We start from the raw sequence: 288,358 nt of genomic DNA, 5'->3' as shown, positions 1-288,358 counted from the left end.
TTGCCAGTCCCAAGGAGAAGTATGTACTAACATGCTAATGTAACTTTGCCCAGGAAAGAGGCTGCATCCTGGGGGATGTAGAGTAAAAGGAAGGGTATTTTGATTGGATTTCTTCATTCCTTGGCAGGATAAAGCCAACTTCTTTTCCATGGGCTGGGCAGGCTGAGTCCTGGACTGGGCAAGAGTTGAGGACACTTCCCGAGGGCCATGCTTGTAGTTCTTCTGTAAATTCGTCTCCACAGACTTAGTAAATTCCGTCACGTGCCAAGCCTGGAAAAGGGTGGTCCGAGGGTACCAAGATGTTGATGGCATCACCTTTGCCTCCTGAGAGGAGCCTCTGCTGGTGAGAAGAAACTCAGGTAAGGCCAGCCATGCTAAGAGGCCAAGACAATGTAGATAGGACATTTATGGAAAATCTTCCACTGCAGCTTTTTCCCCACTCCCCAAACACAAAATTATTTATATTTTCTAAATGTGGAGATGTACATTCATTCACTCATTCAGCAAATATTTTTTGAGTATTCCCCCAAACAAAACTATGTGCTGCCTGTCATAAGCATGGGATCCCGGACTTCACCTAATCTCTTATGTTCCACTGGGCTTTCGCATGGTAGCCTCAGCCTCTGCATTTCCCTTTACATCCAGGTCTCTGAATTCCCAAATATTTTCTCTTTAGCGCCTGCTTTTTTGATTTGAATCCCACTCTCCAGTGATTGGTAAGGAGTGAGTTCACTGACTAGGAAATCAAGTCTCTCCACTTACTCAATTAGCAGAAGCCAATCTGTCTGTTCTGGTAGGTTCCACCCCACCCCCACCCCCGCTCCCCCCTGCGCCACACATGCGCGCATGCACACACACACACACACACACACACACACACACACACACACACACCCCTCTGCAACTCAGAAGAGAGGGTCTATTCCTTTACAGACAGATGGAATGATGCACAGAGAGATAAATTCACTCTGTTAGAGTAAGTCCAGCAAGGGAGGACACCAAGCCTTCCAGGTTCCTGGCCTTTCTTACACACATGATCCCTCCCAGAGGGAGTTAAGAGGCAAGAGGGTCGAGCACTCTGGGTTCCTCCACCAAGACGCCCACCTTACCCATAAATCAGTTTCCAATCTAACCCCTCCCTTGGGGTTGAGTTACAAACCTCAGTAACCCCAGGGCGGCCTGCCTGGTAATTCCTATTATTCAGCTGTCAGCTGTTTTTTTAAAAACCTCCCTTCCCAGTGATCCCGTTACCAGAGTTTTAGAGCCCATTCCTTGTCTCAGAGAGAAACCCTATATCCAGGTGAAACAATGGAGGGGGCTCCTGCCTGCTTTCTACAGGGAGCTGGGTTTTCTCTTCTGCTGAAAGCAGCCTCCCCTTAACTCTTTGCATTCCCTCCCCGATTGTCGGGAGTGGTGTGCCTCCCTCTCAGGCCTCCAGCTGATGCCTTTCGGAGTAACTTTGCTTTTCTCTGGGCAAAGTTTTGCCTCCTAGAGCCAGCATCAGTTAGCAGAGAAGAAAAACAAGCTGGGGCAAGGAGTGGGTAGAGAGAGAGAGAGAGAGAGAGAGAAGATTCTTCAAAACAACTGCTGCTGTGGCTGCAAGGTACATTTGCTCTGAGCCCAGTCACAAGTCCAGGGTTCTTCTGTTCCTAGGGTGCTGCTCTTGGTAGGGGGCTCCGAGCCCAGATCTCCAGCCCAGCAGGTCCTGACATTGCGGAGTCTGCCCTGTGCTGGAAGGGGAGAAAGGGCACAGAGGGAGGGGTCTGCTTTGACAGTGATGAGAAGTGGGGAGTGAGGCTTCTGACCTCCCTGACCCCTTTATCCCTGACAGTGTTTTCTGGTCCCTCCGGCTCAGAAGGCTGGGCCCCTGCTGCTTGACATTAGAGGCTGAGAGCCCAGGAGGCCGAGCCACGGGGTGTCCTTCAGAAGGAACCCGAGGGAGCAGGCTGGGAAGGCCTGGGAGAGAGGACGGAGAAGAAATGTCACTAGAGGGTGTGACCCTTCTATCTTGCAACCTGCCCAGACCCACTAAGATGATCCGCTCTGCTCCCCAGCCTCATTCCCCTACAGTGGTGTATTTAAACCTTTTATAGAGTCACAGACCCCTTTGGGAAACTTTTGTAAGCCACAGAGCCACCCACACACACAAAAATATCTGTGTGAACCCACAAACACCATTTAGCCTGTTTCAGGGGTTCACAGACCCTAAAGCTGAGGAGACCCTGGTGAGTCCGGCAAATACATGGATCCCGGGTTAAAACGTTTCTCTATCAGCTTCCTTGCCTCGTGAACCCAATTCCACCTTGCAGGGCTATGGTGAAGCAGACAGAGCTTTTGCAGTGCAGGTGGGTCGGGAGAATCAAGATGACCCGTGCCCCCTGGGGCCTGTGCTGCCCCAGAGGACAGACTCAGAGCTGGTTTGTCCTTCAGTTCTATTCCTGACCCTAAGTAATGCCCAGAGGCCCAACTGGCCTGCCTGAGATACTGGCCCAGGAGGAGAGCCACTAAGAAGAGTAGGATGCACGGAAGGAGGTGTGTGTGTGGCAAACATGGTGAGGGCTCCCCAGTGCCCTGCATGGAGGCTGGGCTTGGTCTTCTCATCTGCCCACATATGGCATGAGCGCTAGGTCACCCTGACCAGCTCTGACACTCCTTCTTGGCCAAGCCTCCTGGTAAAATAACATACCTCCTTTTGGCTCCGGCACCTTTTTTTTTTTTTTTTTGCGGTACTCGGGCCTCTCACTGCTGCGGCCCCTCCCGCTGCGGAGCACAGGCTCTGGACGCACAGGCCCAGCGGCCACAGCCCACTGGCCCAGCCGCTCCGTGGCACGTGGAATCCTTCCGGACCGGGGCATGAACCTGTGTCCCCTGCATTGGCAGGCAGACTCCCAACCACTGCGCCACCAGGGAAGCTGCTCCGGCACCTCTTTCTGGACATCTGTCAACTTCTGTGGGGACTGGGCTGATGGCCAAGCTTGACTTTCCCCCTTTTCCCTTTTCCCTCTTCTCCATCCTTTTGGGGACAGTTTTTCCTATTCTAGCAACCACAGCCCTCATGCCTTGTCCACTCTCTTTCAGGTACCCTTCGAGGGAGCTAGGGAAAGAATTGGTAGGAAAAAGGTACAAGGAGACTTCAGACTCCACTGAGCTAAGAGTTCCAGCTCCACTTAGCTTAAATCTGTCTGAGTTTACAACCCAGAAAGAGCATCTTGGTGGTCAGAGCACTGCCAGTCCCCACTGTCCCCTGGGTCAGGTCCCATCATTGATCACCTAATCTGTTGCAGGGACTGCTCCCTCTCACTGATTTCTGGTCTCTTCGTTTATCTTTCCTCAAGTCCAGGCTTGGTCAACTGAGTCATCTTCTATAAAATCTTTGCTGTCTCCCCTTTGCCTCCGGAATAAAACGCAGACTCCCCAGCCTGCCATTCCAGGGACACTTCTGTAATCTGATCTGAACCTCCCTGCCCATGCCCACCCTTCCTCAATCCGGGTGTGTACCCAATGATCCTGTCCTCCAGCCTGCCCTTGCTCCCTGGACAAGTTTTCCAGTTCAGCTCTTTATCCTGCTCAAGCTAGGTCTTGGCTATTTTATCTGGCTTTCCTGATTGAAAATTTGCCCCATCCTTCAAGGTCCAAGTCAAAAGCCACCTCCCTGAAACCTTCCCCAGTCTGCATTCTGAATTTTTCTGCACTCCCAGCAGCCGTTATCCCTGGCATTAACACATTTCATGTTGCTTTCCATTATTTTCCGGTCTACTTCTCTAGGTAGGTTATACGCTCCCTGAGGGCAGGCACCAGGGCAGGCACCAGTAGCTGGCACAATGTAGGTGCTCAATAAATGTTTATGAAATAGCCCAGAGACTCCCTTGCTGATAGTTTGCGGTCTGCAGGACACGTTGCTTTCCTTGCAGCCCCAGAACCATCTCTGGGTGCTGCCATGAACAGGACGCGTGTCAACTGCCCAAGCAGCCCCTGCATTCTTGATCTCTCCTCTCCTCGGCCAGATGTTAATGTTGACTATCCACACCCAGTCAAGAAGAGGACATGAGGGTCCCTTTGTATGTGTTTGATCTGAATGTTACTCGGTAACAATGTCAGACACACGTGTTCTCAACCTTCCTACAGCTTTGGGGCTGGAGCTTTCTCCTGACCTGCCCAGCAGCCAGGAGGATGCTTTGCCACTCCCCGCTTCCTCCTCTTCCACTCCCTTTCTGGACGCGCCAAAATTATTCGGCCCCTTGAAAGAGAAGACAAAAGTCACTTTGGCGCCCCCTGTCTCCCTCCTAATAGGGAGGACTCAAGGGCTCTCGAGTGCTTTCCGAGCCGGCTTTAGGAACCGAACCTGCGTGGGCGACGGCGCTCCAATTGCGTTTCTGCAGGAGGTCGGAATTTGGCTCGGCCCCTTGCAGTGTTTCCAAGGGAAGGTTCGTACATTCGTGACCGTCCCTGGCAGCCGCCCAGCCCGGGACTTGGGGTTCCACTCGCCATTGGCCAGCCGTCGGTGTGACGCGCCAGAGGCGGGGCCTCATCAGCTGTTTGCGGGATGCCCCGAGCGGGCGTATTTTGGAAACAATACCGCGCGGTGCAGAGTGGCCTCCACCCGCGCTAGCCCGCCTGCCGCCGCCGCCGCCGCCCCTGCCTGCGCCTCCCGCCTCCCGCCTTCCGCCGCAGCCCGGTGAGCGCCCGGGCGGCAGGGGGCCGGGCGGTGTTGGATCGCACCTCCTTGGGGAAGTGGGGAGAGGATCGCGCTGCGCGTGGGGGCCCGGGAAGGGTTGGGCTGCGGGCGTCTAGAGTGACCATGGACTGGGGCGCTGGGGTATGGGAACGGGGTACAAAACCCACATCTAAGTGCGCTGCTCCACGAAGGAACGTGGGGGTAGTAGCATTTGAGACTCCAAGGAGTTGGGTCCAGGTGGGCAGGGGAACCTGCGGTGCACTGCTGAGCAGACCTGGGCGCTCGAGAATGGCCCGGCCTCTGGATCTGACTTTGGGGTAGGGCAGGGAGTTGTGGGACGTCCTGCATCCCTGCGGAGTCTGAAGGCTCCTCTCCTTAACAGCCGGGCTTTTTCCCTCCTTCCCAACTGAGTTTGGGCGCCAAGCCCCCGAGTGCTCATCACGCTGGACCCTGGCGCGGAGCCCTGGCATCACGACTCGGAGGCCGAGATTCTCTCCTGGAGTCACCCAGGTCTGCTGTGTGTTGTGTGAGTGCGTGAGTGTGTGTGTGTGTGTGTGTGTGTGTGTGTATGTATGTGTGCGTTCTCAGATTTTAGCCCTCGTCGAGGTTCAGAATGTCTAGCTACTGCTTCTCCTAGGAGAAGGAGCCTGAGTTCAGCATCCCTGTTAGAGTCCTTAAGGGCTGGGACGGCTCCAGCAGGCTTTAGATCCCCTTGCTAGGAATAAAGACTTCCCTGGTAGTGCACTTAGGAAGTGCCCTTCTCCTGCCCGTTTGCACACCACCTCTTCAGCTCAGGGGAAGGGGAGAAGAAGGTCTCTTTACTGTATCTCAGTTTACACTTGACCTTGTCCAGCACCTGTCCAGAGGCTCCCACCTGCAGAAGAGCCACCTGCAGTTCCTGTGGATAGTGGGAAGGGTCCCCCTCAGGCTTGCAGAGCCACACCCTCTGGCTGCACCTCCCCCACTGTCCAGTCCAGGCAAGGGTGGAATTTGGGGCTTTGCTGGGAGCGGGTGGGGGAGGTGATAGGCTTCAAAGGAAAACCCAAGACAATGACTCCTGACTGTGATTGGCTTTGGAGGGCCCCATCTTAGGTTGGGATTGCCAACTTGCAGAGAGGAGGTGGAAGGGCAGGAGGGGAGCCCCTGCCAGGTGACTGGCAGGACAGCACTTGGCCCTTTCAGCGGGAAACCTTGTTTCCTGGTACTGATAAAGTGTAGTTCTCTCACTCCCCTTTGGGAAACACTGTCCAAAGAATACCATGTGCCTGTTTTGCCATCCAAGCGGGCATCTCCTCGCTGTCCAGGGAAGAGGGCAGGATAGGGACCATAGATAGCTCAAGGACAGGATGGGATGGAGGGACGGTTGAAGCAAGCACTTCAGAGAGAGCTCGCATTTGAGAAAGCCAAGATTTCTGAATTTAACTGAGCTTCCTTAAATACTTTACCAACCCACAGACCATTTGGCTTGTTCTTCAAAGGCGAGAGACTGGGAGACAGAATTCCCAGGGGACCTCTAATTGACTCTGGCAATGACAAACACTGTCTCTCTGTATCCTTAACCATTCAGGTGGTTGCTTTTCTGGCTGCCTCAGGGACCCTAAGGGGTTCCTGGTGTGTGTATAAGGGGTTGGCTTGGGAGCTCAAGATGCTGCGTGGCTCCACGCTCAGACTTCCAAGAGCCATCGGGTGGAGCAAGTGGAACTTCTTTATCAGCAAGAAACTCATGTCAACAACCTGAGGAGTTTAGGCGGCGAGTGAGGTCACAGACAGAGGGCTAAATTTCACTTCCTTCTGTGAGGCAGGTTGTACGAATCTCAGGTTCAGCGCTGGCTGGAGTGGTAGGCTGTGGGGGAAGATTTGAAGTTGTGGAGACTAGTGAGTAGACTGAGCTGGGGTAGGCTGGCCGCTTTGCTGGATGCTGGACCTCCCCTCTAGGCTAAGCTGTGGTGGGCAGACAGCTGTACTCTGCTGAGAGGGCAGCTGCAATGACTAACCTGGGTTTTTCTCCGCTCTCTCTCCCAGGACACGCTCTTACCACATCGTTCAGCCTGTTTGTTGTGTTGAGCAAGCAGGGGGTGGAGACTAGGGTCTTGGGTAGGGCTTAGCAGGTTTGGAGGGAACCTGGCCACCCTAGGACTGCTGGCTTTTGTTTTTTGCTGCTGAGCCCGGAGCTCAGCTCAGAGTGAGATGAGAGTTTGGTGGTTACTCCTCAGGCCGGTGAGTGAGTGTGCGTGTGTGTGTTGTGAGCACTGTGTGTACAGCCAGTCACAGCGCCCTCTGCCCTCCCACAGCGACTCATAGAGGCTTGTCTTGTTGACATTTCTCCAGGTACCCTGCATGCTTGTAGCAGCTGATCATACCCCTCTATGGCTCAGAGTCGATAGCAGTCAAACTGCATGACCGTGACCAGCCTGGGTTAGAAGAAGAGGCCGAGGGGAGGGAAGGTGGTTCTGAGTGGGCCCAGGGAAGAAGCGTGGAGAGTCTCAGAACTGCGAGGCAGCCCACATGAGGGGGCAGTGTCACCCTTGGCAGTGCTTTAGCTCTAGGGTTGTCTGGCGTCAGTACCTGACCCCACTTCTCCACGTAAGAAGGGGGAGCAGGAGAGAAGGAAGGGGAGGGCAGTCCTTCCAGGTATAGCCTGGGTGGGGGCAGCCTCCCGGATGCCTGCATTGCACCCTAACAGGGGAGATGGAGCCACCCCAGTGTGTGGAGGAGCTGGAGGATGATGTGTTCCAGCCAGAGGATGGGGAGCCGGGGACCCAGCCCGGGAGCTTGCTCTCTGCTGACCTGTTTGCCCAGAGCCAGCTGGACTGCCCCCTCAGCCGTCTGCAGCTCTTCCCTCTCACGCACTGCTGTGGCCCTGGGCTTCGACCCACCAGCCAGGAAGACAAGGCTACCCAGACTCTCAGTCCAGCCTCCCCAAGCCAGGGTGTCATGCTGCCTTGTGGGGTGACTGAGGAACCCCAGCGACTCTTTTATGGTGAGTGCTCTTAGCCTCAGGACTCCTCCCTTAGAGACTGGGGGAAAAGAGGGGACTTTCCCTCCCCAAACCTGTGCTTTGCTATTTCCTTCCCCAAATTGAGCAGCAAGGGCTATCGATTCTTCAGCTCTCACCTGCTGCTTCTCTGCTTGTTACTGCTCCTCACCTGTGCTCCGCAGGCCCCAAGCAGGGCAGATTGCCTTGCCATTCTTTCTGCTCTTTTGTCCCTTTCTGGAAGGATCTTTGGGTCCATGGTGTCTCCTTGGGTTGGAAGAAGGGTACCTGGGTCTCGGCCTTTACATCCTGTGGCCTGTTGTGTGGCCCAGCCCTTTGTGTAGTGATAGTGATGTACCTTCTGTACAGTGGCTAACGCTGCGTGGGGAAGGCTGGGGGATCTGTGACTCGCTGTTAACCCTGAAGGGAAAAACCCAGCCTGTTCTGGGAGGGTAGGTTCCTGAAGGCAGAAGGTGGCCCCCAGCTGTCACTTGGGACTTTCTGTGCTTGGAAGGGGAACTGGAGAAAGAGGTTGGGCCTGCCTGGGCTCAATGCCAGCAAAGGGGCTGTTTCCAAGGCTCAATCAGACAAGACCCCTTCATTTGTGGGCTTCAGTGGTTGGTTTTATGAGCAATCTGCCTTCCTCTGGCAAAAGGGCAGGGTTAGACACTCAGTCTGTTTTCTTCATTTAGCACAAAGCTTCTGGAGAGAGGGCCGAGGTTTGGAGGCTATCTTGCTGTGTCTGACGGAGCAGATTGAGGAGACGCTGCAGTTATTCCCAGGGGGAGCTGCCCTATAGGACAATTCTGGCAAAGTAGTCCTGGCAGGAGTCTGAGAAGATAGATAAGGCAGGCGGGGAAGAGGGAAAGACGGGAGCAGGCCGGCGGGCGCCCCTAGTGGCAGCTCTTGGTAAGTGAGGAGCTCAGGTCTAGAGGTCTGGCCTGGGGCTGCCTCCAGAAAGACACTTGGCTAATCTGTGGTTCAGAGGAGTCCTCTCTCCGTATTTTTTTGTGCCACTGCCCAGAGCTTCAGGGCCTGAGACCAGCCTTCCTCTGCTGCACTAAAAAGCGAAGATACTTTTTTGCCTTTCTCGTTCTCTGTCCCCTTGCTTTGCTCAACCCAGGAACTCTGGAGAGCTGCCTCCAGTGCTTTTCCAGAGAAGAGCTTCAGCCTGCTACTACTGTATGAGGGTAATAAATAATAAACTGTGGTCAAGCGTAGCTGGGTAAATAAGGACAGAAGGTTGGCAAGCTCACCCACACCTATTACCTCTGCCATGGCACTGCCGGTGAATGGAGGACTGAAGGCAAGGCTGGGACTATTCCCTTCTCTTCTCCAACAGCAGCTTTCACACTCTTGGGCGGCAAACAAGTCAGGCTGTCCACGTTTGGCAGAGTGCCCTGCTAAAGGCAGACTAAGTTCCTCTCCTTTCCCACACTAGGGTCTACCCTTGGCCCCAGGTCTCGGCCAGGAGTGGCAGGCATGGGGAGGATGGGGCAGCTGTGAAGCATGCTGAGATGTGGGCCCTCTGTCTTTGCAGGCAATGCCGGCTACCGGCTCCCCCTCCCTGCCGGTTTCCCTGCAGGCTTGCCTCTTGGTGAGCAGCCCGCTGAAGGGCAGTGGCAACATCGAGCAGAGGTACAGATTGCCCGAAAACTTCAGCGCATTGCAGACCAGTTCCATCGGCTTCATATGCAGCAAGTAGGCATGGGGGACTTTTGGCTGGGGGGGGGAGGGGGTGCGTCTGCTGGGGCTGGGGGGCTGGGGCCTGCCTCAGCAGCTCTGTCTCTGCCAGGCCCCAAGGATAAGGTCCCAGAGTTTTGGCCTCATGCTATTGTGATTCTCGTGGACTGGATGGGCCTGACTGGATGAGCACTCTTGCCCTCACCTCTGAGATACAAGTTGTTTATCTGCCCACTCTCAGCTCAGGCTCCAGGGAGATGCTACGATCCCTCCCAGGGGATGGGATAGCTTTCTGCAGCCTTGATTGACAGACTCTCTCTTCTTGAGGCCAGGGGTGGGAGATGGTTCCTTACAGACCTAAGGGGAAGATTTTCAGGGTGCTGAGGAAGACTGGACAGTCGGGGGGGGGGTGCCTGGCTGCGGTGCAGTGTAAAGTGGGTAACCAAGGCCGGGGATGGGCCTGAGTTGGGGAAAGTGGTGGAACCGGTTGTAACCTGACACTTTCCAGCTGGGGAGGCCGCTTCTCATTGTCTCTGCCTGGGAACCGGGGCCTGGGACTCTGGAGTGTGTACCTCAGAGTCTCTCCAGACCAGCGGCCGGGCGCTCGGCCGGGCCGGGCGCTTGGCCGGCAGCCTGGCACCAGCCCCGCCAGGGCGGAGCATCGCGTGTCAGTGGAGCATGCGGCAGAGCCCATCAACAAAGGCGGCGGCTGGCGGGCTCGTGCTGGAGGAGCCCTACGTGCCATGGGCTGGAGGCTGCCCTGCTCTGCAGCCGCTGTCTGGGCCGCCCCCGGGCACTTAACCCTTCCTCTCTGGGCTGACTTTCTGGATGGCTGCCAAGGTGGGGAGAGGAGCCTGAGGCTGGATCCCTGCTAGTACAACCACTGCTGAAGCGAAGCCACACCACCTGGAAGTGAACACATTCGCTACCTGTGGGACAGTGTCCGTGGCCCAGTCAGCTGTGTGCGCGTATGTGTGTGTGTGTGTGTGTGTGTGTGCGCGCATGTGTAAGTCTATATCTGACTGTATATCAGGAAATCAAGAGAATAAATAATCCACCATGATTGGGCAGACCCTGAGGTTAGATGGGGAACTTCAGGTGACCAGAGGACAGCTATTGGTAATAGAAGGTTTGACTTGGCGAGCACCAGGGGGAAGAGAAATTGACTTTGGATTTCCTGAGAACAGGCCATCTGGGGTTAGATATGGTGAGTGCCCCTGCCAAGGGGTTCTTAGGGAAACTTGGGGCTGTACCTGGTCCTGGTGGCTCTCCCAGGCCCTCAGGAAGGGAGGGTGGCCCTATGCTTAGATAATAAGGCAGCCTAGCCACCTCCTCTGGTTCCAAGCTCTAGCCCCTAATTCGCTCCTTTGATTTTTCTGTGGAGACTTGCCTTAGAGTTTCCCCTGCAGTCCATGTGTGGATGCACTCTTGATTTCTGCCTCTTGGCCTTCTTCCTGTCCATTCACTCTGCCCTGGTTGTGTAGGCCTGTGGTTGGCCTGAGCTCGCAGCTTCCGGTCCCGGGGCTGCAGCTGATAGAGGACACGGTGACTGTGGGTCTCCCAGGCTCATCTGGAGAACTATCTGGGAGGCAGTTTTCTGCGTTCCCAATAGCCCTGATCTCTCTCAACAGTTCTTTTCCAGAATGTTCAGCCATCCACGGGTGAGCCCCTGTGGGCTTGGGAGCAGGCTGGGAGGCCTCCCTTGCCCAGCTGAGCCCTGGCACAGGACCAGAACTCAGCCCAGGGCCCTTTCTTCCTGACTCAGTTCCGCACAGGAGAAACTGGCCCTGATCCCAGGTCTGACCGTGTTCTTTGCTGCTTGCCATCATTGACCCCCGTCCAGGGCTGTCTCTTTGAAGGCCTGGTTCAACTCCATACAAGGTGCTGTCCTCTTAGCCAGAGCCTTCCAGCTGGGGAGGAGGAGGGGCAGAGGCAGTGGAGAACTGGAGGAGAGTCTCCCCTGCTCTGCACCTCACCTCCTACTGGTTCCTGACTTCCCTGGGCCCCTCACCATCCTGCCAGCTACCTACTCCTACCGTGCAGTGGCAGGAGGCTGTCCAACGAGGCCTTTCTAGCCAAGAGCTGGTTTCCCCAAACTTTCCATTGCAAAGAGCCAGGCTTTTTGTCCACTGGAGTCTTCTTGCTTTTAGCCCCCTCCTCCCTGCTGTCCCTGCTCACTTCCCTAGGAGCTCATCCTGTGGGAAGGGCTGGGGTAATGGCTATGGGCAGATGGAGAGCTGGCACGTGTAGGACCTTTTAGCAGCTAGTTTTAAGAAATGAGTCATTTCTGAACTTGATTATGATATAAACTAATGTCTAAATATTTCGTATCTACACGATACTGTTGTCACTCTTACATTCTTATCCTTCATCTTCTTTCCCTATTCCTTCCCCTCATCTTTGCAGACAAGGAGACTGAGGCACTGGGATGGAAGTAATTTAGGGTTAAGTCTCTAGGCTTCAGATACAAAGTCAGAAGGCCCAGGTTTGAATGCCAGCTCTGCTGCCTACTAGCCACCGGGAAGTCTCTGGCAGAGCCTGTTTCCTCTTCTGTAAATTAGACCTAATGCCAGAGAATCTGATCGTGAAGATTCAGTGAGAAAATACCTACGAGAGTTCCAGGCACACAGTAGGTATTCTTTAATGCTTGTTTTCTTCTTTCTGTCTATAATCCTGATTGTCCCCCACATTTGTTCTTGTCAGTTCACAGTGCATTTCCCACCCCACCTGTCCAGTTGGTCCCTGAGCAGAGCTGCCTCCCGTGAGCTCCCTTCTACCTACCCTGTCCAGAGAAATCAGCGTCAAAGCTGTTCACTTGTGGGTCTTGGCCTTGTACGTTTCTCCTAGGAGAATAGTGGTCAATCTCCATCACTGTGGGCTGAGTTTAAATAACCAAGAAAGACAACCCAAAAGGCAGTAAGAAGGTTGAAGGAGCCTGGCCATCTCCTCTCTCCTCAGGTCTGGGATTGGTGTCCCAGGGCCAGACCATGGCCGTGGGTTCCCGACTCCTGTAGGGAATGTGAACTCCTGCCTTTTGTCCCTGGTTAGGGACCTCAGTTACTCTTTTTCTGTATGAGAGGAAGCCTTCTCCCTGGGAGATGTGGAGCACAGGGAAGGGTGTGATAATGGTAGTGTGTTGTAGGATGGCTTTATGGCAAAGTGAGTGCATCAGCATGACTCTAGATGCAACATGAACCAAATTCCCCCTGGTGCTGGTTTTTGTGGGCCATTAGCCCTCCCAGCGTGTTTCTCAAGGAGCTTGCTGGATGGAGCTCTAGCCTGGCTACCCAAGTTCAGGTCAGCCACCTGTTTAGGGTGGTTTCTCTGGGCAAGGAATTGGAAGCAGAAGATCAGTGCCAGTGAGGTGCTTGCTGTCAGCGCTTTGGGTCTCCAAAGCAGCAAGAGACTTTGAAGCAGAGTGAATGGAGGTAAAAGCCTTTCCAAACCTGGTCACACACCCCCAACTTCCTCTGCCTGGGTCAGGAGTGAAAGATTCTCCTCCTTGATCTTCTGTGAGCTGCCCAGCCGTAGCAGGTGACCTCTGGTGGTCTGCTGACGGTGGCCTACCTTGACCTTGGCTCTGTGAGAGGGCCCTGGTGTTTCTTGTTTGCCCAGCTTCTACAGGGAAGATGGCAGTACAGGTTTGCTTCCTCCCTGAGCTCAAGGGATGCTCTGGCCAGAAGGTGAGTCCCAGCTTCTCTCCATTCCACCTGCCGTGGTCTCCTCCGCCATGAGCCGAAGAGGGGACAGAAGCTGGTGTCCCATCCCCTTAGGAGAGTCTCCTGTCCCAATGGAGCCATCTTGAAAGTTGTGGGATGTTTCCGGGCAATGTTAAGAAGCCAAGAATCCCCCAAAAAAAAGAAAAAAGGAAAAAGTGGCTACTGTAGACAGTTGTGTGAGTAAAGCTACAGGATTATTGGAATGCTTCGTGTTGGAAGTGGCTTTTTCACTTGGACCAGGAGTGGCTCCATTCAGAACAATCAGATTTGGAAATTCCCTGAATAGTAATTAGACTTTCTGGAAAATGACATCTGAGAAAAATTTCAGCCACTCAGTTGAAACCATCTTTAGTTGCAAGATCACAGAAAGGATCCTGGACTTAGAGACAAATTGGAGTTCAAATCCCAGCTCTGTCACTTATGAGTTCTGTGTTCACAGGCAAGTCATTTAACTTCTCCGAGCCTCGATTTTTCATACTCATCTTGTAGAGTTGATGTGAAAGCCCTTTGGAAATTGTAATATGTATAACTATTAATGCGTGGACAGTTTAACACTTGAAAATGGGTTAAAAGATGATCTTAGGATTTTGTTCTTTGGGAGTTCTTTTGGAAGTTGTACCCAAGGTGGTGTTTACATGGTTTATTAACTAGTGGCCTCTCCGCCAGCAGCCTGGATCCTTTGTTCAGGGAGCTCCTAACTACTTCCTGACCCTTTGGGATGCTCTCCTTGTTGGTGAGTGGTTTTCTGGAGCTCAGACTATAGCTAATAAAGTTGTTCAGGCTCTAGATGGGACAGCCCTGGGCGGGAGCCCCAGAGATTCTCCCTAGAGTGAGAAGGGTCCCTATGGAGCCAGCCTCTGTCCCTGGAGTGGAAGGTCCCCCTGGGACATTGCCTGGGGAAGAGTGAGCCTTGGGGAGGGGCTGTGGAGAGCGCTGTGCGTGAGAGCCAGGGCCAGGGCTTGGGGGCCCTGTGTTTGCTCTGTGGCTGGCTCTGTTTATATCGCTCACTATATTTAGCTTCTGAGTCATCAGCGTGGCTGAGTAGAGCTGAGTTCTCCACACAACCCTGCACCTGACTGCTCTCTCTTCCAGGAGAAGGGCCTTGTAGTTCCGGACAGTTCATTCCCTCCCCACCAAGGCAAGCCATGGGGATGGGGTTGGCTTTGGTTTTTTTTTTTTTTTCTTCTTGGAGGGGGTGGTGATGGGAGGGAGGACTTTGGGGGAGGTTCTAGAAAAGAGGGATAAAGAAAAACATCTTGTTTGCCTTTTAATCCAAGTCTGGCAACCAAGAGGGCATGTTCCATGACCAGTACAAGAAGAGCCGGTGTGCGCGGTGAGGAGGAGGGTCCGGCCTTCTGTGCTCAGCTTGCTTGTCCTGTCCAGGGACTGGTCCTGGGTGGGACGAGAACAGCCAGCTGCAAAGGCCCCAGGTTGGGAGTTGGAGCCGTGGGGGGATCCTTCTCCAACGTCCTGTAGACCCACAACAGACCAGCCCCCTCCTCAGTCCCCTCTCTCCCTCACTTTTTTTTTTTTTTGCGGTACACGGGCCTCTCACTGTTGTGGCCTCTCCCATTGCAGAGCACGGGCTCCGGTCGCGCAGGCCCAGCGGCCATGGCTCACGGGCCCAGCCGCTCCGCGGCATGTGGGATCCTCCTGGACCGGGGCTCGAACCCGTGTCCCCTGCATCGGCAGGCGGACTCTCAACCACTGCGCCACCAGGGAAGCCCTCTTCCTCACTTTTGACCAGAGCACACATACCCCTCTTCCCCCCTGATTTCTTAAGAAGTTGCCCATTAGTTTGATGGGGCTGTTCTCAGACTGGGGGAGACAGACCCACCTGGGGGAAGCTGGGTAAGGGCCTCAGTCCTTCCCACCTCCAGGCCATGGAGGTGCAGCCCATGGCTCTGGGGATATGGGTGGCAAACACAACCCTATCCCCGCACCCCCAGTGGCTGAAGCCGGTGGCTTCCACCTATGTTAGAGGAAGCCCTCCTGTCTTCGACTCAGCCAGCCCCAGGCTGCCCTTTCTTCCTGGGAGAAGTGATTGGTGTTTCTGTGGTGGCAGCTGGTGGCTTCAACCTCCTGTTAGCGCTGCTGGCTGGGCTGAGGAAGCTCTTGTCAAGGAGGATTATTTTTCCTTTTCTGTGTTGCCACGTTGCTCATTCCTCAGGTGTCTAGGTCAAAAGCAGTCTGGGACAGTGGGCCAACGGGGCCGAAGGGACTGCCCCGTGGGTCTCAGAATCCCTTGCCCAGCTTGGCAGCCTAGAATTCTGAGCCCGGCTGCCTCTGGCTGCCATGGCCCATCTCACAGTGCAAAGTCAGGGATTTCCTCAGGACTTCATGAGCCTGCCTAGAAGATAGCGCTCCTGGGGCGGGTGCTTTGAGCTGAGGGTGTTGAGGGAACTGCTCAGCAAAGCGCAGTCGGGCCCAGGTTTCCCTTGTCCTCACCAGGGAGTGGGGAGCTGCCTAGGGCAGCCACCGCCTCGATGCTTTACATATACTTTTCTCATTTAATCATCACAGCAACCTTGTACTTCGAGACCCCATTATCCCCATTTTATTGGAAGCTGGGGCTCAGAGAAGTGGGATAACATGCCCATGTTACACGGTAAGTGGCTGAGCTGGGAGCCATGCACATCTGATTGATCCTAAAACAATGGTCTCCCCATTACGCACCCCTGCTCCTCAGCAAACGCAGCCCGGAAGGTGAGAATCTGATGGAGCTCCCACTGGCTGCCCGACGCTGGCTCTGCCTCCTGTAAAACTGAGATCTGCATTCTTGCTTTTCCCCCCTTCAGACTGTGAAATAATCGAGGACAAGCCTTACAGCTTGCTCGTTTTTGTGCCTCATAACTCTTAGCTCAGTTGGGTACCTGATAAAAGTTTGCTGAATCAAACAAACATCTTCCCAACTTCTTTTCTGTGGAATTTTGCTGAAGTCTTCCTTAGCTCTGTGTTCCTGTTCTCAACAGCAAGGCTTTGTCCTTCAGCCTCGCTGTGGCGGGTTTAGAGTTGATGGGGGAAAGGGAAGAGGTGAGGTAGGAAAACGGCACTTTACAGAGAGTGTAACTCCCTGTAAAGCAGGGTAGATACAACTCTGCATTTTAAGGAAACTGAGCATGGTTTCAGAAAATGATCTGAAGTTATCATTTCAGGCCAGTTTTAGCTTCATTTCTGTTTGATCTTCAGTTAGCTCTGCCTCGAAAGGTTTATTTTTTTTCTGGTCCACAGTATCCTTACTAAATAATGATCTGGAAACAATTTCTTTCTTTTTTTTTTTTCTTTTTTTTTTGCGGTACGCGGGCCTCTCACTGTTGTGGCCTCTCCCGTTGCGGAGCACGGGCTCCGGACGCGCAGGCACAGCGGCCATGGCTCACGGGCCCAGCCGCTCCGCGGCATGTGGGATCTTCCCGGACCGGGGCACGAACCCGTGTCCCTTGCGTCGGCAGGCGGACTCTCAACCACTGCACCACCAGGGAAGCCCTGGAAACAATTTCTTTAAACATACTAGGGGAGCAGTTAGGTGGGGATTCTCTTTGAACAGTTAATACCATTTTCATAATGTGAATAAACACACTGTAATATTTTAGTGAAAGAACGTAGCCCTGGAGTCAGAAGTCAGGGGTTTGAATCACCCTCTCCCAACCAACTTGCTTGGGGTAACTTTTCTGAACCTTTGCTTCCCCATCTGTAAAATGGGATTGAAAATAATACCTGCCCTTCCTATGTCCCAGACCTTTGCGAGGAGCAAAAGAGACAATAGGAAAGCATTTTAAGTATGTGACGATATAAATTGCTATCTGTTTGGTAAGTTTGCATTTTGTGTGTTAGTTTCTTTTAAATCAGGGCTACAGTGTACCTTTGCTCCTTCCTCGAATTCTTTGGGGGTGAATTAACTCTTGCTGGAGCATCTGGTACACTGGTGACACACAGAGTCCCCAGAGGGTGTGAATTGGGTCCGAAGGGGGAGAGACAGAGGGAGATTCTTATCTGGGGAGGGCAGGGAACACTCTTTGTGCTTAGGGCAGAGGCCATGTGGGATGAAACAGAGTTTGATTTGTGTAATCCAACCTTGTCAGACACCACAGCCAGCTCTTTAAAAAAAAAAAAAAGCCTTTTACTAGTTGGGCCTCTCTAGGCAAGAGGCTGATCCTATCACATCAAGTACATCTTTAGACCTGGCCAGACATCAGTTGTTCCTGGCTTCAGACAAGTGGGTTATCTTGCAAGGCTGACTTTTCTATAGTCAGTCCAGCGTGCTTGTTGAATACCTACTATGTGCCCTACGTGTTCCCTGTTATCCAGGACGAATGATCCGGGTGTTCAGTTACAGTGCCTTGTGCACAGGGGGAGTGACTCAGACACTTGTCAACTGACTGCCTCCATCCCCTGACCACAGAAGGAAAGTGGGACTGAAGGAAGAACCCTAGATCTCTCATGCCTGGTCGTGCTCTCCTAACTGAAGAGAATATTTTTTATCCACCACGTTAGGGCCCCTTCCCTTGGGGCGTTCACCTCTATTCTTTCCTTCCACGTCTTGGTCCTACCGTCTCGGCTCTGAATTTGAGAGCTCTGGTGTAAGCTTAAATTCCCATCAGCTTCCTATCTCCTGAACCCCAGTCTCCTACCCCTGGGGTTACCCTGGCTATGCATTCTGGGAACCCCCATTCTTTGCAGGTTCCCAAACTTTGAGGGGTCCCAAGCCAGCCTGGGAGAGCTGAGCCTTGCGCCAGGGGTTTGTACCCACTGATCTCAGTCTATGCACTGGGTACTGTGCCAGGTGCCTGAGAGTCAGAGGCCAAGCGTACCTGTTCCTGGCTCCCCCTTCCTTCTCCCCTTCTCCCCCACACCCTCTCCTGGAAGGATCCATGTGCTCTGGTGTTTCGGTGTCTTTGTGTACCTCGTCCTGTTCGGTGAAGGTTGATTTCCTTTCTTCTTAACTGTTTCTCTCCCTGGCCTCCCTTCAAGACCTTTTTCTTTCCTTTCCAGTCAGGCACTTCTGTTTAATTTTTTAAAAAATATTTTATTTATTGTTGATCCTCAAAAATCAAGGCATTCTTTGATTCTCTTGCTATGTGGCAATTTGGTTTCCTTTCAAAAAAGGGCCTTCTGGGGGCTGCCCTGTGGCAGGAGAAGGCTGACTGGGGTATGTGTGGCATTGCTTGTGCTCACAGAAAGGGTCGCTGGGGCAGAGGTGGTTTCCCAGGCCCTGTTCTTGCTGGTCGCACGGCTGCCAAGGCAGCCAGCTTGACCCTGTACTAGGCAGCCTGTTCTCCAGGCCCACCCAGACCCTCCGCCAGGATGACTGGATTCAGTTGTTGGAGCTCTGAGTTACAGTCCTCAAGGTAACTGTGGATGACAAACTCCGAATCACCAAACCTTAGGGTTGGAAAGCACCCCAGTGGTTTCCAAATGCCTGTCTGTGGCCTGGCTGCCTCAGAAGCACCTGGGCAGGATTTACCTCCGGGTTGGCCAAGTCATTACTTTGGTGGGAGGGAGGGAAAGAGACTAAAGAAAATACCAAATCATGAAATGTTTTCTTCTAGGCTATAGGATCATGAGTGATTTTATTTTCTCCTCTCTAATTTCTTGTATTTTCCAATTTTTCTACATTACTTTTATGACTAAAATAGACAATTTTTAAAAATTGATTTTTAAAAAAAACTGATTTTTAAAAACTGTCACTCAGGGAGCATGTTCAATACACAAATTCCTGGGCCCCTTCCCTGAAGATTCTGCCCCAGTTGGTCTGGGTGGGACCTGGGGACTCTGTATTTACAATAGCACCTCAGTAGATTCTGTGATGCAGTCGGGTGTGGGAACCACTGGTCTAATACCACACCTGCACTTCACCTATAAGGAGAGTCAGGCTGGTGGGAGACCCCAGCCTACCAGGTCCTCTGATTCCTGGCCCGGGGAGCCACCCACTGCCCGGAGTGCCTTCCTGGATGATTCAGGAGCCCAGAGGCCTATCCCAGGCAGAGGCACAGAACCTAGGTCCTTCCTGAGGCTGGGCCTGTGTGCACCTAGGCCTGTCTGTGTCTCCCAGCAAGACCTCAGCCTTCCAGTCTGACAGCACTGTCTGGCCCACGACTGCGTCTAGGTCCCCAGCACCCACAATGATTGGAGTAAGGATGCTTCCTTGCCTCATCCCCAGAGACCTCAGGGCCCAGGAAGTTACCCAGGCAGCAGGTGGCCTCCATGAGGGGAATGTGGGGAGAAACTGAAGCATACAGGGATGGGATTGGTCCAGGCCCCAAATGATCGAGTTGTGATCTCCCTTCCTTGGCCCTTGAGCTGTTTTGAGACGATTTAGAGAAGGGGGGGTTGGAGGGTCTGCTTGGGTGTAAAGAAAGGTATATGGTGGCGCTTGGAGCATAGTAGTAATGGGTAAGGACATTGCCCTAGGGCCAGGTGGTCTGGATTTAGCCCAGTCCCCGCCACTTACTAGCTATGTGGCCAAGTTCCCTAACTCTTTGAATGATCTCATCTGTAAAATGGGCATGATAATACATACCTGCGTCATAGGGTTGTTGAGAGGACCAAAGGGGTTTAATGTGTATAGACCAGTCCTTCTCATACTCTAATGTGTCTTAAAGTCACCTGGGCATCTTGTTAAAAATGTGCATTCTGATTCAGTAGGTCTACATTTCTAATAAGCTCCCAGCTGATGCTGAAGCTGCTGGTCCGTGGACCACATTTTGAGAAGCAAGGATGTAAAACACAGAACCTGACACGCTCGATTTACAGTTACTGTTAGGATCATGGTTGTTATTGTTACTTGGCCTTTTCAAACAGGCACCCGAGGAGCCTCGGAATTCCAGCAGACCGGCCTCCCCAGAGACCAGTCTTTTCCTGGATTTTCCTCGTATTCCACCCTATGACCTTTGCACCTGTCCTGGGTAGCAGCTGGGGAGGGGAAGCAGAAGGAGGGGGTGCTGTGCCCAGCTGCTGCAGGCAGGCCTGAGTCTTCAGGTTTGCAGCTGAGTCCATTTTCATGCTGCTTTACCCTAACCAGATTTTGTTAAGCCGGGTGTGTGTCCTCTTTTTACTTGCCTTTGTTTACAAAACATGAGGAAGCCATCCGTCTCCCCAGTCGCAGTCTGCCAGGCCTCCGCTGTGGCATACCCCGATTTCCCTTCCCCTCCAAGCAGGAGCCGTGCCTCCCACTTTCTGGGTTGTTTTCCAGTCTCCCCTTCTGCAGGGGAAAGAGGAATGCTATTGCTACAGGTATGGGATGGGGGGAATACCTGACAGGGCCCTGAGGTCACCCTCAGTTGACATCTCTCCTCTCTTTGTGGCCTCAGGCAGGGTGACAGGGAACCTGGCGGCGAGGTTCCTGCACAGTTGCCTGGGGACAGGTCAGGGAGGCCAGGGCGAGATGTCCCTGCAAAGCTCTGGGAATCCAGGAGCCCTGGGCTCAATTTCCAGCTCTGCCACTGACTTGCTCTAGCCTCTTCTTCTCTGACTAGGAGCTGCCTGGTGGGGGCCTGGGCTGTAGTTAAAGGCAGCAGGGGCTCCAGATCCCCTACACACGTGCGTGCGCGCGCGTGCACACGCACACGCACACACACACACACACACACACACACACATACTTCACATAAGCGTGCTTGCTGCCTGGGCCACTGCGGCAATCCAAGTCCAGCCTCTGTGCTGGTTCCTTTTTCGCACACTAGGTTCTTATTCCCCTGTCCACTGAGAACCCCGTGGAGAGGGCCCCAGCCTAGTCCTCCTGCCCTGGCAGATAAAGAGAGAACAAAGACCGCCTCTTCCAGCACCCCTCAGTGCCCTTCGGACCTCTGCTGGCCCCTGGGAAATGGTACCTGTGTGGGCGGGGCACCAGCCACAATCCTGTGAGCCACTGACCGCTGACCTTTGCCCCCAGCTTCTCTGCCTGACAGTAGGACCTGGGATAACCTCCAGAGAGTAGTGTGCATTCTTTGTTTTTGTTTTGTTTTCAAGTATGTTCTTGCTTAACGTTTAATTGGCTCCAGTCAGTAGGAAAGCGCTCCAAGAGGGATTATTTATGGCTTACTGTCAAGAGCAGCTATAAAAAGGGCAGCACGGAGCTGGAGATGCTGGGAAGGGAGAGAGGGCGGGCGCACAAGTGTGTGTGTGTGTCTGTGTGTGTGTCTGTGTGTGTGCGTGTTTGCACTGGATGAAATCAGATTTTTGCTGCCTCAGCAGTGTGGTTTAAATGGAAGATTAACCCTTTGACCTTCACAGTGTCAAATCACTTGCAGATGGAGGCTCGCCCGCTTTTCCCCCTTGTTTTCTGTGTTACTTTGGAGCTGGGGGAGAGAGGGGGGCACTTCTTCTCTTTCTTTCTGAAGAAAGTTTGTTGTTCATGCAGCTGAGGTTTGCGGGGCTCAGGAGCCAATCTGATTAAAAGCAGCACTTGGCTAAACTTTGGAAAATCCTGCAAGCAGGGGAAAAAGTTTAATCCTCTTGTGCACCGTGCATAAAGAGCCTGGTCTTTTCTTTTTAATGTTCACACTGCAATTGTATTTGGAGAACTCAACTATCTCCCCCTCATCCCCACTTCTTTCGTCCCTCCCCCAACTCCCCCAGTTTGCTGTCCTGATGGCATTAAAGTGCCTCCCCAAGACGTGTGGATCTGAACTTTGACTGGAAATGATAAGGAGTCGTCTAAGGCTGCGTTTAGGAGTTACGTTGTTTTGTTTTGTTTTCCTTTCAGCACCAGCAGAACCGAAATCGCGTGTGGTGGCAGATCCTCCTCTTTCTGCACAACCTCGCTTTGAATGGAGATGAGAACAGGAATGGGGCGGGCCCCAGGTGAGGCTGGGCTGCCCTCTTCACATGGGGCACCACGGAAGGACATCGGCGAGGACTGACACTGTGTCTTGTGAAGTTGTTGTTGTTTTGTGTTTTTATTTTAAAAATTTCTCTCTGTGTACATAAGACATACCCAAACGGGACCTCTTTCCCAGTTCAGGGCCTCGACCAGGAATGGGGCCCTTTGTCAAACACTGTTGAAGTAGAGGCTGGTGTGTCTGTGATGTGGGACCTCCCAAGGGCTCGGACAAGTAGATCCTTCGGTCGTCAGTGGTTGAAGACAACCAGGTAGTGATGTGCTCCGGCGAGTGGACTGTAGTTTTCCCACAGGAACTTATTTAAGAAATAGGAGACTGGATTAGACTCCTGGTTCCACCAAACCTATCAGCCTTCCACTGTGGATGGGGCCCAGATCCGACGGGTCACACTGCTTTAACCCACCAGGGCCTCAGACGGGGCCTTTCCAGCTGCGTGTGGCAACTTCACTTGGTCGGTCAGCCAGCTCCGCGTCTGGGTTCTCCTTGGGCCCAGCCATTGCCCACCCCAAGGGCTCAGGGATTCTCGCCCAGCCCCTGTCATCTCCAGCAGACCTCAGGGAGGGTTGGGTTTCTCCATGGACCCCTCAAATGTGCCGCAAAAATGAACCAAACTTCTGGGTAGGCCTCATGTCTGACTTGGTCCTACTCGGAAGCCCCGGGATTGGTCCTGAGGTGCAGAACCACTGCCCCCTCTGGCTGCCTGGGACTGTCTGGGTGTCAACCATGGATGAGCCAAGTAGCCAGTCAGTGTGCTGTAGCCAGCAGCTTGTGCCTTAGTCAGCTCTTGTTTTGAAAGACCCGGCCAACAGACGGCGTCCCACCCCCCATAGCAGCGCTCTAGCACCGGAAGGGACAGGATTGCATTGCGGTGGCTCTGGGAAACGAGGCAGCCATCCCACCTCTAAGAGTCAGCCTTGAGGAACCCAGACCCCTTGGTTTCCTTGGAAACCACATACCTCCTCCCTTTTATCCCCATTCCTTTCTCACACCTAGTGGGATACAGGAAGAAGCCAGCACAGCGGCTTTGTCAGCTGAAATGTGTCTTTTAGAGTAACAGACAGTGATTAGAGTGCAGAACTGTCAAAGCTGGGTACACACTTCCTGTCTTCCTTCAGCTTCCAGCCAGGCCAGAAAGGCCTGCTCTGGAACTCAGCAGGATCACAGATGCCTCTGAACTTCTTCCCTTCTCTCCCTGCTGTGGCACTAATGGAGAGAATTTAAAGCAGCCAGTCTGGCAGCTCTGAGAGCAGACACAGGGAATCTGAAAAGACACAGGGAATCTGTTAACCTAGAAATTAAATTATCATTTTTGCATATGTGAGAAAAGTTAACATTGGTGCTAACGGTGAAGCAAGGCCCAAGGAAAAGATGGCTTCCCTGGGCAGAGAAGACCCCAGGGCTACCCAAGGAAATTGGAGGAGTCCTGAGTAGACTCTCAAATCTGAACGAGCCCAAGCTCCTCTAATTCTGCAGCGAGGAGGTCTTTGTTACCGTCGAAGGACACATTGATCTTCCTGATGTACGGTCAGGCAGGTTGTTCACTGCACAAGGCCACCTGCAGAGGAAGGTAATGGAAGCTAGAATCCAGCCCGTGCTCTGCTCACTAAGCTGTATGCCCTAGTGTAGGGCTGTGTCTGCTTACAGGAAGGGGTGCCTTTCCTAATTTGCACAAAGGTGCCCTATGGGCTCACAGTGGCTCGGAGAGGGACTTCAAACTGCATAAGCCTTGGTTTTGTTCTGCTTGCATGTTCTGGAGGTATTACCTATTCTTGGACAGAATTATATTCTCAGGGCGTGTACCATGGTTTGTCTGCTAAGAAGATAGGTTCCTGCTCACAAGAAGGAACCCAGGGAACAGGCATGAAGACTGGCGCTGGGACACGCTGACCATCGTGAAATCCAGCCTTCCCTGTGTGTCTCCACACCATTTTTTGACGCGCATAGGACATGTGTTGTTTTTCCCTCTCCTGGACCAAGGCTGTGATGGGCAGGCTGCTGGTGCATCTCTGAGTGGCACACACAAGAAAACCAGGATTATTTCTACCAGCCACTTTTATCTACTCTCCGCAGACTTTCCACGTGAGCTGAGTGAGAGAGCAAATAAATGGTCCAGGCCTTGGTGCCGAGGCAAAGCCATCAGCTTCAGAGACCTTGCCGGGCCTGGGGGGGATGTCCTGTGGCCTGTCCTGAGAACTGAGCCCAGAGTTTGAGAAGCTCAGCTGAACGTCGCGCCTGGGGCCGGGTGGAGGGTCATCTGACTGCACTGTCTCCATCTTCTGTGAAGCCAGGAACTAACTCACTATCCTAAGCAAGCCAGGGCAAGATGTACAACGCCTCTCCTTCCCCTCCCCCCAGAACCCAGGAGGTAGAATAGCCCCAAGAGGAAGAGAGGTTCCTCCTGGCTGGCTGTTTTTAATTGGCCTAGTGGTCTAGACTGGCCCCTTCCCCCTCTGCCTGGTGAGTTGGTCTGAACATTCCTCAAGTCCAACCTCAGGACACATGTCCCTCCCCCTGGGCTCCCTCTCCCCGTCCCCCAGGAGCTTGGCTGTCTCTAGTTAGGGAGTGGAGAATCAGATTCAGAGGGAGGGACAGTCTGACCTGGCTCCTGACCTGTAACCAACAGAAGACTTGTGGAGCTTTTGTGGTTTGCTGAGGGTGGGGGTGGGAGAGGGACTGGAAACCTCCCTCCCCGGTAGGGATGCCCTGGAGGAGGGGAAGCCTGATATTCAGGGTCAAAACAGCCCTTCTGATTCAGAAGCCCAGAGTAGGGGATTCTGGAAGCCGGTAGACAGAACTGGGGAGGGAACCCCCTCAGGCCCCCCGTCTGACTCCCCCAGAGAGTTGGAGGACTCAGCCGGGCCTCTCTGCCCACTTCAAAGTCTGGGCTGCTGGAGAGCCGCCCCCGTGGCCTTTTCTTCCTCAGTCCGAGGCAGAAAAAGACCACCTCCCGGTGCCCTCCACGAGCCCCTAGGGGAGGGGGTCTGTGTCGGGAGCTATGTGGCAGGCACGTTCCGAGCGCTCAGAGCGGCCCAGCTGACTTGTCTCTCTGTCCCCAGTGGCCCAGCCCCTTCCAAGGATGGGTCCGGCCTGGGCGTGGCAGGGAGGGGGTGATTTGGGATGATCAAGCCAGGGCCTCCACTAGGGGCTGGGGAGCCACTGTGACTGTCCTGGTCAGCAAGGAGCACGTGGAGAGCTTGCTGGCTTGTCTCGTTTGAGGGACCTGATGCGGTGGGGTTAGGGCAGGTGAGAGCCCGCAGAAGCAGGCCCTTCAGCTCTGCAGGCTTCTGCACATCAGTGCTGCAGCCCAGGCCGGAGGAACCTGCGGGGTCCCTCTGTGTGTAGGTGGGGACTCCTTGGTGACAGACCACCCCGGCCAGACTCCTTAACCCATCAGGCTGTGAAGCCTCCTGGGGACAGTGTGGGCCAGTGGGCTCCTCAAGGCTGGTGGGGACTTCGAGCCTTGAGGGAACCGCAGAGAAAGCCGCGCTCTTTCATAGATGCGCCAACCTCTTGGGCGGAAGGTGCTCGGAGCCCTGCGGGCTTCCGGTTTGCGCTGCCCCTCTCCGTGCCCAGGAGGCCAGCGCCTCTCCCTGCTCTGTGAGCGTTGCCCAGTGGGCTGCCCCATCCCTGGGTCCACAGGGCCTGTCGGGGGAGACCCAGTGAGAATGTAGCATTTTGTCCCTCCCAGGTTAGCTGTCCTGGGTTCTAGGCACTCTGCCTCTGGGAGAGAAACAAGGAGAGAGAGAGGGGTTGGGGACTCATTGCTTTTAAACCTGTACAGAATATTTGGCTTTGTGTTCTTCACATGCATATATGTGTGTGTATCTTTTCCCCCATCAATTGGTACAGTTTTTAATAAAACCATTTAAAGCAAAGCTTGTCTTTTTCAAGGTGTGGTAAAAATACAAGGGGATCTGTTGGTGGATTAGAGACTCCCAACTTGCTTCTCAGCTGCCCTCCTGAGTTACCGTCCGGGACCCCCGGCTTTTGTCAGGACTTCCTTTCCCCTCTTGGGGTTGTAAAGAGCCATTCTGACCACACAGTAAGCGGCACAGCAGAGGCCCCATGAAGTGGAAAGACATGGGCTTTGGAACCAGACCTGGATTTGGATCCGGTTCCAGCCTCCACCAGCTGAATGATCATAGGCAAGTTGTTTAACCTCTCTGAGCCTTCAGTTCTTCCATGTGTAAATTACAGCTGTGCCTGACTTGCAGGATTAAAGCGAGTGTGTACAAAGGACCTGCCCAGGGCCAGCCCTGAGCAACTGGCAGCCCCTCTGCACAGCCCCCCACCCCTGTCAAGCTGGGCTTCGCTTTCCTTTTGTCGAGGTAGCATCTCATGAGGTAGGCAAGTTGTAGGGGGACTTCCTGGCTTGTCTTTCTTTGCGGACTAGCAATGTTGTCTGATTCAAAGGGGTCATTTAAAGTGCTTGACAGAGTTCTAAAAATCCTTGGGGAAAACCACTCCTGGTCCTATCGGCAGTAAGCTGTGAACTGGAGGGCCAGCTCGCCGTGCCAATGCTGGGCCCCCATACTTAGGAAGCTGTCGGCTCTCTGAGGACCAGCCTTCCACTCTGGTTCCTAGCCTTGTAGAGAGTGGGAGCTTGAAGTGATGTCAATTGTCTTGTCTGACCTCTTCATTTTATGGATGAGAAAACTGAGGCCCAGGAAAGGGATGCAGTTTTCTCTTTGGGCTTTTTAAATAGCTGAGTCAGTCAGAGGGGGGCTTACCCCATCCATCTTGGTTTCCATTTGGAAATTGCAGTGCTCTTGCCGAGATCTGCGGGGAAGCCAAAACTTGTCTGTTTTTAATGCCAAATAACTGCCTCTTCTCCTGTAAAACATGGCACTTCTAAGCACTCTATATTTGGACAGAGAGGTTTATTTTTACTGGAGTGTGGTAGAAGTGGGGCCTGGTGCCACGTCCGGATGTTATTCTACATTTCACATGCAGGGCTGTAGCTGAGCCTGTGAAGCAGCTCCTCTGAGGTTCGCAGGGAATTAGGTGATTGTGATAGTAACGACTTTCTTTCAAGTCATCTGTGCCTACTTTGGGTGAGGCTGCACTCAGTTGCCCAGCTAGAAACCTGAGACCTCACCCCCTCCCTTCTCTCTCTCTCTCTCTCTCTCTCTCTCTCTCTCTCTCATCCCTCCAGAGGAGGTCCAGTGAGGAGTTAAAGGCACAGCTGCCCAAATTTGAACCCAGGCGCTGCTGTTTGCCAGCTGAGCGGCACAGGGCGGGTCACACAGTCTCTCTGTGCCTCGGTTTCCTCATGTGTAAAATGAGATGATGCTAGTACCCACCTCATAAGGTGGTTGTAAGCATTAAATGTGTGAATATGTGTAAGGGGCTTAGCATAGTGTTAGTTACATGTTAGTATTTAACTAAATGTTAGCTCTTAATGTTATTAATAATATTACTTTTATTATTATTATTTGGAGGCAGCTGATCAATAAGCCCTGGCCATTCTTTCTCTCTCTCTCTTTTTTTTTTTTTTTTGGCTGTGCCACGTGGCTTGTGGGATCTTAGTTCCCTGACCAGGGATCGAACCCGTGCCCCTTGCAATGGAAGCGCAGGGTCCTAACCACTGGACTGCCGGGGAAGTCCCAGCTCTGACCATTCTTATCCAGAAATATGCCTTGCACCTATCTTCTGTCTATCTCTGCCACATTGTTTCTTTCCCTGGACAACTGCAGAGCCCCTACCTGGTCTCTCTGCCAGCCTTGTCCTACCCACAGTGCTTTCTCTGCTGCCAGGGGACCTTTCTAAAAGACAGACTCCCTCCCATCCCTTCCCACTGGAAAACTTGCCCTACTGGATCCATTCCACATTCCATAGCCTGCCTCTCCAGCTACCCCCTTGTCTGAGTATTCGGTATGTGTATCATTATATTGTATTCTGCATAACATGTATCCTTATTCGTATTCTGCATAACAAATTATCCCAAAATGTAGCCGCTTAAAACCACTGACATTTATTATCTCACAGTTTCTGTGGGTCAGGAATTCAGAAGTGGCAGCCCAAGGTGGCAGCATGCTGAGAGGCTAGTATTAAGGTGGAGATTCCTGGAGCACCCAATCAATTTACACTATATAAACTCAGTGAGACCGATGCGGGGGGGGGGGGGGGGGCGGCGGTGGTGGTGGTGAGGATGCAGTGGTGGGAGGGGAGAGAGAGAGAGAAATGTACGTACGATGTAGTGCAGCAGACCCGTCCCTGGCCCTGCTCTCAGTGAACATGTGGTACCTGGTGTGAGTGGGACATGGGAATATGCATGACAGCCCTTTCTTGACCTCTTATCGCACCAGCATCTTATCCCTCAAAGATACGTTTTTCTAGTCCAGTCTGGCCCTAAATGTCAGTGGTTTCCTCGGCCGTTCAACTGAGGCAAGAGAACTCTCTTCCAACCTGAAGGAAAGCTGGCTGTCTGGGGTTTCCCTGAGAAGTGATCTTGTACTTCATGGGTGTCTGACAGGACTTTCAAGGGCAATTTTCACTTCCTGTGATTTTGGCCTTACAGGAGGTCTTAGAACAAGCCCCTGCAGAAAATGAGTCTCCACTGGACCCTGAAACCAGCCATTCTGCCCTAATCCCCTGCTTCCCTAGAGAAGTTTTTGCCCTCCTATGTGGGAAGGCTCCGCGTGGAATTAGAATTGGAATTGCCCTGAAGGGAGGGTGAGAGTAAGTGATGTAAGCGGTATCCTGTCTGGCTGCAGCTTTGCTACCATTTAAAGACTCCGTGGTACTCTGCAGGCAGATCCATCACTAGTGTTTGAACTAATGCCGAACCCTGCCTGTGAGAGAAGACAAACGAGGTCTGCTGAACGAGCTGACGGCCTCGGCTGAGCCCCTCACCAGGACGCCACCGTAAGTCCACGCACAGATTTGGAAGAAACACACGATCCCTGCCCTCAACATTAGGTCCTAAAAGAAAGCCAGTTGCTGTGAAGCAGTGGGAAGCCCACCTGACTGGGATTAAGGAGACTGGATTTTTAAGCTGACTCTGTCACTAACTGGCTGATTGACTCGGGGCAGGGAAGTGACTTCACCTCTCTGGTTCTTGATGTCCTCATCTGTACATTGGGATGGGACCAGCCTGCATATCTGTGACCTGCTCAGCATTTTCTTCCATCGTTTCTTTATTGGGTCTTGAACGCTTTTAAAAGAGACTCTGCTGAGACTGTATACGGATCACCTCCTCAGGAGACGGCACAGAATACACAGACTCAAGAATTTTTCTCTAAGATTTCAGGCAGTTTATTGGGTCTCTTTATCCGTCACTTGGTCTCCAGGTTTAAGGACTCTGAGGAAAAAAGCAAAAGAACGAGGACTGCAAAAACTCAGAAACCAAAGCAAACTCTTTCCCCATTCTGCTCCTGCCTTTGCTCATCCCACCAGAGGTGACTCCCTGCCAGACTCCTCACCCTTATGTCCAACATGAAGGAGGGCGGCATAGGCCCTGGAAGCACTGCATTTACTCTACTGCGTTCTTGAGTCCAGAGACGCCCATTTCTAAGCAGCACACAGGGGGGCTGAAGGTGTTCCTTTTGGAGGCCCCCGCCTGGGTAGGGGTTGTCTTTGTGGCCCTTCTACCTCATCTAGCTTGAAGGAGGGCAAAGAGCCTGGGTGCCTTCCTGTAAACTCAGGGAGGAAAGGGGCTTCTGATGAAGGTGTCTCGGGATCGTGCTGAAGGAGCTGGTGGAAGCAATTGGATGCTGAAAGTGAAGGAGACCATGGCCCGTGGCCCTGGGAGACCCAGGGGCTGTCAAGGTCAAAGAGCTGGGAACTCTGGGCACCCCTGTTAAAACTTCTTGCTTTTCACCTGAGTGAGCCCAGGGTTCTGCTCAGTGATTCTGTCTTTGAAGTGGAGAGGGTTCAGTGCCCGGTAGCAACCTCATTTCTAACACATCATTACATTTGCCCAGTGCCCTTGAGCACCAGGTACAAATTTTACAGGGACTGTACACACACACAAACACACACTCAAGTGGGCTGAGTACCGTTTTAAACAGTGACCACAGTCCGGTAGATCAGCGCCGAGTCTGGTAGATCAAACCTGGGGTCAGTGAGCCTTTGGCCAGAGCACTAAGGCTCGGTACTGCCTCAATATACTGCTGCTGTTGCCATATACCTAAGTGATCCCCCTCCTGAAATGTAGACAAGAGCTGGTGACATTTCATCGACTGGGGAAACTGAAATTCACCTGTAAGAATGGACGTCATTCCATCAGGACCACCTCTCACCGCCGGCAGCCACCATTTACCCAGTACGTAGATCAGCATTTTCTTGATTAGCATGTGAATGGCTCTGTGCCAGTCTGGAAAGACTCTTGGTGGCAGGAACTGGTCTGTCTCATTCACCACTATATCCCCACTATCTAGCAAAGAACCTGACACTTGCACGATGCTCAGAAATCTTTGTGGAAGGAAGGAGTGATGAATAACAATGGGAGGAATGGAATGGGAACTGATGTGATGATGTCCAGTGAGATACGCCATCCTCCACCATATTTATTTCTGAACTCCTCCTGAGTCCCGTGGGTCCAGGCTTTAAGTGGAAAAATGAATCTTGTTTCCTTTTCCTCCCCTGCCAAAGTCTGGAAGTCAGATTTTTGCAGACTTTCAGGAAACTTGACTTGCTCACTTCAGTAAGATTGAATGCAGCGATTTCTGGGCAGAGGTGGGGTCGGGGAAAGGGCACGCTGGCCCTGGGCAGGCGGGCTATGAGCAGTACAGGATGGTGGGCAAGCCTCAGTGTTGGCCGTGAGCAGAGCCCAAGCTCACCAAGTATCCGTGGGTCCCCAGCACCTTGGTGAATGATGCTGCCGTGGGCTGCTGGTGCCTGAGGGTGCAGCCAGGGTGGGCTGAGTCAGCAGCCTGCCAGCCTTCCTTCCGCAGTGCCAACCCTCCTCCTCTGGAGGAGGGGCAATGAGGGGGAGATGTGGTCCAGGCGGTCCTGTTGTCTTCTCTGGTTCATCCCAGCCATCCAGGCTGAGAAGGGGGAGGAGTTGGGGGGAGCATTGGCACAGGAACAGCCTGCAGTGTTTAGATGTTGGGACTCCAAGGAAGTTCTATCGTATGATCTATCAAAAACTCTCCCCGTGGACATTGCTCTTGCTTCCAGTTGCTTCAGCCTGCCTCTCCTCCACACTGGCTACAAGAGTACTGTGTCCCTCTGCAAGCCAAGGAAGCTCTGTTTATTTTTTTGAAGTTCTTTGCTCTACCGTGAGCCACAAACAGAAGCTCTCCCCATGGAAGCCTGGGAGCCTGACACAAAGAGTTAACCTCCCTCCAGTGGCATCCTATTAGACCCTTGAAACCTGTGTCAGCGCTCTCTCTCCCCGCTCCCCCTGTGTTTAGCCTCAGGACTGCCAGTCGCTTGCTCCTTGCACACAAAGGCTTCTCTGTTTCTGGCCAGGCTAGAGTCACATGCTTTCACTCTTAACCCCAGAGCTTTAAAACTAAACACCCACCCTCTTTGGCCCCGGATGACCCTGTTTACGTCTGCTGAGCCAATTCCAAACAGCAACAGTAGTGAAACTTCTGTCCGGAGAGACTTCTCCACTAATGGTGTAAGAGAACAAATCTTCACTTTGTATAACGTGAGGACTTTAAGAAGTTTTGGGAAATGACTTAGAGGGAAACAACAAAAAAAACCCCCAAAACACAAGCAAGCCAGCAGCCTGCCCCAACTTCTCTATTTTCTAAAGTGTCTCTTACCAGAGACCCCAGGGGCTCGGGATAAAGCTTGCAAGAAACAGAAAATGGTGAGCAGAGTTTTAACAGCTGAGAGAAAGGATATTCTGGATTTTCTTATTGTGATCCTACTTTTTTAAACTCTTAAGGAAAGGGATATTATCTTTCTTTTTTAATTTATAATTTTTTAATGAAAGACGTTCTCTTTGCTCCATGTCACTGATGAGAGGAAAGAAAGATTCCCTTCCTTGGTTGAGGGGAGTGACTTGTGAAGTTTTAGAGGCTTCTGGAGAGGAGGTCTGGACTGATCCATTTCAAAGTTCTGGGTCAGAAGGACTTGCATTTCTGCTTTTCCCTAAAGATTTCTTTTCGTTCAGTCTTTGTGTTAGCCCATGTTAGCTGTGAAGGAAGTCAAGTTTCCTTTGATTGTTCTTACCCTGATCAAAGTGGTAGAAGTTGAAGGGAAAATACCAGAGCCTGAAATTGCTGGTAACACTGGAGGCCCCAGATTAGGTATTTGTAAACAGTATAGATAACAGAAATGATCAAGTGTCTGTTGGTCTCATGTCCATCCCCAAAGAAAGTAATGGAGGTGGAGCCAAGGAAACCAAGTTCTATGTCCTAGGGGTCAGTGAAATTCCATAGACTGGGAGTGGCGGATAAGTTTCATCTCTAGTGATGATACTGAGAAAGTGGCAGCCACCTGTGTTGGGAAGGATTCTGATGCTACATCTGGACGTAGCAGAAAAGAGTGCTACGAGCAATCAGCACTGTCTACTGGGCATGGGAGGAGGAAACGACAGTACATGTTTGCTGTCCCTGTCTTAGTGCAGTCTCAGAAAGTTAGATTATTGTATGTACGTAAAGATGAATAGAAAACAGGCAGTCCCAGAGAGGAAATGGCAGACAGCATGGGAGAAGACATAGTAATTATGGCAAAGACAGTGGTGCTCACTAAAAACTGTATTTAGTCCTGCGTATTAGGGGGGGCATGTGACAATTTCTGAGCAGTGAAATAGAGCAGAAATGCTGTGTCACCTCCAGGCGGGGGTAGAAAATATGCGTGAGCCATTTTTTATTCTCTTCCCTTGTTCCAGTGATTGAGGAGGACTCTTGTTCCAGGTAGTGCAGCTGCAGCATGGTGTAACCTCAGGTAGTGCAGCTACAGCATGGTGTAACCTTGGTCACCCTGGATCCCTGAGGGCTATGTGGAGCAGAGCCCCTGGCCAACCTGGAATGAACGCATAGCATAAGAAAGAAAGAAGCCTTTTTGTGTCCACTGTGTTCAGAGTTACTTTATTACTGCAGCATACCCTAGCCTATCCTGACTAACATAGTTACCAAGGGGGAAAATTTTTTCTTTTCTTTTTTTCACTTTCTGCCCATATTTGAGATCCCTATTTCAAAAAAATGAAATGATAGAGCTTTGAAAATCAACTCTGGTGTGTATGAGTGTTGCCAGTCTGGAAGATTCTGTTTGAAGTAGGGATTGCAATTCTGCAAAATATTGAAACTGTATGTGAAAGTAATTTGAAAACAATATACAAATATAGTATATTTCAGACATAATTTCCAGTACTTACTCTAGAAATACTACCATCACTGACTGGGGCCAGAGAGGATGGTGAGAAGTATCACTTATGAGCAAGAGAAGAAAAGTCTTCAGATTCATGAAAACACTAATGTTGGGATACTTGGGCTGGAGAAATCTAGATATAAAAGGTAAAAGAGACCTTGGTAATTTAATCATATGTCAAAGGATTTCTTAGGAAAAAATGCTGAGTACCCCTGACTGCAATTAACAAAGTATTTCCATAGCAGGATCTGTTCACCAACCTCTCTCAAAATGCTTGCACAGAGGGTTCAGTTTACGCACTTGTTAACCACCAGCCTTGTTGATCCGTTTTCTTATTTTCTTCTCAACTGCTGTTCTTCCTTATTCCTATCACAACTATTAGTACTCGTACTACATTGCAGTTGCCCAATCTATCTTTTCTCCTCTGCTGCCCACTTCCCATTCCCATAATTTCAGAGCTCGGTGCAGTGTTCACTGAGATTATAACCATTTGAGGTTTTGCTCATTCTTCTTAGGCTCTCTAAATCTTTGCATCTCTGATGATTTCTATAAGTGCAACATCTGGGTCAGACATATCAGGAATGCTAACTGCTCTATTATATAGCACACAACCCCCCTGCCCCCCGGCCCTGGCCAAATCTCAAAGGCTTAACACAAGAAAGTTTATTTCTCGCTCACACAGCTGCCTAATGTGGGTGTTTGATGGGTGATCCAGGGATCCAGGCTCCTTCTAGCTTGTCACTCAGCCAACTTCAGCATGTACCTTCAAAAGCCACTACAGATGGGGAAAGAGAGGGTGAAGAAGGCACATCTGCTTCTTAACATCAACTTGGAAATGACACACACCGGCTCCATTCATTTCCCATTAGTGAGCACGAGTCACCCAGTACCTCGCTTATGCAAGGGGAACTCGGGGATAGAGTCTCCGGCTGGGTGGGCACTTCCCAGCATCACCTGCGTGCTATGGAAGGGCACATAATTTGTGCACAGCTAACCATTTCTGGCCACAAAGGGTATTCCACGTCCATTTGCATTAACTCTGTGAGGAAAGTCCCCAGCACTACTGGGTCACACGATTGACTAAGGTGGCTAAAATTTCACCCCGTACTCCAGTCCCCTCCTCACCAGGCTCAAAGTGAATCACTTTGATTCTGATGGTGTGATTTTCCTTCCCTGTGTACCTCTTTCCCCTTCCGCTTTTACTCGGCAGCCTGACAGTCTTGCTTAGAGGAAATTTCCACCCTCACTCCTCTTCCCTTTTGGGGGGCGAGAAGTAACTTTTGCTGAGTGCCCTCATGTGCTCCTCTGTCCTTCTTCTGCCCCACGGTGCCTCCCCTCTTTCTCCAGAGCCCCAGTAGATATTCCTCCGCCATTGGAATCTTCTCCACTAGGCTTATTCTTTGGAGCCTCTCTGGAAACCAGTTCCCTTGACCCTTTCGGGATTTAGATTTTCAGAGAGTGCTTCCGCTGATGCTGGGCCTACTGTGCACCTTGTCTCCCGGCCTGCTCACAGGCCTACTTATATATTCCTGTCCCCAGCTTCGGGGACAGTGCACAGGTTGCATCTAGCTGGCTTCAGTGCTGATCTGGAAGGGTAGACTCGGAGCCCTGGGCTTGTCCTTGGGCCTGGCAGGCTCTCCTGCGGTGAGTGGTGATGGCTGGCATGGGAACGGCAAGCAGGCGCTTCTACCCCCAGGTCCTGTTGACCCATCTTAATAGTTAGAGGAGGAAAGAGGGAGAGAAGTGATGGAGGCGTGACATTAATTGTGCATGCACACTTCCCTGAGCACTATACTAGGTCTTCTGGAGGATTTAGATTGGTTCAGTGCTGAGCGACACGTATGCCTCCGGAGAACCGGCAAACTCCCAGTGTGCCTGCCACACATTCTGGGCTCAGAGGCCCCTTCCAAGACCCCTGGGATCCAAGGTTCTTCCTAGTGAATAGCTTCCCTGGAAAGCTACACCAGCAGGAAGGCAGCAGGTCGGGCAAACCCCCGTTGGTCACTGGCCCCTAGGAAGTATGTCCAGAAGCAAGTTATGAACAATTCATCACCTTCTTTCAGAACTGGTGATGCAGGTGCTCTTATGAGAGGTGCTAATGTTCTTGTAGCCCCAGGAGCTCACTTTCCCTCCTTCTTCCTCTCCAACCCTCCGAGTGTCTAACTCCACAGGAGAGCGTTGGCAAAGAGACCCCCAAGCCAGGGTGTTGGCTGACCTCTGACCTGCCCTGTGCTTCGGATTCTCCCCTCCCCCCCCCATACCTGAACCTTTTTGGGGGAGGGAGGGAGCGGGAAAGACACCAATTTCCTCGAGAGAGGTGGGGCAGGGGAGACGCCGAGAGAAAGCTGCTCCGTCTGGAAAGGAAGCCAGAAAGGAAGACAGAGTCTCTTTGAACTTCTCCCCCCAAGCTGACAGGAAAACTGCAAAAACACCATCAGACTGCATCAGGATGCGAAGGCAGCAACCAGGAAGGCATGGCTCCTTTGAAGGCTGCCCGCTCTGCGTGAGGCATGCTTCTGGAGGGGAACCCCAGCTGGTGTGGTGAGCAAGCCTGGCTGCTCAAACTGACCCCAGGCTGGAAACAGGCTCTCAGTGCCGTCGGGTTCCTGGCATCACCAGAGCCAGAGGAAAGGGGGATGTAAGACATAGATGCCGATAAGCTGTCTGGGGACAGCGGAGGATCCAGGGAGGAATTCAGGGGCCGGCATAGAAGGAGAGTTAAGCGAGGGTAAGGCCATCCGGGGTCCTGGGGAGATGCTGTGCTGATGAGGCCCAGCAGTGAGGGACCTGGATGCGGAAGGTCAGCGTCGGCCTCAGGCAGGGGGACTGGTGGGTTGTGAGAAGAACCTGCTACGTAATTTGTGGGACCCAGTGCAAAATGAAAATGCGGGCCCCTTGTTAAAACATGATGAAAAAATTTAAGATGGTGACAACAGACTATTAAACCAAGTGCAGGGCCCTTCTAAACATGTCTCGGGCCCTGTGTGACTGTCTGGGTCACACACCCATGAAGCCAAGCCAGCCCTGGGTGTGAGGTTGTCCAGAGGGAAAGGTCTGCCATCTCCTGTGTAAACAGACGCCAAAAGGATGAGTCCAGGCTGTAGAGGTGAAGGGCAGGGTGAAAAAAATCAAACTTCCTGAGGAGTCTTTTGGTTTTAAAAAATGTTAGGGAAAAGTAAATGCTCTCCATTAACAACACATTTTTAACTTTTTAACAGGCCTTCTCATTTCTAAAACCATATAACAAAGGTGACAATTTTATGAGCCAAGTTATGTATAGCACATTTTATGTTCCTAAACGACCTAAGTGATTTTTGTAGGTCCTCAAAGGACACTAAAAAAGTAAGTGTAGTGAGGGAAAAAAAGAATTGTATGTGTTTCTATTTCTCCATCAAATGTCCATATTTCTTTTATAGAAAAGTCATCTCTCCCACCATTCCTCTCTTCCTCCCTTGGTCCAAAATGTCTGGACATTTCTCATCCCGAGTCCAGACTGGTTTGTTTCTTTTTTTTTTTTTTGAATTTTTATTTTATTTTAGTTTTTGGCTTCGCTGGGTCTTTGTTGCTGCGCGAGGGCTTTCTCTAGTTGCCGTGAGCGGGGGCTACTCTTCATTGAGGTGCACGGGCTTCTCATTGCGGTGGCTTCTCTTGTTGCAGAGCATGGGCTCTAGGGCACGAAGCCTTCAGTAGTTGGCGGTGCGTGGGCTTAAGTTGCTCCGCGGCATGTGGGATCTTCCCGGACCAGGGCTCGAACCCGTGTCCCCTGCACCGGCAGGCGGATTCTTAACCACTGTGCCACGAGGGAAGTCCCAGACCAGTTTGTTTCTTACTTGTCAGTGCATCTGTCTTTCACAGTTCAGAGGCTGCACGTCCCCAGTGTTATGAGAGCTGGCGTCATTAGGTGGATCACACATCCTCCTCCCATCCCCCCATCCCCCCACCCCATCCCAACCCACCCACTCTCAGCTAGTCAGTCATTACACTGTCAGACTCCGTCTGAGAACAGCTCACGGAAAAGTAGCGGATCTGGTCCCAGAGCTTGAGGAGGGAAACGAGGGAAACTGAGGGTTGGAGGGAGAACTAGAGGTGGCATGAGAGCTTGCTGCTCTTCCTCTGCTCTTGGAGGTCTGTTTCAAATGCCTCTCTCACTCCCCATTTCAACCTCCCTCTCTGGGTAACGGGTGGGGCAGGATTATCATTGCCTCCTGGGCTGGGATGCACCTGTGCACCTGCAGCTCTGAGGATGTGGGACCATTAGGCCGTTGCAGGACCTGACCTCCTTGCTCTCCACCTGGGGCCTCAGGAAGCAGGGACTGTCACTCTGGGCACAGAGCCAGGTGTTTTCTCTCTCTGGGCTTTTTTTCTGGAACCCTCAGGGGAGAGATGGACTAACCATCCCCTAAAATTTGGGGATTCTGTCCAGTGGAATGATCTCCTCCCTGATATCAGGCCAAATCAGCAAGACTGTGAGACCAACAGATCGCCTCGGAATAGGCTCAGGAGCCAACCTGAGATGGAGACAGGTACAGGGATGAAGGGTTATACTATACTTCACTGCCCCGGGGGAGAGCATCCAAAGGGAGTCTGGGAGCTAGAAGTCAACTTAAAAAAGCAAAGAATTTCCCTTCCCCCCAGCTAAGCGGGGATTGTAAACTGCAGCGCGAACAGCTTCGTAGCAACAAAGCTTGAGACAGAGCCCTCAGGTTGGCTCCCCTGCCACCCCTCCCATCCCACTTCAGGGTGGGGTTTCTGATGTGGAGCAGAGCCAAGTGGCCCCGCAGGGTTTTCGAGGGACAGGAAAAGAAAGCCTCCATCTGGAGAGCAGAAGCAGGGGCTGCTTCACCTGCTCTTCCCGCTGACAGACACCAGCCAAGCCTAGCAGCCTCCTTTAGTCCTCATCCTCGCTGCTGTCCCACCCCCTAGCCCTCACTCCACCTCCACCCCCCACCCACGGTCTCTGGGGCCACAGAGCAGCCTCCGAGGCAGCCTGGGGCTGGAAGAAGAGGCTCTATCAGGGACAGTCCCGTGGGCAGGACCAAAGGTCAGGGCCGAGGGTCTGGAGGCTCAACGGGCGGCCCTTCCCCACTGGCAGTGACGCAGCCTGCTGGAGCCCGGCCAGCTGGTGGCAGCGGCCCCCCGGGGCCCGCCTCATGCCCTCGTGGCCAGGGTGACTGAATCTGCCAGCTGTGGGGCCCGCCCGTGCCAAGTCTGCCTTGGCTCCGTCTAGTCGTAATCGATGCTGGCGCCGGGCCAGGCCCCCTGCCAGCTCCGGTCACACTCGGCTAACGCCAGAGGCCCAGCCCATTAACTCCTCGCCAAGGCCCATTGTCTGGGTCCCTGCCCGGTGGTTTATTTACTCCGGGGCTGGACAGCGGGGGCTGGGAGGAGGTGACCTGGACGGCAGGCAGGGCGGAGGGGGAGGGAGGGGCGGAGGGCTGGCTGAGCCCAGTGGGCCGGGTGGACAGGATGGCGGCATCTAGAGCCCCAGGGCAGGGCATGCTGGGGAGGGGTTTTTGTTTGTTTTCTAAGTTTTTTTTGGTTTGGGGGGGGCCACACCAAAGATTCCCTGTAAAGGCAGAGCAGGACAGATGCACTTCCAGAGGCCGACCGGGACCTTAGGGGTGGGAGCAGGCGCTGTAGACACTGGACCCTTAACTCCCAGACAGTGGCTTTCAAGTCCTCTAAAGGAATTGTTTACATTACATACCCTCTTGTATTTTTTTTTTTTTTTTTTCTGCTGTACGCGGGCCTCTCACTGTTGTGGCCTCTCCCGTTGCGGAGCGCAGGCTCAGCGGCCATGGTTCACGGGCCCAGCCGCTCCGCAGCATGTGGGATCCTCCCGGACCGGGGCACGAACCCGTGTCCCCTGCATCGGCAGGCGGACCCTCAACCCCTGCGCCACCAGGGAAGCCCCCTCCTGTATTTTTTAAGTTGGCATTTAAATTTTTTCATTGCGAGTTTAAATAGTTCCAAAGGATATCCTTTCTAGCATTTTATGAGCATTGATTTTTTTTCACTTTCCATGTGCCTTCATTTGATTTTATATTAGAGCCATGAAAATTCAAAGAAAAATGGATATTGACACTTCAAAACAAAAAATTTAAAATCTCTTTTAAATGTCCAGTGGAATCTAAATATCATAGCAATTTGATATCCTCCATTATCCACTTAAAAAATAGGGAAACAGATTCTAATTTTTCAACAGCTGGAAGTTTACATTGTTTCTTTGCCTCCATGAGCTTGTATTTCCATTCTACTCCTGTTATAGATTTTATCCTAATATAATGTATTTTTTATGATTGAAAATCTTCTATTGAGTAATACATCAATAAAAAATTTTAAGTTAAAACTTCCTTAGCTAACAATTTTTGTTATGGTTTTAGTTGTTGTCACAATGATTAATACTTGATTGATCAGAGCCATGTAAATAATTATGCAGTTTGATAAACAACTGTTAAACGTAAACAGTAAATTTTTTTGGAAATATATCTTTTCATCAGGTGGCAGGGGCATTTTCTTCCCAATTAGTGCATCTATATATGAACGACTTTGACCTACTGCTAGACTGAAGGTTCAGCATCTATTTCATTCCCACGTTTTATTTTTATAGATTTAAACATTGAGAAACATTGTTCACATAAGTAAGTAAATATATGGAAACCAATGAGTTTTGACATAGGAATGTCATTCAATTCTTTGAACTTCTTCCAAGTTATATGCCTAATATCATTATTATCATATTGTTTTTAATGATCTGCTGACAGTTTGATTAGCATCTCCTTCAATTTTGTTGGCAGCAAAGAATTGTAAACCACCTGACTTACAAAAAGACTTGTTACCCCATCCTGAGAGTTCTCATACCTACTCCACAATGCAGTGCCCACGGTGTGGGTCAAAATGGGTGAGCGGTGTAGCTGTCTCTCTTTTTTTTTTTTTTTTTTTTTTTTTGCGGTACGCGGGCCTTTCACTGTTGTGGCCTCTCCCGTTGCGGAGCACAGGCTCCGGATGCGCAGGCTCAGTGGCCATGGCTCACGGGCCCAGCCGCTCTGTGGCATGAGGGATCTTCCCGGACCGGGGCACGAACCCGTGTCCCCTGCATCGGCAGGTGGACTCTCAACCACTGTGCCACCAGGGAAGCACTAAAGCCCTCTTTATGAGAAAGGGGATGGCTTGTCTTAGGTGCATTTTTAGGAAGATTGCTTTTAGGAAAGAGAGCATAGAAAACTGAGGATCAGAAAATGGATTCTCTTACACTTGATTCACAGCTCCTTTTGAGCACTCCTGGGGTACGATGCCCCAATTTCATGACTAAGACTGAAAATTTACTTGGGGGTCAGAATGTAAATTTTGACTCTTCTGCTAGGAGTGAGCTCAAAAATAGATATAATTTAAACACACAGATGCTTGTGGCCAATGCTCCAGTTCATGTTACCGAGTCCAAGCTCCTACTGCTTGCCTCACAACAGGCCAATCAGTCGAGAGACGAGGTGTTGGGGTAAGGAATAGGAACTTTATTTGGAAAGCCAGTAGACTGAGAAGATGGCAGACTAATGTCCTAAAGAACCATCTTCCCTGAGTTAGAATTCAGGCTTCTTTTATACTAAAAGGGGAGGAGGTAAAGTGAGGATTCCCCAGATTCTGTAGGGGATGTGTTAATTTCTTCCTTCCTGCAGCCATTCACAGGTGGGTCTGGTTGGGATGTTTCCTGTGAGCTAAACAAAGGTATTTTAGCTTAACACTCATTACCCGGGAGGCAGGGTTCCCAGAGATGTGCCAGTAGGTATAATTTAAGCTTATAGGCAACATCCTTGTAGTGATTAACTAGTAGTAGAATACAAAGGTTCTTCCCTATTACATTCACAGCCCTCAGACTGCCCTTAGCAGAGCTAATCTCCCTTTAGTCCAGCCTTCCTCAGGATCCCACCTGCAACCTGCTATTTATTAATACTACTTATTGAGGGTCCCCTGAACTGAGGGAAGAAAGTAGCTGGAGGCTGAGAGAGACCCTGTTCATCAATTAGAAACATCAGTCTATATCAGGGACCTAGAGAAGCGGTTTCCAGCCAATCGGCAAAAAATTGAGGTGCAGTATCCCCAGATTTTCATATATTTATAAATTATATACATGTACTGCTGTCAATCCCTACATTATGTGGGTTAAATTTTATTTTAGAAATTAAAAACAAAGTTTATTTATTCCCTACCCCCAGTGGATTGTCGACTTCTTTGTAACACAGTGCTCTAGAGCTGTTGCTCCAGGGTATCCTCAAAGCCCCAGGGAATGTGTGGGGCTGGCGTAGGAGGTGGCACTGGAATCTTTGCTCTGGCTTCTCAAAGGCATGACGCTTTTCAGTGCTTCAACCGATGTTTACTAAGAGTACGTGCCAGGTGCTGTGCTGGGGTCTGAGAACGCAAAGTGACAGGCTCTTTTGTTGTACAACAGTGTGAGTATAATTAACACTACTGCACTGTACACTTAAAAATGGTTAACATGGAAAATTTTATGTTATGTGGTTTTTTTCCATACACAAAAAAGACAGTATCTAAAGAGATTATAGAGTAGTGAGGGAAACAGAATTTGCTCATTTGTTTATCTGGCAACTTTTCATTAAGGAGGTGCCAATCATGTTCCAGGCCCTGGGTAGGTGCTGCGGAGAAGCCTGTAAGTAAAACCAGGCACAGTTAGTCTCTTATGGAGCTGACGGTCCATGGCCAGGAAGGAATGTACACCTGCACTGCCCGATACAGTAACTACTAGCCACGCATGGCTGTTTAAATTAATTAAAATTCAATAAAATGTAAAATGCAGACTCCAGTATCACTAGCCACATTTCAAGTGCTTGATAGCCAACAGGTGGCTGGGGCCACCGTATTGGAAGCACAGAGAGAGAACTTTCCCATCACTGCAGACAGCTCGAAAGCACCGAGTGGGGTCACCGCAATGAATGGGAGAAGCCAGATCATCAAGTAGTGTCCTCGTCAGCCTATCCAGTGCCTCGGGGGCAATTTGTAAAGGATTTTCTGTCTAGGCAGGTGTAGCTCCCTGCCACGGATAAGGCCTGTGGAGCAGAATGTGGTTCTGGGCCTAAGAGAAGTCCAAGTCTCAAGAACAAGAAATGTAAACCGCCACGTGGTAAGCAGGTTCCCACTCGGGCACTCTGAGTTATGGCCTAATCTCATCGCACATTATACTCTCCCGTCAATGGACCACGTGGCCTTGCTCATGCTGTTTTGTCAGCCTAGGTCCTCTCCCCTCATCTCTGCACCAACTCAATTCCCTTCAAGGCCCAGGTGAAACACCACCTCCTTTCTCCCCACAGCCTTTCCTGAGCCTTGTATGAGGCTAATTAGCATTTATTGAGCACATATTGTATGTGTTATAGGTGGGCATGGACGGTAGAGTCTGGTACTGTGGCCACAAGATGAAGCCACAGACTTTCAGTGTGAGTGGTTTAAGGTCCCAGAACCACGTGGCCAGCCGTGGTGGCTTCACCGTCATCGGTGCACATTCATCAGGCGACGGATGCTGTAGGACCCTGCACATCACCCCGTATGGTCAGGCCGCTCAAGATGGCTGTTCCCATGCTCTCTGTACATCCCCTGGCTGACCAGTCCCTGTTTCACCCACGTGACTACACAATCCTCTTAATTGTAGGGTGTCATTAGTTCCTGGTAACTGATGGGCCCACCTGATGTGAATTCCCCCCCTTAAATGGTAACCTCTTCTCCTCTAGTAGCGAAGCCTACTGCCATGTCCTGCCCGCTATCTGCTGCACACGATGGGGGGTGTCTCACTCCAGGAAGCTTTGTGTAAGATCCCCCCTATCCAATAATCCATTGATGTCTCTGTCACTGTCTCCGGACTCTTTCTTCGGTCTCAAAGCTGGGCAACTAGCAACTACAAGGCTTACAGGCCTGTGGGGTGCAGCCCAATAATCCCCCACTCCACTCCTAACTTGCAACTTCTGGAGAGCAGTAGCGGCCTGACACATCTTGTGTCCACCTCCTGCCTCGGGTTACACATAAAAGACACCAGAAAAGCACTCGCTGAAGGAGTCTGCCCTTCCATGCCTCAATTATCCAATCTGAAAAATGGTGAGGTTAACCCTTACCAGCTGACAATGATTTCAAAGTCTCCAGAGAGTCTCTAAAGCAGCTGGGAATGTACATAGCCACTTACCAGCCAGAGTTCTCAGAGCAGATCGAGACGTGGGCTGGTCTGACTTTTCCCATGCATCAGAAAATCTTCCTCTTCCAGGTGAGTGTCTGAGTTCTGGAGTGATGTATCTCAGCGAAACACTTCCTGCCAGCGTCTGGCTAGCGGCCTCCTCAACCCTGCAGAAGCTGCCTGGGGGAGACCGCAGCTTCTTTGTTTTCACAGCTGAGGCCTTGGGCAGGGCAGCCTGAAGACCCCCACCCTGTGCTGATGTTGGGGGGGTGCTGTGTGGCCCTGTGAGAAGAGGATGGGTTCTGGAGTCGGGCCTGGGTTCAAATGCTGGTTCTGCTACCGGAGAGCCCAGTGGCCCTGGGCAAATCACTCAGCCCCTCCGAGCTCATTTCCATCTTTGTAAAATGGACCATGATAACTGCTTCACAGGTTGCCGAGGAAACTAAACCCTGTGGTTTAGAGGTTAAGATCTTCACTCTGTCGCTTACTGGCTGCGGGTCTTCAGGTGAGTTACTTAGATGTTCTGAGTCTCTGTCCCCTCATCCCTAAAGGGGGGAATCGTAGTGGAGGCCAGCTTCGAGGATCCTCGTGACGAGTACTTAATGCCTGGCGCATGGTGAGCGCTTCGTGAATGTGGGCATTTATTGCTTGACCTTTCCCACAAGTGAGGTCAGCAAGGTGGTTATTACTGTCCCTGACCAGCAGATCAGGCAGGATCCCGCTTGCTGTTGGGGGACCCTGGATGAGAATATGCCTCCCCCACATCCTAGTCCAGGGCTTCAGATCAAGCCCCCAGCCAAAACCTCGTTCTGGTCATTTCCCTGGGCCAAACGCCAGGCTCCCAGAGTTGCCGGATAGTAAAGAGCCCAGCCCTGAGCCAGGGCTGCCGGCTTCGCTCCCTTCCAGAGGGCCTGGGGAGCCTCTCCCTCCCAGCCCTCCTGACAGCAGGAGTGTGGTTAACACAAAGCAGGGCCCCAAGGAGAATATATAGCCTGGACTAGGTGGTGGGGAGGCTGAGGAGACAGGAGGTCAGGGAAAGGAGAAGGAGAGAGACCAAGAGTTACAGAGCCGGGAGGCACCTCCTCTCTGCTCCACTTTTATATGTAAGGAAAATGATGCCCATTTTGCCCAAAGTTACATAACTGCCTGTAGGAAAGGTTGGGACAAACGTCTAGCCTCTTGAGTGCCCACCCAGTTTTCCTTCCCGTACCCAATGCTGCCCGCATTTTCCACTCTGAACAGTTGGTGTCGGGCAAGACTTCCCCTCCCCCAACCCCAGCATCACTGCCCCAGCGCCGCATACCACCCGAGGGCCCAGGCTGGAGGGGGAGGCACCCATCTTCCCTTGAAAGACCATCAGGATAATCCCATCATGCCTTGCACCCTGGTGTCCTCAGTCACCACCTGAAGTCTGAGAATCATGGTCATCCTCATCCCTTAGATTTTTACTCCTGTAAAGCTCTGTAATTCCTCTAATCTGATCCATCCCCCAAATCCTTTCACTTTGCTCTCTGGAACTCATGGTTTATCATCAGCAAAATCTCCCCCTATACTCAACCTTCTCTTCGACCATTCCTTCACCTTCCTGCTCTTGATGGAAAGCCCCTCGATCCCCAAAACCTAACTCCCTTGTAGCCGCCTCCTGTGGTCACTATTTCTTCCACATCCCTCACACCAGTGAGTCGGGAGGTGGGGAGCTGTCCTCCTTGCTCCTGATGGCGATTGCTATGGTTTCTCTCCTTTCTCCTCACCCTAAAACTTCATTTCCTTTGAAGGCATCAGAAGAATCTATCTCATCTAGGTGAGTTTCAGGAGGGCTAGATATTGCCATCAGACCAAATCAGCCACTTACCTCTTTCTCCAGCTTGAGTCTGTGTTCTGTAACAATAATCGCCCCTTTGAACAAGCCCTCCACTCTCTTGGCCCTTTGCCTTCGGTTGGGCTCTCCTGACGCACCTTGACACACCTCGACCCTGCTTAACCCCAACGCCCTACCTCCTCTGCACCTGTGCTGAGTAGCTGAACACCGCAGGGAAAATTCACAGCCACGGTGACTAGTCGCACTCTACTTTTCTGACCACAAACCTCAAGTGGGCACTCAGCTTGACCAGTAATCCTACTGTGTTTCTCTACTAGATTCACTGCCCCACTTTCCAGATGAGCGTTTCACATCTCCTCTCTTCTCCAACTCTCAACACCTCCTCTTTCTTCCCCGCTGTTAGCTAACGACCTTGCTCCTTATTTTGCTAAGAAAATAGATGCAGTCATGTGAAAAGTACTTGTCTTCTCACCATCAGCTCTCCCAAGGTGCCTGCACCTGTACCCTTGCCGCTGCCTTCCTTTCTGACCTTGGATGGCCTCCTCTCGAATTCCCAGCCAGCCCCTCGACTTGTGCACCAGATTCCAACCCCTTCACTCACTCCAGGACTTTGCCCCAAATCATTCTTCTCCTTCCTGCGCTGTGCAACTGCGTTCCCTTCAGAAGCTAAATGTGCTGTCATCTCTCTCATGCTAAAAGCAAACCCTCCCGTGACCCTACGCCCTCTCCAGCTCCTGCCCCTTTCCTCCCACCCCACATCCTTATCCCCATTCCCTCTCAGCCCACTCCAGCCAAGCATCTGTCTCTGCCACTTCGTTGAAACTACACTTGTCTGAGTCACCAATGGCCTCCTTGTTGGTACGTCCAAAGGTCAGTTTCCTGTCATCTTATCCTGCCTCTCAACAGCATTTGCATAGTAAAGAAATTGCTGTCGTTTCCTCCTACCTTGATGGCAGCTCCTTCCCGAGCTCCTTCACTAGCTCCTCCTCTACTTGGCCTCGAAGTGTTAGCATAGTATGGGGACTTCTTTCCTATTTACAGTCTCTCCCTGCTTAGATCCCATCTTGGCCTATGACTTTCAGTGCCGTCTAGAGGTTGGAATCTTTGAGAAGCAATGGGGAACAGAGTAGAGGATGAAACAGCAGCTCCAGCTCAGGACCCCCTGCCTGGATGTTAATACCTGCTCCACCCTGACAAGCTGTGTGACCTTAATCCTCTGTGCCTCAGTAGGTGGTATGTCCCATCTACATGGGGTCTCCCCAGTGCAGGGTCTGAGACAGAGGCTTAAGTGTGAGTAGCTTATTTGGGAACATGACCCAGGGAGCAGGATTGAGGGAGAGGAAGAGTGAAACACAGAGTGAGGGCTACTGACCTAGGTGTGTGAACTAGTTGGCCACCTCTCTGGGTGACTGCTGTTCCATCCTGCAGGACCTTCTGAGAAGCTTTATGAAATGTACTTCAGAACCTTCCAGAAAAAAGGGGGGTCACTTATACATTGGCTCCTATGGAGTTACCCCGGTGATGTTAACTCCCTGCAGTCCCATGTGGCTCATGTGTCAATGCCAAGTGGGTCCCATGGGTGTCCCCGACACCAGGGTGTCAGGAGGCTTTAAGAGGCAGGCGGAGGGACACTGTTGGCTGCACTTGTGTGACACTGGTTGAGGCCTGTGTAAAACTGGTTACCACAGTGGGGTACCAAACCAGAGGGGAGGCCGAGGGAATCTGAAGTGGTGCACGTGACGTGCCCAGTACAGATGGGGTAATTGTAGAGCTCTCCTCATAGGACTGCTGGCCCTTAGCATGTGGCCATCAGCATGGTGGTGACTCTGATCCTGACATCTCCCCTGCCTAGTGGACACCTCAGAGGCCTGTCATGTCCAAAACAGAGCTGTGGTGCATGAAAGGAGAGAAGGCTAGCACTCCCCTTGACAAGGATGGAAGAGGCCCTCGGGCCTGACAACACGCATATGGTTAAGGCGTTGCCATCTACTTCGTGGCCTCTAACCACTGTTTTTTAGAACTACCATATGACCCAGCAATCCCACTACTGGGCATATACCCATATATATGGAATCTAGAAAAATGGTATAGATGATCTTATTTGCAAAGTGGAAATAGAGATACAGACGTAGAGGACAAGCGTATGGATATCAAGGGGGAAAGGGGGGTGGTGGGATGAATTGGGAGATTGGGATTGACATATATACACTATGGATACTGTGTATAAAATAGATAACTAATGAGAACCTACTGTGTAGCACAGGGAACTCTACTCAATGCTCTGGCGTGACCTAAACAGGAAGGAAATCCAAAAAAGAGGGAATATATGCATACGTGTAGCTGACTCAGTTTGCTGTACAGTAGAAACTAACACAACATTGTAAAGCAACGGTACTCCAAAAAAAAATGAAAACAAACCAAACCAGACCAAAACAAAACAAAACAGAGCTCTGATTCCCTGCCTCTCCCCTAGCCCAACCCTTCCTCCAGTCTTCCCCATTGTAGTTCAATAGCCTGGATCTCTCTCTCTCCGCCACCCCTTACATCTAATCCATTATCAAACTCTAGCTTCGAAGTATATCCCAGTCTGACCTCCTCAGTAACTTCTGTCACAAAGCAACCAGCCCAGGCCAGGGCACCTTTGCCCACACACACCCGTCCCCTCCACGTTCCCCACCTCCGCCCCGGCCCACGACAGTGGCCTCCCAGCTGTCTCCAGCCTCTGCTCTTGCTTCCTGACAGTTTATTCTCCCACAGCAGACAGTGAAAATGTTACTCCCTGATTAAAGCAGCCCTCCAATAACATCCCATTATCATTTTTCTAATAACAGCTTTATTGAGATATAATTCACATACCATATAATTCACCCATTTGAAGTACACAATTCAATAGGTTTTTTAAGTATATTCACAGGCTGGTGTGACCATTACTGTAATCAATGTTAGAACATTTTCATCACCGCGCCCCCACAAACCCCCCTCCTCCTGCCCCTTGTATCCCTTAGCAGTCACTGACCCATTTCCTCCCAACTCTCCCAGACTGGGGGAATCTACTTTAGAGACTCATCTACTTTTTAGTCTCTATGGATTTGCTTATTTTAGACATTTCACATAAATCGTGGAATATGTGTCTTTGTGACCAATTGCCATTTCCTGTAATTCTTAAAATTAGACCCAAACTTCGTGGTCCAGTGCCCGCTGCAGGCTCCCCAGCTTGCTGCCTGCCTGCCTGTCGGGCCACGCCTCCAGCCTCACTCGCTCCCTCTGTGCTCCTTCACCCTCAGGATCCCGACCTTTGCTTTTCCCTGAGTGCATCCTGGATTCTTTCTTAGATCTGTGACGGAGCCAGTCCTTCTCCTGATTCAAGTGTCTGCCCGAATGTCACCTCCTCAGAGAGGATTTCCCTCTTTTCCATCCCACCCCCAATCTCTACCCCTTCCCCTGACTATCTGAAATTTATTTACTTGTTTACATACTTGTCTACTGGCTCTCAGCCCCTTTAGACCTCTGTAGGGTGGAGATTTTTGTCCTGTTCACGTTTGTATCCTTAGCACCTTGGGTGGTGCAGGGGTTTGGGCGAAGTTGGGGTTTGACATTTACTGCACAAAAGATTGGGTGATGCTTCTGGAAGTCCCGCTGAGGAGTTTCCACAATTCCTTCCACCACCTAAAGCAGGATGAGACACCTTGAAAGTTACAAGTTCTTCCCTAGATCTAATGAAAATCCACTGTGTTATAGTTTGCATTCATTTTCTTTTTCTGCTGGGTATCGTGGTCCTTACTCATAGACCACCCACCCCGTTGACCAGCTGAGCTCTCTTGCCTCAGGCTCTCCTCATAGATTCTCTTCCTGGAGTCCCTTGCTCCCCTAGGGAAGGGTACCCCAATTGTCAGCTGTGACGGTTACGGCTCGAACACAAATGAAACAGCATGGCCTGGACCACACAGTCCTCAGCTATCCGTGTGCCCTCACTGGCCAAGCTAAGTGCTCTGGGCTTCCCCTCTGGACTTGGCCTTCTCCATCCCTTGCTTCTTTGGAGCCCTGACATTGCCTCCTTGCCTTCTCTTTAAAAATCTCAGCCTGGTGGGAAAACAGGCTTTTTCATACGTTGCTGGTTGGAATGAATACGGCACAACCTCTACATAAGACAGTTTGCAAGGTGTCTCTAAACTACAAATGTCCCAACCCTTGGACCCTGTGTACCTGTGCGCATCTGGAAGGACAGATCCCGCACTGACAGCAAAACATTAGAGACTGACCACCTAGTCCCATCAATAGGGGACTGGTTTAGAACAAGGAACACTTTGCAGCTGTAAGAGAAAAGGGACAGCCCCCTATGTGTGGATATGGAACAATCCCCAGCACATAGTGTCAAGAAAAACCATGTTTATAGTAAACTATCTATAGAATAATAATGAGGAAAACCAAGAAAATATACTTACATAAAGAAATACTGGAAGGATATAAATTTTTTTTTTTTTTTTTTTTTTTACGTCGGGGATGAGAACTGTTAGGAAAAAATTAGGAGGAAGAGTTCTCACTGAGATTTTTATGTCGTTTTTCTATTTGAACCACGTGACTGTAATTACATATTTCAAATAAAATAACAAAATATATTGAAAGATCACAGTCCCATTTGGGGGGTTCTTGCCTTCTAAGGACTCTAAGATTTTTCTTTCAGGAAATTGAAAGTGCTCAGTAGTCGTGGCTGGGTACAGATAGTAACCCCCTGTGATGCTGGCTGTGGCTCCTGGGGTGCGGCCTGTCAGCTCAGCAAGGACGGGCCTTGTTTTATTCATCAAGGTGTTCCCAACACCAGCACAATGGATCACACAGAGCAGGCAGTCACTAAATATTCGTTGACCGAAATACAGATAAAAGCACGAATAGAAAGATTCCTAACTCAATAATGGAGCATTTCAATCATGGTGAAGGGTCCATATACTGATACAAAATTGTCCAAATGGGTGAATCTGAGCAAGGAGGAAGAGGACAATGCTGTTTAAGTCAGAAATGAGAAGGTGGCATTCCGGACATGGGCTGTAGCTCTCCCAGCCACGGATTTACTGGAATTTTCTTGACACATGGGGTCTGGACAACCACAATGAGTAAATGCCCGCGATAGTGTAAGAACAACAATAAAGCAAAAATACACAAGTCAGTAGCCCCGTGTAGGCAGGATCACCTCATCACGGGCCTCCTCACCTAGGCCCGTCTTCTCAGGAGCTCAGAGTTCTTTCACGGGGCTTTGCCTCCGTACACCTGAGGGCAAACGGAATCAGCGGTGACTCCCAGCCAGAGCTCTATGCTTGCAGCCACGTGGCACCGCTGCAAACCAGCCAAGCACAAGTCCGGAGTTCACAGTGGACTCCTGGCACTGGCCAGGGTGGCTGGCATCGGCCCTACCCCTCTAGGGGTGTCAGGTTATACAGGAGCGAGGACCGAAGCTTGCCCGGTGCTCACCCAGCATGCCTCGGGCACCCGATGGCTGCCACCCTGCGGTTGTCCTCGTCCTGAGGCAGGGGAGTGAGGACCGAATCTGTGGCTTTTGCTGGGTCCTCTCTCTCCCTCCTCCCCACATCTGACGCAGGGGTTTCTGCAGATGGGTAGCTCTGTTTCCTTTCAAGCCTCCTTTGCCAGATCGCCCTCCCTCTTCTTATCCTGGGTGGGGGAGTTGTCTCTGAGAGGGAGCTGGGCTTTTTCTGTAGACTGGAAGCCACCGAAGCCCTGAGCCTGAGGCCATAAGGCCTCCCAGGGAAAGTGTCGAATTGAAGCAATTTGCCTGGAGCTGGACGTGAGATAAGCCAGAGCCCTGGGCCCTGTCACCGCCTGTACCTGTCAGACCGGGACCTTCCCATCCCTCCATCTACCAAGCCTCTGGACCCAACTGAACCTCCCTCGGTTGGGACTTGGGCGGAGCACCTCGTGTGGCACCAGCCAGATGTCCCCCTGGGATTTGGGTGCAAGCCCAGCGGCTGGGGGCGGCGCAGTGGGCAGGCTGCCAGCCATAGGCTGATCCTCTGGACCTCGCTCACTGGTCCTGGGGAAACGTCTCAGCAGGAAAGCCCCCACATTTTTTTGCTTCATTGCCTCAGAGTGAGTAGTGTTCCGAGGTGTCCCTTGAGCACATTTGGCCCAGAGGGCAACTGGGTATCCGCCTAGGCTCTGTAGCAACCTGCCCTTTTCTAGGTGAGCCAGAGAACAGAGCCTGCCAGTGTCTAGCGTTGTGGGTTCAAGGCTGCCTTGACCAGCGGAGGCCTGGCCCTGCCAAGTCTCACTTCCCCCTCTTCCTTCCTGTCCATCCCACTCACCTCTCACACTCAACTCACCCTCTGCTTCAGGACCTCCCCTCTCTCCCCTCCCCCGGGGGGATGCCGAGCCCACCCTAAAGACCACCAGCTTCTTCCAGAAGTCAGTGGAGTGGAGCCGGGGAAGAGCTGAGAGGCCCTGTGGAGAGCGTGTGTGGTCATCCCCAAAATGGCAGCCCCTGCCTTTGGCCTTAGGGGGAAGCCGGCAGGCCCCTCCCAGGTTTGGTCAGTCAGCCAGAGCGCTCCCTGTGGCAGGTCCAGGTCAAAGGACTCGTAAGACCCTCCTGTGTCACCCCCAGCAGCTGGACCCAGGCTGAGGAGCCCCTCCCAGGAGCCTCAGGCCTGGGGCCTCTCAGGTTCCCTCGGAGGGAGGGAGGGAGCTGCCACAGAGCCAGCTGCATTTGTGGGAAACCACACACCGCAGCCTGCAGGTGCAAGGGGCCTGGGGGAAGGGGAGAGGATTAATTAACCATTTCTTGGAAGCAGGGCTTCTCCATTCCTTCCATTCCCAAACTGTGGCTTCCCTAAGACGCCAGGTACCACACTCGGTGGTGTGGAGTGGGTCCGGGGCCAAAGAAAAATCAAAGGACTTGTGACCCAGGGATGCAAGAGACAGGTCCCCGCCCGAGAGGCCCTGAAGCCTGCAGAGAGAGGCCAGGGGCCACCGTTGACTCTCGCAGGCTTTGGAGGCCACTGAGAAAGCTTGGGTGTCATGTCCCTTTTCATGGCTGGTGACCGGTTCCCTGGGGCAATTCCACGTCGTGAGACACTGCCTGGGGGGAGGTGGTCAGGAGCCTCCTCCTGGATGGCACTCACCCCCGCCCGGTCTGTCCACTGAGGACCCCTCAGAGGGCTGCCTCAGGGAGCAGTAGGCCTGGCCTTGGAGGAAGGACTGATGGCCAGCAGGCCTGCTCCCACTCAGCCCGGAGCCTTGGGGTGGTAACCATTAGTGTCAAGTAAACTGTGGTTTGGACACTGCTCTGGGGTTTCCAGGGGCTGGAAGCCATTCAGGCGGAAAGCTTTCACACAGTCCCCGGAAAGGGCTCCTTTCTGCTAGACCTGTCCCCAGAGGTTAGTGTTGTTCTTACAGCTGCCCAGCTGCCCACCTGCCTGCCCAGGTTGGTCTGACTTCTCATCCTGCCCGTCCACCTGCCTGCCGTGGAGCACCCACCAAGAGCAGTCTTCTGGGCAGGAGGCCTGGAAAGTGCAGGACCCTGTGGAAAAGGGCAGCCTTGCCCTTGTTTTAGCGCCCCCTTCTCTTTCTTCCCAGTATAAGTCATAAATCATCCCCCTACTCTCCTGATCTTTCCTAAATGCGAGAAAGGTTACATTTTCTAGGAGGAACTGAGTTCATTCTGCACATGTCTGAGCACCCACTGCTTGGCAGGCTGTGCCAAAGCTTGGAATATAGAGACATGTCCTTGTCCTGGAGGAGCTCACAGTCTGGCGGGATAGACATTCACACTCTATTCAGAGAGATAGGACTCTTCAAGGGAAGGCACCACATTCTTCAGGGACAGGAGGGGCCGATGAGAATCATGGATGTCTGCAGAGAGCTCACAAATGTTATACAAAATGTTACACACAGTGCTGGTTGTTCGAATGAAGCAGAAAGGGGTAAGCCAAGGAGCTTAGGACCAAACTGGGGAGATAAGAATATGAGTCACAATACAGGGCAAGAGTGAACTGACTGACCCAAAGGGCTTTTGGAATTCAGAGCAGGATAACTTCCCACTGGGGTAATCAGGGAAGGCTTCCAGAAGGAAGTGGTATTTCAGCTAGGGCGAATGTCAATAGATAGACCTGAATCGGGGCGGAGGGGCGGGGGGGCCTTGGTGCCAAAGCAGAGACTGGGGGATGACTCCTCCTTCTGGATGAAACACCTGGGGGAAAAGTGAACAAACAAACAGGATGAAAGACTCTACCAAGATACCAAAGTGAGGGAGTTGTCTCTACTACTTTTCCTCTGCCTCCACTTCCTTGGGAGGGAGGGGGTGATTGCCTATCAACTTCTGACCTTATAAATTAGCTCCATCCTATCTTTCCATCCTCAGCTCTCTCCTTTTTGCCATACAGGGAACATCCATTACAACTGTGGTATAATACAAAAATCTATTTGGCCTTTGTCCCCCTTACCTGGTACAGAGCTTTAAAAAATGCAGCTATTTCCTAAGTAATAGGAATGTCTTTTGTTATTCACAACCAGCCCCTTCTGCCACAACTGAGTTTATGCTAATGAGGTGACCAGTGGTAGGTCCTTAGGTGGTTTGAAGGGGGGCAAGGGGGTGAGGCGGGACTGGCCCTGCTAGAAAGAAGGTGGAAAATTTCATCCCCACCCCATTTCCAACCTCTCTGGGGAGAGGTGGATGACTGGAGATGGAGTTCAATCACGTGGTCAATGGTTTAATCAACTGTGCCTATTGCGTGAAACCCCACATAAAAATTCTGGACCCTGAAGCTCGGTGGAACTTCCTGCTTGGTGAACACACCAGGTGAGGTGACACACCTGATCCGTGAGGAGAGGGCACGGAAGCTCTGCACTCTGCCCCCCAGACCTTCCCTATTATGGATCTTCCCTTTGTTCTAGAATTATAGTTTATAATAAAACTCTAAGTATAGCACATTTAGTGAGTTCTATGAGTCATTCTAGCAAATTATTGAACCTGAAGCAGGGTACTGGGAACTATTGTATGAATTCGTAGCCAAGTCAGACAGAAGTATGGGTAGCCTGGGGACTCCATCTGCACCTGTCATCTGAAGTAAGGGCAGTCTTCTGGGGGAATCTGCCCTTTAACTTGTGGGATCTGAAGCTAAGCCTGAGGAGCTAGTGTCAGAACTGACCCTGAACTGAATTGCGGGACTCCTGGTTGGTGTCAGAGATGTCAGTACAACAAAAGAGGTTTCCTTACAACCTTCCCTATAAATCACATGCATTCCTAACCTGTCCTCCTGTCTGAAATGTCTCTCTAGCCTCCCACGCTCACTAGTCCACTAGTTTCAGCTTTTCCAAATCCTTCCTGTCCTTCAAAGCCCACTGCCTTTACAACTTGGTACTACAAGGGCTGTGCTGAAGCCTTTCCTCGTATGCAGAAATCTGGGCCTCCTGCCAGGTAGCATGTCCGGGGGAAAGGGATCTGGGGGTAGGAGGGTGCCCCAGGCAAAGGAGCTGCTCATTAAATGCTCCTGGACAAGTAGAAGGAGAGGGCTGCATTGCAGCGAGGAGGGCTGCGGGCCTGGCTGAGCTCTCCTTGAAGAAGCAGCCTCTGCTGCAGGCCTCTCCACCTCTCTCCTTCCTCTGTTCCTGTGACAAGCAATGTCTTGGGGTAGGCAGGGGCTGGGGGCTTCTGGCTCTGCAGGTCCCAGCCCCACTGGCCCTGATGGTAAACACAGAGTTTTGGCATCTTCTCTGTAGTGATGGGCAGTGTTCACCCAGGTCAACAAACACACACCTTCTCGTGCATGTACCTTTGTGTGTGTGCATACACACACACACACACACACACACACACACACAGAGGCAGGAGCATGCCAAGCCCATGTCTGCATTGCTCTGGGCTGCAGTTGGGAAGTGTCCCACGTCGGCGTGTTCTGGCCAATGGTCTGGTCCTCTCCCACTTTGCTTTTTTGCCAACACTGCTCCTGGCAGCGTGCGGCCCTGCAGACTAAAGGCCAGCAGAGACCAGCGTGTTCCCCTCTCCCACACCCTCTAGGCTCCCTTCCACCCCCCACACTCCACCCCGTGCTGAAGCTGCCTCCAAGAGCCTAGGGTTGTGGCTCCTTCTTAAACACCTCAAGACAGCGTCTAAGCCACGTGGGTGACCTGGTGGGAGGCCAGAGAGCAGCGTCACCCCGGCCCCCCACCACTGGACAATGAGCAGGTAGTAGATGGATGGGAGCTAAACTGGACTCTTCCCTCAGGTGCTGCTGAGGCCTGGGAGGCAAACATGGAGGGTTACAGAAAGCGATCCAGAAGGCATTTAGGAAGCCCAAGGGAACTGGTCTGCCACATCATTGCCCACAGGGAACTGGTCTGAGCTACCAGGCCTAGATCAGGCTTCAGAAAAAGCACAGCTCCTGTGATATCTGGACTGCCCCTTTCTCTCCCTTTTCCAGCACCCTTCCCCTCTGAAAGTCTCTCCCAGTATACCCTAGGTCCTAGGAAGGCAGAATCGTAGCCGTTTATTTTTAGCTTAACTGTGGCCTGAAAGGCTTGGTCCCCAGGTGAAGGCATTTTAAGGAGCAGCTTATATGGGGAAGAGCATTGGGAGGGTTGGGCTCTCTCTTTCCTTGCATTACTGCACCCCACTCTCTGCTCTCAGGCGTGTCCTTTCTCCCAGCTCATTGCAAAGTGGGGGTGGGCACCTGTGACGGAGGGATGACCTCAAACTATTTAGAAGGACTATAGCTCTTCACCAAGTGTTGGGGAACCTTCTATAAAATTAGCTCCTCCTGAGGTGTTCTCAGTCCGACAGACCCAATTCTCTTTATCATGGGGATCTGGGGAAATAAAACCCTACCATCTCAGGTCCTAAACTGAATCCCATTCCATTTTATCTAGCCCTCAGTCAGACGCTCATCCTAATTTCTCTCCCAGCTACCTGAGCACCAGTTAGCACAGCAACCCCAAAGCTCCCTCAGAGCACTGGACTCTCACATTTTAAACTGGAAGTCACCCTAGAGCTCATCAGTCCCAACTTCCCATGTTACAAGGAAGGAGACTGAAGTCCACCTATGGGAAGTGACTTGTCCAAGGTCACACAGCTTTTTAGGGGCAGAATTAAGATGAAAACGCTGCACTTTGACTTCCAAACCAGTGCTCTTTCTGCAAAGCCACACCACTTAGCATCCCCACTGAGCTCAGAGTTTGGGATCTGGAGTTTAGGTCCTAATTCTAGAGACATCGTGGGAAATTCTAGGATGAGGCCTGCATGAAGAGTCAGCACCTGTTTTCCTCCTGAAGCTCTTGTTTTGTGTTACATTGCCTCAGGCAAGGCGGGGATGAGGGGGGCTGCTGGGCCATGGTGCGCCTCTGCTGGGCTCCCGGCTTGTCCAAACCGACCTGGGGAGCAGGTGTGGGTCCTCTGTCCCCAGAGCTTCTTGAAGAACAGTTTGTTCTGCAGGGGCTGCAGCCGGGGTAGAAGGAGAGTGACAGACACCAGCACAGCCCTGGAACCTGCTGCAGCTGCTTCCTGTTGTCAGACGGCTCTCCGGCTGAGGGGCTGAGCTCCCTGGCACCCCGCTCGCCCCTGCCTAGCTCTCCACCAGGACCCAGCGACCTCCCGTGGATACAGAGGAAGACCAGGTTCAAGGAGTGAGAGCTCAGAGGAAGGAAGCGGCCCAGGGCCAGGCACACTTCCAGCCTCATTCTGTGTAAACGGGATCCCGTTGCCTGAATGTGTATGTTCACTCCTGCCTCGCCTCCCCTATCGGGAAGACTTTCCCACCATCCCTGTAAAGCCAACTTCTCCCTGTTCTCCGGGTCCCCTCGTCCTTGTGCATGGTGACACCCCTGCCCCACCATTGGCCGTACTGGACCGTCCAGTATGAGCGTGTGGGCCCCAACCTCACACTGCCTCGATTTGTGGTTTGACATTTCACCTGGGTTTGTTTTGTCTCCTCTTTAAGACTTAAAGACAGGAGAATTTGGGTCCCTAACCACTGCCTCCTATTTCAGACAAGATCCCTTACAGAGCTGAGCTCAGAGCTGACCCTCTGGTAGGGACACAATAAATCCTCGTTGAATGTCCCAACGTCTCTGTCCTGGTTCCTGTGTGAACTGCAGTCACCCCAGACTGGGGCGTTGGGGGAGGAGAAGGAGAAGAACAACTTGGGCTTCCCTGCCCGGAATTTTCTGCCCGGTAGTCATGATGGCTCATTATGGGAAGCTGTCCAAGGCCTTGCCCCTCTCCAAGCTTGCTTCCAGATTCCCCTCTGACTAATAATGAGAGTATTACGGGGCTGGCCTGAGTGGACCACCTCCCGTCTACACAGGATTCCCCCAGTGTGAACGCTTGCAGGTAGATGGCCAGGGAAAGGGGAGAGTGGTGGGCACCTGCAAGGAGGCCGCTATCCACCTCAGGGCACCGCTCAGAGCACTCCCAGTATGGGCTCTCCAGCCTCCATCTCCCTGGGGACTAGCTCATTGTCCCCAGGGTGTCTTAGAGGGGCTGGGGTAGGGGTGGAGGGAGCACTAACCTCGCACTCTCAGCCCAGCGCTCTTCCCCCCATTGTGAAATGGCCTTGGATGAGGGCCAAGCAGGAAGTCACCTCCCATAGGCTTCAACTCAATTCCTGGCACCTGGGGTGTGAAGATGGGCCCCAGGCTCTTCCCTTCCCAAGGGAGGCCTGAGCTTGACACTGAGCCTGCCTGCTAGGAGACAGCCTGAGCTGCCCTTGGCTAATCGAGAGGGCCCTCTGCCTCCCCGACAGCTACGTGGGACATTCAGAGGGGTGTGAAGGGCAGTGGAAAGTGCATGGGCCTGGGGCTCAGGGTTTCCAGCCTCTACTCTGCCATTATGAGCTTTGTGACCTTGGGCAAGTCACTTTCCCTCTCTGGGCCTCACTCAGTTTTCTTACTTGTGACTAACTAGAAGGTAAAGCGTCAGGCGAGAAAGATCTTGCAGGCCTCTTGAAGCCTGATAGTATGACTCACTGAAGTCAGTGATTCATTGATGTTATTACCAGGACTTGGCTCTGCTCTGGCGGGGAGTCTGTTCACTATGTCTGTCTAGGTTTCCCCATATAAATCTGCAACTCCTGGTTTCTCAGAGTGGGCTTCCCTGGACAATCAAGGATGAATGATGACAGAGGCCAAGAGATGAAGAGCATCTGTTACTTTGGGGAGTTAGGACACCTGGGTAATTTGTACAGAAACTCTGGCTACATAATTTCCTGTCCTTCAATTCCAGTCAGGAAATTTAAAAATTTGGGATCCCTAATCATCATGAATAAAGGGACCCCTTCTCCCACGCACTAAACTCTTAAAAGTAGGGGGAGGAGGAAGGCAGGAAGAGGACAGCGTTCTTCACACCCCAGACCTCTAGCCTGCCTGGGACGACTTGAGTGATAACCACGCCTGCTTTTCTTGGTCTCAGTTTCTCCTCGTACAACCTGGGGTGTGGTGGCCCTCGCCTTCCTGAGGTTCAGCAAGGAAGGAAACCATCGATGAGAAGGGGAGACCTTGTTAAAGCTCACACGTGTTTCATGAGTGCCGCCACCCAATTCTACACACGGCTGACTTTCCAGACAAGGGGGAACAAGGTGCCCATGGGGTGTAGTCTGTGGGGTACTGGGAATTTCTTTGAAGCTCCCCAGAGCCACAGCACCTGAAATCCCACCATTAGAGTCTTTTCTTTGTTTAATATTGCCTAAGTTGCCTCCAAAAGTGGAGTGAGGGCTTCCCTGGTGGCGCAGTGGTTGGGAGTCCGCCTGCCGATGCAGGGGACACGGGTTCGTGCCCCGGTCCGGGAGGATCCCACATGCCGCGGAGCGGCTGGGCCCGTGAGCCATGGCCGCTGAGCTTGCGCGTCCGGAGCCTGTGCTCCGCAACGGGAGAGGCCACAACAGTGAGAGGCCCGCGTACCGCAAAAAACAAAAACAAAAAACAAACAAACAAGAAAAAAAGTGGAGTGAGTGTGACGTATCTAACCATCCGTCATGAACATATTAACATGATTTAGCTACCAGACGGGTGGCCTCTGCACTGGTAGCTGAGGCTAGTGAGAGACTGGAGTTTGGTGTGGGTGGAGGGGAAGGTGTTTCGGAGGTCTGAAAGCTTGTACTCAGGGCGCTGCTTGAGTCGGAGGGGAAAATAACAATGAAACCCGGCCTTTCTGTCGTGCTTTCTCACGTACCACTCCCCCAAAGCAGTGTGAGCAGAATAGTCCCATTTTACAGTTGAGGAAATGGAGGCTCATCGGGATTAAAGAAGTGACTTTTCTTCAGAAGCACAGCCAGAAGGTGCTGAATTGGGCCTAGAGTCCAAGAATTGAGAACCCAGGAGGCAGGATTTTGGGGATGGAGATGGGGTGGGGGACAGGGGCTTGGGAGGGAGGAGGGGAAAGATGACAGGTGGAGAGCAGAGCCCCAGGTTTTTCTACTGTGCCCAGAGCTGGCCTCTTTTCCGACTTCCCTCCTTTCTCACCGTCTCCTACCCCTTTCCCACCACCTTTTAGGACATCTGAAAGCCCTGCCTCCAGTCTGGGCTGCCCTCAGACTGCGCCATTTGCCTGTTCCTCTCTCTGTCAGGGCAGCGCAGCATGGCGGTTGGCTCTGAAGTCCGTGGGCCCAGGTTCAGATCTCCACTCCACCTCTTACTGGGGGTGTGACCAAGGCACATCCTTCCACCTCTTGGTACCTCAGCGTCTTCTGCCAGCAAGTGGACGTCAAACAACATTCACCTCACAAGACTACTAGGAGGGTTCAAGAGAGAATATAGTTAAAGTGACCAGAAGTGAGCCTGGCACTAGTCATTTCTCAATAAATATAAACCAGCTATTCTCTGAGAAAAAGGGAGTCTCTCCTCTAACACAGAACTCGGTCCACTTCCCATGACCCCAGCACCTAGAACAGTGCCGGCATGAGTGGGTGCTCATTTAGTCTATGCTCAGTGATTGAATGAATGATAATGTCCATTACAGAGAAACTCCTAGCCTCAGCAGAAGTGATTCTGAAAAATGATGTTAACAGTCTTGGATATTTTTATGGTCTAAGGTCATGGGACAAGACCTGGGAAGGCTAGGGCTGCCTGTGGCCGCACTTGTCTGACAAGGTCAGGGCGTCCCCTGCCGGCCCCTAGGAGTGCTGCAGGCAGGACCCAGCGGGGCACTCCCACTCCTGTGGTGCCTGCCTGGAGGGGGGCCTAGTGGCACTGCCTACTTTCCCTACCTCGCCGTGAGCAAGGGGAAGTCCAGTGCTAACCACTGGCGCTCATGGGCTCTGGACATTTCCGTAGGGCCCTCAGGTGGGGCTGGGGGGAGAGAAGCAGTAGCTCATAAATTTGTTCGTGGAAGAGGCTTCGGCAATCTAGTCTAAGTCCTTAACATGATGATGAAAAAAAAATTAAATATATCTATTGGGCACTTAACTGTGAGCGCTTTACGTGGATTATCTCATTGAAACCTGAAAACAACCCTTCGAGGTAGGTACTACACAGAGGAAACTATAGATAGGTGCCTCTATCAAGGTCCCACACAAAGTAAGGGACCAGCGGCAAACCCAGGGCCCCTGACCCCCAGTCCAGTGCTCTCCTGCTGCCTGTCCAGGACACTGAATCCAGGAGTACATCCTGGGGGCACAGGCAGGGGCAGAAGTCCCTGGAGGACTGAGTCTCCCAAGAAGACACACAGTGAACATTTGTTGATTGACTGACAGAAAGAATAAAAGAACTGATAGTTCCAAGCGTCTGGTTGTATTCAGCCCAGGGAATATGTTGCCATGGCGATCAGGAGGTTATTCTCTCTCTCTGGGGACCCAGACTTCTAGAACACTTCTAGGATATGTGTGGCCACCTCCCTCTGGCCATCCCTCTGCCTTCTCTCAGATGTCTCCACCAGACCTAACCACCTCCCAAGACTCAGGAGGGCTCCCCGGCCTTAGGACCTCATGCCTGTCCTGAGTGGGTCTGAACCCAAACCCACCCAACACCATTTTCTGCTGTGTTTTGCTGATACCTTCCCTCCTTCCTTCATCCTTAGCTGATCTTAAAGTCAGCACACTGGGCTACATACCGTGAGGCAGGTCAGAACCTGAGGTGTGGTCCCCCTCAGAAACCAGCACAGTATCTGACAAGATGGGCACTGATCCATGCTTGTTGTCATGATTTGCTTCTGTAGAATAAATCTATTATACCTTGACAAACAGGAGAGGGGAACAGCCAACTGCAGCCCAGTGACTAGGGCTCAATAATGCACACCTTAGCTCATTTCCTCCTTCCCACGACACAGTGAGGGAGGCGCTTGGATTACATCTCCATTTTATGAGGAAATTGAGGCACAAAAGGATTTAAGTAGATTTGGAATAAGCAAAAAAAGATTAGTGGGTGTTTCCAATGGAAAACTTGGCAGTGTTTAGAGTACCTCCTCTGTGCTATCTGATTAGAGCTCATCCTCTGTGCTGTCTGATTAGAGCCTTTCATTGCCTTTCAGCTTGTTTGCAACTGTTAACTGTACAGAACTGATGGCAATGCAATGATTCCTGTCTATGGATACTCAAATTCTGTTTGTTCGAGGGACAACAGTCTCCTCTTGTGGAAAAGTCAGTTTGCTTCCGTTTACAAGTTGATCTCAATATTCCTGTTCTATATATGTGTCTGTTCTTTGGAGTCTCCTTTGAATGACTTGTAGCATCTACCTGGTTCCCTCATTAATGATAAGGGAAATAGATCTTAAGTATGTGTATGAGAGTCATGATTTCACCTTTTAATGTTTTTAATTATCTTTTAACAGGGGTAACAGGTAATTTGCCTCCGGTTGCTTAGACAAGGAGAGGTAGACCTGGGGTTCGAACCCAGGCAGCTAGGACGCAGCATCTGTGTTTATAACCATCACCCTATGTTCCAGGTACTGCGTAACTTGATTGCTTTAGAATGGCTGCAGCTGTAAGTAAATCAGACCCTTGATCCTACTTCAAACCCTATAGCTCTAATTAAAAGCTAATAAACTAAATGGTGGACACGTGTGACCACAGCATTTGGGAGCGAGAGCTCTGGGTGGTGTGAGTAGGACACTCCTCCAGGCCCTTGGGCCCTTTCGGCTGAGGAGCACTGGGTGTTATTTTCTCCCAGGCCTTCCGGTAGCGGCCCTGCACTCGGGCTCAGGTAGATGCCGGTGCTGTGGGCTGAGGGGCTCTGTGTTGCCCTTGGTTCTGCCCAGCCCTTTGCTGAAGGCCCGGATGAGGGAGGAGATTTGGGGGCCATTTTCCATTCCCCAGGTCTCCTGCGGTGAGGGAGAAGGAGCCGGGAGCTGTGTGGGCCGCGTGGTTGGGAGACAGTGACCCAGCTGCCTGCGGCACGTACTCTTCTGCTCCAGGCACCAAAAGCCACCAACCTGATCGCAAGGTAGGATTTCAAGTGCTTGACAACATTAGAATTTTTTTTTTTTTTTTTTTTTCTCTGTACGCGGGCCTCTCACTGTTGTGGCCTCTCCCGTTGCGGAGCACAGGCTCCGGACGCGCAGGCTCAGCGGCCATGGCTCACGGGCCCAGCCGCTCCGCGGCATGTGGGATCTTCCCGGACTGGGGCACGAACCCGTGTCCCCTGCATCGGCAGGCGGACTCTCAACCACTGCGCCACCAGGGAAGCCCAACATTAGAATTAACATCTTGGGGACTTCCCTGGTGGCGCAGTGGTTAAGAATCCGCCTGCCAATGCAGGGGACACTGGTTTCAGCCCTGGTCTGGGAAGATGCCACATGCCGCACAGCAACTAATCCCGTGAGCCACAACTACTGAGCCTGCGCTCTAGAGCCCGCGAGCCACAACGACTGAAGCCCGAGTGCGTAGAGCCCGTGCTCCCCAACAAGAGAAGCCACTACATTGAGAAGCCCGCGCACCACAGCAAAGGGTTGCCCCCGCTTACTACAGCTAGAGAAAGCCTGTGTTCAGCAACAAAGACCCAACACAGCTAAAAATAAATAAATTAATTCATTTTAAAAAAAAGAATTTAACCACATCTTATTGACAGAGACTTTCAATATCTTTGTTCACTGAGCTACCTTTACTCCTGACTGATCATAAACAATTCCATTTTTTCTTATCAGGGAATTTATTTTCAGATGTATATTTTTATAAATCGATTACTTCCTTGTTGCTTTTATTCATTGTTTTTAATTTTTAAATCTAAAATTTTAAAATGTAGCCACATTATTTTGTTTCATAGTACTTCTTTTTATCATTCTTTTATTTATGGCAGAAATACTGGTTTTCCATTTATGATAATGATATTAAATAAACTTGTTTAAGAATAAAACGAGTCAACTTAAACGTGTTAACTGATAGTGCAGGTGGTATTTGGTTAATGGCAGAAATCAAGATGGTGGTGTCCAAATGATGGAATTTATATATTATTATAAATGATAGCACTGTTTATTACTCTTTATTGAGCATTTATTATGTGTCAGCCTCAATGCCAGCCACGTATTGCTGTCCAATAGAATCTGTGCTGATGGAAATGCTCTATATCTGCACTATCCAATCCACACGGGGCTACTGGGTCCTTGAAATGTGGCTAGTGAGACTAAAGAATTGAATGTTTTCTTTTATCTAATTTTAATTAATGTAATTTTAAGTATCCATGTTTACCATATTTGAGCAAGCGTAAGGGTCTTAAATATAAACTCTTTATAACATCTGTGAACTATTATTATTGCCATTTTGCTGATAAAGAGATTTAGACTTTGAGAGGTTGCCTGAGGTCACATAAGTAGCAGAGGTGGCATCTGAACCCAGACGCATTGATCTACAGAACAGGTGCTCTTAATCACTTCCCACAGAAAAAGCCCAAAGAACATTTTGTCAGTAGTTGAATTGTACTGGGCCACGTGTGATGCTAAAACTGGCAGACTTGTGTATTTCTTTTACTAGAGTGGCTTGTTCTGTCATGAGATGGCCTTGAGGTATCACACAGGGTGGCTGGCTTGACTGTTGATTTTTGAGTGGAACTGAGGTGTGACTGAGCCCGTGGGAAGCAGTGAGATGTGTCCACATTGAGGGCTAATCCTGACACGGCCCCAGATGAATCATGGCCTCCAGGCTCTGTGCTCCTTGAGCACAGGCCCATTTCCTTCACCCTGGTGTCGCCAGTACCAAGCCCATGGCTCTCAAGGACATTGGTCAATGTTCAATGAATGATAGAGGCTTAGAGCACAATGGTCATCATTTAGGCCAACCTTTGGATCACACAACTCTGTAACTGGTTTCACTTAAATTCATGACCATAAATATCAAGTGAGCCCTCACATTCCCTGGCAGTCTGACAACACATCTTAAATATGTTCAGTCTCTGATGATTTCACACTTTCTTCCAAATGTCCAGCACCCTGATTATCTTGTGGCTTTTGGTTCTCCAGGATCTGTACCTGTTTGTAATCCTCCGTTGTGTGGGTCTTGGTGAAAGGCAAGGAATATAAAAGGGTCAGAGGGTCACTCCCTCACCTACCCCAGGACTTGGGCTCAAGCATATGATCTAGGATTGGCTAATCTGGGGCTTGCAACTAGGACTCTGACTTCTGAGCTAGTGAGACCAAGGCCCACGGCTCTTTAGAGGCTATTCATAGTGGTAGTCATTGCAGGGTAGTCTTCCGCTGGCAGCCCTATAGGAGGAGTTTTCACCAGACCGTTCCAGTCTGTGCTAGTTCCATGGGCATATGAAGATGACTCCCCAGTTTGTAGTTATAACTTTTACCTCTCCGCTGAGCTCCAAACTTGTATATGCACTTGCTTACTTAATGGTTCCACTTGGATATGTAATAGGCATCTCAGATATTACAAGACCAAAATAACTCTTTTCATCTTCTTATGAAACTATTTACTTCTCATGTCTTTCCTATCTTAGTAAATGGCACCACCACCCACCCAATTGCTCAAATTCAAAAACCTATGAGTCACCTCCGATTTCTCTTTTCCTCTTAATGTCCACAGCCAGTTGAGTACGAGTCCTGTTGACTCTACCTTCAAAGTATACACTAACCTGTTCGCAAATGTTGGTAGCACCTGGACTTTTGCAATAACTTCTGCGGTAGCCCCCAACCCTTCACCAAGATATCTATGTCGCAATACCTGGAACCTGTGACTATGTTACCTTACATGTTTAAAGGACTTTGTGATTAAATTAAGGATCTTGAGATGGGGAGATTATTCTGGATTATCCAAGAAGGTCCAATATAACCACAAGGTTCTTATAAGAGGGAGGCAGGAGGATCAAAGTCAGTAGTAGGAGATGTGACAATGGAAGCAAGAGGTGGTAATGATGTGAGCAAGGGGTCACGAGCCAAGGAATGCAGGTGGCTTCTAGAAGGACAAGGAAACAGATTTTTCCCCTGAAGCTTGCAGATGGAATGCAGCCCTGCAAACACATTGATTTTAGACTTCTGACCTCCAGACCTGTAAAAGAATAAATTCATGTTGTTTTAAGCCACTAAGTTTGTCAGATTTGTTACAGCAGCAATAGGAAGCTAATACAACCCTCTAATTGGTCTCTCCATTTCCTGCCTTGTCTCTACAATGCCTTATCTACACCACAGCCTGAGGATCTTTAAAAAGCTAAATTGGATTGTCACCGTTCTGTTTAAAACTTCCTTATCAAGAAGCTTTTCTTTGTATTTGGAACAAAATCCAAATTTACCAGGGCCATCGGCCCTATATGACCTGGTCAGTGGATACCTCTCCAAGCTCTCCATACTCCTTCACCCCTCCTTCCACATGCCACCTCCACCCCACCCCCAAGCCTTGTGGACATGGGGCAACTTGTTTCCCCATTGGGGCCCTTGTTCTAGCCATTCCCTGTGTCTGGAACACTCTGTTCCCAGATTTTTGAATGGCTAGTCCCTTTAGCTTTCAGCTCAAAGTTCTCCTTTTTAGAGGGATTTCCCTGACCCCAACCTAAAGTAGTCCCCCTGTCACTCTCATTTGTATCATTCCTGTTTAGTTGTCCACACAGCACTCTTTATCTGAAGCTATACTTACCAGTTTACTGTTTATTTCCTCACTACTCCTTTAACCCAAGTTTCAGGAAACCAGAAACTTGTATCCTGCTGTAGCCCCTTCTCCTTTAACAGTGCCTGGCATAGGCTAAGAGACCCTCAGTGAAAACCCATTGCATGATTTCATGCTTGACTTTTCCAAGACCTAGTGTTCAAGTTGGCTACTGGCAGAGCAGGGCCTACACCCCAGGGCTCCAGACTGAACCCAGAGCTGAAACTGAGACATGGCTCCAGGCCCTCTTGCTAGAGCTGGGGCCACCCAGCCTGGTCAGAGAAGAGGGAGAGTTCGGAGGGAACTCATGGAGAGTTCCCGCCGTGGGAACTTATTACAATGACAGTGGTAATGAAAATAGCAGCTAACGTTAATCGAGCACCCTCTATGAGCTAGGCACTGTTTAATGTAAGTTCATTTGCTCTTCACAACCACACAGTGAAGTGGATACTATTATTATAGGTTGAGGAAATTGAAGCACGGAATAACAGTACAGCTGAATATACACTACTATAGGTTTCCATCAGATCCCTCCTGTGCTCTCTCACTCTCTCCCACTGCTTGGGTTAGAGTATTTGCTTGTCTGTGAAATCAAGCACAGCCCAAGGGCCTCGGGGTCGTTGCCTTCCCGGGACTGGAGGGGGCGCCCCAGAGCGCAGGCGCGGGGCGGGGCGGGGCGGGCGGGCAGAGGGCGGAAGCAGGGATTGGGTGGAAGAGAGCTGAAACCTAATAGCGGAAGTCCCGCCCAGCCCGGGCGAAACTTCCGGCTCCAACGGTTTGGGACTTAATGCTGACGGAGCAGAGCCAGCAGCGCCAGGATGGTGCTGCTGGAAAGTGAGCAGGTATAGCCAGAGCTGGCCGGCTGAGGGACCGGTACTGTTTGGGGCTTAGCTCGGGACCTCTGTCTCCTTCTGCGGGAGGGACTGGGACTTGCCGAGGCGGGGGGCGGGGGGTGGGGGTTGGAGTTGCCTAACGGGGCCGGGCTTCTTGTGTTCCAGTTCCTGACGGAGCTGACCAGGCTCTTCCAGAAGTGCCGGTTGTCGGGCAGCGTGTTCATCACCCTGAAGAAGTGTAAGCAGCTGCGGATGCAGCAAGGCCGGAAGGGAGCTGGGAGGCCGAGCGATGCCCCGGCCCGGGTGCCCAGTGACTGGGAGCCACAGGCAGAGTCTGTCTGCCGCGCGTCCCCGCCTTCCCGTATCTTCCTCCACCTGGTACTGGCACATTCAGGGCTGAGGGGCCGGAGAGTATTGGGGATTGTGGCTGGTGCGGCCCCCAGCACTTAGCCACCAAAGTCAATTCCGGTTCCAGTGGGCCCCAAGCATGTCAGGTCTCGTATTTTTGTCAAGGATCCCAAACCGCGCCATGATTAGTGAGATTTAGTCTGCTTTGATATTACAGTGTTCCCATCATGGAAGTGGCAAGTAGGTTCCCAGTGTGTGGGCAAGGCGTCTGTAATAGCAGATAATGTGGTTAACAGAACTAGACCAGTGGAGGTGGATTAGGTATCCTCTTGGAATCGTTCTACGTTTTAACTCATCGTCTACCTGTTAACCACGTCTGTGGCTGTGTTCACCAGGATGTATTTTTCATGCAGATGATGGTCGAACTAAACCCATTCCAAGAAAGGGTTCTGTGGAGGGCTTTGAGCCCTCAGACAACAAGTGTCTGTTAAGAGCTACTGATGGGAAAAAGAAGATCAGCACTGTGGTGAGTTCGATTCCTAATACTCCTAATTTTGGAGTTTAAAGCCTTGAATTTAACTTGAGGGGTATATCTGAACCAGTTTTTTTTTTTTTTTTGAAGTTATTAAATAAAGCCTAGTGTGTAGCTCCCCAGCTGTTTTGGGATCAGGGTCTTCTTTTATTACCTTAGTAATAGAAAACCCAAAAGCAAAATTAAAACGAAGAAGGTAGAAGCCAAACACTTGTTAGAAATACAGTTAACATATTGGTCCTTACTCAGAGTAGCACTGTTAAGGAGCAGTTGGCATATTTGATTCCTTATTCCTTTACTGTGCTGGGCCTTCGGTGAACAGTTTCTTGGTATCAGATGCTTTTACTTTTAAGCTGATTGTTCATTTATCTTTGTGGTTCATGTACCAAACATGTATTATATTAGGCTTTGTACTTGAGAGCATATGATTTAGTCAAGAGTCCTAGTATTATTCCCTTTCAAAGTGGAGGTTGAATATGGCAAAACAAGAGACTGCTTGGATTCCAAATGAATACTTTATTTTGCTGGGGCAGAACCAGACCTGCCCTCTAATCACATCAGCATAGGATATTCATGATAATGTATGCCATAGTTAGTTGATGTCGCCCATTACCAGTTATCTTGAGAAGACTTTTACAGTAAAGCAAGCTTATGTGGCTTTTAAAAATAAAGTTGGGTGTCATGAAATACGGAAAACTAAGGAGTCTTCAGAGGTAGAATTTCTTTTGTTGTGGTAGCTTGCGTTTTGCTTAAATGGGCCTGAATTAATGGTAGGTTTAAAATAAGATGGGGAGGGAGTAATTTAAAAGTATCTTGCACAAAAGATTAAGTCCTTTGACGTCTCTCAGAACCCTGAGAAAAAGTCAGTGCCATGTGTGTAAGAGATTTCAACAGAGGCAAGAGGCATAGCTTCTTAAGGAGCCCACTTCTGCCTCTTTCCCATCTTGGTACAATTCTCAAAGTGCAGAGCTACTTTGCTTGTTCCTCAGGCGGAGGAAAGTGGAGTAGAAAAATAGCTTTTAGTGTATTATGACCCCTGCAATTGGGAAGAAATATTTTTAAAGATTAGGGTGTTGTCTTCGCGAGGCTTTTGAGTTGTTATTGGGTGAGGCAGATGATTCCTATGTGGATAACAGGGGTGACCTTTTCCCTATTCTTTTCCAGGTGAGCTCCAAAGAAGTGAATAAGTTTCAGATGGTGAGTGTCTGGTGTTCTCTGTGTCTCGTTTCTCAGGGCAAGAGTCAGCATAATAATTAACACTGGCTTAAGATTGCTATTTAGGTTCACTGCTCTCCTGTGATGTTTTACCAGTAGTTTATAAGTAAAAGCTGCCAGGCCGTGAATTCTACTTTCAACGCTGATATTGTCTTTTTTAGATAGATTTTGTTGTCTTAGGCTTTAGATATGCTCTATGTATAGTATAGCTGAATAAGAAGTTGCCTGTAGTTTTCCATGTTTGCTTAAAAAAAAGTAAAAAACATGCAACTCACTAGTGGGTGTTGCAGAAGCTGCTATAATGTGAGGGTGTTTTCCTTACACCATTTTCCTTAGGATACAAGTACCCCCGTGGTATTATATGCTTTATCAGATAGGCTTTCTGATTTTGGCTACCCTAAATCTATTATGGAAGCACAGCAGATGCTCCACCAATTTGCAACTCTTCCCACTAAGGTCATGCTCTGTCTTTTAGGCTTATTCAAACCTATTGAGAGCTAACATGGATGGGCTGAAGAAGAGGGACAAAAAGAGCAAGAGTAAGAAGAGCAAAGCGGCGCAGTGAAGGGCACCAGGTTTCCTGCTTTCACCAGTTAACCACTGAATTGCTATTTTTCCTTTGGTTTTTACTTTTGGCCACAAAGCTGGGTTTCTGATTCCTCTACAATAACTGTTTTCATGTGAGATTAGGGTCATTTTTGGATGGAAGAAGGGCTGCAGTGTTTACAGGGTAGTTACAAGAAGCCAGTTTATTTTATATCTGGCTAAGTGGTCTGTGTTGTATGGTTGTATGTTTCTGGATAATAGTTTACAGTCTCTGTAGCCGTCTGTGAAGAGCACTGTATCATTAAACCTGTATTTATCAGTACTGACCATCTTTTATTCCTTTTCCCATCCCATAAAAAGTTTCTGGCAATAGCTCCTCATTCTGGAATGACTGATTATGAATAGGCTTTAGGCCCTGTCTTATGAGTTACTGGAATTGAAACCTGACAATTTTATAAAAAGTTGTGTTATTTCATGGGTATTTTTCCCAACTTGGCGGTATAATTTTTTTTTTTTTTTTTTTCTTGCGGGCCTCTCACTGTTGTGGCCCCTCCCATTGCGGAGCACAGGCTCTGGACGTGCAGGCTCAGCGGCCATGGCTCACGGGCCCAGCCGCTCTGCGGCATGTGGGATCTTCCTGGACCGGGGCATGAACCCGTGTCCCCTGCAGTGGCAGGCGGACTCTCAACCACTGCGCCACCACGGAAGCCCCTTGGCTGTATACTTTTATCATCATAGTTCCTTCAGCAAATTTGAATGAGTTCTCATAGCCAAATGAGAGTTTGCTTAACCAAACTAAGGATAAGCCTATTACAAAATCATCAAGAATAAAGATTCCAAGTTAATGATGATATTTGATTTCTTTATGCCCTTTATTTTGGACATTTTCATGTGCTCGGTATATAGGGCTGAGAAGAACAAGGCTGTTTTCTTGTGTTCTAGCTCCACAAAACCTTTAGTGCTAATAGATTTGCAATTAAAAAGCAACAGATATATGAAAACATTTATTATATTCAAAAGATAAATTTATAATATATTACACATGAAAAACCTACAAAGCTCAACTCTGTAGGACAGCTTCTTAGAACGTAAAGCTAATTTAAAACAATGAATGTACAACATTTTATAGTATAAGCTCCTGTCTGTTTGAACAATGTAATGATCGTTCGTTCTTTAGGATTAAAATAAGATTCTGTAGTAGTCATCTCTGTAGCTATACAGGAACAGCACAGACACCCTGCAAAAGAAGGGAGAAGACAGGATCAGTATAATGGTAGAGAACAGAGTTGATAAATTATTTTTAGAACACTTAACTGTAGGAGTTTTGTGTAATCAACAACAATATGGAAGGCCAGTCACTAAAAACATTACATAAGTTTTAGAGAAGCTGTGACTGGCAAGGGTCCACAGTATAAGGGTCTACACAAGGAGCCCACCATTCACCTCACAGGCTTTGTTGTTTCCTTTTAAGTGGATGATAACATGAACAACTGGCAAGGGGATATAAAACAAAGTAGTCACACTTGTTTTCGTTCATTTAAATGTTCCTAGGAGTTACCTGCGTGATTAAAAATTATAACTGGTGCAGAAAAAGCATTTGAAAAGACTCATACCCGTTCATAATTGTAAAAAAATAAAACAAAAACACCCTTCAGAAAATGAGTAATTAAAAAAAAATTGTAACTGGGATAGCTGCTACTGGGACCACTGCGTTTTGTTATTGACAGGATCATGACTGTGATTCACAGTCCTGATTACCAGTTGCAGTTCCAGTGTAGCAACTTATTAGCCGTCTAACCTCAACATGACAATAAGGTATTTGTCACTTTAAAACCCCTCCTTGGGAAAAAGACCCCAAAAACCAAAAAAACCCTCTTTGAGTTTAACCCATGTTGAAATCTGCAATGCCTAAGTAATAACTTACTTTTTTTCTACTTTGATGTTATAAATTTCATCACAGACTAATTTGAGGTATCTTTGCTTTGGCAGGCGTGACAGCAGCTGCTTCACAGTTGTGTTAAATGCCTGTTCATCAGCATCCCACTAGGAAAAAAATAGATAAGACTTAACAACAGACACTAGGGTTTATTAAAACTGGTTTTTTCTGGGTCACTGATGAAATGTCAATGCCATTCCCCCCTTTAAGTGTACTGAAAAGATCAGTTAGAGGGAGAGAGAACTAATGGGGAGACTGCTAGGGTTCTTCCTTTGAAGCATTGAGTTTCTTTACAAGACCAGTTTACTAGATCCTGACTAACAGTGCTGCAGCCCCAGTGTGCTCATGTGACTTTATACCAGTTATTTCTGCCAACTGTTGACTTTCTGTGAAATGGAGATACCACCTCTGATATATACCCATTTGAGTGTCTCATAAAGCAGTAAATTCCCAGTATATGCTTATTTACCAGACAACAGAACACTAGTGGGGAGGGGAAACAGGGAAGGGGGAAGTCAGCTTATAAAAGAAGCTACAAGGATATATTGTACAGCACAGGGAATATAGCCAATATTTTATATAAATGGAGAATAACCTTTAAAAAAAAAAACCAAAACGTAGTATGAGATGTTAGCTCTGGGGCAAAGTTCATTTTTCATCTAACTTAATCTGTGACTAAACACTCTGGACAGACAAAAGCATTCTTTGGTATGACGTTGCAAAAATCACCTGTAGTTATTCTTACAGTTGAACATTCTAATAGCAAAGCTAAGTATTTACATTTTTTTAAAGTTCAATTAGGCTATTCGATAGTAAGGGTATGTACCTGTTATAAAAAAAAAAAGCATATGAAAAAGGACCTAAATTTAATTTTTACGAAAAGATCTTCCATGTAGTTCTGGTTCTGCAAATGAGCTTCCCTAGTTGGAATGAAGGTTTATAGAAGTGGCATAGTATAGTGGGTAAGAACATAGATTCCACTAGTCTGCCTAAGTTCATATCCTGGCTCTGCAACTTCCTAGTGAGGTGAATTTGAGTAAGATATCTAACCTGTCTGCCTCCCATTCTCCATAAAACGTACAATGATTCCATTTATCTGTAAAATGGGGATCTGTAAGAAGGTAACATATGTATCTCTTGGGGTTGTTGTGATTAAATGAGTTAATATTTGTAAAGTGCTTAGAACAAGGCCTGCCACAGCCTGACACACAGTAAAAGCACTAGGCGTTTGTTAAAATCATCTCTGAAATTTAAAAGAAAGTCACTAGAAAAGTGTGATTCCCTCAAAATTTGATTTAGTAATACATATGTCACATAAAAGGAACAATGTTACCAAATTCCTGGAACTGCCAGAAAAATACCTAATATCACTAAGAAAATAATGCCATTTTCAACTTTCTTTTGGCAAATCAACAGCTTCGGGATTTTAAAGGCCATAATGCAGAAGAGTTCATCTTGCTTACCTCTAATGATAGAAACTGTAAGATTGTTTCTTTGGGTAGATCCACCTGTTGATACACAAAAATGTACATCATGTCAGGGAACCTAGGCAGCACATACTGACTTGTGCCTATGGTGTGTGTCACTTTGGATGGAGCAACGTGAAGGGGCTGCTCCCGTGCTTACTGAACTGGACAGTGATGCGATCTCAGCACTGGTGAACTAATACTCCCAGGCCCCACACATCACACCCCAAAGGTTTGACACTGCTATCTGCAGAGGCCTGAAACATTTAGAAAAATGATGATTTTCATGCTCAGTCCCCTTCCCCCCAATCTTTCAGAGGAAGAAACTAGGAGAAACGGGCCTGCATCCCAATGCTGCTAACACTGAGCAAAAAAAAAAAGCCCTGACCTCCGAGGAAACTACTTTGACAGTATGGACAAAAGCCATCCTCAGAAAGTTAAAGAAAATGACTTACAGCCAAAATCTCAATTTCACTGCTTTTCTGATGCAAGTTAGCAAGGGAGGTCTGAAGTCGGGTTTGTACCTAAGAAGAAGAAAGCATGTTAGAATTCAGAACCTGTCAAACCAAGCCATCTTTCTTGCCATTTCATTTCTTATTCTAGGAAACAATCACAGGTGACAAACCCAAGCCTAGAAGGGATCCCAAATATTATATAAGGACTTGCTCTTAATCCACCTCAGTAAGATGAGTGTCTAGCCTATTATAATCTCAGGGGAAATGAGATTTTTATAGCCTATCTTGATCATTTGTTTACTAATCCACCTAGCTGCTTATTTCTTTATAATTTTGAAATGAACCTAATAAAAGCTCAGTACTGTAAAATAGTGCATGTGGAAGTGGGGAGATTTTAGTATTAAGCTAAGTTTAGAAAAAGGGGACAGTGACAGCAATGAGAACATGGAACTGAAATATGGCAGAAAGACAGAAAAACAAGTTTCTACCCAACATCCTGAGAAACAGCCAGGAAAGCTCACAAAATGAGGTAACTCGAACTTCTGTATTTCAATCTAATTACATTCCTAAATAATGACTGCTCTCCTCAAACCTTCTTCCCAAATGAGGCCAGTGTCCCACCTGTGCTCATTAGCCTTGTCCTGCACTTCCCTTCCCACTGTCCCTCCCATTTGGAACACTCTCATCTTCCCTCTCTGCCTATTTAAATCCTTCAGGGATCACCTCCACGAAGCCTGTCTTGATCATCCGTGCAGACACTGATCTTCGTCTCTCCCCCATGTCTGTAGCACACTCTTAACACTCATTCAGTGTACTTATTAATTCAGCATCCTATTACTGATCTCCTTCTGTCTTCCAACTATATAATGCATATGCTTCGGAGGTTATAAACTCTTCAAGGACTGGGGCCCTGTCACGTCTTTTCTATTTTACCTGGCACTTAGCACAGAATCAGGCAAAGAGCAGATATCAAAAACATGTATGCGGTGAGAAACCTGCCCCAAGTCTTGCAGTAGATCTCTTCTGCTTTGTTATTTACAACAAAACCAAACAAACCCCATCTGCTGTTAGAGCCGGATCAGAAAGTTTTTGTTTGGATCCAGTAATTCTGACGACAGCTGCATCTAGGTGCCCACAGTGTACACTGACGCCTCTTTGGAGGACAAATGGGGCAGAATCCTGGCACCAGAGATGCTCTGTGTTGATGGAATTTTCAGAAGTCACCAAGTTCAGGAAGTGGAAAGAAGAACATTTCCAGGAAACTGTTTCTTTTCCTCTCCTGTTCTCTCCCTCCTTTGTAGCTCACAGAAAGCCAAGGAAACTCTGACCACATACCTGAGTTTCATACCGCCTCCTAGTGCTGGCTGACAGCTTCTCTGGGGCTACCACACTCACAGTGGGAAAAACTGTTGCTCCATGGATTTCAAACAAACCTGAAACAGACAGTTTCAGCCGTTATGGCCTCATCTGGTCCCACTTTCTATACACACCACAGAGATGGCGGAGACGATTAGAATCCACTCGGGAGTGATTCTATGGGCTGGATTGTGTCTGCGCTTTGTGTTCTATCTCTGCAACTGCCTGCACTTGACCAGAAGGAGTCCAGAACCCCACCCAACCCCCAGCAGTTCTGACACTTCTGTCAAGATCACCAGCCTTCTTTCCTCAGGTGGGAGGTGACAAAGGCAGAGAGAGGCAGTATGAGCCAAACCTCATGAACCTAAGAAAAAAATCAAACAGTATTTCCCAAACTCTAATACTTCTTTAAATTCCTCAAAGCATTTGAAATCTGATGGTGGCACAAAATCTGCTAACAGAAATGAACCCAGAAGACCCAATTCTGTTAAAAGCCAAGTATGTCTTCTCATGGACTTCACTGGGGCATTTTTCAGTCAGGCTGACAGATGTGGTGAAACTAAAGGCGTAACTATCACCACTGTTCCCTCTTGGCTTTCATGAAAACAAATGTATATAGTGTCTTTCTCCAAGGCATTTCAGAATGCTTTTCTTCAATCTTCCATATGGGGAAAACGTATCTACATTTGACCTATATAATAAACTGAATCAAAGGAAGATTAAACCACTTGTAAAAATAAGACAGAGATATATCAGGACCAAAAGAGTCACCAAACTCCCAGTGGTTTTATCATTTTCTAGAATGTGGGTTTCAAAGGGATAAATTCCATTTGGTATAACTGTGTATATGTTACTTTAAGAGTATATTTCTGATGCAGTGAGTTAGCCACAGTCATAAGTATTTAGAGCAAACACATACACACACACACACACACACACACACACACACACACACACACACAAGCATTATTATGTTTAGGTTACAATTAGTAATTATACCTGAAGCATTAGAAAATGACCCCTTCAGATTTTGTACTGCAAGATTATCGGAAGCTTCTCTAAAAACAAGCAAACAAAAACAGTTAGAATAAACAGTCATTAAGACAAAACGCAGATAATTTACAGTGAGCTATACTTAGAGGGAGGCTTTTTTCTATTAAATATAAAAATATTTAATAAATATTGGTTATTAGTGGAGGAAAAACAAAAACAAAAAAATTTGCACTTAATTATGCTTTTGGTTAAGAGCAAATAAAAATTATCAAGGCTGTCACTTCAAATTAACATTCTAGAGACAACATTCTGATTTATTCAGCTGGGTGTGAAGTACTGGCTCAACATAAGAAGCTAATTTCAATGAAATATAATGGGTGTTCTTTCTGCTCCCCTCACAATACAAGGAAACATTAGCAATGCCCCGCCTTCATTATGGCAGCAACCTTGGTGATCACCCACAGGAGAACATTTAGTAAATGAGATTCTTTCAAAAGCTGTTGAATGGATGTTCTCTCAAAGACTGAATTAATTTATAGCCTTTGAGAGACATAATAGCACTCTATCTTGGGAAAACAGGGAAATAAACATTCACATGGAGGAAAGATTTTAAACCTTTCCCTGCTAAAACTAAATCCCATCTGGCCTGTTAAGCGTCTTAATGATGTTTGCCTGTACTAGTACTAATAGTCACTATTAATTAGTTGACTATTTTTTGTTTTTCCTTCTAAACCTCTGCCTTTGATTTGGATTCTTAATCCTAATACCTAGTGACTTCAAGAACATTATATTCTCTTAGAAAAAGCCTGATGGTGAATGTAGTCAAGCTAGGTGCATACGGGCAGGGTCAGGGCCGGGGACGGAGAAGCAAGCAGGAACATTTATTTTATATAAGCCAGGATTTCTCTGTCTTGCCACTATTGACATTTTGGGCCAGGTAACTGTTTGTTAGGGTGGGGGTCGGGGGTCAGTCCTCTGCACTACAGGATGTTTAACAGCATCCCTGGTCCCTGCTAGATAGCAGCAGCACCTCCCGTTTAACAACCAAAAATGCTGTCTCCAAACAGGGCCAAATGTCCTCTGAGGGGCAAAACTCCTGCTGGTTGAGAATCACGGATATAAGCCAAAAAAAGTAGAGTACTGTATTTTCTGATTATGAGCATAAATACAGGAGTTACAAATATATAGAAAAGCTTAAGGAAAATTAAGATCCCTTGTAATCCCACTAACCAGAAATAACTATAATTTAAAAATTTGGTCCATCATTGCACACATTCTTCTATGTATGGGCTATATATTTTGGTTGAAACAAAAATGGGATATCATTCATCTTATTTGTGGACACCCTTCCTTGTAATAAACTCAGCTTTACCATAATATTTTTAAAGGCTGCACAGTATTTCACTGTATTTACTGTAATTGGAACAGTCTTCTATAATATTGTGATATTATAAGTGAGCTTCTCAAAGTGTGGTCCAGAGACCCCTGGAACCCCCTGAGATCCTTTCACAGGGTATCTGCAATGTCAAAACTATTTTCACAATAATCCTAAAATGTTAACTATCCTTTTTATTCTTATCCTCTCATTAATGTGTGATGGACTTTTCCAGAGACTACAGGATGTGTGATATCACAACAGACTGAATGCAGAAACAGACAAGACAATATAGTTTCTTCTACTAAAGCATTAGAGATTACAAAAATGTACAACAATGCATTAACAATATCTGCAAAAATGTGAAACAATGCCATTCTTTCTTACTACATTTATTTTGTTTTGGAAAAGTTATTTTTTTAATTTTTAAATAAATTTATTTATTTTGTTTTGTTTTATTTTTGGCTGTATTGGGTCTTCGCCGCCACACGCAGGCTCCCTCCAGTTGCGGCGAGTGGGGTCCACTCCTCGTTGTGGTGTGTGGGCCCCTCACCGCGGTGGCCTCTCTCGTTGCGGAGCACAGGCTCCAGGCACGTGGACCCCAGCAGCTGCGGCACGCGGGCTCAGTAGTCGTGGCTCACGGGCTCTAGAGCACAGGCTCACTAGTCGTGGCGCACGGGCTCAGCTGCTCCGCGGCACGTGGGTTCCTTCCAGACCAGGGATCGAACCTGTGTCCCCTGCCTTGGCAGGCGGACTCCCAACCACTGCGCCACCAGGGAAGCCCGGAAAATAGTTATTTTCCATTAAAAAATGTTATGTAGGTTTGCATGTAATGAGTTTGTTATTTAAAGTAAGTATTTTTAAAATGTTTACATTTTAATTTCTAACATAGAAATTATTGATAGCTATAATCCACATAAACAAAGCTCTTTGGGGGTCCTCAAAAAATTTTTAAGGGTATAAAGGGGTTCTGAAACCAAAAAGTTTGAGAACTGCTATTATAAACAGTGCCTTGATAGACATCTTTGTACATATCCCTATGGAATAATTTTACTATAAATTCCTAAAGTGGAATTGCTGGGTCAATTTTTTTTTTTTTTAAGTTTTAGTTTTTAGGCTTTTAACTTTGTTAAATTCCTATCCAGAGAGTTGAACCAATTTGCATTCCTATGATGAGTACGTGAGATCTTTTCCTAGAATATTATAATCTCCCAGAATATTAGATCTTTCAAAACCACTGACAAAACACTATTGAAATTCACTGATTAACAGACCAAATAAGGTAATGGCAGTTAGATTTTGGTTCCTCAGGCTTTTCAAAATGATAAAATTTTTTTTGACATGTTATGAAGGACAAACGTTGAAAGTCAGTTATGACTAGTCTTACGTAGGGAGTCATATACTTAAACTGCTGAGTTACTCAGAAGCAATAGAATGGTTCAATGTAAGTTAACCTGACTCATCTTTATTTCCCAAAAGGATCAAACTGACTTTTAAAATAAATGTATGGTAATTCTAGATAGGCAGTTGCAGCTGGTTTTCTGGGCTTTTGTTTACTAAGTTACCTGATAGTCCTTTCATCACTGACTTTAGTCCTCAGTTTCTGCACAACATGGTCCACGAGATCAGACTCCAGCACACGTTTCTCTGTTTGCCTTTCCTTCTCAAAAGACTTAACCTTAAAAAGAATGAAACAGATCCATCATTTCTGAAGCCAACAGGCTGAAGAGTACTATAGTAAGTCTACTAAGTCAACAGTTTAGGTTGATGGCTCTTAACCAGGGGTGATTCTGCTCCCCACAGGACATCTGGCAATGATTAGAGACACCTGTGGTTGTGACAGCTGAGGGGGGCGCTACTGGCATCTAGTGGGTAGACGCTAGGGATGCTGCTAGACATCCTACAACACACGAGACAGCAGCCCCACAAAGAAGTATCTAGCCCCAAATGTCAAAATGCGGCTGCTGAGAAACCCTGGTCTAGATCAGAATAGATTATAGATGACAGAATTTAAAAAAAAAAAAAAAAAGGCCAAGACAAACCAGCTCCTATTTCATTTGATTCTTTCCCATATTTTCCCCCTTAAACATCTCGGGTCAGTCACCAAGGTTTCTACAACTCCTTGCTCCCTCCTTTCCAAACCCTAGTCCAGTCATCCCACGTTTACAGTGCCTATCTTTTCATCTTCACTCCCATGGCCAACACCCTGCCTTGGCTTGGGATAGCCTGATATTCTGCCCTCAGCTACTGCATCTCCAAGTATCCCTCACTCCATTCCATGCTACATATCCCTGCAGATGAATTTTTCTCATATACACCCTGATGTCCCCTTCTGTCCAAAAACATACCCTGGCTCCCCCCTAACTGCTAAAACAAGTCCAAATTCCTTGGTTGGGCATTCTGGCTCTCCTTGATCTAGCTAGAACCATTCTCTCCTGCTGAAGTACCCTTCTCCACAATCCTGCTTTACCCCAACCCAAATGGACTAATCAGGGTAATACCAGAAGAGTTCTCTGCTGGCCTGCCTCTATCTTTGGGATAATTCTACTGAAAGAACTACACTACCATTGCTATTCCTTTGCTTAAAAGGCCTTTTTAGCATGTACCTATATCCTGCCCATCCATGAGGGTCCAGCATTAATCCCACCTCCATTCTGAAGACTTCCCTGCTACCTCTGTAGTAACCTCTCAGGCTGATGAAACCTCAGAGAACTTTCTTGTTGGACTCCCATGGCATTGAGCATTTTCGAGCTCACAATCGTGCATGAATGTCTTCTGTTCCCTGCTGGATTACAGGAGCCTTGACAGCAGGACCTGTGGCTTAAATGTCCCTGCATCTATCGTGGCCCTAAATTCAATCCCTCCTATACTGTGAATGCTTAATAATGCACTTGCTAAGTGGGTGAATGAAGTGATGTCTTGCCCTTCAAATATGAAGATGATGCTATTGACCCACCGTTAACAGAGGCAGAAGAGTCAACAGAGCTGGATGGGCTGGAACAATGTACTAAAATGAACAACATCACATTTAACAGCAATAAATATGAAGTCCTGTCATCAAGCCTCATTGTAGAAGGCTGGTCAGACATGGTGAGGACTGTGAAAAGGCCAGTGGGTTTTAGTTGATGATAAATTCAGGATGAGCCAAAAGAACTGCATGGTTGCTAAAGTTAGTTCACTTGTAGGCTGTATGAGGAGAAATACGTTATCTAGATTGAGAGAGGTCACAGACCCTCCTCATTTAGTCAGAACATGCTTAGGGCACTCTGTAGAATTCTAGTATCACATTTAAGGACAGACATTGACAAAGTTAAGTGTGTCTAGAGGAGGTTAACTAGGAGGGTCAAGGATTTGGAAATCACATTATGAGGAATGGCTTAAGTAACTGGAATGTTTAAACCAGAAAAGAGGACACTTAAAGTGGCATGGCAGTGGTCTCCTAAAATTTATGTGATGGTAGTAAGAGAAGGAGGAAGAATTAGACTTGTTATATTGACCATTCTGGAGGGCAGAACTAGGACCAGTGAATGTAAATTTGGGGAAGCCGATTCTGATTCAAGTTTTTAAAATTTGCTAATCATTATAGCAGTGGGTTACGATGCTGGAATTATCCAGCAGAGGCTAGACGATCATCTTTTGGTAATATTACAGGAACAATCACTGCTCTGGAAGGGGCTTGATCGGTAGGACTTAGGGTCATTTATGATTTTGTGACTAACAAGCAGACTAGTAGTAAGGACTTACAAATCTTCCCATGAAGAAGTAACTACTATAACAACTGCCTTTCTACCTTAAACAACTAGAAAACCAGACAAAATATATAAACAATGTTTTTCAGACATTGGACAACAACCAGTGGAGGACTGTTATCCCGAGAGGAGGGAAACAAACAAAGTGAGTCTACAAGTGTCCCAGATTACCGTGTTGAGGAAGTCTGCAGATGGCAGGGCAGGGAGGAGGAAGCTCAACAGAGGCCAGGAGTCTTGCCGAGCTGGGGAGACTGCAGTTTAGGGAGGCCACGATGGCTAGAAACTGTGGGGCAGAGGACTGAAGAGGAGGGAGCTACACACAGAGAAAGAAAGATTTCTGAAGCTCTGCAGAGAAGTCCACTCACATCTTTGAAACAGAAGTGATCTGTGCATGGGTGAGAGGGAACTATCCAAGGCTGGGGAAACAACCAGCAGACATGAGTAGGCAGAATAATTTCTGAGATCCACAGGGCCAGGAATAGTTCTTGTTCTTACCAGAGTAGAGAGACTTCATGACACATGGGGCCTCAGGCAGAATCCTCCAGAGGGCACTGCCTTTGGAGTGGGGCTAAATTAGACCTAGACTAAAGGCTGCCCGGGCCCTGCCCTAGCAAAACTTAAAGTCAAGCCTAGTCAGCAGCATCCAAGGATCTTAACTACATCCCAGAACAGAGTCCAGCAGTAGTTACGGGAACATAAGAAAACCCAGCACCAAAAAATGTAAAATTCATAATGTCCAACAACCAACCAAAAATGACTGGGCATACAAAGTAGAAGGAAAATACAACTCATAACCAGGAGAAACATCAATAGACAGAAACAGACCAGAAATGTCAAGATGAAGGAATTAAAAGTGACTATGATAAATCTTATAAAGAATATAAAGGAAACAAGAACCATGATGAGGAGAGAAATGGAAGACATTAAAAAAAAAAGACACAAACGTAACTTGTACAGATGAAAACACTACAATATCTGAAACAAGAAATGCACTGTATGGGATTAATAGCAGATAAGACATTGCAGAAAACATGTGAATGATCCAGAATAAAGCATAGAGAGCGAGAAAAAACAAACAAAACCCACCAAAAACAGAGCCTCAGTGAGGGGCAAGAGCAAATGATTAACATTCTGTAATCAGAGTCCCCGAAGGAAAAGGGACAGAACAATATTTGAAGAAATAATGTCTGAAAAGTTTCCAAATTTGATGAAAACTATAAATCTACAGTTCAGATCTACAGTTCTAATACCAAGTATTAGAACATAAAGACTATCACACTGAGGCACGTCATATTCAAACTGCAGTAAACCAGTGACAAAAGAAAACCTTAAAAGGTGCCAGAAAATAAAAAGAAACATTGTATACAGAGGATCAAAGCAGACTTTTAAACAGAAACTATCAGGTCAGAAAACAATAAAACCTGTGTTCAAAGTGCAAAAAGAAACAAATGTAAATTGTGAATTCTATACACAGAAAAATTACCTCTCAAAAATGAAGGTAAAATGAAGACTTTCTCAGACCAGTAACAGTTGAGAGAATTCATTACCATCACTAATCAGAAATATTAGGAAATTCTTTAGGCATAAAGAAAATGAAATCAGAATGATAGCTGGCTGAACACAAAGGAATAAACAGTTCTAGAAATGGTAAATATAAAGGACATTCCTCCCTTCTTTTAAAACCTCTTTAAAAGATAACTGACTAATTAAAAGCAAAATACTTACAATGTACTATGAAGTTAATAATATATGTAGAAAAATATTGGCAACAATAGCACAAAGGATGAGAGAGGGGAAATGGAAATATTGTTTTAAGGTTCTTACAACACTATATGAAGGCATATAATATTTTTGAAGGTAGAATGTAATATGTTAAAGACGTATACTATAAACTCTAGGGAAGTTTCTAAAAAAAATCCCACCAAAAATAAGAGTTATAGTTAGTAAACCAATAGTAGAGATAAAATGGAATAAACGCTATTCAATCTAAAAAGAAGGCATGAAAAGAAAAAAATGGAAAAAAAGAACAGTTGGAACAAACAGAAAACAAATAGTAAAATGGTAGATTTAAACCCAACCATTTCAATAACTGCACCTCATATTAATGGTGTAACCACTTCAATTAAAAGGCAGGGATTGTCAGAGTGGATACAAAGCAAACTTCAGTTAGGGACAGTCTCTAAATCCAAATTTAGCAGATTGAAGAAAAAAAAAAAGAATGGAAATCAATAAAATAGGAAACGAATGAACAAAAAAATAGAGAAAAATCAATGACATCAAAAGCTAGTTTTCTGAAAAGACAAAATTGATAAATCTCTAGCCAGAGTGATCAGGGGAGAAAAAGGGAAGACATAAATTACCAATATCAGGAATGAAAGAGGGGATATCACTATAGATCCTACAGATAGTGAAAGGGAATATCTGAAAACTTAGGTGAAATGGAAACATTCTGAGAAAGATACAAACTACCAAAACTCATTTAAGGAGAAAGAGGCAATCTGATAGCTCTTTATCTAGGCCCCTGTGGTTTTACCAAATATTTGAGGAGCTCTACCAAATATTTGAGGATGAAATAATACCGATTCTACACAAAGTTATCCAGAGAACAGAAGATCCTACTAATTTATGAAGCCAACATCACTCTGCTATAAAAACCAGACAAAGACGTTATTGGAGAAAAACAAGGGGAAAATATGTTGATTTTTTTCCCTTTAAAAATAGAAATAAAGGTTATGAGGTGATATATTTATGAACATTTTTATTTATTTATTTTTGGTTGGGTATATATTTTTTTAACGTCTTTATTGGAGTATAATTGCTTTACAATGGTGTGTTAGTTTCTGCTGTACAACAAAGTGAATCAGCTATATGTATACATATATCCCCATATCCCCTCCCTTTTGCATCTCCCTCCCACCCTCCCTATCCCACCCCTCTAGGTGGTCACAAAGCACTGAGCTGACCTCCCTGTGCGACGCGGCTGCTTCCCACTAGCTTTCTGTTTTACATTTGATAGTGTATATATGTCAATGCTACTCTCTCATTTCGTCCCAGCTTACCCTTCCCCCTCCCCGTGTCCTCAAGTCCATTCTCTACGTCTGCGTCTTTATTCCTGTCCTGCCCCTAGATTCGTCAGAGCCTCTTTTTTTTTTTTTTTAGATTCCATATATATGTGTTAGCACACGGTATCTGTTTTTCTCTTTCTGACTTACTTTCCTCTGTATGACAGACTCTAGGTCCATCCACCTCACTACAAATAACTCAATTTCGTTTCTTTTTATGGCTGAGTAATATTCCATTGTATATATGTGCCACATCTTTTTTATCCGTTCATCTGTCAATGGACACTTAGGTTGTTTCCATGTCCTGGGTATTGTAAATAGTGCTGCAATGAACATTGGGGTACATGACTCTTTTTGAATTATGGTTTTCTCAGGGTATATGCCCAGTAGTGGGATGAGCATTTTTAGTTAAATGCAACATAGTAGAATTGGTTAGGAAGTAGCCAGAGGATATGCTGACCAGCAGGTATCAGCTATAGTTATTATTTTCTTAGATGGTCAAAGGGAACAAGGGGAAAAAAGTAAGGAAAAAAACTAGCCATAGTGTTTCAATTTTTATATTTTTTTGAGTTCAAAGAAAAGTGTTTAGATTCAGATTCTCTCTTCCTTATTTTATACACTTTCTCCAAAAACAGGCCTAGCAATTCAAAAGGAGAATGAAGTAATGTATTTCCACCCCACAACTAAGGGCAGGACCTCAGTGGGAAGGTTGGGTGCTCCATGGTTAATACTGTTTGGGAAATCTGACTGTTGAATTGTGAAAGTTTTCCTCTGGTCTTTACCTTGACATGGTTTCCTTCTTTATCAGAGACAAGGGCCACATAGGTGATTTCATGATGTCTGCAGTACTCTTGTAATTCCTCTTGGGACTGAAACAAATAAACACAGAGCAGTTGGAACAGCTTCAAGTAATTAACGAGAATGAAAACACTGTGTTCAGTGGATTCTCAAAGTGAATAACTAAACATGCTGATTTCAGGGTTTATATAAATATTTACATATTAAGCAAGAAGAGTACAGAATTCAAAGGAGGAATAAGACTTCCTTTGCTTTCCTTGCTTTCACTATTGTTCTAAGGGGCCATGCGATTCAATGTGGTCAGGACACAGTAAGAGGTTTTCAGAAGCTTCACATCTTGATAGAAGGTGCCAAAAATTACACACACACACACACACACACACACACACACACACACGCACGGAGTGAAAAGGCCTTTGGGGAAAGCAAAGGCAACAAAAGAAATAGTAGAAGGTGAAAAGCAGAACTGAAGCATAAAGCAAAGAAGCATCAGAGCAGAGAAGCCTGCAGGGGATGCCCCTGTGCAGGGCTGAAGTCACCGTTACTGAGCTTATAATTTTACTTTAGGACAGAACACTTCTCTAACAATTTACGAAACAAGTAAACAAATGGCACAGGACACTGTTCTGTCAAATGACTACAGTTTATTGCTCAGCATACCTCTGATACCAATTTTTACGTAACACACATAAAAATGGACAGCAGCAGCTCTTGGCAGGTAATGTGGAAGAAGCAGGTGGGAGGGTGGGGTTCTGTTTCCCTGGGCATCTCTTCACTCTCTGGGGCACCACGAGTGTGGCTGAACGTGTGTACAACTCGGAGGACCACCTGGAAGTGCAGCCCCTTCTGTGATCTGCTTGTACAGAAGTTAGTCGTCGAAAGGCCCCCCTTTCTAAAGGGTAGGCAGGTGCTCAGTGGTGCCATTTTCCTCACGCTGGGTGTGGAACCCAGAGCAAGTGTTAGGCCTGCTGTGGGAGGTCTGAAGATATAAAGCTACAAACACACTAAACACAGAATGCCTTTGGGAAGTGTGCTAGGCTGGATAATGGCCCCATAAAGGTGTCCCCATCCTAATCCCTGGGAACCTGTGACTATGTTACCTTATATGGTAAAAGGGACTTTGCAGATTGAATAAAGTTAAAGATCTTGAGATGAGGAGATTATCCTGGGTTATCTGGATGGGCCCAGTATAATCACAAGGGTCCTGGTAAAAGGGAGACAGGAGGATCAGTTAGAGATGGAAGGACAGAAGCATAGCGCAGAGAGGAAAGAAGATGGATGCTACCCCGCTGAGTTTGAAGAGGCCATGAGCAGGAATGCAGGAGGCTTCTAGGAGCTGGAAAAGGCAAGGAAGTGGATTCTGCTCCTAAAGCCTTCAGGAGGAACCAGCCTTATCAGACCCCTTGATTTTTTTTTTTTTTTTTTTTTTTGCGGTACGCGGGCCTCTCACTGTTGTGGCCTCTCCCGTTGCGGAGCACAGGCTCCGGACGCGCAAGCTCAGCAGCCATGGCTCACGGGCCCAGCCGCTCCGCGGCATGCGGGATCTTCCCGGACCAGGGCACGAACCTGTGTCCCCTGCATCGGCAGGCGGACTCTCAACCACTGCGCCACCAGGGAAGCCCAGACCCCTTAATTTTAACGCAGTGAAACTGATTTCAGCCTTCTGAATTCCAGAAACGTAAGATAATAAATAAGTGTTGTTTTAGACCACTAAGTTTATGGTAATTTGTTACGGCAACAATCAGAAACTCATAGAGGAAGCAACTGAATCCACAGAGATGAAGAGTTTGGCAGAAACTAAAGCCGTAGAGGATGATTTGCTATTGAAGCCACGGCTCTGTGCACTCCACTCACAGGTGCTTTTTGTCTCATTACCTGTGACCAGTCATACATGATTTCTGCTGTGATTCCCGCTGACCAGAGTTTCTGGGTTAGGTTGATGGCCCTGGACATGGACATCTGGCCAACACTTACAACGAGGAGGTCACAAGAGCTTACTGTAACCTGTATCAGAAACAGAGTGATTACATTTAGAGGAGGGAGACTGTGGGCATATATGTGAGGCCAAGGAGGCAGCGCTCATGTGAAAACAGGCATCTTAAAATTGTGTACAGTGACATAAATGCAAAAGTCTTCGCTTCAAATGACATGATTAAAAAAAAAGACACAGTCAAAAAACTTTTATATTAGTCTTTTAAGATAGAGTAGTTGAAATTATTTCTAAGTCATCAGAAAGACATTCTTTTTCTCTGGGAAAACTAATCTTGCCTGAAACATAGGGAAAAAACCATTTCTAGCTTTGTAGAGTACAGCAGTATTTATGAACAAAGGGCTTTGATGTGAGTCTGCTAACAAGTGTAATATCTCACATTTACGTAGCATATTACAGAGGAGGAGAGTAAGGCTAGTGGACTAAGGTCCCCCAGCTAAAAGCAGAGGCTAAGTACTCACACCAAGACTTAGGCTTGTCTCTCACGCACGGCAAAGGTAATCTCCCAAAACCTCAGTCTATAGCTACCACATCTGAGGCTCCATGTGTATGACTACAAAATGAAAGACATCTCAAAGCACACTGGGAAGCAAAGCTGGAACTTACAGGTTCTTCCATGTTGAGGACAGCAGCAGTTATCTTGTCTATGGCTATGCTGACCCCAATGGCAGTAGGAACTGGCCCCAGAGCCTGTGGTCCTCTAAACAGGGGAATCTGTGGAGAGAGACACACAGCTCTGCTTATGAAATGGAGACGAAAGTATGATTATAGGAAAAGCAATGATTTGCACTCTAACAGTAATTTATCAAAGGGTTCAACAAAATAAAGTGTGTGTGTGTGTGTGTGTGTGTGTGTGTGTGTGTGTGTGTGTGTGTGTGTGTAGCAAGAGAGAAGAGCAAGCACACATGTCACTTCGTGAATGTTGATGAATGTTGCATCTAGCTCTGCACTGTTCAATCTGGCAGCCACTAACCACATGGGGCTTGAGCATTTGAAATGTCTAATCTGAATTCACATGTGCTGTATATGTAAAACACACTGGTTGCAAAGACTCAGAATGGAAAAGAATGTAAATTAGCTCCTTAATAATTTTTAAATGTTTGATTATACATTGAAATAGTATTCTGGGTATACTGGGTTAAATAAATGCTAATTATAAAGATGTAGAAAAAAGTGTAAAATAACTCCTTAATAATTAAAAAAATTTTGATTACATGCTTACATATTATTTTGGATATATTGGGTTAAATAAAATATATTATTACAATTAATTCCACCTTTTTCTTTTTACTTACTTTATGTTACTAGACGATTTAAAGTTGCATACATAGGTTCTAGACCAAGATGGGTAGGTACATTTCTCCCTATTCCTCCTGCTAAGCTAAAGCCCCTGGACATTACATATAAAACAAACATAAGACAACTCTGAAAGTGGAGAGAAGATGGCAGGCTGACCAGGGACCATGGGATCTGAGGAACGGCATGTGGTGAGTTCCCTGGGTTTGGTTTTTGCCTCATATACTCTGGACTGGGTGCTGGAGAAACTGTCAACCCAGAAACGCCGAGGAGAACAAACAAGAGAGCCCCAAGGCAAAGCTGCTGTCTCTGGTCAAAAGACCAAGAAAGGGGCAACCCAGCAAGACAGAAAACTTTTAGACAAGATCTGCCCTGCTCCAGTCAAACATCACAGAAAAAGCACAGACACTCCCACTCACAAAGGCTGAGTGTGGGCCAACACGTTCACCCTTTCCCAGATGTAAGGAGGCCCCCGCCAAGTCCCAGCAGGGCAGCGTCTGAGAAAACTAAATGGGGAGCCAGGGCTTTCGTATCCGCCTGAGAGTAATGCTTCCCCCAGCGGTGTCAGTGGAGACCAGGACCCCTAGGATCCCCGACTTCCACCCACACCCAAGAAGTAACCAGGCCCTCCTCCCCTCTGGGGCAGTGCCGGAGGAGGCTGAGTGGGAAGCTGGAACCTTCACCACTATCCAGCGGTAACAAGGCCACCTGCCAGCTCCCCCATGCCCCCACCCCTCCACTATACTCTCAGTGGAGGTGTGTGTGAAGTGGTAACAAGGCACCCGTCCCACGCTCCGGATGTAGAGGGAGGCCGAGTGAGAAACATGGATCTTCACCCCCAACCGACAGCAGCAAAATGCCACCCCCTCCCCTGCCCCGCCGCCCCCCCCCCCCCCGGTACAGTATCAGAGGAGACCTCCTAAACCAGAAGATCTAGGGAAGTTCCACAATCTCATCACGTAAGACTCAAAATGTCCAGAATACAACTGAAAATCACGTATCATAACAGGAACCAGGATCTCAAAGTGAATGAGAAAATCAACAGGCACTAACAAGATGACATAGATGTTGGAATTATCTGGCAAGGATTTTAAAGCAACCAGCATAAAAATGCTACAACAAGCATTATAAATAGGCTCGAAACAAATAAAAACAACGGAAAGTCTCAGCAAAGAAGCAGAAGACAAAAAATTCACTGGATTGGCCCAATAGCATAAACGGAGATAACAGTGGAAATAGAGAAATTGAAGATAAAAATCAATCTAAACAACAGAGAAAACAGACTGTAAAGCAGAATGTCCCAGAACCACAGGAGCATAACATTTGTGTTATCAGTGTCCTAGAAGGAGAGAAAAAAGAAGGTAAAGCTGAGAACACTGTAGAAGAAATAATGCCTGAAACACTCCTCCTCTGATACTATGCTGCACAGTGGTGAAGGTTCCAGCTTCCCACTCAGCCTCCTCTGGCACCGCCCCAGCAGGGAGGGGGACCTTGTTACTGCTTGGGTGTGGGTGGAAGTCGGGGATCCTGGCCTCCACTGACTCTGCTGGTGGGGGCGTGGGGGGCACTGCCCCCAGGCAGATATGAAAATCCTGGCTCCCCATTTAGCCTTCTCTGATACCTGCTGGGGCTTGGTGGGGGACCCACATTAGCAAAAGACAAACCTATAGATTCAAGGACCTGAGAATATCCAAAACAAGACAAATCCAAAGAAAGTCATGCCAAGATACATCATAATTAAACTTCAAACTAAAGACAGACAAAAAAAAAAAAATCTTAAAAGCATTGAGTGAGAATCATCTTTCCTATACGGGAAAAATAATTCAAATAACAGCAGATTTCTCATCAGAACCCCCAAATTTTGGGTAAATACAGCAGACTTTCTTGAGTTCCTCAGAGTTTGACATTGGAAGCAAAAAGCACAACACTGTCTGATGTGGACCTCAATGTATGCTGAGGAAATATTTAAGACAATTATAAATGGGGGATGGGGTAAGGCACACGGAGGTAAGGTTCTATATTCCATTTGTACTGTATCTTAGTTGTGGTGGTAGTTATGGGAATCTATACATGTGATAAAAATGGCACAGAATTAGACACATACAGTGTATGGATGTCCACTTCCTGGGTTTGGTATTTTATTATAGTTATGCCAGCTTTTTGGAAGCAACTGGGTAAAATATATACAAGACCTCTATGTACCATCTTTGCCACATCCTGTAAACCCACAGTTATTTAAATGAAAGTTGAAAACATTACAAATGTAGTTCACAAGACATTTCTACTCCTAGGTGAAATATGTATAGGTGTTCAATTATACCAGTGGTTCAATTTTTCTGTAGTTTTGAAAAATTTCAAAATAACGAGTCGAGGAAGAAATGAAATCAAGTCAGAACAAATCAACAAACACAGGGCCAGCCCTCACCAGCAGGTCATATCTGCCACCAGCTGCAAGGATTTCAGATATAGCCCTTTGCCTCCGTCTGATGAATGCCACAAACTGGAAGATGATTCCGCTGTGCTGTTGCACTTTGTAAACCAAGCCCAAATTGATCAAGACCTGCCAAGGGAAATGCCATACAAACGTGTCAAGGGCTCGAGATTTAGAATGTGCAACGCTGAAGACACCGTTTTCCATCATCAGCATCAGAACAATCTACTTAGTATAAACAAAATATTCAGTGAGATCTGGCACGCGGTCTGTTTAAACTACAGCCTGCCAAGTAAGAGAAGCTGTGTTCTCTTCAAGAATAACCACTTCTCTGAGGCTGACATAATAAGGATTGCTGCACAATAGGAATTGTGATGCTTGCAAAGAAACTGATTTAAGCCAAAATTGTTACTAGATGTCAAATGTTCCAAAATGTAGAAAGCAGCGTTCCTCTGGAAAAATAAAACTTACTAGCAGTTACAAAATAAAACCCATTTCCTCCTTGTGCTATTATTAATGCTACAAATCTGTGCTGCCAGAATCAAACAGTTGCCAAACCTGTAACTTTATGCCAAGTTTCTTCAACAGTCCCACAACCTCCTCTAGATCTTTTAAGCCATACTGCACCAACTGGGCAACACCCGTTTTCTGTTTTATTAATGAATTTATTGTTGGTGTCAGATCTTGCAGCTCTCCCTTCTGCTCAATAAATTTGTAGAGTCGACACAGCTGGAAAGCAAAGAGGCACAGTTAGCTTCCAAAATCCATGGCAAGAAAGACTCACTTTGCAGTGTGTTTCCTACACACAGGGGAGCATGGCAGAGCTTTTGTACCTCCGAAAGGGTGGATTTTGTGGTCAAGGGTAATTTTAATCTTTCCCTCAATTCCGACTAAGGATTATCCTTTTCCAAAACTCTAAAGCACCTTGCAGAAGTGCTTTAGGTACCTACTCAGAGTTGATTTTTAGTCACACACACTTACAGCAAATGCTGACCCCAGCAGAGCAGACCCTGGTACTAGCAGATCCTCCATTATATATTTTTAGGCCAGTATTGCTCCTCTTTGCCTTCCTCATGCTCGTGAATTTCCACTACTACAGGCACGTCAATGGGGGACAGGAAGGCAAAGTCTGACTCGTTCTAATACTACACTGAATTAGCCAGGAATTCCCTGTCCTCGCTTTGAATAGCTCCTATTTGTAGCCTTGAGATGCAGTTTGGATACTATCTCCTAGAGGCAGCCCCCGATTCTTCCTTCTCTCTGGCTCAGAGCTCACCCCAGATCCCAGCTCTCACCAGCTGTACTCCTCGTCTTCCCCAGGAGGGGACAGTGGCTAATAATGACCCTGGCGCACAGCAGGTGAAAGAGGAAATAACTATGATCATAAAACCAGAAAAAAAGAATCCCAGGGGCTAAAGTGGAAACTAAGAAACGAAATTATAGCTACTTTGAGACTACAGGCAGGCAGAACCTAGTTCATCTATAAGTTGGCACGTGGAACCAAAGAGCTGAATGAAGACTTTGTTTAATAATCATAAATCACTTGTATTTAAAAAAAATTCGTAAGTGTTAAAATCTATAATGTCTTTACTATATTAAAGATAAAAATTTTTAATTTTAAAATTACTTCTTTGATTTTAAATTATTTTTTCTTCTTAATAAAAAATTGTTTCTTCTCAATAAATTTTAACATTATATCACCCCATTAATAAACTACCAGAAGCACTGGAATTAACACCCCCAGATTTTGGTTCTCACCCTGTCATCAACTAACTCCATGTGGCTTGGGATAAGTCACAGATCTCTTTGGACCTTAGCTGCCTCATCTGTAAAATGCAAAGACTGGGCCAGATATTTGAAACTCTCCTGCAATATTTCTCCTCCTTTTTCTAGTATCCTTAGAGTTCCCTTTTAAAATAATGAAAGTACCAAATGCCTATATTAGATACTAATTTTTCCATTTTGAACTAATCAAACACACAACTTCAAATTAATGCTTAATATCAAATGACTAGCGGGTAGAGATTTAGCAAAAAGCAAAGAAGCTGACATTTTAGCAACCAATGCAGCTATCATGAGCAAGTGTGAAATATTTTGAAATGTGACATCAGTTCAAAGAACCTTTCGGGCTTGAACCTTTGGTTGGGCAAGGAGTCACTGAACTGGGCAGTTTCTTGAGCAGATCCTTTGTGTCATTTATACACAGGACTATTTCTGCACAGGCTATGTGCTGTGTACACATCTAGGGTATTATGAAAATACTTTTCTTCATATTAGAAAATTATGCCTTTGGGTCACTTTGTAATTGTTAAGATCTCCTCTAATATTTAACATTTAAAATGTAATCTGGTTTAATTTCTAGAGCTCCTAGTGGTATGTATCTGGTTTACTTTCCCAACCTGCAAACTATCTGAGTGATTTCTTTAAACCACGGTGCCTGTGAAAGTTGTTTTAAAGAGCTGAGGGTAGAAACATGCTGTATGGGTCCCCTCATGGCTTTTAAAGGCCAATATGAATGAAGAAGTTGAAAGCAGTCTGTGGACTCTTCAACTGACTCCTCTTTATATCCCTAGCACTGTGCCTGACACACTGTAGGTGTCCCAAAATCTGAATGACTCTGCCTGGCCTGCGTACGATCATGTATATATATATATTTTTTAAGTCTTTATTGAATTTGTTACAATATTGCTTCTGTTTTATGTTTTTGGTTTTTTTGGCCACAAGCCATGTGGGACCCTAGCTCCCCGACCAGGGATCGAACCAGCATCCACACCGCCCCCCCCGCCCCTGCATTGGAAGGCGAAGTCCTAACCACTGGACCACCAGGAAAGTCCCCATACTATCATATTTTAATCTATCCCATAAGTGAATTTTGCTCATCACCACAGGATTATGTAATTCAGTGTCAGACCAAGGACTAGAAGGGTTCTGGGAAAGCAAAAAAAAAAAGAAAAATCTTCTCTTATATAAATATTCAGGAAAATGTAAGAAATCCCTGTTGTCTTTTGCTTTTCAGGGACTGAGTTAAGTGTGGGTGACTGTGTCAAACATCTGGGCCCAACCTGATGTCTACAGAGAGAAATGACAAACCTGTTTACCCCGTGAGATTTTCCTCATTGCCAATGCAAGCAAATGAACGATTCTGGGAGTAGGAAATGCCCAGAAAAGCAAGAGCTTTAATGCAGCTCTGAGGTGTTAGAAGACCAGGGGGCAGGGGGGGAAGCATGGGAGGTGGACAGCCAAATGACTTTGCAGAGCTCTGTGCCTCAAACTAGTCCTGAAGCATCTGTTTCAGAAGAGGCCAAGCAGTATGAGGTCTCCTCAGCAGGAGGCCCCACCAAGCACAGCCTTCACGAGGGGCGTGAGAAAGAAGGATCTGGTGATCAGGGAGAAGCAGGGTGATTACAGCACATTAAGAGGCAGCATGGAGAGGCATTCTTTGATCATGACACTGGCTTCTCTTCCCCTAATCCCAGACGTTGCCATGGCACCTATCAACACTCAAGGGGAAAACTATCTGAGGCAGCTGGGGGCACTGCTGCCTTACTGCGGCGAGAATTTGGTGGCATTTTCTGGTACCACAAAATTACAGAGAGAGCTGTAATCACATTGTTAAAATGTACTTACACTATTCGATGACAAAGACAGATTACAAAATTTAGCTTCCACTTCTCTCCTCGTCAGCTTTTCGGTCTAATGGGGCAGAAAAAGGTAACAATGAGAGTCACCAAATTTGGCCCTGAACAAGATACAATTTCCAGGCTAATTCTGACAGGTGTACCCTTCATTTTGGACAAACGGCTCCTCATCATGAAAGATGTATTAACTCTGATTAAAAAACATTTTTCCCCTCCACAATTCACATAAACTATAACTACCATTGTTTTAAAATGTGAATACCCCTGACATAAAAGAATTAATAAGGGGAGAGCTGCACTTGCTGAATGGTGAGGTGACTCAGAGGTGGACAGGCTTAACCAGGGTGCTTATGTTGGGCTGGGAGGGAGTCAACTGATCCACGTCCCCTAATGAAAGCCATGTGTGGACAGGCTCTGAGCGCCATCCCACGCTGGCAGGCAGGCTGTAGGATATGAACAAGAGTGATGGGAAGCCCTCTGCACCATCCCCGGGGGTTTCCGCCAGCGTCTCTCTGACACTATGTTGTATCTGTCCCTGCCAAACAGCAGCAGCACTTTGGGAGGAGAAAAGAACCACAAAGAAGCAAACAGTAAAGTTAGGGCCCTTGATGTGTCCCTGGCAGACAAAAGAAAAGCGAGTTGAGCTTTTTAGTGTACAGAAAACAGTAAGCCATTATGGACTTCCCCTGCTCGTCCTTCCTTAGGCATAGGCTGTCTGGCACTGTTAGCTATTGAATCTCCTGGATGTTCTTACTTTAGAATAAATAGGATAATAATAAATAATATTTGACATGAAAACAAATTAGAAAAGATAAGAAGGATTCAATTCCATCCTGGCGCCGTAATATATAATACTATTTAAGCTTTTCACCGTTTCCCCTCCAGGCTTTGCACACATACTAGAGAGTAACGAACACTGTGACGTGGCTAAATGAGGAAGAGTAACAGGAGGTGATGCTGTCCTAGTCCCATAGGAAGGAGGTGATAAATGAGGCCCCAAGAGAGGTCTAACCCAGTCTCCTCCAGTTCAACCAATCCAAGTCTATAAATGACTTTACTGATAAGCTCAGACAGGTTGGAAGAAATAAGGGCAGGGCATAAGTCTTTTACTCTCAAAACTAACACTTCCCTTTCTTGGTCTCTCTAAAGGACAGTAACAGTGCTTGTGAGATTAGAGCGAGTTAATCCATGTAAAGGGCTTAGAACAATGCTTGGCACATAAATATTGAGCATGGCATATGTTCAATAATGGTTAACTCTTTTTAAAAATTATTACTGGCAAGTACCAGGACCAACTACTCAGTGATTATTTTGCCTCAAGAAGTAGGTTAGTGAAGAACTCTATTGTATTTTAAATTAAATAAGATAATTCAATCTTCAGAAGTTACCCTTAAAAAAACACCCTGGAGGTCACTAGTAGCACAAGGCTTAGTACAGAATAAAAGCTCAACCAACACTTGTTAATTGTTCACTGAATCAAAGCCAATCGGTTCTTTTACCTTAGAGCCATAAGGGAAGGAGATAAAAGTTCCAATTCAGTTTCATGGTTACATCACTAAGAAAATACCCATGAACTATTATTATTATCCTTCAATATCAACTCAAAGTAATTAAATGCTTACCACAGCATCATACAGAATAACATAGACTTGATTGAGTTTATCTTCTGGGATCCCACAGTGTAAGAGTATTGCTTTCAGTAACATGGTATGGTTCAAGTAAATACTGTAGTTTCTTTCCTAGGATAGAGAAATTATTATTATCTTCATTATAAAAGCAATACACGCACATGACCAAACCTAGAATCTTATCACCAATTTACCAACCTGACACAACGGAAGGACTGAATTTTAGCATATTGCCTTCTAGTTTACTTTTTCATATACATTCTTCTTGCACTATTGTGGTCAGAGTATAATATAATTTAATACTTTATTATACGCATCAGAAATACTTTGGTCTCCAGCTATGTTTAAAAGCCTGAGCGAGCCGACACAGATTTCAAAGAGGGAGAGGACCTGGTTCAATAGTGACTGACCTATAAGCCCGGCTGGTGGAATATAAGCACACAAGTCAATCAGTGAGCATCTGCAGGGTAGCGAGCCGTGTGCTGAGCCAGATGCAGTGGGAGAAAGGGCCCCAACCGCAGCTGGATAGAGAGGTCCTTCTGGACAGGGGCACACTGTGACTGACGGGTGTTCACTGTGCCGGGGTGAACAGGGCGTGTGTGTGGGATGCAGAGGAAAGGCGGAGGAGAGCCACCACTGTGCTCACAGCAGCCTCCACTGGTTGGGTAGTCCACAGAGACTATGCAAAGTGAATGGTTGTTAAGAGCCTGGGTGTAGGAGGGAGCTGAGGGTTCTCAACAAGCTCAAAGCATCCTAGGAATCTTAGGCTAATTCCTCAAATTTTGGAAGAATGGATGGAGAAACAACACCCTCCCCCCAACCAAAGAGACAAAAACAAAACCCGTTCTGGTCAAGGCAGAGGTAAGAGCTTGAGACAAGTCTCAAAAGCTACATCAGACTTTCCCGGGGACTTGAGTAACAATGTGATTCACCGCCAGCACCATCTGAGGAGCAGTTTGCGGCTTTCCCAAGGCACTCGGCAGAGGACTCTACCTAGCGGGATAACCTTGGGATGTTAGGATATGGGAAGGAACCTGAAGTGCTGGAAACTCCTGGATGATTTCATAGATGGTGTAGATGATTTCAGCGGTGGGCAGAGAGCTGTTGGTGGTAGAGGTGACGATATCAAACGCACATTCCAAAAGTTCTTTGGGATGAAATCGGTCTAATTTGCGAGGTCTGAACACGCGTTCTATGCAGTACCTGGAGAGAGAAACCCGCCTTTCTAAGGTCATTGCTTACTGCAGGGGTCCCCAGCGGGGCGGCACAGCAGGAGGTGAGCGGCGGGCGAGTGAGCGAAGCTTCATCTGCCGCTCCCCGTTGCTCACATTACCGCCTGAACCATCCCCCCCATCACCCCCCCCCCACCCCCCCACCACCCCCCCTCCGTGGAAAAACTGTCTTCTATGAGACCGGTTCCTGGCGCCAAAAAGGTTGGGGACTGCTGGCTTACTGGAATTAAATATGTGTAAGAGATTGTTGAATAAGATAAAATAAACAAATGTGAAAAAATTAATCAGTAGTATGATTAAGAAAACATAAAGATAGATGTGCCCAGAATAGTCTTGCCTGTGATCTAGGTTCCAATTCCCAGTGTTGCCACTATTAAACTACAGGGCTTAATTTTTTTTTTTTAAATGTCTGAAACGGAGATGAAATTACAAACAAAAATAAATTTATCTTAAGTGTTTGCTTTCTACACAGTGATCCCCACACCTTAGGACTATGAATATTAATTGTTCACTTGGAACTGAGAATAAAAGGATGTAAAGAGCTTTGATTTTGTTTAGGAAAGGAGCTGCAAGGTCGGCTGCCTCATTGACAGGAATATTGCTCCAATTTATGAAGCTCTTGGTGTCTGACTCCTGTGGTATCTGAAAGTACACCAAACCTTTCCCCAGCAGTAAGTGCCTGGAGGTCCTTGGTGTTCAGCATTCCTGCTGGGTTTACTCCACTTCTCCAGAAGCAGCTTTTAGGCAGTTACCTTTGTAGGCAGTTTTCACACAGAGACCATTGGCCACTTGTCCCTTCAATTAAATTTTAAAAGGGGCCATCTGTGATCAAGAACAGTCAGATGTTTTTCCAAGCAACTGGTTGTGAAAATAATTAGTCATGTGACTTGGGGACTTTTAGAAGGCACAGAATAGACTGTGGGAGCTTCAGGTACCTACCCAACTGCTACATTCCTTCAAAGGGGAGGCTGCCAGTCCTGATCATAGAAAGGGGTACTGGGACTGGGCTTTTTGACCATTTTCCAAGCTCAGTACTTTAAACTCCAAATTCTTTACTGTCTAAGGATCACAGAAGATGAAACATTCTTCCTTGGTTTCTTTCCCACATCCACCAAATGAACCCCCATTGCTTCTTACCGTTTTAAATTCAAGATATTATTTCTTGCCACGTATCTTGCAAAAGGAACCTGAAAAATAAAGTTTCAAAGGTCAATATCAAGATGTGCCAACCACCTTTTTTTTTTTTTTTTGCGGTATGCAGGCCTCTCACTATTGTGGCCTCTCCCGTTGCGGAGCACAGGCTCCGGACGCGCAGGCTCAGCGGCCATGGCTCACGGGCCCAGCCGCTCCGCGGCATGTGGGATCTTCCTGGACCGGGGCACGAACCCGTGTCCCCTGCATCGGCAGGCGGACTCTCAACCACTGTGCCACCAGGGAAGCCCCTACCTTTCGTTTTTTAAATAACAGCTTTGAGCTGTAACTCACCACAGAGTTCTCCCTTCTAAAGTTTACAATTCACTGGTGTGTAGAATATTCACAAAGCTGTGCACTGCTTGCCATTCACACCCCTTGGGATGTTCCTGGGTTGGTCAGTCAGCAGCCGACCGCACTGCTGGATGTACCTCCAACCTTATTCACTGTGCATTTCTTAGGTTTTTGAATTTGAGAAAAAATCACTATTAAACACACTCTGCTAAATTTTTTATTATGCCAAATTAAAGTCTGTGCAAGTTATTTGATTATCTGTGAATTTTTTTAAGTGTCACTTATAATAATGCAATCAACATGGGTATTACCTCTTTTTTTTTTAAAATAAATTTATTTATTTTTGTCTGAGTCGAGTCTTTGTTGCTGCGCATGGGCTTTCTCTAGTTGCGGTGAGCAGGGGCTACTCTTCGTTGCAGTGCACAGGCTTCTCATTGCTGTGGCTTCAGTAGTTGTGGCACGCGGGCTTAGTTGCTCCGAGGCATGTGGGATCTTCCTGGACTAGGGCTTGAACCCGTGTCCCCTGCATTGGCAGGCAGATTCTTAACCACTGCACCACCAGGGAAGCCTGGGTATTACCTCTTATGGTGAATTTCCTGACTTTCCTGTAGATCTTACAGAAGAAATTCTTAATAACCACTCACTGATAATCACCACAACTTATAAAACCATTATCAGATTGCCTCAAGAGATCTGACAGGATATCATTAATCAATGGGTCAAATTCTCAAAGGGCAATTACTTTTTATTTTGGGGAACTGAATATATCAGCTCACAGAAAGAGAGCTGATGTTTTAAAATCTGCATTTTAGTGTCCTAATGTCTAGAGAAGAAGAAGCCAGTTTTAAGTATAGCTATGTAAAGGTTTGCCCTTCTATCCTTTCTTCAACAGAGCCCAAGTGTCTGATATGCTACCTACTTATCTCTCACTCAAAATAATCCCAAATCACCTGACTTACTATAAAAGAAAAACTAAATCTGAGGGTATGGAAGGAATTTCTTCTTAAACCATAAAACAAAACATAGATACGCAAAAAAGACAATGCCCTGATTCCAGACCTCCCTCCAGAGAAATACAGTCAAAAGTTCGAGTCTTTGACACTTCACTCTGGTGATACAAACAAACTGGTATGTGACTTTGTTCCCACGCATGTGGGAACATGTATTCACCTCACACATACTGGGCACATGCAAACACACAGTGCACCTTATGCACACACTCAGTTGTGCTTTTTTAAACCTTTTTCTTTCTCTATATAATAAAAATGGAATCATATTAGAGTTCCTTTGAAACATACTTCTTTTCAGCTAACAATATACCATGGATGTTTCTACAGATCAAATATAGATATGGATCTATCTAAATATATATGTATTTTGATCTTTTACCTCCTTAATATTCCATAATAAATTATTCAACCATTTTCCTATTGATGAACATGCAGTTTTTAGTTTTCGACCACTATGATAAACTGTCAATGGACATCCTTTTAATGTTAGTATACTGATATGTTATTTCTTTAAGTAAATCTCTCAAAGTGGGATTGCTAGCTTAAAGGGTATAGTATGTGCATTTATTTTATTAAATACTTTCAGATTATTTTTCTAAAGGTTTAGCAACTTACATTCCCATCAGCAACATATGAAAGTACCCATTTTCCTAAACCCTTGTCATCTGTGGACAACAATTAAATATTTTTAACAGTCTGATGGGTGAAGTTCAGATACCTTTGCTTTGCATTTCCTTATTAGTGAGGCTGACCATCCTTTAGAAGTTTATCAGCCCTGTGCATTTTCTCTTCGGAGAACTGCCTGGGTATAGCCTTTGCTCATCTCTCTACCTGTAAGTGCTTTCTGTACATTAGGGGTATTAACCTCTTGTCTGTTACATGCATGTACAGTACAGATGGGCTTGTTAGCAGCCAACACCATGTGAGTGATCAACTGGTAAGAGTATGGCTGTCAAAAGGGAACCCTGGGGATAAGAAAGTAAGCATGAGCAAAATTCACACATAATTAACAGAGATGCTTGCTGTTACAAGAATTTAATTGTTCTAGACATTAACATGTTAGAAAGTTACTGAAGACCTAGCCAATAAATAAAGAAAAAAACTCCATTTATGTGTCTAAGTTGGCCAGGTTAGCCTGCTGTGGTCACCTGGCGAAGCTCAACACTGACATGCAGACCTGGCACCTGCAATACAGGGCTCAGGTTTCTAGGGTCACAAGCACTAAGGTGGATGTACACAGGGTCAAATGTTTACCAAATTCCCATAATGCTCTCACCCTGACAACTCCTTTAAGGTTATGTTTCCTAAAGGTGACGTTAAGAATATAAGCCTAGGGGGGGATGGTGGGGGTCATCCTTTAATACAGGTGCCACCCCTGGGACCAGGCATGGCACACGCGCTGTCAACAGAGTGTTCCCAGCCTCACCCGCAGGTCGAAAGGAAGCATCACCAGCATCCCGCTGTGGTCCATGAATAAGGCAGCTTCATTGTGCTCGTATATTTGCCTATTTCGGGGAAGCAGCAGCGGGGTACACAATTGGACAGCTCCTACACCAAATGAGAAAAAATAACTAATCATCAGGTTCTCATTCTTTCCACATGCAACTTAAAATGAACACAGACCTGACAGTTGAGTAATCTGCTACTGGGACCACTGAAAGCAGTTTATCTTCAATTCTCTAAATGGAAAGCTCACCTAAGGTTAAGTTTGTTAATTCAGTCCTATTTCTGACTCTACAAACCAACTGTATTTTAGCAGCAAGGTTGTAATATTCAAATTTGTTTCTCCTCAGCAAGCTGAATTATAAAAATAAGCTTAAATTTCACAGGTGTCAACAACTTAGAACTGAATTTAAAAAGTAAAATATGGTTGCACCCAAATCCATTCATAGTACTTTCTGATGAGGAAACAAAACATCTTTTGAGAAGGCACATAATTTTTTAAGAAGGACATACCATGTCTTTTGAAGATGCGGATAATGGTTTCACCCACGTGTTGCTGTATCTTGGCTGTACGGATGGAGAAGCTGCCCTAAGATATGACCAATTAAAATGTCATCAAAGCCTAATCAAAGGGATCCCCTACCATACTTTTCTGTGGCTTGCAGTAGGCATTACATTGCTTATTCCCAAGATCAAAAAGAGGTCTCAACAAGTCATTCCCCTTTTGAACATATTCAGGAGAGAAGAAACCACATGTCTTGCAACACGTCCTGCTTTAGGAAGGCTGCCTAGGTTTAAAGTCCAAGCTCTTACGTTGATGTATGTCTTTCAGAGAGAGCCAGTCATATAGTACTACACAATTCTCCCCGAGGACTTTCAGGGATACTGTAGCAGTCAAACACCTAACAGCGTCAAACCCCCTCCCATATTCCAAGGTAATTCATAGTGGGCCTCTTGAAAGCTTCAAGGCCTTTGTGTATTTTGTAAATAACTGTCTTTTTCATTTGTTTCGTATTATAAAAGTAGTACTATTTCACTATAGAAAATTTAGAAATAATAGATAAGCAAAAAACCCCAAAATTAAAAAGTCAGCCATAATCCTGCAAATGTCTAATATTGCCAGCAAAGAAAAACTGGCCCCTGAAATCTGTACTGATTTTCCACAAACCTTACCACTGCTTTCTCTACTACTCTTTTAAATTCTATTTTAAGCATACAGAGACATAGAATATAACAAATATATGTTATTCACTCACCCAACTTTATCAAATTTTAACATTTTGCTATACTGTTTCAGACCGTTTTTGTTTTTAAACAAGAAAATGTTGAAGGCATTTGAATGTTATGTTGAACATAGATGTTGAATGTTAAACCTGCCTGTGCTTCAGAAACCACCTGGGAGCTCTGAGATTCTTGAAGCGCCTCCCACTTAGATTCCAAGTCACTAGATCGGATGTAAGGCCTGAGCCTCTGTATTGTCAAAGGGCCTCACAGGTGGCTTTGACGTGCAGCCAGCACTGGGAGCTACTGGCTACCGGATCTGGATCTGAACTGGCTGGGTATTTTTGGCACTGGGCGGCTGGGCCAGGGCTCAGTCTCTAAAAGCACCGCTTCTTAATCTCTTTAGTAGGCGGTGGGTCAGGAACTCCTTCAAGTTAAGTGATTAAAAAAAGTGTGGCTCTTCCTGGAATAATGCATATGTACACATTTTGCATATACAGACCTCAGGTTAAGAGCTTATGTTGGAGAAGGACCTACTGTGGAGCACAGGGAACTATATTCAATATCTTATAATAACCTATAATGGAAAAGAATCTGAAAAAAAGAATCATAAATATCCGTATGAATCACTTTGCAGTACACCTGAAACTAACACAACTTTGTACATCAACTGCAGTTCAATTAGAAAAAAAAAGAACTTATGTTGGAGGCATTAAACGACTGCATGAAAATCGAGGAAGTGACTCCACCCTTTTGTGGACCACGTGAAGCTCTTTCGAGGCGCGGCTCAGGCCCACCTTCAGTATGTCGCTGTCGTAGGTGTAATCGACGGCGGGGGAGATGCGCTGGGAGAAGGTCTGGGCCATCACCGTGCGGTAGGCCTTCCCGCCCACATTGGCCAGGGTGCGGTGCAGCACCTCGTGCAGCTCCGACTCCTCCATCTGGGGCGGAGGCAGCAGTTCGCTCCTGAGCAGCTCTGTGGCTGTGGGCCGCTCTGCCGGATCGTGGTTCAACAGCCAGGAGATGACAGATTTCTACAACGAAACCCAAGCACCCCGGGGAAGGGTGCAGTGGAGGGTGCTCAGGGATTCTCCTGACAAGCAGTGGTTGGTTCAGGTCCAAAAGAGACACACTTCTCCCACTTAGTTGGTGCATGTTAACTGGTATTTCTGAAATCTCTGAATTTGTCATTCTCCCCACCCCCCCCACCCCCACCTCCCGTAGTTCATTACGGTCACAGAATTGTGCAACAATGTAATATGAGTCTTTCTTAAAAGAGGTCCTTCTTATACTTCCCTGCCATAAAGGACCAAAAAACCCTCAACTCAACAACTACATAGAAGCAGAAGTTAGACCTTCTAAACACTGTATCTAAACTACTGTATCAAAAAAGATACAAGAACATAAAGCAAGTAGTTTTAGGTGCTTAATTTTAGTATAAACTATAACGTGTAGGAGCTTCTAGAACCCCTAAAGCAGTATAAAACAACTTTTCATTTTTCATTCTCCATTTATGTTATCTGTATTGATATCATTCCCTTGAACTCTCTTATGTTACTCGTTTATTATAACTTCACAGCTATTACCTGATTAAGCAGGGAACTATCTGAAGGCAATATAAACCTTGGAAAGGCTCCATAATGCTTCTGTAATTCTTTTGTTTACAATGAAGATTTATAAGGAGTTAGAAGGAATATCTGAGATCAGAAAATCTCAATTTTTAGATGAACCTCATTAAGCATTTTCTAATCACGTATCTTTAAAATACCCTCCCCCAAATCCCTACCCCTGGTTTCAGGCTAAAATAAAAACACAGGTAATTATTTTTCACATAAAGAAGGGAACTGACATGATATAACTTTATGTTAAATTAAACTGGTAAAAATAATATCCTATTCAGCAAAACAGACTGTATGTAATACTGCTTAATTTCTGTATGTGGCAACAACTGTGTTATACTCAGTCTACAAGCATTTTCTATGCTGCCTCCTTTCAGATAAAAAGCAACAATGTGATGTGGGAGGTGGCCGCGGCACTGGCTGTGGTGCTAAGTTTATACAGCCCAAATGCAAATGCTCAAGGGTGCCCAGTAAGTCCCTGTGACAGGAGGGCAATCACTGTCGTGACAAATGGTGTGTATAGTTGCACTTGTGTCTGTGGTTTAAGTTCCTACACCACCACAGCTGCCAACATGAGGAAATAATGAATAAGACTGACCTTGTTACAGGGAAAGGCTGGGATATGAATATTTTCTTATGACACCCCAAAACATGGGGAACAACTCAGTTCGAATCAGTGGTAACAGCTAACAAAAGAAGTAGAAACACAACTCAATGTATTTTCTAATGGTTCTTCACTAATTCAATAGTTGAGGCAGAATGGGTCCCTCGAGCCATAAACAAATGTCACATTAAATGCTATTGAGTTATAGGATGTTAGTGCTAATATAAATAAAGGGAACTTAATACCTTTATTTTACAGGGGAGGAAAATTAAAGTCTAGAAGAGTTAAGTGACTTGTCCATCCAGATACATAACCAATAATCAAGAAACAGCAAATTAATGCAATATTCTAGCTAGGTTTCTGTTCTCAACATTAATAATTTAAATAAGGGATTTTGCCTTGATTATAATTATTAAGAAGTCAGTTTAAGGAATAAACTTCTACATGACAAGAGTATTAACCATGGAAGGCTTCACTAAGACAAAAAGCCAGCATTAAGAAGAAAGGTACACCAGAAGCACTATAATAAATTCACTAATGATCCTTTCATATTAGCCAGATGCCAGTATTTGCTATGACATGAGTTACACACACACACACACACACACACACTTGTAGTATGGAAGAGAAATTATTTTGTTTTAAATTACCGTAACATCTGGCTGTCAGGTCTTCTTCCCCTTTACAATTTGAGCTACTTTACCATAAGACAGAACAAAACTGTAGTTTTAAGATATATTCTTCTTTTCTTAAAGTTCCAAGCTTTATCTAAAACAACGAGCTGTAAGAGCATTCTCTTTTTTAGAATAGCTAAGCCAAGCGTTCAAACAGTACTTCAAAAGCATGATGAACCACAAAAAAGAACCCTGGAGTTTGTTCATTTTCTCTGTCAGCCCTTGGCATTTTTACAGTGTATTTCAAGTCTACATACATTTTAAGTACTCCATCTTTTGATATTTTTTCCCCACGTTGTTCCCATGACACAAGAGAATGAGTGGCAGAAGATTACTAATTGAAGAAGAAGAAAAATAGTAATTAAAACCCAAGTGTGAGAACACAGTAAATAAAGCATCAGAAAATTACCTGCTTTGTGTGCTCTCCATCATCGAAGTCTTCCGGAAACTTTGGCGAAGTAGGCTAAAAAATATATTATATTCAAATCAGCAAGTGCTTGGCAGACTGCCACAGTGAAATCAGTTTATTCACCAGAGGTAAGAAAATCAAATACAGAAATGAAAATTTGCTAACAAGGGAAGATGGATGTGAAACTCATGGTGAAACCCAACGCACGTCGTTCCAAGGACATTCGTATTATCTTAATACTTACTTCACCCAAATGACAGCCTAGGTGACAGAAAGCACCTCATTTGAGGACAAACTTTAAATGGCTTTAAACTTTAATGGCTTCAGGGACAGACAAAGTAGCTTTATTAAACAAACAGATTAAAAAAGGGTAGAAATACCAAACCATCAGTACCGAGTAAGAGAAAAACAACACAAAAACCTCTAGACCCAAATTTCTCACCTTTCTGGTAAATAAGGCCTCAGTCATAAGGTTAACTTGGCAGTTGAGATATTCTTGAAATGAGGGAACAAACATGAAGTTTAGACTAAGGAAAGGCACTTCACCAAGGACACAGTCCTAAAGAGCATTCCAAGTCAGGGCAAGGACACAGTAATCACTTCACTTCCTCTGCTACATTACGAACACAGCTGCCCTCTGCTACATTACGAACACAGCTGCCCTCTGCTACATTACGAACACAGCTGCCCTCTGATACATTACGAACACAGCTGCCCGCTGCTACATTACGAACACAGCTGCCCTCTGCTACATTACGAACACAGCTGCCCTCTGCTACATTACGAACACAGCTGCCCTCTGCTACATTACGAACACAGCTGCCCTCTGATACATTACGAACACAGCTGCCCGCTGCTACATTACGAACACAGCTGCCCTCTGATACATTATGAACACAGCTGCCCGCTGCTACATTATGAACACAGCTGCCCACGCTCTTCTGGCAGTTAGACCATTAAACTCTTTTCCAAGATATCTAGTGGAGTATTCTTAGTTACGCTGCATGTGATATACCCTAACAGACATGCCTGCTTGGCTCTGCTCAGAAAGGAAGAGGAAGACTCTCTGTAACGCTTGCTCATGAATATGTGAATCTAAACCACCCTCACTCAAACCTTATTCTCCGCTGTCATCTTAATGCCATTTCCAATAGGCATCCTGGCCTGCGCACACTAACGTAAGTCCCTTTTAGTTTGTGCAATGACAGTTTAGTTTGGGACAACTGATCCTTTGGGCAAGGATCAATCCCAAGAACACACATGGAGATCTCACTGGGAAAAAAATTCAAGTGCCTGACATTTTCCCCAGACTCAGTTTACCTTCTGGTCATGGTGGTATTCTTTAGGCATTACTACACCAGGTCCATTCAGCTGGAACCTTTAATTTCTAGAGCTAAATATCCATTATCCTTATAACCAATTCCAACTGCTGTAACTATATTGATATTACGCAAAATTTTTGGATTCCCCTTTTGCTTTAAAATCAAGAGTAGAGATAGCCTCATCCACCACAGGGCAGACAGCAGAAGCAAGAACTACAATCCTGCAGCCTGTGGAACAAAAACCACATTCACAGAAAGATAGACAAGGTGAAAAGGCAGAGGGCTATGTACCAGATGAAGGAACAAGATAAAACCCCAGAAAAACAACTAAATGAAGTGGAGATAGGCAACCTTCCAGAAAAAGAATTCAGAATAATGATATGGAAAATGATCCAGGACCTTGGAAAAAGAATGGAGGCAAAGATCGAGAAGATGCAAGAAATGTTTAACAAAGACCTAGAACAATTAAAGAACAAACAGAGATGAATACAATAACTGAAATGAAAACTACACTAGAAGGAATCAACAGCAGAATAACTGAGGCAGAAAAACGGATAAGTGACCTGGAAGACAGAATGGTGTAATTCACTGCTGCAGAACAGAATAAAGAAAAAAGAATGAAAAGAAATGAAGACAGCCTAAGAGACCTCTGGGACAACATTAAAAGCAACAACACTCACATTATAGGGGTCCCAGAAGGAGTAGAGAGAGAGAGAGGACCTAAGAAAATATTTGAAGAGATTATAGTCGAAAACTTTCCTAACATGGGAAAGGAAATAGCCACCCAAGTCCAGGAAGCGCAGCAAGTCCCACACAGGATAAATCCAAGGAGAAACACGCCAAGACACATAGTAATCAAATTGGCAAAATTAAAGACAAAGAAAAATTATTGAAAGCAGCAAGGGAAAAATGACAAATAACACACAAGGGACTCCCATAAGGTTAACAGCTGATTTCTCAGCAGAAACTCAACAAGCCAGAAGAGAGTGGCATGATATACTTAAAGTCATGAAAGGGAAGAACCTACAACCAAGATTACTCTACCCGGCAAGGATCTCATTCAGATTTCATGGAGAAATCAAAAGCTTTACAGACAAGCAAAAGCTAAGAGAATTCAGCACCACCAAACCAGTTCTACAACAAATGCTAAAGGAACTTCTCTAAGTGGGAAACACAAGAGAAGAAACGGATCTAAAAAAACAAACCCAAAACAATTAAGAAAATGGTCATAGGAACATACATATCGATAATTACCTTAAATGTGAATGGATTAAATGCTCCAACCAAAAGACACAGGCTTGCTGAATGGATACAAAAACATGACCCATAGACAGGCTGTCTACAAGAGACCCATTTCAATCCTAGGGACACATACAGACTGCAAGTGAGGGGATGGAAAAAGATATTCCATGCAAATGGAAATCAAAAGAAAGTTGGAGTAGCAATACTCATATCAGATAAAACAGACTTTAAAATAAAGAATGTTACAAGAGACAAGGACACTACATAATGATCAAGGGATCAATCCAAAAAGAAGATATAACAATTATAAACATATATGCACCCAACATAGGAGCACCTCAATACATAAGGCAACTGCTGACAGCTATAAAAGAAGAAATCAACAGTAACAAAATAATAGTGGAGGACTTTAACACCTCACTTACACCAATGGACAGCTCATCCAAAATGAAAATAAATAAGGAAACAGAAGCTTTAAATGACACAATAGACCAGATAGATTTAATTGATGTTTATAGGACATTCCATCCAAAAACAGCAGATTACACTTTCTTCTCAAGTGCACATGGAACACTCTCCAGGACAGATCATATCTTGGGTCACAAATCAAGCCTCAGTAAATTTAAGAAAACTGAAATCATATCAAGCATCTTTTCTGACCACAGCACTATGAGATTAGAAATCAATTACACGGAAAATAACGTAAAAAACACAAACACATGGAGGCTAAACAATACATTACTAAATAACCAAGAGATCACTGAAGAAATCAAAGAGGAAATCAAAAAATACCTAGAGACAAATGACAATGAAAACATGACGATCCAAAACCTATGGGATGCAGCAAAAGCAGTTCTAAGAGGGAAGTTTATAGCTATACAAGGCTACCTCAAGAAACAAGGAAAACCTCAAATAAACAATCTAAACTTACACCTAAAGGAACTAGACAAAGAAGAACAAACAAAACCCAAAGTTAGCAGAAGTAAAGAAATCATAAAGATCAGAGCAGAAATAAATGAAATAGAAACAAAGAAAACAATAGCAAAGATCAATAAAACTAAAAGCTGGTTCTTTGAGAAGATAAACAGAATTGATAAACCATTAGCCAGACCCATCAAGAAAAAAAGGGAGAGGACTCAAATCAATAAAATTAGAAATGAAAAAGAAGTTACAACAGACACCACAGAAATATAAAGCATCCTAAGAGACTACTACAAGCAACTCTATGCCAATAAAATGGACAACCTGGAAGAAATGGACAAATTCTTAGAAAGGTATAACCTTCCAAGACTGAACCAGGAAGAAATAGAAAATATGAACAGACCAATCACAAGTAATGAAATTGAAACCGTGATTAAAAATCTTCTAACAAATAAAGTCCAGGACCAGAAAACTTCACAGGTGAATTCCATCAAACATTTAGAGAAGAGCTTACACCTATCCTTCTCAAACTCTTCCAACAACTGTAGAGGAAGGAACACTCCCAAACTCATTCTATGAGGCCACCAGCATGCTGATACCAAAACAAGACAAAGATACTACAAAAAAAGAAAATTACAGACCAATATCACTGATGAATATAGATGCAAAAATCCTCAACAAAATACTAGCAAACAGAATCCAACAACACATTAAAAAGATCATACACCATGATCAAGTGGGATTTATCCCAGGGATGCAAGGATTCTTCAATATACACAAATCAATCAATGTGATACACCATATTAACATATTGAAGAAGAAAAACCATATGATCATCTCAATAGATGCAGAGAAAGCTTTTGACAAAATTAACCCCTATTTACGATAAAAACTCTCCAGAAAGTGGGCATAGAGGGAACCTACCTCAACATAATAAAGGCCATATATGACAAACACACAGCAAACATCATTCTCAATGGTGAAAAACTGAAAGCATTTTCTCTAAGATCAGGAACAAGAGAAGAATGTCCACTCTCACCACTATTATTCAACATAGTTTTGGAAGTCCTAGACATGGCAATCAGAGAAGAAAAATGAATAAAAGGAATACAAATTGGAAAAGAAGAAGTAAAACTGTCACTGTTTGTAGATGACATGATACTATACATAGAGAATCCTAAAAATGCCACCAGAAAACTACTAGAGCTAATCAATGAATTTGGTAAAGTTGCAGGATACAAAATTAATTCACAGAAATCTCTTGCATTCCTATACACTAATGATGAAAAATCTGAAAGAGAAATTAAGAGAAAACTCCCATTTACCACTGCAACAAAAAGAATAAAATACCTAGGAATAAACCTACCTAGGGAGACAAAAGACCTGTATGCAGAAAACTATAAGACACTGTTGAAAGAAATTAAAGATGATACTGACAGATGGAGAGATATACCATGTTCTTGGATTGGAAGAATCAACATTGTGAAAATGACTATACTACCCAAAGCAATCTACAGATTCAATGCAATCCCTATCAAATTACCAATGGCACTTTCTACAGAACTAGAACAAAAAATCTTAAAATTTGTATGGAGACACTAAAGACCCCAAATATCAAAGCAGTCTTGAGGGAAAAAAACAGAGCTGGAGGAATCAGACTACCTGACTTCAGACTATACTACAAAGCTGCAGTAATCAAGACAATATGGTACTGGCACAAAAACAGAAACATAGAACAATGGAACAAGATAGAAAACCCAGAGATAAACCCACGCACATATGGTCAACTAGTCTATGACAAAGGAGGCAAGGATATACAATGGAGAAAAGGCAGTCTCTTCAATAACTGGTGCTGGGAAAACTGGACAGCTACATGTAAAAGAATGAAATTAGAACACTCCCTAACACCATACACAAAAATAAACTCAAAATGGATTAGAGACCTAAATGTAAGACTGGACACTATAAAACTCTTAGAGGAAAACATAGGAAGAACACTCTTTGACATAAATCACAGCAAGATCTTTTATGATCCACCTCCTAGAGTAATGGAAATAAAAACAAAAATAAACAAATGGGACCTAATGAAACTTAAAAGCTTTTGCACAGCAAAGGAAACCATAAACAAGACGAAAATACAACCCTCAGAATGGGAGAAAATATTTGCAAATGAATCAATGGACAAAGGATTAATCCCCAAAATATATTAACAGCTCATGCAGCTCAATATTAAAGAAACAAACAATCCAATCCACAAATGGGCAAAAGACCTAAATAGACATTTCTCCAAAGAAGACATACAGATGGCCAGCACATGAAAAGTTGCTCAACATCACTAATTATTAGAAAAATGCAAATCAAAACTACAATGAGGTATCACCTCACACCATTTAGAATGGGCATCATCAGAAAATCTACAAACAACAAATGCTGGAGAGGGTGTGGAGAAAAGGGAACCTTCTTGCACTGTTGGTGGGAATGTAAATTGATACAGCCACTATGGAGAACAGTATGGAGGTTCCTTAAAAAACTAAAAATAGAATTACCATATGACCCAGCAAGCCGACTACTGGGCATACACCCAGAGAAAACCATAATTCAAAAAGAGACATGCACCCCAACGTTCATTGCAGCACTATTTACAATAGCCAGGTCATGGAAGCAACCTAGATGCCCATCGACAGACGAATGGATAAAGAAGTTGTGGTACATATATACAATGGAATATTGCTCAGCCATAAAAAGGAATAAAATTGAGTCATTTGTTGAGACGTGGATGGATCTAAAGACTGTCATACAGAGTGAGGTAAGTCAGAAAGAGAAAAACAAATACCGTATATTAACGCATGTATGTGGAACCTAGAAAAATGGTACAGATGAACCAGTCTGCAGGGCATAAGTTGAGACAGAGATGTAGAGAACAAACATATGGACACCCAGGGGGAAAAAAGAGGGGGGGTGGGGATGGTGGTGTGCTAAATTGGGTGATTGGGATTGACATGTATACACTGATGTGTATAAAATTGATGACTAATAAGAACCTGCTGTATAAAAAAAATACATAAAATGAAATTTAAAAAAAAATCAAGAGTAATCTCAAAATATTTTTCAAAAGGATAACCTAGCAATATCTTCAAGTATGATTACAAAAATAAATAAAACTGGGGTAAGTTTCTTATCATGTAAGTGCATAGCATAAGCAGAGGTGGATTTCCATTTACTAGAAATATAGAAAATTATAGTAGGACCACTTCTTTCTATATTATAAATACCAGAAAAATACCCTGCGTCAAATTCTGACGTCTGTGCTAAGATTCAGGTTACTGGAAACTGAGGCATTAAAACATCTGATACATACATCTCTGAGTTGGTTGAGAACAAAGATCCTTTCTGAGGCTGTGACCATGGGATGATAGCACATCTCAAAGAAGATAATTCCCAGGCTGAAGAGATCCACTTTCTGAGGAGGAAAAAGAATTTTATTTAGAGCCTAGATATGAAAGCATAATCCACTAGGGAACTATAGGATGAGCACTTAGTTGGGATGTTTGCATAAGTGAAAATAGGCCACACTAGAAAAAAATTCGCTTTGTTCTAAAAAAAAATTATAGGTGTAAAATATAGACGAGAGACATATTTATATTTAGATGATAAAATATATTTGGCATGACTTCAATGTTTTTCTTAACAATTAATTGTAACTGGTTTAGCTATACACATAGACATAGATAACCACTGGCCACACACTGAGGATAATCACTACAGAGCAAGGACAACCGAGATCTGTTGAAAGAATTTGCTTTGCATCTTTCTAATCATTGCAAAAGGGAAACACAGACTGCACTCTGCAGCTGATAGCAAAGGTCAGCTACTGATTGCAAAGCCATACCAACGAGGTCAGAAGCACAGCACAACAGAAATATCGTGATGACTCCTAACAAAATATGGAAGTGTAAGCAAAGAAGGTAAAAGGGCAAGTCAGTGCAGAGTCTCAGGTAGGGAGCTGTTGAGGGCAAGAAGGAGGTCAGAAGGCCCTGTGCCTGCGGCAGCTGAGCACAACCCGGCTCAGCAGGAGACTGCTTGTGGTGAACTGCACACAGGCACAGGAGCCACTTTCAAGGAAAACTTCAATGAATTTGGACTCAAGGATTAGCAGGAGAGCCTCTGCAACCAGTGACCTCCAAAGTCTTAAAAACAAACATTCATTATGTCATTTTCTACACACGTTAGCTGTAGAAAAATGTACACACTGAATGGAACATACCGAAAAGCACCAAGAATACAATAGCAACCACCCATAATCCCACTGCTTAAGGATATTTACAATTGATGGCTAAGATACGCCCTTTTGGTGGTTTTTCTTAAATGTCTACACACACACACACACACACACACACACACACACACACTATAAAACTAGAACCACACTGTCGTTTGTAACTTTTATTCCCTTACTTTAGCAAGAGTATTTTTATACTATAATGTCATTTTTCTAAAACCGGCCTCTAATATTTTAATGACATATTCAATTACATGGATGTCCCGTAATTTATTTAACCAGTTTCCTATTTTTTTATTTATTTTATTTTATTTTTTTGCGGTACGCGGGCCTCTCACTGTTGTGGCCTCTCCCATTGCGGAGCACAGGCTCCGGACGCGCAGGCTCAGCAGCCATGGCTCACAGGCCCAGCCGCTCCGCGGCATGTTGGATCTTCCCGGACCGGGGAGCGAACCCGTGTCCCCTGCATCGGCAGACGGACTCTCAACCACTGCACCACCAGGGAAGCCCAGTTCCCTATTTTTTAAATGCTTGTTATTTTTCATTGTTATAAACAACGCTGTGACAAACCCCTTTTACACCAGTCTTTTTGAATGTCCCTGGTTGTTTCCTTAGGATACGTTTCAAAAGGTGGATGTGCTGGGCCAAAGGGTAAGGTCCTTTTAAGGATTTCATTATACTCTTACAAACCAAATGCAGAAAGATGACACTAAAGGTGCCTCCCCCTCCCTCAGGGTGGGCGTGTCCATCTCCACACACCCTCACCGAGTATTTGGAGGTCTGCTTCAACTCTGTCACTACCCAATGCTCCCTGTCTGAACCAAAACCCAGGCTTCAGTTGCCACTGCTAGCTTGAAAATATGCTTTAATGTGAATTACGTGCCTCATGTATTTTAAAAATTTAGCTCTATGGTCTTGCCCGAAGTGATCTCATCCAGTCTCATGGCTTTAAATCCCATCTGTGTGCTAGTGGCTCTCAAGTTTATACCTCTGACTCTGATCTTTCTTCTGAACTCAAGTCTTGAGTCCCTAACAGTCGACTGGAGCTCTCTAATTGGATTTCTCATCAGGCATTTCAAATTAAACATGCCCTAGATGGAGTATTCCTGCCGTCTTCTCCTCCATCTCCCAGGTCTTTCCTCATGGTTCCTCAGCTCAGTCAACTACCCTTCCCCCAGCCACTCGAGGCAGAAACCTGAGCACTGTCCTGTTTTCCTTTCTTTTCCTCACCCGACACCCACTCCATTAGGAAAACCTGTCAATTCCCCTCCAACATGTATTTCATATCTGCACACTTCTCCCCATCTCTACTGCCACCACTCTGGTCCCAGCTCAGCCGTCCCACCTGGACTCCTGCCAAGCCTCCGGCAGCAGCTAGAGTGAACTCTCTCGCTCAAGATCCTTCAGGCGCTGCCTGTGCACATCCCTTATCATGGCTAAGCTGGCCCTGCATCATCTGACCCTGGCCTTCACTTCAGCTTTGCTTCATACCTCTCGTCCTCATAGCTCTCACCACGCTGCAGCCACATGGACCTTCTCTCTGACTGTCCTAAGTGAGCCACGCTACCTCTCACCCACAGTCTTCTCTCTGTACATGCTATTTCCTCTGTTTACCCCTCTTCTCTCCCAGCCAAACTCCAGCCCCCAACTTTGCATGGCTTCTCCCCGCTTTCCTCCTTTATCCTGAAACCCATCCTCTTGGGGAGGCTTTCTCTAGTCAGTCGACCTAAAGATGATGTCTTTTACTGTTCTCTGGTCACTGGACTCCATTTCCTTTCTTCTTAGTTCCTACAGAGTTTGTGATTTAAAAATTTTTTATTTGTTTACTGTCTGTTTCATCCACCATCATCCACCAATGCACAAGCTCCCAGAGGGCTGGAATAAGATGTCTTATTACTTGATTGCCTTGTTCCCTGTGTTCCCGGGGCCTGGCCCAGGACCAGTTAGTTCAAATCTTCTTTAGATGGATGGAGGGACTGTAAGCTCCTTGGCAACAACAATGCCAGCTTCAGTCACTGTCCTTGGGCATCACGTGTCCTATGTGGAGCAGTCGCTCAATAGACATGTGGATATATATTGAGTGAATGAATGTTCCTGACTATTTCAGCTGGTAACTAAACCCCAAATGCTGTAATCTTGATATTCTTACTATTATCTCTCTCTTGAGATCTTTCCTTTCCCCCAAAAACCTTCCTCTTTACCTGGTTGTATGCAGATTTGGTGCTGCCTTGGACCTCTGGGCTTACATATAAAGCAGTGCCAACCATCCCAGTCAAATGACCTGCATGGAAGAAGGCAGAGGGAAGGATTTCCAATAACAGGACTTAGAGATAAGGCCAATTTTTAACAAAACAAAACAAAAAAAGTTTCTTAAGAGACATGGTCTGTTAATTGTTTACACTATTCACAGGAAGAAGCAGCATGCATTTCACCAAGCTATTAACCCTAAATCGTAGATGGCCACACACTTTGTTCCACACAGGATGGCTTTGCTGTGGTAAAGGGGCAGTGCCAAGGCAGGAAGACCCCAGATGGCCCAGGTCATGAGGCAACCTCCTATTACTACCTGGGGTCAAAGTATAACTGCCTACCCAGAGGAGTAAATTATTCTAATTGAAGGTCTAATTTCTTAGACTTCTGAAGAACAATCTATATAGTGAAAAGGGAAAAAAAATTAAAGCATTTTCATAATTTTGTTAATTTAATGAATAATTATACTTTGCTTTAGAATAAAATCTTTACAAATGAAAAAAGGGTTTCACTTTGAGAAATTTTATTCTGTACTGCATATTTAAAATTTTCCTGGACTTCCCTGGCGGTCCAGTGGTTAAGACTCTGCACTTCCACTGCAGGGGGCACGAGTTTCAACCCCGGTCGGGGAACTAAGATCCCCACATGCTGCACGGTGCGCTCCCCGCCAAAAAAATAATAATAAAATGAAATTTTCCTAAGAGGGTAGATCTTATGCTAAGTGTTCTTATCACAAAATTAATAATAATAGTAATAATAAATAAGAGGGCAGGAAGAAACTCGGAGGTGATGGATATGTTTACAGCATAGGTTGTGGTGATGCTTTCTTAGGTGTGTATGTACCTCTAAACTCCTCAGGTTGTATACATTACCTAGGTAAAGTTTTTGTATGTTAAAAAAAGATAAAAGAGAAAAAAAGAAATTTTGTGGATTGCTTGTTAACACACAACTTAAATATACAGTCTTCTGGATTTACCTGAAGGGTCTGATTTAATCAAGTGATCTCCTGATGTATCATCTTGTTTGCCGTCAGCCTAAAAATTCAAGTAAGCCAAATAACAAATTAAAACATTGTATTATTTCACAGGAATGGATTATCATTTCTAAATGAAGACTGACTGAAATATATTACACAGAAACCAGAATAACTATAATAATGCTTTTCTGAGCTTTAAATTTTTTTTAGTTTAGTTAGCCTACTAATGCAGGTCTCACTGGAAACCCCAATGATATCAAGGAGAAGGACAATTCACTGTAGAACTCCTTCGTGGCAGAACCCCCTGAAAACTTACCTAAACTAATTTATTTTCATATTTCAAATGCCAAAACAGAATCTATTTACTGGGAAGAGTAAAGGTATATTAATAACAACAAACTCACTTTCTAACGTTTCTAATTTTTCCACTGGGTCAATTTTTACTCTTCTTTCCTAGAGGCTGGTCACCAAATCTGTTCCACTGTCACTGCTAATACCTCTTAGGTAGCCTCCCTTCTTCCACTACCTCTGTGACAGCATTCCCCTAAATCACTATTTTTCTGACATCTCTCCACAGATTCCTATCACGAGCACTGCCATCAATAACAAGAGCTCTAATACTCGTAGAGCCAGGCAATGTTCCAGGGCTTTACCTATATTCTTACTTTATGCTGGTGACAACTTTGAAGCTGGTACTTGCATTAGGCACATTTTATGGAAAGAATACTAAGAGGTTAAGTAACTTGCCCAGGGATTCTAGCCCAGGGAAGTGGGCCTCCAGAGCCTGTGCTCTTATCTACCTCCCTACTATTACAGCCTACAGATATCAAGTGACATTTGCTAGTTTGGGTATCAAATCCCCATAGAGCCCTTCCTTGGTCTTAGCACTCTTCAAATTCCCCAGTGTTCTGGTCAGGACCATGTCCTTACTGTCCCCCTTCCATTTCCTCCCTCTCTGCTCCTTCTAACCTCACCTTCTACTTTAACCCCTGAGGTTTTTCTCACCATTAATCCAAATCCTAGTTTCTTTTTTTGACCACCCTCATAATTAACTGCATTTACCACAGATTTTGGTGTCTAATCTCTGGCTTATGATGTTAAGTAAAACTCTTCCCCCAGCACTCAAGGCCTGACACCTCCAAGAATCCCCAACCTTCAAGCATCTTCTCTCACTGCTCCCCTACACCTCATAGTTTCAACCAACCAAACAACATGCTGGCCTTCAACAATCATGTCTGCTTACCCCAGGGCCTTTGCTTATGCTGTTCTTTCTCTCGGGAAGCCCCTACCCTGGTGTCACCATGCCCTGCCCTCAATCTCAGCCTACTGGACTCCCACCCATCCTTTAAGGCTCATCTGAAATGCTGTTTTCTTTATACAGCCGTCCTTGATCCTCGTAACCATATGCAAAATTTCTCCTGTTTTTAAGTCTTATATGACTATTTCTCTCACTTCACATTATTTTAGCTTTGTATGTTTAACAACTACTCTACAGTGTTGTGAAGAAGAGCATTAATACCTTCTGATTTATGTTGTCTAGAACTCATTCTTCTGAAGTTTTATGGTTTTTGAGCCTTATTTCCTTAAGCTAACTAAAAGCCCATCGGGTGTAAAGCATCTAGCCCAGTGCCTGGCATGGTAGACCAAAACGTTTCATAAAGTATTTCATGCCTTTGACCTAAATATCACCCACAAACTAGTAATTTTATGTCTCTCAAGTGGAACGCACTCACTAAAACATATTCACAATTTCAAAGCCTGCAGGATCGTTTGCAGCTGCCCCTTCAGACTTGTATACTTTCCCGGGGATTACACAGCAGAGTTCAGTTCAGTCTCATAGTCATGAGAATGTTAGAAGACAGGATAATTAAGGCACATGGGTCCATTTTCAGGTACATCTGAATCAGAAAAATACTCACAGCAAAGGCTAGATGGTCTGTCGCTAAACCAAAATCACCTATTTTTACATGGTCATCAGAATCCAAAAAAATGTTGACAGGCTTCAAATCTCGGTGAATCATTCCCTGATGGAAAAGAGCAAAGAAACCAACAGTTTTTTCCCAAACATAACTTATATCATACCTGTTTCCTCATTTGAAAGGCCAACCTAGTGATGAAAATTGGATGAGGCCTTCTCCTGCAGACCATGCTAGTCCAGGCTGTCTGACCTCTGCAATGTCTCCCAAACGTCCTGCCAATGACCTTGCCACCCTCTCCCAATCTACCTGCTGGTGGTCCTTATCAGGTCCAATCCAAACGGTTCCCTTTGGCATCCAAGACCCCTGTATATCAGGTTCACAATGATCTTTCTCTCTACTGCATCACAAAACCCTTACTCTGGTCAGGGAGATACACACCATTTTCATTCCCTCTTCTACTCATTTCTTCAGGCTACCTGCCCTGCCCAGGCTTTTCTCCACTCATTGGAATTGTACCAATATTTACAAGTGCCAACTCATTCATGAAGACTTCCACAGTAATTCTAATAATTCAACTTTGCATTCCCAGCATACCAGGTAAGTGCTCAATGATTTCTTGTTATGTGAACATTACTTTCTCCCCTTCCTAACAGCATCCTCATCATGCTTACTGTTTCCGGTACTATAATACAGGAAATAAATGTAATAAAAACACTTGATGGTGTGATCTCTCTTACTGTTACATGAAGGTAAATTTCGGCTCCCTCAAAAAAACAGGAAGTCCCTCTCAAGTATGGGGTTTGTCATACACTTGTGCCTTCCTCTATTTCTAGGTTTGGCAGTGTTAGACACCCAACAAATGGTTGGCACGTACTGAGCAGATTAGATGGCAAGGAAGACAGTGCACAGAGCACGGTTCTAGGACCCCAGGATGCTAGCACAGTAATAGAGTTCTAATGACCTTCATTAGAGCCCATTTTTATGTCCAACCTTGCAAATTCCACTTCCACCAAATCATTTATAAACTAGACATCTGTAAATTATATTCCTGGCTTTTTACTAAATATGGTACAGTATAAATAATTTAAGGTTAAAGAAAATTGAGGCAAAGGAAAAAACGTATTTACACTAACACATTAGACAATCCCATTTTTAAAATGTAAGCAGTGTTTCATCTTGAAGCTAGGTCCATTAGCGTTTACATCATGATGACAATTTCTAGCTTTACAGTGACATTTTATACATGCGGCAAACTATGTTAGTCTCATCTCTACCCTTGCTAGATGACTTTCTAATTTTCCCATGTTCCTAGGAAAGGTAGCACTGAGTCAGAATCACATATCTTGGCAGGTATTAATCACACTCTCACTTTATCTAAACCACTCAAGGAATCATCCTCATGTTCCATACATGTTCAATTATTTCCACCTAACCCAGAGGCTGGCAAACTTTTTCTGTAAAGGGCCAGATAGTAAATCTTTTAGGCTTTATGGGCCACACAGTCTCTGCCACAACTACTCAACTCCACAGTGCAGCACAAGAACAGCCACAGGCAACACATAAACTGGTATGGCCCTCTTCCAATACAATGTTATTTATGGACACATTTGAATTTCATAGAATTTTCAGGTATCATGAAATATTACCCTTCTTTCAATCTTTTACAACCATTTAAAAATGTAAGGGCCAGTCTTAGCTCACAGGCTGAACAGAAGCATGTAGGGAGTTAGATTTGACCCATGGGCTATAGTTTGCTGACCCCTCTTCTATCCTTCAATGCTTTCTTTGAACTTTGATGCTTTATACTATTTTCTCGTCTTTTGATATGTTCTATTTCCTATAAAAATAGATTATTTCAACATACCCATAATTTTCCCTCTATTTTAGGTTTTCTCAAATCTCACAATATTTGATTTTGTTATAAATTTTATGTAAACGTAAGTTTTTCAGATATAAAATATTGCAAAGCTTACTTTTTCATGGATATAAGCCAATCCATCCAGAATCTCTCGGAAAAGCCTCCAGAGCCTGACGGTGTCTCGATATAGTCCCTGGTCAATTGTGTCACGTAAAGTGCTCTTTTCACAGTACTCCATCTATGGACAAGAACAAACCAGGCAGGATTTGATGATATAGAGTTTCAATTAAGGAGGACAATGGCAATTAATGTAATCCCCCATTTTAAAACGTGTACCATGGATTTTAAATACTTATGGAAAAGGCTTATTTTTTTAATTAAAAAAAGAAACCAACAGTATTAAAAAAAATTGGGAAGAAATATGCATAATCTTTAGCACCCCAACAAAATCATTTTTATTTTTTATATTATTGTTCATTAAAAAAATAAGACTTTAAAATCCTTGTATAAAATCCTTGTATAATATGAAAACACTTAGAATTAAGTAAAAGTGTATTTTTTGTTTTACAAGATTGTTTCCAAACCCAAATTTCCAAGAAGGGCTAATTAATAATCCAATGATGTCATTAGCCTTTCTCATTTGCATGTTAAATTAATGACAATGACCTTCAAGTCTAGAGCAAAACATTGTAAATATCACAACATTTAAGAAAGGGCTCTATCTCATCCTTCTTAAGTGTATTAATCTATCAGAAAACAATGCAATATCATTTAAACCTTAGAGCAACATGCAGCATTTGATTTATGAAACTAGCCTATGTTTTAAACCAGTGCCACAGTTGAGATTTCTCATGAAGAAGGACTTTCTTGTTTTCAAAGAGAGGAACATGTCATTTTAAATGAGAGGAATATCCTCTCATGCTCAGAATAACATCTACAAACTCTGACTCATCCTCCAGGCCTCCCACACCAAGATCCTACCACACCTCACGTACCTCTGCTAGGTATTTCTGTCTCACTGTAACTGTTTACAGCATAATGGCATGTAGTAGATACTCAACAGTTAGCGGTTTGGGGGACGAATGCTTTATCATGTGTGTAAGTGGTTTACGTTTAGGGAAAACCTAAAACCCGCTGTAACCCCAGGAAAGCAACCACCTAACTAGACTCTTTTGAAACGTTACACTTGTCTGAGGGCTCCTTCTTGGGCATAGTACTGTATCTCACATTTAAAGATCTGCCTCCTTGCAGATGTGACTGAAAACACTAATAATGACTCACGGTCCTGTTCACTTGGGCCAGAGGCAAGTTTTCCGCTTCAGTTTGTGGCTGTCCCTCTGCTGGCTGAGCTCGCCACTGTCCAGAATGCGCCCCTCGGAAGTGTGAGCAGGACAAAGCCTATAAGCTTCCCTTTAGCAACGCCCCACTGGAACTGGTTCTCCTGTCCCTCAGGGGTTCCAGGACAAGCCACTTTCCTAAAACCAGGTGGGTGTTTCTTCTGTACACACGAGGATGTATGTGCCTCGTACCTTGCTTGTCCAGATTTGACTTGTTAGACAAAGTAGAGTTTCTGTACATGCACGGTCTAGCGCTTCTGGAACTCAGGTGGGTTCTAATTACTTCACACATGTTATTTTGTTTATTCTTCACCAGCCATTGAGGTAACTGCTACTGTTTAATTTATAGGTGGGGAACCTGGGACACAGAATGCTGAAGAACCGTGCCTGAGCTCACAAAGCTGTGACCGGTGGATCCAGGATGTAAACTTACACAGCCTAAGTTAAGTCCAGAGCTGGAACCACTGCCCTGTGCCATCTCCTGCTACGGTACAGGAGAGCATGGGTTCAAGGCAGGGGGAAAGGGCCTCCATGCTATAATCCTCTCTGGCCAATTAATCTTTGGCAGTGCGATGAGCCCTCTTTGCTCGCTCTCTTGCTCTCATCTCCCAAAACCTACCCACCAGCATACTACTGGGAGTTGCCGTGTCACTGAGCTGCATGCCAGGGCCTCACCTGGATGTAGAGGTAGTGCACAGCCTCAGTGGTTGCCGGTGGCTCACTTTCATGGCAACTGTTCTTTCCATTGCAATCTTCATCCTAACCCAAGAGGAACACACGAGAGCTCAAAATGAGGCTGAAATGAAACAAGATCACCACCACCAAGTCTTTTGTTCCTGCCCCTACCACATAGATAGCGATCCTGCTGCCTTAGAGGGAAGGTGAGTGAGCAGAACAACAACTACTGTCCTTTAGATGCTTACAGCATTTAAAAGGCAATTTTGCCAATACCAGAATCTAATGCACAGTTTACAGGTCTGTTACTGTACAGAACAATGATGGGGACAATAGGAAACAGGTGGGTATTAAAGGTAATCCACAGAAAGGCTCTAAGTCAATTCCTTCTCACCACTTGCTATCTTTCTATGGATAAGAAGGGTAGAATGTACACAGGCTAATATTTTAAGACTTCAGTTTTATTGGAATGCCTATCTTTGATGGTAGACTTACTTTGGAAACAGAAGATGAGAAATCCATCTTTAGCTAAAACAATTTAAATGTGATCACATTACCAGACGGCACACTGCCCTCGGCTACAGCACTGAAGAACCACCACCCAGCTGACACTTAGGGTGACCGATCCTCTACACTACTTTTCCACATGGTTAGTCTGCCAGTCCCCTACAGCTGTTTTTCTAACTCATGTCCCTTAAAAAGAAATTCTTTCTTCTTCTAATAGACATATTTAAATACTCCCTCCTACCCCCAAGTATGGGAAAGCATTAGGTAGCATTTGACTGTTTCTGATTTGCATTTTTTGTGTGGAAACATTTTTTCAACATTTTACCTTTATTGAAGGAAAAAAACTGCTCTGGAAACAATCAAATTCTCCTTTTTTTTTGTTTTTTGGCCACACTGCGTAGCTTGTGGGATCTTAGTTCCCCGATCAGGGATTGAACCCGGGCCGTCCGTAGTGAAACCTCGGAGTCCTAACCACTGGACAGCCAGGGAATTCCCTCAGTTCTACTCTTGAATCATTTATTTATTCTGGGGATTATCTGTACAAGATTGTTAATCTCTTAGAGGCTTCTACCCATCAATTAGAATGCCCATGGGATACCTCCCTTAATTGAGAAAAACCAGAATTGTAAATTTGGTGCCCCCATAATGATTATATGCATAACTAATGCTAAAACCAAAGCAGACTACTTGTGCTATTATTCCTTAAACTTCCTCAGGGGTTAAGGGGATTTTAATAGAAAAGGGAAGTACTTTTAAGAAATGCTGGGACTTCCCTGGCAATCCAATGGTTAAGACTCTGTGTTTCCACTGCAGGGGGCACAGATTCGATCCCTGGTTGGGGAACTAAGATCCTGCATACTGCTCGGCGCAGCCAAAAAAAAAAGTGCTGGCTAAAGCATTCAAACCTCATTCAAACCCATTTAACTGCTTATCTAAGACAGTCTATGTGTAGACTTTTTTTTTTTTTTTTTTTTTTTTTTTTGCGGTACGCGGGCCTCTCACTGTTGTGGCCTCTCCCGTTGCAGAGCACAGGCTCTGGACGCGCCAGGCCCAGTGGCCACGGCTCATGGGCCCAGCCGCTCCGCGGCACATGGGATCCTCCCGGACCAGGGCACGAACCCACGTCCCCCACATCTGCAGGCGGACTCTCAACCACTGCGCCACCAGGGAAGCCCTAGACTTCTTTTTATCTGCTATGAATGCACCCTGCTTGTAATTATATTTTTATGCCTGGTAGTAAAGTCACTGCATCCCATCCCCAGCTGCAGAAGGTTTCTCTAGCAATAACTGACAGCCCTAGAAATTACAAAGCTTCACACCGACTCCAAGCCATCAGCACTGAGGGGCTCTGCTGGCCTGGATGCAGGAATATACAGAATTGAGTGGGATCCAAGGCTTCGAGCAGCGTTTCTCAAATCTTTCAGACCATGTTGTATTTTATATTACACCTAATACATATACTCATAAGAGACAAGTTCTACGAAGAGAGTTTACCTTTACTAGTGTGACACATTTTGGTATTCTTTACTCTTCTCTACAGCATTAAAAATAAAATGAAAAAAATAAATTAAAAAAATAAAAATAAAATAAAATGAAGCTGGTTGTAACCCTTGAAACTGATTTCATAACCCATTACAGGATCATAACCCACAGTGTTAAAACACTGTTCCAGGGGATGGTTTATGAGAGTAAGTCATCAAGATTAATTGACGTGAGAGAGACCTACATAACTCCACATAGGCTGTTTAGTTACTCAATTAATTTGCATTCAACCCTCATCCCCAACCACATAATGTTTCCTAAAATCCTCTAGGAAGTGGTTTTCACTAAAAGCAAAATAAAACAAAAAAAACCCAGTATGTCAATTTATTCTTCTCTTTTTATTATGTGGATAAATTAAGACCTATAAGTAACCCTATGAGTAGCTTATTTTAAAAAATCATGTTTTAAAATCGACAGTTTCTATATCTGCATATCAGATTAAGGCTTTACTATTTTACCTGAGGTTTATAACATCAAACATTTGCTTATGTACCCATCCCATGAAGAATAAAAAGGTGTAACTTCTATTTATATATTTACCTGATTCTGACTTTTACTGTTCTCATCTTCATTGTCAAAGATGATATCACTGTCAGAATCTGAAGCAGGTCTTAAAAAGAGAAATAGAGAAAGACTAAAAAAACCAAATTCCCTGTTACAATTCAATAGCTCAGAGTTATGATAAACTGTATCCAAATGGATACAATGAAATAAAACATGAATGTAAATGACCAGGGTGGATTCTGAGATGCGTTAAACTTTATTAACATCTTTCTAATTAATTAATTAATTAATTTATAGCTGTGTTGGGTCTTCGTTTCTGTGCAAGGGCTTTCTCTAGTTGTGGCAAGCGGGGGCCACTCTGCACCACGGTGCGCGGGCCTCTCACTATTGTGGCCTCTCTTGTTGCGGAGCACAGGCTCCAGACGCGCAGGCTCAGTAATTGTGGCTCACGGACCCAGCCGCTCCATGGCTTGTGGGATCCTCCTGGACCAGGGCTCGAACCCGTGTCCCCTGCCTTGGCAGGCAGATTCTCAACCACTGCGCTACCAGGGAAGCCCTGAGATGCGTTAAACTTTAAACTTTATTTTAGGATCATAATTACTGGTTTGGTAACCCTTTTTAGAGCTGCAGTAGGTCCTATGTCAAGACTCCAAATTAGTTCCTTTATGCTCCACAGAGTCGGAAGCCCTTATCTAAAAAGAATGCTCTTTTAAAAATCCTATTAAATGTATTAAGAGGAGGGACTGGAAGAAGTTTCTATTTTTCCTTCCTCCAGGGCTTGGATTTTGGAGATCTCTTGAAGATATTAGAGGGGAAAAACCCTTGGACTGAATTTGGTTACTCTCTAAAACTGAGTTGCATATACATGTATTTCATCATGGTCCACAGGACTGGATTTCTAACCAAGTCCCTCCCCTTCCCCGGCCTGGGCTTGGCGGGGATGAGCCAGCAGCGCCCGGGAACTCTTACAGGAAGGACTGTGAGAAGACGCCGTCGTGCTCCTCGTCGTCATCCTCGTCGCTGCTGGAGTCCGGGCCGGCGGCGGGGAAGCGGGCGCTGCCCGAGCGCTCAGCCGATGTGCTCCACTCCACCGAGCTGCTGAGGATGGGAGGCGGCGCGGCCGCCTCCACGCTGCCCGGGCCGTCCGTGTCGCTGTCGCCGATGGGCAGTCGGGGCAAGGCTCGCCCGTCCAGGGCCTGGGGTCCCGCGTCTGGGGGCGGCGTCGCGGGGCCCGCCGGCCGCTCGTGCCTCTCGATCCAGGCGTTGTAGTAGCGCACGATGTTCTCGTGGTGCAGACGCGACAGCAACGTCACCTCGCCCTTGATCCTGCGGAAGTGCCTGCTGGCCGGGTTGATGGGGATGCGCTTCACCGCGTAGCAGCAGCCGTCCAGCTTGTTCTGCACCTGCCGCACGAAGGAGAAAGGAGAGGGGTCCGGCAGGTCAGCCACTCCAAACCCTGTACCGACTGGCATTCCTACCGTGTCAGCCCATCTCCTCCCAAGGAGAACCCCGAGTTCTGAGTCAGAACCCACAGCTACAGTCGAGGACCACGTGTCTGAAGTTCTTAAGCTGAAGAAAGTCGTGACTGCCAAAAACAGAAAACATTTCACCCCAAGCTAAATGTATAGCGCCTGCTAAGAGACTCTGAGGAAAACATAATCTCCATTTTAATCATTCATTTTATTGACAATTATATCCCTGCTTTCCCAATATCACATCTGCTATCTAAATTTCCAAGTAAACCTTGTTGCTTTTTTAACCTTGTTTTTAAAAAATTATTTTCCAAACTCAGTGTAAATTTTTAGAAGGTGATTTTAGTTTCTCTCCACTTGTTTTTTTAAACTTAAAGTCACCAAACACAAACTAAGCAACAGTTTTAACAGACCTGCATGCAAATTCTAATTCTCAACTTACAAAGAACTTGGGCAAATGACTTAATTTCCTTGAAACTCGATTTTTTAATCTATAAAATGGCATTTATGCCACTTCCCTTACCTCAAAGGCGACTGTGAGGATTAAATGAAATGATGTGAGTAAAGCACCTGTATCAAGGTGTCACAGAGAAAGGTGTTCAATAAATAAAGTAATTGGCATTAACACAATTACTGCCCATCGATTTTATTACTAAGATTGAAGATTTACAACTGATGTTATGTAAGGAAACTAGAACAATACAATTGAGAATAAAGGAAAAACACAAGAAAAATACAAGAAAATGTTTCAAAGGCCAAATCTCCGTATTTTACATAGAGGCATCCTTATCCCGGGCAGTTTTGCTATGCAGTTGGGTCGACTAAGTATTTTTTATAAAATTTTGTTTTCTGAACCTTCCAGTTCCAACCATGCAGGGCAACTGAAGTGATGGAAACTAACAACTTGCCCATCGCAGAGGGAGAAACTAGTTGGTTACAAAAGAGAGCATCATTCTCTTATTTGGCTCATAGGCTTCTATGCCAAAAACTACTTTTAGGAATGAGAAAGGAATACTATAAAAGTGAGCTTCAGATTATCTTTTGGGGGGTACAGAAATAGTGGTACAAAGTACATTTTTGAGTAAAACAGGTGTCAGTCTGAATGCTGGCTGAAATGTCTTAGTGATGTATGTGACCTCAGGCAAATGACATAACTTCTCTCAGCATCGGTTCCCTCATCTGCAAAATGGGATAATACCTATTTCATAAGAATGTCATGAGATTAAAAGACAAGGTTCACGAGCCACCTGGCACACAGCTGCAAATAGGAAATGTGCTCCAAAAAAATGACAGCCGTGTGTTCTTTTACTGCCACGTTAATAGAGTGGAGGACTGTGGGGAAGTTGTGGCACTGTCTTTCAACCTCATATCTCAGTACATATCACATATGCTATTGTAACCAAGCAGGACCCTATGGGGCCTTCCCAGGACAAATCGCCCACCATGTCCTCTGCCTGTGTCTTGTTTGTAGAAAAGCTTTATTCTCCCAGGCCTCCCGAGTCACAAAAGGCTGCTCAATAATGACTGAAAGAATGTGAACATGTAGTGACAAAAAAATAGCAGTTGGGCCAGGAGAATTGGTAACAATTTAAAAAGTGAATCAGCCATATAACAGTCACAGAATCTTTAGTTCTTTCCTGAAGGACATAGATAACATGTCTGATGCATGTCCCTGAGTTGTTTTACAGATACTAAAACTAAAACCTCCACCAGATAGAAGAATCTAACTGCATGAGGAGCATGAGCATGTAGCCCCCAGACTGGCTGGAACCGGTCTGGTTCCAGTTAACATCTTAACTGATGATGTTAAGCCCCGTGACACCACCCTCTTGCCTCACCGTCACCCAATCAAAGAATGGTACACGAGCTGATCATGCACCCTGCAACTCTCTCCCTCACCTTGCCTTTAAAAATGCTTCTCTGGAATCCACTGGGGAGCTTGGGTCTCTTGGTTATTAGCTGCCCGTACTCCTTGCTTGGTGCCTGCAATAAATGCTGCAAAATCCTCTATCAAATCCTAGTGTCAGTGAGTTGGCTTTACTGCGAGTGGGTGAGCTGACCCAATTTTGGTTTGGTAACACTATGTGTCACTGACTGGGGTGTGGGGCTTGCTACACTAGAACTCCTAGGAATTCATTTATTAAAATGCAAAGGTGCATTAACAGTAATGGGTCCAATTGCTAATGAAATTCCAGATCTCTGAGGAGATGGCCCTACCTTAACCTGAAAATAGAGATGGGGTGTGAGGACTGTTGGGTTCTCACAGGGAGAAACCACAGGAAAAACATGGGGGATTAAGTTACTAAGATGTTTTTGTTACATGAGCTTACTAATTAGTTTTAAGTGCTTGAAAGGAAATGAAGTTTGATCGTGTTTGGAATTCAAGAATCTAAAGTTAAAGGAGTTGATCAAAATTATAAAGGGATAATATAAACTTCAATCATCCATTCCTCTTAAAGATAACTATGATTACCTGATCAGGATATCTGTCTGCCCAAAGTAGACCTATTTAATCACCTAAACGTAATAGCTATACTTTCAAGAAGAAAGTTGAAAATTTCCCATGATATTACGACTTTCTTTTGGAAAACCTGCTTAAGTTTGTCTTTCTGTAGAAAAACTAATGTAATTCTTTTTTCAATGTAAAAGGCCTTCCACAGTGATACAGGTAATGCTTCCTAATAATACTCTCAAAACACGAAACAGACTCATGCCCTATTGATGGTGCGCTACTTTCTTTTTTTGTTTTTGTTTTGTTTTGTTTTTGCGGTACGTGGGCCTCTAACTGTTGTGGCCTCTCCCGTTGCGGAGCACAGGCTCTGGACGCACAGGCTCAGCGGCCATGGCTCACGGGCCCAGCCGCTCCATGGCATGTGGGACCCTCCCGGACCAGAGCACGAACCCGTGTCCCCTGCATTGGCAGATGGACTCTCAACCACTGCGCCACCAGGGAAGCCCATGTGCTACTTTCTTATGCGTAAGATGACATATCTCATATGGATTTGATAACAGTAATCTGGGACTCTTAAATTCAAATAAAACACTTAAATTACACAAAAAGAGTTGAAAACTCTCTCTTAAGGGGCAGATGATAATAAAAGTTGCCCAAATAGCCTGGAATAAGTAAGGGAAGACCTAACAGCAGCACACCTTAATAATGCATCACGGAGCAGCTTCAGGATGGCGTGGAATCACCTTCCTCCATACAAACACATCAGAAATACATCTACATGTGGAACAACTCCTACAGAACACCTACTAAACGCTGACAGAAGAACTCAGACCTCCCAAAAGGCAAGAAACTCTCCACGTACCTGGGCAGGACAAAAGAAAAAACAGAGACAAAAGAATAGAGACAGGACCTGCACCAGTGGGAGGGAGCTGTGAAGGAGGAAAGGTTTCCACACACTAGGAAGCCCCTTCGCGGGCAGAGACTGCGGGTGGCGGAGGGGGGAGCTTCGGTGCCACGGAGGAGAGCGCAGCAACAGGGGTGCGGAGGGCAAAGCGGAAAGATTGCCGCACAGAGGATCGGAGCCGACCAGCACTTACCAGCCAGAGAGGCTTGTCTGCTCACCGGCTGGGGCGGGTGGGGGCTGGCAGCTGAGGCTCGGGTTTCGGTGGGATCCCCGGGAGAGGACTGGGGTTGGCTGCGTGAACACAGCCTGCAGGGGGTTAGTGCACCACGGCTAGGCGGGAGGGAGTCCGGGGAAAAGTCTGGAGCTGCCGAAGAGGCAAGAGACTTTTTCTTGCCTGTTTGTTTCCTGGTGCGCGAGGAGAGGGGATTAAGAGCACTGCTTAAAGGAGCTCCAGAGACGGGCACGAGCCACGGCTAACAGCGCGGACCCCAGAGACAGGCAAGAGACGCTAAGGCTGCTGCTGCAGCCACCAAGAACCCTGCGTGTGAGCACTGGTCACTATCCACACCTCCGCTCCCGGGAGCCTGTGCAGCCCGGCATGGCCAGGGTCCCGTGATCCAGGGACAACTTCCCCGGGAGAACACACGGCACACCTCAGGCTGCTGCAATGTCATACTGGCCTCTCGCCCCGCACTCTGTAACCCTCCTTCCCCTCCGGCCTGAGTGAGCCAGAGCCCCCAATCAGCTGCTTCTTTAACCCTGTCCTGTCTGAGCGAAGAACAGACGCCCTCCGGCGACCTACACGCAGAGGCGGGTCCAAATCCAAAGCTGAACCCCGGGAGATGTGTGAACAAAGAAGAGAAAGGGAAATCTCTCCCAGCAGCCTCGGGAGCAGCGGATTAAAGCTCCACAATCAAACTGATTTACCCTGCATCTCTGGAATACCTGAACAGACAAGGAATCATTCCAAATCGAGGAGGTGGATTTTGGGAGCAACGATATAAATATATATTTTCCCCTTTTCCTCTTTCTGTGAGTGTGTGTGCGCTTCTGTGTGTGATCTTGTCTGTATAGCTTTGCTTCCACCATTTGTCCTAGGGTTCGGTCTGTCTGTGTTTTGTGGTGTTTTAGTATAGCTTTTAGTGCTTGTTGTCATTGCCGGATTTGCTTTGTGCTTTGGTTGCTCTCTTCTTTCCTCCTTTTTTTCTTTTATTACTTAAAAAACATTTCTAAAAATAATTTTTATTTTAATAACTTTTATATTTTATTTTATCTTCTTTCTTTCTTTTTTTTCTCCCTTTTATTCTGAGCCCTGTGGATGACAGGCTCTTGGTGCTCCAGCCAGGCGTCAGGGCTGTGCCTCTGAGGTGGGAGAGCCAACTTCAGGACGTTGGTCCACAAGAGACCACTGAGCTCCGAACAGTGAAAATCTCCCAGAGATCTCCATCTCAACGCCAAGACCCAGCTCCACTCAACGACCAGCAAGCTACAGTGATGGACACCCTATGCCAAACAACTGGCAAGACAGGAACACAACCCCACCCATTAGCAGAGGGGCTGCCTAAAATCATAGTAAGGCCACAGGCACCCCAAAACACACCACCAGACGTGGACCTGCCCACCAGAAAGACAAGATCCAGCTTCATTCACCAGAACACAGGCACTAGTACCCTCCACCAGGAAGCCTACACAACCCACTGAACCAACCTTAGCCACTGGGGGCAGACACCAAAAACAACAGGAACTACGAACCTGCAGCCTGCGAAAAGGAGACCCCAAACACAGTAAGTTAAGCAAAATGAGAAGACAGCGAAACACACAGCAGATGAAGGAGGAAGGTAAAAACCCACGAGATCTAACAAATGAAGAGGAAATAGGCAGTCTACCTGAAAAAGAATTCAGAATAATGATAGTAAAGATCTTCCAAAATCTTGGAAATAGAATGGAGAAAATACAAGAAACGTTTAACAAGGACCTAGAAGAACTAAAGAGCAAACAAACAGTGATGAACAACACAGTAAATGAAATCAAATATTCTCTAGAAGTGATCAATAGCAGAATAACTGAGGCAGAAGAACAGATAAGTGACCTGGAAGATAAAATAGTGGAAATAACTACTGCAGAGCAGAATAAAGAAAAAAGAATGAAAAGAATTGAGGACAGTCTCAGAGACCTCTGGGACAACATTAAACACACCAACATTCGCACTATAGGGGTCCCAGAAGAAGAAGACAAAAAGAAAGGGACTGAGAAAATATGTGAAGAGACTATAGTTTAAAACTTCACTAATATAGGAAAGGAAATAGTTAAGTCCAGGAAATACAGAGTCCCATACAGGATAAATCCAAGGAGAAACACACCAAGGCACATATTAATCAAACTGTCAAAAATTAAATACAAAGAAAACATATTAAAAGCAGCAAGGGAAAAACAACAAATAACATACAAGGGAATCCACATAAGGTTAACAGCTGATCTTTCAGCAGAAACTCTGCAAGCCAGAAGGGAGTGGCAGGACATATTTAAAGTGATGAAGGGGAAAAACCTACAACCAAGATTACCCAGCAAGGATCTCATTCAGATTTGACAGAGAAATTAAAACCTTTACAGACAAACAAAAGCTAAGAGAATTCAGCACCACCAAACCAGCTTTACAACAAATGCTAAAGGAACTTCTCTAGGTAGGAAACACAAGAGAAGGAAAAGACCTACAATAACAAACCCAAAACAATTAAGAAAATGGTAATAGGAAGATACATATTGATATTTACCTTAAATGTAAATGGATTAAATGCTCCAACCAAAAGACAAAGACTGGCTGAATGGATACAAAAACAACACCCATATATATGCTGTCTACAAGAGACCCACTTCAGACCTAGGGACACATACAGACTGAAAGTGAGGGGATGGAAAAAGATATTCCATGGAAATGGAAACCAAAAGAAAGCTGGAGTAGCAATTCTCATATCAGACAAAACAGACTTTAAAACAAAGACTATTAAAAGAGACAAAGAAGAACACTACATAATGATCAAGGTATCAATCCAAGAAGAATATATAACAATTGTAAATATTTATGCACCCAACATAGGAGCACCTCAATACATAAGGCAAATACTAACAGCCATAAAAGGGGAAATCGACAGTAACACAATCATAGTAGGGGACTTTAACACACAACTTTCACCAATGGACAGATCATCCAAAACGAAAATAAATAAGGAAACACAAGCTTTAAATGATACATTAAACAAGGTGGAGTTAATTGATATTTATAGGACATTCCATCCAAAAACAACGGAATACACTTTCTTCTCAAGCGCTCATGGAACATTCTCCAGGATAGATCATATCTTGGGTCACAAGTCAAGCCTTGGTAAGTTTAAGAAAATTGAAATCCTATCAAGTATCTTTTCTGACCACAACGCTATGAGACTAGATATCAATTACAGGAAAAAATCTGTAACAAATAGAAACACATGGAGGCTAAATAATACACTACTTAATAACCAAGAGATCACTGAAGAAATCAAAAAATACCTAGAAACAAATGACAATGAAAACACGACGACCCAAAACCTATGGGATGCAGCAAAAGCAGTTCTAAGAGGGAAGTTTACAGCAATATAATCCTACCTTAAGAAACAAGAAACACCTCAAATAAACAACCTAACCTTACACCTAAAGCAATTAGAGAAAAAAGAAGAAAAAAACCCCAAAGTTAGCAGAAGGAAAGAAATCATAAAGATCAGATCAGAAATAAATGAAAAAGAAATGAAGGAAACGATAGCAAAGATCAATAAAACTAAAAGCTGGTTCTTTGAGAAGATAAACAAAATTGATAAGCCATTAGCCAGACTCATCAAGAACAAAAGGGAGAAGACTCAAATCAATAGAATTAGAAATGAAAAAGGAGAAGTAACAACTGACACTGCAGAAATACAAAGGATCATGAGAGATTACTACAAGCAGCTATATGCCAATAAAATGGACAACCTGGAAGAAACGGACAAATTCTTAGAAATGCACAACCTTCCAAGACTGAACCAGGAAGAAATAGAAAATATGAACAGACCAATCACAAGCACTGAAATTGAAACTGTGATTCAAAATCTTCCAACAAACAAAAGCCTAGGACCAGATGCCTTCAAAGGCGAATTCTATCAAACATTTAGAGAAGAGCTAACACCTATCCTTCTCAAACTCTTCCAAAATACAGCAGAGGGAGGAACACTCCCAAACTCATTCTACGAGCCACCATCACCCTGATACCAAAACCAGACAAAGATGTCACAAAGAAAGAAAACTATAGGACAATATCACTGATGAACATAGATGCAAAAATCCTCAACAAAATACTAGCAAACAGAATCCAACAGCACATTAAAAGGATCATACACCATGGTCAAGTCGGGTTTATCCCAGGAATGTAAGGATTCTTCAGTATACGCAAATCAATCAATGGGATACACTGTATTAACAAATGGAAGGAGAAAAACCATATGATCATCTCAACAGATGCAGAGAAAGCTTTTGACAAAATTCAGCACCCATTTATGATAAAAACCCTCTAGAAAGTAGACAAAGAGGGAACTTATCTCAACATAATAAAGGCCATATATGACAAACCCACAGCCAATATCATTCTCAATGGTGAAAAACTGAAACCATTTCCACTAGGATCAGGAAAAAGACAAGGTTGCCCACTGTCACCACTATTATTCAACATAGTTTTGGAAGTTTTAGCCACGGTGATCAGAGAAGTAAAAGAAATAAAAGGAATCCAAATCAGAAAAGAAGAAGTAAAGCTGTCACTGTTTGCAGATGACATGATACTATACATAGAGAATCCTAAAGATGCTACCAGAAATCTACTAGAGCTAATCAATGAATTTGGTAAAGTTGCAGGATACAAACTTAATGCACAGAAACCTCTTGCATTCCTATACACTAATGATGAAAAATCTGAAAGGGAAATTAAGAAAACATTCCCATTTACCATTGCAACAAAAAGAATAAAATATCTAGGAATAAACCTACTTAAGGAGACAAAAGACCTGTATGCAGAAAATTATAAGAGACTGATGAAAGAAATTAAAGATGATACAAATAGATGGAGAGATATGCCATGTTCTTGGATTGGAAGAATCAACATTGTGAAAATGACTATACTACCCAAAGCAATCTACAGATTCAATGCAATTCCTATCAAACTACCAATGGCATTTTCCACAAAACTAGAACAAAAAATTTCACAATTTGTATGGAAACACAAAGGACTCCAAATAGCCAAAACAATCTTGAGAAAGAAAAACAGAGCTGGAGGAATCAGGCTCCCTGACTTCAGACTATACTACAAAGCTACAGTAATCAAGACATTATGGTACTGGCACAAAAATAGAAATGTAGATCAATGGAACAGGATAGAAAGCCCAGAGATAAACCCACGCACATATGGTCACCTTATCTTTGATAAAGGAGGCAAGAATATACAGTGGAGAAAAGACAGCCTCTTCAATAAGTGGTGCTGGGAAAACTGGACAGCTACATCTAAAAGAATGAAATTAGAACACTCCCTAACACCATACACAAAAATAAACTCAAAATGGATTAAAAACCTAAATGTAAGGCCAGACAATATCAAACTCTTAGAGGAAAACATAGGCAGAACACTCTATGACATAAATCACAGCAAGATCCTTTTTAACCCATCTCCCAGAGAAATGGAAATCAAAACAAAAATTAACAAATGGGACCTCATGAAACTTAATAGCTTTTGCACAACAAAGGAAACCATAAACAAGACAAAAAGACAACCCTCAGAATGGGAGAAAATATTTTTAAATGAAGCAACTGACAAAGGATTAATCTCCAAAATTTACAAGCAGCTCATGCAGCTCAATATCAAAAAAACAAACAACCCAATCCAAAAATGGGCAGAAGACCTAAATAGATATTTCTCCAAAGAAGATATACAGACTGCCAACAAACACATGAAAGAATGCTCAACATCATTAATCATTAGAAAAATGCAAATCAAAACTACAATGAGATATCATCTCACACCAGTCAGAATGGCTATCATGAAAAAATCTACACACAGTAAATGCTGGAGAGGGTGTGGGGAAAAGGGAAGAACCCTCTTGCAGTGTTGGTGAGAATGTAACCTATGATACAGCCACTATGGAGAACAGTATGGAGGTTCCTTAAAAACTAAAGTTAGAACTACCATACGACCCAGCAATCCCACTACTGGGCATATACCCTGAGAAAACTATAATTCATAAAGAGTCATGTACCACAATGTTCATTGCAGCTCTATTTACAATAGCCAGGGTATGGAAGCAACCTAAGTGTCCATCAACAGATGAATGGATGAAGAAGATGTGGCACATATATACAATGGAATATTACTCAGCCATAAAAAGAAACGAAATTGAGTTATTTGTAGTGAGGTGGATGGACCTATAGTCTGTCATACAGAGTGAAGTAAGTCAGAAAGAGAAAAACAAATACTGTATGCTAATACATATATATGGAATCTAAAAAACAAAAAAAAATGGTCATGAAGAACCTAGGGGCAAGACGGGAATAAAGACGCAGACCTACTAGAGAATGGACTTGAGGATACGGGGACGGGGAAGGGTAAGATGGGACAAAGTGAGAGAGTGGCATGGACATATATAACTACCAAATGTAAAATAGATAGCTAGTGGGAAGCAGCCGCATAGCACAGGGAGATCAGCTCGGTGCTTTGTGACCACCTAGAGGGGTGGGATAGAGAGGGTGTGAGGGAGGGAGATGCAAGAGGGAAGAGATATGGGATATATGTATATGTATAACTGATTCACTCTGTTATAAAGCAGAAACTAACACACCATTGTAAAGCAGTTATACTCCAATAAAGAAGTTAAAAATTTTTTTTAAAAAATCCTTACAAAGAAACAAACAACAACAAAAAAAAAATAACACATCACTAGTTTTCCAGCTCAGTAATAGCTCGATAATAAAAGCCATCAAGACCATCTGGGGCCATTTCTCAGTTTGAATTCCATCTCTTTTCTAACCCTGTAACCCTCTTAGCTACAGCAATTGTAAAAGCAAATGGGAGAAAAAGAGACCAATTTTCTTTCTAAACCAAAGCACACAAAAAGGTTCTTCAAGCAGAGGTCTTAATTCAACCTGAAGTGCAGTTATAATCATGTGGTTTTCACGTTAATGCACTACATCAAGCAAGGGAAGAGGAATGATGTGTTCTTAATGTGTCTAGTGTAACTTTAAATAAAGCCTTTAACTCCACGAAGGGGAAGATTATTGTTTCAAATGGTCATATTCACTTCCCTCCCTACTCTCAAAACAGAAGTCCTTAAGTATGCAGAAATGGAACAGGGAAAGAGCTTTAAAAGGGACTGGCGACAACTATGTATTGCACCTTGATGACAGCTCCAAAAGCTCCTTTGCCAAGAAGCTGTAATTCTTCAAACTCAATGAAGTAGCGGGAAAATTGTCTCTGTGTCTCACTGAAGAACGCAGCACTGGGTAGCTGGTTGCTGGGAATAACAGTCTCCACGTAATCTTGTCCTCCAGAATCTGAGATAAAACAAAAGGTAAGAGGCAACTGAGGCTTTAAAAATAGAGGAAGAGCGGCAACATCCAACGACCATGCAAGCACGGGAGGAAAGGGCCCCAACCAGGGAGTTTTAAAAAGTACCTCTTATCTGGCAGACTCTTTAATACTTTCCTCACCCTGTCCTCCTTAAAGTAGGTAGAAATATACAGTCAGCCCACGTTTACAGGTAGGGGTAACTGAGAGTAAAGAAATGACTGAACGACAGAGCCAGAAGCCAAACCCAGGTCTCTTGATCATCCCGGTCTCTGTTGAGGCTCCTGCATCTGCTACTTGAGTAACAGCAGGGAAATCTAGTTCCAAGGCAGTAATAAGGGTGACATGATGAGAAGGGTTACCCCACACTAAGAGGCTCCACCACCAGACACTCCATCAGAAGAGGCGGGAAAAACCAGGATGGCAAAACACTTCCACGTATACAGGACACACTGAATGAATGGATTTATGTATAGCTCAGCATAAAACAGATAAAATAAATGATCCATGCAGTCCTTTCCAGTCTTAAGTTTACGTATACCTTCAAAATAATTTATGTTAAATAGGCTATCAGAAAAGAACGGTAACAGACTCACCTTCGGGACTTTGTTCCAGTAAAGGTATTTTTGGCTGAGGATTTATAAAGCTGTGTTTTAACAACTGCTGAGGACTCCATCTTTCCTTGTCATCTAAGCAGACACACCTCAGTGAGAGGAAAAAAGAATCTCAGTGATGCACAAAATAAATGCTAAACTAATTAATCCAAGGCTTTTAACTATGGGTTTATTTTTAAAAGATACACATTAGAGAATTCATGTTACTATGGGCCAAAATGTGCTCATAAGTGAATTTAATAAACCTTCTTGCAGGATTTACATGCTGAGCACCAGGCTGCATATAAGTGGGGGAATTAATAAAAAAAGTACAGTCTCTAGAGGCAAGAAGACTGATGCTCACAAAACAATATTTTTAAAAGTCTAGGATAAGACAGCACAAGCAGGTCATGAATTTTCACTCCCACTAACAGCTTAATGAATTGCCATGCTAAGCTAAGCGTTTCTGGGGAACAGTCATAAATAAAAGTTCCCAAAGGAAAAGCAAATTAGATAGCTGATGCAGGGCTGGGGCCCATTATGGTAAACTTCAGATGAAGCCTGCTCATCACAGTTTGAAGTATGTTGGGAACAGTTAAGAACAACCCTTTAAAAGCCCCACATTTTATCACCTAGTTTCGTTTAATTATCATTCCTTGAGCCTACTAACTTTCTGTTTAATGTTCTAACAAACAATTTGTTTAATGAATGAAAACAAGCCATACCTTTAACCCAGTGTTTTTCAAAGTGGGGTCCCCGACCAGCAGCATCAGTATCACCTGGGAATTTGTTAGAAATACAAATTCTCCACCCCAGTCCTAGTAAATCAGCAACTCGGGGTTTTTGCAGTAATCTGTGCTTTAACAAGCTCTCCAGGTGGTTTCAATACACAAGAAAGTCTGAGAATCACTGTTCTAACTAATCTAATAAGCTAGTTGGCTTTCATAACAATGACCCAAGTAGCACCTGACCGTAATTATAAAAAGGTATTTAAAACAATCAACCATCACTGTGAATTATGGACTTAAATCTACACCTATACATTGGTGACAGCAAGTCTCATAAAGGGTAACATTTAATTTTTTCATGTCACAACGCTAAAAAGTAAAGCACTCCTAATTTCATACTTTGAGAGTGCAAGAAAAGACTGCAATAAAAGCATTTGTATAAGATACTGTATTTTCCCCTAAATTTAAAATTAATTTTTATTTATTTATTTATTTTAACATCTTTATGGGAGTATAATTGCTTTACAATGGTGTGTTAGTTTCTGCTTTATAACAAAGTGAGGGAGGAGCTTCAAGATGGAGGAAGAGTAAGACGCGGAGATCACCTTCCTCCCCGGAGATACATCAGAAATACATCTACACGTGGAACAACTCCTATAGAACACCTACTGAACGCTGGCAGAAGACCTCAGACCTCCCAAAAGGCAAGAAACTCCCCACGTACCTGGGTAGGGCCAAAGAAAAAGGTAAAAACAGAGACAAAAGAATAGGGACGGGACCTGCACCAGTGAGAGGGAGCTGTGAAGGAGGAAAGGTTTCCACACACTAGAAGACCCTTCGCGGGCGGAGACTGCGGGTGGCGGGTGGGGGGGAAGCTTCGGAGCCACGGAGGAGAGCGCAGCAACAGGGGTGCGGAGGGCAAAGCGGAGAGATTCCCACACAGAGGATCGGTGCCAACCAGCACTCACCAGCCCGAGAGGCTTGTCTGCTCACCCGCCGGGGCGGGCAGGGCTGGGAGCTAAGGCTCGGGCTTCTGTCGGAGCGCCGGGAGAGGACTGGGGTTGGCGGTGTGAACACAGCCTGAATGGGGCTAGTGCGCCACGGCTAGACGGGAGGGAGTACGGGAAAAAGTCTGGAGCTGCCGAAGAGGCAAGAGACTTTTTCTTGCCTCTTTGTTTCCTGGTGCGCGAGGAGAGGGGATTAAGAGCGCTGCTTAAAGGAGCTCCAGAGATGGGTGCAAGCCACGGCTAACAGCGCCGACCCCAGAGACGGGCATGAGACGCTAAGGCTGCTGCTGCCGCCACCAAGAAGCCTGTGTGCGAGCACAGGTCACTATCTACACACCTCTTCCGGGGAGCCTGTGCAGCCCGCCACAGCCAGGGTCCCGGGATCCAGGGACAAATTCCCCGGGAGAACGCACGCCGGCCTCTGCCGAAGGCTCGCCCCGCACTCCGTGCCCTCCCTCCCCTCCGGCCTGAGTGAGCCAGAGCCCCCGAAGCAGCTGCTCCTTTAACCCCGTCCTGTCTGAGCGAAGAACAGACGCCTTCAGGCGACCTACACGCAGAGGCGGGTGCAAATCCAAACCTGAACCCCAGGAGCTGTTCGAACAAAGAAGAGAAAGGGAAATCTCTCCCAGCAGCCTTGGGAGCAGCGGATTAAATCTCCACAGTCAACCTGATATACCTGCATCTATGGAATACCTGAATAGACAACGAATCATCCCCAATTGAGGAGGTGGACTTTGGGAGCAAAGATATATTATTTTTTCCCCTTTTTCTCTTTTTGTGAGTGTGTATGTGTATGCTTCTGTGTGTGATTTTGTCTGTATAGCTTTGCTTTCACCATTTGTCCTAGGGGTCTGTCCATCTGTTTTTTCTTTACCTTTTAAATTTTTTTTCTTATTTTTTATTTTAATAACTTTTATTTTATTTTACTCTATTTTATTTTATCCTCTTTCTTTCTTTCTTTCTATTTTTTCTCTCTTTTATTCTGAGCTGTGTGGATGAAAGGCTCTTGGCGCTCCAGCCAGGAGTCAGTGCTGTGCCTCTGAGGTGGGAGAGCCAACTTCAGGACACTGGTCCACAAGAGACCTCCCAGCTCCACGTAATATCAAACAGCGAAAATCTCCTAGAGATCTCCACCTCAACACCAAGACCCAGCTTCACTCAACGACCAGCAAGCTACAGTGCTGGACACCCTATGCCAAACAACTAGCAAGACAGGAATACAGCCCCATCCATTAGCAGAGAGGCTGCCTAAAATCATAATAAAGCCACAGACACCCCAAAACACACCAACAGACGTGGACCTGCCCAGCAGAAAGACAAGATCCAGCCTCATCCACCAGAACACAGGCACTATTCCCCTTCACCAGGAAGCCTACACAACCCACTGAACCAACCTTAGCCACTGGGGACAGACACCAAAAACAACGGGAACTATGAACCTGCACTGCAGCCTGCGAAAAGGAGACCCCAAACACAGTAAGTTGAGCAAAATGAGAAGACAGAAAAACACACAGCAGATGAAGGAGCAAGATAAAAACCCACCAGACCTAACAAATGAAGAGGAAATAGGCAGTCTACCTGAAAAAGAATTCAGAGTAATGATAGTAAAGATGATCCAAAATCTTGGAAATAGAATGGACAATATACAAGAAACGTTTAACAAGGGCCTAGAAGAACTAAAGAGCAAACAAAGTGAATCAGTTATACATATACATATATCTCCATATCTCCTCCCTCTTGCACCTCCCTCCCACCCTCCCTATCCCACCCCTCTAGGTGGTCACAAAGCACCAAGCTGAGCTCCCTGTGCTATGCGGCTGCTTCCCACTAGCTATCTATTTTACATCTGGTAGCGTATATATGTCCATGCCACTCTCTCACTTCGCCCCAGCTTACCCTTCCAACTCCCCATGTCCTCAAGTCCATTCTCTACATCTGCGTCTTTATTCCTGTCCTGCCCCTAGGTTCTTCATAACCATTTTTTTAAATTAATTTTTAATTACATCAGTAACACATGAATACTTTCTCCTTCCAAATATTAAAACACTACTGGTCAGGATAAAGTCTTGGACAAACGTCCAAGCAAAAGATAAAGTTTTAATTTGTGGATACTGATTTTTTAAAAATGACATCATCCTGTACATATTATTCTTCAACTTGCTTTTTTCATTTGACCACAGACAAGGCTCTGCACCCAATTCTACTGAGGGGAGGGGCTGTTTCTCCACACCAACAGGCAATTCCCCAACACCAGTTGGGTATCGTATGTTCAACTCAATTGTGACGCTATCTACCTGGAGAGAGCATCAGATCACACAGGTTAAGGGCTCAGTCTTATGAGACTGCCCTCCCCATCCCCACTTGGGACACCAATAGCAAACCCAGGCTGTGACCGGACTCCAACGACCTTCTCCCTGGGTTCAATTAATTTGCTAGAGCAGCTCATAGAACTCAGAAACATTTTACTCACTAGGTTACGAGCTTAATGTAAAGGGCTATAACTCAGAAACAGCCAGACGGAAGAGATGCATAGGGGTGTGTGGGAAGAGCCTTGGAGCTTCCTTGCCCTCTCCGGGCCGCCACCTACCCAACACCTCTGTGTGTTCACCAGCCCGGAAGCTCTCTGAACCCTGTCCTGTTTGGCTTTTAATGGAGGCTTCACTACAAAGGCATGATTGATTAACTCACTGGCCACTGGTGATCATTCAACCTTCAGCCCCTCCCCTCTCCACAGAGGATGGGGGTGGGACTGACAGTTCCAAACCCCTTAATCACGTGGTTGGTTCTCCTGGCAACCAGCCCCATCCTTAGGTACTTTCCAAATCCACCTCATTAATATAACAAGAGACAACTCTGCTGTTATCCCCATTTTTCAGAGGAGGAAACTCAGGGTAGGGAGTTTAAGTCACTCGCCAGAAGGGATAAAGGTGGGATATGAACCCAGCTGTCTGGCTCTGAGTCTGGGCTCTTTTCCATCACAGAGACTGATGTGAAACAAAACCTTTCTCCAAAGGATGTTCACCAATAAGTAAAAATATAACTACAAATGAAATGCTGCTATACTTGTCTGGGAATGATTTTTTTTTTTCCTTTGTTAACTGGGGCTGGACAGCAAAGGTAGTAAAACAATACTGTACAGCTGCTTCTAAACCAAGCACAGTCTATCAAACCACTCTATGAAGAAAGAAACATACTAATCAATCTAAAGGCAACCATGTTATTAACAGAATAAGAAATAGTGCTGATCTCAAGTTCAAAACTGACAGAGTGGGCTTCCCTGGTGGCGCAGCGGTTAAGAATCCGCCTGCCAATACAGGGGACACAGGTTCGATCCCTGGTCCGGGAAGATCCCACATGCCGCGGAGTGACTAAGCCCATGTGGCACAACTACTGAGCCTGCGCTCTAGAGCCCGTGCGCCACAACTACTGAGCCCACGTGCCACAACTACTGAAGCCCGTGTACCTAGAGCCCGTGCTCTGCAACAAGAGAAGCCACCACAGTGAGAAGTCTGCGCACCGCAATGAAGAGTAGCCCCCGCTCGCCGCAACCAGAGAAAAGCCCGTGCGCAGCAACGAAGACCTAACGCAGCCAAAAATAAATAAATAAAATAAAATAATAAAATAAATAAATTAAAAAAAAACCTGATAGCACAGAGTTTTTCTCTAAGAGGAAAACTAGGAAAGTTTTACCTACTGAGTCCTTCCTTTTACTGTTAAATGTGAAAAGATAGGTTCTACTTAAAGTTTGCAGTGTTGTATGTGAAAATACATAATGCTATTGCTAACCTCTACTAAGTTATTCTTGACCAATGAGGAAGGGCAGAAAGCTAAAGGTGACATTTTGAAGAACGAAATCAGGAAATTCCCTGGCAGTCCATTGGTTAGGACTCCACACTTCTACTGTTGAGGGCCCGGGTTCAATCCCTGGTTGGAGAACTAAGATCCCACAAGCCAGGAGTCCCCAACCCCTGGTACCTGTCTGTGGCCTGTTAGGAACTCGGCCACACAGCAGGAGGTGAACAGAGGGCGAGTGAGTGAAGCTTCAACTTCATTTACAGCCGCTCCCTACTGCTCACATTAATGCCCCTTAAGCTGTTTTCTAAATGGGAGGCCTTGTCTTTGACCCCTTAGGAACCAGCAGCAAAGGTAGACAGAGAAATATTCCATTTGGAATACCTGGGGCATTTCTCCTCCTAGCAATCCCTATTGACTTCCTAGGGTATAACAGGCAGTCCCCCAAAAGCAGTTTGAAAACCTATTATTAAGAGCCCAAGTGAATTTAGAAGAATGTAGGAGTTATGGGAATGATAAATATAAGTGAGAAAACAGAACATATGTGGGTGGGAAAGGACTGGGAGAACAAAGAATTAACTCTAATACTGTTCACTTTTCAGCTTATACACATGGCTTAGACGTTTAGCACATTCAAGCACAACCAAAAGTATAGGAGTGAAGTGCAATTAGAGAGAAATCTCAATGATACTCACTTCTTTAGAAAATCTTGAAAGTCAGCTGGTAAGTCACTAGGGATGGTCACAGGGTACTCTTCACACTCCTGTCCTTGGCTGAGGGAGAGCAGCAGAAGGCCAAGACGCCAAACATCCCCTTTCTTCCCCGTTTTATAAGGTAGGGCACTGTCACTAAAACGAACCCGCGTTTGCTCAAACACGTCCTCCTTGCAAATGTCTGCTAGGCGCTTAGAAATGCTGTAGTCTGTAATCTTGATGGTGCCCTCTGCATCCACCAAGACATTCGATGCACTCAGAACCTTGTGCACCACGGAATTGCTGTGCAAATAATCAAGGCCTGACAAGAGCTGAGTCGCGTACCTGCGAAGCTGATGCCCGGGGATAGGGCCCGAGTGGCTTAGGTGGGCCGAGAGGGAGACCCCATTAGTGTGCTCCACTAAAATGTCCACCACAATGGAATCGTCTTGCTCTTTGAGATTCATTGCAAAGTAGCGAACTATGTTTGGATGGCTCAATTTTACCAGTGAGTTGAATTCCGTTTCTGCCCCTTGAATCTGGTATGGAAAAAACCAGTAAGGTGATAACTGGGTTGGTAGGCATTAACTAGTGTTTCACTTTAGAAGTGAAATACTTAATAGAAAATGCACTTTCAAAGGAGAGGAGAAGGGATATGCCCTGAACTGAGTCCTCTCCTAAACCACATGGTCAACCTACAAGTTCATAAAGATGGACAAGTTTCAAAAGCAACTTCTTTTGCGACGTGGCCACCAGAAAAAAGAAACATTAATTTAAAAATAAGTTTTCCTGATTATAAAGATTCACTGTCAAAATTTTAATAAGTACTAATACAAAAGAAAAACCCCACAATTTATCTTTATGGTCACTACCCAAAGACAACTGTTAAGATTGCAGTGTCTTTACTTCCAGGGTTTTTTTTTTTGTCATAAATACACATACATTTCCAAACACAATGCTTTACCTACTATTTTATAACCTTTATTATGTAACACTGCAATATGCAATATTAAATGTTCTCCTTAAGCTCAGTATTATAAAGAACTATAAAATTCTCCAGTCCCCAAAAATTCAGTTGTGAAGCAGTATTTCAAAAAACTGAGAAAATGCAGATGATTGCAAATAGCACAGTTATGAAGTACTCTTTAATCCCAGTTGGAGAGACAGCTATTAATGGAATAATAAGGGCTGAGAAAGGAGGTTGAGAAGCAGCTGCAAAAGTTTTGACCATGTTGTGAAAGTTCTGAAAGAGGCAGCAGGGGCTGAGAAAACTTATGGTCTTCCACCACCCTCTCTGGTTAAACAGATCTCATAGCATTTTGGGTCATCTTTGGTGGCCAATGAAATGCACAGCTATTTTGTTTTGTCATCGCCTTAAGCTCGAGATTAGTCCTTTTGCTCAGTGAGCCATCTTGGATGCCTACCTGCTTTTTGCACTTATCAATCTTCTCTTTTTCTTGACTGGTAAGGAATGGACCCATTTTTTTCTGCCATTGAAGAACCCACTCATACAACAAGACAAAGCCGCCAGTGGCTGTTTCCAAAGCATTGTAAACTAATTTTCCAAGCTGCTCATCACTGCCTGCACATTGAAAGAAAATATAATTAAATTTCACTGGTACATTTTCTGTGGGCATTTAAAAAAAAAAAGAGGGAATAGACAATCATTCATTCAACAATGGATACCACGTACTAACTATGAAAAATGTGATTTCATGTAATACATGCTCTTTTGTAACCAAGTTTTGGTATTTAACAATATACTCTGAACTCTAAAATATTAAATTTTACAAAGGGACAAGATTCAACAGTGAGATCTTAGTATCGGACTAATGTTTTCTTCTACTAGCCGTTATTGACGATGTTACTTTCATAAACAGTTCACCTCTGATGACTGCGCCTGCTGGTGTGGTAGAGTAACCCTCACACAGCTGCTAAATACCAACTAATGTAATAGAAGGTGTTTGGAACTAGGAACGCTCCATCAATGCAGATGAGTGTACACAGTGAGAACAGGTTTTAGTAACTTGGAAATTTGAATACATCAATGATTTTCTAAACACAAAATGTGAATATGCTCAGTAAATACAAACTGGCCAATGGCTTCACGGGAAGGAACCAGTCGTGACAGTTTAAATTTGAAGCGTGTGAGAGGGACACATTCATTTAGTGATAGGCATATGGTTTCAACCTATACCTGAGAGAGCTCAATTTTTGTAACACCAAAAATTTTCTTACAAAAATCTAAATTTTTATTAAAGACTATAATAGAAAATCACCAAAAAATTGGAAGTGGAGAAAAATATCACCCACAATATCACCATTTCGTTTTATTTCTCTTCTAGCTCCCTCTACCCGTTTTTTTTTCCTAACTTACCAAATCGTAGCATATATAACAGGGTTTTTCACCCTGGGCACTATTGACATTTGGGACCAGATAATCCTTTGTTGAAGAGGGCTGACTTGTATACTGTAAGATATTCAGCAGTATCCCTGGCCTCTATCCACAAGATGTCAGTAGCACCCCTTACCCTAGCCTTAATCATCAAAAATATCTCTAGATGTCACCTAATGTCCCCTAGGGAAGAAAATCGCCCCAATTGAGAACCACTGATATTCTTTTCTTTTTCTCGCATTCTTTTTCTCTTACTATATAAATAATATTGATAGTTCTCCATGATGCTACATTATCTTCATAATGAAAAGTGAAGTAACCTGTATACATAAGACAAAGTGGTCTTGGCAAAAATACTTTGGAGAAATGTGGCTGAACTAACTCACCTAGAGAAGCAGTTTTACTTCATAGAAATGCTGACCATTTAAGAGATTTTATTTAAAATGATCTGTTATGCTAGTCATAATTCCTGACATTCTCAGCTAAGGGGGAAAAAAAAAACCTAATGTTTGAAAATGTGTCAATCACAGGAAGCAACCTGTGGAATGTTGGATCTATGCAGCACACGCTGGAGACACACGATAGTAAACGTTTATGGGACGGAATGTGATGTGATTTACATAAAGCCTAATTAAATTCGTGAACTATATGGCACGTCTTGCAATATTTATCTCCCCAACTGGGACTAAGTGGGTATTTCATAATTGCTGGTTGGGTTTTTATTTTGTATTATAGTTCTATTATTGCCACCCTCCTTTTGTCACTTTTGTGTGATGGGGATAATAAAAGGGACCAAAGAACACACTGCAGTGAGGCTGAAGGAAAATGTTACCAAAAGAGCTCAGACTGACATTCTACTATGTGCTACCAATGATCACTTATACAGAAGCCTCTATAATGCTGTAATATATAAGGAATAATATCTAGGGAAGTTCTTGATTCCCTCTAGTTCCAACAGCTTTAAAGCAAACGTTAATTTATTGATCTTTTACAAAAACATTTCTTAGGACATATTTTAAAAACTAGACCCATCATGAGAAAACAAAATAAATAATTTACTTGGTGGTTTTATAAAAAAAAAGTTCAGGCTGCAAAAGTGTCTCCTCATGAGGGTATTAAGTAAGGTGAATCTGTCTAATGAGTACCAGTGAGACTAGGAGACAAAGGTAAGGTAATAAGCAGTTGGATTAATTTGCCTTCCTGATTTCCCCAGATTATTAAAAGTTGTGAGTTTTATGTTGCCAATTCATGAGTCGGAAATGCCTCAGAGTCAAGGACAGTCTCAGGACCAAAGCCAAGCATCTCTATCAAGGTCTTAAGCCTGCCCAAACAGTTGCTGTGTCTGAACAGGGCAGGCTCTGCGTATGTGCAGAATCCTGCATGGTCCAGGCAGCCTCAGTCAGCCAAGGTTGAGTGTCCAGATCACAGACTCTTCAGATGCTTGATTTCTTCTCCCTCCACCTGCTGCCCTCTCCCGGGCAACTCCCCTGTTTATTTATACCTCCTCAAAGAGGAAGGGAAAAGATAACGAAAGAAAGCAAACTTGATCCAGGTAATTTAGCTACCTGTTAGCTCGGGTAAGAATACTCACGGGATTGAAAATTGAACTTAACTGTCAAATTCACCATATGCAAGTGATCCCTACACCAATTAGTGGCTGTATCTGTATGACTGATAAACGATCATGTACATTTAGGGCAAAGGAAGTAGATACTGAAAACTTGATTTTAATATAAACAATTCAAATAGGAAATTGCTGAATGAGATTCACTCCAAATAGCCACCTGCTAAATAAGATGGCTAAACTGCTAAATAAAACACATAGAAAATAAAGTGGTTTTCCTGGTCTGGTACAGTATGCCAAGCAGGAAAACGCTAAGCAGGTGGACAGCAAATTAAGAAAATGAGACTTGACCATTAAAGATCATAGGCATTAGAACTCATCTTGTTACACATATTTTATCAGCAACAGATGCACAAGATGCAAAATTCTACTGATTCATAATATTTCAACCATTTTGGTTTTGAAAAGCTTGGCTAATTCTAACGACGGCAAATTTTAAATTACCTTTCTGCTAACGATATTGCCAAGAGCCTGGGTTTTTATTTCCATTTTACAGAAGGGGAAACCTGAGTGACTTCTTCTAGTCATCAAGAACAGGAGCTAGGTTGACTATCAGCTTAAAGAGTCTTCCTTGGACCGCGCTGGTCTAGACGACGCGGCAGCTATTCTACCCCATTCCTTCATGATTAACTTTCGTCATTAGAATAATTTAAATGAGTTTAGCTAGTTTACTCACCAATACATTTCCCTTTGTGCACCATGAGCTGATCAGGACTACCCATAGAGAAATACAGGATTTCACAAGAGCCAGGAGAATCTTCACTACTACACACAGAATACTGACGTTCTCGCCTTAAAAATAAATTTGGACAACGATTTTTTTTCTTTAAGATTAACACAGGAAATTCTTGCCCCTCCATTTCTTCCTGCTTACTAGCCCACTCACTGTCCAACATCTGTCTCTGCTGGGAACTGAGCTGAAGGTGCTAATGGGAAAGCTGTCCAAGCCCCCACTCGCCATTGAGTCTTCCCCACATGAACTCTACAAACCCCTGCTCTACACCTGTGCTGCCCAGTATGGTAGCCACTAGCCACATGTGGCTACTTAAATTCAATTCAAACTCAATTAAATGAAAAATTCAGTTCTTCAACTGCAATAGGCACACTTAAGTACAGAGATACCTCATTTTATTGTACTTGGCTTTATTGAACTTCAAAGCATCTGTGGCTTTTTTCTTCTTTTTAGATTGAAGGTTTGCGGCAACCTTGCATTAAGCAAGTCTATCAGCTCCATTTTTCCAACAGCATTTGCTTACTTCATGTCTCTGTGTCACGTTGTGGTAATTCTTGCAATATTTCAAACTTTTTCATTTTTATTATGTTTGCTTTGGTGATCTGTGATCAGTTACTACTACGACTCACTGAAGGCTCAGATGCTGTTTATTAGCATTTTTCAACAAAAAAGTATTTTTAAATTAAGGTATGTACATTGTTTTTTTAAAAATATAATGCAATTGCACACTTAATAGACCACAGCATAGTGTAAACATGACTTTTATATGCACTGGGAAACCAAAAATTCATGTGACTTGCTTTATTGTGGTGGTCTGTTCCCACAACATCTCTGAGGTATGTTTGTACTCAGCCTCAAGTGGCTAGTGGCTACCATATTGGGCAGCATTGATTGAGAACATTTCTATCATCACAGTTCTACAGCAGTGATTTAGCTCTATTCCATGTTGACCCCACATCTCGTGCACACACACATCTGGAGAAACCTGCAAAATGGCGGGCTTGGAGCACTACAAATTCCTCATCACCAACTGGGCTTCCCACTATTGAATGCTCATTCATTCTCTTTCTGGTCTCTGCTCTTCCCCTTCAGGACTTCTTCAAAACACTCAAAGCCCAACCCCTCTTCTTCTCTTTCCCTTTTTCTACTTTTTTTTCTGAGTGGGAAGCAATAGCTGGGAAGCTAGATTATAATGCAAATATAACGAGTAAATCGGGAGAGCTTTGCAGGGATGAGGCAAGGGAGAGAGCTCTTGATGGTCAGGATCGGACACTTGGAAGAAATGCTTTGATCTCTAGGAAGCAGCCCTCTCACTCTGAGCGTGATATTGACCTTCACTTTCACTGAGAACATGAAGAAATGAGCAGTGAAGCCCACACTTTCTGTGGGTCCACCTAGAAAGTTACTTGGTGTCTGCCCCATTTTTTCTTTTTCCCGGACTGTGAGGAAGGACAGCTGCCCTGTCCTCAGTTCCATCCCTACAGTCTCCTCTGGGACCCTGCACCATCAGTTAGTCCCTCTCTCCTGTATGTTCAATCGGTTCCTCTATATCGGCTCCTTCCCTCAGCCTATGTATCTTTCCCATGTCCATTCTACTCTCCCTCAATCCCATGCCCCGTCTTGTTTTTCATTTTCAAACTTCTACACTTGCTGTCTCCATGTCTGCCCCTTCTATTTACTCTTCATGGCACTGCGAAGTCAATAAAGCTGCCACCTCCCTCCTACCCACTTTCAATCTGATTTTTCCCCTTGGTTCCTTTTTTCTTTGTGGTTGGTGGCATAGTCATCCATTCTGTCTCACTAGTCAAAAATGCGCATGTCTCCCTGAGCTCCTAGATCTCCTGCATCTAACTGATCCCCAAGTATCAGCCTCTCTTCTCCAATTCCCCTGCCCTGTTCAGGACATCACCAAATTTCTCCTGGATACAAGAAATACCCCATTATTAACTGGTCTCATCACCTTCAATCCTATACACCTTCCCCCGCCAACACCTGCCCACACTGCTGACAAGACCTGTTACGACTTGAGTCTCTCATACCACATGTGTGTTCACAAATTCCAAATACCAGGGTATGACTAAATACACTGCAGCTCTGTTTAAATTTTGACTTCTCAAGTTATTTGTGCAACCCTGGGCATACTGAAATTTATAGAGAAAAGGATAAGAGTGAGGGTTTTAAATCATGTGCTAGACTTATTAACATATAATAAGTGATCCAGAAGCACCTCTACATGAGCTTTGCCCCCTCCAACAGATGGTGCTAATAGTCATTTTAGTCTAACTCCTCTATGTTCTTTAGTTTACAGTGTGTAAATGCTTGATTTTAAGGCATTTTAGACTATTAATCACCCCAACATGACTGTTAAGTACAAACCCAATGAGAATGTTAAGAGTTCTAGTAAGAAAAGATGTATCATTAGGATTGAAAACAAACCCAGAGATCATTTTAAAAGTGAAAGTGTCAAGAAAAGGACAAATGTGGTACATGCCACATGGGATATACTGACAGCAGGAACAATTCTGAAGGATAAAAAGTAAATCACAGAGAGTTTGAAGAGAAGGAACAAAGAAGTCCAATGTCACTGACGTTTCCTGTTTTCACCCAAAAATGTGTACATATTGGAGGCTCCTACTGTCTACTTTGGACTCATCAGAATTGGGTTCAGAACAACCTTCTGGAACCTAATCCATTAATAAGTAAAACAGCTCCTAAGCTCCAGCAGAAATAGCCATCCCAATGCAAGCAAATGGTATTTAGAAGCAATTAACACTGGTGCCATTGCCAATGATTTTTTTTTTAAAGATTTATTTATTATTTATTTTTGGCTGCGTTGGGTCTTAGTTGTGGCACACGGGGTCTTTCGTTGCTGCACATGGGGTCTTTCGCTGCGGCACATGGGCTTCTCTCTAGTTGTGGCGCAAAGGATCCAGGGCATGTGGGCTCTGTAGTTTGTGGCATGCGGGCTCTCTAGTTGAGGTGTGCGGGCTCAGTAGCTGTGGTGTGTGGGCTTAGTTGCCCCGCAGCATGTGGGATCTTAGTTCCCTAACCAGGGATGGAACCCGCATCCCCTGCATTGGAAGGTGGATTCTTTACCACTGGACCACCAGGGAAGTCCCGTCATTGCCAATGATTAATTCTAGATTATGGAATATTCATGGGGGTTTGCAATATCATTAGAAATATCACCCATGTTATCAGTTTTTCCCAGTAGCTGTGGCAGTACACAGGATAAAGGGTGTTTTAAACAAAATTGCCAAATAACATTAACTGGGTTTTATAAAGAACAGATAATTAGACACAGTTCAATTTTAGAAGACTAAATTAGGCATCTACGACCTTGATACCTCAAATAAGAAGAAAATATGATTTTTTAAAAAGCCAAGTAGCAAGAAAAGAGGAAGCAATTTGTCTACTAGGGACTTGAGAATCAGACTCCCACCCAAAAGACTGCTCTGCCAACATGGTCAATGGTGTAGATGGTTGGGATGGGACAGAAAAAGGGAGATCTCAGATGAGACACAGGGGGCTAGGGTAGTCTCACCTTCCCGCCTAACTCACCAAGAGGCCACAGAAAACTCTAGCTCTTGGTCCCCCAATTTGAAACTCCAGGCAGCTCTGTGGACATAAAGTTAGTAAGAATTGCTGACATTGCTTAATTTGAAGTGAACCAGTATATGCCTCCATGGAGCCAACTGGAGAGGCTGTGAACAGTGGAGGCTCACAAGTGTGGAGAGATGTATCAAGGATTCCCTCTTCCCCTACCCACATCCTTAATACTTCAGCGGTTCCCCAGCCCATGTCTTATACTTAGGAGACAGGCTGGGACCTGGGACCCTTTGCTGCAGTGCTTTCACCTGGACAAACACGTCTCCTAGAGCAACAGAATACAAAGAAACTATAAGGGACTAAAAATAACTGTGTGCATGCCCCCTTGGGACAAATTATGAACAACAAGATACAAAAAGACCAAAAACCCAACTGCCACTTCTGAGGTGTTGGCAGCAAAGCAGGGTACTGAGCGTGCACCCTGCACACAGCACCACCAAGGGGGTGGGGCCGACCACCCAGGTCACCCCTCCGGCCCAACCCAGGGGTCTGCCCCTACCCTCACCCCATTTAAGGCACCAGCTTGCCCCCCCCATCTCAGAGACAGAGCAAGGGCACCTGTTATTTGTTTTTGCTCCCATGCGCTATATAGCACGAGTCCCAATAAAGCCTTGCCTGAATTTCTCATCTGGCCTCGTATCAATTTCTATTGATTAAAGAGTCCAAGAACCCAGCTGGGTAACACATATACCCTTAATTATCTCTTCTCTTCTCTGTAAGGAGGAATAGCCAGCAGTTACCACAGCTGGTGTCAAAATCAGGAAAACAAACTACCAGACAACCTGATGCTGTTTCCTGGTGAAAATGGGTGATGTATCCTAGATTCTGGGCTACACTTTAGTAACTGCACAGAAGGCAAGTCTGAAACGGTGAAAATAATCCTCTACCATGAACTACTTTATAGAATTTTTTTTTCTTTTTTTGCTTCTCCTAAAAAGTTCAAAGTGCCCATTTATGAGATACAACATCCCTGGGAAGAAGGCGGGAGAGAACTATGTCTGCATTTACAGAAGACAGCTTGACACTGAATGGTTAGTTTAAACTGACACTTTAAAATGGTTAGTTTTATATTATTTGAATGTTACCTCAATTTGAAAAAAAATAAAAGGTAAATCCTTCAAGGGAGAAAAAAGACAACCTTAAGGACACAGAAAATAAAGCTGTTCAACGAAAACAAAAACACATCCGTGAAAAGCTGGGCCAAGGGGGCTGGCCCTTGAGTATCAGGCCTTTAAGCTCTTTCCACTAGAACAGTGAGTGGTTTTCTGTTCTCTTTCTCTTGTTTTACACAGTGGAAACCTTTCATTAAATAAAGCCTTACTGATTTTTGATATGCCTACTTAAAAAGAAAAGCTGAGTCACCCTGGTTGAAGAGGCTGCAGACCCTACAAGTGCCAAAAAGACAGTCTGTCCCTTTCTATCATCCTTCCTGACTCCCTCCCTCCCTTCATCAGACGTTTACTGAGCACCTACTCTGTCTCTCCCAGGCACTGTTCCAGGACCTGAGGGAAACACAGATGAGGTCCTTGCTCGCATGAACTTGACATTGTCATGAAAGGATAAAGACAATAAAAAAGCAAACAAATGTATATGAAGTTCAGTTAGCAGTAACTGCTATGGAGAAACTTAAAACAGGGAAGTGGAGAACAAGTGACTAAGCAGGGGAGCGGGGTGTGGGGGGTGCTCAGGGAAGGCGTCTGAGGTCACTTGTGAGCGGAGAACCGAAAGATAAGGAGTCAGCCATGCAAAGTGCCCCAGGGAGAGCGTAGCAGGCAGAGTGACTGGAAGAGGCCCTGAGATGGGAAGGAGCTTGGTGTGCGCGAGGGACTGGAAGATGAGCGTGGCTGCCGTGCAGAGGCTAAGGGAGGGGGAGAGTAGTACGAAGCATGATGTGCAAACTGTTCCTCTACTGTTGCTCTCCTGTTCTCCATTCTCCACGGGCAGCCAGGAAGAACTTCACTCAGCGCGGATCAGATGGTATCTTATGCCTCTTTAAAACCCCGAATGGCTGCTCATTGCACCTAAACTCCTGACCCGACCAACAGAGCCCTCCGTGACACACCCCTGCCGCCCCCTTGAACCACTGTCTCCATGCCCGCTCATTCTGGCCACGCTGCCCTGTTTGATGAGCTCTGGGCAGCACAAGACCAGGCTGGCTTCGGGTCTTCTGCACCGGCTGCTCTTTACCCGAACAGCTGGCTCCGTTCCATCATCCAGATCTGGTATCTGTGGCCCCCCAGTCGAAAGCCACCATCCTTCTGTCACTCAGGATCCAATCCTTGGACTCCAATCTAAAGTAGCCATCCAGTCTTTCTTCAAGACAGCCTATGTAAATTCTCTGCAGAGCGCTAGTCACTATCTGACATGTTCTTGCTTGCTCGTGGACAGTCTCCTCCAACTAGAATATAAGCTCCATGAAACCAGCGTCCTTCTTGATCTTGCTTATTGAATCCCCAGGACTCAGAACAGTGTCTGACCTTTAGTAAGTGCTCATTAAGTATCTGGTTCTAGATTGTACTGGTTTTAGTCACAGCCAATTCGAATAATGCCTGCTGCCAACAGTGATGACAAGGCCATCTCTACTAACTCTATCAAATGTATCTACTAACTGAAAGAATAAAATGGAACACTCTGGTTATTTCCTTTGGCTTTCCAACTCAAAGACTAGTGAATAGCAAGGAAGAAAAAGAATCATGAGTATGCCATGAAGTACTTCAGTATATCAAAGACTTTTTTTGTTTGTTTGTTTTTCTGCGGTACGCGGGCCTCTCACTGTTGTGGCCTCTCCCGTTTCGGAGCACAGGCTCTGGACGCGCAAGCACAGCGGCCATGGCTCACGGGCCCAGCTGCTCCGTGGCATGTGGGATCTCCCCGGACCGGGGCATAAACCCGTGCCCGCTACATCGGCAGGCGGACTCTCAACCACTGCGCCACCAGGGAAGCCCTCAAAGACTTTTTATTTCTTAACTGAAGAAGCATGTAAACTATATTTTAAGAAATATTCATTCTTTTCTAGTCGGTAGCCAACATAGTGCCAGAGTTCATGCAGGTTTGTACAACAACGTTGGCAAACAATACATAAAAATGATTTCTTGGGCTTCCCTGGTGGCGCAGTGGTTGAGGGTCTGCCTGCCGATGCAGGGGACACTGGTTTGTGCCCCGGTCTGGGAAGATCCCACATGCCGCGGAGCGGCTGGGCCCGTGAGCCATGGCTGCTGGGCCTGCGCATCCGGAGCCTGTGCTCCACAGCGGGAGAGGCCACGGCAGTGAGAGGCCCGCGTACCGAAAAAACAAAAAACAAACAAATAAACAAACAAACAAAAAATGGTTTCTTCTTGGATGCTCATGGAATGTCACATTTTATCCAAGACATACAAATGGCCCTCTACAAGCACTACATGAAAAGTTCTACCTATGTCAAGGAGGGAGAGAAGTTCCCATCCTTCCTTGAATAAACTTGCTAATAATCTCTGATCTCAAAAGCCAAGTCTAATCTTGGACCCGCTGTCTACAGTTAGCCACAAAAATGGAAATGTTTAAACTAAAAAAAATGTTTTTTATACATCCTTATTCATGGCATTGATTTATTTCCACTGTTTCTAACACAGTAGGAATCTGTCAATTATTTCCTACTGAAATACTCTGACAACTTCAAACTATGTTGCCTAATGGAAGCCCAGTTGCAAAAACAATCTAAATTGGTGCAAGGAGTTATAACCTTAAAAAGGGATTGTTACCAGAAACTGCATTCAAGAAAAGACTTAGTTCACCTTAACAGTAGGTGGTTAAATGTTAATATCAAAATAATTTCTGAGCTGATTTTTTTTTAAGTAGATAATTAGGGAAAGAACTGAAATGATTCCTTCGTATAAACAAACTGTAACCCGAAAGATTATATAAGCTTTTAATTTGGTACCTAAAATGTTTCTTTTTATAGAAGAAAATGTTGGTTTTAAGTGCTGCTTAGATGCTCACAAGAGATAGTTTAAACACATAAAGAAGCTGAATTATAATACCTATACTACTTAATCACCCACCTACTCACAAATGGATTCTGTACTAAAATTCCTTTCTGGTCCACAGCGGGTCACAGCAAATAGACAGGGAAGTCTCAATTCTTTGGTGGAAAAGGATGTGGAGGAAGAGATAGTACCTTTCATATCATCTCTGGTGACAGGGAACAACCCAGGAGCCCACCTGCAGTAACAGGGAAGCCCAGTGTCCTCAGTAGCAACACGGAGGGGAGCCCTGACAGCAAACTGGGGCTCCCATCCTCATGTAAAGGATCTCCCACACCCGTGCCTGTTTTGGAGTATCCCCCACATCTGTGGTGGGACCTAGGGAGTTACAGACTGCAAACACACACAGTGTGAAATCTGACTGGATGGTGATTCTGACAGAGAAAAGTTTTTAAATCACTTACTGAATAATTAGATCATTAAAAGTCAGATCAAACTGCACTGGAGGCAAGACTGTGAAGTGTTGTAACTGTTATAAAAGGGAATGAACCCTAAAACTGGTTTCATGAAAGACACTTGGAAAGTGTTAAATGAAAATTTCATTTCATATTGCTAACTAATATATTAAGATATACAGGCGCTGCAAAAGTTATTAAAACTATCATGTGACAATTCCACCAAATTTCGCTACAAGTTGTTTTAATTCTTCTACATCTTTCATCCCTTCAGATCAGAAACCTCAGGGACTTACCTAGACCTTCCAGATGAGTTGGTCCGATGTTTACCATTTCCTATAAAGTCAGGAGAGCCTCCATGTAGAATGGCAGCTGTTCTGTGTCCTCCTGGGTCTTTCCTAGAGGTATGATCTTGGTTTGACAAACTAGCTATTTCTAAACGTTCCTTAAAAAAAGAAAAGTAAAACCTACTTTAGATATGTCATAAGTGGAAGACAATCCTGGTACATAATTATAAATATGTAGAGAATACAAATCTTATTTAAGCTGAATGTTTTCAAGTGTAATAAAGTTGAACTCAACTTTTAAAAGTTTAATGTCCAAATATATACTGGTTCAAGAACTGAAGGCCAGGTTACCGTTTCAAGAGAATGTGAGTTTTATAAACGAAAATGCTTAGAATCGTGGAATATACATGAAAAGTTAGGGAGAAGAGCAAGAGATGAACAGAAGGAGGCATTCAGAGAGAGAGCAGATTCAATATCCTATAATAAACCATAATGGAAAAGAAAAACAATGTTCTGGTACCGTTTGCTGAAAAGGCTATCCTTTCTCCAGAATTATCTTTGTACCTTAGTCAAAAAATCAGTTATATATACATGGGGTGGAGGGGGTCTATGTTTGCATTATGTCTTCTGTCTATTGACACATTTAGTATTGTTCTGTTATCTATCTTGACTCCAATATTAAACTATTTTGAACACTGTAAAAAAACAAACAAACAAGGAGAGAGCAGAGTGAGCGACAGGAAGGCAGATCAGATATAAGATAGGAGAGTTGGTGGGAACAGTAATATCACCTTAAATTTGTATACAGCTTTGTACGTTCACAAAGGGCAGTACATTTATCTGTGGGAATAATTACATAAGACAGAAAGGAAGGCATTATCTGTGCCGTCTTAAGGGGTGAGGAAAATGAGCCTCGGAGAGTGTCATCTGTCAAGGTCGCAGAGCCAGGCAGTAAAAAAGCCAAAGCTTTCAGCCAGGTGCTGCTTACCTGCACATCAGTGCCTCCACCCACTGCACCTCATTGCTTCCCTTAAGTTTAATGCCATATTTCTCTAAAAGAGAATGAGCAAAATTGTCTCTGGATTTCTCCAAACATGTGTAGCTGGTTTTTGATTGAGTTGGACTCAGAAAAAATATAGGAAAAAGGACTTTATCCTTTTCCACCCCTGCTTTTTAAACCAGCTCTGTTGAATCCTTCTTTTCCATCACTGAATGAAATCTCAGGGAGATCCATGTGGTTTCCATTCACTCTTCTGTATGAACAAATAGTTTTGTTTTCCAAGTATTAATAATTCCAGTCTGGGCTGATTATCAAAACTTCAATCTCCTCTGTCCTTCAACTCTTTTGATAAACTACTGTAGTTACGTAAGCCAAAGTCATCTACAGATAACATACAACTCTAAGTTTTGCTACTTATTTGGAGAATCTAAAATATATAATGAATGATATTTGGGGGACTTTTTAGTGCTTCATTTTAAGCTTTACTACTGATACTAACAAAGGAGGGGAAAAAGAATAATGAAGGAAAAAGAATAATGAAGAATGAAGGACAGGGGTCCTGACTTCTCAGATATTCAAACATTATAAAGATACAATAATTCAAATATCATCAATGGAAATAAGGTTTTATGTTTAGCAAAATGTAAACTATTCGAGTATGGCAGAATTGCTAGAGTACCTGCTTAGCCATTTCTTTCCTTTTTTTCTCTTCTTTTATCTCTTCTTTCCTTCTCTGAATCTCATGAAGGATTTCACGTTGCTGAAATAAATCATACTGCCATCAAATGCTGATCTCTGAAACCCATACAACATACGAATTCTGTAATCACAAAAAATCTTTTGAATTTCAGTAATTCAAGCTCTCATCTCCTAAGAGATCTGAATATCTAGAACCTTAGTACAAACTGTAGTTACGTCAGTTTTATTAGAGTTCTTAGGCAATAGGCTTCCCACTTAAATGGGTGTGAAGACTGTGGGGAGGGACACGTACTCCCCATTTCTATGTGGACGGACTTTTTTTGGAAGCACGGAGTCCTAACTACTGGACCGCCAGGGGATTCCCAATGTGGAGGGACTTTAACTGCAGCAACAGCATGGGCCGCTCACTTCTCCCCACACTTGACTGAGACCCTCCTCTTTGATACCTGCCTGTCTGCAGAGAACATGCACTTGCGCCTACTGTCGGCCAGGCCGCTGGGTGGAGGTGGGCTGAGCTGGGTGCACACCCACAAGCCACAGACCTTCAGGTGCATTCCCCAATCAGTTTTCTCAGTATTAAAAGTGGCATTTTGATCTCTATCCATTTGACTCATGTAGCTATTACTCAAATGATTCTGAATTTTAGGTAGAGAAAAATAATGTTTTTTATGAGCTGCCTAAAATTCCAGGTTTTAAATATCAAAACTATTGAGAAACTCACCAAAAACTATTACAGCAATAATATAAAGCATACCCCAAACTTACAGGTAGTTATAGTAGGACACCAAAACAAGTCTGTTAAATATCTTTATCTTCTAGTAAAAATGTGTCTGCCTAAGAACAATGACAACAATAAGGAACTTTAAACCCTAAATGGTAACTAGGCTACGCAATTAAATAGGAGACAAGCAGTAACAAAATGAATGGAACCGGGATTTCCCTGGTGGTCCAGTGGTTAAGACTCCGTGCTCCCAGTGCAGGGGGCCCAGGTTCGATCCCTAGTCAGGGAACTAGATTCCGCATGCTGAAACCAAAAAAAACCCAAAAACAAACAAACAAACAAAAATCCCTCATGCCGCAACTAAGACCTGGCACAGCCAAATAAATAAATATTGAGAAAAAAATGAACGGAACCCACAAAGACAGTGTTAACATAAGTAAAGGATGAACAAAATGAAGCAGGAAAAAAGAACCAGGAATAAGAACCTAAGAAAAGCAGGAAAAACAAAACCCTACAAGTAATTGCAACACCTAAGGGAAGAAAACTACAAAGCCTCACTGAGAGATAAAAATAAATGGAAAAACATTCCTGGATAGGAAGTCTGAATACTGTCATAATGTTAATTCTTCCTAAATGAATACATAAGTTTAGTGCAATTTTACTCAAAATCCCACAGACTTTGTTTTGTTTTGATTTTGAGAAAGCAATCCTATAACTTATCTGTGAGAATAGCCAACAGAAAAAAAAAAAAAGAATGAAGGATGAAGGGACAGGGGTCCTGACTTAGACAGTCAAACGTTATAAAGATACAATAACTCAAAGAGTGCTGTAGAGACTCAAGAAAAAAACATGAATTGAACAAAAGAGACAATTCACAAGTAGAACTTAGTATAAATGAGTAGGTAAAATACACTTTAAAGGAATTATTACAAATCACTTAAAAATGAATGAGTACTTAATAAATGTGTTAGGAAAATGACTGGGAAAAAGAAAAACTCACACCCTCATTTTTACAACCCACACCAAAATAAGTTCTAAGTTTATTAAAAGACTAAATAGAAGGAAAAAAAAACTTAAAAATCAGGAAAGAAATTTAGATACATGTATTAACTCTGATTAAAGGATTTTAAAAATAACACAGCAGTATACATCCATATGCAAATTAAGAAAAAGTAAAAATGGTTAATGAACCAAAAAAACGTCAGTCTCTGGCTTTGGCTACTCATTTGGGCATGAGATACTTGTCCCACAGAGGGAAGAAGATAATAGCCTCCGAACTCCTGCACAGCTTTACAAGCACAGAAAGAGCACCAGAAGTTTGGTTAAGCCAACTTCCTTTTTCTCTTATTTAAAAACCTGGACTAAGCGTTCTAGGGGTAGCATTGATATCTGTTGGGAGGGAATCACTCATAGTATTTATTTCTTGGTTACTCTTAGGGCCTTCTTTCACATGAATCCATGGTTCTTGGATCAAATGCTGAGCAAAACTTAAAGAAATACCAGTAAGTGAGTAGGTAGAGACGGAGGAAAACCTATAGGAGCTCGCAGTCCTCCGGGCCGGACACCGCGGCGACAAGGGTCTCACCTCCTCTTCCTCTTTCCGCTTGGCCTCTAACTGCCTCCGTTGCTCCTCCTGAGCCCGTCTTTCCAGCATTTCTTCATGAAAAGATTTGGGAGGGGGCTTGTTGTGCTCGCAGAGGAATGACTGCACATGGTAAGCCAGTTCAAATATCATCACCTAAACACATGGATGGAAATCAACCACAAATGGTCAAGTGACGCAAAGCAGGGCCTCAAGGTGAGACTACAGAAAAACATGCAGGCCATCCGAGACCCACTCACAATGGTGATATTCATTTTGATGTGACACGTTCTAAATTAGGTCTAGGATGCAACCACAGGAGGAAAAAGCTTTTATAGCACTCACTTCATTGTGTTACCATCAAGAAAAATCACTATCTAGATAAATGAAAAACTTCACTTTTCTTTTGCAATCCTATTCAATTTATTAGCATTTTCTGTATAATAAATCCGATAAAATGTTTTTCTGTATAAATAAATCTGGTAAAATATTTAAGACTGCATAAAAGTAAAGACTACCTTCCCAGCTAGAAAACCTGCCTACATAATGACAGTTGAGCAGAGAATAATCATTGCTAACATGAGAGCTTTCATCTATCCATACAGCATCCTGAAAACATCCTACTGGGGTACAGAGGCAAATGCTTAAAGGCCTCACTCTCTCCCTGCTAGTAATGGACCAGTAGGAGGCTAATTAATACTTAGAAAGCATTTCATTTCCACTTAGGGAAGCATTCACAGTATCAGAAGGAAAAAGGCCCCCCTCTCAGACATCCTATGTGAATGTAGGAAGCCACTTTCCCCAACCCCTAAATCATAAACCATAGCTTGGTTGGTAAATCAACAGAGCAAGGGATTCTGGGACCCCACACTGACCAACTATTCCAACCCCAAAGAGGTCAAGAGTGCCAAGCTCCTTCTGCAGATGAGGACCACCACTCTGAAATTTCTTTTTCCTCAATTACAATGAAGCACATTAAAAATTATTGTTTCTAAAAGGACTTAGGGTGGTAAAAAGTAACAGAATTCATTGTACACAAGAATATATAGTTTGCCTGGTGTTCACCTTTCTCTTGGGGAGAAACCACAGCTATTGTTGGGGGAAGCTGTATTTTTTATTGTACTAGAAGCTGTGGCGTTCACTAGAAACAGTAGTTTAGAGTCTAAGAGGCAAACTATTCTGTGAAAAGCTCTTTTAAGGAAAGCTGGTTAAAGAAGGCGGTTTCCATCACGTCAAAGAGAAACCATTTCTATACCAGAAAGGAGCCAGGAGCCAAGCAGTGGAGGGATTTTCTTTTGCTAATCTGTTGAATTTACTAGCATTTTCTGTATAAATCTGATAAAACATACAAGACTGGATGTAAATAAGAGCTAGTCTCCAGACTGGCTCTTGTCCCCCAAATCTACACAGTCCATCGTCTTGCTTCTCTCAGCCTCTGCTCACATGTCACCTGGTGGGGCCTCTCCTGACCTCCTTATTTACAACAGCCGCTCTGCCTCACCTCGCAGTACACATCTGTATCAGTCAGGGTTCTCCCGAGAGACAGAACCAAATAGAAGGGGTATGTGTCCACATATATATATATATATATGGTATAGTATCTGCACATAACCTATGTGCATCCTCCCACAGTATACTTTAAATCATCTCTAGATTACTTACAATACCTAATAGAACGAAAATACTATGTAAATAGTTGTAAATACTATGTAAATGCTATGTAAATAGTTGTCGGCATGCAGCAAATTCAAGTTCTGCTTTTTGGAACTTCCTGGATTGTTTTTCTGAATATTTTCCATCTATGGTTGCCTGAATACACGGATGTAGTACCCACAGATACGGAGAGCCGACTGTGTATGTCGAGAGAGAGAGAGAGAGAGAGAGAGAGAGAGAGAGAGAGAGAGAAGGAAGGAGGGAGAGGGAAAAATTGATTGAGATTGATTTTAAGGAATTGGTTCACATGATTACAGACGCTGGTAAGTCCAAATTCTGCAGAGTACGCCAGCAGGCTGGTGACCCAGGGCAGAGTTGATGTTGCAGTTCAAGTCCCAAGGGCATCTCCTGGCAATTCCTTCTTCCAGGGAGGCCAGTCTTCTTTTAATGCCCTCAACTGACTGGGTAAGGCACCCCCACCTTATGGAGAGTAAGCTGCTTAACTCAAAGTATACTGATTTAAATGTTAATTTCATCTAAAAAATACCTTCACAGAAACATATAGAATAATGTTTGGCCAACTATCCAGGTACCATGGCCTAGCCAACAGACACATAAAATTAACCATCACAACTTCTATTAGAATGGATAAAATAGAAAACTGACAACATCAAATGCTGACACAGATGTGGAGAAACTGGATCACTCACATATTGCTGACGGTAATGTAAAGTGGTCAGCTAACCTGGAAAATTTGGGCAGTTTCTTAAAAAACTGAACACACGGTACCATACACCCACAACTGCACCCCTGAGCATTATTTCAGAGAAATGAACTTGTGTTCACACCAAAAGCTGTACATAAATGTTTACACAGCTTTATTATTTATTTATTTATTTATTTATTTTTGGCTGTGTTGGGTCTTCGTTTCTGTGTGAGGGCTTTCTCTAGTTGCGGCAAGTGGGGGCCACTCTTCATCTCGGTGCGCGGGCCTCTCACTGTCGCGGACTCTCTTGTTACGGAGCACAGGCTCCAGACTCGCAGGCTCAGTAGTTGTGGCTCACGGGCCTAGTTGCTCTGCAGCATGTGGGATCTTCCCAGACCAGGGCCCGAACCCATGTCCCCTGCATGGGCAGGCAGATTCTCAACCAGTGCGCCACCAGGGGAGCCCAGCAGCTTTATTTTTAATAGCCCCAAACTGGAAATAATTCTGCTGTCTTTCACCTGGTGGATAGCTAAACAAACAGTGGTGCACCTATAAGATGGAATACTACTCAGCAATAAAAAGTAACAACTATTGATACATGTGACAGTCTGATGAGTCTCCACAGAATCATGCTGAAGTGGTGGGGGGAAGGGGAGTAAATCCCAAAGGTCACATACTGTGACTCTACTTATATAACATCCTTGAAATGAGACAATTACAGAAATGGAGAACAGATTAGTGGTTGTCAGGTATCACGGAGGGCATGGGGGTGTAAGGAGGTGGCAACATTAGGGATCTTGTGGTGATGAAACTATTCTGTATCTTGACTGTATCAATGTCAATGTCCTGGTTATGATATTACACTACAGTTTTGCAAAAATGTTACCATTGGGGCAAACTGAGTAAAGGGTACTTGGGCTCCTCTGGTATTATTTCTTACAATTACATGTGAATCTATAATTATCTCAAAATAAAAAGTATAATTTGTAATAAAGCCAAAAAAGGCAGGGGGGTGAGGGGACAACAAAAGCAGAAATAAACAAGTGGGACTACATCAAATTAAAAAGTTTCTGCACAGCAAAGGAAACCATCAACAAATGAAAAGGTAACCTACAGAATGGGAGAAGATAGTTGCAAATCATATAACTGATAAGGAGTCAATATTTAAATACATAAAGAATTCATACAACTCAGTAGCAAAAAAAAGAAACCAAACAATCTGGGACTTCCCTGGTGGTGCAGTGGTTAAGAGTCTGCCTGCCAGTGCAGGGGACATGAGTTCGATCCCTGGTCTGGGAAGATCCCACATTCCACATGCCACGGGGCAACTAAGCCCGTGCGCCACAACTACTAAGCCCGCATGCCACAACTACTGAGCCTGTGCTCTAGAGCCCATGAGCCACAACTACTGAAGCCCGCGTGCCTAGAGCCCACACCCCGCAACAAAAGAAGCCACCACAGTGAGAAGCCCGAGCGCCGCAAAGAGTAGCCCCCACTCACCGCGACTAGAGAAAGCCCGCGTGCAGCAACAAAGGCGCAGCGCAGCCAAAAAGAAACAAAAAGAACAAAACAATAAATCCCGCCAAAACTCGCAAACAATCCAATTAAAAAATGTGACCGCCTGGAGGGGTGGGATAGGGAGGGTGGGAGGGAGGGAGACGCAAGCGGGAAGAGATATGGGAATATATGTATATATATAACTGATTCATTTTGTTGTGAAGCTGAAACTAACATACCATTGTAAAGCAATTATACTCCAATAAAGATGTTAAAAAAAAAAAAAATGGGCAGAGGAACACAACAGACATTTTTCCAAAAAAGACATATAAATGGCCAATAGGCATATGAAAAGATACTCGACATCACTAATCATCAGGGAAATGCAAATCAAAACCACAATGTGTCATCACCTCACACCTGTTAAAATGGCTATCATCAAAAAGACAGCAAATAACAGGTGTTGGCGAGGATGTGGAGAAAAGGGATCCCAGGTACACTCTTGGTGAGAATGTAAATTGGTGCAGCCACTATGGAAAACAGTATGTAGGTGCCTCAAAAACTTAAAAATAGAAATACCATATGATCCAGCAATCCCACTTCTGAGTATATATTTAAAGGAAATGAAAACAAAGGATCTTGAAGAGATATCTGTACTCCCATGTTACTGCAGCATTATTCACGATAGCCAAGCTAGGGAAACAACCTAAGTGTCAACGAATAAGTGAATAAAGAAGATGTGATACACACACACACCAGAATATCGTTGAGCCATGAAAAAGGACATCCTCCTGTTTGTAAGACACAGATGGACCTTGAGGCATTATGTTATGTGAAACAAGTCAGACAAAGACAAATACTGCATGATATCACTTACAGGTGGAATATAAAAAAGCTGAACTCACAGAAACAAAGACTAAAAGTGCTGTTGTTTTAAGCTGCTACATTTTAGGAAAATTTGTTAGACGGTAATAGATAACTGAATTCGGACAGAACTGAATACTGAACACTTCCTTACTTGAACTTATAAACAAAGTAAAGTATTTACACATAATTATTAGTTTTTCAAAGTAGAACAGCTTTGTGGTATTTGTTGTCTGCACGGCCTAGGAGCCAGAGGTAGTAACTAGAGTGTTAGGGACCCCTAACTTTCAATTTTAGCTGAAGTTCCAAGAAAACATGTACTCTTGAGATATAATTTGGTGGTTTGATATTTTGGTTTTTCTACCTGTAAGACAGCATTGACATACATTAATTCATTTGTTAAATTTAAAAAGTATTAAACTAATATAAATAGAATAAAATATAATAACTTAAACAAAGAAGAAACAGAGACTAGAATGGTGGTTACCAGGGGCCGGGGGCGAGGGGGTGGGAGAAAAGGGGAGATATGTTGGTCAAAGAGTACAAACTTCCAGTTATAAGATAAATAAGTTCTGGGGATCTAATGTACAGCATAGTGATTATACTTAATAACACTGCATTGTAAAAATAAAATAAAATACAGCAAAAAATTTTTCAAAAAAATCACAAATCATGAATCCAAGAAACCAGAGGATTCTGTAGCTGAATTTTCAATATAACTCCATATTATTTTTCAGCTAGACATTAGACTACACTAGAAATGACGTAAACTAGAAAGAACTTTGGAATAATTCCCAAGGCCTATTTTTTTGTCCAGACTGTGCTACAATCACTTTCTTTCTTTCTTTTTTTTAACACCTTTATTGGAGTATAATTGCTTTACAATGGTGTGTTAGTTTCTGCTTTATAACAAAGTGAATCAGTTATACATATACATATATCCCCATATCTCTTCCCTCTTGCATCTCCCTCCCACCCTCCCTATCCCACCCCTCTAGGTGGTCACAAAGCATCGAGCTGATCTCCCTGTGCTATGCGGCTGCTTCCCACTAGCTATCTATTTTACATTTGGTAGTGTATATATGTCCATGCCACTCTCTCACTTTGTCCCAGATTATCCTTCCCCCTCCCCGTGTCCTCAAGTCCATTCTCTACGTCTGTGTCTTTATTCCTGTCTGGCCCCTAGGCTGTTCAGAACCTGTTTTTTGTTTTTAGATTCCATATATATGTGTTAGCATACGGTGTTTGTTTTTCTCTTTCTGACTTACTTCACTCTGTATGCAGACTCTAGGTCCATCCACCTCACTACAAATAACTCAATTTCGTTTCTTTTTATGGCTGAGTAATATTCCATTGTATATATGTGCCACATCTTCTTTATCCATTCATCTGTCCATGGACACTTAGGTTGCTTCCATGTCCTGGCTATTGTAAATAGAGCTGCAATGGACATTGTGGCACATGACTCTTTATGAATTATGGTTTTCTCAGGGTATATGCACAGTAGTGGGATTGCTGGGTCATATGGTAGTTCTATTTTTAGTTTTGTAAGGAACCTCCATACTGTTCTCCATAGTGGCTGTATCAATTTACATTGCCAACGACAGTGCAAGAGGGTTCCCTTTTCTCCACACCCTCTCCAGCATTTTTTGATGATGGCCATTCTGACTGGTGTGAGGTGATACCTCATTGTGGTTTTGATTTGCATTTCTCTAATGATAAGTCATGTTGAGCATCCTTCCATTTGTTTGTTGGCAGTCTGTATATCTTCTTTGGAGAAATGTCTACTCAGGTCTTCTGCCCATTTTTGGGTTGGGTTGTTTGTTTTTTTGATATTGAGCTGCATGAGCTGCTTGTAAATTTTGGAGATTAGTCCTTTGTCAGTGGCTTCATTTGCAAATATTTTCTCCTATTCTGAGGGTTGTCTTTTCGTCTTTAAGTTTTCCTTTGCTGTGCAAAAGCTTTAAGTTTCATTAGGTCCCATTTGTTTATTTTTGTTTTTATTTCCATTTCTCTAGGAGGTGGGTCAAAAAGGTGCTTGCTGTGATTTATGTCATAGAGTGTTCTGCCTATGTTTTCCTCTAAGAGTTTTATAGTATCTGGCCTTACATTTAGGTCTTTAATCCATTCTGAGTTTATTTTTGTATATGGGGTTAGGGAGTGTTCTAATCTCATTCTTTTAGATGTAGCTGTCCAGTTTTCCCAGCACCACTTATTGAAGAGGCTGTCTTTTCTCCATTGTATATTCTTGTCTCCTTTATCAAAAATAAGGTGACCATATGTGCATGGGTTTATCTCTGGGCTTTCTATCCTGTTTCATTGATCTATATTTCTGTTTTTGTGCCAGTACCATACTATCTTGATTACTGTAGCTTTTTAGTAGAGTCTGAAGTCTGGGAGCCTGATTCCTCCAGCTGTTTTTCTTTCTCAAGATTGCTTTGGCTATTCAGGGTCTTTTGTGTTTCCATACAAATTGTGTAATTTTTTGTTCTAGTTCTGTGAAAAATGTCATTGGTAATTTGATAGGGATTGCACTGAATCTGTAGATTGCTTTGGGTAGTAGAGTCATTTTCACAATGTTGATTCTTCCAATCCAAGAACATGGTATATCTCTCCATCTATTTGTATCATCTTTAATTTCTTTCATCAGTGTCTTATAGTTTTCTGCATACAGGTCTTTTGTCTCCTTAGGTAGGTTTATTCCTAGGTATTTTATTCTTTTTGTTGCAGTGATAAACGGGAGTGTTTCCTTAACTTCTCTTTCAGATTTTTCATCATTAGTATATAGGAATGCAAGAGATTTCTGTGCATTAATTTTGTATCCTGCTACTCTACCAAATTCATTGATTAGCTCTAGTAGTTTTCTGGTAGCATCTTCAGGATTCTCTATGTATAGTATCATGTCATCTGCAAACAGCAACAGCTTTACTTCTTTTCTGATTTGTATCCCTCTTATTTCTTTTTCTTCTCTGACTGCTGTGGCTAAAACCTCCAAAACTATGTTGAATAATAATGGTGAGAATGGACAACCTTGTCTTGTTCCTGATCTTAGAGGAAATGGTGTCAGTTTTTCATACAATCACTTTTTTTTTTAATTTTAGAATTTTATTTATTTTTTTATACAGCAGGTTCTTATTAGCTATCCATTTTATACATATTAGTGTATACATGTCAATCCCAATCTCCCAATTCATCACACCACCACCACCCCCTGCCACTTTCCCCACTTGGTGTCCATACGTTTGTTTTCTATATCTGTGTCTCCATTTCTGCCCTGCAAACCGTTTCATCTGTACCATTTTTCTAGGTTCCACATATATGCATTAATATACAATATTTGTTTTTCTCTTTCTGACTTACTTCACCCTGTATGACAGTCTCTAGATCCATCCACGTCTCTACAAATGACCCAATTCTGTTCCTTTTTATGGCTGAGTAATATTCCATTGTATATATGTACCACATCTTCTTTATCCATTTGTCTGTCGATGGGCATTTAGGTTGCTTCCATGACCTGGCTATCATACAGTCACTTTCTATACTACAACAATCACTGAAGTTCTTGGAAACGCAACTTAGATGGCTGTTACTCAATGTGTTATAGAATGCAAGTAAAAAACTGTCCAGGCACTTTCCTAGAGGCCCAGCATAGACATGGAGGCCTAGGGTTAGCCCTTACTTAGCTCTTCTCAATTTTTATAGGATGGGATAGTTAAGCATGAGCTACCTAGGCAAAAACACTGAGTGATCTTATACAAAAGTGAGGAAATAGATTATATTTAAGAGATAATAATACTCTCCGTAATTATACACACAGTATACACAGAGTTAATACACACAGTAATACTCTGCCCTAAGAAGTCACCTAGCGTAGCCCTCCAGAGAGAGTTCTGCCACCCAAGGGGGAGCTCATGTAGACTGTGATGTCACAGAATTAAAAAAGAATCAGTACTGAACTAGGTGTAAATGCTCAGGTATAAAAGGGACATTGATGGAGGAGAGTGTATTGTTAATTGTTGAGAAGGAAAACAGTCCTTCTGATATGAAAATTGGAGAGGTGGCAAAGTTTGGTGAGATATCACTTGTCTGCAAACATTTTCCAGCATAAAGGTTGAAGTCAAGATGAGGTCATGATGTCAGGTCCAAAGAGTGCAAAAAGAATGCCCAGGTTCATATAAAGTGCTTCCAGAAGAATTCTTAAGCAACAGTACTATCTATATATACTCCACAATTTGTAATTCATAAATACCATTAATTAAAAAAATACAGGGGCTTCCCTGGTGGCGCAGTCGTTGGGAGTCCGCCTGCCGATGCAGGGGACGCGGGTTCGTGCCCCGGTCCGGGAGGATCCCACATGCCACGGAGCGGTGAGCCATGGCCGCTGAGCCTGCGCGTCCGGAGCCTGTGCTCCGCAACGGGAGAGGCCGCAGCAGTGAGAGGCCCGCGTACCGCAAAAAAAAAAAAAAAAAAAAAAAAAAAAGAAATACAAAAAAAAAAATACAAACAGCAATGTTCCCCTTTGTAGATACCAATAAAACCCAAAACATCCTAGTGAAATTTAGATTTGAGGTGCAACGGGAAAGCCTTTAACCCAAAGAAAACGCCAGAAGGCAAACACTGTTGAACATGACGAGATTTTTACCATCCTCTCATAATTCCAGTTTAACAAATCATACCTCGCCACAATGTTTTTTGGCCACTTCCTCTAGGCGGGACTTTAACAAATTAACAGTTTCATTTGACAGACCTTTGGCATTCATTAATGCTATTTCAGGGACTCTGGAAAAGAAAAAAACAAAAAGGAGTTACTCTAGAAAGTACAGATTATTTGCATTAATATTTGCTAAGTTCCAAGCTCGGGGCCTGGGGATTTCATAAGGGCCTCATTTGTGAATCTCTCTGTACCCCCAGCAACATTTCTTTTCATCTCAAAAGCATTTTAACTTTACCCCAGCAACTCTGTTGACACAGTACTCAGCATGGAGGCACCTGCAGCCTGTGGGGGCAGCAGTGGGCTGGCTAGTTGTCAGTGTGGGCAGTCGGGTGCCCTGATCCCCCAGAGGACCAGACATACATGATTGGGGCTCGATCAGGGGTCTCCCCAACTCCTCTGTGTGATTTCAGCTTTACAACCTGATTTAAATTTTTAGCATCAATTACTGTCTATTGCCTTTTAAAAAAATCACTCCAGCTCTGTGTGTGATTCTAGCCTAGTAACTTCACCATGAGCTCCCTTGTATGGTAATGCTCCATCCTGGCTTGCCCCTCAACGTCAGTTTCCTCAGACAGCTCACCTGCCAGAGTCCAGACGCTCTGTGCTCATTAGTGCATTCCAGCATAAAGCAGGACAAGAATACTAGGCGAGATGGAGCCACAGTGATCTATCTAGTATTCCTACAACATGCTGTGTCCCAGGCACTCATTCTGCTGTAAATGAGCTCACTTACTCATACATAAATCTAGTCATGCACACTCTGCAAACTCTGCTCTTCCAAGGATGCCTACCACACTCTCCTCTCCATCCCTACAGAGCGCAACTAAGAGTTAACACTTTCTACCCAAGGAAAGTACAACCAGCCCTTGGGGTTCTTTTATTTCCAACCAATACACATCTAATAACAACTCTGAGATTAAGTAGGCTTCATTTGAAGAGAAGATGATTCATCACTTCCCACCAAGCATTTCTGAGTAATTCATGGCGTTTTACCTTGGCGAAGCCTTTACTCTTCATTTACCTATGGATTCTCTCAATGCTTCAGTATGATAGATTGCTACAATCATCAATCTAGTTGGATAGATGGAAATCGGAGAGAGACTACTGAGTCTATGTGTGGTCCAGCCAATCCAGGATTCTCTCTCTCACAGTGGCATCAAGGACTATTTTGCAGAAAAGGAAAGTTTTCCTGCCCCATATCATCTCAAAAGATAGGAATGTTTCCCCAAGTCAAGACTTACATAATTATTTTTAAAAAAAAATCAAGCAGTCATTATATAGCAATATTAACAAAATGGTGAAAAATTCAACTGCAACACTAATTAAACTTGCTTTAAAATTTCCAGTGTTCTCTTTATGCCTTTGCTACATAATTCATAATTTTATGTAGCTGATATTATGATGTTTACTTTTTAACTTTTTGTTAAGCATTTGCATGCTGTTTCTTAAATAATATTTTTACCAAGTAGACACATCAAGATTTACCTGACGAGTTCTCTAAAGTAGTGGTTCTCAACCAGGGGTGATTGTGTACCCCCCAGAGGACATCAGTCAATGTCAAGAGGGCAAAGAAGCTCTGCGCCCCTCCCCGCATTCCTTGCCTAAGCATCTCTTCCATCTGGCTGGTCCTGAGTTGTATCCTATATAATAAACCGGTAATAGTAAGTGAAGTGCCTTCCTGAGTTCTGTGAGCTGTTCTAGCAAATTATCGACCATGGGCATTATGGGAACCTGCAAATTTATAGCCAGTTGATCAGAAGTACTGGGACTTGCAACTGGCATCTGAAGTCTTGTTGTGGGACTGAGCCCCTAACCCAGCTATCAGTTTTAGTGTCAGAATTGAATTGAATTGTCTGGACACCCTGTTGGTGTCAGAAAAGACACCACCTATACAGTGTCAGGAAAACTAAAACCTAGAGAGGCACTGTCTTATTTTTCTTTGATAAAATTCATCACCCTTCAATTAATGCATAAATTAACTTTCTGAATACCTACTATATCTACTCTAGGCATAGAGGTTGGGCAAAAAGTGGGTTACTAACTTTGAAGAACTCAACTTGACCTATCTGTATTTTCATATTCTCTATCACCTCTTAAGATAACAAGTCCCATACATTTACCACCCACTGTGTAAGGCAGGACTTCCTTTTATTTGTCACATTCCTTCACTGGCTTCCTACACAACAAGCTCAAACCACAAAACATCATCCAGGCCAATCTGCTTTTCCACATGGAATGTCTGGGGAAAGGTTACATGGAATATGCATGGTACTTTGAAAAAAGAATACTCAAGTCCAATACTCAGCCAGATAATACTCAGGTTACATGGAATATGCATGGTACTTTGAAAAAGAATACTCAAGTCCAAATACTCAGCCAGAGGGAGTATCACCTTCAGTGGGAGTTTAGAAATACATGAGGTTTTCGGCTGTCTCACTGACTGGGGAACTCTCTTGGCATTAGTGGGTAGAGGCCAGTGATGTTACACGTCCTGCAGGCTGTGGGAGTGCCCAGTGAAAACTCGTTAGCAGTCCCCCCACAGAAACAGGGCAACTCTAAATCCTCCTTTACTCTAGGAAGTAAAGGTCCCATTGGCCTGGAAGGCTACTCTAAGTCCTAATGCCTATCATACTTTAAAACTAAGTCCACAAGGCTTTTATAGTCACTGCACCTTTATCTTTTTCTTCTAGATTGTTCCTCTTACTTGTTTATGAAGAGTTAAACAAACAAAAGTTAACATATCAGAGGAAACAAACATTAGTCATGGAGCAAATATTACCATCCATAGAGACTACTAACTATAAGCTAACTTAACAGGAAACAGGTTTCATGACAATGTCTATTGCTGATGTAGTTTTGATGAAATGCAAGTGATAGGAAATAAAATTTTAAATGGAATAGGGGCAGAAGGAGAAAACACCATTAAGTTCAAACTGTTCTTATGTTTTCAAAACAGAGAACTGAAATCACATCAAAGCTATTTCTAAATGTACTCACACATCTGGATAGGTGGGTGGGCATTTCACTCTCAAATCCACTTTCACATATACTTCTTCACCAGTCAAGCCCTGAGGGTATAGAACTAACTTGATTTCAGGAGGCTCTTTGACCTAAAAGAGAAAAAGAAAATCTTTTTTTCTCTAGAGAGCCAATCATTAAAGATTAAGATAAAAATTATTAATATTTTAGCCAAAGTTCTACTTTTTAAATATTACACATAATTTTATTTTATATAAGTGTTGGTCACATTTTCCTAAAGCATGGTTTAAAAACAAAACCTGGAGGGCAGACAGCAGAAGCAAGAAGAATGACAATCCTGCAGCCTGTGGAACAAAACCCACATTCACAGAAAGACAGACTAGATGAAAAGGCAGAGGGCTATGTACCAGATGAAGGAACAAGATAAAACCCCAGAAAAACAACTAAATGAAGTGGAGATAGGCAACCTTCCAGAAAAAGAATTCAGAATAATGATAGTGAACATGATCCAGGACCTCGGAAAAAGAATGGAGGCAAAGATCGAGAAGATGCAAGAAATGTTTAACAAACACCTAGACAAATTAAAGAACAAACAAACAGAGATGAATACAATAACTGAAATGAAAACTACACTAGAAGGAATCAACAGCAGAATAACTGAGGCAGAAAAATGGATAAGTGACCTGGAAGACAGAATGGTGGAATTCACTGCTGTGGAACAGAATAAAGAAAAAAGAATGAAAAGAAATGAAGACAGCCTAAGAGACCTCTGGGACAACATTAAACGCAACAACATTCACATTATAGGGGTGCCAGAAGGAGAAGAGAGAGAGAAAGGACCCGAGAAAATATTTGAAGAGATTATAGTCGAAAACTTCCCTAACATGGGAAAGGAAATAGCCACCCAAGTCCAGGAAGCGCAGTGAGTCCCATACAGGATAAATCCAAGGAGAAACACGCCGAGACACATAGTAATCAAATTGGCAAAAAAAAAGACAAAGAAAAATTATTGAAAGCAGCAAGGGAAAAACGACAAATAACATAAAAGGGAACTCTCATAAGGTTAACAGCTGGTTTCTCAGCAGAAACTCCACAAGCCAGAAGGAAGTGGCATGATATATATAAAGTGATGAAAGGGAAGAACCTACAACCAAGATTACTCTACCCAGCAAGGATCACATTCAGATTCGATGGAGAAATCAAAAGCTTTACAGACAAGCAAAAGCTAAGACGATTCAGCACCACCAAACCAGCTCTACAACAAATGCTATAGGAACTTCTCTAAGTGGGAGAAGAAAAAGACCTACAAAAGCAAACCAAAAACAATTAAGAAAATGGTAATAGGAACATACATATCAATAATTACCTTAAACGTAAATGGATTAAATGCTCCAACCAAAAGACACAGGCTTGCTGAATGGATACAAAAACAAGACCCATATATATGCTGTCTATAAGAGACACACTTCAGACTTAGGGACACATACAGAATGAAAGTGAGGGGATGGAAAAAGATATTCCATCCCCTGAAGTAGCTATACTCATAACACATAAAATAGACTTTAAAATAAAGAATGTCACAAGAGACAAGGAAGGACACTACATAATGATCAAGAGATCAATCCAAGAAGAAGATATAACAATTATAAATATATATGCACCCAACAGAGAAGTACCTCAATACATAAGGCAACTGCTAACAGCTCTAAAAGAGGAAATCGACAGTAACACAATAATAGTGGGGGACTTTAACACCTCACTTACACCAATGGACAGCTCACCCAAAATGAAAAGAAATAAGGAAACACAAGCTTTAAATGACACAATATACCAGATAGATTTAATTGATATTTATAGGACATTGCATCTAAAAACAGCAGATTACACTTTCTTCTCAAGTGCGCACAGAACATTCTCCAGGACAGATCACATCTTGGGTCACGAATCAAGCCTCAGTAAATTTAAGAAAATTGAAATCATATCAAGAATCTTTTCTGACCACAACGCTATGAGACTAGAAATGAATTACAGGGAAAAAAACGTAAAAAACACAAACACATGGAGGCTAAGCAATATATTACTAAATAACCAAGAGATCACTGAAGAAATCAAAGGGGAAATCAAAAAACACCTAGAGATAAATGATAATGAAAACACAATGATCCAAAACCTGTGGGATGCAGCAAAAGCAGTTCTAAGAGGGAAGTCTATAGCTATACAAGCCCACCTCAAGAAACAAGAAAAATCTCAAATAAACAATCTAACCTTACACCTAAATAAACTAGAGAAAGAAGAACAAACAAAACTCAAAGTTAGCAGAAGGAAAGAAATCATAAAGTTCAAAGCAGAAATAAATGAAATAGAAACAAAGAAAACAATAGCAAAGATCAATAAAACTAAAAGCTGGTTCTTTGAGAAGATAAACAAAATTGATAAACCATTAGCCAGACTCATCACTAAAAAGTGGGAGAGGACTCAAATCAATAAAATTAGAAATGAAAAAGAAGTTACAACAGACACCGCAGAAATACAAAGCATCCTAAGAGACTACTACAAGCAACTCTATGTATTCAAATTGAAGTAATGAAATTGAAACTGTGACTAAAAATCTTCCAACAAACAAAAGTCCAGGAGCAGATGGCTTCACAGGTGAAGTCTATCGAACATTTAGAGAAGAGCTAACACCCATCCTTCTCAAACTCTTCCAACAATTGCAGAGGAAGGAACACTCCCAAGCTCATTCTATGAGGCCACCATCACTCTGATACCAAAACCAGACAAAGATACTACAAAACAAGAAAATTACAGACCAATATCACTGATGAATATAGATGCAAAAATCCTTAACAAAATACTAGCAAACAGAATCCAACAACACATTAAAAAGATCATACACCATGATCAAGTGGGATTTATCCCAGGGATGAAAGGATTCTTCAATATATGCAAATCAATCAATGTGATACACCATATTAACAAACTGAAGAAGAAAAACCATATGATCACACAGTAGATGCAGAAAAAAGTTTCTGACAAAATTCAACACCTATTTATGATAAAAAGTCTCCAGAAAGTGGGCATAGAGGGAAACTATCTCAACATAATAAAGGCCATATACGAGAAACCCACAGCAAACATCATTCTCAACAGTGAAAAACTGAAAGCATTTCCTCTAAGATCAGGAACAAGAGAAGGATGTCCACTCTCACCACTATTATTCAACATAGTTTTGGAAGTCCTAGACACGGCAATCAGAGAAGAAAAATAAATAAAAGGAATACAAATTGGAAAAGAAGAAGTAAAACTGTCACTGTTTGCAGATGACATGATACTATACATAGAGAATCCTAAAGATGCTACCATAAAACTACTAGAGCTAATCAATGAATCTGGTACAGTTGCAGGATACAAAATTAATGCACAGAAATCTTGCATTCCTATATACTAATGATGAAAAGTCTGAAAGAGAAATTAAGGAAACACTCCCATTTACCACTGCAACAAAAAGAATAAAATACCTAGGAATAAACTTACCTAGGGAGACAAAAGACCTGTATGTAGAAAACTATAAGACACTGATGAAAGAAATTAAAGATGATACAAATAGATGGAGAGATATACCATGTTCTTGGATTGGAAGAATCAACATTGTGAAAATGACTCTACTACCCAAAGCAATCTACAGATTCAGTGCAATCCCTATCAAATTACCAATGACATTTTTCACAGAACTAGAACAAAAAATTTCACAATTTGCATGGAAACACAAAAGACCCTGAATAGCCAAAGCAATCTTGAGAAAGAAAAACAGCTGAAGGAATCAGGCTCCCGGACTTCAGACTCTACTAAAAAGCTACAGTAATCAAGACAGTATGGTACTGGCACAAAAACAGAAATATAGATCAATGAAACAGGATAGAAAGCCCAGAGATAAACCCATGCACATATGGTCACCTTATTTTTGATAAAGGAGACAAGAATATACAATGGAGAAAAGACAGCCTCTTCAATAAGTGGTGCTGGGAAAACTGGACAGCTACATGTAAAAGAATGAAATTAGAATAGTCCCTAACACCATACACAAAAATAAACTCAAAATGGATTAGAGACCTAAATGTAAGACCAGACACTATAAAACTCTTAGAGGAACACATAGGCAGAACACTCTATGACATAAATCACAGCAAGATCTTTTTTGATCTACCTCCTAGAGTAATGGAAATAAAAACAAAAATAAACAAATGGGACCTAATGAATCTTAAAAGCTTTTGCACAGCAAAGGAAACCATAAACAAGACGAAAAGACAACCCTCAGAATGGGAGAAAATATTTGCAAATGAAGCAATTTACAAAGGATTAATCTCCAAAATTTACTAGCAGCTCATGAGCTCAATATCAAAAAAACAAACAACCCAATCCAAAAATGGGCAGAAGACCTAAACAGACATTTCTCCAAAGAAGATATACAGATTGCCAAGAAACACATGAAAGAATGCTCAACATCATTAATCATTAGAGAAATGCAAATCAAAACTACAATGAGATATCATCTCAGACCGGTCAGAATGGCCATCATGAAAAAATCTACAAACAATAAATGCTGGAGAGGGTGTGGGGAAAAGGGAAGAACCCTCTTGCACTGTTGGTGGGAATGTAAACTGATACAGCCACTATGGAGAACAGTATGGAGGTTCCTTAAAAAACTAAAAATAGAACTACCATATGACCCAGCAATCCCACTACTGAGCATATACCCAGAGAATACCATAATTCAAAAAGACACATGCACCACAATGTTCACTCCAGCTCTATTTACAATAGGCAGGTCAAGGAGGCAACCTAAAATGCCCATCGACAGATGAATGGATAAAGAAGATGTGGTACATATACACAATGGAATATTACTCAGCCATAAAAAGGAATGAAATTGGGTCATTTGTAGAGATGTGGATGAATCTAGAGACTGTCATACAGAGTGAAGTAAGTCAGAAAGAGAAAAACAAATATCGTATCTTAACGCATATATGTGGCACCTAACAAAATGGTACAGATGAACCAGTTTGCAGGGCAGAAATAGAGACACAGATGTAGAGAACAAACGTATGGACACCAAGGGGGGCATGTGGCGGGGAGTGGTGGTGGTGGTGGGATGAATTGGGAGATTGGGATTGACATGTATACACTGATGTGTATAAAATGGATGACTAATAAGAACCTGCTGTATAAAAAAATAAATAAAATTCCAAAAACCCCGAAAACCTCCAAGACAGAGTACATATTCCTTTTCAAAGTTTGTAAGGAGTGACCTGAAATGTCCCAAGTAGCCTCCATTCATTCAAATGTCACTGAGTGCTGATGACCTTCTGAGTGCTGCCCTAGAGACTGAGAGTTCAGAGGCAAATCTACACAGACACGAACCCAACTAGCTGGCACAGAGTAGAAGACAAATGAATGCTTTCAAAAAGTGATGAGTGCTGTAAAGAAGACAAAGCCAAGTCATGGAACATAGTGATGGAGGAGGAGAAGGTACGCAGACAGGCAGGTCAGGGGAGGCCTCTTGAGCAGGGGATACTTCGAATATTGAGATAAGTGAAAATCTTGACATGAAGAAATCTGATAGCTCTTCTAAAATTGTGTATGCTTTCAACCAACTGCTTTTCACCAAATACTCCATTCTTCTTTATTTATGTATGCTTTTTCCAAAAAGGATTTGAGACAGTTTATATTATCTATATATCATGAGAAAGGGGAGGTTGAGGGAGCATATACACATATGGTCCAGACACTTGACCAACTTTGAGAGGTAGGTGCAACCTCCTTTGTACAGACATTTTACAGACAAGGCGGCTCAGGCTCAGACTTTCAGTTTCTTGCCCACCAACACACAGCAACAAATCTGGACTTCAAATCCAATTCTGACTCCCAAATCTGTCTTTTCCATCAGCCCTCCCTTGTTAATGCCAACCCTGAGTTGCTGTGACTGAGCCTTGACTTTCCCTTGGAATGTCCAGGCAGCCAGGGCAAAAAGAGAAATGCGGCATTATCAGAAAAGAAAAAAGATAAAAATTCTTCTAAGGGTAATAAAGTACTTAGCAACATTAAATTCTAATAGAAATTTATAACATGAACCTTACATGTGGCACCATGAATCACACAATCAGCTATGTATATAAAATACGTAAGCTTGGTTTTTATTTCTTTTTTAATAGAATCCCTGATTTTTTAGCTGGATACATTTCCCAGACGCCTTTGCAGCTCAGTGTGGCTACTGGATTAATTTCTGGCCAGTAAGATGAAAGAACTATAATATGCAATTTCCAGGAAGTGAACTTTATCAAAGGAAAGGGATGAAACTTCTTCATCCCCTTCTCATTCCAGCTGGCTGGAATGCAGATGTGATGACTGGAGGTCAGACAGCCATTTTAGACCACGAAGGGCACTTTAAGGATGGTAGAACAGCAATTCAGAAAAAGCCGTAGACTCCAGACTTTTACATGTAAAAAAATAAACTTTGTTATTTTAAGTTTTCTGTCATATGTAGCTAAACCTAATCCTAACCAGTACAGGCTCACTGGAAAAAAAAAAATAAAGACAGTCAGGGAACAGTGCTTTCAGAGGTAAGAACAGAATATTTGCCAGGCTTCTCTCAAGTGAACTGAGAGGCTTCCCAACATGTGAAGATGCTTTTATGCAAAACATGTTTAGGATACCAAGTGTTAGCTCATATTAGGGCATTCAAGGACTCCTGGAGCTGAACAGGACTTGATTAAAAAGTTCAACAATCAAGATGTTCTAAAGATTAGGATTGGGTAAGACCTCCTTCATGCCTTTAGAAGATAAATGGTCATTAGAATTCAATGTTGATAAAATCTTTGATTTAACCTGCACAAGGAAATAATGAATTCCTGGAATTCAAAGTAAGGGGTAACCAAAATTTTTTGAGAGCACCTAATGAGAGGAAAACACAATGCAGAATGTATAGCTACAAAGTATACAAAATTCTACATGAGAAAAAAGATTTGTTTTGAAGACTGAAAATGCAAGTGACATGAAGACAGCATAATAAGTAGTCATGGAGAGAAGGGCACGCTACAATGAGAGATGAGTTAAATTTGCTTCCCAATGAGATTATGAAGTTGGAGACTCTCCTGAAGTACCATCAAATAACCAAACAAATCTTCAAGGTATAAAAAGTGAAAGAATAACACAAACTCAGTCCTAAAACATAAGAGAGGTAATGCTCATTTGGACTAATCCCCCCTAGAATTAAAAAAATTAAAAACACTAGCTCTTCAAGAAACAAAACCCAAGGATCTTAATAAACCCCACAGGATGAGGAACACTGACCAAGGGGACCCTTTTTTTTTTTTTTTTTGCGGTACGTGGACCTCTTACCGCCGCGGCCTCTCCCGTCGCGGAGCGCAGGCTCCGGACGCAGGCTCAGCGGCCATGGCTCAGGGGCCCAGCCGCTCCGCGGCATGTGGGATCTTCCCGGACCGGGGCACGAACCCGTGTCCCCTGCATCGGCAGGCGGACTCTCAACCACTGCACCACCAGGGAAGCCCGGGGACCCTCTTTTCAGCCCAGTGCCCAACACCTGGAAGAGCGCCCGGCCAACACTGGCAGAAACCCCAGTTTCTCAGTCTGAATGTGGTTTTCTTGGGCACTTCCTCACACTCAGGCCCCCAAAAATAAACTGATGTAAGCATGTGTCTATTTCTGTTAGAAGTACTGGAGTGAAGGATAAGACTATAAAAAACTGAGAATTTTAACAGCCATTCCACATAGGAGCAAATCTTTTGGTTCCAAGGCATGACGGTTAATGACAGCCTGCGATTAAACTTTACTGGTTTACAAGATGAGCAGCAGAGTGAGGATGAGGTTTGGGAAATTAATTAAAAATACTAACACAAAAGGGAGAGGGATGGACTGGGAGTTTGGGGTTGGTAAATGCAAACTATTACATTTAGAATGGCTAAACAACACGGTCCTACTGTATAGCACAGGGAACTATATCCAATCTCCTGGGATAAACCATAATGGAAAAGAATATTAAAAAAAGAATGTATCTATGTGTAAAACTGAGTCAATTTGCTATACAGCAGAGACTGGCACAACACTGTAAATCAACTATGCTTCAATTAAAAAAAAATACTAACACAATTTTTCCTTTACACAGCCATGTAAATATACTTGACATTACTGAACTATACACTTTAAAATTGTTAAGCTAGTATATTTTATGCCATGTGTTTTTAACCACAGCACATAAAAGAAAAAGTTACACAATTCAAACCACTTTCAGGTGTTTGGTCTAGAATTGTTACCTAGATTCTGCTCATCACATCCCCCTTACATTTTGATGGCAAGACTTCGCTCAGCATGGCCTCTTGTTTCTTACCTGCCTCCATTCTCACATGCTGTAATGTGGGGAAGAAACTAGTCTGTGTGAAAAAACAACAAATCTAGAAATAAAGTAACATGTGCAAGCTAGATAATCTGGGCAAGTCTTTGGTTTTAAGTCTGTGAAGATGCCCCTCCCCGCAAAAAAAAATGATGATAGTAAAATCTAAGAAATTAGATTTTATGTCAAATGCCTTAATCACTGACTTCTCCCCATATCTCTTTTTCTAAATAGACCCAAATACATTTGGGAATTATTTCAGTTAATAAAAAAATGTTGAGAGCTTTTTACCAGGCACTAGGCATGTACATGTGAACAAATACAGAGACTCTGTCCTTATGAAGCCAGCCTACTCTCATACAATGTAAAGGTGGCATTTCAAATTAGTGGAAAAGACTGAAAAAAATCATCTGTGTTAGTCTAACTGGCTAGTTGGGGGTGAAAGTGGGCAGCCTAGATTCATACTCAGACAGAGGTAAGAACTTTAAAAAATAAAAAGCTATTTCTATATTTATTTGATGGAAGTTTAAAAACAAAGTCATGAAAGAATTAAAAGAAAGTCTTGAAGAATTCATTCTTTCGGTAACACTGGAGCAGGGAAAAAAACAAACCACAGGGACCATGTAACAACAATAAAATGAAAAAAAAAGGTCATTTTGACTATATTAAAGTTTTAAAAAATTGCATAAATTACCTAAATATCAAAATGCATAATGGTTAATTAGGGGAAAATATTTGCAATATATGACCCCAAATGCTAATTTTCTTAACATATAAATTAACATCTAAATTAACATCTAAATAGCTCTGACATATGAATAAGAAAGTAGACAACATTGAACAGTTCACAGAAAAAAATCCATGGCTTACAGACAAAGGTGGTCCTCATAATTTACAACTAAAGAAGTAAAAATGTTTCATCTATCTACTGGCAAAGATGAAAAAGTCTGACACTACAGTGTTGGTGAAGATGTAGGAAAAGAAGCACTCATACACTACCGGTGGGCCCAGAGACAAAAGCAAGGCTTTAGGAGGGAGGTTTGCAATAGCTGTCGAATTATAAATGAGCAGACCTTTGGCTGACAGAAAATTAGCCAAGATAATTAAGTTAACAATAAATTTATAACTCTAGAGGAAATTATATTTTCAACTAGTGGTGTCCAAACTTTAGTAGGTAAAATAATTTTTAGCATGTACTCCCAAAATGTTATTTATAAGTAACGTACATATGTTACTAAACCAAAATCTACATTATAACACATCCCCCAAAAAGAAGTTTAAAAAACCTAAAGTTTACTCAGGTCAATAATTCTGAGCTGATTTACTGGCAACAAATTTGGCCTGAATTGACATGAGGCTATTGATAGTCTTTAACCATCCCACTGAGTGTGAATATTTGAATATTCACATGGTTTGCTGTGTTTGATTCTGCATGCTGCTCCAGACACTGAGTGAGGTATTAGGTAAGTATGGAATGTGCACATGTGGCCATGAACACAAACACTTCTGAATTCTGAAATGTATCAGGCCTCAGGGTTTTGCATAAAGGATTGTGGGCTTGCATAACCTTTCCCTAAAGAGTGGCAAGTAATAAGTATTTGTTGAATGACTACATTTTTTTAAAAAACGTTTTTAAACTTTTTTTTTATTGAAGTATAGTTGATTTACAGTGTTAATTTCTGCTGCACAGCAAAGTGACTCAGTTATACACATATATACAATCTTTTATATTCTTTTCCAATATGGTTTATCCCACGATATTGAACATAGTTCCTTGTGCTAAACAGTAGGACCCTGTTGCTTATCCATTCTACATGTAATAGTTTGCATCTACTAATCCCAAACTCCAAGTCCATCCCTCCCCCACCCACCCCCCCTTGGCAACCACAAGTCTGTTCTCTATGTTGAATGACTACATTCTGATTCATCCTTATGACCACCAATTATTTGCCTAGCAAAGTGTTAAGGCTATTTGCCCATGTACCTCAGGGTACAGCTATCTGAATCCTTCTATCTGCCTATTACAGTTTTTGATTTTGTTTGCTCTACTATCTTGTTATAAAGACCACCAGCTATAAATTCTGAGATTATCAGTATCCCTACCTACAGCAGTACCTTTTTCTTTTCTGTTTTCTTGCAGTCTTAGGACCAGATAATTAAGCTGTGTAAAGTAAATAAACTGTCTCTGAATGAAGTCTTAGGAACTTTGTACTGAGCCCCCGTGTACACTTTGCAACAGGTATTTTGGCTTCATGAGCCGAATTCCTGGTTCTCAATGTTTGGGAACAGAGAAGTTACCAGATAACCAGAAAGTTACATTGTTATTTTATTACAAGCTTGTATAAGGGGAATATTTACATTTTTACTATTTCAGCTTAAAAATAACTCTTGAAATTAAGCACTAGAAAAGTAAGCTCCCTGAGGGAAGGGGGTTTGGTTTGGTTTGTGCTTGACTGTATTCCCAATACCTAGAACAATAAATAGTTAATGAAGGAAGGAAAACATTGGGTGAGAAGGAAAATGTTTTGCCCTGACAGCTCCCGAAGATCCTATTTCTTGAGAAAATCTCGGATGTGCTGATAAGGCACATGTTGTAAAATGCCAGAATTAAAGGTAGATGAAGGGGGCTTCCCTGGTGGCGCAGTGGTTAAGAATCCACCTGCCAATGCAAGGGACACGGGTTCAAGCCCTGGTCCAGGAAGATCCCACATGCTGTGGCGCACCTAAGTCCGTGCCACAACTACTGAGCCCGCGCTCTAGAGCCCACGTGCCACAACTACGGAGCCCACGTGCTGCAACTACTGAAGCCGGTGCACCTAGAGCCCATGTTCCGCAATAAGAGAAGCCACCGCAATGAGTAGCCCCCACTCGCCACAACTAGGGAAAGCCCGCGTGCAGCAGCGAAGACAGCTGCAACACAGCCAAAAATAAATAAAATAAATAAATTTAAAGGTAGATGAAAGAAGGTACTACTTTTTAAATAATACTATAAAGAGTTTGGTAGATAATTCTTCAAGGATGATGAGGGAAAGACTGTCAGTATCAGCAGCTTATAATGTGCCTTAACTTACTTCCAGATAAAAAGGAAAATAATATTTTAAGTCAAATGCCATTTTAAAAGGGTGGACTCAGCACACTCCCTCTCCATTACAGCTAAGAAGACTGTATTCCATACTCTCTAAGCGCCTTGGAGAAAGGTACAGAGGAAAGTTGCTCCACACAGCACAATACGGGGAGGATGCCTGAGGAGTACAATGGGATTACATGGTTAATAGTTTTGAACACAAACGGGAAGGTAAGACTTCTGACTGAAGGCATCAGTAAGATCTGTGCAAGAGCCCCCAAAGCGTTCCCAAAGTTGCAGTGGGTCCCTATGGATGCGCTGTTGTATCAAACTCAAGGGCTGTCAGGGAGGAAAAAAGGCAGGACAGTAAGGAGGCAGGGAAGTTATGGAACCTCAGTGGGAATAAGAAACAGGGCCAGGTAAGACTGGAGCCGACGGGGGGGAAAGGCTGTAAGAGAATTCGTCCCAGTTGGGGGTTCTGGAGACCCGCCAAGCGGCTGCGTGCGCAAGGACAGAAAGTGAGCGTGGGTGGAATCGCGAGGGATGAAAGGACTCCAGAATCCTAAGCTGGGGTAGGCGGTTCGTTCCCGGCAGAGCCGGGCGGGCCTGGCCGGGGTAGATCGAGCCAGGGGAGCTGGGCCGCAGCACGCCAGCCGCGACCAGACAAGCCACGTTCCTACCCGTCCGCACGCGTCCGGCCGCAGGTCCTGGAAGTCGGAGCCGTAGATGGCCTCCAGGGCCTGCAGCTCGTGGTCCTGTCGCTGTGGGTAGCTCTCCGGCGGCTCTTCCCGGCCGCGCCCGTGGGCCCCGCGGCCCCCAGCCATGGTAATGCGGTGGGCAAGGCAAGGCAAAGCGGCCTTGCGGAGGTGGGTGGGCCTTAGGCGGGCTTCGCTCCGGGGACGGGACCGTGGGCGGGGCTACAAGCCGGAGGCGGGGTCAGGGATGGGGTGAGCTCCGCGCTTGGGGAAAGGATCGCAGCCGGAGCTCCACGCCGGGACGGGCGTGGGGGCGGGGCGTCGAGCCGGGGGCGGGGTCAGGGTGGGGGTGGGGCTCAGCGCCCAGCAGGATCCCCGCCGGAACTCCGCGCCCCTGGCCGGCCGGCTCTTGAGTGAGAAGCGGTGTCATGAACGCTATTAGCGCGTGAGCAGCTTCGGCATGGGAGCGAGGCTGGGGGAAGGTTTAGCCCACATTCTGCTGGGGGAACTGAGCGGGGGAACCTGCAGGGACGTGGGAGATCAAATCCATCAGAATGGAATGATAATGCCAAGGGGTATGGTTTTCACGAAGTAAGTCTCTCACAGAAGTGCCTGCTGGAACTCCTTCACTCTGGCATTGGTAGGAGACGAAACTCTGAAGGGCAGACTTTGATGGGTTTTCCAGCCGCTTTGACTCCCCTTAAGCCTTCCCAGAAGACGACCAGGAGTAAAAATCGAGACCACTACTCCCCTCCCCGCCTGTTTTTTACCCTCGAACTCGTCCCCTTAACCATAGATTCAACATCCCAGTGCATGTTCTCTGTTCCTACATCTTGACCCTAGGTGTCAACAGTACCACGATGCAATTTCAACTGAAAAATGTCTTTCCACTCAGGCATCTTATGAGCAACACCATGAAGAGAATTATGTTGCATGCCCAGTTTACTTAATGTGAATTGAGGAGGTCTTTCTATTATATCCTGTCTCCAATCATATTTTTTCAAGTTTATAAAATAACCTATCTACCCAGACATTGTCATTACATTTCATTTTCAGTTGGCTACTAATGCTGCATGTTGATTTAGAATAATCATATCGTATTATCTCAAGTTAAGTTTAAGTGACATTTCCTCTGTCTGCCTTGCTTACCCCTATACTATTTGCTTAATAGTGATTATTTATACTATTTGCTAAATAATGATTATTTAAGTATCTTGCCGTCATCTATCTACTCAGTTGTGGCCAGATAACACAAAGGCACTAGTTTGACCCAAGGCCCCTTCAAACCATCTCCTCTTTCCCTCCCCTAGGGATCTGTTCTTTTTCCAGTGATGCCTGTCTAGGTAAATGGCACCCCGCCCCTCCCCATTGGCCCAAGCCAACTAAGAGTAATCCTGGATTCCCTCTCTCTCATCTCTCACATCCAGGTAGTTACCATTTCTTCCATTCATCCACTTCACTCCATCCCACTGCCACTAACTTGGTTGAGGTCACCATCATCTCTTCCCTGGATGACTTCAACAGCTGGGAAACTAGTCACTGCTTTCATTCTTGCCCCACTTTAAGCCATTCTTCCTATTGCAGCCAGAGTAATGTTTCTAAATTTAAAATATGATCATATCACCCCAGTTCTTAAAATCCTTCCATTTCTCCATTTTTTTAAATTAAAATACTGTAGTTATGGAAAAATTTCACACATACATTAAAAGTAGGGGAAATATTACAATACCCCCCTGTACTCATCACTTAGCTTCAACAAATTTAGAATCTTATTCAATCGTATTTCATTTCTCCCCTCTCCCCACCCCTCAACACAGACACACACATGCACACACACACCTCCTTAGGACTGAATCTTAAAGAAAATCTAAGACATCATATTCTTTTTATAAACACTTAAGTACATATCTCTAACAGATAAGGACATTTTATGAACATAATACTGTCCTTATACCTTAAAAATATAACAGTTGCTTAACATTATTTAATACCCAAATTATGTTCGAAATTCTCCATCTGTCTAAAATTAGAATCTGTAGTGTATGCTGGACCTATAAAGGATATAATGAAAACAATCAGCAAAATTTGAAGGGGGTCTTGTGGATTAGACAGCATTATTATATGTGTTAACTTCCTGAGTTTAATGATTGTACTGTGGTCAAATAGAAAGTGTCCTTGCTATTAGGAAATTTCCACTCAAACCGTAAGGGGTAATAGGGTATTACATATACAATTAGCTCCCAAGTGATTCAGAAAATAGAGAGATGATAAGTCAAACATAGATGTCGACCATTGGGGGGAATTTAGGTGAGGGATATGTGAGAGTTCTTTGGATAATTCTTACAACTTTTATGTAAGTTTGAAGTTATTTCAAAGTCAAAATTTCACAACAAAAACCCTGGCAAACTGTTCTCCAAAGTGTTGTACTATATTATATTCCCACCAGTTTAGGAGAGTTCTAGTTACTCTGCATCTTTGTCAGTAATTGTTATTGTCAATTTTTAAAATTTTAAACATTGTAATTGTTGTGTAGTAGTATCTCACTGTGCCTTAATTTACATTTCCCTAATGATTAATAATGTTAATTAGCTTTTCATGTGCTTATTTGTCATTCATAAATCTTCTGTCTTTTCATATCTTTTGCTCATTTTAAAAATTGTATTTTTTTATTATATTGAGTTTTGAGAATTCTTTATATTCTGAAGTAAGTCCTTTATCAGATATGTAATCTGCAAAAATTTTCTCCCAGTCTGTGGCTTGCCTTTTCATTCTCTCTTTTTTTTTTTTTTTTTAACGGTACGTGGGCCTCTCACTGTTGTGGCCTCTCCTGTTGCGGAGCGCAGGCTCAGCAGCCATGCTCACGGGCCTAGCTGCTCCACAGCATGTGGGCTCTTCCCGGACCGGGGCACGAACGCATGTCCCCTAGCATCAGCAGGGGGACTCTCAACCACTGCGCCACCAGGGAAGCCCTCTTAACAGTGTTTTACAAAGAGCATAGTTCTTACTTTTGAGGGAGTTCAATTTATCAGTTTTTATCTTTTATGAATCGTGTTTTGTCATCCTATCCAAGAAATTTTTTCCTAACTCAAAGTCACAAAGATTTTCCTCCATGTTTTCATCTAGAAGTTTTATAGTTTTCAGTTTTATATTTAGGCCTATCATGAGTTTTAGTTAAAAAGTTAAACACATACCTACCATATGACACAGCTGTTCACTGCTAGGTATTTATTTACCCAAGAGAAATGAAAGCATATGTCCATAAACAGACTTGTAAATGAATGTTCATAAGCCCTTAATCACCAAACTGAAAACAACCCAAATGCTCATCAAAAGTGATGGACAAACTTGTTTCTTGGTAAAAACAAATTGAGATGTATCAATACAATCAATGGAACACTATTCAGCAATAAAAAGAAATATGCTATCTATATAATAATAACATGGATGAATCTCAAAATAACTATGCTGAGTGAGAGAAGCCAGACAAAAGAGTACATATTGTATGATTCCATTTATATAAAACTCTAAAAATACAAACTTAGTAATAGAAGATAAGCCATTGCCTGGTATCAGGATGACAGAGATGAGCCACAGGGAGGGATTCTGGAGGGATTCCAGTGGGACAAGAAGAAACTCCTGGGAGTGATGGATTTATTCATTATCTTGATTGTGGTGATAGTTTCACAGGTGTTTGCATATATCAAAACTGATCAAACTGTAGAATATATGCAATTTATTGTATGTCAATTATACTCTAATAATCTGTTAAAAGGAAAAGGTGGTTGTTGTTGTTTTGTTTTGTTTTACAGTGCTTTGTTTGCATTAGGATCCAAATAAGGTCCACACATTGCATTTGGTTGCCCTACATGAAATAACTCAGCAGTCTTGGATCATTCGAAAGTAAAGACTGGTACTTGCCTGGCTTCCGGCAGATAACCTCTAAACTCTTGGAGCATCCAGACTGGTAAGATTGTTTTCGTGTAACTGGGGTTCACAAACAATTTGTCAGGACACTCCAAGATTTCCTTATTCTCCAGGCCGTCCCTAAACCCTTATCAGTTCTCCAAGGAAGAGACTCTACTTCCTCATGACCTCCCTGCTCCCCAAAAGTACATCTCCTGGTCTTGCTGTTTACCCTCAACTTCCCAAAGAAAAACTTCCAGACTGTTGGTCGTTGTGCCCAAATTTTAAAACTATATTCCCTTTCATTCCTGAAGGATATTTTCAGTGGATATAGAATTTGGGGTCAGTGGTTCTTTTTTTTCAGCCCTTGAAAATGTTATGCCACTTCTTTCTGGCCTTTGTGGTTTCAATTAGAGCTCTGCTATCATTCACATTGTTTTTCCCCTATAGGTAAAGTGGCATTTCTCTATGGCTACTTTTAAAGATTTTTTTCTTTGTCAGTGTCCAGAAGTTTGATTATGGTGTGTCTTGGTATAGATTTCTTTGGGTTTATCATGTTTAGCGCTCACTCAGCTTCTTGAATCTGTAGGCTTATGATTTTTGCCAAATATGGGAAATTTTCAGCCATTACTTCTTTGAATACTTTTTGGGCCCTGCCCTCTCTCCTGTCTCCTTGTAGGAGGTAAAAGCACTTAATTGTTCTTACAGCTCTCTGTGGCCTGGCAGGAATAGGAGAGGCAAGGTGGCTCCTGCTGCTCAAGAAATTATGAAATAAAAATTGCTTTTTTTATTTTGCATCAATTTGTGGGTATTTGTATGCATTTACATATTTATATATCCAAATGAGTCTTGTCCTTTAAATTCTGGAATAAGTTAAGCATATATTTTTATTCCAAAGCTGTGCCATTACTTACAAGTCAGACTGTGAGTCGTAGTATTTTATAGTCATATCTCATCTTTTAGCAAAGAAGATACTGTCTTGATCACTTAATTCACCAGAATTGGTCCTAGATAACTTTTGGCTCTATCAGAAAATTCAAATTTATTCTTAAAGGACATATTTGTTACCATCAGCAAAAGAATGTTTCCTTTTATGATACAGGAAAGAATATTCCAACTTCTGAAGTTAGTTATAAAAGAGAGTCCCAAATAAGTGTTAAGATATTCTTCAATAGTTAAACAGCTTCCCAAGGTGACTCCTTTAAAGGTGATAATATTCATGGATATTTTAGTTTTGGCATACTTGCTATTAAAAAATTAGTCAGGTTGCTTTATAATCACTATGTGTAGATGTGTGTGTGCATGTGTCTATGTGTCTGTGTATATGAAATTACTGAGGCTTTCTGGGGGAAGGGGTATTCAATCTCTCACCTTCCAGATATTTTTGATGAATTTAATAGCAATCTATAGGTGCAAGGACTATTACAAATTAGGAAACTGCATTAGGAGTTATAGATTCATATCAGTAGAAAACCATTTCCCAGTCCACATATTGAGAAAATTTGGAATATGCAAATTATTAGTAAATATAATTAGTAAATTATACTAATTACATTACTTACGATAATTAGTAAATTATTAGTATTAGCTTTTTTAAACAGATAATTTCTTTTTTTGTTGTTTGTTTTTTTTGTTTTGTTTTTTGTCTTTTTGTGGTACGTGGGCCTCTCACTGTTGTGGCCTCTCCTGTTGCGGAGCATAGACTCCGGACGCGCAGGCTCAGTGGCCATGGCTCACGGGCCTAGCCGCTCCGCGGCATGTGGGATCTTCCCAGACCGGGGCACGAACCCGTGTCCCCTGCATCAGCAGGTGGACTCTCAACCACTGCGCCACCAGGGAAGCCCAACAGATAATTTCTTTGATGGTAATTTAACATACCCCAAACTAAGAACCATAAAGTAAACGTATTTAGCCCAATAGTGTAAAGGCTAAATTGTAGACTTCTAAATCTTTAACCAAAAGCCATTTTGTCCTTTGTTAATTGCAAAGTAAGTGGTTCTTCCATTTTTTGAAATACAGGACTTGTTAGGCAGTGCTTTATTTATATCTACAAAGAGAGAATTCTTTAAAATGTTGAAAGATGATGCTTTTTTTCCCTTTTGATATTTGTTGTCTTTAAGCATCAATAAGCTGGAATCAATCTTATATAGTTACGTTTCATTGATTTCCTATGATGTGCCAGGTACTGTTAGAGATTTTCATTAATTTGGTATTTTATTGTCCTCTAAACAGCCTTGCAATATAGGAGTTTTTATCACTATTTGGTAGAGGAGGAAACTGAGCTTAGAGAGGTCATGTAACTGCCCAGTGTCACAAGTGGAAATAGGGGAGCAGGCATTCAAACCCAGGTCAAACTGACACCAACATCATACTGCCCACCTTCCCTGTGCCCCGGATACTAGACTCTTTATCTTGAGGGAGTTGGTAGGTTTGCCTGTGTAAAGAGACAATCTGAGTATACTAAACTTAGGTACTCCCCCAAAAAAGTTAAGTGACATAAATTTATTGGAGACCAGTATGTTTTTGGACATGAAATATTCCAGTAGTTCAATTCAAAGATGCCCAGAGACTTTATTATCAGCTACCACTTTCATTTTACAAGGACCTAGGATATCCTTATTGCCACCAATATACACAGAGATTTTTTTTTAAGCCCTAACTCAATATCTTCCATTCCCAGGAAATAAAGTCTATGCTGTCTTAAATATTGCAGGCCCCAGTTTTCATGACTCTATCTGCCAGGATAGGCTGGGTTATACTGTGATAATGAGCAGCTCCAAAAATCTTGGTTGTTTAGTATAATAAAGGTTTATTCCTTGCTTATATAAAATTTGTTGTTATGTCTGGGTGGTCTCTAGGGCATCTGCAACCCCCCCCCCCCACAATATGGTAGCTCAGAAACACAGGCTGCTTCGATATTTCAGCTCTTCAACACAAGTCCCCTTCCACGATCACAATGGCAGCGCAGCAGAGAGACTTGAAAATCACAACAAGCTTTTCACTGCCACAGCTCAGAAATGACTCGTCACTTCTGATCACATATCATTAGTCATTATAGTCACATAGCCCTGCCCATTTGCAAGGACAGCCAAGAAAAACAGTCTTCTGTGTGCCCGGAAAAAGAGGAGAATGAGATACCATTGAACACTAGTAATGTTTACATAATAACCTGCATTGTCTGTGTCTTTTGTATAGGTATAGAATTAGCCATTTGGAAATAGAACTACTTATTCCAGATGGGTAGCCTGGGGCCATAAGGATCCCTCTTTCCTCAGCACACTGCTGCTTGGGCTTACCGACTCAAAACACTTCCAGCTTTTCTCTTCTCTCCATCTTTAGTGAGAGGCCATGCAGGGACATGTGAGAGTGTAGTGTTGGGGACAGGAGGCAGGAGGAAGAGACCTTCAATGATGAAAAGGAAGAAGGAAGGGGAAATAAACCCATAGGCTCCTCCTTACTTCCCCCCACCTTCCCCTTGGGCTTTGCAATTATCCCAAGTCCTATTCCATCTCTTCTGTCCCCTACTCAGCTCCCTTCCTGCTCTTCAATAAATGCCCAAGAAAGTTGGAATCCAGGAATTCTTTGGAACATAAATGGATCCTATTTCATTCTATAGGTTTGGAAAGATGTTATTAGCACCTACACATAAATTTTGCCTATCACCACACCATGGGAGTGTAAGAGAAGGAAATAGGCTTTTTTTTTTAATTTTTTTAATTTTTGTTTATTTATTTATTAGTTTTGGCTGTGTTGGGTCTTCGTTGCTGTGCGCGGGCTTTCTCTAGTTGCCACGAGCAGGGGCTACTCTTTCTTGCGGTGCACGGGTTTCTCACTGTGGTGGCTTCTCTTGTTGCAGAGCACGGGCTCTAGAGTGCGCAGGCTTCAGTAGACGTGGTGCGTGGGCTCAGTAGTTGTGGCTCGCGGGCTCTAGAGCACAGGCTCGGTAGTTGTGGCGCACGGGCTTAGTTGCTCCGCGGCATGTGGGATCTTCCCGGACCAGGGCTTGAACCCGTGTCCCCTGCATTGGCAGGCGGATTCTTAACCACTGTGCCACTAGGGAAGCCCGGAAATAGGCTTTTAAAAGTTACCACAGAGATTTATCATCATGCAGTTTTGGAGGCTAAGTCCCAAGATCGGCAGTTGGCAAGCTGGAGACCCAGGATTGTAGATAGTGTTGTTCTAGTCCCGTCTAAAGGCCTGAGAACCAAGAGAGCTGATGGTGTCCTTCCAGTCTGAAGGCCACCAGGCCTAACACTCAGAAGAGCCAATGTTTCAAGTTTGAAGGCAGGGAAAAGCTTATATACCAGCTCGAAGGTTGTCAGGCAGAGGAAATCCTCTCTTACTCAGCTTTTATGTTCTAGCCAGATCTTCAACTGATTAGATGAGGCTCACCCACAATAAGGAAGGCAATCCTTTTACTCAGTCTACAGATTCAAATGTTAATCTCATCCAGAAATATCCTCATAGACACACGCAGAATAATGTTTGGCCAAATATCTGGGCAACCGTGGCCCTATCAAGTTGACACATTAAATTAACCATCATACCTATTTTCCCATGGTTATAAGAGGTAAAATCCCTAAGCAAATCCCAGGAGGTATATGATTAAGGAATAGGTGATTGGAGAAAGCTTCGAGAATCTGTTCTATTCCACATTTCTGTATTCCTGCCTTCCCAGCACAGGGTATTAACAGTAGTTAAATAAGTGGACTGCTGGCACAAGGAGAAGAGTAATTCTTTTAAACACTGTGAAGAAAGTAGAACTTTGGAGAGCTAGGGAGACCTACAGACTGAGTAGGACCTCCCTGGGAGTCCTTAATCCCCAGAGCCTTTCCTTCTTTTTGCCCCACTCTGCCTGGGAACCCTACCATCCTGTTTATTATTTCTATAGGGAAATGGATCCTCAGCACTACACAACTAACTTTAAAACTCTGGGAACGCAAAGTGTTTTTAAGCTGGGAGAATGCCTTCTTATACTATTCATTATGGGAGAAAAATGTAAGGAAAAATTACTAAGCACTATCTAAGAGCCAGAGGTTGCCCATTTTTTTATTCCATTTTCTATTATTTGCTTTTAGTGTAGCTCCAGAAAGTTTTGGATAAAAATTAGCTAGCACATAAATATGTGGGCTGGTGGTCCTAATCACCTGCCTTCAGCTATGGCTGTGTACCAGTTTGCTGCCAGGTGTTAATATTGGCTAGCTCATATCCCTGTAATACCTGTACACAGTCAGTAACTGAAGAGGACTGTAATTAATTTATGTGGTTTTTGACCTCTTCTGGTTTCATTCCAAAAAAAAATATCTAAAAACGAGACCTTTGGAAGGATTTTTTTGATAAAAGGAAAACAGATGTTATGGCAGATTTTATTTTCCTTAAATGACTGCAACAATCTCATTCCACCTGCTGTTCTTACAATATGATGGACACTGCCTCCACTGAGAGGTGTAGTCTCTGTCCTTTCCCCTTATATGTGGCAGCTTTTGACTGCTTCAACAAATAGAGTACAGTGGAAGTGATGTTCTGTGACTTCTGAGATGAGTCATAAAAGTCGGCCACCTTCCTGCCTTGTCCTCTTGGGACTCTTATCTTGAAATGCTCACTTTTGGAACATAGCTGCCACGCTGTAAGAAAGCCAAGCAGCCACAGGAAGAGGCCACATATAAGCATTCCAGCTGACAGGCCCAGCTGAGGTCCCAACAACAGCCAGCATCAGCTGCCAGACATGTTAGTTAACAAGCCTTCAGATTCCATACCCTGGCTGTGACTTTGAGCTGGCCCAGTTGATATCATGTGGAGCAGAGATAAGCAGTCCCAATGGGTCTTGCCAGAATTGCATATTTGTGAACAGAATAAGTGATTGCTGTTGTAATTTAGGCCACTAAGTTTGTGATGAGCAGACAGGTATAAATAACACTACTATAGACATTTGACATATATTTAAATCATGTCCAATCGCTTACATCAATCTTACTTTTTTATTAGAATATAGTTGCTTTACAATATTGTGTTAGTTTATACTGTACAGCCAAGTGAATCAGCTATACGTATACATATATCCCCTCAATTTTGGATTTCCTTCTCCTTTTGGTTACTACAGAGCACTGAGTAGAGTTCTGTGTGCTATACAGTAGGTTCTCATTAGTTATCTACTTTATACATAGTACCAATAGTGTATTTATGTCAATTCCAATCTCCCAATTCATCCCACCGCCCCCCCTTTCCCCCTTCTTACATCAATATTAAATTATCTCGTAATCAGTAAAAATTTCATATAGCCCATGGCCATAAGAAGTATACCACTCTGATCTCATCCTTGGTCCTATATTGTCACAAGGCAATCCTTCCTCAAGTCTGAGGATCACGGTGACCCCTCAGTTTATCAGGTTCTTTTTTTTTTTTGGCTGCGATTGGGTCTTCATAGCTGCATGTGGGCCCTCTCCAGTTGCAGGGAGCTGGGGCTGCTTCTTGCTGTGGTGCGTGGGCTCCAGGTGCACAGGTTCAATAGTTGTGGCTCTCAGGCTCACTAGTTGTGGCTCACGGGCTGCAGAGCGCAGGCTCAGTAGTTCAGGCGCACAGGCTTAGCTGCTCTGTGGCGTGTGGTATCTTCCAGGACCAGGGTTTGAACCCGTGTCCCCTGCATTGGCAGGCAGATTCTTAACCACTGCGCCACCAGAGAAGCCCCTATCAGGTTATTTCTTGACTCAACTAACCCCAAACACTAACACCAGTTTAGGGGCTGGAGAGAATTTACTGGTATCTTCTCGGAATACAAAATGAGAGGTTTCTTGCTTTATTAAACACTCTTTACATCTGAAAAATTGAAAAATGTTTTCTACACATTTATCCCAATCCTTTTTAGTAGTTTTGAATAGGGATGGCAGGTGACGGTGGGTAAAGGGGTATTTTTACAACTGTCACTACACAACTCATTTACACATCTTCCCTAACCTTTCCTAAGGAGTGTGCTGGATATTGCTGAATTATTATAAATTATGTTTTGTAGTGACTACAGTGTAAGGGGTTTCATCTTGAAAAATATGTTTGGACTCCCAGAACAAATTTTAACTGCTGGAAATGACTTTTTTTTTTTTTTGCGGTATGCGGGCCTCTCACCGTTGCGGCCTCTCCCGTTGTGGAGCACAGGCTCCCGACGCGCAGGCTCAGCGGCTATGGCTTACGGGCCCAGCTGCTCCGCGGCATGTGGGATCATCCCGGACCGGGGCACGAACTCGCGTCCCCTGCATCGTTAGGCAGACTCTCAACCACTGCGCCACCAGGGAAGCCCGACTTATTTTTTTTGAAAATACAGTTTATCATTAATTTTCCTTCCATTTCTCTCTCTCTTTTTTTTTTGCGGTACGCAGGCCTCTCACTGTTGCGGCCTCTCCCGTTGCGGAGCACAGGCTCCGGACGCGCAGGCTCAGTGGCCATGGCTCACGGGCCCAGCCTCTCTGCGGCATGTGGGATCTTCCCAGACCGGGACACGAACCCATGCACCCTGCATCGGCAGGCGGACTCTCAACAACTGCGCCACCAGGGAAGCCCTCTTTTTCTTTTTCTTTTTCTTTTTGTCTCCAAAATACCTGCTTACATAGAGAATTATGTGCAGGTATTTTGAGAATCCAAAGATGTATAAGACATGGACCTTCGCCCTTTCAAGAAGAATAAGTTATAAGGGTTAATAGGGAAAGTGAAGTAGCCTTATGGTAGCACGATCAGCCTTGAGATAACCAAGAAGTAACTCCGTAATTTTAATCAATTCGTAAGAGTTATTGCGGTGGGACCTAGTCCTACCAGTCCATTTGTCAAAGCCCTCTACCGTGTCCTTCACTCATTAAAAAGAAACAGTTCTCATAAGGTCAAACCAGGCAAAATTTTAGTTGTCTTTTCTTCTAATTTCTCCTGTTCTCTTTTCCCCTGATCCTCTCTCTGGATGCCATCCATACCTGTTCCTTTTCCCATTCGGCTTCTCTTTACCATTTCTTCTTGTTTACTCGCTCATCCCGGCCTCCCAACCGTTTGCATCAGGCCGCAGGAAGTTGCTCCCTCCCCAACTCTTCATTCCCAGAATCCACCCAACCGGGTTGTATCGTGTACATTTTAGAAATGAGACTCAATGAAAAGGCCCAGGAAACCGGGCACTGTATTTCTAAATCCCATCTTTCTTAAATGCTTCAGCTACACCCAAGGCCCGATGGAGGAGACTGGGCTCCTTGCCCAGGTGCCAACGATGTGGAATTATCAGCCTCAGGCAGCCCCAGATGACGAGATAAGGAGCAGTAATGACAGCAGTAAACGAGGCGAAGCCCCGGAGGAGCCGCGAGCTTCTGCACCGCAGCCAGACGTGGATCCTCCGCGCCTCCCACGCTCTCCGCCCTGGCTATCACGATCGTGGTGGGAGGGGAGCAAGATGGCGCCGTCCCTCCCCGCCCACGGCAGCCTGGGCGTAGGGGCGGGGCCACGCGTGTCACGTGATCGCCCCGCGGCCCGCGCGCCCTCAGCCGCCTCAAGCGCGCGCAGGCTGTTTGGCGATATCGCAGATAGTGCCTCTTCCCTTCTAGGGGTGTTTTCTTGTGTCCCCGCAAAGTCTGGAGACTCTCTCCCTGCAGCCGAGGGCCGGAGCGGGGCCAGGAAAGGAGGCACTGGGCCGTGCAGAGACAAAGGGTCTGCGGAACGAGGTCCCTGCCTCCTGCGCCGAGGCAGGAGGTCGGAACCCCCAGCGAGGGGCTGGGCCGGAGAAGCCCTCGCGGGCGTCTTGGGGGACTGTCGGGCGCTGACGGCGAGGCTATTGGGGAGGTTCGGGGCATTCCACCCTGGCCATGGGCGGCGTGGGGACCAGCAGGTCCCTTCGGGGCTCCGAGCATTTGACTTGGGCATTTTCCGGGTTTCCCATCGCCACGTAGCCTCGAAGCCAGCAGGACTGAAAAAAAGGCTGCAGTCCAATGTTCTCTTCCCTTTGAGGAGAAGGGCTGAGCCCGTCCGCCGGAGGGGACTCGAGAGGGCTGCCCCGGGGGTGGCCAGAAGCAGAGGTTGAAGAGGGCGGCGGGAGCGGAGAGCGCCCTCCTTGACCATCAAATGCCTCTCGTGTTTCTCTGTCTGCTAAGTGGGCTTGGACGCGCTGACCACGCGGGAGGAGGGACGGACGACGCTCGGCGGGCTCTGACCGTGCCGCCTTCATGTGGCTGCTGACGGGGACCCCGGAGGGAACGGGCATGGGGCGAAGCCTCGCCCTCTCCGCTCCCCGCCTCCCGGGCGCCGGGGCTGGCGATGTGGAGACGTGAGGGGACCCGCGGCTGCTCCGGGTTCACCAGATCTCCACCAGGCACCCGTGTGTTCCTCCGCGCTCGAGGCAGGAGAGAGTGGCGCGGAGGTCCGAGGCGGGCGCACGGGCGGGCTAAGACGGAGCTGGAGCTCCAGCCTCGCCATGGGGCATAACAGCAGCTGGATTTCCCGAAACGCCAGCGAGCCGCGCAACGCGTCGGGCGCCGGGGCTGAGGGCGCCAACCGCAGCGCGCTCGGGGAGTTCGGCGAGGCGCAGCTGTACCGTCAGTTCACCACCACCGTGCAGGTCGTCATCTTCATAGGCTCGCTGCTCGGTAAGCCGCCCGCGGGGGCGCCTCCCGGGTGGGCTTCCCCGAGGGCGCAGGCTCGGAGAGCCGGGTTCGGAGGTCGCCAGAGCCGCCGTGGGTTTCGGGGTGCGTGGCAAAACTGCAGATAGTTGAAGGAGGTTTAAGAACGTCAGGGTATCTGCAGGGAAGTTAAGCAGGGAGGGTCGACTCCAGCCCTCAAGCTGGAAGCAGAATTCCGGTAGGGCTTGGTCCCGGCTGGAGGGTGGGTTGCCTGGTCCTGGGCCCCAGGCGGCCCTTGCGGAACGCTTAGGGATGGGCACGGGGTTGTGCCTATCACATGCCTTACCTCCCGGGTGCCAGGACGGAGCTCTGGCCCGACCTCTTGTTTACAAATAGCGAGCAATGAAGCTTCTGTTTTGTTGCTGGTGACTGATGTGTTTTGCGCTCCATCTATTCCTTGTATATAATTTTTTTTTTTTTTTGCGAGCTTTATTTTGCGCGTTTTTTAAATGGCTGGCTTCTTTGGAACAGCAACCTGCTGGTAAACAAACCTGTGGAGTTAAACTCTATGTTGCCTTAGATATTTTTAAACCCTTAAACAAAACAAATCCCAATCTACTTCTTTCCCTATTTTTTGTTTATTCTGAAGTACAGCATAAAGACAGGATAAAAAACACAAAATGCCACACACAAGAAATTTAGGAATACTTGTTAGGGAAAGAAAAGATCAACGAACTGAAATGAGTGGTTAGTAAAAATGTCCACTAGTGTGAGAATTACTTGTACTTCTGGTAGTTACTCTTTAGATGATAAATGATACAATGAATATAAATTCTTGTTGACATTTGTTGAACATGTTGCATATTACTTGTAAATATGTGGCTTCCTTTAAAATATGAATTCTCTGATGTGCCGTTTATAAGGATGTAAAAAGATTGTTCGTAATTATGTGCGATATTATGGCCAAGAGCAGTCCTAAAGTTTCATAGTAGGAATAGATTACTTTTTTGTAGACACCTGTGAATTATCATGGAAACGAAGATACCCGACATCAAAAAGACTATAAAACATCAACTATACTTCAATTTTAAGAAACAGAAAAAAACAATAAATAACACAATGTAATACAAAAAAGACTATGGAAGAATTGTGTTTAGAATTTTACTTTCGCAGCTTCTCTAATTGTCATCATCCTGTCCCACTCTAGCATAATATTTATCTTCCATTTTTTGTCATGAGGGCATTTTCAGGAGTTGACATCAGTGGGGCTATGTGTAGACTTGTGTATGTTACAATGTGTTTTTATGAGTGGAATGTAAATGCACATTAACAGAGCGAAAGCTTGTGTCCCAGATATTTTCAGTATTCATTTAACAAGCAAACACTGAACGCCTACTGGGTACCAGGCACAGTGCACCGTAGATTTTTTTTTTTTTCTTTTTTTGCGGTATGCGGGCCTGTCACTGTTGTGGCCTCTCCCGTTGCGGAGCACAGGCTCTGGACGCGCAGGCTCAGCGGCCATGGCTCACGGGCCCAGCCGCTCCACGGCATGCGGGATCCTCCCGGACCAGGGCACGAACCCATGCCCCCTGCATCTGCAGGCGGACTCTCAACCACTGTGCCACCAGGGTAGCCCTGCACGGTAGATTTTTGAGCGTTAAATTCTAGTATTGTCACATTTACTTAAAGAGTAGGTTATTGGGGAGGCAGTAGAAGTGGCTGCATTTTTATGTCTGCATTTGTTCTGCATATATATATAGAGAGAATTTGGTTGTTTTGTTTTGTTTCTCCCATTGGTAACTTTAACCCTGAAGAACGATGGTGCCAGGAGAAATTTTCTCATAGTTTGACTAAAAATTTGAATACTATTGAAATAGAACAGCATGTGTATACAGGGCGGAGTAAATAGTGCACATTTAACAAATGTTCTGCTTCCCATGTACTTTCTTTTGTGGTACGCGGGCGTCCCACTGCTGTGGCCTCTCCCGTTGCGGAGCACAGGCTCCGCTCCGGACGCGCAGGCTCAGCGGCCATGGCTCACGGGCCTCGCTGCTCCGCGGCATGTGGGATGCTCCCGGACCGGGGCACGAATCCGCGTCCCGTGCATCGGCAGGCGGACTCTCAACCACTGCGACACCAGGGTAGCCCCCCATGTACTTTCAATTCTGATAACTTGCATTGGATACAGGAATTCCTAGGTAAATCTGCCCTTAATTCAACTCTTTTTCCACACAGCACTTTAATTGACATGCAAAAACTGCTTCTGTGGATGTCTTCAAAAAGGAGACTGATTTTTGCCCTTGATCTTTGGCTATGCTTGACTTGGCCTAGCGAGGATTCCTCCTTACCCATGACTTAGGCCCTCCTAAGAGACTTTTATTTGCTCCTTTTTATTTTCAGAAAAAGTATAAATATGGTTAAATTTCTAGAAATCAGAAGTCAGAGAACTTGTGAAAAATTGAAAGGCATGTCTGGTTTTCTTAAAAGCTTAACTACGTAACATTGCACTGTGCACTTGTTTCTGGTATTCTTGATTCATTGTTCTCTGAGGATTTGACCCATACAGACATATCTATGTCATCAAATCCTGGTAATGCCAGTTGAGGCTCAGAGCTTAAGTTCCAAAGCCATGTGCAGTCAGTTGCAAGGCAAATAAACTTGGGAAGCCTAGTTTCATGAAGCCCAAAAATAGAGAAAAATTATCCCAGAAGAATCTAGAAGGCTGAAAAGTAAATGGAGGATGGAATAGTGTCTAGAATAGCATGTGACACTGGTTTAATCTACTTGTTTCCTCTGTGCCCAAACATGGACAAATGAGTTTTTTCCCTTTACATAAATTCAAACATACTTCCCATATTCTCTACATAGAATTTTTCATTGGAATTTCCAGAGGCCTACTATTATGTGAAAATAATTTCTTTGTACTGTTGACATCTTACAGCTCTTTTTGAAAAGTGTTTTACTGCCCTGTATGAGGGAAAATCCCCAACAACTTTTAATAACTATAATATATCCAACCATAGGGGACGTTATTTGCTGTGTTGAAAATGAACTCGAGAATTATATATAATATTGTTCAAATAATGCCTTTTGGAGGTTTGTGTGAGCTAGTGTCTCAGCCTTCTTTATGCAACATCTTGGAATATCTTCAGATATACCATAGATTTTGAAAGAGAGTCAAATAATTTAGATTGCCCTTTGATAAATATATGGCGCACACCACTTTTAGTAGTGACCAATGTGAAATCAAGGACTCAGAAAGAATTGGAACCATCATTTCCAATAAATGTTTTGCATTTTACTCCTCAGAGTTGATCTTTCTCTTTCTTTTTCCCCACTGTCTTTGGATTCACAATCCAAGTGCCTGGAAAGCTGGACCCCTCTCTGGTGCTTTGACTTGAAAAAGGTCAGTGGTTGTGACCTAGTCTGTTACCTCTAAGCTCCTTCTGGACAAATTGCCTGTTATCTGTTGTTATCATCATTGGAGGCATTTAGGAGATTTTTATAAATGCATTTGCTCTTATTTAAAGAAAATCAGCACTGTAGACAACAGCCAAGAAGTATGTCTCCTACCCTGAAATTTATTTTAAAATAGAGATATCAGCCTGCCTTCCTCTTGCCAAACCACTGTATGTATGGTCTCTGTGTTTAACCTGTGTCCCCTTTCCTTAGCAATAGTCTGTAGTGAACCTTTGGGAAGTTGATGACCCCAAGTAAAGGTCCAAGTTTTCTGTTGTCTGATTCCTTGAGGTGGTTATTGAAGTAATCATTTCAAAGGAAAGGGGGGGGTGGTTACTTGTTGAATTGATTTCACAGGTGATATGGAGAAACACCGTTTTTGCTCATGGTAGTCTATAATATTTCAACTAAGTTATATTGGGCACCAGCAGTGTTCATGGTACTCGTTTGACAGAGAAATATACTTGTGCTTTTGATACTAGTTGAAATTAACCAGATAACAGCTGGATAATTCTTGGAGTTCCTTAGTTAAATGTTTGATAGAAACAATGTTACTACCAGTTTGTGCTCATAATGCATAATTACTAGGATGATTTTCATAATTATATAAATAATATGTTAGCTATAATTATAGCCAATAGTAATGTAATGTCAACAGTCTAAATATATATATATATAAAACAATATATGATAACAAATATATTGGCCATAATTATAGCCAATGATAATGTAACTATCAACAGCCTTATTATACCTGCTTTTTCTGTTTCTGGTGTGCCTAGAAATGTAGTAGACTACAGCAAGAATAAGGTGTCCTGAATTGACCTAAGGAGTTTGAAATGGTGAGGTCAATAGTTATCAGCCTGAGTAGATGAACTCCTAATATACTGACTCAAACTGCCTCATGTTGCCATTGATTTCCATATGCTGTATGCATTCTGCCACCCCACTGTTTTGTAATGTAATACGTTAAGCACAGGAAAGCAGTCTGGCCTCCATGTGAATGAAATACTTTTGGTAACCCTTTGCTTCTCCTTTCTAGGCCTTCAATGGACAGCTTCTACTTTCCAATGCTTCTGGAAATTAAATTCTATGAAAACTTAAAAAACTTTATCAAGATTAAAATTCATATATTACACATTTCAGCCAATTATAGTATACAGGTCAATGGTTTTTAATATATTCACAGAATTATGTAACCATCACCACTATGGAATCCCAGGAAATTTTTATCACCCCCTCCAAAGAAATCACATTCGCATTAGTAGTTGCTTCCCGTTTTCCCCAAGTACCCTGAGCCCCAGCCAACCGCTAATCTACTTTCTGTCTCAGTGGATTTGCCTCTACTGGACATTTCTTATGTATGGAGTCATAAAATCAGTGGTTCTTTGTAATTGGCTTCTTTCACTTAGCATAATGTTTTCAAGGTTCATTCATGTTGTAGCAGATACTTCATTCCTTTTCTGAGGCTGAATAATATTCCATTGTATGGATATACCACCTTTTCTTTATCCATTCACCAATTGATGGACATTTGGGTTGTTTCCACTTTTTGGCTGTTATTAATAATGCTGCTCTGAACATTTGTGTAGTTTTTGTGTGGACATAATATTTTCAGTTCTCTTGGGTATTTAGCAAGAGTGAAACTTCTGGGTCATATGGTAACTCTAAGTTTATCCTTTTTTAGGAACTGCCAGACTGCTTTCCAAAGTGGCTGTGTCATTTTCTATTGCTACCAACACTGTATCAGGGTTCTAATTTCTCCACATCCTCGCCAGCGTTTGTTATTATTTGTCTTTTTGGTTATAGCCATCTTAGTGGGTGTTAAGTGGTGTCTCATTGTGGTTTTGATTTGCATTTTCCTAGTGACTAATGATGTTGAGCATCTTTTCATGCTCTTATTGGCCATTTGCATATCTTCTTTGGAAAAATGTTTGTTTAGATCTTTTGCCCATTTTTAACTTGGGTTGTCTTCCTGTCAGTGAGTTGTAAGAGTTCCTTCTACAGCTGACCCTTCAGCAATGTGGGGGATAGGGCCATCGACCTTTGGGCAGTCAAAAATCCAAGTATAACTTTAGTCAGCCCTCTGTATTCATGGTTCCAGCATCCGTAGAATTAACCAACCGTGGATCATGTAGAACTGTAGTACGTATTTAGTGTAAAAAAAATCTGCATATAAGTGGGCCCACGTAGTTCACACCTGTGTTGTTCAAGGGTCAACTGTGTATTCTGGGTACTAGACCCTTATTGATACATGATTTGCAAGTATTTTCTCCCATTTTGTGGGTTGTCTTTTCATTTTCTTACTGGTGTCCTTTGAGGCACAAAAGTTTTAAATTGTGATGAAGTCCAATTTATCTAAAATTTTTTGCTGTTGTGCTTTTGGTTTCATTTCTAAGACACCATTGCCTAATCAAAAGTCATGAATATTTACTCTTATGCTTTCTTCTAAGTGATTTACAGTTTTAGCTCTTACATTTAGGTCTTTGGTCCATGTACATTAATTTTGTACATACTGTGAACTAGGGGTCCCAGCACCATTTGTTGAAAAGACGCTTCTTTTCCCATCGAATTGTCTTGGCACTCTTGTTGATCCTGTGAAAACTTTTGTTACCATTGTCCCACTGAAGGATTTTCATAAACCTTTGACAAGGAATAAGTAAGAGGAAAATAAATCTTTTCCCCCACTGGCAATTTACTTTATGTGCTGTAAAAACATGATCTAGAGACTTCTCTGGTGGTCCAGTGGTTAAGACTCCGTGCTTCCAATGCAGGGGGCACGGGTGGCATCCCTGTTCAGGGAACTGAGATCCCACATGCCATGCAGCGTGGCCAAAAAAAGAAAAGAAAAAAAACCCAAAATCTAGAAACAGACTTTCCCAGAGGCAGGGAGATGAATGACCTATCCAGTGTATTAATAGAGACATACTTAAATATAATCAGTTAATTGCTTTTTTCTGTGTTTCCTGGATTCTTCTACCTAGTCTAGCAATTAGACCCCTTTTCATGTGTGCTAATGTGCCTTGTCTCTGTTAGGGCTCGGTCATTTGTAACTGCTAGGATGTTAGTAAATGATCTGGCTACATCATAACTCTGCTACACTGCTGTCATCTAAAGCAGCTAACTCCAAGAATAATTGCAACAATTTCACCTTTACAAAGGTTTCTACAGCAGTGAGCTCATTCGAGCAGAAAGACTAAAGTTTGGTCCACTGTTTTTTCTTTTATCTAATCCTGTTTTGTTCTGGACCTCAGTCTGTGGTCTCGTGCTAAGGAAATACAGAACTCCTTTGTTTAGGATTAGAAATGTAACCCTCTCCAATCAGAGCAGTGTTTATATCATGTTATAATATTCTTTTACAGGTATACCTTGTTTTATTGTGCTTCACTTTATTATGCTTCAAAGATAATAGAGTTTTTTTTAACAAACTGAAGGTTGTGGTAACCCTGTGTTGAGCAAGTCTTTTGGTTCCATTTTTCCAATTGCATTTGTTCACTTTGTGTCTTTGTGTTACATTTTGGTAATTCTTACAATATTTCAAACTTTTTCATTATTATTATAATATTTGTTATGGTGATCAGTGATCTTTGATGTTACTGTTTTAATTGTTTGCGGATGCTACGAACTGTGCCCATGTAAGTCTGCAAACTTAATCCATAATGTTGTGTGTGTCCTGACCAATATACTGCCTGGCCATTCCCGTCTCTCCCCCTCTCCTCAGGCCTCCCTATTCCCTGAGACACAGCAATACTGAAATTAGGCCAGTTAATAATCCTGCATTGGCCTCTAAGTGCTCCAGTGAAAGGAAGAGTTGCATGTGTCTCACTTTAAATCAAAAGCTAGATGATTAAGCTCAGTGAGGAAGGCATGCCGAATGTTGAAATAGGCCAAAAAAAAAAAAAAAAGACTCTTGTGCCAAACAGTTAGCCAAGTTGTAAATGCAAAGGAAAAGTTTTTGAAGGAAATTAGAAGTGCTACTCCAGTGAACACACAAATGGTAAGAAAGAGAAGCAGCCTTATTGCTGATATGGAGAAAGTTTTGTTTGGATAGGCGATCTTACCAGCCACAACATTCTCTTAAGCCAAAGCCTAATCCAGAGCAAGACCCTAACTTTATTCAATTCTGTGAAGGCTGAGAGAGGTAAGGTAGCTGCAAAAGAAAAGTTTGAAGCCAGCAGAGGTTGGTTCATGAGGTTTAAGGAAAGAAGCCATCTCTATAACATAAAAGTGCAAGGCGAAGCAACAAGTGCTGATGTAGAAGCTGCAGTAAGTTATGCAGAAAATCTAGCTAAGATAATGAATGAAAGTGGCTACACTAAACTATAGATTTTCAATGTAGAAAAAACAGCCTTTGGTTGGAAGAAGATGCCATCTAGGACTTTCACAGCTAGAGAGAAGTCAATGCCTGGCTTCAAGCTTCAAAGAACAGGCTGACTCTCTTGTTAGGGGTTAATACAGCTGATGACTTGGAAGTTGAAGCCAATACTCATTTACCATTCTGAAAATCCTATAGCCCTTAGGAATTATGCCACATCTATTCTACCTGTGCTCTGTAAATGGAACAACAAATCCTGAATGACAGCACATCTATTTACAACATGGTTTACTGAATATTTTTTTTTGTGGGGGGAGCTATCTTTTTATTTTATTTTTTAAATTTTGATTGGAGTATAATTGCTTTACAATGTTGTGTTAGTTTCTGCTGTACAATAAAGTGAAGCAGCTATAATTTACTGAATAGTTTAAGCCCACTGTTGAGATCTACTGCTCAGAAGAAAAGATTCCTTTTAAAATATTACTGCTCATTGACAGTGAGCTCTTGGGCACCTAGTCGCCCAAGAGCTCTGTTGGAGATGTACAATGAGATTCATGTTGTTTTCATGCCTGCAAACACAACATCCATTCTGCAGCCCATGGATCAAGAAGTACTTCAGACTTTCAAGTCTTATTCTTTAAGAAATACATTTTGTAGTGTTATAGCTGCCATGGATTGTGATTCCTCTGATGGCTCTGGGCAAAGTAAATTGAAACCTCCTGGAAAGGATTCACCATTCTAGATGCCCTTAAGAACATTTGTGATTAATGAGAAGTCAAAATAGCAACAATTAACAGAAGTTTAGAAGGAGTTGATTCCAAGCCTCATGGATGGCTTTGAGGGGTTCAAGACTTCAGTGGAGGAAGTGATCGCATTTGTGGTGGAATAGCAAGAGGACTAGAATTTAGAAGTGGAGCCTGAAGATGTGATTGAATTGCTGCAATCTCATGATAAAACTTTAATGAATGAAGAGTTGCTTCTTATGTATGAGCAAAGGAAGTGGTTACCTGAGATGGAAGTTACTCCTGGTGAAGATTCTAGGAAGACTTTTGAAATGACAACAAAGGATTTAGAATATCACACAAATTTAGTTGATAAAGCAGTGGCAGGGTTTGAGAGGATTGATTCCAGTTTTGAAAGAAGTTCTGTGGGTAAAATCCTATCAAACGGTATTATTATGTGGTACAGAGAACTCATTCGTGAAAGGAAGAGTCAATCAATGTGGCCAACTTCACTGTTGTCTTGTTTTAAGAAACTGCTGCAGCCCCCCCAGCCTTCAGCAACCACCACCCTGATCAGTCAGCAGCCATCGACGTGGAGGCAAGACCCTCACCAGCAAAAAGATTATGGCTTGCTGAAGGCTCAGGTGATGGTTAGAATTTTTTAGCAATAAAGTATTTTTTTAATATATCTGAACACCTATTAAATAGATTTTCTCTTTTAGACACTCTATTTTACAAACACCATTAGGTATAATTAGTAAAGTAGTATGAACAATAAAGTTTGTAGATATTTTTAAAAAGAGTTTGGAATAAAATGTACCCATTGAAAAATTTTGAAATATGGCAATAAAGTATTTTTTAAATTAAGGTATGTACATTGTTTTTCTAGACATGCTATTGCACACTTCATAGTCTACAGTATAGTATAAACATAACTTTTATATGTACTGGGAAACCAAAAAATCCATGTGACTCGCTTTACTGCAGTATTCCCTTGATTGCATTGGCCCAGAACTGAACCCACAGTATCTCTGGGGTATGTCTGCATATGTTGACAGTTAAGGTATAGTAGAACATTTTTGATGCTGGTAGACAAAGCAACTAATTTATTGTTTGGAATTTTCATCTTTAATTAAATTTTTTTTTTTTTTTGGTCCTAAAGTCTCAACTCCAAATATTCACGGTTCTACAAGAAATATCCTTTTTACTGGGTGGAATTTTTTAGGAAGGCAGGAAATTTGTTTCAAAATGGGAACAAACAGATGTGGCTTTGTTTTTCTCGGGTGTCCAAGTCTCTGAAATTATCTCTTCTGCAGAGTTTGCCAAAGAGTTTCTCTACATGTCATTTTTCTGAACACGCCATTTAGATTGGTTGTGACTGGAAGCTATTGTGAAAACCATTTTATTGTCGAGGAACTTCCAGATTGGCTGGGCGGAAAGTCTTTATCAGTCATAAAGTGTAAAAACTTAGAGGAATTTTTGGCTAGGCTGAAAGGCATGAGTGACTCTAGGTGAAATTTAGAAGTAAGGATTTACCCTAGGCAAAACTAAAAAGTAAGAAAACTATCCTCGGAGAATCAACACCCACTTTCAGAGTTTTTATGTTCTCGTATTCACTCCATCTCTTTTCAGATACCTCTTGGTTTCTTCTTGTCCTTGTGGGTGCCCAGTGACCTTGTCCTGAATTACTTACTTGCCCTCTCTCTTCCAAACTTAACAGAAATTGAATTCCATTCCTTCATGGTGGCATGCTAAATAAATAAACCACTTTCGATGTACATGTTAACAGATGTTATTGCATTAATACATTGACCATTAAGGGTACTTTAAAAAAAAGAAGTTTACTATCTTAAGCAAAAAGGGTGACTAAGTTGAGCATTTCATATATTTGACAGGTGTTGAGGAGAAATGGGTGGAGTGGATCTTTTTGGAGCCTCTAGTGACATCATCATATAGGCAAGCCTGTTATTGCATGTAGGGCATTTAGAAAAGTTGAGGGTATAAGCATACACCTGGCATGTAAAGGAGCAGGAGGGTATCAGTTGATACTAGTGTCTTATTCTTTTTTTTTTATAGTTTTAATTCCCTCTTTTATAATTTAAAATATTATTTCAGATCGTTGTCTTGGGATGCTTATTGTGTCTGCTGATTCTCTCTTATGGTGGATCATTTCCTTGAATGTTTGTAAGTTTTTGATTGTGAGTCCATCTCCTTTTTCTGAAAGGGACTGTGAGGTCTTGGCTGCAGAAGTGGCCTCCAGAACAGTCTCACGTTTGCTCCTGCCAGGTGTTACAGGGTTGTCACTAGCCCAAGATCTCAACCACAGGAACAGGCACATTTCCTTGCCATCTCTCTGAGGTAGAGGATACAGTTTTCACTCTCTCTTTCACTGAGGTGGCCACTCTTTGAGGATTCTGGATTTATGCAGGGCTTTCCATTCCAGCTACCTGCTTCAGGGGGGTCCAGGCTCATTCAGTCTGTGTGTGGGTGTTGAAACCCAAAGTTAGCTGTGAGGGCCTAGTTCCTGGTCTGAAAATCACTCCTCAGTGCAAGCTCTCGGGTCTCTCTTTTAGGCAACTGGGGATTTCCTTTTATTTCTTATAAATTCAGCTATGAACTTAAAGATGTCTTTTGTTTTATCCAGCACTTCTAGTTGTTTGTAGCAGTGTTCTGAGTTCTGCCACGTTGCCGGAATCGGAAGTTGGCGAATAAGCAAAACATATTAAAAAGAAGGTGGGATGATTGCTAGATTTGATTCTAGGAGATATGCCACCATCAAATGGGGTGGTGGCATCAGGTCAGAATAAGAATACCTTGAAAGATTAAGGAAAATAAGTTAGAAAGTGGATGAGGGAAGTGAGCTCAAGTAAGTTTAGGAATCTAGACTAATGAACATTAAGAGTATGTCAGCCATAAAAAGGAATGAAATTGGGTCATTTGTAGAGACGTGGATGGATCTAGAGACTGTCATACAGAGTGAAGTAAGTCAGAAAGAGAAAAACAAATATCGTATATTAACGCATATATGTGGAACCTAGAAAAATGGTACAGATGAACCAGTGTGCAGGGCAGAAATAGAGACACAGATGTAGAGAACAAACGTATGGCTACCAAGGGGGGAAAGTGGCAGGGGGAGGGTAGTGGTGGGATGAATTGGGAGATTGGGATTGACATATATACACTAATATGTATAAAATAGATAATAAAAACCTGCTGTGTAAAAAAATAAATAAAATTCAAAAAAATGCAAGTAAGATAGACTAGAGAAAAATATAACAAAATATTAATAATGTGGATGGGCTTTATGGGTAAATGAACATGTACTATATTCATATTCATAATAAAAAATAAAATGAGATAATGTATGTAAAAAATAAGAACATTAAGAATATGTATATTTGTTTATATATTGCTGATATTTGACCATTTCAAACATTTGACCATTTTTTTTACTACAACTTCATATGGTTCAAACTGAGTTTTTTTTTTTAAACATTTGGGTCAACATAAATTAGGGTTAATAGCATATTTTTAAAAATTTATTTATGAAAGCTACCTGATTACAAAATATTAGAATAGAATATTTATGATATACAAATTCAAGTTGGATATGAAGAATGGAATCCCTGTTTTGCAGGCGGGGGGTTACCTGGGGAGTGTAAAGCAGTCTAAAGTTAAGTGGGAGATTTTGAAAGAAGAGTGTTGAAACCCATGTATATTAAAATACCTGTTTCTGTTAAACAGTGTGGGACTTCCGTAAATTTTTATTGAATGGATGAGTGAGTAAAATTTGTGTTTTTGTTACTTTACACTCATAAAACATTAAAATTTTTTCTCTTTCCTTGTAATCCCATAGTTCCTGGGTGTCTGAGAATGTAGCTCCTAGGTCAAATGCAGAACCCACAACTTTGAGGGTTAATAGGATAGAGGTTGGGGGCACACTTGGGATTTTTAACCAAAATAGTCTTAAACCTAGTTTTAACCATTATACTTGAACTAGTGCTATACCTGTTGTGTAACTGACTATCTCCTGGATGACTCCTTTTCCTAGACTTAGGTCAATTAGTAATTGCAGGACTTAATTTTATGCAGTCTTTTTTGTTTTGTTTTTGCGGTACGTGGGCCTCTCACTGTGTGGCCTCTCCCACTGTGGAGCACAGGCTCCGGACGCTCAGGCTCAGCGGCCATGGCTCACGGGCCCAGCCGCTCCGCGGCATGTGGCATCTTCCCGGACCAGGGCACGAACCCGTGTCCCCTACATTGGCAGGCGGACTCTCAACCACTGCGCCACCAGGGAAGCCCAATTATGCAGTTTTGATTTGTGTTAGTTTAATTCTACTAAAATTCTACCATGAGGCTAGGGCATTATAAAGGATTACTGACAAAGGGAAAATAAGCAAAATAAAGCTTCCTTTAACACACTGTAAGGCATGGACAAGACTGAATAAGCCAAGGGTGTAGCCCTGAACCCTCTTAATTAACATCCCCCTCCCTCCAATATGTACACACACACACACACACACACACACACACACACACACACACACACACACACACACACACACACACACGATTTCTTTCAGGAGGCCTCTAGAACCAAAAACTCTTGAATGTTCCTGCTCAGGAATTTTGTTGTTTTCTTTTGCTTTTGCATTTACAAGCAGTTTCCAGGGAAATGCCTTCAAATGGACTCAAGCAATATTTTCATTGGTGGCCACACTTGATTCTGAGGAATCTTGGAAACTTCTTTTGGGCCTACGTTGAAAACTTGCTTCACCAAATCTGAGACACCTGAAAAACTTTCAGGTTAATTTGAACCACTAATGTCTAGGCACCTTAGCACTTAAAATAAATTTCTAGTAATGGTTTAACATCAGTTTTAGAACTCATTTTTTTAAAAAAAATTATTATTTCTGATGAAAGGTTTCTCCGGAGGGGCAAAATTATAGAAGTAGAGGCAAAGCATGAAACCTATAAGGTTTCTCTTTTGGGCTTCTCTTTCTCCTTTTTTTGAGAGGTTTTAAAAATGCAGAAAAAATATTAACAAATTACAAGCCCACCTTCAGAAATAACAAATGGCAACATTTTGTCATATTTCCTATATTTTTTATTTTATAAAAATAAAATGTTATAGGTACATTTGAATCTCCCCTCGTGCCTCTCCCTAGTCCAGTTGCCTCCTTCTCTTCCAGCGCTGATGGCTACACTGAATTGGGTATCTAGTGTAAACTTCCTCCCTGTCTGTGTCCTGGTGGTGCTGCCTGATGCTGGCCTGCAATCAGGTTTTTGCCAGTTGATGCTTAGTCGGCACCTGTGGCAGGGATAGATGACTCCATGTGCATTGTTGATTTCCAAGTAATGGTCACCTTACCTAGGAAGACAATATATGTGGGCAGTTTAGGACCTTCATAGAGGGTCTTTAATAGGGAAAGACAAGGAGAGTTTTGCTAATGGGAGATGGATGCTTCCTGTGCAATGCAGGTACCCTTGACTCACCTGCCAAATGGTAACTACCAATCAGAATACTGCTTTAGCCTTACCTTTACACTGGGTTTTGTAGTTTATAACAATACCACATTATTCCGGTCGATCATAATATGAATTATGAAATAATGTAGGCATAAATTTTGCGTTTTTATTTTCTCAACGCATCCTTTCCCTCTAACAGCACTGCCCTCCCTCAACAACTCATGTTCATACACTGGGGAGCCTCCCAGTATTTATCAGGGCTCTTAATTGCAAACAACAGAGCCTATTGTCAAAAGAAGACACAGCTATAAAAGCATTCAGGAAACGAAAACATTTTATTTACAAAGATGGATTGCAAGGGAGTTCAGGTTTTTGAAGGACTGGCTTGACAAATGAAATATACAACAAACAGTTATTTTAAAAGAAAGCAACCACAAGATTACCACATTTACAGTTCCTATGTTCAGTGTGGGGGAAAAAAGCAGTTATCTCACGTGAGTGTTGTAACCTCAAAGATTGTGTCATGTCTTTGGATGGCAGCACTGTAAAAGTCAAAGTTGCAATACAATAAAGTTGTTTTTATCAGGAGTCAGTAAGTTACAGGAAAGGTTCACTATTTCAGTTATTTTGGGGACCAGAGCTAGATAGTGTGATCCTGTGTCTTTTTACTGTTTTTATTTTGGGGGAGGGGTGGGGCTCAGGGAGCAGGTGTATGTTTGTTTTCTCCTGACCAGGGAACCTAAAGTGCACATTTTTGCATAATGTAGCAGGGCAAGGTGCTTTACTTCTACACCAAACTAGCCAGTTGATGAAGAAAGAAATTTCTTTCAGGGTATTAGGTTGCTTACAGAATTTATGGGATTCAGGGAACCAAGCGTGGATGCTACAGAGCTAGGGGCACAGTTAGGAAATATGCACAGCCATACCACTAGTTCTAGCAGAAATGAAGCTGTTGTCATGTACCACCAGTGATGTAGGGATTAGACTCTAGAACCCTACGACATAGCTGGCCCCGAAGAACAAAAGGTATCTGTAATCCTCCTGTACTTACGAGAAAACTTGATGACTGCACCAGCCACCACCTCACATTAATCATGCCTGCTTTTCTTGGGAACATGTGCTGGGCAGAACTTGGATATAAGCCTGCGCTCTAACTGCAAGACAGTCTGCGAAGTAGTAATTTTAGCTTTCTAGCCTTTGTAGCAGAGGGTAGCAGATGGTTGGAAGATTATGGAATGAATATTTAGTGAACCAAACTGTAGTATTTACTGCTTTCTACTTTGTGTGGTTCCTTATATGACTGCCCTTCTCAATACTCTGCTTAGCCCCACACCTTGGAGGTAGTGGTGGGCACATGACCCAGGCCTTGCTGGTCCCAGGATCCTATTTACCTGTTTTCAGTGATTAGTCCAGGAATGGGTCGTGGGAATCTAAGCTTGGTCAAAGCCCTTGATATAGAGATGCTGTTAGAGAAGCCCTCTTTTTCAAAGGGGCTGCTAAGCAGGGATAAAGGAAGCCCAGAACCATCTGGTCAGTAGAGAATGAGGGCAGAGATGAGGGTGAGAGGAGGTTGAAGGGTGGAGGGAGACAGAGAAAGTATTCTGATGATACTGTGTGAGTCCCTCGAGGTCCTGAACCTGTGTTCTCCAATTACATGAAGCAAAAAAACCCAACATCTCCCTTTTTGCTTAAACTTTCGTGAGTTGGCTTCCTGTCACGCACAGCAGAAATATCCTGATTGATTTCTATAGTATTGTTGTCACCATATCCTGCATTTGTGTAAACATGTTCAGAGGGGGAGTGACTTGCTCGTGAGCACACTCCCACAGCCAGGCAGGGCCTGATGCCATGAACGTCTGATCCCCATGAAAGAAGAGTGGCCGAAACCCAGAGCCCTGAGTTGACCAGGAACCAGAGACGGGCTGGCAGCTGGAGAGATGCTCATGGACACTGAGGGTGACTATAAGTCTGGCAGTGCAAGAGGTCAGGAGTGGAAAGTCGTTCAGGATCGTAGAGGAGGCTGGAAGCTGCATGTGCACGTGCAGGGGCAGAAGCCCAGAGGAGACTCTACTGGACCAGGAAATCAGTGACATTGGTCCTGAATCAGCACAGAGCTTCTGATGCTTTTTCTCTCTCAGTTAAACATTGTTTAAAAAAAATGAAGTTACTTACACATAAATAGTTATTAACAGTTAATTAATATAAAAATTTAGGGACCAGGAAAAAAAAAATCTATCTGTGTTAGAAAAGGGGAAAACTGCCATTGTTAGATGCAGCGTCCCAGGAGATGATGAGCTCACCAGGCTCTGGATCATAAGCTGGCTTCTGTTTCCAGAGTGTTTATAGAGCTTCTGGGGAGGTCAGCGGGCAAGGCTGTGGCTGAGTCCTGGGAAACACAACCCTTATCACAGTCAGTTGTGGGGTGTGGATGACGTCCACAGACGCCTGGCAGGTATATGGTTGGGGAAATGAGCTGCTCCCCGTTTTCTGCTTTGAATTTCACCATGGCCAGTGTCCAGCTCTCAGGATGGTTGAAGCAGATCACTTCTGTGGGGGGTGAAATGCGTATCCTTAGTTGATCCAAGCCCAGGGCATGGGTGGGACAGCAGGAGATTCGTCAGCACAAAGTCCAGGCATTCAAGTGCAGGGAAGAACCTGGGCCAGACTCATGTGAGCATTGTCAAGTTAAACAAACAATTCATAAGTTCGTTCTCGAAGTCTGTGAGTCTGTTTCTGTTTTGTAAATAAGCTCATTAGTATCATTTTTTAGACTCTGTATGTAAGCTATATCATATGATTTTTGTCTTTGTCTGCCTTACTTCACTTCGTATGATAATCTCCAGGTCCATCCATGTCATTGCAAATGGCATTATTTCATTCTTTTTTTAAATAAATAAATAAATTATTTATTTATTTATGGCTGTGTTGGGTCTTTGTTGCTGCACATGGGCTTTCTCTAGTTGTGGCGAGTGGGGGCTACTTTTCGTTGTGGAGCACGGGCCTCTCACTGCGGCGACCTCTCCCGCCGCAGAGCACGGGCTCCAGGCGTGCGGGCCCCAGCAGCTGTGGCTCCTGGGATCCAGAGCGCAGTCTCAGCAGCTGAGGCACATGGGCTCAGCTACTCTGAAGCATGTAGGACCCTCCTGGACCAGGGCTCGAACCCGTGTCCCCTGCATTGGCAGGCAGATTCTCAACCACTGCACCACCAGGGAAGCCCTATTTCATTCTTTTTAATGGCTGAGTAATATTCCATTGTATGTATGTACCACATCTTCTTTATCCATTCATCTGTTGATGGACATTTAGGTTGCTTCCATGTCTTGGCTATTGTAAACAGTGCTGCAGTGAACATTGGGGTGCATGTATCCTTTCAAATCATGTTTTTTCCCCAGAAATATGCCCAGGAGTGGGATTGCTGGATCATATGGTAGCTGTTATTTTTAGTTTTTAAAGGAACCTCCATACTGTTCTCCATAGTGGCTGTACAAATTTATATTCCCACCAACAGTGTAGAAAGGTTTCCTTTTCTCTACACCCTCTCCAGCATTTATTGTTTGTAGATATTTTGACAGGTGTGAGGTGATATCTCATGGTAGTTTTGATTTTCATTTCTCTAATAATTAGCAGTGTTGAGCATCTTTTCATGGTTACAGGGTGGGGGGGAGGGATAGACTGGGAGTTTGGGATTGACATATAAACACTACTATATTTTAAGTAGATAACCAACAAGGACCTACTGTATACTACAGGGAACTCTGCTCAATATTCTGTAATAACCTAAGTGGGAAAAGAATTTGAAAAAGAATAGGTACATGTATATGTATAACTGAATCACTTTGCTGTACGCCTGAAACTAACACAACATTGTTAATCAACTATGATCCAATATAAAATAAAAATTAAAAAAAAAAGACAGTACAAAGGCAGAAGGCACACAGAAAGTGGCAGAAGGTGGAAAGAAGCAAAGCAGAGAGGTCCCACATAGTTTGTGAATCACCTTTCAGTTGAACATGCCAAGTTCAATACTTGTAAAGGCCATTGTCCTTGCTGTTCTCTCTGCCCTGGAATGTTCTTCCGTAGACACATCCTGTGGCTGGCTTGTGTTCATCCTTTAAATTGCAGCTCAGATGTCCCCTCTCTACTTCTATCACATCATCCTGTTTATTTCCTTTACAGCAGTTACAACCTTAGAGATTGTCTTGCTTGTTCAGTGTTCTATCTCTCTCCATTAGAATGCAGAGCCATGAGGATACAGAATTTGTTTAATGCACTGCTGTGTCTCCAGCATCAGGAAGAGTGCCTGGCATATAGTTGTTGCTCAGTAAGTGTTTATTGAATGAGATTCTTGGGGACAATTAAACAGAACAATTAATTAAATAGCTACTATCTTGATGTACATGCGTAGGAGCTTTCTGACCTTGAATTTTGCCCACAGCCAGGACTCAGATACACACAGTCATATCCAGTGGCTGGGAGCGGTGCTCATAAAAGGCAGATATCTGGAGGGACAGCAGGTCTCTTGATAGGAAATCCACAAGGACATACGTTATAGCCTGATTTAATTTAGAGCAAGCCTGTGAAATAAGACAGGCAGCGTTTTGAACCTGGCAGCATAATGTGTATGAGGATGTCACTATAGCTTTCAGAGGCTTTTGGATCCTAGACAAAGAATGATTGCTGAAGCAGCCTGGGGCCATGATGCTCCCTGTGGGAGAGTGGCTAAGAGGCAGTGTTGCCATCAGGGAGCTACAGGTGGCATTTGGCTGCCTATACTGAGACAGGTGGCTCCTAGGTGTGTGAGATCAGAGTGGTACGCTGGAGTTTCTATCAACTGTCAGGGAACTACCATCCATCCTTCCACCTGTCCATCTGGGAAGCTCCGTGGTGGGAATGGGGATGTGAATAAGGTCTGAAAACAACAAACAGAATATTTTGACTCTAGCCAAGTGTTATGGGTTGTGCACCCCTATCCCCCCAAAAAGATATGTAGGAGTCCTGACCCACAGTACCTCAGGGTGTGACCTTATGTGGCAGTAGCGTCATTGCAGATGTAAGCACTTTCAATGGGGTCATACTGGAGTAGGGTGGGCCTTTAATCCAACACGACTGGTGTCCTTAAAAGAAGGCAAAGTGAAGACAGACACATGGGGGAACAGAGAAAGAGGTGAAGGCAGAGATGGAGTTACGCATCTGTAAGCCAGGGAACACCAAAGGTTGCTGGCAAGCCATCGGAAGCTAGGAAGAGGCGAGGAAGGATTCCCCTACTGGTTTCAGAGGGAGCATGGCCCAGCTAACACCTTGATTTCAGAGTTCTAGCTTCCATAACTGTGAGACAATAAATTTCTGTTGTTTTAAGCCACCCGGTCTGTGGTACTTTATTTTGGCAGCCATAGTAAACTAATACGCCAAGGCAACCAGTGAATATTAAGTTGAAAACCCTGATTTTTGCACAACTAAAAGCAGCGGGTTTTATAAATGAGTCAGACCAAGTATCTTCAGCTATCAGAATTCAATCAGTGTAATAAAGTCTGGTCATCACCTCTTCAACTGGTGTACACACAGCTTTCAGCACCTTTTTAAAAATTAAACCTTTTATTTTGAGGTAATTGTAGATTCACATGCAGTTTAAGAAATAATACAGAGAGAAGCTAGGTACCTGTTACCCAGTTTCCCCCAGTAGTACCTGTGTGGCCCGTGTGTATGGTGGGTACAATATCATAACCAGGATGTTGATGTCAATACAGTCAAGATACAGAACATTTCCATCACAGCAAGGATTCCTCTTGTTGCCCTTTTGTAACCACATCCACTTTCCTCTCACTCCCACCCCTTCTTACTCGGCAACCACTAATTTGATCTCAATTTCTATAATTTTGTCATTTCAAGAGCATTATATAAATGCAGTAATATAGTGTATAACCCTTTGGGATTGGTTTCTTCACTCCATATAATCCCCTGAAGACTGATCTAAATTGTGTGTGTCAATGGTTTGTTCCTTTTAATTTCAATTCCATTTATATGACTTCTTAAATGAAAGCATGGGCAACTCTGCAACATTTCTGGTTATTCTTAAGTCCCCAAACACTCTCAATTTAGTACATAATGTGCGAAAGTCTGATGAAAGTGGTAAAACAAAAAACTTGATTGAAAATGAAAAACTCCCCCTTTCCGCGGTCCCCAGTCCAGGCCTGTTGCCTGGGAGAAACTTGAAGTTGAGTAAAGGAGTCTGGTTGGCTTCCTTCCCCATCTTGAGCTTCTGGGCCAAGGTTTCTTGACCTTCCAGGACTGAAGCTGAGGTGGGGCTTGGTGGTATAAAGGTGGAGGGGGGAGATGTAGCAGGGATAGAAAAGACCAGAAAGACTAATCCTGTTGTAAGTGGCTTCATGCTGTCTGGACTGTCACCTGTCCCTTGATGATTGTGATACCCTCCCGTATTCTTGGTTGGTAGGTTACTCTGTCCTCAGCCCCTGTGAATGCTGCTGGACCTCCAGCTTCTTTTTGCTGAGGGCTGTTTGCCGCTGCAGGTGACCCTCTTGGACAAACCATGACCTGACGCTATGCCATTGCTCGTACACTGTGGCCCACATCTGATCCAATGGAACATACATGGATTCTTGGCCCCAACAAATTCTGGAAGTGCAGGCTGCCTGCTCTAGCCTCTTCTTTGAGCCACTCATCAGCCCATCTCTTGTGCTGTAGGTTTTTCAGACAGGAGCCAGTCACAATTCTCTGTGAACCTCAGTTGCAGGGGACACACATCAAGCTGTCTGCATGGGCTTGTTGAAGCCCCTTACTAGGGTTGAGGGGAGAGATGGTTACCCCTCTGCTTCTTGCCTGGGAGGATAGGACTCAGTGCCTGCCCACAGCTCTCCGTCTATTCTTTTTTTTGTGTGTGGTACGCGGGCCTCACTGTTGTGGCCTCTCCTGCCGCGGAGCACAGGCTCCGGACGCGCAGGCTCAGCGGCCATGGCTCACGGGCCCAGCCACTCCGCGGCACGTGGGATCCTCCCGGACCGGGGCACGAACCCGCGTCCCCTGCATCGGCAGGCGGACTCCCAAGCACTGCACCACCAGGGAAGCCCCTTCTATTCTTTTATATCCTCCAGGTGGGTGAGGATTCCAGTATTATAACCACTTGACCATAACTTTGAAAAATTTGCATCTTGATCTGACACCTTACTTTGGTATTCTCTATCTATTGTATCTTGATGCCTTGATAGAATTTTCCAATTCCAATGAGAAAATAGTATGTTAATTTAGAAATGCTGTTTTTCCTACTTAAAATTCATGAAGCAACTTTGTTCAAATTCTCCACATACCTCTTTGATATCAGCAACTGCTTTTGCGGGAAGCATTTTAGAGCCACCTCATACAGTTTTTCAGGGCCCATCATCACTTCCAAGCCGTGTAAGAGAGACACAGCCTCATTGTTTTTTTTTGTTTTGCACTGAAATTTCAACGCAAGCCACAAGTAACCATTTTTATTTATTTATTTATTTATGGCTGCGTTGGGTCTTCAATGTTGCGTACAGACTTTTGCGGCGAGCGGGGACCACTCTTCATTGCAGTGCACGGGCTTCTCTTGTTGTGGAGCACAGGCTCTAGGTGTGTGCGTTTCAGTAGTTGTGGTACTCAGGCTCAGTAGTTGTGGCCTGTGGGCTCTTGAACACAGGCTCAGTAGTTGTGGCGCACGGGCTTAGTTGCTCCGCAGCATGTGGGATCTTCCTGGACCAGGGCTCGAACCCACGTCCCTTGCATTGGCAGGTGGATTCTTAACAACTGTGCCACCAGGGAAGCCCCATTCTGATTTCTTTCGGGCATTTTTTTCTCCCTATTTGTCTGGTTGCCATTCACAAACTCCATGACATAGACATATGTGGCTTTTTAATGAGAGCTTATAAAACTTGCAGTTGTATGTTCATACTCCCAGGAATGATGAATGATACCGTTGTCTCCTTTAAAAATTATTTCATCAGATGACCTTTACAAGAAGCCTAAAGTAACATTGACTGGGGTAATTTCAGGTCATTATGAAAGTCCAAATAAAATAATGTATTACTTGTTCCAAATAAAGTAATTGAGAATGTGCCTTGTATTACAAGTGACTTCGTATTTTCTGAGCGAGAATGTTTGAGGACACCTCTGCCTCGTATTAGAGGGTTTGTGATATTTACTCCCTGGCTCCCTGGGCATCCCTGTGTGTGCTCATTTACACCTTTAATTACAGCTACTTTTTGTGGGGGCTTCCTGTGCAGTGTCTTAGGACAAAAAACACTTCCGAAACCTGATAAATGGAAAGGAAAGAACAACTCTCTGAAGTCAACCTGAGTGTGAATGTAATTTCCAGGAACACAGAGTTCAAGAGAGACTCAAGAAGAGACAAAATAATCAAATTTCAGTTTCCAGACCCTCTCACTGATTGATGAAAATAGCACCTTTTGTATTTGTCCTGTTGTTTCCGTGGCCTTCTCCCAAGGCTGCAAATCTTTAGCAGCGATGATTCTACAAATTATCAGAAGCCCTAAAATGAAGCTTTCTGCCTCTGCTACATGAAAGGCAGAATTAAGGACTAGAGGGCTATTTCTCTGTGGGATGCTGTTACTGTTAAGATTGGATGGGACTTTCTCTGTAGAGCGCCAAATCGTTTTTCTTCTTAGTAACAAGTCAATGGGCTCTAGTTGGTGAGGCTCACACCAGGTGCTCCGGAAGGGTGGGTTCTAGCCTGGCCCTGCTGTTGAGCGATGGGTTGACTTGGTAAATCACTTTGCCTCTCTTTGTGATTGTCATAGTGAGGCAGAGATTCTTAAACCTAGTATGTATAAAAATCACTTGTTAAAATATGCAGGTTCCTGAGTTCCACCATCAGAAATTCTGTTTCAGTGGGTTTGGCCTGGGGTCTTAGAGTCTGTATTTTTACTAAGTGCTCTATATGATTTTGATGCAGGTGCTTCACACTTTAACATTCATCTAGGGGATGCCCAGCCAACTTCTTAGTGTCTGTGGGGATGACAGTAGGGCATCATGCAGGTTAACTCCCAGGTTATAGCCTCGGGAGCCGACCAATGAGAGTAGATGTTAGGAGGATGAAGGGGGAAGACTGGTTATTTAAAGTAAGTGCTTGGGTCATTAGAAGACTTGTTTTTCTTCTCTTAGTGGGGTAAGTAGCATTGCCTTCAGCCAACTTATTCTTGCAAAGAGAGGGTTGGGATGGGAGGAAGTAGGAATTTAACTTTGGAGTTATTGGTACCAGTTCTATTCATCTTTTAATAGCTAGTGTTGCTTAAGGTCTGAGGGTAATAAGGAAAAAATAGATACTCTAGATATGAATAGGCAGGGCCCCTTCTCAAATTTGACATAGATAAAGAAACTTACCTGAAAATTTTATGAATGAGATAGTCTAATTTCCTAATTCTGCCCCTGCATCTCCATCTCAATCTGTATCCTATAAGTAATAACTAAATGTTTTATTCAAAAAGGCAAGAGGTTGGTTGCCTTTTGAGGTATCTTTTTATAAAAGTAGTGGTGGGGTTATGTGAGTACTTCCCCTTATCTTTAGTTGCTCCTTCTCTGTCTCTTAACCTAATATGTACATATGGAGGTTCAGCTGGAATAGTTGGCAGTCGGAAATATGATAGAACTGTGTGAAGTCACCTAAACTGGAAAACACTAAATCATCCTCCTATTTGTACTATGCAGAATTTTTAAAAAATCACAAAACTTTGAGATTGAAATAAAAAATTTAGACAATATGTACCATCTTATGGGGATGTGTCATATGCCATCCCTAGTATTTTGGGCTTCTTTTGCTTTCAGCCCTTTCATTCATGCTGGGCTCCACCTTTTTCTGGGACTTCTTATTTGATACCTCAATAATTAAGGCCTTGAAATTCCACCCACCTGTCACCAGTCTGGACTTCTCAGTCCACCAGTGTCCCTGAGATGTTTTCTTTTTTTAAATTTTTTAAAAAAAGTATTTATTTTATTTATTTTTGGCTGCATTGGGTCTTCACTGCTGCGCACGGGCTTTCTCTAGTTGCGGCGAGTGGGGGCTACTCTTCATTTCAGTGCGCGGGCTTCTCACAGCGGTGGCTTCTCTTGTTGCAGAGCACAGGCTCTAGGTGTGCGGGCTTAAGTAGTTGTGGCACACGGGCTTCAGTAGTTGTGGCTCACAGGCTCTAGAGCGCGGGCTCAGTAGTTGTGGCGCACAGGCTTAGTTGCTCCGCGGCATGTGGGATCTTCCCGGAACAGGGATCCAACCCGTGTCCCCTGCATTGGCAGGCAGATTCTTAACCACTGTGCCACCAGGGAAGTCCTTGTAGTTTGTTTTATCTTTATTATCATCATTGTTACATAGCTGGACAAGATTTAAGAGGCTTCCTAATATAGTCTTCTACCTCTTCAAAAAAGGAGAAGGCCTACGGCAACACTGGCTGCTTCCTCCTCCTTGGCTTCTGCCATTTTCCACTAAACTCCACAGTTGTAAAATTGAAGGGACATATACCATGGTGCCAAATTTAATCTGTGACCCCTGAGGAAATCCATTCAAACCCAACTCATCCATGGTCAGGTGGACCTCAGCTCCAGGTTTCTTACCATGAACAAGCCCAGAGCCATTAAGTGGGTGGTGAGTAGATGTGTGTTTCTGCTTTTTCATGGGCTAAAGCCGGGGGGAGTCAGAAGGGTTTCTTTTGTCTGGGTGATAGTGAACACTTATGTGTGGTGCTTGCAGCTAAAATCATGAGTAAACATTTGCTAAGCAAACTGACTAGTGCCTGGTGCATAGTAAATGCTATAAACATGTTTGAAAATATAATAGAAAGCATAATTTAGAGTCAAAATCAGTGTCTGTGATTCCATACTGCTCAGCTCAGAAGAGCTTTACGTTCGGCGTCTCCATAGGTTCTCAGTGGGCTGGGCCCGAGGCTCATCTCCTGTCTTCCCTTCACTCCTGTTGTCAGAATTTTTCTTTGCTCAATTAACTCTCATTAACTGTAACCTTCTGCAGATGGGAAACGGCCTCACAGAGGAGCCCCTTCAGTTTTCAGTGCAGTCTGTTCTATAGAGACCCGCAAGGAACCCGAATCAGGGACTGGTGTGAATTGATTCTTTTACAAAATAAGTTGACAAATACCGCTTTATTTTCTAGACTGGCGCTGCCAAAAACTGAGCTTCATTTTTTCTGGCCTTCATATTCACCGATAAGAGATGTTGTAGGTCTTAAGGGCAGTGGTATGCTGGGAAATGTTTAACAACCAGCTGTCTCTAGGAAAAAAGCCTTGATTTGTTGTATTTGCCAATTTTCATGATGTAGATATTCCCACCACGGTGAATTTCAGGCTACCAATGTAACCTCACTGAAGTGGAACTGGGAAGAAATGTGTACTTTCAGCTCTCCTGAGCTGGGAGCAGGCTCCTGCTTGCCACTGTAAATACAGGACTGAGGGGATGTGCCTTAGGCCCAGCCCATGGAAGGTCTATGGAGATATTGAGGACAGCTCTTTTGAGTGTTATTTGTCCACCTGTTGTATGGCATGCGGTGCTCTAGGTACTGGGAACGTAAGAATGAACCAAATGAAGTCCCTGCCTTTATGGAACTTATATCCCAGTGAAATGTTTTCAGAAGTTTCCAATTTCAACTTTTTGAGACCCTAGCATTTTCATATTTGGGGACAATTTGAGTCAAGTTCCCATAACACTTATTTATTAAAGGAGGAAAATAGAATGGGCTCATTTTATTTTTCCTGGGTGTGAGGCAGGGATTGGGAAGGAGGTAGAATTGCTCTCTGAATCGTCTCTTCCTTGGAGTGGGAGACCCTAAACATCGCAACGCCAGGAGCGTTAGCAGTGTACCACAAGGGGTGGGAATTAAAGGGCAGAGAAGGTAAGGGTCTTGCTTAGAGTTCCAGTTCCCTAACTAATCCAGAGGAGGTGACTTAATTACAAGCCATTACCTCCCTCATTCAAAATTAATGAGCTCGGGGGACTTCCCTGGTGGTCCAGTGGTTAGGACTCTGCGCTTCCAGTGCAGGGAGCATGGGTTTGATCCCTGGTCAGGGAACTAAGATCCCACATGCCGCATGGTGTGGCCAAAGGAAAAAAAAAAAAGGTAATTAGCTGGAAGCTTATACAGTGGACAAGATTCTGGCAACCGAAATCTTGTCAAAGAATTGCAAAGCTCTACATCCTCAAGAGAGGTAAGAAAGGCATTGGAGAAGCTACTGATGGCAGAGCTCAGAGAGAAGCATGACGTACATGCTCCTTTGGAAAAGGAGTTAGGATTCTTGGTGAAGAACCTCAAATCTTTCCTATTGAGAATCATTGAGCCAGGCTTACTAATAGGCGCCGAAATTTGAGGGAGTGAGATTTTTATCTAGGAAGATAGGTCCTCGGGAAACTCAAAACTTGTGATAAGCAAAAGCAGAAAGAAAAGAGACAAACTTTTAAGGAAATTAACTGTATGATGCTGTGTAAGTCCTGCTCGGGTTGCAGGGCTCTCCAGCACTTCTGCCCATGCTGTTTTTCACCTGGTGAATGAATGATTCACTCACACACAGTGTCTAATGATGCTGCTGTCTTAGCGTCATCATTCCAGCAAATGTAGGTTGTGGACCAGTCCCCTCTCAGTGTTTGTCTGGAATATGCATTGTTCCGTTCTTGGCCAGGCCATGTCCATCTTCCTTAGAAGCAAGGACCTACATATTCTTCATGCTGGTTTGGAATTTAATTCTTGACTGTGCGATTTTTAGCCAAACAAAAGAAACTCAGGCCCTTTTCTAGTACAAGGACCCCTCCCAGCTGTTTTGGAATGACCAGCGTGTCTTCAACTATGGGTTTTGGATTACCTATATCACAGTTGCCTTCTGGTGCTTCTCTAAAATACCCATTCCTGTGATGATGTGCCCCAAATCTACTGAACCAGAGTCTCTGGAGTGGGACTTAGGAATTTTCATTTTTAATAAGTTTCTCTGGTGACTCATAGGTACACTAAAGTTTGAGAACCACTGGTTTAGACTCAGAGAGTGTTAGGAAATAACCTCAGAGTTTCCCTGGGGTCCAACCTGTATCCCATTGGAACAAAAGCTGCAGGTAAGCCTGGGAAAGGTTTGGAGCCTCATTTTTCTGTTTAAATTAGGATACACACACCATTTGGTGGGCCAGTAGGGACAAAGCCCCTTCCCAAGGATCACCATTATGTGACACGCTGCTACTAGCAGGCCCAGGTCAATTAGCCATTACAGCTGAAGGTGAACATAATTATCTTGTTTTCAGCTGCTAAAGTTTAATTCTGCTAACATTATGTTATGGACATTTGCATGATGGTTGACAAAAAGGAGATCAGTGTGAGTAAAGACATTTTGTGCCCTTGACCCATGCTCTGTCATTCTAATGTTTGTGTGCCAAGTATAGCTTCTCTCAACTCAGTAACATTTAAAAAATCATTCATCCCCATGCTTCGATGTTTCTGACCCTGTGCCCCACTGCTGAGGGAAAACAACACAGATATCTTTAATTGTGTCCAATGCCATCATTTTATAGATGTGAAAATCAAGATGTGGGTAGATGAGGTGACTTGTCCAGGCGTGTCGGGCTGCAGCAAGCCCCCAGGTCTTGCCACTTCTAGGTGAGTGTTCTTTCCTTCACTGGGCTGCTTCCCAGCAGGAGGGAAGTGTTCCTGTCAAGTTCTGTGCTGTCTCACAGTTCTTGGCAGACAAGATTCCCATTTCTAAAGACACATTATTTAGCATTCCCCCGTGAAAGCAGGGGCGTTGTGTTGAATTATGTACTCAGTCTGAGACTTGGAGAAATTGTGTCTTCCTCTCAGCGTCTTGTTCTATATCACTGAGCACTCGTTTCCTAGAAGGCAGGGACAGTGCTTGGCTGATAATGTAGGCCAGGGGACCACCCTCAGTGCCTGGGAGGGCAGGTGAGTTGTAATTACCAAGTCCTGTGATAGTTGTGCTGTAGTTAATGAATTGGAAGCCTTGTCTCTAATTTACTTTGGATGCCGACAGGTGATTCAATTAATGGGTAGGAGCAGCTGCCTTGGAGCAAGGAGGTGGGGGGCAGCTTTGCTTTTTTTTTTACCATCTTTGTTGGAGTATAACTGCTTTACAGTGGTGTGTTTCTGCTTTATAACAAAGTGAATCAGTTATACGTATGTCCCCATATCTCTTCCCTCTTGCGTCTCCCTCCCACCCTCCCTATCCCACCCCTCTAGGTGGTCACAAAGCACCGAGCTGATCTCCCTGTGCTATGCGGTTGCTTCCCACTAGCTATCTATTTTATGTTTAGTATTGTATATAAGTCCATGCCACTCTCTCACTTTGTCCCAGCTTACCCTTCTCCCTCTCCGTATCCTCAAGTCCATTCTCTAGTAGGTCTGCGTCTTTATTCCCGTCCTGCCCCTAGGTTCTTCATGACGTTTTTTTTTTTTTTGCATTCCCATTCCTCCTCCTTACTCCTCGTTACCTGATTTGGTTTGGAGACATCCTGGCTTTAAAAAAGGGCACAGACCCATTCTTACCGTGGAATCAGCAAGGAAGAACATACAACAAACAGCAAAGCTAGAGGGTTTGCTCAGTTCCTTCAGAGGGTGCTGATGAGCCAGTGAATCTTTTTTTTTTTTTTGCAGTACACGGGCCTCTCACTGTTGTGGCCTCTCCCGTTGCGGAGCACAGGCTCCGGACGCGCAGGCTCAGCGGCCATGGCTCACGGGCCCAGCTGCTTCGCAGCACGTGGGATCCTCCCGGACGGGGCACGAACCCGTGTCCCCTGCATCGGCAGGCGGACTCTCAACCACTGCGCCACCAGGGAAGCCCCCGAGCCAGTGAATCTTTGTGATTGTTACTATTGTGATGTATTCTAGAGTGTGGTCAATCTCTTTGGGGGAGCACGGTAACATAAATCAGTCATGAGGAGTAAATTTGATAGTAAAGGATCAGGAACTTAGAGCTGTTTCTTGGAGGAGAAAAATGTCTGTAGTTAATAGTCAGTTTGAGGTTTGAGGCAATGGCTTTTGACCTGTGAAACGAGCAAAACATAAAGTGTTCTTGATCAGATGGCAGCCACTGCCTGTTCCCTATTCAATATCTATGCTGTTATTATTTATTCCTTTCTTAAAAGACCCTGATTTTGTTTAGGGCAACAGAGTGCCCAGATAAAAATAGCTTCCAGATTCCCTTGCAGGTAGGGGTGCCCAGGTAACCTAGGTCTGACCAGCGAATGGATGTTTACTGGATGGAGCTCTGGGAATTTTTTTTTTTCCTTCTGGTGAAAAGGGACAGGTTAAGCTGGGACATACCTTTGCCCTTGGCCTAGGCCTTTCTCCCTTTCTATCTAGAGTATGAGTCCCACACCTGGGGAGGGAATAGTCGTCTTACAGCTCTGGTGACATAAGCCACATGCTAAGAATGGCAGAGTAGGAAGTTAGAAGCTGGGCCCTTGTCTTGATGACTTCTTTGAGCAGCCACCCCATCCTCTCCTGGACTTTGGGTTACATGGGAAAAACAACCCTTTCTTAGTTTAAGCTGTTGCGGTTGGATTTATGTTACATAAAGTCCTGTAAAACTTTGGGAAACTGCTGGTTAGGTGGTCCTTATACACGGTATTTATATATATATATTTAAAAATTACAGATGGGGCCAAGGAAATCAGGGTTTATTTATTTATTTAGGCCATGCCACGTGGCTTCTGGGATCTTAGTTCCCCAGCCAGGAATTGGACCTGTGACCCCTACAATGGAAGTGTGGAGTCCTAACCACTGGACCGCCGGGGAATTCCCACTATACACAGCATTTGTAATTATGGTCTAAGCTAATGGACAGTTCACCTTACTATGTAGGGTTGGAAATTTTAGATGTGGAGAGACTGCAATCTCTGCTAGGGTTACTTTGGTGGAAGTTGCAGGGCACCAAGATACAAAAACTTACCAAATGTTGCTCTACCTAAGGCCATGCCTAGCAACAGTCAGGTGTTATCCACACTGTTTACAGCTCTTTGCTGAAGGAGGATTACATCAAAGTCAGAGCAGTCAGGAACCAACACTTAGTGTGACTTCCTTGTCTTAAGGGGGTGGGCCATGAGGGGTTTGCTTATGACCCTCGAGTAAGCTCTGTGCACATGATCTGGTGACTGCTTCCAAGAGTGGGAGGTATTTGGACCTCTTTTATTTCCTACTCTGGGGCTCAGAAGGTGGTCCAGGAGGGTATTTGAGCACAGATCTGATACCTTATTTGAGGCAGTTCCAATGAGCAGGTTGTCTCTAATGGACCCATTAAATAGTAAATAACAATATTTGTTAACAAAGATTTATCATAGGAACTTTGCAGCCATGATACATTCTCTTTTCTTGTCATTATTTGTATAATATATCTTCTGGATCTTACTGTTATTTATATAAGAAAAATAAATGAGAATTATAGATTGCTAATTCCATTTGTTTAGAACAAGAAAGGAAAATAATTACATGGTGAGGGACTTCCCTGGTGGCTCAGTGGTTAAGAATCCACCTGCCAACGTAGGGGACATGGGTTCGAACCCTGGTCCGGGAAGATCCCACATGCCACGGAGCAACTAAGCCCGTGCGCCACAATTACTGAGCCTACGCTCCAGAGCCCGTGAGCCACAACTACTGAGCCCGCGTGCCACAACTACTGAAGCCCGCACACCTAGAGCCTGTGCTCCGCAACAAGACAAGCCACCGCAGTGAGAAGCCTGTGCACCACAACAAAGAGTAGCCCCCGCTTACCACAACTAGAGAAAGCCCGCGAGCAGCAACAAAGACCCAACGCAGCCAAAAATAAATAAATAAATAAGTTAATTTAAAAAAATAATTACATGGTGAATGTTTCAAGACCTTTAGGCTTATGAAGAGGAAAATTTCCCAAGAATCACAAAAAATGTTGTCCATGGTATTTATTTATATGCCAACGTGATATTTCTCAAACTTTTAGCAACTACAGACAGAGGGTGCTTTGAGAATGAGTGCACCATAATTTGAGGTAAATTGAAAAAAAAAGTTCAAAAAAATTTAATAATAAAAACTGTTTCACAAAAACAGACACATAGATCCATAGAAGAGACTAGAGACCCCAGAAATAAACCCATGCACTTGTGATCAATGAATCTATGACAAAGGAGGCAAGAATACACATTGGAGAAAAGACAGTCTCTTCAAAGCAGTGCTGGGAGAACTGGACAGCTATATATAAATAAATGAAATTAGAACACTCCCTAACACCATATACAAAAATAAACTAAAAATGGATTAAAGGCCTAAATGCAAGACCAGAAACCATAAAATTCCTAGAGGAAAACATTGGCAGAACACTCTTGGACTTAAATCATAGCAGTATTTTTTTGACCTGTCTCCTAAAGTAAATAAAAGCAAAAATGAACAAATGGGACCTAATTAAACTTAGAAGCTTTTGACATCCAAGGAAACCATCAACAAAACCAAAAGACAACCTACTAAATGGGAGAAAATATTCGCAAATTATATGACCAAAAGATAAGGGGTTAATATCCAAAATATATAAACAGCTCATACAACTCAACATAAAAAAAAATACAACCCAATTAAAAAATGGGCAGAAGGGAATTCCCTGGCAGTCCAGTGGTTAGGATTCCATGCTTTCACGGCCGAGGGCTTGGGTTCGAACCCTGGTCGGGGAACTAAGATCCCACAAGCCACAGGGCACAGCCAAAAAAAAAAAGGGCAGAAGACCTGAATAGACATTTTCCCAAAGAGAACATTCAGATGACCAACAGGCACGTGAAAATATGCTCAACGTCATTAATCATCAGAGAAATGTAAATTAAAACCACAATGAGATATTGCCTCACACCTGTCAGAAAGGCTCTCATGAAAAAGAACACAAATAACAAATGTTGGCAAGGATGTGGAGAAAAGGGAACCCTCCTACACTGTTGGTGGTAATGTAAACTGGTGCAGCCACTTGGGAAACAGTATGGAGGTTCCTCACAAAACTAAAAATAGAGCTACCATATGATCCAACAATTCCACTCCTGGGTATATATCCGAAAAAAATGAAAACACTAACTTGAAAAGATACATGTACCCCAGTGTTCATAGCAGCATCATTTACCATTCCCAAGATAGGGAAACAGCCTAAGTGTCCATCAACAGATGAATGGACAAAGAAGATGTGCCATATACATATATATATATATGGAATATTACTCCGCCATAGAAAAGAATGAAATATTGCCATTTGGAACAACGTGGATGGAGTTGGAAGTTATTATGCTAAGTGAAATAAGTCAGACAGAGAAAGATAATTACTGTATGATATCACTTATATGTGGACTCTAAAAAATAAAACAAACTAGTGAATATAACAAAAAAGAAACAGACTCACAGGTACAGAGAACAAGCTAGTGGTTACCAGTGGGGAGAGGGAAGGGGGAGGGGCAAGGCAGGGGTAGAGGATTATGAGGTACAGACTATTATGTATAAAATAAATAAGCTATGAGGATATATTGTACAACACAGGGAATGTAGCCAATATTTTATAATAACTATAAATGGAGTATAGTCTTTAAAATCGTGAATCACTGTTGTACACCTGTAACTCATATAATATTGTACATCAACTATACTTCAATTAACAAAATTTTTTTAACTTAAAATAATCCCCAAAGAACAACAACAACAAAATCCCGTGCTTCTTAGCAGATAAGTAATAAATGCCTGTTAAGCTGACCGAAAAAGCTGGAAAAATTAATAGTAAATGTTTTCCTTATATCAGTGAAAGATATTATTTGCAATTTAATATCTAATATTTAACAAGATGATTGGTTTCATATCCAGTGATTTTTGTTCTTTCTCCTTATTTTACTAAAATAGAAAATACTTCATAATTAGAGTTTGTCAGGAGTGGCAGCAAGCGTGTGATAACTCTGTTAGTTCAGAAAGTTGGATGATTCAAATTGAACCTATGTCCAGAAACGACGGTGTGATTTTTCACCTGAAGAATAGAGCCAGTGTTTCATCAGATGCTAAGTCTACAAGTCTATGAGGACATTTTCCTCAAATTTGCCCTTCAGTCTTCTCAAAGAATCTCTAAAGTTTATTCTCAGTATTCAAAATAAACATGTTTTGTTACTGAATGAGAGGATCAGGAAAATCAAATAACTAACTACACTGCTGACATTTGCCACTTGAAACCATGAAGCTGCTCCTTGCTTACGTTATCTGCATGGAACAGGAATGCTTTAGTTTCGTTCCTCAGTTCACAGGGTGGTGTGAGTGCCCTTGACAGCCAGAGTATTTCTGGGGGGAACAACTAGTCTATTTCTTTGCAGAACATGCTGCCCATTTCTTTGCCCATTTCTTTGCCCATTTCTTTGCAGAACATGCTGAGAAGACAAATGCACAGGGACTGTCATTTGATTATACTCACATTTTAAACTATTGATATTTCCTACAACCCTGGGTTAAGATGAGGAGGCATATTGGTGTGTGTCATCCTTTGTAGTGAATAAAGCTGTGGGTGTTTTGGCATAAAGGTAAAACTACTTTTATTTGTGTAGCACTTTTATTTATATCCCTCAGTGGAAACATAGCTGTTTATTCTATCAGTACTGATCCTAAGGCACCTTTTCCAATGTTCATAACAGCTTGCAAAAATAAATGTTAATTAAATGAAAAACTCTTTTATTGATGGGGTTTTTGGTAAGAGACAGAACCAAGAGTTTTTAAGTACTTCTTTCTCAAATATGTTCTACTCATGTGCTAATTGATATGCCTACTCTGTGCATCATTGATTTCACCAGTGAAACAAAATACATACTAGTGGCATGTGATTAAAATTATTCTTCCATGTTGCATGCCATTGATGTGTGATGCCCAATAGAGGCATTAATAAATTTGCCAATACTTGCATAGCCCAATTTTCCTCTGAGCATTTTATTTGTCATTAACCTGGTGGCTGGTTTATGGGTTTTTTGAAAATAGAGTAATCTTCATTTGTTTTGTATGAGGAATGCAACTTGGCGTAATGCTTCTGTAGTTTTGGGCTATTTTCTGTCCTTAGTGACAGAATGAGCCAATTTCTTACTGGAAAGCGTTATTTTGTACTTGTTTTGGAAAAATTTAGGATGTTTAGTAGGGAGGTTGCTGTGCAATTTTTGAAATTCAATTTGAAATGATGTGAAAGCTTTGACTACTTCAAGCCACTCTTTGATAAGGGTTTATGACAGGAACACACTTAGAAATGGAATAATTGTCCAATATAATCTAATTCTTAGATATTCCTTGGCAGTTGACTGGACCTCCTTCACTTGTGTGAAATCATCCTCATTGTATATTCATATTTCTATAGCAGAATGAGGTTCACTGTTTATATTTAAAATATTATTGTGAATTCTAGTTTTTTTGTTGCTGTTTTCATTACACATTTATGACTTAATGAGCACTTTTTAAACAATTGAAGTATAGTTGATTTACAATATTGTGTTAGTTTCAGGTGTACAGCACAGTGATAATTTTTGTTCAGATTTTTTTTCCATTATAGGTTATTACAAGACCTTGAGTATTGTTCCCTGTGTTTTCTTTCTTAACATCTTTATTGGAGTATAATTGCTTTACAATGGTATGTTAGTTTCTGCTGTATAACAAAGTGAATCAGCTATACATATACATATATCCCCGTATCTCCTCCCTCTTGCATCTGCCTCCCACCCTCCCTATCCCACCCCTCTAGGTGGACACAAATGTTCCCTGTGTTACACAGTAAATTTTTAAAATATTTATTTTAACGAAGCATAGTTAATTAACAATGTTGTGTTAATTCCTGCTGTACAGCAAAGTGATTCAGTTATATGTATATACAATCTTTTTTATATCCTTTTCCATTATGGTTTACCACAGGATATTGAATATAGTTCCCTGTGCTGTACAGTAGGACCTTGTTGTTTATTCATTCTATATATAATAGTTTGCATCTGCTAATCCCCAAACTCCCAATCCATCCCTCTCCCCCACTTTGGCGACCAGAAGCCTGTTCTCTATGTGAGTCTGTTTCTGTTTCGTAGATAAGTTCATTTGTGTCACATTTTAAATTCCACATATAAGTGATATCATAAGGTATTTGTCTTTCTCTTTCTGACTTACTTCACTTAGTATGATAATCTCTAGGTTCATCCATGTTGCTGTAAATGGCATTATTTCATTCTTTTTAATGCCCGAGTAGTATTTAATTGTATATATGTACCACATCTTCTTTATCCATTCATCTGTCGATGGACATTTAGGTTGTTTGCATGTTTTGGCTGTTGTGAATAGTGCTGCTGTGTACATTGGGGTGCATGTATCTTTTCTAATTAGAGTTTTTGGCTTTTCTGTATATATGTCCAGAAGTGGGCTTGCTGGACCATATGGTAACTCTATTTTTAGTTTTTTAAGGAACCTCCATAGTGTTTTCAATAGTGGTTGCACCAATTTGAATTCCCACCAACAGTGTAGGAGGGCTCCCTTTTTCCACATCTTCTAAATGAGCACTTTTGAACCATCTATTCATTTGTATGAACTGGGGATAAAACACAACACATTAGTAATAGTGAAAAATGTAAATTTTATTAACAAACAGCAACACACAAAGGTGTTAAAATACATTAGCAGGGACCATCTGCACCAAGTACTGCCTTTAATAGTGTGGAACATAGCACTATTAAGTTATTAAGTGCTAGATAGGAAACAGTTAAGATGATAGTCTGTACTAGACCAGTTGCCTTTGTTAATGATATATAGTTCAATTAGAAAATTTAATTAAGTCCCTTTGAATGTTCATAACAGTTTGAATCTAACAGTGAATTGTTTTTAACATATGATGATGATGATAATAATAAAAATAGTAATAATAACAACAAAATAGAATATAATAGGATTGTTGTAAAAAGTCCAAATTGGTTTTGCATTTCAAATTTGTAAGGTATATGGGTATAAAACTATTTCTCCCAAACTGCCACATCACCACTGGACCACTTGACTGATTGATTGCCTAAAACCCCAATACTATTAGGTCCTATAATGACATCGTAGGTTATGTTGTGCCTTTTAAATGGAAGATTTTAAAGATTCATTCTTTAACATTGAGTACTAACCACATGCCAACCACTTTGTTAGATGCTGGAGATATGAAGATGAACAAGATACAGTTCCTCCCCTTAAGGAATCAGCTCACAGTCTACCGCAGAAGACAGAAATATAAACAAATAGTTATAATTCATTGTGCTAAGTGCAGTGCTGGAGATACCCAGTGAGAGCACACTATGGTCCATGGAAATCATAAGCACTTCAGAGTGGCTGGAGCATAAATTATAAGGCAGAGAGTGGTGAAAGGTGAGGCTGGAGGAGTGGGCAGAAACCAGATCCCACAAGGCTGAACATGGCTGGTGAGGAAGCTTGGAATTTGTCCTTTGAGCCTCAGGGATCCACAGAGTGGTTTTAAACAGGGCAGGACAAGGTCAGGTTTATATTTTAGGAAGATCATTCTGTTGGTTGTGTGAAGGATGGACTTGATGGAGACAAGCTTAGAAGCAGGGAGACCAATTAGGAGGTAAGGTATAATGAATGCTTAGACCAGGGCATGGCAATTAAGTGTGACGAGCTGGTGACAAATTCAAGAAATATAGGAGTTAAGATTATCAGGGTTTGGTGACTGAGCAGATATGGGGGTGAAGGTTGGGTTAAGGCAGAGTTGAGTGTGTTGATTAGTTTTCTAGATTGGCTATCTGTGGTGGTACCATCAATAAAGAGAGGGATTGAGTTCATGGGGAGGAGCAGGTGGGACAGAGTAGGGTGCGAGGAGAAAAGGTTTTAAGTTTGGTACAAGTTGAATTTGAGTGCCTGTGGAATACCTAGTTAGATATAAGAATCAAAGCTTGAGGGTATCAATGTAGAAGTCAGCAGAGTAGATGACTAAACCATGAGAGTGTGGATGAGTTCACCTAATGAGAGGATGTTGAAAGGGCATTTTAAAAAGCAAGTTAAAGAAGAGGAGTCCTGTGAAGGAGACAGTGAAGGGATGGTCCCAGAGGTGGGGTGAGGACTGTGGTAGTGAAGTGCTCCAGAAACAAAGGGAGCAGAGAGTTTCCAGGAGAGAGTGATCGATGGCATCAAACCCAGCAGAGAAAAACTAGACAATGTCCTTTGGATTGACAAAGATGAATGCATGATGACCTTGTGACAGAATAGTTTCAGAAGAGTGCTGGGGGTAGATTACTGTGGTTCTAGAAGTAAGTGGAGGGGAAAAAGTAGAGAGAGAGTTTCTCCCTTAAGCCATTGTGGTCACTATTAGATTTCCTAGCCACAGAAGTTGAGAGATAACAAGTTTGAGTGTATTCACTGTGTGAGTGAGTGAAGCGAAGAGAGGTCAAGTTCACTGGAGTTGACAGGTACAGGAATTGTGGGTCTGGTCGCCTACATGGGATTTTGAAATTATCCTAGATAAAGGTGAGGCCTGGGGAGGACAGAGGCTATGAATCAGGGGCTAAAATCTTCAGCAAATAAGGAGTAACCTGGAAGCTTGCAGGTTACAGAAACAAAGAGGAAGTAGAAGGAGACATAGCCAGATGGCATGAGCTTTACAGGAGCTCATTCATGGTTTACATGAATATGGAAGAACAGTGTTCTAGACGTAGGAATAGGGAGTGAGGAATCTGATGACCCAATGCCCAGCCCCGAGGTGGAGTGTGCAGGAGAGTGATAGTAGTACCCAGTGGGGAAGCAGGATACTTGGATTAGTTAAGGCCCAAGGCTACAGGGAATACTCTGCGAAGTAGGCAGGATATTGTCAAGTGTTGGTCTTAATCATGGAATAGAAGTTCCAGAGGGTACCGTGAGTGGTAAGATAAGAAAAATAGTAGAGGAAAAGCAAGGGCAGGGAGAGGAAGCCCTGGGCAATGTGAGGATTAGAATGTGAAAGAGAGTATAATTTTGGGTATATGACAAGGATGTGAAGTGTGGTGGCATTCACTGGCCTCAAGATTTCAGTAGATCTTTGGGATAAAGTTGCTTCAGGTGTTCCACAGGCACCTAAAAAATCAACTGATAACCACTGGCTGGTTCCAGTCAGGGATGTGTGGCTCCTGTGACCATATTCTTCCAGCATGACAGAATGAGGTTAGGTGGGCTTTTCCATGAAGCAACACCATAATTGTTCAAGATTTTAGCATCGGACAGAGAGTTAAAAATTGGGTTTTAGTCCTAGCTCTGCCTTTGACTTCCTTTGTGGTCTTGGGCAAATCACCTACCCTTTTAAGACCTTACTGTTTTCATTTTAGTGAAGGGTAAAGAGTTTCTGAAATGGTAGGTTGATCCCATTTGTTCTCTGGTTTTCTTCCACTAGATGTTGTGGTTTTGGTACCATTGTGGTACCATTATAGCACTCAATAACCTTTCACTGTAATCTCCACCAGGATGTACCACCTTTCAGGCAAAGCCACCCACATGTGCATCAAGTATGGCCTATCGCCTATGACATTCAGGAAGGACTGTGTCCTCAGAGCCTAAACACATAGGGATTTTTGAGTGTTCTGCCCGCCTGACTTCAAAGGATGGCCCTTCAGCCAGCCAGCCAGCCCTCCCTGACTGTCATTCTGGCCATTTCTTTTTGTCTCATTTTCTTCTTTTGTGTAATGATGAGCTTTATTATCCAAAGGGCTTTAAAGTAGTTTCATAACTAAAAGCAAGAAATATTTGTAGTGAAGGAAAATGCACGTGCCTCATTTTTTTGAACACTCCTATCAGGAAGTATTGCATGTGTAGTAGAAAGAGCATGGAGTTCGGGACCGGGAGGCCTGGGTTTAATGTACTTGTGACCTAGTTCAGAGGTGGATGCTAATTGTATCAAGGGTAATGATATTTAGAACAGTATTTGCTCGAATTTGATGGGGGCATCTGTTGTGTTTACAGCTTACATTTGGATATGGATGGCTCTGGGTGAACGTGATTGTAGATGAGTGTGTGTTCAGGGATGTCTACTTGAACATATTTGTGTGGATACGGAGAGGAGAAGGTAAACCTATTGTGCTCATAGCTTTTGTTCTCCATCTTGTTATTATGTTTCCTGGCAGCAGTAACTTTGATAAAAGAGATCTCTCCAAGCCTAAAGAGGCAACAAACTAAAGAATGAAAGAGGAGAGAATATAAATAGCACTGGGGATCAACATGGATTTCCGTTAGGTGTTTTCAGAGCTGCTAGACTCAGTAATTGGATTTTTTTGTGTGAGGCTTTTAATTGATTTATTAAGAAAAATAGGATAAAATAAAATTAAACAGATAAGGCAGCCAAGCTCTGGAAATGGAGAGATGACTCTATTTGTAAGTTGAATAAGTAAACGTCTTTCCCCCTGATTCTAAGACCGCCTCGAAGGAACAAAAGATATTGTAGACCACATATTCTTAGAGCATCTACCTGGCCACTGCGAAAATTTCCCACCAGAATTTAAGCTAAGAAAAATGCTAGTTTTCATGAGATATTGAATAGGCCATCCCCTAATAACAGCAATAGAAATTAACATATAAAAATCATTAATATAAGCATAAACATTCTTAACATACCTCTTGCATTCAAACATGCAAACTGGTAGGACACCAGTTTGAGAACGGCAGCCCACACTGATCTAGGATTCTAGAAGATGAGAGAGAAGGTGTGGGAAATCCAGTCTTATTGGGCTTGAATTCCTTGTGTACAAGAGGATGGTAGCAATGAGATTTCCTAAGTGCAAAGGGAAAAGAGATTCCTGCAATTCCCACTTAATGGAGTGTGGCGTCTCTTATTTGTTTTATTTGTTTAATATCAATTTTAAATGCATGTTACTAGGACCTTGAAAGGGGTTATGGGTGTATGAATGCTGAAGCAATTTTTAAAATTCTACTGCCCAATACTCTTCTTCTTTTTAAAAATATTCTTTTAAAAACAGTAAACTTTGGGAGGAATATAGAATAGATTCAAATATCTGCAAAAAATACACACCAGATAAATCAGTTGAAGTTGAGCATATGTGTATGTGTGAGAAACTTCTTTGAGTTAAGCAAAATGATAATGAGACTATTTTAAATGTTTATCATACTTTGTAGTTTTCAAAACATTTTCATATATATTTTTTCATTTTTTTGACAGGTAAAGAGGATTGGCATTATAATCCCATTTTATATGTGAAGAAATTGAGAGGATTTGACCAACCTCCTAGAATCAAGCTCATAGATTTGACCAAGCTCTTAGAGTGGCAGATTGCATGAGAATCTGGCTGTTGACTCTCAATCTAGTGGTCTTCCTAATACTTTAAACTGGCTACAAACATAGCATTGAAAAACTCAATATTTATGAATGAGTCAACTTTGCTTGTGTACGAACATATGTGTTTATCCAGGAATGCCTTTAAAATGTCAGCTCTAAGAGTGATATGCAAATATTTGTCCATCTAGTGCAGATTCTGCAAAGACAAATATTTCTCTGAAAACAAATTTTACCAAACAAATTATGATACCTTTGTAGTTAAATAAACAATAGATATTGACATTCGTATTGTCATAATAATCTAAGATGTTTTCAGAAATGGTTGCTTGTACTTTTACCATGCTCAGAAAACAAGATAGCACCTCCTATATTTAGGAATTCAAAAAAAAAAAATAATAACCCAGCTTGGATAGTTAGAAACAGAGCAACCTTCCCTAGAAAAGGGGAATCAACTCTGCCTGCCAGCAACACATGTGGTATTGGTTGTGGACTGGCTTCCCTTTTCTATTAGTCTATGCTGGACTCACGTTTGCTGGCCTTGTACCTAATTTTGAGGGGTTTCATGAATATCATTAACCTCATATAATGTCTATGAAAGTGATGAGAAGGAGCATTCTATTACGCTAATTCTTTTTCTTTAACATCTTTATTGGAGTATAATTGATTTACAATGGTGTGTTTCTGCTGTATAACAAAGTGAACCAGCTATACATATACATATATCCCCATATCTCCTCCCTCTTGCATTTGCCTCCCACCCTCCCTATCCCACCCCTCTAGGTGGTCACAAAGCACTGACCTGATCACCCCGTGCTATGTGGCTGCTTCCCACTAGCTCTCTGTTTTACATTTGGTAGTGTATATATGTCCATGCCACTCTCTCACTTTGTCCCAGCTTACCCTGCCCCCTCCCCGTGTGCTCAAGTCCATTCTCTACATCTGCGTCTTTATTCCTGTCCTGCCCCTAGGTTCTTCAGAACCAATGTTTTTTTTTTTTAGATTCCATATATATGTGTTAGCATACGGTATTTGTTTTTCTCTTTCTGGCTTACTTCACTCTGTATGCAAACTCTAGGTCCATCCACCTCACTACAAATAACTCAATTTCGTTTCTTTTTATGGCTGAGTAATATTCCATTGTATATATGTGCCACATCTTCTTTATCCATTCATCTGTCGATGGACACTTAGGTTACTTCCATGTCCTGGCTATTGTAAATAGAGCTGCAATGAACATTGTGGTACATGACTCTTTATGAATTATGGTTTTCTCAGGGTATATGCCCAGTAGTGGGATTGCTGGGTCGTATGGTAGTTCTATTTTTAGTTTTTTAAGGAGCCTCCATACTGTTCTCCATAGTGGCTGTATCAATTTACATTCCCGCCAACAGTGCAGGAGGGTTCCCTTTTCTCCACACCCCTTCCAGCATTTATTGTTTGTAGATTTTTTGATGATGGCCATTCTGACTGGTGTGAGGTGATACCTCATTGTAGGTTTGATTTGCATTTCTCTAATCATTAGTGATGTTGAGCATCCTTTCATGTGTTTGTTGGCAATCTGTATATCTTCTTTGGAGAAATGTCTATTTAGGTCTTCTGCCCATTTTTGGATTGGGTTGTTTGTGTTTTTGGTATTGAGCTGCATGAGTTGCTTGTATGTTTTGGAGATTAATCCTTTGTCAGTTGCTTCATTTGCAAATATTTTCTCCTATTCTGAGAGCTGCCTTTTCATCTTGTTTATGGTTTCCTTTGCTGTGCAAAAGCTTTTAAGTTTCATTAGGTCCCATTTGTTTATTTTTGTTTTTATTTCCATTTCTCTAGGAGGTGGTCAAAAAGGATCTTGCTGTGATTTATGTCATAGAGTATTCTGCCTTTGTTTTCCTCTAAGAGCTTTATAGTGTTTGGCCTTACATTTAGGTCATTAATGCATTTTGAGTTTATTTTTGTGTATGGTGTTAGGGAGTGTTCTAATTTCATTCTTTTACATGTAGCTGTTCAGTTTTCCCAGCACCACTTATTGAAGAGGTTGTCTTTTCTCCATTGTATATTCTTGTCTCCTTTATCAAAAATAAGGTGACCATATGTGTGTGGGTTTACCTCTGGGCTTTCTACCCTGTTCCATTGATCTATATTTCTGTTTTTGTGCCAGTACCATACTGTCTTGATTACTGTAGCTTCATTATATAGTCTGAAGTCTGGGAGGCTGATTCCTCCAGCTCCATTTATTACTCTAATTCTTATTGGCTCTGAAGAAAGTAAAGATGATGAAAGGTGAAGAGATAATGTTGAATTCTTCAAGTTTGCAAGATGACTCATTTAACACCAGGAAGTTTCTGAAGGATGAACTGCAAATCATGTAAGGCATGCAAACCACCATCCCTGTGCAGTTAACAATACACAACAATAATGAAAGAAAAGTGACTGAAGATGTGGAAAAACTTTGGGGTTTATTCTTTAAGAAGGGATCAGTATTAAAAATGGATACCAATTAGCCTAATATTAATTTAGAAGAAGGTGAGGAGAAGGCTTGGTCTGGTGAAAATTGATGGTTTCACAGACTTTAGGACTGTTCTCATCAGCAAATCATCCACATGAGGAGTCATTGGTGAGTGTCTGATGGATTGTCAACTCTTGGGGAGTCATTAAGGAGGGAGTTTTACCTACCACTACAGCTATGTGTCTTAGAAAAAGTTGCCCAGTTCTAAGAAATATCAGTGAAAAGAAGAGGAAGATGACTGGTACCAAAGCTTTCACCTACCTATCCCATTTGGTGGAAACATAGAGAGAGACTGCAACCTTAAACAAGTCACTTGGACTTATAACCAGCCTCTTGGTACCTAACTTTTATATAATACATTTTGAGTTCTTCATATTGTTAGGTTTTAGGTAAAACATGGCAAGTTGATTTCACAAATTTCATTTTACCCAGTAATTTTAACATCTAGCCTGGAAAATCTTTAATCAGAACAATTAATGGGGGTAAACTGTATTAGTCTGAATTTCATCATCTGGCTTTGCACATTTCTGCAAATAAAGACATGGTGATAAAGACATGGTTAATGAATATATTGGCCAAAAGGAGGACCAAGAAGAGAATAAGATGAAAAGTAAGTGATCTAATGACCTGAATAGCAATTGTGGCGGTTGGCTGGCTGGTGGTAGTGGGGCAGGTGCAAAGAGCCAATAGATGTTCCATTCCACTTGGTTGGTCTACTTAGAGGCAGACCTTCCATTAAATATCCATTAATGAGAAGAACTTTAGCGCATGACTAGTTAGTTTCTCATAGAGTGAGGTTGTAATGTGAAAGCCAAAAAAAAATCATGTAGTGCAATCAAGAGAGTGACATTTCATCATAATCACAGGTCCCACCCACACTCAAGGGCAGAAGATTATATAGCGTGCATACACCAGGGTAGGGCATGTTGGGGTCATTTTAGAATTCTGCCTACCACACCAACTCTCCACTTTATTACTTTTCCTAATTATGATGTTAGGACATACTGTTAAGTTGTGAGATGTCACAAATAATATGTTACTGGTAAAGTACTGGAATTTACCATTTTCTCCTAAAAGGAGCAGATTTATGGTTATCCCTGAATGATGTCACTCCCTTTCACTGGCTCTCCTGAAAGAAACAGAAATGGATGGAGTTACTTAAGTCCCCTGTGGTAGGCTGAATAATGGCCTCTCAAGATATCCACATCCTAATCCTTGGAGCCTATGACTATTACCTTATATGACAAAAGGGATTTTGCAGATGTGATTAAGTTAGGATTTTAAGATGAGATTTTCTAGGATTAGCTGGGTGGGATTTACGTGTAATCAACAATGTAAGAAGCCAGAGGGAGATTTAACTGCAGAAGGAGGTGTGACAAGCAGGAGGTTGGAGTGACCAGAGGAAGGGGTCATGAGCTGTAGAATGTAGGTAACCTCCAGAAGCTAGAGAGGCAGGGAGACAGATTCTCCCCTCGAGTTTCTGAAGGAACCGTCCCTACAAACACCTTAACTTTAGCCCAGGGAAACTGATTTTGGACCTCTGACCTCCAGAACTGTAAGAAAATAAATTTGTATTGTTTTAAGCTACTAAATTTGTGGTCATTTGTTACAGCAGCCCTACGAGGCTAATATGCCCCCTAATAACTCCACAAAATTCTAGATACGGTGTCACCCCCACATGTTTGTTAATGAGACAGCTATGGTGTCTACTTTTTTTTTCTCACAATGCACTGAGACTATTTGGAGACACAGCTGGAAGAGATGGGGGATAGCTCTAAGAATCAAATGTGACTGGGGTGAAGGATTAATATTGTGCTATTGCAGGGAGGCAGTAGGCCTTTGAACAAGAATTGGTCATGATAATCGAAAGGAAAATGAAAGCAGGAAGGGATTAAAAAGAGAATAAAAGATTAAAAAGAGGAGATGAAGATGAGGGGAAAAGAGGAAAGAAGTGACTGAGAAGTACAATTTGGCCGCGGAGACTCGCTTTGTAAATAGCTGTGACACGTGGCCTCCATCTGGAGGACTGGTGGCTCAAGACTGGACCTCTGGGAGCCAAGAGACCTGCCCGAGGTCAGCATCATGAAGAGCCCTTCTCCAGGGCTCAGTGGGGATGTCACAGGAGCAGCTTGCCACAGCTTCCCATGGCTTCACCTGCTGGGCGTCTGGAACCCCAGATCTAAGGATCCCTACTTTCCCTTTAATCAGTTTTATGGAGAAAAAAGTATTGAGAACTTTTAATTTCACCAGACCTAATTAGTTTTCAAAATACCTACAATAGAGTCCTACACAGGGACTCTGTTGTAAAATTATGGGCTGTAAAATTGCAAAACAAAAAGCTCACCAAACGGTTCTCTACATTTTTTTTTTAACTTGCAAAAACAAACAGATGTGTGAAGTGAAGGGCAGTGCTGCCACTTGAATGAAATGAAGAGGGGAGTGTATGTACAGTGTTTTTGGAACCTTAGATGTCTCAGGGGATTTCTGTAGGGCTAAGGTGCTGACTTGAGGAACACTTATTTCCTCAAGCCTATTCCTTTTCCCAGTGTAGTCAGGCCCTCTTATGAAGCTGAGCCTGCTACCTTGCCGAAGACAGGTCACTCAGGTGAAGGTCAAGTGTCCGAAGAGGGAGAGACCCTGGGCTGGCCCCTCTTGCTTCTTCCTGTGGGCGCAAACACCCTCCAGGCAGCCCCTGCATTTAACGGGCTGCACAGAAGACTGTCAAGCTGATTGGTTACTGAAATTTTGGTGTAGTCCCACATTTAATTGTAACCACTGGGTTAATGTGCTTATATTAGCACTAATTAAAGATATATGTCCTAGATAAAGCCTCTGTCTTGAGAGCCCATAAAAGCACAGCAAGCCTTTGGAAAAGTAGTTTTTGAAATTGGCTGTAAGCATAAAGCATTACTCTGGCTTGGGGTGACCTCCTTGACTGCCCCATGTAAGGTGCCTATTTAGTCAGCTCTTATTTGGTTATAACAAAAAGACCACATACTGGGTGTCTAAAACAGCAAATATTTATTTCTCACAGTTATGGAGGCTGAGAAATCCAAGATCAGGGTGCCAGCAGATTTGATTCCTTGTGAGGATCCTCTTCCTGGCTTGCAGACAGCCACTTTCTTGCTGGGTGCTCACATGGCCTTTCCTCAGGGTGTGCACATGGGAAGAGACTTCTCTCTCTTCCTCTTCTTTTTTTTTTTTTTTTTTTTTTTTTTGTGGTATGCGGGCCTCTCACTGCTGTGGCCTCTCCCGTTGCGGAGCACAGGCTCCGGACGCGCAGGCTCAGTGGCCATGGCTCACGGGCCTAGCCGCTGCACGGCATGTGGGATCTTCCCGGACTGGGGCACAAACCTGTGTCCCCTGCATCGGCAGGCGGACTCTCAACCACTGCACCACCAGGGAATCCCTCTTCCTCTTCTTATAAGGGCACTAATTCTATCACCCTCATGATCTGATCTAAAGCTAATTACCTCCCAAAGGCCCCACCTCTTAATAGCATCACATTGGGGTTAGGGATTCAACATATGAATTTGGGGGGACACAAACATTTAGTCAGCAGCACTTAGCAATGTGCCCATCCTGGTGAAGAAGTGCCCAAGTTGTCAATTCCTATTTTGTGTCTCATTGTATGTTCTACTAAAATCCTCTGACCCTACCTGCCCCGCTGCTTTCATTTAGAAGCTCCCCTACACCCACAATTGGCACTGGGGCCTGTTTGTTCTTAGCCTCGTGTACAGATTGGTTTTGCTGAGAAAAACCTGTGTTTTCCTACAGCCTGTGTTCTGGTCACCTCATCGATCACTTTCTCCTAACCAACAGCCAGATGTGTCCAAAAAGTGATAAAGACTCCAAGGGTCTGAAGAAATCAATTGGTGGGTGGCTGTTCATTATCCTAGACTTACTTTCTGTTCATATCTTCCCTCTGCTGCTTTCTCCTTGGGCCAGCATAAACTTCAATTCATTCATTTCTGCTTCCCTTCTCACTTAGCAGTTATAGGCGATGGTGGAAGGTCCTCACAGCCCAACCCACTTCTCTAGCGATATGTCACTTATTGACTCTGAGGGGAGCATCATGACCTACGTTTGGTTGGGTCAGCCTGAGCAAATAGCTAGAATCCAGTTAACATTCAGATTGGAAGAGACTTCAGAGCTTCTGTAAAATCTTGCCCCCCAGGTACCCAAATTGTCTCTTATTCCAGAACTACTTGAGCAAGGATGCCACAGTTCTAATCACTCATTGTAAAGGGTGGTCAGGAAACGCCACGCTCCTCCCTCCGCCTTAGCCCTGCTTCCACTCCTCACTCTGAATCTTAACCCTCTGTCAGTCTGACCTCATGCTTATTCCTTTAGAATTTTATCTCTCTCCGCTGAGAACAGTTTCTGTGCTGTGTATGTGTCTGTCTCGCTGTCCTCCAATTGTTCTAAAATCCGTATCTGCTCATTTCACTCAGCTGTGTGAAATCCTTCAGTGGCCTTCCATAGCCTCAGGGTGCAGTTCAAACTCCTAAGCTGCTTTCACATCTGGTCCACCCCTGGCCGCCCCTCTGAACAGCTGTTTCCCGACAAGTCATGCATTTCCAGACCTCCATGTCTGGGCACATGGTGTCAATTCTCCCCATCCTTCTCTGCCTCATTCTCATCCTCAAAATCTGGAGCCTGAACCCCAGCTTGAGTCTGCTGCCCCTGTTCCGTGGTGCCATCGCACCTTCCAGCAGAGCCCTGAGCCCCACTCAGCGTGCTGGGGGCAGCTTCTTGTGGCTTTGGCCCCACTAGGCTTCTAGCCCTTATATTATGGAACTAACTGGGGTCAGTGGGCACGAGCACCTTCAGATAAGTTCTGTACTTTCCATCTTTACCTTAGGATATCACCTGCCACCTTGCTCTCCATTCTCAGAGTGAGAACCATCTTTCTAAAATTAATCGCGTACCTGGATTCTGGGCTCTTCGTGACCCTGTTCTGTAGGTTGTTTATATTCATATTTGTTCTCTCTCTCCTCTCTGTTACTGTCTTTCTCAGGTTTCCATTCTTTCCTTCCCTTCAGTCCTAAAACACATCCTGTCTCCTTTGCCTGATCCTGCTGTTCCTTCTGTTTCCTCAGTTTTAGAATATGGGTAATCCTACTCTTTCTACTCTCACCCTACCCCACCCCCTTCTCATGCCGCTTTACAGTCCGATTTCCAGACTAACCACCTTCCTCAAATGTTTCCGTGTTTTGTTTCTTGACACATTTATGGTATCCTTGAAAAAGTACATTTTAGAAAAAGAAAACACATTTTTCAGAATAAGAATCAGAATCAAAGTTCTGATTTTGTATTTTTATTTTATATTTTTATCTCTTTCTCTTATGACATTAATACGTTTACTTATTTTCTTCATTCTAGAATATACTTAAATTAGCTTCATACGTGGCACAGACAATAAATATGCCAGTGAAGTTTAAGATTTTCTGGCGGTTCTTTTTGTCCTCAGTCTATATACTGCCCAGGATATACAGAGTAGTGCGTTCAAACACTGCTTGAAATTATTCTTTTCTCTGTGTGGTTATGGTATTAATTTGAGATAAAATTATGTTCGGTCATGTATGTTTTGTTCAATTATGGCATTTGCTTTTCCCCTTTTAAGATTATCTGTTAAATACGTAAAACATTTACCGTGTTCAGAATTGAGAACCATATAGAAAGGGGTAACTAGAAAGTCCCAGCCCTGTCCTTTACAATCATCCCCTTCCATTTTATAGGTATGCATTTTCATAAGCTTTAGCTTTATCCTTCTGGTATTGCTTTTGCAAAAAGAAGCAAATATCTTATTTCCCACCCTTTCTTATACAAAAGGTAGCATACCCTATATACTGTTCTACACTTTGCATTTTCATTTAACAAAATATCTTGGAAAACGTCCTTCCATATCATATAAATCTTTCTCGTTCTTTTTTATGATTTATAGTACTCCATGGTATGGACATAGATTTTTTTTTTTTATTCGGTTGGTCCCTTATTGGTGGACATTTGTTTTGTTTCCAGTCTTTTACAAATAATGCTGCAATGAATAACTGTATTATATGTTGTTTTGTATTAGTGGAAGGAAATCTTCTAAATTGATTCATAGAAGTGGAATTGCTGGGTCAAAAAGTAAAGCATATATAATTTTGTTAGATGTTGCCAATGCATATGGAAATTTGTTACATATTCCTTCCATAGCGTTTAAAGCATTTTACATTCCCACCAGCAATGTACAAAATTACCTATTTCTCCAAAGCCTTGCCAACACAATGTGTTGTCAATATGATAGCTGAGAAATGGCATCCAAATGTAGTTGTTTTTTGTTTTTGTTTTTATAAATTTATTTATTTATTTTAGGCTGCATTGGGTCTTTGTTTCTGCACGCGGGCTTTTCTCTTGTTGTGGTGAGTGGGGGATACTCTGTTGCGGTGCACAGGCTTCTCACTGCAAAGGCTTCTCTTGTTGCGGAGCACAGCCTCTAGGCATGTGGGCTTCAGTAGTTGTGGCACACGGGCTCAGTAGTTGTGGCTCGCGGGCTCTAGAGCACAGGCTCAGTAGTTGTGGCGCGCGGGGTTAGTTGCTCTGCGGCATGTGGGATCTTCCCGGACCAGGGCTCGAACCCGTGTCCCCTGCATTGGCAGGCAGATTCTTAACCACTGTGCCACCAGGGAAGTCCCCAAATGTAGTTTAATTTCTTATTGTGAGAGTAAGCATTTTCCCCATATTTTTAAGGGCTATTTGCCTTTCTTATTCTATGAACTGTCTGCCCCTTTTTGGGGGAAGAGGGAGAGTGCATTATTTTCTATTGGGTTTTGGTCTTTCTCCTTCTCAGTGTTTTAGAGCGCTTTATACATTAGGGAGATTAGTCTTTTGTATAAATTGCAGATATTTTCTCCCAATTTGTGATTTGTCTTTTGACTTTACTTACAGTTTTTCTTTTTGTCATAAAGATGTTTCTTTAAGAAAATTATTTTAAGTTGTCAAATTTATCAGTCTTATCTTTAATTGTTTCTGGATTTTAAGTCAGTTAGAAAACTGTTTCCTACTTCTAGATTATGAAAAAACTCACTATCTTTTCTTCTAGTATTTGTATGCTTTTATTTTTTACATTTAAATCTGAATAATTCTGAATGGTTAGAATTATTCTAGTGTATGTTATGAAGTTTGGAACTAAAACGATCTTTTCTAAATGTTATCTAGTTGATCCAGGCTTATTATTATAAAATCTCTCTTTTTTTTTGCCCAGTGAGTTGTGATGCCATCTTTATCATATTCTAAATTTCCAGATGTACTTGGTGTGTTTTTTCTATTCTGTTCCATTTTTTTCATCTGTTCATGCTTAGTACCACTCCTTTAATCAAAGAAGCATCGTGGGTTGTTTTAAGAGCAATAGAACTATTTCCTCCACATTGCTCTTCTTTTTCAGGGTTTTCCTAATTGTTTTAGATTGATCATTTTTTATATGAAATTTAAAATCAATGTATCAAATTCCAGAGTAAAATAAACTTGCTGGTTTTATTATTGGATTCATATTAAAGTTATACGTTAACTGGAGAAAGTTGGTATCTTTATAATGTTGAATAGTCTTAGGTAAGATCAAGCAGTGTCTCTTCATTTGCTAAAGTTTTGGTTTCAAATTTTGGGGGCTCTTTGGAAGTTTAAACAGAGTGGCAGCATTTTCAATGGTTAAAGATACATTTTGGCAGTTGAGACTGTTCATATTATTTCAAAAGCAGATGTAGATATCAGAAATCTTATTAAAATATGGCAAAAGTTATCATTTCTCATTTGATGATCACTAAATGATTTCAGAGCCTTAATTTGCACCGAATAAATGTAAACAAATGTGAATGATTTTCCCACAAGAGCTGCTACAGCTACTTGAGGATTAGGTAGGTTATTTATAGAATTGTTGCAAATATGTGACTTGCGACTAATTGTAGTGGTCCATTGACTTTTGGAAAGGATTCTTAGAATCTGTATGATTTTCAACGCTGTGGTTTTTTATTTATATGAACCAGCTCACAGGCCAGCAAACTCATCAGTGAGCTTGCTTTTCTAACAGGGAGAAACTTGTCACTTATTTCATCAGGTAGGATATCATGTTTAAAATTTCTTACCTTTTATTTCCATAGGAAAGCTTTGTACATTTTAGTGAAATGACTGGTAAAACATGGTTTTGACCAATTCTGAGTTTTTTATTTTTAGTTTTTTGAGCTCTGGTTTTAGATTGTGCTAGTGAAAATTTATGTTCAAACAATATGGAACAAACCCCCCCAACCAAGCACAAAAAACAATATGGAAATTTGGAAGTAAGTTTAGTTTCAGATTTTGTGTGTGTGTATGTGTTTGGAGTAGGTTAGCTTCTCTATTTCTAAGAACAGGAGTGTGTTCCCAAAGAACTAGGGGCAATGCATGCTGAAGGCAGGGGACAAGGACAATGCAAACACTGAAAATCAAACCAGGAGAAGTAAATTCTCACTCCAAGGGAGGAGGCAGGGTCAGAAATGGGGACTAAACCAAGAGGGTCAGAAGTCAATCAGATAGCCTGTTTTAGTCTATTTAGGCCACTATAACAGAATACCATAGACTGCGTGACTTCTAAACAACAAGAATTTATTTCTTACAGTTCTGGAGGCTGGGAAGTCCAAGATCAAAGCACTGGCAGATTTGGCGTCTGGTGAGAGCCCACTTCCTTGTTCACAGACATCCTTGCTGCATCCTCACACTGTGGAAGGGCCCAGGTAGCTCTCAGAGTCTCTTCTATAAGGGCCCTAATCCCATTCATGAGGGCTCCACCCTCATAACCTAATCACCCCAAAGGCCCCACTTCCAATTACTATCACAGTAGGGATTAGGTTTCAACATGTGAAATTTCAGTGGGGGGCACAAACATTCATTCTGTAGAACTGCCACTGGAATGGAAGTTCCTAAAGGGCCCCCAAGGAAGAAAAGGGTCCTAAATAATTGCATGGAACAGAGGGAGAATAAACATGTTAAAAGACACAGGGTTTGGGCTGATAGTTCAACATTCAATCTAAAGGTCTGAAATAGTCATCTAGTTAAGGTGTGACATGAAGTTACCACTTCCTTTGTGAAACATGACTTTAACATTTTTTATGAAAAAAATTTGAATTGAAATCCTAGAAGCTCTCCAGTTGACAGCTAACTGATGTCTCCCTGATGTGAACTGATGTCAGCTTTCCTGCTGGGTGCACTGTTTATCTCACTCATAAAGGGCGTAGAGTGTTAAATGGGGATTGTCACAATCTTTTTAAAATAAATAAATTTATTTATTTATTTATTTTTGGCTGCATTGGGTCTTCGTTGCTGGGTGCAGGCTTTCTCTAGTTGCGGTGAGTGGGGGCTACTCTTTGTCACAGTGCGCAGGCTTCTCATTACGGTGGCTTCTCTTTGTTGCAGAGCACGGGCTCTAGGCATGCAGGCTTCAGTAGTTGTGGCATGCAGGCTCAGTAGATGTGACACATGAGCTTAGTTGCTCTGCAGCATGTGGGATCTTCCCGGACCAGGGCTCTAACCCGTGTCCCCTGCATTGGCAGGCAGATTCTTAACCACTGTGCTACTAGGGGAGTCCCTGTCACAATCTTTTTAAAAAAAGATTTCTTTTTCAAAGCCTTGGTAAAGGTACAGTTTCTTAGTCATGTTGATACTAAAATAGAGTTTTATAATTAAATTATTCAAACACTTTTCATACTACAGGTAAAGTAACTTATACTATATAATCCCTGAAAATATTTACTGCCATGGCTACATTTTATCATGGTTGATAAGCTTTGCAAACTATCACGATTGTGTGAAATTTTTTTTTCTTAGATAAGGAGGGTGTTTGGAGGCTTGCCATCTAGAGGTTATTAACTTCATTCTGTCACAGTTTGCCAAAACACTAAATCCTGGGACATGTCAGGGATTTATTGGGGCCATGATGAACAGAATGCTCACAATCAGGACTATCTCAGAACCTCCTTAGGAGAGTTTCTCTTCTTCAGAGTAATGAATTGGTGCTGATTCCCTTAGTTGGTCCACCTGGTTCCTGCTTTCTAAATGGAACCAGTTTCTGGATATTCCAAAGTGCCCAGCATCGTAATATTTAAGAACAGAATTTATGTTTCATTTTCACGTGGGCTTTAGCATTGGGAAATGTAAATACATACAGGAGAGTAGAGTCAGCCAGGGATCTCCTGACACAGAGGAGCATCATCCTGAAATCCCTGTCAGCAAGCCAGTGGAAGTCGGCTTCTCTCGTCCATGCTGGGGCCAGCCTGTGTTCTGAGCCCTCTGATCGCTTAGATCCCTTTCTTCTCTATTGCCCAGCTTTAGCCAACTACAGGAGGTGTAGCCAATGCCTGGAAAAAGATGGTAAATTAAGTCATTTTCTAATGAACATTCCAAAATGACAGATCCCAAAGGGGGTGAAATCTGTAGGAAAACACACCACATTGGGAACATTTGACCCTGTGTGTGTTTCAAACAGGCCATCTAACTCTCCTGTGTATATACTTGTAGCATAGCTATTTAGAGTTAAGGACATAACCCCTGTTTGGGCAAGAGGAAAAAGCTAACATGCTCTCAGGTATTCCCCTATGACCTTGTTTGCATTAGCAAACACATTTCTAAAACATCCATAGGGCAAAGATGGAGGCTCAAGATAAATCAAAAAATATGTTTGATTTTTAACTGCCTGAATTGATAACTGACTGGTTGACTTCGCAAGTGAGTGACTTTGCAAGCAAGTAACAGACTAGTTTTCAGCTTGTTTTGCAAAATCTTAGGATTATTTTTTGACGGCTACAGTCAGTGTTCTGGACTTCATTTTTGAAACATTGGCTAAGATTCTAGTCCCAGCTAGCAAGTAGGTGTCAGTGCTCTTACCATTTCCAGTTGATTGGTAGCAGCTGCCTGGAATGCAGTGTTGAGAAGGATTCTGAGGTCTTGTACTGGGCTCAGAGGTAAAGAGGGCTGTGGTAGATTTTCAATGTTTACTATGGTGAGAGTGGGGGAGTGGTAGTATATGTGCTTTATATGTACTAGGGCCATTTGGAAACTGTTCTCGAACAAGAAACCATTGCCTTCAGGATTCTTTTCCCTATTTATCATAATATTAAAGTTGAGCAACCACATCGTTCTTTTTTCTTTTCTGGGCTGGCAGGAAATATTAGACCAGAAGAATAAGAACAGCATGAAATAAAGGAGTAAGTAGGTCCTTTCCTTGAGAATATATCAGTGGTTTATGGTTGCCCGGCAGGTTGAATCTGATTATGTGGCCTTATGATACCCTTGGACCACAATACCAAAAGGAGACTGTTCAAGGGCAGATACAGCCAAGGGAGCAATTACGATCAAAAGTCTAATTAAGGGAGAAATCTGGAAATCCTTTTTTGGTCTTGGTCTTCAGTCACTGTGACATTTTAGAAGAGAAACATATTCGAGATGGAAGAGATGACTGGAAATGGCATCAAATCCTTCCTGTGCTAAAATACATGCTCAAAAAAAAAAAAAAAGTGCTACTCTGAGTCTGTGTTCTGAGCAAAACATTTCTGTGTGTGAAATTGCAGTTGCTATGACAACCAGGGGCTGCAGCCCACTGACCCCTGTTCCTAAGGAAAACAAGTGTTGATGTTTATGGATGAGAATCCAGCACTGCCTTAGAGAAAGAGGGAGCCCAGCATGTGTTTAAGTGCCAGGTCTTCATCTTGTGCCTTGGAGGAAATAAGTTCTCTGATGCTCCATGATCATCTGCCTTTTGCGTTAGGCTCTCCAATTATCTTGAACTAGGTGAAGCATCGGGAAGAAAACACCTCAACTAGAACATCAGTTTGAGTGGAAAAAAATAAAATTTTAAGTAGACAATTCACCTGAAATAGTTGATTTACAACTTCAGAGTGAGGAATCCTGTCTTACTCTCTCCTGCTCTGGTATTCCAATTCTTGAAGAAATGGTGGAAACAAGGGTTTCTGACTCAGCAGTGCTTTCTTGTTTCTGGTCTTTTCAGGCTTATGTTTTCTTCATTGGTTTCATTCAAAGCAACATAACCTGTGTTGAACCTTGGAAGCTCTTGTAGGGGCAAATATTTATATCCAAAATGTGAATGTTGTTCAAGAGGAGGATAAACTAACTGAACAAGTCTCAAATCCCAAATGTCTGTGAACAGACTCTTCCGCATCTCAGTTTGTGACACCATTATCTAGTCAGTTGTTCAAGTAGGAAATCTAGGAGTCATTTTTCACTTTTCTCTTTCTTTCAAGCTCCACAGGTAACCCATCAGCAAATACTATTGATTATACCTCCACAATACATCCCAAATCTACCCATTTCTCTGTTTCAACTCCCACCATGGTAGTTTTAGGACAGTCATCTCCTGCCTGGATGACTTCATGTTCTCCTAACTGGGCTCACTCTCGCTACTCCTGTTTTTTACCATTCATTCTCCCCACAGCTGACAGGATGAGATATATATTTGAAATTAAACATTTTATTTTGAGATAACTGTTGATTGACATGTAGTTCTAAGAAATAATACAGAGATCCCACGTACCCAGTTTTCCCAAATGGTCACATCTTTCATGATTTTAGTATAACATCACAACTAGGATATTGACATCTCTACATCAAGATACAGGACATTTTCATCACCACAAGGACTTTTATTTATTTATTTATTTTCCAGTACGCGGGCCTCTCACTGCTGTGGCCTCTCCCATTGCGGAGCACAGGCTCTGGACGCGCAGGCTCAGCGGCCATGGCCCACGGGCCCAGCCGCTCCGCGGCATGTGGGATCTTCCCGGACCGTGGCACGAACCCGCGTCCCCTGCATCGGCAGGCGGACTCCCAACCACTGCGCCACCAGGGAAGCCCCACAAGGACTTTTATAATGACAACTACTTCCCTTCCACCACAGACCTCACCTTAGCCCCTAGCAACAACTAATCTAGTCTTCATTTCCATAATTTTTGTCTTTTCAAAGATGTTATATAGATGGAATCATACTATTGATATATAGTATGTATGTCTAGAACTTTTAGCGTTATTTTGAAGAGTGGTAATAGTGGACATGCTTTAATTGCTTCTGATCTTAGGGGGAAAGCGTTCAGTCTTTCACCATTAACTGTAATGTAAGCTGTAGATTTTTGGTAAGTGTTCTTTATCAAGTTGAGTAAGTTCCTCTCTATTCCTATTTTTGTGAGACTTATTATCTTTAATGGGTGTTGAAAGTTGTTACATACCTTTTCTTCACTGACTGATATAATCATGATCTTTCTTCTTTAGTATGTTAATCTAGGAGATTACATTGATTTTCAAATGTTGAAGTAGTCTTGGGAATGATGCATAATTATTTTTATATATTGCTGAATTCTGTTTGCTAATATTTGTTAAGGATTTTTGTGTATATATTCATAAGGGATTTTGCTCTGTAATTCTCTCTGTCTCTGTCTCTCTTCCCCTCCCTTCCTCCCTCTCTCCCTTCCTTCCTTTCTTTCTTTTTGTACATTCTTTGGTTATTGATATCAGGATAACACTAGCTTCGTAAAATGAATTGGGAAGTGTTCCTTCCTCTTCTATTGAAGATTCTACAAGAAATTGTGTAGAATTGATGTTAAATTTTAAGAATTTGGTAAAATTCTCCAGTGACACTGACTGGGCCTGGAGATTTCTTTTGGGGGAAGTTTTTAAAGTACAAGCTAAATTTCCTTATTGGTTATAAGACTGTTCAGATGATCTGTTCCATATTGTATAAACTGTTGTAATTTTTGTTTCTTGAGGAGTGGGCCCATTCCATCTAAGTTGTCAGTTTTATGTGTATGGAGAAATTTCCTTACTATGCTTTTGATGTCTGCACAGTCTGTATTGATATCCCCTGTTTCATTCCTGATATTGGTAATGTGTGTCTTCTCTTTTTCCTTTGTTATTCTTTTTTTTATTATTTTTTTAAATTCATTTTTAGCTGCCTTGGGTTTTTTATTTTTTAACATCTTTATTGGAGTATAATTGCTTTACAATGATATGTTAGTTTCTGCTGTAAAACAAAGTGATTCAGCTATACATATACATACATCCCCACATCTCCTTCCTCTTGCATCTCCCTCCCACCCTCCCTATCCCACCCCTCTAGGTAGACACAAAGCACCGAGCTGATCTCCCTGTGCTATGCGGCTGCTTCCCACTAGCTATCTATTTTACATTTGGTAGTATATATATGTCCATGCCACTCTCTCATTTCGTGCCAGCTTACCCTTCCCCCTTCCCATGTCCTCAAGTCCATTCTCTATGTCTGCATCTTTATTCCTGTCCTGCCCCTAGGTTCATTAGAACCAGTTTTTTGTGTTTTTTTTTTTAGATTCCATATATATGTGTTAGCATATGGTATTTGTTTTTCTCTTTCTGACTTACTTTACTCTGTATGACAGTCTCTAGGTCCATCCACCTAAGTACAAATAACTCAATTTCACTTCGTTTTATGGCTGAGTAATATTCCATTGTATATATGTGCCACATCTTCTTTATCCATTCATCTGTCGATGGACACTTAGGTTGCTTCCACGTCCTGGCTATTGTAAATAGAGCTGCAATGAACATTGTGGTACATGACTCTTTTTGAATTATGATTTTCTCAGGGTATATGCCCAGTAGTGGGATTGCTGGGTGGCAGGCGGATTCTTAACCACTATGCCACCAGGGAAGTCCCTCCCTTGTTATTCTTGTTAGAGGTTTGTCAATTTTATTGATCTTTTCAAAGAACCAGCTCTTCATTTCATTGATTTTCTGTGTTGTTTTTCTGTTTTAAATGTCACTGATTGCTACTCATCTTTATTTCCTTTCTTCTTCTTGTTTTGTGTTTATTTTGCTCCTCTTTTTGTAGGTTCTTGAGTTGGGAGCTAAGATTACCAATCTGAGACTTTTCGTCTTTTCTTTCTTTTTTTTTTTTTTTTAAACATCTTTATTGGAGTATAATTGCTTTACAATGGTGTGTTAGTTTCTGCTTTACAACAAAATGAATCAGTTATACATATACATATGTACCCATATCTCTTCCCTCTTGCATCTCCCTCCCTCCCACCCTCCCTATCCCACCCCTCCAGGTGGTCACAAAGCACGGAGCTGATCTCCCTGTGCTATGCGGCTGCTTCCCAGTAGCTATCTACCTTACGTTTGGTAGTGTATATATGTCCATGCCTCTCTGTCGCTTTGTCACAGCTTACCCTTCCCCCTCCCCATATCCTCAAGTCCATTCTCTAGTAGGTCTGTGTCTTTATTCCTGTCTTACCCCTAGGTTCTTCATGACATTTTTTTTCTTAAACTCCATATATATGTGTTAGCATACGGTATTTGTCTCTCTCTTTCTAACTTACTTCACTCTGTATGGCAGACTCTAGGTCTATCCACCTCATTACAAATAGCTCTAATGTAAGCTCTTAGTGCTATAAATTTCTGTCTCAGCACTGCTTTAGCTGTGTCCTACAACTTTGGATATGTTGTATTTTTTTTTTAATATGTTGTATTTTCATTTTCATTTAGTTCAACATATCCTTTGATTTACCTTGGGACTCCCTCTTTGACCCAGGGATTATTCAGAAATGTATTATTTAGTTTGCAAGTGTTTGGAGATTTTTGTTTTATTTCTTTTATCAATTTCTAGTTTGATTCCATTGTGGTCAGAGAATACACTCTACAATTTAAAAATAAATTTTTAATTTAGTTTTTAAATTGATTTGGTTGTGTTGGGTCTTAGTTGCAGCACGCAGGGATCTTTTTCGTGGCATGCGGGATCTTTCATGGTGGTGCCTGGGCTCTTTGTTGCAGCACGTGGGCTTCTCTCTAGCTGTAGCGCATGGGCTCCAGAGCACGTGGGCTTAATAGTTGCAGCGCGTGGGCTTAGTTGCCCTGTGGCATGTGGGATCCTGGCTCCCCAACCAGTGATCGAACCCGTGTCCACTGCATTGGAAGGTGGATTCTTAACCACTGGACCACCAGGGAAGTCCCTATAATTTCAATTTTTAAAGAATTATTGAAGGTTTTTTTTTCTATGGCTATGGCTATGGTCTATCTTGATATATGTTCCATTAGCACTTGAAAACAATGTGTATTCTGCTATTGGACAGAGTGTTCTATAAATGTTGATTAGATCCTGTTGATCGATGGTAGTATTGAATTCTTCTATATCCTCACAGATTTTTCTGTCTAGTTGTTCTATCACTTGCTTGAAAGAGAGGTGTTGAAGTCTCCAACTATAACTGGATTTGTCCATTTCTGCTTTCAGCTCTGGAAGTTTTTGATTCACATATTTTGTTCTTTGATGCATATTCATTTAAGATCACTATGTCTTCTTGCTGGATTTACTCTTTCATCATTATATGGTGTTCCTCTCTGTCTCTGGTAATTTTTGTTGTTGTAGTTCTGAAGTCTACTTTATATGATATTAATATAGCCACTCCTGTTTTCTTTGATGTTTGTATGATATTTATTTTCCCTTCCTTTTACTTTCAACCCATGTATATCATTATATTTGAAATGTGTTTCTTGAAGATAGTGTGTAGTTGGGTCATATTTTTTTATTCTGTTTGCCAGTCTCTGTCTTTTAATTGGTTTATTTGGACCATTTGCATTTAATGTAATTATTGATATGTTAGGGCTTAAGTCTGGCATTTTATTTTTTTGTTTTCTTTTTGTTCTCTCAGTCTTTTGTTTCTCTCTTTTTCCTGCTTTCCTGTGGATTTCTTGGTCATTTTTTAGAATTCCATTTATATTTGTCTATAGTGTTTTTGAATGTATCTCTTTGTATAGCTTTTTTAGTGGTTGCTGTAGGCATTATATTACATACATATAACTTATCACAGTCTATTGGTGCCATCATTTTATCAGTTCATGGTATAGAAACTTTATCTCCTTTGCCCTTCCCCATTTATAGTATAATCCTTGTGAATATTTCCTCTATATACATTTAGAACCACATTAGTGTTATAATTTTTTATTTCAACCATCAAACACAATTTTGAAATCTTGAGAAGAAAAATGTATTGTATTTTCCTATATTTTACTGTTTCCATTTTTTTCTTTCTTCTTGAAAATCCAAGATTCCACCCTTTATCATTTTCTTTCTATTTAAGAGAAATTTCTTTAGTCATCCTTTTAGAGTAGGTCTGCCTACGGTTTATTCTTAAAGGATATTTTCACTAGATATATGATTCTGGTTTGACAGTTCTTTTCTTTCAGCACTGGAAAGTGTTGTGCCACTTGTTTCTGGCCTCCATGATTTGTGGTGAAAAAATCCGCTATTATTCTAATTGTTTTTTCACTATAGGTAATAAGGTTTCATTTTTCTCTTGTTTACTGTTTCCAAGACTTTTGTCCCTGTCTTTAGTTTTTAGAAATTTGACTATGATGTGTGTTGGTGTGGACTTCCTTGAGATTATCTTCTTTTGGGTTTACTCTACTTGAATCTGTATATTTATGTCTTTTGCAAAATATGGGAAATTTTTAGCCATTATTTTTTCAAGTACTATTTCAGCCTCACTATCATTTGCCTCTGCTTCCAGAATTCCAATGACATGAATGTTAGATCTTTTATTATAGTTACACAGAGCCCTGAGCCTTGGATCACTTTTTTCAATCTACTTTCTCTCTTATGACAGATTGGGTATTTTCTATTTTATGTTATTTTATTTTATTATTATTATTATTATTTTACATCTTTATTGGAGTATAATTGCTTTACAATGGTGTGTTAGTTTCTGCTTTATAACAAGGTGAATCAGTTATACATATACATATGTTCCCATATCTCTTCCCTCTTGTGTCTCCCTCCCTCCCACCCTCCCTATCCCACCCCTCCAGGTGGTCACAAAGCACCGAGCTGATCTCCCTGTTATTTTATTATTTTTTGATGGGGCCCATTTTTAATGTTTTTATTGAATTTGTTACATGAGGACCACCCTGAAGTGGTATAGAGATCCAGTTCTGTTTCCAATAATTGGCTTCCAGCCAGAGAATGAGTTATGTTTAAAGTAGTTCCAAACCAGGTGAAGATGGACAAATTATCTGTGTCAAGTAGGGGCAGGTCAGCCTGACTGGTGACAAGTTGTGACCCCTGTTTACAACTGAAGTCAGATGTCTCATCTCAGTTTGCCCTGGATTTTCCTAGTTTCAGCAGGGAAAGTCCTGCATCCTGCAAATTCCCTCTGTCCTAAGAAAACGAGGATGGTTGGTCACCCTTGGAGAGTCTGAGAGTTATCTCAGCACGTTTTCTGGTTGGATCTGGGGAGGAAGAGGTTGAGAGGGCATTGGAGTGGTTTGAGATCATTGCTGGGCTGTCCAAGTTTGATTCTTCAAAGCCTTGTACAGTTGAGGGCTTGCTAACGTATGTTCTCCTTAAGGCAGCAAACCAAGGAAAAAGATGGGTACTCCCTGGGCCAGGATCTATGTGTCCTATTGGTTCTTGCTCCAAATTCTCACCCAATCTATTTTTTTTTCAGTCAGGGGTGGGTGAGGTGGAGGAGCTCCCATTGGGTTACTAGGACCAGTTTGAAAGAAGATTCCTTGATCTCTGTTCATTGCCCCCTGCCCCCACCCGCCTTATCTGACCCTGTGTCAGTGGTAGAACCATGAACACTGTCTAGTTGTGATTTAGATACTAGGGTAGGTGAACAGCTAAACTGACAGCTATATAATGTGGGTTGAGGTGAAATACACATTTTATAGCAGGGTTTCCCAAAGGGTAGTCTGAAATTACCTTTCCAAGATCACCTGGGGGCTTATTAAATACAGATTCCTAGGCGCAACGCCATAGACTATGAATCAGCAGGTTCGGGGAGAGGACCAGGAAAGTACCTTTTTACAAGCACCCCATGTCGTATTCATGAATCCTGACATTAGAGGACCACTTTTCACTTGTTCTATACTATTTAGGTGATGTCCAGAGGATATCGGGGGGAAATCTGTATCCGATTTTACTTCCAGTTGGAAGGGCCATGAAAAAAATATTTGGAACTTTGAAGGGCTTTATCATATATTGTCATTCTGTTAATTGTGTGAAGTTAAGGTTTGGGTAAAATTTAGAAGAGCAATAGTAGCCATCCCCCGGACACTTTACTGATGCTATTCTTTCCACTTTCAGCAGTGGAAGGAGAACTTGAGTGGAAAATGACAGAATAATATCTTCATAGCAGTTTAACAGCCTTTGCTCTCAGCTTTACAGGCCTCCCCTAGGATTGAAGGGAAAATTAAATGAGGGAAGTGAGTCAAAATCACATAGAAGAGAGTACTTGCTACCCTATATTCTGAAACAGGGCTAAATTCCCAGATCTGTAAGCTATTTTTTTGTTGTTGTTGAAGTCAGCATTTTCTTTCCTGTTAACGGCACCTGCTGCCATCAGATGTCTGGTATTTTAAAAATCATATCTACTCTAGAAAGAGATTTATTGCATTTTAAATCCAGATGACATCTTAGCTGGGGATTAGGCTTTTTTCCCACCTCAGGCAGAGCTACGCTTATATAATGATCTTTTGCACAAGCAGAGAGTGCTACTGCTCTGTCAGTCGGCTGGAAAGTTCAAACTCCAGATGTGGGCTAACATGCAAAATGTGATTCTGGGAGTGCTGGTTTGATTCACTGTCGCTGGGGCTGACCTGGAGCTCTGCTTCAGTTGGCAGCAGTTTTCATGGTGGTGGTGGTGGTTATGGTGGTGGGAGTGGCTGGACCGTAGGGCCTCTTAATATTCAGGATTAAATTGAATGCCTAGTTAGTCTAACAATGGCCCAAACTAAGGATAATAAAAGTAATGATTTAGAAGTATAAATTTTTTTCTTGTTTATAAATTACCTTTTAAATACATACCAGTGGGGCTATTTTGTGCTGGTTTTCGTCCCCTACTTGCAGGGCACCAGCTCTCTTCAGATTCAAATGAGACATTTCACATGTGCTTTCCAAAGTCTGGATGCCCATGTGAGAGCCACTCTTATTTCCTTTTCCATTTCAACCATCAGGCTCTGATTGCACATCTGACAGTGTCTTGAGATTATCTCCTTCTTCCCCCAAATTCCCAGAAATTTGTCTCTTTTCGTCTCCTTGGGTTCAAGGCACTGGCTAAAGTTTCTCATAAAGTCTCCGAATTCTTCTTTCTTGAACAAAGTGGGTCGGGGAGGGGCTGTGGGACCAGAGTCCTCCTGGTACAGAGTGGTCCAAGGTCCTATATTATATGGTGAGTCAGGAACACCATATTTCAATCAGATGATAAGAGTGTGAACTTACACATAGCAAAGGAAGAGATAACACGGAGAGGTACAAATGTGTTGTGGAAGTATTATGATCTGGTGGGGGATCTGACAGCTCTGATTATCTCCCTTCCAGCACAGAATGGCAGATGAGTGTGCCTTGTCATAATTAGCCTGTGCAATTAAGATGACTTCACAGATATTTGCTTTAATTGACTTTAGTAATAAACTAAATGATAGTCTTCTCAGATAAAAATAATTCCACAATGACTGTCTAGGTATCATGATATATCATTGTTTAAAGTAGTGTGTACTTTCTAAAAAGAAAATCTGTATATGTCTCTAGGGCCAAGTATTTATTACATCCTTATTATTGTTATTAATTATTAATAAATAAAATCTATTTGTTAAGACAATAATTATATATCTGTTTTTATAATTATATATATATATACACACATATATATAAAGCACTTTATACATGATTTAAAACAGCGTAATTTAAACCAAAGTTTACTCATCTAAAACCGACAGAGGTCATGAACAGTCCACTTTCTCCACTGTCCTGGAGATTGATAGTCTGGACCTACATGAGTTACTGCAAATAAAAACATCCTCTCTAAGAGCTGGTTCTGCCCAAGGAGTTCAGCTGGAACCTACCAGATTCAGCAGTGTTGCCCATTTAAGTGGTTGTTTGATGTCACACGTGGACTGCCTCAGGTGTGCATTAAGTGTAAGGTCTTGACAATAAGGATTTTTTGGTGTGTTCATTTTTTTGCTTATTTATTTAATTTTTATAGTTTTATTTATTGATTATTTATCTTGTACTTACTTGATAATATTCTGACTATTTTGGGGCTAGGATAATTGCATCCCTTCTCAAACCTAAAGCAGAAGAACAAAGGTAAAAATTTATCCCAAAGTGTAGCTAATAGGGAGGTACTTAAATGTCTCTGAGTATACAAAGTGTGAAAAATTCCTTTCTCTCTCTCTCTCTAGACTTTTTATAAAAAGAAAAGCCTTTTGAAGTAACTGCCCAAAGTAAAAGAGATGAGTGTTGAAGACAGTGGCAGAGACAGCGTTGTTCTCTAGCAGCCTTTCCTGCTCTTTCCATAACAATGGAAACCCTGATTTTTAGATAGGCACAGGCTGCTCAGAGTAAAGACAGGCTCCATGGCAACCAGTGTGGTCCTGTAACCAGTGCAAAGCATCACATGATAGCTTCCTGAAATTTTCCTTAAAGACAGTTGACACATGCTATCATTTTCCCAGCTTCATCCCTTCTTCCACCCTGCTGCCTGAAATACTGATGTGTTTCAAGGAGTTTTAGTTGCTACCTTGGACTATGAGAAATGGGGCCCCCCTATTTGGGATGGTCGAATGGTGAACTGGAAAGATGTTGAAGATTTTGTTGGGCAGAACCTCTGTAAGCAGCCCTGGACAGTCACTGGATTTTTATATGAGACAGAAACACTTTTTTGCCTTGCTTATGCTACTATTTCTTGTTTAGCCAAATCTAACCTTAAGTGATAACAATGATACAACCCTAAAAGAAGGGAGATTTCATAGCCTTTCCATGAAGTTTATTCAAGGGCTTAAGCATCCTTAAGGACAAAATATTACTTTTTATTTTTAAAAAAGTATCTTTGATGCAATCGATTCCTGTTTTCTTTTGTTCAAGCCTCTGAAAATGGAGAACAGTTGGTTGACTTCTTCCCTATTAATAAATCTTTGTGGAACGTAAGGTTTTTGTTTTCACCTTAATTTTATAGCTTTTTGCCCATCAGTGGATCTAGAACTCTAAGTAATTATCCTTTAATTTTATGAAAAATATTCACAACCAGACTCTTCTTTTTAGTAAGAGAATTAGCTATGCTAGGCTTGGGGTTGTAATTATGCCTGTGATTTGTTATTAGTGGGTTGCAACAGGTTTGCTCTTATGAAATGAATAAGCTGTTTGCTGAACTATGAAAGGAGGAGACAGAGAGAGGGTACTTCTACTATAACATCTGGGGAGAAGTAGTAGAAAATGGGCTTTCCCTGTGTATGCGTGTGAGCGGGTTAGTGAGGGAAAGAGAGAGAGAGAGAGAGAGAGAGAGAGAGAATATCTTCAAAGCAAAACACTTCGTATGTTTAATTGCTGCCCTGTTTTGTGGCTTCCCGAGGAGCAGGAGGCTCACCCAGTGAGGGAGCAATGTCACATTCCTCTAGTGCATGAAATTGGAGCCCATGTCTGAGATGCCAGACACATTTCTGTGCCAGCTGTCTTTATATTCTGACTGATTCAGGAGACCACATTCCCTGCAAAACAGTCACTCAACGCAACCTTTAAGGGACATGTAATTAAAGACATATTAAAACTTCTGGGCTTCCCTGGTGGTGCAGTGGTTGAGAGTCTGCCTGTCGTTGCAGGGGACGCGGGTTCATGCCCCGGTCCGGGAAGATCCCACATGCCACAGAGCGGCCGGGCCCGTGAGCCATGGCCACTGAGCCTGCGCGTCCGGAGCCTGTGCTCCGCAACGGGAGAGGCCAAGACGGTGAGAGGCCCGCGTACCGCAAAAAAAAAAAAAAAAAAGTCTTCCCTCATTTCTGTGCCCCACACCTTCAGGCACACACTGACTGAGCCTTTTTTTTTTCTTTTTCGATAACAGCTTTATTGAGACATAATTCACTTACCAGACAATTCACCTTTAGAGTGTACAAGTCAATGGTTTTTAGCATATTCACAGAGTTGGGCAACCATCACCACAATCAGTTTTGGAACATTTTCTTCAGCCCGAAAAGAAACCCCATACTCATTAGCAGTCACTCCCCATTGCCCCTTAACCCCCAGCCTTAGGCAACCACTAATCTACTTTCTGTCTCTATGAACTTGCCTATTGTGGACGTATCATACAGATGGATTCATATAATATGTGGTCTTTTGTGACTGGCTTTTTCACTTAGCATATGTTTTTGAGTTCATGCGTGTTGTAGCATGTATCAGAACTTTATTCCTTTTTATGGCTGAATAATACTCCTTTGTATGGATATATCACATTATCTTTGTTCGTCAGTTGATGAACATTTGGGTTGTTTCCACTTTGGGGCTGTTACGAATAGTGCTGCTATGAACATTTGTGTACAAATTTTTCTGTGTGGACCTGTGATTTCATTTCTCTTGGGTCTATGCTTAGGAGTAGAGTTGCTGGATGTGGTAGGCAGCAGAGTGGTTCCTGCTCAGAGAGAAGAGATGCGGACTCAGAAAGGGGCCAACTTTGTCCTTGAGGGAGATGTTTAAAGTCTGTGCGTTGGAGCTGTAAAACCAGGTTGCCAAGTTTTCAGGTGAGGTGAGGGCAGTGCCAATAAAGGCAAAGCAATAAGTGACTACGCAGTATAACAGAGAAAGTAGTCTAAACAAATTCTACCATATAGGTTTGGCTTACTAATTCTCATTTTAATTGTTGACCAGTCCGTCAAGCAACTTATACTTTCAAGTCCCTTCTGGGTGTGTCCTAAGCTCACCCTGCCATCCCAGGGTGAGTTACTTTTCCCTGCAGACAGCTGCAACCTCACTCTCTAGGACCTTCCTAGATTCCACCCCAGAACATTGGTTATGCTTGTGAACTCCTTGTTTCCTGCACGCACATCTCACCTGGAATTTGGGGATTTTTTTCTCATCTCATAGCTTCCTTCGTTAAGCCACGGTTTTTCATAAATCCATTCCACCAGAGGTGAGGTAATTTCCGGGAATGAATCTTCGGTCCTTGTTCTTAGCATCCAGGTAGCAGTATCAGGTGTTGTCTCTTCCTACGGAGGCAGTTTGGTGCGGTGGTTTCATCCTGACTTCGGAGTCTGACTGCTTGGGACTAAATTCCAGCTCTACCACTTCTTATTTCTATAAACTCGGGCAAATGACATAACCTCTCAGTGCCTTAGTTTTTTAATCTGTAAAGTGGGATTAAATAGAACCTATCTCATGGGGTTCTTATAAAGTGCGCATGGTGCATGCAAAGCCTTAGGGAGTAAGTGCTCGCTGAATGCTGGTGAGCCGTCGTTCTTCCCAACATCAGCACCCTCTGCTTCCATTCCAGTTACTCCAGCCTGGACGAACAGGCCCACAGGCGATGTGGTGGGAGGGCAGTTTTGCTATATTCTCGTATAGGCTGAAGCGCCTCTGTCCTCAGTTTCGCATCAGGCTGGAAGCAGTGGTTTGTTTGCCCGTGGGGCATGCCGATGTCTCCTCTAACTCCTTTTTTTTTGAGTCTCCTGGCTCTTCACAACAAAGGCAGGCATTTTCATTTTATTGGAGCTGAGGAAAATCACACTTTTATGATTACTTGTCCTGCTCCCCAAATTGATTGCAAGAAACCATGTCTGGCACCTTTGATCCCTGTTACTGCCTCAGGCGATGCTTAGTCTGTGCGTCCCCAGACCCCCTCAAGGTCCCTGTCTGTCCGCTGCCCTTCTAGCTGGCAGAGGGCCAACTCCACCCTCAGTGAACCAGGAAGGAAGACTGAGCAGCGTCCAAAGTCACAGTGGCCTCAGGCAAAGGTGGGAAACGCTGGGCCCCATCCACCTCTCCTCTCAGTGTCTCTCCCTCAGTGTCAGCAACGCGCATGTCTGTCAGGCTAGGAGCCAGGGAGTGCCTTTGCCCCTCTCTTCTCCACATAGGTGCCTACCTGTCCTAGGAAAGGAAGTTCCCCTCAGCCTGCTATCACTGCCGGAAAGCGAGCAAAACATCATTTCCCCAGGTGGTAAGGGCCAAAAAACCCAGAAATATCTGTATTTTAACAGTAGACTTTTGGAAATAGAAAAATTAACCCCTAAAGCTGACTGTCTTCAGTCAGCTGAAGACTGTCTTCAGCATCATACCAGGCTGGATAGACATAGAGAGGTGTGTGTGAGCAAACATATTTTCCCTTTCACTTCTTTAGTTTAGAAACAAATTAAGTTACACACGTGTATTACGCCATCCGCCCATTCCACTTTGCTTCAAGTAATCAATGTTGACAGCCTGGGGTGTATCCTTCTATATATTTCTCTATCTTCCTATAGGGACATGCCACAGTTTATCCTAATGATGGGCATTCAGGTTGTTTTAAATCTTGAGGTCATGGTCAGCAGTCCTTCAGCAAACATAGCTCAATGTACAGCCTTATATATTGATTCTTTTATTTGTAGGATAGTTTCACAAAAGTAGGACTGGTCAAGGAACATGCGTTTAGTAGATACTGCCAGGTTACTTTTCATTCACTACAGCAATCTACTTGCCCACCAAAAACATAAAATGTTTATATCCCCATAGCCTTTAATACTTGATCTTATAAATTTTATTTTTGCTAACTAGTGGTGGGAAATGTTTTCTCCTTTTAATTTTAATTTTTTTTTTTTTTTTGCCATTCTCTGAGGATACCCTGTGTCAGTGGTCAGTGGTCTTTCTTGGACGCTGACCCTGCTGGCACATTTGCAACTGCTTTCAGGCCTCCACAGGCTTCAGTTTTCTCCAGGCAAGAGCTGAAGAAGCAGCTTCAATGAGCATGATGGATTTTAATCATAGAAGCTCATTGCACCGTATGAATTAAAAACCATCGAAAAGATGGATTTCATGTAAATGCCATTTGGAAAGGTTACAGGAACAAGAAGGAAACAATGTGTGTGCACAGATGCTGTGGGTGTTCTGGCTTTGCCCCAGCTCTGCGGTGGTCACGCTGTGGGCGTGCTGCCTTGCTCTACCCTGCTCTCTGCAGAACCTGTAGAAGCCCCCTGCAGAAGGGGAGGACCTTCCAGTGGCCAGCATGTCGGGCTTAGAGAGAGGAGCACCTGGAGAGTTAAGGACTCCTAGGGCCCAGCAGCTTCTGAGCCTTTCTTGCACCTTCCTTGCTAAAACTAGGTCCACCTTCCTGTGTGGTCCCCCTTTCCTGAGGTTTTTCTAGTTTTCAAGCATCCCTGGGTCCTGTCTTTACTCCAGCTATGGAAATTTTTTCCAGAAGTATACTCCCTCTCAATGTCCTTTGCTGAATAGTAAGTTTTTCTAGAAGTGACTTCCCACTTCTGCTTCTAGCCGGTACCCTTAATTCCTCATTCCTTGTTCTGCTCTGGCTTGCTCAGACTGGATGTTTCTTGGATCAGATTTGTACCACAATTCTGGGGACTGATTTGTTGTGGGTTGCAGCTCTCCTCTGAGGCCTAAGGTTTTTCTCTTTTTCCCTCTTCTGCCACTCTGTCCTCCTTATCTGGCTGGTGAAGTAGGCACCCCAGCGCAATTCATGCTAACACTCTTGGGGGTGCTTGCCCCCCACAGAGGCAGTGTATGTAATCTAGGAGACAGAGCATGATGTACGAAGGTCTGCCTGACCCAAGTAGACCTGTTACTGAGCTTATGGTGGACTAGAGCAGTGTTCAACCCCAAACTGGCTGAAGTGCTTTCCAGAAATGTTAACAGTAATCCATTCTGAACAGTATATGCCCTACCAGTGATGCCTCATCCATGAAGCCTAGGGCACTGGGCACAGGGACTACCCCTTCTGGATCTTCATATAACTGCTCACCCACTGATTAGCAAAACTCCATGAGAAGTGATTGCGCCTGCTATAGGCAAAAATTTTGGAGGAAAAGGTTCTGTACACATTGCTGGTGGAAAGGAGAAATCAATGTCACAGAAATATAAACACCAGAAAATAAGCATATATGTACAGTATTTATTGCAATATTATTTATAATGGCAAAAACTCATAAACAAAGTGAATGCCCATCTAGAGGACAAAGGGTGAATAATAAACTGTGATATATTCATATATGTCTAAATACAGCGTATAAATTTACGAATAAATAGTGAGAAAATCACACTAGTGTCCACAAAGAAGAACAGTATGTACAAATGGTATACCGTTTACATAAAATTGTGTTTATACACATATAGAGGTGTATTAAAAGATGATGACCAGAATATTAATCATGTTTCATGTTTATCTTAAGGTGGTGGGATTCCAGGTGATTTTTCTTTCTTCCTATACTTTTCTGAACCATTTGAATTTATAATAGTGAACATGTGTTAGTTTAAAAAAAAACACTCAGAAATAAACTAAAGCTGGGACTTCCCTGGTGGTCCAGTGGTAAAGAATCCACCTTGCAGTGCAGGGGATGCAGGTTCAATCCCTGGTCTGGGAACTAAGATCTCACATGCCACAGGGCAACTAAGCCCGCGTGCCACAACTACTGAGCTCATGCGCCTCAACTGGAGAGCCTGTGTGCCGCAAACTACAGAGCCCATGCACTCTGGAGCTTGCACGCCACAACTAGTGAAGGGAAAACCCACACGCCACAACTAGCAAGAAGCCCACGCGCCACAACGAAGAGCCTGCACGCTGCAACAAAAGATCCTGCATGCCTCAACAAAGATCCCGTGTGCCGCAACTAAGACCGGTTGCAGCCAAAGATAATAAAGTAAAATAAAAATAATAAATCTTAAAAAAAAGAAATAAACTAAAGTTATTTTCATTGTGAAAAAGCTGAGAGGTAGAGGAAGGAGACGCAGAGGTTGTAATGAGTAGCCAGAATCTTCTGGCTTTTCCCAAGGCACGTGATTCAAGAGATTAAGACAATGTCTTTTATGGCAATGTCTTTTATGACCTGGGAAGTCTCACTGTCGTTTTGCTACATCCCATTGTTTACCTATTCAGTTGTGGGAGAAGCCTACATGGGGACAGGAATACCAGGAGGCAGGGATCACTGGCCATCTTGGAAGCTGATTACCATAGGGGGACCTGAAGGTATTGTTTTTCCCAGAAGTCTTAACAGTTAGCAAAAATATCTTTTCTCTGCACAAGATTTACATAGTCTTATGTGGAAACAAGGAGGTATAGATGACTCTTCCAGGTTCCTTCCATTCATGTGAGTATATAAAGTCAATTAAATGTTGTAGATTACTTTCTTATTCCTATTAAAGCATTGTAGAGTTTCTAATTGGAAAAATGACAATTTAAAATGTTGTAGCTGGTCACTGTTTCCTTGACCATTGTATATATGCTCACTTTTATTTCCTTGGGGTAATATTAAAATTTGTTGGCTAATATTTATTAGCCAATGTTCTGCCTTCGGCCATGGTGTTTGCATGCTTAAACCTTTATAAGAATAATGTCAGAGGCAAGACTAATGGAAACTGGAGCTTAATGAAAGTGAACAGATTTTATATTTTATCTTATTTACTTCATTCACATTGAATCAGTGACATTGACTACACTCTGAAAGCCAGTAATTTACAAACACACAAAGAGGAAAATCAGTATCTCACAAGATAAAAAATGCTTCCCCTGGGGCTTCCCTGGTGGCGCAGTGGTTGGGAGTCCACCTGCCGATGCATGGGACACGGTTCGTGCCCCGGTCCGGGAGGATCCCACGTGCCGCGGGGCGGCTGGTCCCGTGGGCCATGGCCGCTGAGCCTGTGGGTCCGGAGCCTGTGCTCCGCAACGGAAGAGGCCACAACAGTGAGAGGCCCGCGTACCGCAAAAAAAAAAAAAAAAAAAGCTTCCCCTGGCCTTTTGTTTCATAATGGGGAATTAAGAGGTCACATCTCTTCATTGATCTTAGTGTTTTACACAAGCTAATAGTATTTCATGCTGATTTTATTTTGAACCAGCAGGAAAAGTACATGGTAAATGACTCAGTGTTATTCAAATCAGCAAATATTAGAGGAAAAATACAGGAATTGGAAGCTGCTTATTCATGAAATGCTAAAGGAGAATTCTCCTTCTCTGTTTATCTGTATCACTGTGGTTACCATAATCATGAATCCTGGATTCTTGGAACGTGATACAAAGAAAAGAAACCTTTTGTCCAGTTTTCAGCAATGTGACTAATGAATATTCAGGCACAGAAGGCCTTGGTTGCCTTAAATAGTCACTGGGAAATGCACGTACAAGCTAGATCTTTGCGTGGAGATAAATGGAATTGCAATTATTCTCCCTATTATTTTGCTCTCAATTTTTGTCATCTTCTCTTCTCTCTCCATCCTCTGCTACTACTTGAAGGAGAAAAAGGGGAAAAGAGAGAAAGAGAAATGTTAAGAATCTGCTTTCTGAAAGGTGTTATTGCTGCCCATCCACGTGCCCTTCATTACAGGTATTTCCAAAATCGTGTTACACCTGCAAGGCCCCTAAATACATCTTATTGGTTCAGTTCTTGCCTCACAAAGAGTCATATCCAAGTTCAGAGTCTAGACTGAGGCTGTCTCACTTATCAAGCTCCTTCCATGTTACCCATGTGCCAATCCCCGCTTCTTACAGAGCTCTTGGCTCCTAGTATTGTATCTGAGCATTTATTTCATTTTCTTATGTTGTTGGTGGGCCTTGATGGGCTGTGTGCTGTAACTCATCTTTTCAATGTCTCTTGTGTTCTATTCCCCACCGAGCTCTGACTTTCAGATCCATCACTTCCTTCCAGAGCCTTCCCTGCCTTGACCATGTGTCTCTGGCCCTGGCCTGGGTCTGGCTTCCTCCAGCTCTTATACCATCTGCTGCTCTGGCTCTCCTGATCCCAGCTCCTCACTCTACAAACACCCCTCTGCTGCTGGCCTCCTCTTTCCTTGCAGGAATTGGAGAAAGTGGTGAAGGAGACATGGGAAAGTCTATTCTAGAGCAGATGGAACCTCCCCACTAGTGAGGGAGTGGCCCGAAATCTGTTAGGAGAAGGTTTAGAATTGCCATTTCTTGCCCCTCACCCTCCAGCCTCTCCCCTTCTCCTTCCAAACTCAGCTAAAAAAAAAAAAGCAATGGAGCTTTCAACTCTGAATTAATGTCATTGTCAGATTGTGCCAGATCATAAGGAATAAGGGATGCTCATTTCCAAAATCTTATTCCTCCACCTCACATCAGCCACGCTGGGTCCCCGTGGACTGAAGCAGGATTGGGCTCACTTTCCTTTCTTAGCCCTCTAATTATCTTACCCTTGTGTTCTTTGGAAATAGTTTCAACATAATTTTCCCTTTCAGACTGCATAATTGTAGTTAACTGGAACTGAGGGCGTAGGAGAATAGAATGCATGTGTATTCTGTGCACGTTCACTAGACTAATTATAGTATAGTGTGATATATCGTTGAATACATCACTCTCAAGCTGCTCTGACACTGTGTGCTGGCGATCGGGAGATAGTAAACATTCAGCTTGTTGGTCAGAGGCAGTTGGCATCAATAGATGTACCTGAAAAACTGAGTACACAGAAAAAACATTCTGATAATTCTGATAGAGTCATATTGAACTTCAAGCTTTTATTCATTCATTTATCTGGGTACTTATGAAGCAACCCCTAGATACAAAACCGTGGTTTGTGCTCATGAGGGTCAACAGAATTTCCAGATAAGGTTCTTCTCAGGCTTCGTAATCTCACAATATTTTATGGGAGAAATAACCCCTCTAGGCTAATGCTATATGAATGCTGCAGAAGATAGAGACCCTGCCTTCGAAGACTACATAAGCAATTTAATAGAGACAAGAACCTCTTAGTAGGATGGCCTGTGGCGTAGACATTTAAGGCAGTGAACTACTTCACCTCCACTTAATCAGGAATATCTTGTTAGCATGCAGATCCAGGGGGAGCTTGTGTAATGAGAGAGAGAGTTTGATAACTGGTTTCCTCCTTTTCCCTGGAAACTTTCTCTATACACCTACTGAGGGGGAAATGGAGCTTGTGGTTATTAAAGGTTTGAAGCTGTCACAGTTAGATGGGGCCAATGATACTGAGACTCTTGGCATATTTTTTTTTCAGGGAATAATATACCTTTCAGGGAGGTTAACCTATTTAATGTGAGAGATCGGAGAGCAAGGAATCCTGTGAAGTTATGAAAATTTTCTGGTTAGTTTATATGGAAGAAATTTCAGTAGTCAAAGAAAGGGACAGGGGCTTCCCTGGTGGCGCAGTGGTTGAGAGTCCGCCTGCCGATGCAGGGGACACAGGTTCGCGCCCCGGTCCGGAAAGATCCCACATGCCGCGGAGCGGGTAGGCCCGTGAGCCATGTCCACTGAACCTGCGCGTCCGGAGCCTGTGCTCCGCAACGGGAGAGGCCACAGCAGTGAGAGGCCCGCGTACCACAAAAAAAAAAAAGAAAGAAAAAATGAAAAAGAAAGGGACAGTTATCAACTTCAGATTTTGTGAGTCTTTCTTCTTACCTTTTAGATCTGTGTGCATCTTGCTGTGTGTTGAGAGATGTGAGAGATTGAGCTAGTTTCAGGGGCATTGCGACTTCCATGAGAGAACCCCAGTGGCTATGGTCACTGGGATCTCTTTGTCTTGATTGAGTTATATAGTCTGCCTTACCTTTGGGGATACCATTGTTGCTAAAACATATGGACATTTGTTGCAGACTCACCTAAAATTCTTTGTGCAACCTCACAGGAGTTGAGTGGAAGAGGCTATTGTTGGAGTCTCTTTCTATATTCTTATGTATTACAAAACTGAATCCTGTTAATATTTTATCTGAATTATTCATTGGGAACACGTATTCTAAGGGGAAACCATCCAAGGTTAGATTGGGGATATGTATTTCATAAGATGCTTTTCATTCAAAGCAATTATTTGAAATTCACCATGAATTTTAATAAACTTACTACATAGCTTCTTCCTGCTAATCCAATTCCTGCTTAATTGGAACCTTCTGTGTCATTTCAGAACAACCTCTGGAATCAGATTAATTGTAACTAAAGTAACAGTTTTCTCACGCTAATAATGATCAGTTTAAAAAGAGTTAGGCAGATATTAGATAGTTTAATCACAAGTTACAGCAAATTGACACTTCATTAGTGAGGGAAAGGCTCAAACTTTTAGACTCAGAGGAAGAGCAAATTGTATTGAAAACCACCAGGCACAGTGCTCTGGCTACAAGCTTGTTTTCCTCCCCGTTCTTGCTGCGGCCATAATTCATAATAATACCAGTGGCAAAAAGCTACTTATCACCTTGCCAGTGCTGACTCTCTGGGAAATTTACCCACATAGGTTAACGGGAGAAAGATTTTTTAAAAATCACAATCAAATAGAATCATTTTTAGAACTATTTAAGCTTTCCTTTGAAAGTGTGAACTTTGTAACTCAGTTTGAACATTTGTGTCCCCAGGTTCACAGAGCTTAACAGTGTCTTTTTTTTTTTTGAACTTGTCAGGTACCATTTGCCTTCTCTACACTGAGGAGTTCTTTATTCCTATCTTGTCTTACCTTTGCTTTCTTTCTCTCTCTCTCTCACTCTTGCTAATGAAAGGGAGTTTCCTTTGAGGGTTTTGCTTAGGCAGCAGGTTTAAGGGTTCAGAGAAAAATGTGGATTTGCCCTTTAGATTTCCAGGGTTATTTCATTCTATCATAATGCTGTAACTTTGGGTAGTAAGCTTGGGAGCAGCCAGGGGTCGTATCTTAAAGGGTATTATATGATGTTGAGAAGTTTGCATTTGTTTTTTTCCTAGTGGCAGTAGGGAACTACTGAATGCTTTGGTAATATTAATCAAGTTACTGTTGTACCTCTGCTCTTCTTCAAAATGGGTTTAATTAGTCAATCTCGCATTTTTCGCCCTCTGGCATTCTTTTTTTTAATAAATTTATTTATTTTATTTATTTATTTTTGGCTGCCCTGGGTCTTCGTTGCTGCGTGTGGGCTTTCTCTAGTTGCGGCGAGCGGGGGCTACTCTTCGTTGTGGTGCACGGGCTTCTCATTGCAGTGGCTTCTCTTGTTGCAGAGCACAGGCTCTAGGCACGCAGGCTTCAGTAGATGCAGCATGTGGGCTTCAGTAGTTGTGGCATGCGGGCTCAGTAGTTGTGGCTTGCGGGCTCTAGAGCTCAGTAGCTGTGGTGCACAGGCTTAGCTGCTGCACAGCATGTAGGATCTTCCCGGACCAGGGCTCAAACCCATGTCCCCTGCATTGGCAGGCAGATTCTTAACCACTGCACCACCAGAGAAGCCCTGGCATTCTCTTAAAACTAACTCTTTGCAAAAATCAGTGTCATGATGAAACTACCTCTGAACCATACCTAAATAAAATGGAGAAATGCCCTCAGATATTCAGGGACACCTTTACTTTCTAGAAAGGTGGTAAGAAACTGAATACAGCTGACCCTTGAACAACATGGGTTTGAACTGCGTGGGTCCACTTATATGCAGATATTTTTCAATAGTAAATATTTACTATAGTACTACACATTCCATGGTTGGTTGAATCCATGGATGTGGAGGAACTGTGGAGGGCTGACTATATGCAGATCAACCCATGCTTTGTTCAAGGGCCAATTGAAGTTTTTTTTTTTTCCAAATAATTTTGAATAGACTTTTTCAAAATTTAAATTCTGATTAAAATTCTTAATTGCTCAACCTGTGTGTCTAAATGCACAAGAGTGCTTAGTGGCTACCTATTGGGAAGATGGTGGGTAATTATTAATGTTTTAAAAAGTTTTTAAAGCAAATGATAAAGTATAGTTATAATCATTGTTTTATTACTTGTACCATTATCGTTGGCCAGATAGCATTTTTAAAACTTTTCCCATAATGATACAAATAATCTCTTGATGGTTTCAAGCTGTTTAGATTATTGAATTGAAAACATTAGGAAGTCATCATCACTTTGAGATTTTTCATTTTTCTTAATGAAACGATGTCAAGATCATTGATTCCTTTTTTGATTTTTTTTGACCCTTTGGGTTTTTAATTCACTCTGGGGCTTTATTAAGATGTATCATGTTTGTGTGCTGCTGCAAGATTCCTGTAAGGTGTTTGGAATGTCTTATGATAGGCTTGATGGATTCTAGGAGCAGGACTCCATCTGGAGAAGAGATGTCCTTGGTCTGAGACCTGTCACAGGCAATTCAAATGGAGGCTGGACATTCTAGGAGGGAGCAGATCTTGCAACGGCCCCTGCGCCCCCTGCCAGGGAGACAAGGCTTTAGCGAAGTCACTGAATCCAGACAACGGTGAGAGGGAGAGAGACAAGTTGTGTGTGTGCCACAGGCCTGAGGACGGAGCTCTGAAGTTGTCACAACTACTCAAACACGATAGTCCCAGGCACCCATCATGACCCCATGGGACAGTCTGCTGTGAGTTTGCCAGCACCACCCAAGGGACCTCCACAGGGTAAACCTAGGAGTTTCTTCCTTGTCAGACCCCAGTGTTCCATGTGGAACCTGCAGGCCAGTCAGTCCTACCTTGTCTCTTCTTCCTGATTGCTTCCAAGTCCTTCTAGGGACCTGTCCTCTTCTATCTTCTCTATATTCAGCTCCAGGTTTCGTTTTCTCTGGCCCAGCCTCTCACTGTTTCTCTCTCTGTCAGACCTTTCCTTGGAAACTTTTGCAACTAATAATAACAGTGACATATCTACTTATGTAGCATGTATTAGGCACAAGAAGCTGTTCTAAGTGCTGTGCTTATATTACTTGTATGGGCTCATTAAATCCTCACAATGCCCCTGGGACATAGGCATTGTTATTATGTCCACTTTACAGATGGTGAAACTGAGGCACAGAGAAGTTAATTCACCCATGATCACACAGCTAGTAAGTGGTGGAGCTGGGACTTGAATCTGGGAGTAAGGCTTCAGAGTCTGTGCTCTTAGTCATTAAAATATCCTGCGTCTCCCTAGGGTAAAAATTTCCCCACACGCTAAACCTTTCTCAGAATGGTCTTTCAACTGCATTATCTTTGATTTGCACATGAAAGTGCAACAAAGTACTAATATGTGCTTGGCTAGCCACTTGAAACATTTCCACAACCAGGGTCTGTAGCCTGCCACAGAAAAACAACCCCCATATACTATGAGCTCATAACTGAACATTAAAAACCATGTGAGGAAAACCATAAAAGGAGGGCCAGGAGAACCAACAAATGGCAAAATTAACACATCTAGAACTAGAAACAATAGAATAATCTAAAAGAAAGTACAAGCATTTAAAAAACATGATTACAGGGGCTTCCCTGGTGGCACAGTGGTTAAGAATCTGCCTGCCAATGCAGGGGACACCAGTTCTAGCCCTGGTCCAGGAAGATCCCACATGCCGTGGAGCAGCTAAGCCCGTGTGCCACAACTACTGAGCCTGCGCTCTAGAGCCCATGAGCCACAGCTACTGAAGCCCGGGCACCCTAGAGCCCGTGCTCCGCAGCAAGAGAAGCCACCACAGTGAGAAGCCCGCGCACCGCAACGAAGAGTAGCCCCCGCTCACCACCAACTAGAGAAAGCCGCGCGCAGCAACAAAGAGCCAACACAGCCAAAAATAAAAAAACGTGATTGCAGATTAAAGAAGGAAAAGAGCCATAGTAAAATAACTAGACACTAGGAATAAAGAGTAAGCAGTTTGAAGTGGACCCAAATACAAATTTCCAAAAGTTTACTACCCAAGAAGCTAAAAGAAAGAAAGAAAGAATGATGGTTTGATTACTTTCAGATGAATTGAGAATTGATAAAATGGAAGGAAGACATGAGAAATAGCATTCAGTTTGCAGAAGACAATAAATTGATGGAAAATGGAAAATATGAATGAGAGGTTAAGAGACTAGAATGAGGTCTAACGTAAATCTAATAAGAATTCCAGAAGAAGATAATAAGGAGAAAGGATAGGGCAAGATTCAGAGGCAATGGATGAAATTTTTCTGGAAATAAGGAAAATATGAATCGTAGGATTGAGGAAGTATGCAAAATTCCAAATATTTTAGTGAGACAGCAGAACTTTTAGCATATGGGGAAACCACCTCTCTCATATGACTTTTGTGGAGGGTCATTTTGCAATATATATAAAAAATGTGTAAGCTCTTTGACCCGGAACTTCTGCTTCTAGAAATTTATCTTCAGTAAATAATCAGTTCACTTCCTCCGAACTTAAATATATAAGGATGTTGATCTCAACATTGTATAATAGAGATGTATTGAAAACAGCTTTAAAAAAAAATCATCAATGTGCAATAGACAAAATACATTAGGGTATAACCAGAGAAGCACTATTGCTTTTATGAAGCTGCTAAAATGATGATATAGATCTATTTTTATTTATTGTATAGAAAGGTGGTTGTTACGGAAAAAGATCTAAAAAAGCAGTGTGAGTAGTTGGTCCCACTGGCATAATCAAAAAGTCCGTATATATAAAAAGAAGTTTGGAAGGATAAATACTTAAAGTTTACAGTTAGTTATCACTGGGTGGGTAATTTTTACTTTCTTTTTTGTCCTTTTATGCATTGTCTGATATCAGATTATACTGTGTAAAGAGAAACCTTGATTTGTATTTTAGATGAGGAGTAATGATAGAGTAATAGCAGTCCCAGGGAGAGTAGGTTTGTATTACCAGCGCCATCATGCTCTACTTCTTATTCCCCTTTTGGTTGTGTGTGCTGTGAGTGTGTACTAATTGTGTTGCTGTGCCCACAGCCCTGGCACTGAATGTTGTCATGGAATCCAGCATTAGAAAATATAATGGGAATATGTAGGGAGGAAGAATGGGTAGAGAACTTGAATCATTTCTAAAGGGGGTTGGGTGATTTAGACCATGATGTCTAAACTAAAAAGTATCTCAAGGTTGAATACTGTGTTATTTAAAATATATGCTGAGTTATCCTTGATGTACCTTGTAAAGCTAAGAAGAATCTAAAGTGCTCATGAGATTAAATGATCAAGTCTGTAATTATTTTGTTTTGTTGTGTGTATACACACACACACATGTGTGCACACACACACTTTTCTTTTTAATGTGTGGCCAATCAGATCTTGAGTGTGGGTGCTTCTCTCCTGATACTTTTTTCTAATTTGGGTTCTTAGAGCCAAATGAGTCAGTTTTTAAGTGAAGACAGAGAGAGGTGGTTTAAAGAAGGGAAAGAACATAGAGGCTTCTTTAGCTTCAGGTTCTTAGGAAAAGGGATTAGGCTTCAGATGCCTCGTAGAGTTTTATAAGTAAGCGGAGATACAATGTGATTATAGCCATCTCGGGTTTTTCAGTAATAACTCATTGAAAACAAGTTTCCTCATTCGCAAGCGTGGACATACTAATAAAATGTATGATTTAAGAAAAAAACAATAAAAAAGTGTGCCTGCCATAATTGGGAGGGAGAGAGAAAGATAAGAGAGTTAGAGTATGAGGGTAATGATGGAGATTAGTTTCAAAGAAATCTGCTGTATGCATGAGAGACCTTGGCACACAGCCTGTCCTCTCCTTTGCAGTGAATTTTCCTGTTTGTTATACAAAATGTTTTATTCCGTGTAACCTACCAAGCGACAAAGATTAACAGTGATAGAGAAATAGAAAATCCTGTGGGTCTTGTTTTATAAAGCAGAAGGATGGTCTTTATAGGAAGTCCCCTAGTGGACTGGAGACAGCCCCGATATTAACAACTGAAGATACTATGACACGCTCCTCACGGCAGGTTTCTTTTTTTTAAAAAAATTATTTATTTATTTATTTATGTATGGCTGTGTTGGGTCTTCGTTGCTGTGCGCGGGCTTTCTCTAGTTGTGGTGAACGGGGGCTACTCTTTGTTGCGGTGTGCGGGCTTCTCATCATCGTGGCTTCTCTTGTTGCGGAGCACGGGCTCTAGGCGCTCAGGCTTCAGTAGTTGTGGCACGTGGGCTCAGTAGTTGTGGCTCTAGAGTGCAGGCTCAGTAGTTGTGGTGCACGGGCTTAGCTGCTCCATGGCATGTGGGATCTTCCCGGGCCAGGGCTTGAACCCGTGTCCCTTGCATTGGCAGGCAGATTCTTAACCACTGCACCACCAGGGAAGCCCTATGGCAGATTTCTTTAAGTGGGCAATTTCATTATTAGATGGTTACCAGATTTTCAGTCCTATCTGTAAAACTTAAGTGAGGAAAGATGCTTCAGCCAGATCCTAATCTGTATTTCAGTGGGAAAGGCCAGGAAAAAAAATCCCCATATAGATGGAGCTTCAAATATATCATTATTGCTGTCTGTAACCTTGGTGACAGGAAAGCTTGAGGGGGCCTGAGGTGGTAACATTAGTATAAACAGCTTTTCTATTGAACAAACGTGTGTATATATTCACACTGTGAATTTCATCTCACTGAGTCAGCATATTTATGTAAGGAAAGTTTGGTAGAGAATTTCCTGGAAGCAGCTGGCCTACTTACCTAAATGCAGTGCCCATTTTTTTTCTGGCAGATAAGAAGTAGCTGTAGACTACTGTGTCTGAAAAGAGACTCTTGACAGTAAGTTATGTCAGCATCTGAGGCAGCAAGGCAGCTCCTGGTGGTGGCTTCGGCTGCAGCCCTGAGCCCTGTGCTCCCCTCCCCTGGCACCATGCTGTCCTTCTGCATGAGGCTGAGCTGTTGCCTCAGTCATTAGAGGGCATTCTCTGTGCCTGTGCCTAGGAGAGAGCAGTGTCCTTGGGTCATGACTGACTGGCCATGTGGACCTGGATCTTTCACCAGGTAAAATCTCCCCTGGTAACGTAGGCTGCCAGCATACCTGACGACTTGGGCCCTGTGAGACTCTGGGGATGAAAGGCTACAGTCTCTGTCTAGATGTGGCATTTCTGTAACTTCAGTCTGGGAGCCAACTCTATCTGAAGTGCTTGTTACAAATGCAGGTTTCCAGTTCTATACCTATAACTATGATTCAGGATGTGAACTGAAAATGTGTTGTAAGTGTAAAATAAAACATACACCATGCACACCTAAAAAGAATACAATGTTATATATTAATTATATTTCAATTTAAAAAGCGCACACCAGGGGCTTCCCTGGTGGTGCAGTGGTTGAGAATCTGCCTGCCAATGCAGGGCACATGGGTTCGATCCCTGGTCCAGGAAGATCCTACATACCGCGGAGCAACTAAGCCCGTGCGCCACAACTACTGAGTCTGCGCTCTAGAGCCTGTGGTCCGCAACAAGAGAAGCCACTGCAATGAGAAGCCCGTGCACCACAACGAAGAGTAGCCCCCACTCACTGCAACTGGAGAAAGCCCGAGCGCAGCAATGAAGACCCAACGTAGCCAAAAAGAAATAAATAAATAACAAAACAAACAAACAAAAAAACGCACGCCACATTTCAAAGATGTAGCACAAAAATAAGAATGAATATATTACTTTAATACTTTTTAAAGTAATGATGACTTTGAAATGATAATGTTTGGTATAGATTGGGTTCAATAATATACACTATTAAAATTTCACCTGCTTCTTTTTACTTTTTAAAAATATCACTACTAGGAAATTTTAAGCCACATGTGTGGCTTTCGTCCTGTTTCTGTTACAGGGTTTGGTAAGGCGAGGTCATTTGCAAACTTGGTTAGAGTAGACTGGCTGAGGTTAAGTAATCCCTAGCTGACTGTTTATAGTCAGGTGAGACAGAATCATCATCATAATACGATTATGCCTAAAATTAAATAAAACTCATGGCTAAAAAATTCTTCTAGACTTTTTGATACTTATGAACGTGATTTAATAATTTCACATAAATTGACAATATCATATGCCTTTAAAGTTCTTTGAAATGAACTCTCAACTATGGTTTTTCAATCTTTTTTTTAACCTGTATTTTCTTTCTTTCTTTTTTGTCTTCTTTCTTTTTATTTAAACATTTTTTTTGTTTGTTTTTATTTTTGCCTATCTGGCCAGGAAACTTCATGGTGTTATGGTCAACTTGCCGCACAACCGTGTTCAAATCTGTCACCAACAGGTTCATTAAAAACCTGGCCTGCTCGGGGATTTGTGCCAGCCTGGTCTGCGTGCCCTTCGACATCATCCTCAGTACCAGTCCTCACTGTTGCTGGTGGATCTACACCATGCTCTTCTGCAAGGTCGTTAAGTTTTTGCACAAAGTCTTCTGCTCTGTGACTATCCTCAGCTTCCCTGCCATTGCCTTGGACAGGTAAGATCAGGTAGCCAGGGGTGCAACTTTTTTTTTTTTTTTTAAGTGTATTGAAAAATTAGCATCACGAAGCAAATAGTGAATAGTCAGTGTTCCAAATACTGCTTTTTAGTCTGCTTGTTGTCAACAGAAAGAGAGTCGATTGCTGAAACAGATGCCTCACAGAAGACGGCATTGGGGAGGTTACATCATGACGATGCTGGGGCAGAGCTGGATCATGATATAGTTTCAGCTTGGTTGGAATTAGTGGTATTTGCATTGCAATTTGCAGTAGATTGCTCATCAGATTGCTAACTCTGCAATTAGGGCCTTTTGATGCAGGGTGAAAACATTTCTGGAAGAACAAGAGAACAATTCAGTGGCTATTTAACAAATGATTAGACAGTCCTGTTGGACCTGGCCAGATAGCACCAGAATTCCTTTGGAGCATTTACTTCCAAGGTTTTATATTGTGATGGTGTTTGTTTTCTCTTCCCATCCTTCCCGTTGCGGAGCACAGGCTCCGGACGCGGACGCGCAGGCCCAGCGGCCATGGCTCAGGGGCCCAGCCGCTCCACGGCGTGCGGGATCCTCCCGGACCGGGGCACGAACCCGTGTCCCCTGCATCGGCAGGCGGACTCTCAACCACTGCGCCACCAGGGAAGCCCCTCCTAATGCTTTTTGTGTTGATCCATTCTGTGTTCACGGCAGGTGTGTCTTTCTGGAGGCCCCTTATTACCTGCTTGGTGAGGTCTTATGTCTGCAGTCCACATGGTGGGCTTTTCTTTCCTGAAGGTTTTTTTTTTTAATAGTTTTATTGAGATATAATTTACATATCATAAAATTCATTTAAAATGTACAAGTCAATGAATTTTAGTATATGTACAGTTGTGCAGCCATGACCACAATTGAACTTTAGAATATTTCTGTCACCCTAAAAAGAAACCTTGTGTTCATTTACAGTTATTCCCCATTCCCACCCCCAGACCGAGGCCACCACTAATCTACTTTCTGTCTCTGTATGGGGGGACATTTCATATAAGTGGAATCATACAATATGTGTTCTTTTGTGCCTGGCTTCTTTTGCTCAGCATAATGTTTTCAAGGTTCATCCATGTTATAGCAGGTATCAGTACTTCTTTTTTTCTCTTTCCAGCTTTATTGAGTTATAGTTGACATACAGCACTGTACAAGTTTAAGGTATATGGCATAATGACTTCTCTTACACATATTGTGAAATGATTCACTGTAAATTTAGTTAACATCCATCATCTCATATAGATACCAAAAAATGTTTATTTTCCTTGTAATGAGAACTCATGATCTACTCTCTTAACTTACTTCATTCCTTTTTATTGCCGAATAATATTCCCATTGTATGCATATACCGCATTTTGTTTATCCATTTACTAGTTGGTGGACATTTGGGTTGTTTCCACTTTTTGGCTATTATAAATAATGCTGCTATGAATCCTGAAGGTTTTTTAAGAATAGGATTCAACAAGAGTGGGAACACATTATTCTGGACAGGTTGCTATACTACCTGGAAGCAATGCAATAATCCCTGTGGGTTATTTTGAGCCTTTGGTTTTAGGCAAGAAAATATGCAAATAATAAGAAATCCTTATTTTCTTTCCAGCAGAAAATCTACTGTATTTTTGCCATCATTTTTTTCAGTGTGTCTTTTATTCTCATTTTTTTTAATTGAAGTATAGTTGATTTACAATGTTTCAGGTATACAGCAAAGTGATTCAGTTATATGTGTGTGTGTGTGTGTGTGTGTGTGTATTCTTTTTTAGATTCTTTTCCATTATAGACTATTATAAGATATTGAATATAGTTCCCTGTGCTACACAGTAGGTCCTTGTTGTTTATTTTATCTATTTTATATATCGTATTAATCCAAAATTCCTAATTTTTTAAAAAAGATAAGCAAGTTCTTTTAGTAGAAAAGCAAGTTTGGTAAATTCCTATTTCATTATTCAGAGATGCAGATTACTGGAAAGTATAGGTTTGTTGTGCACGAAGACAAAGGGAAAACAGTTCTTTCTCTCACTTCTTTCCCAGATATTTGTTTCGTGGCACCAAGTCAGCAAGTGAATTGGGAGGCCACCTACACTTCCTGCATCATCCTCTAGGGACGCACATACTAACAAAATGATGTATATGAGCCTGTGTGCTTGTGCTGCCGTCTATTTCCCAACCTAGAATGGAATCAAAAATGACGGGAAGCCTGGGTTTGTCACCTGTCACTTAGCAAATGGGAATCAGAGACAGTGGACGTGTATTCATGCGTGGGCGTGGGGCCACCACACTGGATTTACTGAGCGGTGGTTAGAAAAGCTTCTCCGTGTTCAGAGAAAAACAACTGAGAGCGTGCATAACTTATACATTTCTTTCTCTTTTTTTTTTCCCTTCCCAGAAAGTGATCTAGAACACATTTTACTGCACTCCATCCATCTCTGGTCATCCGTGGTTGTGTTGTGTTTGCATCGTCTCTCCCACAGCTTGTCCCCTGCCAGACTCCACCACAGGGCTGCTTGCTCTTGACATTTTCCCAGGTGCTCCCTTTCCCCACCTCCTTTGTGCGTCCCTCCAGTAGAGCCATCATCTGCTCGGTTATAATTGTTTGTTTACATGCCGCCTTTCCCCATTTAGTTAAGAAACATTCCCGTGCGTCCTTCCATCTTTGCACTCTAGTGCCTGGCACAATACCTAGCAGATAGGTAGTGCTCAGAAATCCTTGTGACAGAAGGCACGCCTGCTCAGCTGGCCCCATGAGGGAATGCATGTTAATAGGGTTGGAAGGTCGACTCCAGCATTAGCTGCCTGCACAGACGTGGGCCGAGCTAAGGTGAAGAAACTCGCCATATCTCTGAGGGCTGCTGGCTGCCCTTTCATGACAGATGTGGTTCTAGAGTCTAACACATTACTCCGTTTCCCCCAGTCATAGGTGATATTGAAACAAGGTGATATTGAAACAAGGTGCTTTTGGAATTCTGATTAGGTGGTTATAGAATAATCAAGTCAAGCTTGAAGGAAAAAAGTCTTCCCTGATTTTAACAAAAATATAATCATGCAGGCATTTTAAGTCTATTAATTGCTCTTAGGGGTACTGAGCGATTATCATGGGAACAATGGCGATTGAGCAGGCATGATTTTTTTCAGTCAAATTGATCTTGTGGAAGGATTTTGTCAGAGTCCCTCCCTCACACTGGCTTCTTCTGCCCCAGGTGGCTGTAAATGCTAGTGATATCCGTGCATATCCAGTGTGGCACGAGTCTCCTTTGGATTTGTGTGCAGACACATTTCCTTTCTCTTAGTGGCTTTGAAAATTGCCCTCAAGCTCCTCTAGCCCAGGTAAAAAATTTTTTTACAAATTACCCTTTACCCTTAAATTGAAAAAGAGGTGTCTTTCCAGCAGAGGGAGATATCCCTTATATTGAGGGCACTCTTTTGGATTTAGTCCTGGTGGCAATAATTATAAAGCTAACTGTGAATTGTATAGCAAAATCCTCAAAACTTAAGGTCTAGCTTCCTAATTCCCCCAGTGGTTTCCTCTGTCTTAGGCAGAATAGAAGAAATTGACCCTTTCTTTCCTCTCTCCTACTTTTAGTAATATAGATTCCCCTAATTAAAGTGTATCTTCTGTGAAACGAATTTTGCTTGTGCGTTTGGCAGGTACTACTCAGTCCTCTATCCTCTGGAGAGAAAAATATCTGATGCAAAGTCCCGAGAACTAGTGATATACATCTGGGCCCATGCCGTGGTGGCCAGCGTCCCTGTGTTTGCGGTGACCAACGTGGCTGACATCTATGCCATGTCCACCTGCACGGAAGTCTGGAGCAACTCGTTGGGCCACCTGGTGTACGTTGTGGTCTACAACATCACCACGGTCATCGTGCCTGTGGCCGTGGTATTCCTCTTCTTGATACTGATCCGCCGGGCCCTGAGTGCCAGCCAGAAGAAGAAGGTCATCATAGCAGCGCTGCGGACCCCGCAGAACACCATCTCTATCCCCTATGCCTCCCAGCGGGAGGCCGAGCTGCACGCCACCCTGCTGTCCATGGTGATGGTCTTCATCTTATGCAGCGTGCCCTATGCCACACTGGTCGTCTACCAGACTGTGCTCAATGTTCCCAACACTTCTGTCTTCTTGTTGCTCACGGCCATTTGGCTGCCCAAAGTCTCTCTGCTGGCGAACCCTGTGCTCTTTCTCACTGTGAACAAATCTATCCGCAAGTGCTTGGTAGGGACCTTGGTACAACTGCACCACCGCTACAGTCGCCGGAATGTGGTGGGCACAGGGAGCGGGGTGGCCGATGCCAGCCTGGAGCCCAGCATGCGCTCGGGCAGCCAGCTCCTGGAGATGTTCCACATTGGGCAGCAGCAGATCTTTAAGCCCACAGATGACGAGGAAGAGAGTGAAGCCAAGTATGCCGGCTCAGCTGACCTCCAGGCCAAGGAGCTACTTCCCACCTGCCTGGAGGCAGAGCAGGGGCCGCGGTTTGCTACCCCTGCACCACCCCCGGGCACAGTGGACTCTATATCCCAGGTGGCACCAGCAGTCCCTGTGGAACCTGAGACATTCCCTGACAGGTACTCCCTGCAATTCGGCTTTGGGCCATTTGAGTTGCCTCCACAGTGGCTCTCGGAGACCCGAAATAGCAAGAAGAGGCTGCTTCCCCCCTTGGGCAACACCCCAGAAGAGCTGATCCAGACAAAGATGCCCAAGGTAGGCAGGGTGGAACGGAAGATGAGCAGAAACAATAAAGTGAGCATCTTCCCAAAGGTGGATTCCTAGCAAGTCTTGTAAATCCCTGGAAGCAACAGACCTTCCACATTCCTGCCCTCCCTTCACTGGGCCTATGATTTGTCTGATCTCCTTGCAACCCAGTATGGGTTGATTCCTCCTCTATGGGCCAGATGCTTTTGAATGAGAGGGAAATCTATATAAAATCGGATGTCCTCTTTATTGAGGGCGTATATATATATATTTATACATATATATATATTTATCTCAGTGATCCTCAGTAAAGTCCACATTTCTCTCTGTGGAGACGAAAGCTGGGTAGCGGGAAACAGGTCTTGGGTGGGTTCTCTGTGTGCATTTTCTGGGGATATCTCAGTTCTGGTCCCTGCAAAGAATACACGGAGAGAAGAATGTCTATGCGTTCAAAGGAAGCAGGGGCTCTAAGAGAAGCCCACGATAATTATGGAGCCGTGTGGCCACAAGAAAATGCCTATTTGATCGATTTTAAAATGACAAATATTCAAAATGGTTTATATTGATCTGTATCTTTAGGGAAGATAGAACCTTGGCATTTGATACCTTTTTTCTGGACAGCCTGATCACATGACTCACAGTTTCTCCCGATGCCCTTCATCTCCTTTGCTGGGATGTAGGTGAGGGATGAATGAATATTGCAGCCCCATTTGACAGACATGGCAATAGATGTGCCCAGGGATTAGGAAGATATTCTGTCCTTGATTATCCTGACCATCTCCGGGCATCACTAAGGCCTCAGAAAGAGAAGTCCGCAGTGTTGATTGGAAAACACTGCAAGCTTTAATCATGTCTTTCCCCCTTAAGCTGTGTTTTTTTCAACAAATGAGAGAGAAGCGTAGAAGTGGAGAAGAAAGACTGAGAAATATCCACACTCTGTAGAGTTTTCTCTTCCCACATGGTCTCATGTGAAAGATTTTATGCAGCAATCAGCAGGGGTAAAGTGTATTGAAAAAGGTTTCTGCCAACTTCTGGAATTAAAGGTCATTTAAAAAGGCAAAGTTAGGGTAAACGGGGTCCTCTGGAAACGTCAAGCTAAAAATACTTGATTAGGAAAAGTGAGTCTGCCCAAAAGAGTGGGAAAAGTTGGTTCCCTTCCAAGGAGGACTGCAGACCCCATGCATCGCCAGTCTCATTTTCAGTCTGTTTGTACGACTGTGGTTCTCCCTTCATTTTGGGCACGAAGGAGGAACAGAACATGGAGAAGGAATTCATCACTGTACAATGCCAAGGCAATACCTAGCCCAGGTGAGCTCTCCACTTACTCCTTCCCAGTGAAGTTGTAGCAGGAGCCAGACAGGACAGAAGAGGGAGGACAGTGTCCTCAATTGATCAGTCGCCTGGGGGCTCTCACAGCAATTCGAGTCTACGTTGGGGTGGGCTTCACCAGGTTGAATTCAAACCACAAAGGAAACTTCACTCTTAAGGAGAGCAAATGAAGCGCCAGGTCTGCTCTTCTCTGGAGGGCGTTTTGTTCTTGTTCATAGTATGGAAGGGAGCCAATCCAGTGCCTTGAGCAAGCCTCAGGGGAGGGGGCATCCTCAGCGGCAAAGAACACATCCCAACGGAAGGGGTCCTCACGGATCTTCTCCTTGAACCACACAGGCCCTTGTCCCTCATAGGAAGGTCAGACTATTTGTAGGGAGTTTCCTTTTCCTGT

At 43.5% G+C, this 288,358-nt stretch overlaps 4 protein-coding genes across 5 annotated transcripts; 3 read left to right on the top strand and 1 right to left on the bottom strand.

Annotated features, from left to right (window-relative positions):
* Positions 1-5,104: 5,104 nt before the first annotated feature.
* Positions 5,105-22,038, top strand: BMF (Bcl2 modifying factor). The gene is made up of 4 exons (XM_082842825.1): positions 5,105-5,185; positions 7,359-7,655; positions 9,190-9,350; positions 21,753-22,038. The coding sequence occupies exons 2-4, from the start codon at positions 7,364-7,366 to the stop codon at positions 21,852-21,854; spliced, it is 555 nt and encodes a 184-aa protein (XP_082698951.1). The 5' UTR covers positions 5,105-5,185; positions 7,359-7,363; the 3' UTR covers positions 21,855-22,038.
* Positions 22,039-66,874: 44,836 nt separating this feature from the next.
* Positions 66,875-69,938, top strand: SRP14 (signal recognition particle 14). The gene is made up of 5 exons (XM_082843270.1): positions 66,875-66,984; positions 67,141-67,213; positions 67,737-67,849; positions 69,020-69,052; positions 69,546-69,938. The coding sequence occupies exons 1-5, from the start codon at positions 66,961-66,963 to the stop codon at positions 69,633-69,635; spliced, it is 333 nt and encodes a 110-aa protein (XP_082699396.1). The 5' UTR covers positions 66,875-66,960; the 3' UTR covers positions 69,636-69,938.
* Positions 69,939-70,693: 755 nt separating this feature from the next.
* On the bottom strand, positions 70,694-185,833 carry EIF2AK4 (eukaryotic translation initiation factor 2 alpha kinase 4; the record flags this gene model as incomplete). 2 transcript variants are annotated; one of them, XM_082847952.1, is made up of 39 exons in its annotated part: positions 70,694-70,853; positions 71,541-71,659; positions 73,016-73,060; positions 73,474-73,542; positions 74,809-74,906; positions 75,829-75,887; positions 78,763-78,875; positions 84,791-84,877; positions 86,682-86,810; positions 87,403-87,510; positions 90,518-90,652; positions 91,082-91,252; positions 94,151-94,216; positions 95,784-95,900; positions 96,824-96,992; positions 98,159-98,208; positions 100,943-101,064; positions 101,473-101,548; positions 102,978-103,214; positions 105,487-105,540; positions 112,330-112,431; positions 115,452-115,531; positions 116,477-116,534; positions 118,396-118,500; positions 120,369-120,491; positions 122,266-122,349; positions 124,855-124,924; positions 125,788-126,221; positions 137,082-137,239; positions 137,849-137,955; positions 144,068-144,603; positions 145,489-145,646; positions 148,760-148,875; positions 157,136-157,284; positions 158,806-158,886; positions 161,132-161,284; positions 170,525-170,627; positions 173,560-173,672; positions 185,690-185,833. In XM_082847952.1, the coding sequence occupies 39 exons, from the start codon at positions 185,831-185,833 to the stop codon at positions 70,796-70,798; spliced, it is 4,956 nt and encodes a 1,651-aa protein (XP_082704078.1). In that variant the 3' UTR covers positions 70,694-70,795. The 2 variants fall into 2 exon arrangements, 1 of the variants encoding a protein (XP_082704078.1); XR_014326507.1 differs by lacking the exons at positions 70,694-70,853; positions 71,541-71,659; positions 73,016-73,060; ... (6 more) ...; positions 87,403-87,510; positions 90,518-90,652 and having other exon boundaries at positions 91,223-91,252; positions 95,784-95,895.
* A 13,201-nt stretch (positions 185,834-199,034) lies between these two features.
* On the top strand, positions 199,035-286,716 carry GPR176 (G protein-coupled receptor 176; the record flags this gene model as incomplete). Its single annotated transcript, XM_082856981.1, has 3 exons — positions 199,035-199,206; positions 281,681-281,933; positions 285,594-286,716. 3 exons carry the CDS (start codon positions 199,035-199,037, stop codon positions 286,714-286,716), a joined length of 1,548 nt encoding a protein of 515 aa, XP_082713107.1.
* Between the last annotated feature and the right edge of the window lie 1,642 nt (positions 286,717-288,358).

Source organism: Leucopleurus acutus, assembly GCF_964270905.1.
Source record: "Leucopleurus acutus genome assembly, chromosome: 1".
Lineage (NCBI taxonomy): Eukaryota > Metazoa > Chordata > Mammalia > Artiodactyla > Delphinidae > Leucopleurus > Leucopleurus acutus.
Note: the sequence above shows the minus strand (reverse complement) of the source record. Positions and strands in the feature narration are given on the sequence as shown.

Excerpts from the sequence above, each read along its gene's own strand:
- SRP14 (XM_082843270.1), top strand. The coding sequence starts at position 66,961 with ATGGTGCTGCTGGAAAGTGAGCAG. Across the intron at positions 67,214-67,736 it reads GTTCATCACCCTGAAGAAGT|ATGATGGTCGAACTAAACCC; the intron begins GTAAGCAGCTGC and ends TTTTTCATGCAG. Across the intron at positions 67,850-69,019 it reads AAAAGAAGATCAGCACTGTG|GTGAGCTCCAAAGAAGTGAA; the intron begins GTGAGTTCGATT and ends ATTCTTTTCCAG.
- BMF (XM_082842825.1), top strand. The coding sequence starts at position 7,364 with ATGGAGCCACCCCAGTGTGTGGAGGAGCTGGAGGATGATGTGTTCCAG. Across the intron at positions 7,656-9,189 it reads ACCCCAGCGACTCTTTTATG|GCAATGCCGGCTACCGGCTC; the intron begins GTGAGTGCTCTT and ends CTGTCTTTGCAG. Across the intron at positions 9,351-21,752 it reads ATCGGCTTCATATGCAGCAA|CACCAGCAGAACCGAAATCG; the intron begins GTAGGCATGGGG and ends TTTTCCTTTCAG.